Source organism: Tiliqua scincoides, chromosome 3, assembly GCF_035046505.1.
Source record: "Tiliqua scincoides isolate rTilSci1 chromosome 3, rTilSci1.hap2, whole genome shotgun sequence".
Lineage (NCBI taxonomy): Eukaryota > Metazoa > Chordata > Lepidosauria > Squamata > Scincidae > Tiliqua > Tiliqua scincoides.
This window is the reverse complement of record NC_089823.1, coordinates 142,805,269-143,084,898: the sequence shown is the minus strand read 5'-3', so window position 1 is coordinate 143,084,898 and position 279,630 is coordinate 142,805,269. Positions and strand designations below refer to the sequence as shown.

Below are 279,630 nucleotides of genomic sequence, written 5' to 3'. Positions count from 1 at the left end.
GCAGCAGCAGTAAGAATAGCCCCACTGGATCAGACCATAGGCCTATCTAGTCCAGCTTCCTGTAACTCACAGTAGCTCACCAAATGCAGCAACAAATGTTCCCTTACCTTGAGGAGGCCTCTGTGACTGTCTCCCCACCAAAGGATGCAGCACATACCCCATTGGCATGGCTGCACCAGCACTGGAAAATTGGATAGGATTGGGCCCTCGGTTTCCCTATCCATCCATCCATCCATAGAACAGTAGCCACTGGTAGAGAAAACAGCATGTGTGAATCAATTCTATGTTGGATGTAATCAAGTAGTGCACATGCATGTGTGAACCAGCCCAGAGTCACACACGACATTGCAAGAAAGACCTTATGGCACGACACACTTTTGTGAGGGGGTTTTGGAGGTGTCTCCTCATTGAATTTGGAAGGACCTTCACAGATCTATACAAATGCACCATTCATGTTCAGACAGGTATTTGTAGCTTTTCTCCTGACAAGTTTTTTAAGGTAATACCTTCAGGAAAAAAAAAAGTCAAGAAGAAGAAAGCCATCACATCAAGACAAAGGTTAAATTGTAGTATAGTGGCACATTGGGACATCGAGATAACAGCCAAGATGCTCTCCTTCCCCTCCCCCACACACCCTACCCAACCTCTAAGTATACTCATAGTCTGAAGAGTCCTCTTCAGAAGCCCCCTTCAAGTCTCTATGGTAAGAATCTACACTGTTTTCTTCCATGCCCCCTACAGGGCGAAGATTTTTGCCCTTGCGTTGACGCTCTTCCATCTTGATGGTATCATAAAGTCCTTTGGGTCCCTCATCCAGGAGGATGTTTCTCTCTGAGTGGGATGGTTTCATCTGGCAAATGTTTTTGAGGGCGAGGAGGACAGGGGCATAAAGCACATTTGCCAGGCCCATGCCCAAGTTGAGCTGCACAAAACCAAAGGAGTGGACAATCTCCCCGGCCACAATGGGACCGAGAGCATATGCAACAGAGTAGGAGATGTCAGCAATGGCATAGACACTGCCATAGACGGAGACGTGGCGGACGTCGACCAAGAAGGCGAGGGTGGGCAGCAGGGCAGTGTCCACCAGGGCGATGCCAAAGCAGATGCCACAAAGAGGGACAATGAGCTGGCCAAAGTTCCGGCAGGCGGGCACCATGCAGGAGCTGGCCCCTATGATGGCCATGCCCAGTGCCCCATAGAACCACTGGAGGTGGGGGTACTTGTCTGCCAGCTTGACGGTGATGTAGACTCCCAAGACGTGGGGGAAGAAGGCCGGCAGCCAAGTGAGGCCCATCTCCCACTCGTTGGCGCCCATGGTCTTCATCATCCAGTTGGCGATGGTGGGCTCCAGGAAGGCCAAGGGGATGTTGCAGGTGGTGAGGGCGCCGGCCACCACGGCGATGTAGGGGTCGACCATGAGCCGGTGGATGGGAGTGCCCACGGGCATGTTGTCCCGAGTCCGGTCGCTGAAGGGCTTGATGGCCAGGAGCAGGAGGAGGCCGTCCAGGAGGGAGATGCAGGCCAGCACCAGGAAGGGCACCCTCTTGCCGGCGAAGTGGTAGAGGATGCCGCCGAAGGGGGGCGCCACCAGGCTGCCGAAGGAGATGAAGGCCAGGGCGATGCCCAGGGCGCGGTTGCGCTCCGACTCCTCGGTGTACTTGTCGGCGATGAGGGCGATGCCGGAGGTGTCCGCGAAGGCCGAGCCCAGGCCCTGCAGGCTGCGCGCCGCGAAGAGGGTGCCGTAGTTCTCCGCGAAGGCGAAGATGACCGTGGAGAGGAACATCACGGACAGGCCGATGAAGAGCGGGATGGAGTAGCCCACGCGGTCGATGAAGGTGCCGCTCAGGGGGTTCACCAGCAGCTGCAGGATGGCCTTGGAGGCGAACAGCACCCCGATCTTGATGTCCTCGTTATCCGCGGGGTAGCGCGGCCGCAGCAGCTGCAGGGGCTTGCTGGCGTTGCCGCTCCGGTTGCCGGGCTGCTGCTGCTGCTGGGGCGCCCCTGGGTGGCCGCCCATGGTGGCGATGAAGTCCGGGATGATGGGCACGATCACCATGTACAGCATGTTGTCCAGCAGCAGCGCCACGCACACGATCACCAGCAGGAGGCGCCGCTGCCGGTGAGCCTCCTGCAGGGCGCTGCCCAGCGCCTTGGTGCGCTCGCCCACCGCCTCCGACAGCTTCTCCACCGCCCGGCGCGGCCCCGCCGAGTCGCCCGCCGCTTCCCCCGCCATCCTCTCCACCCACTGGCAGCGCCGAGTCTGGCGGGAGGCGCTAGCTGGGCATGGGGCGCGGTGGGGGGGACACTAACAAGCTCTGGGGGGGGGGCAGGAGCAGCCTCCCTCCCTCCCTCCCTCCCTCCCTCCCTTTCTTTCTTTCTTTCTTTCTTTCTTTCTTTCTTTCTTTCTTTCACTCCCCCGCTCCTCTCATCCTCCGGACCTCCTCCTGCCCAGGGATGCTCAGCCCTCTCTCCCCTCCGGGCTTAGGCTACAATCCTCTGGGAGTAGGTCCCATTGAAGACAGTGGGATTTACTTCAGAGTAGACCTGCCTCGGATCGGGCTCTTACCCCTGCCTGCTCCTTCTGCCGTCGACTCTTCCCGGGCAGTCTGGCGATGCTGGTCTTCCTCCTGCCTCAAGAGCAGCCCTCCCGCCTTGCCGTGCCTCCCTTCCCTGGCCAGGGCAGCTGCGATCCCTTCCTCCTCTGCCGATCCTCCTTCCCCCGCACTCAGCCTTCCCCTCCGCCCACACCCATCGCGCCCCCTCCGCCCGCCCGCCTCCTCAGACCCCTGCCCTCCTCTGGCTGCCGGCGCCGCCCCGTCCCTCCTGCTCTGCCCCAAGTCTGGACGGCCAGCTGCTCTTCCCCCTGCCTCCGTCCTGGGGACCAGCCCTGCTGCTGTGGCAGCGGACAGCCTTCCTCCAGCCCCTCCGAGGGCGCGTCGTCCCTGCCCGCCGTCTCCTTCCTGGCAGTCTGGTGCCGGCAGCGAGACGGGGAGACGGCGGCAGGCACCGAGGGCTGCCGCCGCCCATTAATCAGGCCAATCAGGAGGCGGGGGGCCCTGTCCCTCCCTCCGGCTCAGGGGCTCTCCGAGTGAGCCTCGGACCCTCCCCTCCGCTGCCTCGTCCTGGGCTGGCTCCTGGCAAGGGCTGCCATTGGCACGGCTGGGGTGGCGGGCTCCCTCCCCCCCCCCCACGGCTGTGACGCACAGCTCAGCCTCGGTCCCCAAGTGGTACCTGGGCCAGCTGCGTCTCTTCAGGCTCACTGCACACACGCAGGACACTCAGCCCGTCGCCAAGGTGTGAGCCTGCACCTGTGCGTGTGTGTGTGAGAGAGGCCAATCATATGCATGTCTACTCAGAAGTAAGTCCCATCAGAGTCAATGGGGCTTACTCGCAAGTAAGTGTAGATAGGATTGCAGGCTGTGTGTGCGTGCGTGTGAGAGAGAGACAGCCCCATCTATGCATGTCTACTCAGAAGTAAGTCCCATTATGGTCAATGGGGCTTACTCCCAGGTAAGGGAGTGGGTCGGATTGCAGCCTCTGTGTGTGGATCGCGCGCAGGGAGGCAGCCCCTGGCATCGAAGAGGCAGGAAAGGAGTGGATCGCCCCCCACAAACACCCTGATCTGCGGTCTACCTGCATACTTGTGCAGGCGAGGAGAGGGTACAACGAGAACGGGCGAAGGTCTGTCATCGGGACCAACGAAAAGGCACCACCACCTGCTGGGGCGCTTGGGCAAGCGGTTTGGCTGCCCGCTGTTGGAGACAGGAAGGTGTGGGCAGGAGGAAACGTATGGGCTCTCCTCCAGCAGGGCACTTCTTTTGTATGGAAAGTGAAAGGGATGCCACTTTGAAAAGAAGGAACAGGATGCAGTGATTTTGCCCTGCTTTGATTTGTCTCCTGAATAGACTCAGTTCCAGAGTTTCTCAGCGGATTCCTCCCCCCCCCCCCAGGCTAGAGGATGACTCTGAAGAAGAACCCTTCCCACTTTCTGTGGAGTAAAAAAAACCTCTCATCTTTGATCAGTGGAGAGATTTCCAAGGCAGAGGATGTTAAGCCCTGGAATGAGAGCTTGAGGCTGCTATGGGGGATGTACCCACGCAGGCAAGCCGGCTCCTTTGGAACTCACTCCCACCTGAACCTGCACTAGACAGTGCTGTGAGCATTGCAGAGCGCCAAGCAAACCTCAGGTGCCCAAGGGCTTGCCAGTCTTTGCACTCCTAAGGGGGAAGCTCTGGTCCTCTGGAGATTTCAGGGCACAAAGGGGGAATAAACAGTTGGAGGAGGCATTCCTTCTGATCTCTTGAAGCCAATTATATAGACCTATATAGATACCTATATAGATATAGATATCATATAAATATATAGATAGATAGCTATAGATATAAATATATAGACATAGATAGATAGCAATAGTTCAGTTCAGTTCAGTAAGACCTTTATTGGCATAAAATACAGAGAAAGAACAAAACAAAATAAAAATATACAAAGACAACACAGCATAGATACCAGTCTTTTCCTCACATACTGCCCAGAGTTCCAGAGCTCTGCCTGGCAATTACCCCAGATAAAAAGGCGGCGACCCTATCAAGGGTCTTAGAGTCAGGTGTGGAAAGGAGAGACTGAAGCATGATTGAGTCCTCCCAGCCCTGCATCCTAGTTAGCAAAGGGCCTAGATATTTCTTGCGTGAGACGTCATGGAATGGGCAGTAGAAAAGGGTATGTGTTATGGTCTCAATACAATCCCTACCACACTTGCATTTCCTCTCCGAGTAGGGAATACCACTGAACCTGCCCGATAACACGGCTGATGGAAGAGCATTACATCTTGCAAGTGTGAATGCTCTCCGAGCCTGTGGGCACTCCAGGGGATAAAAGAAGGAGGCTGGTTTCCCAAAACTGATTGGAACATGGAGATAGAGTGGAGAGCATGTGGTTCTGGCAGCACTAAACAGCTCTTGTTGTTCAATGTCAAGAATTCTTTCTTTGACAATTCTGTATAGATAGCAATAGATATATATGCACACACATCCTGCCTTTCCAGAAGCCCAAGGTGGCTTACAGACCCAAATGGGTAAATAAAATGCAGCATAAAACTTTTAAAAAGAGAAAAAAACACATGTAAAATCTAGCACAACATCAAAAACCAGCAAAGCAAATGATACAGCAGTTCTAAAAACCCAAATGTGGTGATAAATAAAAAGCAATACACAGCAAATTAAAAGTCAGCCAACATACAGATACCACAGGTATTATTACTATCAAACATCTATCTTTAAAGCTATGACCTCTTACAGATTTAAAAGATGAGCCTCAGTAGCATAGCTGGAGAGGGGTCACAGTACTAAGTTTTGCAGGCTCCTGAACCTCGCCTTGCAGGTGGTTCCTCCCCCCCATCAGAGCCAGAGTATTTTCCTCTCGCTGACCTGAATGGCCCTGAAGGGGAAGGACTGCTTGCAAGGCGTGATTCAGGTGCCTGCGAAACTTGGTGCTGTGACCCCCCTCCAGCTATGCTACCGATGAGCCTTTACTCAAATGTACTGGGTTGAAGAGATTTTCCATAATCATTGACTGTGCATTTTCTGGATGCCTGAAGGTAGCTGCTAAGGAAAGGATACGATGCACAAGTTGTCTAGGCTGGGTGTGACCACTTCAAATCTCATGGTAGACTGAAATGGGAAGGCAGGTACTAGAGAGGTAAGTCTGGTTGGCCCACCAGACTTCAGTCTTCTATAGATTCAGTCTTCTATAGATTGACACCTGTCCATCTGTATAGCAGCAATGTGGACATTGCCAGCTGTGCTTTTCCCTTTGAGGTCCAAATAACATTTTTTTCACTTGAGGTCTCTGACTGGCTGTGGTTTTCATGGTGGTGTGGTTTTATGATGGATGGGCAGGTGCTGCAGTGTATCAGTGACTGACAGTTACAGCTATTAGAGTCAGTGTGGGTGATGGGAAGAGCAGGTCAGTGAGTACCTTGAGCCATCTTTTGGAGCTGCCTCTCAAGGCTGTTAAACTCAAGGGAGATGTGGATGGGGACCATATCTTGTCCAGCTCACCAAAGCTGAGTGACCTGAGTGGTGACTGGCCAACTCTTCCCCAGTACTTGTGTAGTTGAATGTGTGTGTTTTGAGGAGCCAGTAACAAGAAGGGTGTTTATTCTTAGACTTTGAGCTAGGGTGGACCTGACCAAGGATTCATCCTTGCACACTTCCCAGGGACTGAGGCCCATTGAAGATAAAGGGTCTTACTTCTGAGTAAACAAGCATAGGGTTATGCTCCAAGCCAGCTCTGAAGGGTACTGGGTGACTTTGGATGAGTCACTGTCTCTGAACCTAACTTCCCTTACAGGGTTTCTGCAAGGATCAAAGGAGGTGGGAAGTGCCGTGTACATCAGTGTTTCTCAAACTGTGGGTCTGGATCCACTAGGTGGGTCATGAGCCAATTTCAGGTGGGTCCCCATTTGTTTCAATTTTTTAATTTTAATATATTAGACTTGATGCTACCATGTATATGACTGCATTTGGGGAAGTGTTTCAGACCTATACTTTTAACAAGCTATTATATATATATAATATATATAACAGCATAGGGAGCATATATAATTATATATATACCATGCTACCATATATATATGGTATGATCCATATATATATATATATATATGATCCAGTCATGACATCACTTCTGATGAGTCCTGACAGATTCTCATTCTAAAAAGTGGGTCGCAGTGCTAAATGTGTGAGAACCACTGGTGTACGTTATTTTGAATTTATCAGAGGAAGAGTAATCTATAAATGTGATTTTTTTAAAAAGGGCATTGCTGATATGATTTAAAAAATGTGCACTTGTGATAAGTATTTTAAAATATTGCCATATATGCCATGTTATAATCACTATGCTGTTGGAATGAGTAGAAGAATGCTTTTCTTTGCTTACAGTTGCATTAAGCCTCACAGGATAAGGGTTAACAGAGAGAAACATGGGAAATGGCAACCACAAAGGAGTGAACCAAAGATTTGCTGAAGGATTTGTACTGAACCTGCATGGTAGCAGATATGGCCTGAAGACCCATTTTTGAACAATCAGGCCATTTTGAGTGGAGGCCTAGGCAAGGCGCCATTATCAGTCTGACCCAGATAAGAATTTCCAGAAGTGTAAACATCAATGCTATCAGCCCATAGCCCTCTCCCTATGCTGTCCCTAGGCAGAAGTTGAAATCACTAGAACTAGGGTTATGATGGAAAAAAGACCACATAAGTTAGTGGCAAACTTCTTTACATAAGAAGAACCCTGCTGGATCAGGCCAAAGTCCCATCTACTCCAGCTTCCTGTATCTCACAGTGGCCCACCAAGTGCTTCAGGGAGCACACAAGACAAGACACAACCTGAGTCCTGGTGCCCTTCCCTATATCTGGCATTCTGAGGTGGCCTACTTTTAAAATCAGGAGCATGCACATACTTATCATGACTGTAATCCGTGATGGACTTTTCCTCCAGAAATTTGTCCAATCCCCTCTTAAAGGCATCTAGGCGAGATGCCATCACCACTTCCTGTGGCAAGGAGTTTCACAGACCAATTACACACTGGGTAAATAAATATTTTCTCTTATCTGTCCTACATGGGACCCAAATGTCAAATGGAAACATCAGAACACTGTAGATTGCCACTGCCATTCTCTCACTCTCTCTCCATCATCGACCAATTGCCCTGTGCAGGTTATGTGAATATAATGTTAGCTGTAAGAACTGTTACTCTTTGATTCTGCATAGGATTCAGTGCAAGAGCTAGAATTATCCTATTGAAACAAAGCACTTCTGCAGACATTTAAGTTCGGACTCTGTATTCTCCTTCTAAAGATGATGCTGGTTAGATTTGTGGTCTGATCATCCACTCAGGTGACTCTTTAAGCCTTGGGAGGTAGCCAATAAGAAGTTTTTGACTTTATTTGCAGATCAGAAGATAGGAAATGGGATATAACTAAGATCTCAGTTATTGGACTGTGATTAACAAATTGGGATCTCTTGGGAATTGGGATCACTTAATAATATCCCTTTGGTAAAGGGTCAAATTGTCACAAGGAGTCCCCCCATTTTTGACACTGACTCACCTCATGTTGGAACCCACACTTGGGTATGGATAGTCAGTTAAATAGTAAGCCATCCCTTGCAGTTCCTTTAAAAAGTGCAAAAATTGGGTCCCCTATTCACTGTAATGCAATTCATGTGCAATCCAGGATTCTGAAGGCACTGCGCCTGCACCAATTGTGGCAAGCCTGCCTCAGCTGTGACATTACAGCATCCATCCAGGGAGACAAATGTGTGGTGTGGGAGAGCGACAGTACAACCATCAGTGCACTCCAAATCCCTAACCCCACCCTTACAGTGTTTGTTTGAAGTGAGAAATGCTGTACTTTGGGGAGGGGATATGCATCCTCCAGATAATTAGGTATGCTGAGAGCTGGGACCCTGTAAACTTGGTGGCCAGGGGGTGTGGCTGCAGTGTGAGCAAGCTCCTGGATGTGCTGTGAGCATAGAGAGTTCCCACATATGCTGTGCAGTAATGTCTGCAGAGTGCTACGCTTTATTTTTTATGGATCAGCACACAAGTGATAACATGACTATTTGCTTCACGAGAAACAAAATACATAACTTGGAGAACTGACTTGTGTGACTTTGTGATTATCATCAACTCTGAGACATTGTGCCTTCCTTCCCTACAGTTTAGAACATGTAATCCTGGAGATCTGAAGGTGGCACCAGCCTTGGCTTGAGATAAAGCTCCTTATTATACTTATTTTGTTCTGTTCCCCTTCAAATGGGGTGTATTCTCCTTATGTCTAAATGTGTAGATGTTGACTGTTGTCAAGTAACTCAGTATTTGTTTCAAAGCAATGGTTTTCATACTGCATTCTGTGGAATACACACACACACACACACACACACACACACACACACAGCACAGACAAATGGGCAAAGACGGACAAATGGATACAGAAAAGGTTTGCTGAGGGCAGGAATTATGAAAATGACTGATATAAAACATGGGCTTATTAGAATAGTTAAGAAGGGATGGCAGACATTAATCAGATTCTGGAACGTGAGTCCCTTCCAAAGACTTTATAAAGTACCATGCCCCATCTCAGAGACATCCCTCCTTCTTACAGCAAACACATGATCCTCTGTGACAGGCTGGATCTCTGGGCTTTTATAATCTGTCCAGCTGTGATGACTGCTTGTGTGTATGTCTGTGTTTTGTGCTTCCTCTTGAGCCCCTCTTCCTTTTAGAGACCCTTGTAGTTACAGCACATGCTCAGTAAGAAAGTGTACATCATGTGGTCGGGGTGAGTTGATTGGATGAATTGTATGGTGGGATGGTGATGCATCATATATGTACACTTATGTTTAGATACAGTATCTGCGTTTAAGTGCACATATATGACCCTAGGTCTGGGCTGGAGCAGGAGAAGGGGGGGAGCTTACTTCTGCCATTGCTATCAGATAAATTTCTAATGCAGTTGAAAAGGGAGGCGGCTACTTCCAAAAGAGCATACTGTATTTAACTCCCTGGGAAGTTTTTGACTGCAATTCGAGGCTTGATGGTCAATTGGCAAATATTGCCATTCCATCCCTAGAACTGGCAGACTGACAATAAACTAAAAGCCATTTCATTGCAAGGCACTCTGAGTTAAGCAGCAGCAAAGTGTTCGGGTTGACATTTGAGCTGACATGAATATTTTCTCCAGTTCCAAGTTTAACCTTTTCACAATTGGAATGTGAAAGCTCTGATCTGAAGCATGGGTTCAAACTTTAATTTTCCCGTGGACAGGCCTGGATCCTGGAATTCCATGGTCAGAGTGATCAGTTTTGTCCACTCCTAGTTAATGTTCTGTTGACTATGAGATCTGTTCTGTTTCTGCAGTGTAAAATTGTGGCCCTTTCTCTTTTAATTATGGCTATTTTATATATTTTTAATTTGCTCCTGTTATATTTGTGCTGTCTTTTTTTTGGGGGGGGGGTTGTTTTGCGTTTGTTTTTCATTTTAGATACTGTTTTTAAATATGTTTGGGTTATAGATTTCCCCATTCAGGCTTCCCAAAGAGTCACCCAGTTTTCTTTGTCAATGTGCTTATTTCGCCTTCTTCATGAAGCATTTTTGTTGTCTGTACAGGAACATGTGAATTGGAGACCACATATCCTGCTGCTCTGTCCCACTGTTTTAAAAAGTAATTACTTGTGAAATTAATAGTATTCCATGTATCTGAGGGAGAAGACCTTTCTATCAACCCCCCCCCCAAATCATAATACAAAAAAGTATACATCTCATTAGCCAGTCTCTAATGGTTTGTTCTGTATGTGCCCATAAATGAAAGTACTGCAGCCACAGAGGGGCAATTCCGTTCAATAAATGGATTATTTCATGCACTGTAAATAAATTTGAGAATGGACATCAGTTAACCTAGTCGTTCTAAATCTTACCCAGACTAAGCGTAGAGATCACTTCCCAATCCATTTTTTTTATTGTATAGTGTAAAGGAAGATAGTAAAAAGAGTATGGAGGACAATATGTTTTTTAAATTGGTCCCATACTGACATTGTCAGAAGCACACAGAGTTAACAGTGTCATGCCCTTGTTAGACAATATGGGAGAATGGAAAAAGAGTACAGTATATAGTGGCAGTACATGGTTAATAAAGGAGTCCATAGTGGGAAAGACAGGAGTCACTGTCCTGTTACCATCAAAAAGAAATGTCCTTATACATGATTCAAGTGGGTGGGATTTTAAAGTCCCCTTGTGGTGTTAAAAAGCCATGTGTGAAGGTCAAGAGAGGGGAGTGGGTTGTGCCTGACCTGGCTGTTTAACCTATCTCTCACCCATCCCCTTCTCAGATCTTGAAGACCATTTTTAGAAGCACTTCTGCAGGTACTCCCACCATCAGAGGTTAGGCAGCTAGTGACTAGAGAGGACCTTTTCCATAGTGGTGCTCCATCAGCTGCAGAAGATAACTATTTGGAGACTACATTATGGAGACACTAGGTCAAAATCATTTTAATAGCTCAGGCCAAAAAAAAAAAAAAGGTGTTTAAATTAAAAATAAAAAAAACATTTCTATACAATTTTAAAGGAAACAGAATGAACAGCATACTAAAATAGCATAAGCATGTTAGGAAAGATACAGAACTTGTATATTAATATAATGGGAACTTCATTTAAAACTCAATTATATCAAAGTAGCAGTACTGTAATCATATTTGACCAAAATGTCATGTGTGTTTCAGGAAAACATTAAACCAGGGGTGTCCAGTTTTTGGCAGGAGGGCCACATCGTCTCTCTGACACTGTGTTGGGGGCTGGGGAAAAAAGAATTAATTTACATTTAAAATTTGAATAAATTTACTTAAGTTTACAGAAATGAATATATTAAAGATGAACTTCTATGAATGAATGAAGGCCTTACAACAGCAACTGTTACCCTGCACATGCCCAATCTTGTCTGATCTTGGAAGCTAAGCAGGGTTAGGCCTGGTTAGTACTTGGATGGGAGACCGCCTGGGGATACTGGGTGCTGTAGGCTTATACCATAGTCTTTCGAGACTGAAGGTTGCCAACCATTTTTTTTTTATAAAAGGCCTTGCACAAAGCAAGGCTGGCCTTTCCTTTGCTGCCGCTACCGCATCACAGACGTGAAACAACAAGTAGTGGAGGGAGCCCTCATCCCACAGCTCATGTGAGAGGTCAAACAGTTGCCCTCATGCTGAGAGCAGTTGTGTCGGGCCAGTGTGGGCTCCAACAAATCTCCGGAGGGCCAGAGGCTCATTGGAGATTGGGAGCTCCCTGAGGGCCGCATTGAGAGGCCTCGAGGGCCGCAAGTGGCCCCAGGGTAGGGGTTTGGGCACCCCTGCATTAAACCAACATCTTATCGTTCACATATGAGATAAATCAGTGCCGATCATTGATGAATGATGGTTTTATTAATGCTGCTTTCACTGTTTTAGTTCTTTGCTACTTTTTTAAATTGATAATGTATTTTTCTATTTTGTAAAAATGTAAGGATGGTTTTTGGTTTTATGATCAGAAGCTGAATGTTAATGCTCTGAAACAAAGTATAAATCTCTCAATAAAGCCAATAAAAGAAGACTGCTTAGATTTGTCCTTTAAAGTTTGTCTACTCTTAAAAAAAGAGAAAGCAATCTCAGCTAGTGCGCATCCCCACGTCTTTAGCATCGCCACATCTTGTGAATCCCACCAGTTTCCAAGCAGGCTGATCCTTTTACAAAAGAATGATGATAGTCAACATAACCAAGAGCCCTTTCCTAAAGCAACATGGCAGCTTCTCCGGGGATCTCAATGTTGTCCTGGGGCTTCTAAAAGGCTTCTCTGAGGAAGAATCTGAGAGCATAGGAAGAGTTACAGTAGTGAAGGGCACCCTCCTTATTTGAGATGGCGGTCACGTTTTCAATGAGTGGTAATGGGTTTCTGGCTGCTGCAGTTGGGGGGGGGGAACATTGACATTGCCTTATTGCTGAGCCGTAGCCAAGAGTATTGGAATCTTGGCCCTTGCTTTGATGATGCACTCTATTTGATTAGTTTCTCGTTTAATCAAAGATAAAACCATTTCCCGTCACAAAAATGGAATTTGGCTGAGTTTGTGGGGGGAAGAGCACAGGTCGTGCCTGGCTGGTGCTTTTGTCTCAAGGGAATCAATATGACATTTATTATTATTATTAGCAAGGAGAAGCTGGGATTACATTTGCTAAGAGGTGCATAATAAATTTAGCCTCCTTACTAAATCAAATTAGCTGATTGAGTTAACTTCCAGGGATGCGTCATTGTTACGTGGACTTCATTGACTGGGTTCAATGAAGGGTACTTTTACAATGTGACTGATATTGAAGGACCCCAGTGCAGCAATTCGGACCAACCAATCAACTTGGTAAAGCTGACTGAGAAAATAAAATTCTCCTTTTTTTTTTTCTTTCAAAAGAAGGACTATGAGCTGAGGAGAAGAAAAATTATTTTCCTTGTGTGATTTATTGAAGCTCAGAGACAGAATTTGGGTATTTACAATTTTGTGGCCAGTAAATCCACAAAGGTTACCAGTCACCAGATTTTTGGTTTTTAAAACTAGCTCCTTCATCCAGGGCTGACCTTAAGCCGATTTAGCCGATTTGATAAAATTGGGCCCTGTGCTTTAGATCCCCCCCCCCCGGGGCAGCCAGTGGATCACCTGGTACCACAGCAGGGATCTCAGATTTGGGAGGCTGATGAGGTAAGCGGAGTATCTGCACCTGTGGGCCTGCTAACCCCTGTGTCCATTTGACCCAAAATGGGCCTCCCGGAAGCAGTTGGTGTCGACATATCATGTCACTGCCAAGTATTTCTGGGTGCCGCATTTTGTGTGTGGCACCATCAGTACTCAGTTTGCTGCGGCCATAGTTGCTGTGGCTGTATGGTGAGTGGGGGAATTGTGGGAAAGGTGGGGGCCCCCATGTGTATGCTCCACATCGGGCCCTTCCACTCCTAGGGCCACACCCCTATGTTACCCGTCATTGTGGTTAAAAAAGGGGGGGGAAGCTTCTGTCCATTTTGCCTGGAGTTGACTCTAATGTCATGGCACATTAAACATGTCATTACCTAGTTTGAGAAGCTGTGAGAAGAGAGGATCCAGACTGGGACTGTGTTGTGAAAGCACCAGTGGTGTCTTACATGGTCAACAGCTGCTTTGTTAGTGGTGGAGGATTTTCAGTGGAAAAATGATGTGGGATTAAAGAGTTCCTCTACTGTCCCATTGCAGTTCTGCTTCAGATTGCCCTCTCCATACCTATTTAAAGAGGATTCTTCCCAAGCTAGATGCAGTTTGTTTACTGTTGGAGGGTTGTCTGACCTGTTACAAAACAGCGGTCTCTTGGGTAAGGAAACAATTGTGCATATTTTGCTTTTAAAACTCAGCCTTCCCGTCTTGGAGCTTTTCCTCTCCCCTTCGTCTCTTTCTAGAAAGTTCTCCATTTAGGCACCTTGCCCTGTTGTTATAGGTCAGTCCTGGCATGTACGGCTTTGCGGAATGTGTGAAATTGTATGAATGCAGCATGCTTTTCTCCACAGAACTCCATTCTCAGCTCACTTTGTTTCTTCTTCTTACATTACTGATGCTCACTAATCACTGCGGGTTGCCACTGTCACCTTCATAGCAGCAGGGTAGGGAAAGAACCAGTTCGTATCCAGCAATGGTGGAACATGTCAATGACATCACACAGTTCAGCAGATACAAAGACACTGTGGTACCGTTGGTAGTTTGCACCAGCTTGTTGGGAAATAGCAAGGTTATGGGAAACGGGAGGTGAAGGTTCAGGTTCTACAATGTGTAAATTCTGAAGCGACCACCATGAGAAAACATATCAGATGTCTGGGCAGTAGCAATGGCACCAGAGACAAAACAAGTGAAATAGGCAGGACTGGAACCATATCACCTGACTCAGTGAAGTACCTCTCTAACAGCATGCCTATAGGAACAAGAGAAAGATACATCATGGGCCAGTTGTAAACTCCAGGAAGCCTATCCCATGGAACCAGCCATAAAAACAAGGACCAAGGGGCATATTGATGCAGCCATAGTCCTTCAGAGTCCACAGGTTTGACACACATGCAGTCCTGGTTTGGAACTCTGAATGAAGGCACCAGGTAGAAAGGATGGAGCAAAGTCTCATTTATAGGCACATTTAATCAGAGGGAGTGGTGCATGAACCTATAGCTCTCTTAAGTTAGCCTTGCTCTAATGACTTAGGTAGCCTGTCATTTTACCAAACCCCATTAATCTCTTCCAGCCCCACCTTCCCCATGTTCACTTGCCTGATTGCCAGTGCCTGATGGTGACTGACCCAGCATTTTTCAAGATCTAATACCTCCCTCTGCTTTGGACTAACCAGCTATACTGGCAGTACTGGGCGGGGTGTGTGTGAACACAGGAGCCTGCCTTCTTGTGCTGGTGCTCCAGTGGCCAGTGTGTGAATAAGATGTGGACCTTGGTGGAACATGGTAATGGAAAATCCTTTGCACCCCTCTCAGTGAGTGTCCTACCCTGAAAATGGTGGAGTCAACAATTGGCACGCATGCAGCTGGGGTGAGGGTGTTAGAGGTAGAGTAACTTTTTGCTGCTCCATATTACTGCATAGACATAACTCAAAGCATTTAGGAAGCAACAACAACAACAACAACAACAACAACAACAACAACAACAACAACGTATTGATATACCACCTTTCTGGTCATCCGATTACTCCTCTGACTTTATTGAAGGTGGTTTACATAGGCAGGCGTTTCTAAATCCCTCAAGGGGATTTTTATAATCTTAAATGGTTCTCTCTTTCAAGAACCAACAACATTACAGAGTGGATCTTCCTGGTTTGGTCTCACTTCTGGCCTCCAGTTCTCCCACGCAGGCTGACAAGCAGCTCCATCTCTCACATGGAGGGCAGCCAAGACGCTTCTTGCTCACACCAAGAGCAGTTGGAATCACTCAGGTTGGCTTGTCAGCTGCTTCAAGGTCTTCCAGTGTCAGTTAAGAAGTTCATTTTGAAAGCAAGAACAATGAATAGAGTTGCCAACATCATACTTTTACCAGAACTCCTGTACCTGTGAAGTATCTCGCTGATTGCAGAGTACTGGTCCTCATGAGCAAATTGCCACTGTGCTAAGTACTTTTTTTTTTTTTTTGCATAGTAGGGGAAAAAAGTTTTGGTGTAAGGTGGTGCAATGATTCATAAGTTTGAGGTCATTGATTTCTTGAAGACGCTCATTTCCTTAGTAGCCCCTGTACTTAATGTCTTCAATACAGATTTAATCCTTTTAAGGAGTTGGCAATGCTTTCTGGCATTCACCTCTGCCTGAGCTTACTTGTTCCTGCTCACCAAGACCCGAATGACATTTTATTTTACATAAGGAAATAAAAGCTCCATTATTTCAGATACATGTTGTGCTAGGAGCTCTTGAAGGAGTGAGACACAGAAGCAAAGAGACAGAGAGACTGTTGCTTAATGGTAGAAGGTATGCTAGGTGCATATTTATAATACCTCAGTTGGCAATGCTGCATTCCATCACTATCTTTTCTTCCTTGATGTGAATGGTGTGTGTGTGTGTGTGTGTGTGTGTGTGTGTGTGTGTGTGTGTGTGTGTGTGAGAGAGAGAGAGAGAGAGAGAGAGCATGTCCAGGAAGTAACTGCTTTATTGTTTTGACTCCCCCTCTCTGAGATTATATTATTATCCCCATAATAAAGTTATTGTCATGGCACTTTCAGCCTTACTTCCCTCTTCCTTATATGCCAAAATTATTGAGGTTTGCCTTTCACCACTATAGTGACTGCAGCACTCATTCATTGATGACTTCTGTATGTGACCAGCCCTAACAGAATTAACTCTACAGGTAGAGCTTCTCTATCACAGTGCATTTCCACTGAGATACTCCACACCCACCTGCCAGTCATCAGGGTCTGATTCATACACTTGAGGGCTGCAGCTTTCTTATTTCCTTACACTAACTTAAACCTAAAGCTGTTCAGTGGAGCCAGTTTACACATTTGGCTGCAATGTCAAGTATTCAGTAATGTTAAAAATACACTGATCATGTGTATGTGAAAACGGCCCCTCAGTTACTTATGTGGTCGGTTTGCACACATCAGCTCCAGGAACTAATCCCCTCCAACACATATTGTGTGCCTTTAGAAAGGTCTATTACTGGATTGCTTTCCAATATGACATTTAGTACCTACTCAAACAAACTCTTAGAAGTGACATGCTTTTCAATTTTTTTTTAAAAAGGTATCATATCTCTTTGGTCCTCTGTACCATAAACATGGTTAATTTGGGGGGGGGGGGAGTTATCTACAAAAAGCCAACAATGAATTTTGTACCCGAGGAAGTATTTTAATGCAGGTCTCCCTGGCTCAAATCCAGAACCCTAATCAGTGTGCCACACTGGTTTCTCAATAACCGTTTTCACATACTTTTCCTAAGGGCTGGTGTTACCAACATCATTCACATGACTATTGTGAAACTCACCACACATGCCCCTTTTTCTAGGCAGAACATTCCTGAGTATTCACACGTTCATGCTCACCAACTATGAGCCATTCCACAGCTGATGCATGAGGTGGCTTAGAAATGATGCAGTAGTGATTTTTGCAGCAATTCTAAGATTGGTTATTAAGCTCACATCAGTTGATTTATTTAAAAGATTTATATAGTGTTGATGCAAACCCGTTGATGCAAACCCAGTCACAAGCATATTCACTGGATCACGTGAAACCTAATAACTGGTTATTAGGAAGATTTTTTTTTTTTTTTTTATGATTTCCCCCCCAGAAACATTTTTAACTTACACACAATTTTCCACACCGAAGGTAAAACAATTCCCAATTAAGCTTGATTTGTGATAAATTCTGTCTGACTGCTTTGCAGTAAATGATCAATGATAATTCATAGGAATGGGTGGAACCGCAAGGGTCTGCTCTGAAAAGTTTTGGCAGAGAGCAAAGTGAATATGTTGCACTCTGCCAAGTTCTGGAGTGGATCAAAGCCTCTGGAGCAGATTCAGAAATTCACTCCTGATACGCATAGCAGGTCCAAGGGTGGTTGGACCTCTGCACATTTTTCAATGTCTGCAGTGCAGCAGGGTGACTGGGTGAGTAGGGTGAAGTCCCTGCCCCTTTGACCTTGGAACATGCTCTACCCCATCCCTATTAAATACACTTACATTTAGCAACACAAAGAGTGCTTAATTGTCAGTCACAGCACCACTAGCTTGCCAGTTCTGCATGACTTTTTAAAACCTCATGAAAATTCACATGTATGAACTCACACATGTCAGATTATCTCTATGTATGTGCCCAAGAGTTGGACTAGATTTTGAAGTCCTATGTTAACTTGCAGCTCACCTCAGTTTGCCTGTTTGCTTCTCGTTGCCAACCAGATCAAAATCAACCTTGCGGGGATGTTGTCTTTCCTGCATCATGTTGAAGCTACCTTTGCTGACCTGTGCCCTCTGAGACCGAGAAATGGAATCTAAGCCTTCCGTTGCCATGCACATGACTGTACATCTCTATCTATCTACTCCTATTATCTCTCCATCTCCAGTCTAGGTCTCCTTGAAATGCCAACAGCCTTTTCAGTTGACTTGAGCTTATTAACTTGACAATTGTATTTCCTGATATGTAAGTGAAGTGAAGCTTTTCAGCATTGCGGGCATTCCAGTTGTGCTTCGTTGGCAGGAGCAGCACCTCAAATAAGAAATCTAGAAAGTCATGTTCGCACTTCACAATCAGTGAAATGACTGATGGTCTCATGTGCAAACAACGCCTCTGACTGACAGGCATTCAGTGAATGGTCAATGCCTTGGAAGGGGAAACAACAGGTAACTTTGAAAGTTCACAGAACATTGTGATTGTAGCCCTACCAGAGTTCCAGGGGTGCAGCCAGCATTCGGTTTAAAAGAGTCTTGGCATGTGGTGCCAACACAGATTGGCAGCTGATGGTTGCAGTCTGATGAAGCTGCTGACAAAAGAGACTGCACACATTGGCTTCTGGGACATTTTCATCACAGTGCGAAATCCCCAAACCTTAATTTTTGATATGACAACTGGGGCTGCAATTCTATACATACTTTCGTGGAAGCAGGTCCCATTGAATGCAATGGGACTCACTTCTGAGTAGATATGTATAGGAATATGCTCTTACTCTTTGTGTGGAACTTCTAAGGGTTCCCATGCTTCCCGGACATGAACTCAGTAACTCTTACAACAACCCTGTAAGGTAGGTCCAATGGTGTGAGGTTAAAAAACAAACCACGACACTTGCACATACTGATTTATTCCATCACACCCACGCCCCACAGGGAAAAGTCACATGAACTGGGCCTCCACTTTGAGAGTCCTTGCCTCTTAAATATGAATAGGGCAAAACTCGTATCTTGGTATTTTGGCTTAGTTTTTTTTCCTGCCTGCAAAACGGCTTGCGAACGAATCCCAGGCAGTGACTTGCATGTGTGAATGTTCCGCCACACATCTCACCATAGATAGAACATTCATCAGCCTCTGACTGCAGTGCTTTTCAGTGGAGCCAGTTCACATATTTGGCTGCCATCATCCAATAGTGAAAATTAATCAACTGGTGAGAAATCCAGTGAAGAGCATCCAGGTGTGAACCAGAGAACTTCTGCTCTAACAGAGTGAACAGTTTGAAACATCTTGGAACCTTCTTCCTCAAGCACAATGAAGATGTTGAAAAGTAAATTTGATATATATTATCTGTTAAATTTTTTGGCACCTGGTGGCTGCAATGTATAGAACTTTACAGAATGGAGAATAGAAAATAGTTTCTGGTGCAAAAGAGATCTCCACTGAGTTTTCTTGAGAAATAACAAGTGTTCATAAAATTATGATAGCCTGGCTTCAATATGATTTATTGGGTGGGAAAATTATTCTAAGAGCGCATGCCATTTTAGAATCGGATCTGGTGAGCCTGCAGGTTTCCTTGGCAGGATAAGAAAGGTCAAAGAGTGCATGCTGATTCTTTTAGAAGGATCAAAGCAACTTTTCACACTGTAGAGGACAGCTGAGTGCATCGTTAAAAATTAACAATTCGAGATCAATGAATGGAGCTGCTTTGTCTGATGAATTGATCTCACCGATCATTGTGCGTTTTACGGATTGCTCTCCCAGTGGCCTGTTGGAAAAATTCTATATGTGATCTTGACAATCAGGATTTGTCAGTACAGTACAGGTTTAATCAGAGGTGGGTTAAAAGTGTATCACTGAAGTCCAGCATATGTTACCAGATAAAGTATCCCATTGAATGTTGTGGGATTCACTTTTGAGTACACATATTTAAGACCAGGTGGCACGACTGCAGACTATGCACACTTACATAGGAGACAGAATGGGGGGGGGGTTACATCTCAGTAAAAATAAATAGGGTTAGGTTGAACATAGGGGCTACCTCACTGAAGGCAATAACATTGTTTCAGGGGGAGGAATGGAATGATCCCACTATTCCTGGTGTGAGTTTATGGCAGAATTACCTGGCCCCTGAAGAGGCAAGAGAAAGCACTGAATTAAAGAGAATTGCAGCCCCCAGCCTCCTCTGTGAATGGGTACTTTGGGCTTGTGGCATTGGAGCCTTTAATTAGCTAATTCGTTTCTTTCCCAGGGGGCACTATCAATTCTCTTACAGCACACTGTCTGGGAATTGCTGGCATATGGCTTTAGCTTGCCACAGTGAGTGCAGTAAAAGCACCTTTTATACATGTCAGTTTTTACCTCTGGCTTTCTCCTCTGAGCATTGAACTCCTTCTCTTTTTCTTCCCACTTTTGCTCCACACATGTGACACCTTTGAATAGTTCTGTGTTCTGGCCTGGGTCTCTCATGGAGAGACCATCAATTGGATTCTGGGGATGTGATTAACATCTCGAGGGCTGTCATAAATCAAATTCTGCATTCTTAAGCAGGTGGTGTCAGTCTAATGGAAACAACATGCAGGGACAATTAAAAGAATTAACCCAGGGAAGTACCGATCAATGCAATTGTATGATCTATTGCTTAATGTCCTGATTGGTGCACTAAGATGAGACCAGCAGGAAACGATTCCCAATCATTTTTCACAGTTCCAGAAATATCTGATGGCAGGCCCCTCGGGCATTTCAGTGCTAACTGGCTGCAAAGATTTAATCACTTTCTGGAATGAATTTGTGTATATTGCTCTCAGGTGAAAGAGGCTCCAGTTCCAGGGAATGAACCACAGTCTTTAAAAGAGATTTTCAGAACTGGTTGAACAACCATTCCCAACAAGCGCAATAAATAGCTCCACTTGAAACCAGAGGGAACTACGAAGCAGAGAGCCAGTTCAACATTTTATAAATGAGAGAGGATGAAGGCATAGAGCAGGGGTGCCCAAACCCTGGTCCGGGGGCCACTTGCGGCCCTCGAGGCCTCTCAATGCGGCCCTCAGGGAGCCCCCAGTCTCCAATGAGCCTCTGGCCCTCCGGAGATTTGTTGAAGCCCGCACTGGCCCAACGCAACTTCTCTCAGCGTGACGGCGACTGTTTGACTTCTCATGTGAGCTGTGGGATGAGTGCTCCCTCCATTGCTTGCTCTTTCACATCTGTGATGCAGCAGCGGCAGCAAAGGAAAGGCCAGCCTTGCTTTGTGCAAGGCCATTTATAAGCATCGAGCTATTGCAAGACCTTCATTCGTTCATATAAGTTCATCTTTAATATATTCATTTATGTAAACTTATGTAAATTTATTCAAATTTTAAATGTAAATTAATTCTTTTTTTCCCCCGGCCCCCGACACAGTGTCAGAGAGCTGATGTGGCCCTCCTGCCAAAAACTTTGGACACCCCTGGCATAGAGGGAATGCTTATCCCATTTTCAGATGACACAAAGCCGGACGACCAAATCAAGATTCGAAATGATCTTTGAAACAGTCTACTGCATGCAGTGTGGGCTCTCCCTCACTATGGTTTTCGAGTAGCAGCTGGATGGCCACCTGTCAGGAATGCTGTAGCAGTTGCCTGTGCTGAGCAGGGAGGTGGACTAAATGACCACCGTGGTCCCTTCCAACTCTAACGTCCTATTATTCTATGACTGCAGAGTAGAGCTGAAATGAATTAGCTTCCCCAAATTTTGCTGTTTTTGCTGTAAGTGAAAAGTGCTTTCAAGTAACTACAAGGATCCAACGCAGAGAGAGGGGGGGGGCACCTCCACCTTCCCATCCCCACTCCAGCGCCTGCTATGACTTGAATCCCATCCATGGGCTGTTTTGACAAGTAAAGGACAGGGAACACTGATTATAACCCCCCCACACTTCCCTTTCTAAATAGTTGATTGGTGGCAATCGGGCTGGTTTAAAGCTTGTCTAGAAGCACATAGCCCTGGCACAATCATAATCACAATCCCCTACTGCCAGGGAAGTGAAATTAATTCACATGGCCTACATCAGAAAGTATACCCTTACAACAGAATTGTAAATATGAGAATGATGGTCAAAGTCTGTGGACACAAAATGTGTGATGGAACGATTTTCTGCAAACTACAATGTCTAACAAGTGTGCTGATTTGATATATTTTATTTCATGGGTTTTAACCGTTCTGTCATTTTGATGTCGACTTGGCAATCTGACATTTTTATACATATATCACGAACCACTGTGGTTTGATTTTAAAGGCCCAGTTGGTCAGGAGGATAACCTGGTTATGCCTGGTTGCTCTACAAGGAGGGAGGCAGCAGTGTCTGATGTCATCAGTAGTGGAGGTAGAGAGTAGGGAAGGGAAAGACATCTCAGCTTCACACAGGCAGTACAACAATAATCTCTGCTACAAGCAGTCTATCCTAACTGGGATGGGCTGGTGTGTGGAAGCATTTACAACAGTGTTCTGCTGTAGTAAAGTGGCTGCTGGTGGCACATGCAGTGCTCTGTGGGTGGCCATTTTGCACATGCTGCCGCAAAAGTAGTTGGCTAGAGCCTTGCCACTGGAGCCTGCTGTACCCACCAGAGCAGACAAGCCACCGGTTCGGATTGGGGCCTCAGGGGGTGTGGTGTGGGTGAGTAGTGGTTGGGTATCTGTGGAATCTTGCCTGCCGATATCCTGACCACCATTTTGCCTTCGACATGCCCCCTCGGGTCTGCTCTGACTTTCATCAGCAAAATAACTAGCATAGATCTCAGTAGACTGGAGGCCACATGGGTGTGGAGTAGGGTAAATTTTAAAAAATCTTACATCCCTGTCACCGACTGGTCAAGTATCCTCAGGATCCAGTGGAGCCTGTGCTGGAGCTGCCGTGCCTTATGGGCAGCATTAAGTTAGGACTGGGCCCAAGATGTGCTGATAGCCACTAGCAAAGATGGCTTGAAAAAGGATTAGACAAAGGCATGGAGGCCAGGTCTACCAGTGGATATTGGCCATATGAGGTCAGTGAAACTTCTACTGACAGGAGCTGGATCCCTCTGAAAACCAGTGACTGAAGCAATCGGACGTTGAAGGCACCTGGCTAGACACTCTTGGAATCAGCAAGGATTCTGGACTAGCTATATCTTGGTCTGTTCCAGCAGGAAAGACAGATCTAATACCTCCTTGTTGCCTGGGGCAGAGTGCCAAATACTGCCATCTTTACCTGGAAAAAGAGGAGGTAGACAGAGCAGAAGCAGAAGGAGAAAAGAGAAGATCAGGATGCTCTAGCCCAGAGTTTCTCAATGTATATTCCTCTGAGCCCTTGTGCTCTCCATAGTTAGGAGTGGAGGGGAAACCAAAAAGTCTGAGAACTGTTGCTCTAGCCCACCACAAGGAGCTGGAAGAGGAAGATCGGTGGAGGCAAGTGGATGGGTGGAGTGGGACACCCCCCACTAATCTGCTACCACCTGAGGCTTCATGTGTGGGTTACCTCTGCCAGCAAGGCTCTTGAGTTTCAAAGCCCAGCAAATGAAATGTCCACCATTTTAAAAAGTTGTCCACTGAACCCTTTCAGTACTGCTGTTTCCTCCTGACAGGACGCCTTTGGGAAAGCTCTGCTCAACGATCTCTTCACCTATGCTGTCCCCTTAAGTGCTAGAGTTATGTTTAGCACACTTTATGTGGAGAAACAAACAGCCCTGTCTCGCTCAACATCCACTAAGGTTTGCTTACCCCCCAGGGACTTCCTCAGTGTGGTTGTCAGAGGGGTGGAGATCAAACCTGTTCCCACCTGACATGATCAGCCTTCAAGGTTTCCCACAGATTAAGTAAGGATGACTTAGCATAGCTCTCTCAGCCTGTCACATGTGTGACAGAACATTCTTTTCTTTATTAGGGCCTCAGCATACCCCAGCCAGCCCCAAACTAAATCAGGTGGGACCCGGAGTTCACAAACTGATGCTGGGGGGTTAAAAGGTTGTTTGTTGCATCCCTGTGCAAAGCTAGAGAGCATTTTCTCCTTTATGAATGCCTTTTAAGATTGGCAATTGAAACCGTAAATGACAAAAGGTGTCTGGATTACAGTCCATCCTTCACTATTTGTAGCCCTATTTGTAGCCAATCACATATTTTTCCTTGTTCTCAATGCACCCCAAAACACCCATTAAAAAAACAACAAAAAACTAATATTGGAGAATATAGATCAATCAGTGTTTGTAGCACCCTTTCTTGACTGAAAGCTGAAGGACTTAAGAATAGAACATACATTAGTGAGGGGAAGGCAAAGCAGAGAGGATTATTTCTTGGAGAGCCGAAGACATGATCCCAGCTTGACAATGAAATCCAGCATTTCAAGGAGAATTTACTGAGCATAGGACTTCTCTTAGGTGGTGACAAGGACCCATGAAACCCAATTCAGTACCAGATACAAGTTTCTGAACTTGCATAATAAACTTGCGGACATGCAAAAGACTTACAGTCATGCATATGTACACAGCATACAGATGGCCTGCATGCCAACACACTGCTTTGAATCAGGGCATGAAATGCCTCTCTGACATCTGCTCTATTGTCTTGCCACCCCATGGATTTTCTTTCCTCGCCCTTACATGCTGCTGATTCACACTGTTCCTCTGTCTCACTGGCCTTTGTTGCCTGTCCACTTTAACTGTCAAAAGGGAAAAATAACAAATCAAATGGGGCAAGGAAAGAAAGATATTTCTCAATTTCAGGGGAAACTAACCTGTATGATGGTATAGTAATAGGGTTGAAACTACATGAAAAATATTTGAATTCATTACTTGTCAGATTTTGATTGGTTTATCTATTGATTTATAGACCAGTGTTTCTCAGCTGGGGGCCGGGATCCGCTAGGTGGGTTGCAAGCCAATTTCAGGTGGGTCCCCATTCATTTCAATTTTTTATTTTTGATATATTAGACTTGATGCTACCATGGTATGTGACTACATTTGGGGAAATGTTATAGACCTGTACTTTTAACAAGGTACTATGTATATTCTTTTAACAATGACAGTAAATGGGACTTGCTTCTGGGTAAGTGTGGGTAGGATTGCAGTCTTTCGAGACTGAAGGTTGCCAACAACCTTCTGAGTAGACATGTATAGGATAGGGCTCTAAAACTTCATACAGCATGTCAGCTATGCATTATAAATAGCCCAGAATGACATAATGCATCTATCTTGTTTTCAGCTGAAGCTACACTTGTTACATTTTAGAGAGGGGGATCCTTTCTATGCTTACACAATTAATTTGTGAATTGGACAAATGAGTTTGGGCATGCATACATTTGGTGGCAAATCCAGGTTTGCTGTCCATGTAATGTCATGTGGAATGGTGGTTAAATACACAGTAGTTTGTTGCATCTGTTAGCAGGTATTAACCCCACTAGTTCAGCACCAGAAAATGATGGACAGTGCTTTACGAAGAGCCTAACGTGATCCGTGGTCATTTACCGCCACCTGGTATCCAAATGGTATAATTGCAACAGTGAATTTTTGACAGTACAGTATACAGAAACAGCTCTAAAATGCACATTTCTTTTAAAATATAGCTCCAACTACAGTTCTAATCAAAGTTCTAAATTGGTAGTGTGCCTCAGTAGCACATTTGCTTAACTGTCCTGCTGAAATAAAAAATGCTTGATTCCTGCCAAACTTGTAATTTATTTTTCATAGCAAGCAAAAATAGTATCTGCAGTCACTAAAGAAGAGCCCAATTTTGAGGACCTCTCAGGCATCTTGAAAAAAGAAGGCACTTGGATTTCCTCAGTTAATTAAATTAAATGGAACGCCTATCAGAAAGCACTTTCTTAATTGCACAATCCCTTTGGCATTGTTTGACATTTTAAAGCATAGGGATATTTCTCAAGTAACATTTGCTGTCTATGACGTATCTCTCAGAATGATTGCTGTGCATACAGCCATTAAAATGTTGATTCGGAATGGGAGATGTGTGCAATTTATTTATCAATGGTCCTATGAGTTGATATGTTCCTGGATAGATCTGTAGGATGGAGACTTCTAATAAAATATTTTTAATGCATCTCCAGATGCTGGAATCCTGTGGGGCAAAACATGACATTACAACTAGTTTACAATTGCAAATCAGCAGATCTTTTTTGGGATTATTGAATGAGATTCTTCCTATTCAATATAATTCCTCCCCATTAAGGGAAACATTTGCTGGGGTGAACGTTCTATCAAAACACGCTGCATCTTATTTGCTCCTGGTATGTTCTCAGCGAACACAGTGCAAATTTGCAGTGCCAATGAAATGAGCAAGAGCTGTGGAAGATCATTGGGGAATGCTGGTTAGATAAAATCATGCCAGTCTAGTACAGATGCGTATTAATTTGGATGATCTCTCAGCCACAAAGGAGTAGATTTTCTCCATTTAGGGCAAACTGTTTTCTTTTGAGAGCTAGTGTAGCAGAGTGACTTGGAACAGAAATAACCTAGTCACTGTTTTCCATGTATTATCCGGATTAGACCACTGCAACAAACCATTCTGGGGGGTGCTGCCTTTGAAGATACTTGGAAATTTCAGTTCATGCAGAATGTGGCTAAGCTATTGACAAGGACAAACCTTGGGGAACATGTCATGATTACACAACAGGATAAATAAGGAGTTCCCTGTCCCAAAAGGGTCTGCAAGCTAAAAAGAGACAGAGGAAACATCAGAAAACAGCTACTAGAAAGAATGCTATGCTGGGGTAAAGAGAGACCAGTTCTCTCCCCCACCAAATATCGCTCACCATTGTTGAAATAGCCCTGCCAATTGTTATGAGGTACAATTCTGAATATTGATATAACCAGTAAATGCACACACTGTCAGACTGTCACTATCCACTTGTGGACATTGTCCTTGAAGAATACACATATTGACTGAGCATTGTGGGAATCCCAACTCCACCTATCTTACAGTTTGGAATTCCACGGAATTCACATTCACAGCACTGTAGCAGCGGGGTTTCATAACCCAAGTAAAACCACCATTGGTTGTGCATTTAAGAGATATCTCTAATCACTTGGGAAGCATGGTGATGCTTGGCAAGGCTGGGGGATGTGATAATCACCCAGAAATCCACTCTCTGCCCTGCCAAATTGTTTAAGTGGCTCATGTAATTTTCCTTTCTAATTTTGAAGGTTGCAGTCTCTTGGTTGAAATCAAAGCAGAGCCAAATGGCACCATTGGGAACTGACCTCACAAGAGAGCCCCAGTTTCCATATAAAACCAGAACTAAAATTTATTTCTTCTGCATCCTTAAAAACTCATCTGATAGGTCAGACTGCCATGATTATACCCATAATAAGATGAAGAAGACAACGACGACAACAACTATACATATTTATATATTACTTTTTAACAAAAGAGTTCACAACGTGGTTAACCTAGCAAAATAATAATAAAAAAAAAATGATTCCCCATCCCAGAAGGGCTGACAATTTCAAAAGATGCAGAAGGAACACCAGCAAACAGCCCCTGGAAACAATGATATGCTCGGGTGAATAGGGACAATTGTTTTGTCTCTGCTAAAGTAAAAGAGGATCTTAAATTTATCTTATGGTCCTCCCCCCCCATTTGTCCTGCTGTGCTAGGATGTCAGAAAGCACCACATTTTCACAGCAGACCCCAACAATCTTTACTCAAAAACAAGTTCCATTGACGTCAAAAAGACTTTCTTTTTAATGATGCTTCCACAGAGCACTTTTGAGCATTAAAAGAGCTTCGCATGCATTATCATACTGTAATCCTTACAAAAGCCCTGAAGTGAGTGCTATTCCGACATGGCAAATGGAAGAAGGAAGTTGAAAAAAGTGGTGTGCTAAAGTTGAATGGAAGACACAAAATTTGAACTAGGGAAATCCTTCTGATTTGTAACACAGTCTTAACCACTACTCTGCATTAGCTATTTAATAAACAAGCTTAGAATTTCAGCCTTAGAAAGTTCCTAGTGTTCAATAGGACTTGAATCTGGAAGAATTTGGATGCTGGAGTTGCTGATTCTGTTGCGACCCTAGTCAACTTTTGAAATGGGGAAATGACTAAGGGCCCAAACACAACTGCACCTGAGTGTCTGGTGCCAGACTGTAGAACTCTCTGGTTTACTGGGGAGTGAATAGCAATGAAGCACCTGGGTAGAAACCCTGAATGATAGAATTGAATGATTGTCAGTGCAATCCTACCTTGTGCTGGAACAGGCAGGATGACAGGCCTGCGTTGTATCCAGCACAAGTTTCAGGCTGGCTAAGGCTTGCCTGAGGCAAGGGGAAAAATTCCCCTTACCCTGGGGCGAGCTGCAGCAGCCCCAATGGGTCTACTCAGATCTGCATCACATAAGAACATAAGAACAGCCCCACTGGATCAGGCCATAGGCCCATCTAGTCCAGCTTCCTGTATCTCACAGCAGCCCACCAAATGCCTCAGGGAGCACACCAGATAACAAGAGACCTCATCCTGGTGCCCTCCCTTGCATCTGGCATTCTGACATAACCCGTTTCTAAAATCAGGAGGTTGCGCATACACATCATGGCTTGTACCCCATAATGGATTTTTCCTCCAGAAACTTGTCCAATCCCCTTTTAAAGGCGTCCAGGCTAGACGCCATCACCACATCCTGTGGCAAGGAGTTCCACAGACCGACCACACGCTGAGTAAAGAAATATTTTCTTTTGTCTGTCCTAACCTGCCCAACACTCAATTTTAGTGGATGTCCCCTGGTTCTGGTATTATGTGAGAGTGTAAAGAGCATCTCCCTATCCACTCTGTCCATCCTCTGCATAATTTTGTATGTCTCAATCATGTCCCCTCAGGCGTCTCTTTTCTAGGCTGAAGAGGCCCAAACGCCGTAGCCTTTCCTCATAAGGAAGCTGCCCCAGCCCCGTAATCATCTTAGTTGCTCTCTTTTGCACCTTTTCCATTTCCACTATGTCTTTTTTGAGATGCAGCGACCAGAACTGGACACAATACTCCAGGTGTGGCCTTACCATAGATTTGTACAACGGCATTATAATACTAGCCGTTTTGTTCTCAATACCCTTCCTAATGATCCCAAGCATAGAATTGGCCTTCTTCACTGCCGCCGCACATTGAGTCGACACTTTCATCGACCTGTCCACCACCACCCCAAGATCTCTCTCCTGATCTGTCACAGACAGCTCAGAACCCATCAGCCTATATCTAAAGTTTTGATTTTTTGCCCCAATGTGCATGACTTTACACTTACTGACATTGAAGCGCATCTGCCATTTTGCTGCCCATTCTGCCAGTCTGGAGAGATCCTTCTGGAGCTCCTCACAATCACTTCTGGTCTTCACCACTCAAAAAAGTTTGGTGTCGTCTGCAAACTTAGCCACTTCACTGCTCAACCCTGTCTCCAGGTCATTTATGAAGAGGTTGAAAATCACCGGTCCCAGGACAGATCCTTGGGGCACACCGCTTTTCACCTCTCTCCATTGTGAAAATTGCCCATTGACACCCACTCTCTGCTTCCTGGCCTCCAACCAGTTCTCAATCCACGAGAGGACCTGTCCTCTAATTCCCTGACTGTGGAGTTTTTTCAGTAGCCTTTGGTGAGGGACCATGTCAAACGCCTTCTGAAAGTCCAGATATATAATGTCCACGGGTTCTCCCGCATCCACATGCCTGTTGACCTTTTCAAAGAATTCTATAAGGTTTGTGAGGCAAGACTTACCCTTACAGAAGCCATGCTGACTCTCCCTCAGCAAGGCCTGTTCGTCTATGTGTTTTGAGATCCTATCTTTGATGAGGCATTCCACCATCTTACCCGGTATGGATGTTAGGCTGACCGGCCTATAGTTTCCCGGGTCCCCCCTCTTTCCCGTTTTAAAAATAGGCGTGACATTTGCTATCCTCCAATCTTCTGGCACCATGGCCGTTTTGAGGGACAAGTTGCATACCTTAGTCAAGAGGTCTGCAACTTCATTCTTCAATTCCTTAATAACTCTTGGGTGGATGCCATCAGGGCCCGGTGACTTATTGATCTTTAATTTATCAATGAGGTCTGAAACATCTTCCCTTTTAACCTCTATCTGACTTAACTCCTCGGTCAGGTGGGGCCGTTCGGGCAGCGATATCTGCCCGAGGTCTTCTGCTGTGAAGACAGATGCAAAGAACTCATTTAATTTCTCTGCCATCTCTAAGTCTCCTTTTATCTCCCCTTTCCCTCCCTCACCATCCAGAGGGCCAACCGCTTCTCTGGCGGGTTTCCTGCTTCTAACATATTTGAAGAAGCTTTTATTATTCCCCTTAATGTTGCTGGCCGTGCATTCCTCATAGTCTCGCTTGGCCTCCAGTATCACCTTCTTACATTTCTTTTGCCACAGTTTATGTTCCTTTTTATTCTCCTCATTAGGGCAAGACTTCCATTTACGGAAGGAAGCTTCCTTGCCCTTCACAGCCTCTCTAACTTGGCTGGTTAGCCATGCGGGCACCCTCCTGGATTTAGTGGAACCCTTATTTCTTTGCGGTATACACCTCTGCTGGGCCTCTATTACTGTTGTTTTAAGCAGCCTCCATGCACTCTGGAGACTCTTTTTACCCTCCCTTTCAACCTCCTTCTAACCAGCCTCCTCATTTGAGGGAAGTCCGCCCGTCGGAAGTCAAGGGTTTTTGTTAGAGATTTGCCTGGTATTCTTCCCCCAACGTGCACGTCAAAACGGATTGCAGCATGATCACCGTTCCCCAATGGCTCAGTAACGTTTACATCTCTAACCAGGTCCTGCGTACTGCACAATATTAAATCCAGAGTCACCTGTCCTCTGGTGGGCTCCGTGACTAGCTGATCTAAGCCACAGTCATTTAGCACGTCAAGAAATCCGGTTTCCTTATCGTGACCAGAACACAAATTGACCCAGTCAATATGAGGATAATTGAAGTCCCCCATGATTACAACCCTGTCCCTCCTTGTCAGCTCCCTGATCTGTTTCCTCATTTCAAGGTCCCCATCCGATTTCTGGTCTGGAGGACGATAGCACGCCCCCAGTATTACATCGCTGCACAAGCCTGGTAATTTAACCCACAGAGATTCTACGGTGGAGTCGGACCCACCTTCAATCTCTACTTTGCTGGATTCTATCCCTTCCTTAACATAAACGGCCACCCCACCTCCAACACACCCCTGCCTGTCCCTCCTGTAGAGTTTATAGCACGGGATTGCGGTATCCCACTGATTCTCCGCATTCCACCAGGTTTCCGTTATGCCCACTATGTCAATATTTTCCCTTGTCACCAGACATTCCAGTTCTCCCACCTTTGCTCGTAGACTTCGGGCATTCGCATCACCTAAAGAGGTGGCACAGATCTGAGCAGAACAGAGCAGCCTGGAGCTGCTCCGCACTGCCAAGGGACAGGGCTAGGATCCAGCACAAGTGCCAGATCCTGGTCCCACCTCCCACTCCCCGCTCATGGGCCCACCTACTGCCCACCCTCCCCACACCCTCCTGAAATGTCTCCTGTCCACCTCCTCCTTGCCCTCCCCACGTCCCCCCAGACCTTCGCGATGGCTGAGCTTGGCTGGCATGAACTTACCAGTTTCGGTCAGCACAGAGGCTGGATCTAGCCTCTGTGGGCCTGCGCATGTCCCCGTGTCAGGCCAGCCAACTCACATGGAGATGCAAATGTACTTTACAACATGTTTTCAACCCTCCCAGGCTGGCGCAAGGGACTTGCGTGGCCAAGCACATCCTTGGGATTGCACTCACCTACTGCCCATAACTAAAGGTGTTTGAAAATGGTGTTATTTACCTTACTCATGAGTAAGCCCATTGTGTTCAGTAAGACCTAGGCTTGTAATACTGTCTTACTCACTGGAAACAAACACCTCTATTAATGAGAAACCTGACTGAACATAAATTAGAGCCCACTTTAGAGATTACTCCATAGCAATGATAACAGCTAAAGCATGCTTCTCTTCCACCATTGCGTCTGCAGGGAGTTGGCTAGTAGAGCTGATCCAGGCAATGGGTATAACCTTTTACATCTGGGTCCACAGGGCAGGGAAGAGGGTAACTTAGTGGCTTACCATCACCAGTTTCCAACCATGGATAAAATTGCTTATGTCTGTCAGAGCTTGGTCTCCTCATTGATGGTTTTTATTGATGTACTCTCTAGACTTTAAGGTTTAAACTTACCTGTTCTATCTCCTCGTTATTTATTTATTTTTTTTCTGGTATCTTATTCTGGTATCTTTTTCTGGTATCTCTGTGTCTTGTTTTATCCATTACTGTTTTTATTTTTATAGCATTTTCAAAAATAAGTTGTGAGTCACCTCTTTTGCAGTAGAGAAAAGGCATGGGAGAAATATTTGAAACAAATGAAGTGTGCATTAGATGGAAGGTATTCTATCACTACCCACTGCATTCTGAAGTGGTATATTTCATTTGGGAATAAATCATGCCCAGGTCTGTTTATAAATCTAGCAAACAAACAAAGAAAATATTGTAGGTTGGATATTACCCATGGGCCCCCAGCTGGCCATTTTTGCTTTTGAGAGTTAGATGCATATTCAGCCCACATCATATATTCTGCAGTTTTCCAATGGAGTATAATTTTTTTTTGCCATTCAGTTAATTGGGTACATTTTATTCAAAGGGGAGATTCTGGAGGAGTGTCTCTGCAAGTCTGATTAAAAGTGCAAACGCAAGCTGCTTTTCTGTGCATTAAATTAAAATTTATATTCAGGGCAAGTGATTCCCACCCCAAATCAATTTCAGTAAACAGCACCGGGCAGTGATCTTTGTAAAATGAGACAAAATTCAATTGTCGGAAAAATTGAGCAGGCCCCAGCCGGTGAAGGTCACTGGAATTTTCAGTTCAGCTGGACTCTGCTCTTCCGAGCAAGACCATTTTCACTGATGGAAATTCTCAAGAGTCAGAGAAGAAATTATTCTGTTTGGGGGGGGGGGGGAATGCTGTGTTCACATCAACATCTAGATATAGTGTATTTGTAACAAGGTAGGACAGAGTTCTGGTAAAAAAGATGCCATCCTCTGTCAGTTGCATTTCTATCCTGGCCTATCTCCCAAGAGCTCAAGGTGACATGCAGAATTGCCCTGCCGTTACATCCTTCCACAACCCTGTGAAGTAGGTTAGACTGAGAGATAGTGAGTCACCCAGTGAGCTCTATAGCTGACCAGGGATTTGGATGCCATAGCCCCAACCCAAAAGTCTGTTAACTGCACTGGGTCATGTTCCATCTGTCTGATCTCAGTTTTTCATGGGGCTGAAGAAATCTCCATGTTGGATTTCTGAGTATGCTTGATAGAGCTAGAAGGACTCGCATATCCTTCACTTCCACTTACCCCCACTCTGCCCACCACACCCTGTTTGCTCCTTAGCCCCCCCCCCCAATTCTTTTTGGAAGGGATCCCTGAGTTGCTTTGGAGGACAGTTCAGATTGTTATAAGTTAAGCAGTCCTGTTGTGCACACTGAAGGAAAGTCTTCTTAGGTTTTTGGATAGTGAGCATTGATGGTCAGGTGATGGTTCCATAACTTGGAATGCAGGTCATTCCCTCCTGCTAGGGGAGGAGTTGACTGATGACAGTGCACTGCAGGGGAGGGCTTATGTCAACCAAGAGAGGAAAATAGAGGCAAATTGGAAGGATCAGGACAAAGAGGAAGTCTCAGTTTCTGGAGCTGGCTGGAAAGAAGAAGCTTGCAAGGGGCAGTGACCAAAAGAATGTTCAGATGCTTCTGCAGATGTTATGTTAAACTGGATTTTTCTTTTGGCTGTGGGTCTGCTTGTTCAATTTTTACAAAATTGCCATGTTTGCTCATTCTCCAGTACAAGAGGGAAGTGGAGAATGACCAAGCTGGCTAAGGCCCCAACCCTACACAGCTGGAACTAGTGTTCCATCAAGGCTAGAGTTCCTTTATAGTGGCATGAAAGCCAGGCTACTGCCATGTGCTTCTGGGCCACTGTGGCATATGGGCAGCAGCATGGCGTGTGTAGCAGCCACTCCAGAAGCTTCTGTTGGAGCTAGTAAGTAGGCAGAAGAACTGTGTCAAGGGTAGGCAGGGGGAGTTTGGGGGCAGATCGGGGGAAGGCAGGGGCAGGAAGGGGGAGGGAGGGTACAGTTCTCTATGACATCAGTATGTGCCAGATCCTATATTCTCTTTTCCAGATTACCCTGCCCCTTTTCTCTCCCCAGACATATGTCAGCAAAGTAGCTGGCAAATTCCAAGGAGACCGACTGGTGATGTATGTACAGGCTTCTTCTCATGTTCTGTGGGTACTGATGGCAGGACCAGCCCAAGACCTCCTGATGCTTGGGGCAGCATACCAAATACTGCCCCCTTACCCCATGATGTGCCAGCCTCTGTTCCTCCTACTCTCCAATGCTCTAGCTGAGCACTCTCCTCCCCTCTACATTGCCTCTTCTGGTCTGTCCACCTCGTCCTTTTCCTATCCAGGAAGCGGAAGGAGAAGGGCAAGTAACAGAGACAGGAAGACAGATGGGTGCCTCCCACCAATCTGCTGCTTGAGCTTACCCCCTCAGTTGGCACGTGGGACAGCACATGCCCATAACTGTTTACACAGTATGATGAAGAAACCTCTGTGTTACCTAGTGTGTGATTGGGAGGAAGCTTACATCCAGAAAACAGTCATCATGTGCAATGGGTATAACATTCCTCAGGGGTGATATTCCACTCAGGAAAGGATTTAGATCAATGCAGTGTCTTCCTGGCTTGCAGTTTAAAAGCACCATGGAAATCCTGGGTGGCTTCTGCCATTATCATTTCACAAAAGAGATGGACTCTTGATATATTGAGAGGCCTGCTTCCCTGGCTTCCATTGGGTAGGAGTTGTTCCAACTGTACATAGGAAAGAATGGAGGCTGACAGCAGACTTTCACTATAAAAATGACTGAGAGATTATATTTATTTAGGATTAAAAAAAAACAAACACATTTATTCCCCACCTTTCCCCTTTGCAAATATGCCCAAAGTGGCTGCTAACAACAAAAATAATAAAAATAGCATAATTGAAGTAACAAAAATAAACCAATGCAAGCTAAAGGGAAAAGGCAAAATGCGCTTTAGCTGTGTTGGAATAGGGCGCACTCATCAACGGAGCGAGTGGAGTTCCTAATGTCAGAAGGAGTTCTTTGTTGTGGTGCCACCACAGAGAATGCCCTGCCCCTTGTTGCCATCAACCTGGCCTTGGTCAATGGCTGCACATGTAGGAGCGCCTTCTGGCATGCTCTGTTTCTCAAACGGTGGGTCAGGACCCACTAAGTTGTTGGGAGCCAATTTCAGGCTGGTCCCCATTCATTTCAATATTTTATCTTTAAAATGTTAGACTTGATGCTATCATGGCATGTGACTGCATTGGGGAAATGTTATAGATCCATATATTTAACAGGCTACGATGTATGTGCTTTGAACAAAGATAGTAAATGGGACTTACTCCTGGGTAAGTCTGGGTAGGATTGCAGCCTAGGATTGTTAAAAAATTTTTTTGCTTGGTGACATCACTTCTGGTCATCTTGAAGACATCACACCACATCTAGTCACTTCCACTGGGTCCTGACAGATTGTCATTCTACAAAGTAGGTTCCAGTGCAAAAAGTGTGAGAACCACTGTTCTAAGGGGATGGGCCTTCTCATATGAGAGGATGTGATCCTTTAAATACCCTGGTCTCAAACAGTACAGAGCTTTAAGTTTAGCTGGTCTGTGGCCATTCAAGCCAAACCACAACTGACCACATTTGACCTGGTGGGATTTTCCTGTTTCCCTGCCGGACAGCTGGGTGGGTTGTAATTGAAAAGTTATGACAGGCCCCACAGAGGATCAATCTAACTGGGGTAAAAGAGGTCACTCCAAGGTAGTGTAATTCTCGTTGGGGGGGATCAGAGACCTGGTTTATCATGTGATGACATTGTACACAGTGATAAGCTACCACTTGGTCCATTGTCATCTGTATTCACCCACGGGAAGAAGGGGGAAGGTGATGTTCTGGGAATGGATGATGCCAAAGAATTACATGGCTTGCTTTTCTTTTCTGGGAAGGGAAACTAGCCGGCTACAGTGTCATGGCTGCAGGATGAGATTGGCAGGGCTCTGCAGGTCATTCTGCAGGTGAGGAACTCTGTCAGCCTTACTGAGAGTACCCATTAAGTATGTAATAAAATTAAACTGTCTCCTTAAATTAGTCTCCTGGTCCTTTTCTCCTTTCTTAGTGTTAGCGCATTGGATTGCCACAGTGATCCTTGGCAGATGCTGAGGAGGACTCGGCAAACACAAGAAGCTTTGTGACTGAAAAGTGAGAACAAAATATTCTCTTCTCCTTGAACCTTTAAAAAAAAAAATCCCAGCTGATATTTTGCAACCACAGCCATAGTAGCTGGTTGTGTCCTTTAAGAGCTTAAGAAGATTAAATCAACACGTTTCCTGAGGAAATCGGAGCACAGATAGCCACTTAACAGGCTAATCACGTAGGGCCAAATTATGTATTATGTTCATAACCTGACTGTTACAGATTCCTGATGTGCTGAATTCTTCTGTGTTAAACAGTAGCTGTGGAGGATCTGGAGTTGGATCACATTGGAGAAAGGGGCTTCAACCCTTTGCTCCCAATTGAGCTCTTTCTCATAGGTGTTCTTTGGTGTGAAAGGAAAACTCATATTGGCACCAAAAGGAGCTTTTCTTCTATGGTAAAGCAATCACTGGGGGGGGGGGGGAATTTGGATCTGAACTGTTGCAGGGGTAGAGGGTTCAATCCCCTCTCCCCACCACAGTCCCGGTCTGGCTGGGCCCCATGGTTGCTATTTAACAGAACAAAACATGCCAGAGCCAAGCATCTTAGGGCACAATACAGAGGCACCCTTGGGCCGGCGCAAGTCCCCTGCGCTGGCCCAGGAGGGTCACAAACATGCCATAAATCACGTTTGCGCTTCCTCATGAGCAAGCCGCACCAGTGCACAGAGGTATGCTGGCACATGGAGGCTGAATCCAATCTCCATGGCGGCTTGCCTGGCAAGCCTTGCGTCAGCCCAGCTGGGCCGATGAAGGCTCTGGAGTAGGCAGGGAGAAGGTGGGAAGGAGGCGGGAGGAAGGCATTCTGGCATGGGGACGGCAGACGGTGGGGGTGTGGGGAGCAGGAGGCAGGGCTGGGATCCAGCAGTTATGCTGGATCCCAACCCCCATTCCTGGGAAGTTCGAAGCGGTTTCAAGTCACTCTGCTCTCTTGTGCCATCTCAGGAGGTGGTGCGGGTCTGAGGAGACCCATAGGGGCCAGCATGCCTTACCTGGAGGTAAGGGGAAAAGATTTAGACCACAGTCTTCAGGAGCACCCATATCCCATTTGAGTGATGGCAGTGCTTCCTGTACTAGTTACTAGGATCAGACCTAGCCAATCAGGGATCTAGTCAATCTATGCATTGATCTAGCCTATCGGGGATCAATCTATGAGTCGGTTGCTCAGTCCTTTTGCAACAATCTGCTGAAATCATGTAAAGGGGGCCTTTCTGGAAACAGAAAAAACAGCCTCCCATTTCAACCTAACCTGAGTCTAAAGTGGTAAAGCCCTGCAGGATGCTGCCACCCCATTTTGCTGTGTGTGTAGAACAACCCTGAGGCAAGGAGCTTTGGGTTTGCCCCAAGTGTGTGGAAAACATTGGATGAGGGTCCATTAGGGCATGTCAGGGTAATCAAGATGCCCTTGTGCAAGGTACATGGTGAGAAGCAATCTAGCAGATTGTGCTGTAATGTGGTGGAATTATGCAACAGCAGGGCCGTGAACAGCATGCGCTCTTTTGGGGAAGGGCGCAAAGATACAAATGTCACAAATAAATCTGAATCAGCACTTGACTGAAAATACAACGAGAATGAAAATTTATAACTTATAATCAAGGAACATTGTGCTTTCGTGTTTCACGATTGGAAGATTTTTAAAAATTGCCCCACTGAAGTTTCCTGCCAGCCTGATTTTTTTAAAACTCTCCAGTCATTGTGTTCTTTAAAAGCAGAAAAATGTAATTTAACAAGCAGTCTAAGTAACTACCAATTACCACTATAATCGTTCTTCCCCCCAGGGTTTGACTGTTAGGGCTTACTCACATGAACTTGCAAAATATACTTCTATCCAGCCACATTTGTGCAGTCTCCTTTGTGTAGTCTCTCACAGTGCTAATGGGAGGGCTAACGTCCAATTGGCTATTATTTCTGATGAAGTCTCTGTTGAGGGGACACTGCTGGGAGGCGGGTTCTTTCCAGCTCTTTCATAATGGCTTTTGTTTGCTCTGTGTGTGCCTGCATATGCTCTTTTAGCATTTTAAGGAGTTAAACCATTTCTGCCCAACATTGCATATACACAACAGGGATCAAATGTGTACACCCGTGGGTTGGCCAGCAGTGGGTTAAGCATAGCAGAGATGGACAAGGCCAGTGCACAACCTTTGCAACTTTTTAAAAATTGCAAATTATAAAAGGAATTTCCAGAGCTGTTTCTGCCAAGAAAAAAAACCTCACAGAAAGTTATGAAAAAATTATTACAGCTACATAAGTTCCTGCTGACCCCATGGGGTCTCAGAGGGATACAGTTGTCATGAGAGACCTACCCCCAGGAGGACCAGTCCCCGGAGTCAGAGCAAATGATCTCAAGCCAAAGGAAGTCCACCACAGGGCCTCAGAGCTTCAGGTGGGAAGCAGGTTTCTCAACCCTTGATCTTCAGCCACTTGGCTGCGAGTTGGGCTGCTTCCCTAGAAGCTGATGGTGTCTGCTCCTTCAGCAGAGCTTGGATGACCAGTTTCATCACTGGCACCCATGCTGCCTTTTTGAACCCTTTGACCCTGCTGGTCCCTGTTTAGGGCAATCTCCCACTGTCTTCTGGTTGGTTCCCATCTTCTCTGGTGGCTTCAATGCCCTGACACTACCACCTCAGAGACTGTATGTGCTAAGAAACCGGCCATCGAATCACCACATTTTCAAGTTCAAGTTACAGTCAGCTGGCTGAGAAATTCTAGCTGGAGCTTTGCATTCCTTCTTAAAAATAAATTCTCCCCCAACTCAATTCTGCTTCACTTCCATTGACTTGACTTAACCGGCAAGGCTATCTTGTCAGCCTCCATGGTCTGGTAGAGGATAGTGCTACTTCTCTCCTAAGGTCTGCTCCTTTCTAAATTGGTCAAATCTTCTTGATGCATTACAAGTTACTTCAAGTAAACAGGTCAATGTTATTGAACAGGGCTTGGGATTTGTAACACATGTGAATGGGGCTTCCATGTTTCAGCTCACTATGGGAGGGGACAATTGAAGTCTCCCTTTGACTAGGTCACCAACAAGCCCAATACCATTTCTCTTCTCTCCAGTTGTATATCCACATTCCAGAAAGCCCCTTTATATACCGCAGCCCCCCCCTCTTATCACAAAATGATTCTACCCTTCCTGCATTTTGAAATCAGTTTGCACAGCACCGAGCTCAATGGGTCAATTGTCTCACATAGTACAAGCAGCTTCCTATGTCCTCTGCTTGCTCATTTATAAATAAACCAAACATCGCAAACACAATGCACCATTCCAGCATGTGCACTTGTCTAACAGAAATCTGGTATCATTGCCTCTGGAACTTCTCACACTTGGGGGAACAAAACACTAATGTCACACACTCCTCACTTTCCCAAGTGTCAAGAAGTTCAGGAGCGGTGAGCACTGGTCCTTACTCTAGTTGTACAGTATCTCTCTAGGGCTGTAATCCTATGCACAGTTTTGTGGATGCAAATCTCATTAAACGCAATAGGAGTTTATTTCTGATTGGATGCTGTCCACCTGGTGCATTTCACACATGGTTTTTGTTTGAATAAATGGAATCCAGTAAAACGGAGGGCAATCTGTACCGGCAATGAGTGCGAACAGGAGAAGTACAGGGCGGTATCAAAGGAGAAATCCACCCTTATGCTTCCTTTTTCCAGAGTTATTTCTGAGGAAATGTTTTGTGAGTTTTATCTACATACAAGTTATTGATCACTGCTTACTCCTGAACATACAGAAGCATCAATCAGCAGAAAAGGTTTCATAATTAAAGTCGAACAAGTACTTTTGTAGTTACGTGGTTCATGCATTTAGTTATGCTCCCAAGAACATAATCCCTTTGCTGCTCTTATTTTTGAAACAAATGCAGCTCCAGCCCCAGCTCGCACTGCGGGTCAGTCTCACAGAGTTTATAATCTGTCATTGTAGTCTTGCTCAAAAGGGGTTCTGTACGCACACGGAATGATTCTGTGCACTGTTCTACCAAGAGTACAGCACTCCTAATCCATTTCTGAATATCTAAGAGGCTTAAAGTATTGCCAAAGAGAAAGGAAGTGTTGTTCTACACTAACCTTTGACTATGCTGTGCTAATCATATTTATATTGGCACAAATTCTTCCTCTGATATGGATATTGTATAAACAGACAGCGATCATGGACTGAAAGTGCTTTTTCCCCCTTTTCATCCTGTGAAGGAATAGGGGCCAAATGACTCTAACAGTACAAGCCCTGCATGTCTACTCACAAGTAAGTCTCATTGAATTCAATGGAGCTTACTCTCAAGCTTGAGGGAGCTTACTTTCTCTCACTAGAGATGTTCAAGCAGAAGCTCGACAAGCACCTGTTGGAGATGCTCTAAGAGGATTTCCTGCTTAAGGCAAGGGGTTGGACTAGATGACACATTAGATCCCTTCCAACTCTATGATTCTAAGTGTGTATGTGATTGTAGCCTCAGTTAAATGTGTTGTGTGGCCCTGTGTATTTTTTTTGCAGGTTTACCATAGGCATGGCATGGGGTTGGGGTATCGGGACCACAGTGCATGGGAAGGGAGTATTTCATTCTTTCCCATGATCTCACTGACATCTGCGCCCCTGAAGTTGATCACAGTCATATAAATGTCAGTAGGAATCATAAAGGCTGTCAAATTGCCCAGTTCTGATCTTGTTTATCGGGGCAGAGGTCTTGATGATACTGGATGTATTATCCATTACAGTTGTTATAACAGGAATGCCAGCATAATTTTGGCAAAGAGTGTTACTTAACATCAAATTGCAGTGAAGGTGACATGAGCGCAACACAGTAAAAGTGTACTGATGTGCTTCAGGAAATCATCATTGGGAAACAGCATAGGCTACTGGTGCTGGCTTTCCTGGAGGGGGGCCAAAACATTCAGTTTTTCCAGGTGCCTGGTTGCTTTTGCAGTCCTGACTGGCTCTGAAGGCAAGGAGGGAGAGGGGCCACTTTACACCAGCAGCCAGGTACCTGAAGAAACTTAGGGCACAACCTTAACCAACTTTCCAGCACAGGCATAGCTGTGCCAGTGGGGCACATGTTGCATCCTGCAGTTGGGGGGCAGTCAAGGAGTCCTCCTCAAAGTAAGGCAATGTTTGTTCCCTTACCTCTGAGTTGATTGCCCTTACCTTGGTCCTGGAAAGTTGGTTAGGATTGCACACTGTGTCCCGTCCCCCCTGGAATAGTGCCTACAGGCTTATGACTTCTCTTATGCTGTGGCTGTGATGGGTCCACTCTGCACAGAGAAATGATATGAATGGTACATCTATATAGATTCCAGTGTGCACAGGTTCAATGCATGTATCTTTTTGTTACTTTGAACTCCTTCTGCCTCTGAACATACAAAATGGAACTGATTCATCAATGACTTACCAAATGACTTTCCTCTCTCCCAAAGTCCATGAAACAGGCAACAGCACGGATATTAGACAATCAAATACAGAACTACTGAACACGCAAGAGTAATAATAATGTTCAAAGTAATAATGTGTTCAAAAACCAGGCACATGAAACATCCTTTGGATCTCTTTGTATTCAGCAGTTGACTTCAGTGCTGTTTTGAGAATTCATGTTATTTCTAAAACTGACATGATCCCAATAGTTGACATAATCGTTCTCACAACCATTTTGGCCAACACTGGCTGTCAGTGAAGCAAACGTATGGTGCATTGAACTGGTACTAGAGAAGTTACATTTAGTGAAGAGAGTCACCTCGGGTTCAAAATAACAGATATGGGAGAAATGGAATACTCATAACATAACAGGCGGATTGCTAAGAGGAGAAGCCTTCAACCTGCACAATGCGTTAAATAAAATGCTCTCATTCACTTCTTTTGGAAGAGCTAATTCAACATTTCTCAATCAGTTTAAATAAATTGTACTCAGAAATGAGTAAACAATTTCAGAAATAATCTCCAGCTTTGTACATTTCATTCAAGTATAAAACACAGAGAGGTGCATAAATAGTGTCTACCGCTTTAATCTCTTGATAACCCAGAAACACCATATTTACAAGCAAGTGGGAATGTTTTCCACTTGGCCTCATTGGATTCCCTAGACAGCTTCTTAAGGGTTTGATTCATCTCATCAAAACAAAGATGCTTCACAGCTCACAATTCACTCTCAGTTACATAAACAAGGGGACTGCTGTCAACTCACTGAGGTCTGAGGCAGCTTGCTTGACAAACACTGCATGACAGACAGAAAGACAAGCCCAACAGTTATATTCTGCATGATGCCTGTTCAACAATACAATAATTGCAAACAATACTAGACTTTTCCAATGTGGAACCACTGTGAATTATATTACAGTAAACACACACGTTTTCTGCTACTGGTTGCTTTCCTTTAGCTGCATTTAGGGTCCTTTCACACATTACACAGCAGCAAACCTGAGTTTGACATCAAGTTTATACTCAACAGGGAACCAAAGTCAATCTTGGGTCTCCGATTAGCATACCTGTGTGATACATACGCTTTCAAACACCGGTTTGTCACATTGACACTTTAAATGTTTCGGTACATTTAAGAAAAAAAGCACACTTAAAGAAGAGGCCTTTGGCTTAACACTGGAGCACATTACTTTGTTTTATTATCAGTTTCGGGTTTCTCAATCTTCTGTCCTGTGAGGAACTGCCATATTCCCCCTCTGTAGTTCTCATTCCCCAGGGCGTAGACTAAGGCATTCACCGCTGGTGACATTTTGGCAATCACAGCAGGAATCTGTTATGAGGGATAATGGTTAAGGTTAGGACTGGTCATTGCTTACATCCAGCGATGTTTAACAAAAAATTCAGTGGGTTACCTTCCATATTCTGGTCAGTTAGTTTTTAATAGGGACCACATGAGTAAGGGCATATCCCTCTAGCGGCTCACTCCCAATCTAGCAGAAAAACTGTCAGAGGGCTTTCTACTCTCTTACTCTTCAGAAGCAGAGTCTTTTCTTTAGGGACTTCAGTTGCTCATCCACAAACAAGTGGCAACCAGAGGTAAATGCCTGTTTTTTTGGCAACTCACAAGGTCCTAAAGATTATTACTTACATTATTTTTCTTTTACAGTATACATCAGTAATTTGTCTGCAAAGAAGAGTTTGATGCCAAAGATCAGAGTACATCTCCCTCCCTCCCTCCCTCCCTCCCTCCCTCCCTCTCTCTCTCTCTCTCTCTCTCTCTCTCTCTCTGCTACCCCTCTGAAAATTAGGTTACTAACTGGGCAAAGAGGCCCCCATCTTAGTGTGAGCGGGGGGAATCAACTGTTGCTATTCACCCCAATGGCCGTTGCAGGTATCTCCCTTGTATCTCTAGATTGTGTGGTGAGCTCTTTGGCACAGAGAATGCTTTTATCTTTTCTCTTTGCTAAATAAGTTTGTGAACTTGTTGTTGACAAGCAGGATATAAATATTCCTAATACTAAGAAGAACCAAACAGAGTATTGATAAGCTTCCTATAGTCTCTTGAGGCTGGCCAGATGCACTGAAAGAAGTTTGGTTTTTATGGGTTATTTTTTTCATTCCTGGTGTCTGTGTTTGACCTAGGAATCTCTAACTAGGGAGGAGAGTTAATTGACTCTGTCCTGGACTGATTCTGTCTGTTCTTTATTTTCTGGTCTTCTAGATGAGGAATATAACAATAAGGAAATATAAGGGCAAACATACATGTTACTGGACTCTGGTGCTACCCAAACTCAGTTGACGAATCCAGGAATTACTGTTGGTTATTTAGAACTAGCGCTGTAAAGAGTGCTTTATTGAGAGCACAATCATATGCAGAAGCAAATCCTATTGTGTTCAGTAGGGCTTACTCCCAGGAAAATGTGTCTAGGATTGTAGCCAGGCAACCCAATCCTAACTTGCACTGGAACAGTATCCAGTGCAGGGCAACTTGGGGCAAGGGGCTATTTTTCCCTTTACCCTGAACAACATCCAGTCAGCCCTATGTGTCTACTCAGATCTTTGCCAACGATTTTGCTAGAGCAAATTTGAGCAGTCCATGTAAAGCTGATCGGGCTAGATACAGGGGTTAGGATTTGGCCTGTGCTGCCACAGCCAATCTCACCCCTCCCCCAGGCCCGATCTGCCACATGGATCACTCTCCCCCACCTAAAACACCCCTCCCCACCTCCATTCCACCCTCCTGCCACTCTCTCCCACAGGCCTACCCAGGCTGGTACAAACTTATCCCCTCTGAGGCTGGATGTGGTCTCTGAGAGTCAGTGCACTTCCTTGCGCCAGCCCAGTCTGTTCTAAAGGAGGTGCGAACATGCTTTATGGCATGTTCACGACACTCCTTGGCCAGTGCAGGGGGTCTGCGCCAGTTTATCTCAAAGGTAGGGTTGCAATCTGAGCTTCTTAAGCCAAAAATAGATGGTTGCTTGCTCCTAGGGAGCATACAATCTAAAATAGACAATGGTGACGGCAACAGAAGGTGAGAGAGAAAAGAAAGTGTACAAAGGGATTAACATAAGCAAAGGAAGATGTGCTTAAAACGTGGTCACAGACCATCTCATTAGCCTTGCACTGCAGGGGTTTCCTCTCTGTAAAAAAAATCTAGTGCTAAATGTTGTTTGGACTGTACTCAAGATTCTCCCTAGACAGATGTCTTTAGGCTATTTTTACTTACCATTCGGATTTTGGGTGAAATGAACATCACGTTTTCAACAGCAGCATAGAAGCATAACAAGGAGTAGGGACCCCAGCAAATGACTAAAGATTTCACCGGCAAACCAGTATTAAACTAGAAAATAGGAACAAAGCACGTGTATATAATCCATATTAAAAAATTAAGGTAGTTACAATCAATCAATCAATCTTTGTACATTAGCAAGTCATTTTTAGATAGAGAAAATAAATATTTCTTTGCTTCTACAGGCAATGGTGGAATTCTTGATAGAAGTATTGTAGGGATGCTCAGTGGCAAGGATCTTACTAATATTGTATGAATAACAAAACATTGGTTACTACAGTGGGTGGAGTGTTTGTTACAGAAAGTCTGTATCTGCTGTGCTTGGATTCCCTCACGCTTCCAGGCAACCACCTATTCCAGTGTTTCTGAAACTGTGGGTCAGGACCCAATAGGTGGGTCATGAACCAATTTCAGGTGGGTCCCCATTCATTTCAATATTTTATTTTTAATATGTTAGACTTGATAATGCCTTGGTATGTGACTGCATTTGGGGAAATGTTACACATCTGTACTTTGAACAGGCTACTATGTATAAGCTTTTAACAATGATAGTCAAAGTGGCTTACTCCTGGGTATGTGTGGGTAGGATTGCAGCCTAGGATTGTTCAAAATTTTCCTGCATTTCTGGTCATTACATAACTTCAGGTGGGTCCTGACAGATTCTTGTTCTAAGAAGTGGGTCCCGATGATAAAAATGTGAGAACCACTGACCTATTAGGACTTGGCTAGCCTTCTCTTGGAGGTCCAGTCATATGAATCTCCCTAAAAGAGAGCCCTTGACCATCACAAGTCTTCCCCCAAGTTTAACTTTCTGTTGACCTCAAACTGATTTTATAAAAAGCATGATAATGAGGCAAGTCAGGCTACATAAATAATATCACCAAGTTATCTGGGATGGTTTCTCAAGTGTAGAAGGATGCAGGGTTCCAAAGCTTTGCTTAGATCACTGGCAAAATTCTACTTTGGGGAGCAGAGCAAAAGTTTCCATACCCTGTACTGTCCAGTTTTCCTGAACTTGTGATCTATAGATTGATAGGCTGTTAGCATGATGAAGCTGGGAATCACAAAATTGAACAGGGCCAAAGGAATAAGATATGTGATATAATTTCTGGAAAAAAAAATAAAGAGATCTGTTAGCATATTCACAATGTATGCATCTGAGAGCAAAACCACTGGTTAAAATTTAAATGGTATACAGAGGCCCCATGTATCCGCAGATCAGGTTCGCAGGGCCCCCCCTCGTGTGCACCCAGAGGGCTTCCCTAGGCCTCCTAATTCCTTATCAGGCATTGATAACATCACTGCTGGTTTCATGGAGAAATGGTAAGTTGCGTTTTTTAAACTGCCGGGTTTGGAGGACCAGCTGGAGACAGAAACACTGGTATTCCTGGAAGGGGGGGGGGCAAAACACACAGTTCCTTCAGGTGTCTGGTTGCTGGGGTAAAGTGGCCCCTCCCCCTCCAGAGCGGAGCTCTCTTCGGCTCCAGAGAGTGGGGGGGGGGGGTGTTTGCCTCTATCCATGGCATCATGTAACTGTGGGGGGGAGGAATTTTGGAACGGAACCCCTGTGGAGATGGGGGTATGCCTGTATTCAGTTAGATGTAGCAAAATACTTTACAGATTGCTTACCTATATCAAATGCAATAGCTGGACTTTTAAGAGGAGTTCCCCTGGGGGACACAGGAAAGCTGGTGTGTGTGTATGAACTGGGAGAGAGAGGCTGGGAGTCAATGCAGCTTTCCAACCATGAATATGAATGAAAGAATGAGGAGAGGACATACAGTGCAAGCAAAGCAGAAAGTAGAGGATCCAAAGAGATCCTGTGTGCAGTGTACCACAAGATGTAGAAGCAATGGCTTCTTGATAGGGCACAGTGACCCAAAAAGATCCAAAGTTCTGAGGTTGGGCTTTTTATGAAGAGACTGGAGGACTGTTTCTGACAGACCAACAGCAAGTTGTTCTTGGCAATATCATATCCATAATAATCTATGCACTGTAAATACAACTAAACCATCATGTCTGATATTTTGTATCTATGCCTACTCTCTCAACCTCTACTGAGGTGATTCTATGTCTGTGCCTTCTTCCTAGTTCACAAAAGTATGTTCATCTCCAGTTCAAGTAATGACTAAGTGAAGGAGATCAGATTACGCTGGTACAGTATACCTTTTCAATGGAGTCAGTGCACAGATTCAGCTGCGAGCCATCAAACACTGAATAATCAAGTCACACACGTCTGTGTGAACCAGTTTTCTGCTTCATCAAAATGTGTAGTGCAGCCATCTCTATGACACCAGTTAAATGCTGATCTAGCTTTTCCAGTTTCTACATGATGTATCATTTTAAGATACCTGACAAAGGATATCCAGCCATAGCAGCACAGGGTATTCTTTGTCAGGTATCCTTTCACCACAGTCTTGTAGAAGGGCTACACATACAGGTGGGACCTTGGTATCCATTGATTTGGCATCCACTGATTTGACTCACCATTGATACTGGGGTCCATCTTTAAATGCCTTGTAACAAAGGAAAAAAACAACACCAAAATTCAATTTCCTACCTTTGTGTTGTTAAATAATTATAATTTCTTTCCATTAGATTCCATTATTCACCTCATCTAGCAGCTGAATGTGGTATGGCATCAATATCAATTCATTCAGGGGTGACAATGGAGGTGCAAGAAAACTGGAAGTGGGTCTTTAAAGCTATTTTTCCACTGATTTGGTAGCCACTGATTTTTTTTTTTTAATTCACTGGGGGTTCCGAAATGGAACCCCAGTGGATAACTAGGCATGACCTGTATATGGATACATTTCTCTATAAAATTCATTTTGGTTGGTTGTGCCACCCTTTACAAAAAGTCATTGGTATATTGAGAATGCAGCATTTGGTTCTACATCACCTGTCTCCTTTGGAGTAGTCCAACGTACAGCATGTTCTTAGGGGCTCATAGTCATATTCACCCCACCCCAGAAGTGGCATCACAGACCAAAAGGCAGCAAATACCCACACAAACACCACCATGGAGATAACTGAGGCCCACTGCAGCTTACATCCTGCAAACGAAAGAAGAGGTTCATAAGCTTGGATGACAGTTTTAGAAGAATGAAGGCAAAATATGTAAAATGTCTTTTAGGGCCAAACTACATATTATATCAAGCAAGTCATTGGCCCCTGTGTGCTTGGGTTCCGTTCTGCCACCACCTCAGCAGTGGCTGCATGGGTAGGTGGGTGATGTAGATTAGGACTGTGGCATGGGGGAGAGGGGTTATATCCTTCCCTCCCTGGTCCTGATCCAGATTGTTCTCTCCTTTGTGGTTGCTATTTGTCCCAGGTAGGAAGCACCCACTGGCACCAATGATAAAGGACGATTATGCCCTATAGTATCTCCTGATAAGCCTAATTCTTCAGGTTGTTTGCTTCCATGCCTTAGAGCATCTTTGGACTTGGTGATCTGGTGAAGTGGATAGGTAATGGAAGTATCTTATGTTTCATGTTCTCTAACTGGTTGGTGTCAGGGATCAGACTGGTTGGGCATGGGCACATGCCTATCAGAAGGGGCAACTGGCTGTTTCAACCCCTGAACCTTCAGTACCACTGTAAGTAGTAATGCTCAATGCACCATTAGGAAGCATTAGGGGTGTCATGGGAGATCCAATGAAGGGTTTGGTCCCAGGGGTTCCCAGCAACCTGGCACCAGTGCTGTCTCCAGCAAGACCTTCTGATTGAAATACTCAAGAAATACGAATTACAGACATCTGACTTACGGGTGTCTGCATCAGTGCTTTCACACAGCCACAGCATGTCCTTTGCTGGTGCTTCTGCACAGATGCAATAGACCTGGGCTGGCAAGAACCAGCTGCTTGGAACTATGTCTGTTTCAGTGAGGAGAGAAGCTGCAATCCTATTCTCACTTTCCTGGGAGTATGTCCCACTGAACACAATAGACTTACTTCTGAGTAGACTTACTTAGGCTTGTGCCCTAAGTTAAATGGCTGAGCCTGTGTGTTTGAAGCACATGTTTGACCTTCAACATCATGGCTATATTCATCTGAAGGAATAACTTTGCCTTGCATTCTGCAAAACTAAAATGGTAAACTGCAATAATTACTGAACACAATCAACCATTCTCGGGATGACTATTGCATATCTGACAGAAATAATCTTGGGTCACAAGTTTCCCAAAGCTGCTTTGCTTCAAAGAAAGCACTGTTGTTGTTTTTTTCAGACTGGAGAGAGAGAGAGAGAGAGAGAGAGAGAGAGAGAGAGAGAGAGAGAGAGGTGTATGAACTTAAAGAGATATCTGAAAGGCCCATTAAGTATTATCATAGCCACTTGAGAGGCACTTTCCATGAGTAGCAGGATGCTGATTTTTCAGGAAAGGCTCACTGATCAGAACCCACCCGTAGGCTTAGGTCATTTAAACATTATCTGTGAGCTAAAGTAGGCCTAACTCAGGAGATTCAAGAATAGGATCTTCTGCAGGTTTTAAAGGGTTAATATTTAAGGGGGAGACTGTGATGCTGTGGAGAGGTATTGAACTCTTTCCCCTGTGCCATTTCTAAATGAAAATAGCAAACACACCCCTGCAACTGCTATTTACCCTTGATGGTTATTTTGAGATGGTATGGAAGATAGCTCTGGTCTCTTCTTGACAGAACTGAATTAAAGTTACCTCAATGAAGAAATGTGTTGGGAAACTAGCTTCAATGCAGTCTGAGGCAAATCTCTTCCTCTGTGGGCCCAACCCTACCCAACTTTCCTGCAGTGATGTAGCCGCCCCAATGGGGCATGTGCTGTGGACTGCCATGGGGGGGCAGTCATGAAGTCTTCCTCAATGCAAGGAAATGTTTGTTCCCTTATCTGCATTGCTGCTGCAGTGGCACTTGAAAGTTGGATAGGATTGGGCCCTTTGTGTGTTTCCAGACTGGGGCCATGCAGAATGTACCAGGACCCTATCAGTACCTGCATATTTTGCTCTGAGGGTCAAATAGCAGCTGTGGAAGGATGATCTTCATTGGGAAAACAATTTGTGAGAGTGAAAGAAAGCACATTATCATGGTTTCACTTCCAGTTCTGCCTTTCCTCATATTATACACCCAAACATAGCAAAGAGAAAAGTGAAAACAGCAAGGACAAGGGCAATTTCCTGGAGAACTTGGCTACAGCAGCCCAATACAATAACACAGGAAGAAAATTAAAAGATAACTATGCAGTGAACAATACACCCAATTTGCCAAGCCAAAACAAAATCATTCACAGTACATCAGAATGGAACTTGTATAAGCCAAGACGGACGCTTTCTCTATAATGGCTGTCAACAAAACGAAAGTCATCAGAAAAATGAAGGAAGTGTCAGTTGTGTTGAGGTGCTATTTGCACAACAATGTATAAGGGGGAAAAAAAATGTCTTGGTTTCTATCCTGCAGAGTCACTTGATAGATGCAAAGCCTCGACTTCAGTGGGAGAGGAATATATTGTCTCGGCATGGGACTGATATCCAGAACTAGCTTGCCCAGACATATGACAGTGCCACCATTCTGAATGGAAAACTTAATGATGTGCAAGGTCTCCTACGGGAAGGAGTACCTCAACCATTGTACACCACCGTTTCAATCACAGGCTCAATTTAGTTATTATTGATGTATGCAAAGGAAATAGACACCACAATTTTTTTTTCCAGTGTCCTGGAAATATTGTACACTTTCCTCACTGGATCAGCTAAATGTACCGCAGTTCTAGTAATTCAAAAGTGAGCGCAACCCCCAAACATTCTTGGACTTAAAGAAGATCTGGGACACTTGATGGACAAGTCAAAATTTCTGCCAGTTATTTTGTGAAAAAGACAATTTCAGCCAAGCTTGTGATCCTCACTTTGCTTCTTCAAGATAAAGAGGTGACAGTCTTCATTCAGTATTAGAATTTGAGCTTAGCATCCTCCTCCCTCCCCCGTTTTTTTTCATAGGGGGAAAGGAGGCAGTGGCACAGAACATAAATATGAAAATACATTTGTAGGTTTCAATTTACACTGCACATCCTCCAGGACTCTGCTGCATATAAAATGTATTGAGACTGTGCGTAAACAGGCTAATACATTAATTTTCAGTATGAGACAGGTTTGGATGTTTCCAAAACATCTGGGAGAGCACTGGCAAGTTCCACTTCCATACTCTGTATTTCTGCCCATGATTTCCCCAGGGTCAATGTCAGTGGTGTATCCAGGGGAAGAATGTGGACAAATGCCCCAGGCGCCAGGCTTGGGGGTGTGGCGCCATGACCTGGCTCCCCACAGATTTTTTTGGGTTGTCGGGAACCGTGCTGACAGTCAAAAGTGCAGATTTTACATCCATGGATCTGGCTCAATGCGGGGCCTCCTGAGCCAGACTCGGCTCCACCTGAAATCTATGAAGAGGACTGGAGCTGTGCTCCGGTCCCCTCCAGAGGGCTTTTTGAAGCCCAGAGAGCTTTGAGCTCTGCGGGCATCAGAATGGCTCTTAGAGCCAAAAAAACGGTACTTCCGGTTTCCCTTGGGAGGACTTCCCCAGGCCTCAGATTGCTTAAAAGGCATAAAGAGTCTGGAAGTAGTGTTTTTTCAGCTCTAAGAGCCATTCTGAAGCACACAGAGGCATCCTATTTTTGCAGTGTTTCAATATTTCTCATTCGGTTCCTCAAATCGGATCTAATTTATAAATAATAAAATATTAGAACACCAGACTGGGCGAGGGTACTCACGAGAGCAGTAATGATGATATCGGTCCCAGGCAACTGCAGCTGCAGTACTGATACTTGTCAGTGCTGTTAAAAATCCTTGAAATCCATGAATCTGACAACCATCAGAGCCATAGGGCCAATATCTGCAAAGAGATCAAGGAAGCAGTGGAAATTGCAGTAGGTGGGGCAACAGGGGCAGCAACCTCAGACGAAGTCTTGATAGGAGGACAACAGGCATCACAGTCGTTGTAATATATTGACAATTATTCTGATGGCATTAAATTATTTGATGTTTTGGGAGACGTAATGGCAGAACTAGGAAGAGATTCGCAAACCTCCCTGTTTTAAAATAAGGCAATTTCAGGGCAATTTCAACTCACCACCAGTTATGGCACTGGGAGAGTCTATTAAAGAGTTTAAATCATGGGTGTCCAAAGTAAATTAAATTCAGATACTATTAATTTTATGGTCTGTGTGAAGAGCATTCAACATACACATCACTTTCATGTATCAGAAGCACATTTTTTTTATTTCATGAATTCATTCACGGTTAAAATGGAAAAGATACATAAACAATACCCACCGTAAGAAACTGGAGAAAGCTGCGATGAATGCATTCATGCAGATTCCACAATCAGATAATGCAAGGTTAAAAACCAGGAAGTTGCCAGGAGTTCGCAGTTCTTTGATTTTGCAGAAGGAGAGAATGGTCAACCCATTCAGGCAGAATCCAAGCAATGCTGGGAGAAAAAAACAAACACACACATTTTGGAATGTGCTATGCACCTGTCCTTTGTACATGGGCTTAAAAGACACAAATACACTGGAAAAGAACAAAGTCGTCCACAAAACCACTGCCTTTTTAAAATCTCAATACCAATATTTGTAGCTATTCAAAATCAAAGTCAGCTCTCCATCTTAGGGCAATAATGACAGTCCTAACGGAAGGAATGAGGTATCAACTTAAAGCATACATGTTGATTTGGAGAAAAAATAATCACTTTTCCTTCCCCTCCCTGTGGCTCTTATACTAAGCATGTTAGATAATTTTTACAATAGGAAAGTGGGTAAAACTATTTATAACAGACAAACAAGCAGGGGTGTGCCCCTGGGTTTTCCATTCCTAAAGCCCATACAGCCCAAGTCCATCCATTTGAAGTAGAATTTACTCCCAAGGAAGCGGGCATTGCAACTGTGCAGCCTGATCTTGTGCAGATTTACTTAGAAAAAGGCCCCATTCCAAGGAAGTGTGCAAAGCCCTGCAGCTTTAACACTATCTTAGAGAGTGATAGGAACACTCAAGCTGTCTTCTGCTATGCCAGGCTCTTGGCCCATTGAGCTCAGGCTTGTCAAAACTGACCAGCAGTGGCTCTCCAGGTTTTCAGAGAGGAGCTTCTTTCAGCCCAGGGATTTAATCTGGGATGGTCTGCATGCAAAACTGGTGAAGCTGACACTGAGTGATAGTCATACTAGTTCTGTCATGTGACAGAACACAGCACCTCAGCAATAAATTAGGACACACTCCAGCCAAAGTTAAGCACTTTTAACCCCCATTGATTTCCATGGAAGAACTGATGAATGTGCTCAACTTTCTCTGAGGGAAATAAATAAACGTTAATGAGCTTAATTTGGCTGGGCCATGCACTACCTCACTGCAGCCTTCCAATGTGGACATCAGACATCAGGTGCACTTTTTCCTTGGCTAGGGGAACAATCCCCTGAGCAAAAATAACCATAAACTCACTATGATTCAGTGCATCCATCCTCAACGGTGTTTTCTTACTGAACCCAAGTTCATGTCCTCCCCCCAAACCAAAGAGTTTGACAATTAAAATGAGACCAAAACAGAGCAACAGCAATCTATTCTTGCCTTGGCACAAGTCATTGTGAAATTTCACATGCATTAAAACAATAACAGCTGGGGCACACTCCACTGTCACCCACAGGTATAAAAAGTTCTTAATTTTGATAGCGTCCTTTGTTTTTAGATTTTAATTTAAAATTAACTGCAAAATACTGCTAGGGAGTGATGTGTGTTTTTATGAAAAGCGTCCCAAGAAATGCTTAAAAAATTAGAACTGATGCAGAAGTCCTAAGTTCCTACAGAAGGAGTTCACACTGCTAGACAGCAGGATAAACACAAAAGCAGAAAGAAAAAAATAGTTACCAGGTAGGATGCTAGCTAATTTATTACTGGCACAACTGTTTGTGAAACTGGGATATTGGATTATTTTATTAGCATACTGGCAAACATACTGGCAAAATGTACCAAACTTCTTATTAGCCAAATTGCTCTCAGAAGTTGTCCAAGGGATTTGCAAAATTACAAAAAAAAGTAATTGAACAATGACTTGAATTGTTAATTGAAATTAAAACGTCCATGTCACTGACTTATCAAACTGTTTTTGTTTTGTAATGTAAGACAGGCTCAATACCGACTGCACCTGGTTACCTTCTGATGTATGTCCTTGCCCTGTTTGGACATTAGCTTATAACTGAAAAACCCACAAGATTCCAAGTACGAAGCTCTCAGTAATGCAACTTGTACACAATTTAGACTACAATGGGCCAAAATAGAAAGCAATGAGCCTTACTCAAGCAGTTTGGAGTGAGGTGCATGAATCTTGCATCTTTGCTGTAAATCCCCTTTAAAGTCATACAGAATAGACAAGACCTTTATTCCCTGAAGCCTTCAAACTGCAAATTTCATTTGAGCCATCTCAAAAGACTGGTTATATAACCTGCCTTGCACGCAACCTCTGTTCCATTTTATAAAGCATAAGGAACAATGGTGTAGCTATAGTAACAACATTTCCCCTGAAGCCTCTTCCAGTCTATTGCAAATGTTTTATTTTTATTTTACTGGACGCGTTTGGTCTCTCCTTCGCTCTCTTTTCTCTTAAGTCACAGTTTTTCTTGAAGCAAGATGTGATCCGATTTGGCCTGCTGATCTCACCATGCCCCAACCCATCTTACCTTCTGCCATCATCACGATTCCAAAGCCAAACACTTCAAGTTCAGTAAAATCTTCATGGGGAGGGTGCGATGTTGCCATCTTTGTCGTAGGAAGGCCAAACTAACCTAGGCTCTGCCACATCTATCCTCAAACTCTCTGTGACAATCTTTTTCACCCCCCCTCCTTTTGGCTGGATTTCTGACACTTTCAAAAGCCCTAGGCAGCTTCTTTCTTAAAGGGCCAGTTCATGTAGAGGCACTGACCAATTTTTGCAAAACATAAGCTAAGGGTGGACACAGATCTTTTGGAAAATCTTCTTAATGAGTCAAAGGATGTCAGCGACTCATCATAAATTCTGCAAGCTGTATCATTTGTTAAAAGAACAGAGATGCTTTCTTTGGTTTTTATAACTGGAACATTGCGATTATTCATCCATTCTGGATCTACGCTTATATGGTTTGAGAATAACCATTACTCCAGTCACACACTTTTTTCTTATCTAGGCAGAACACAATATACATTTCATATGCTCATCCATGTAATTATTTCTGTTCCGAAATCAATTTTAGTAAATGAGAACTAGTTTAGCACGCTGAAGAAGACTGGAAATACTGGACTGGTATTCCCTGAACCACATTCTTACCCCACTCTGTGCGTATGAAATTGAGAGAAGTTTCAAAAGTGGTTTGTGTTGTCACATGTATATCCAAAGTGCCAGTATCAAAAATCTCACTGGACATGCCCAAGCTTTTTGGCTTGCTCAAATAACTCTTTGAAGCTTGATCAAGGAGCTTGGCATGGATGACAGAAAACCATCTGGGGCATTTGGAGTTTTTCATACTATGGTGCAATCCAAAGGATCTAGGCATTCCAAAGGAGACCTTCACCAGGAAGTAGGTTTCCACATGCACCACCAGTGCACATCTGTATCTGATGACCAAGGCTTGTCGAGGCCTCACTGAACTCACTGGATATAGCTTTTGATCATGTGGGAATAGTTGTGAGCTACACAAGCTAGACCAAGGATATTAGGTTTCAGAGGAGTATTCCCTGGGGCAGAGGTGTCCCTGGGGCAGGTGGATGTCACCTGGCGCAGCTCTTACCTGGAGGGGCTCAGTGTTCCGGAAGTTCCGGAAGACATAATGATGTGATCACATGGCTCCCGACCTTCTGAGCTATTGCATTACTTTTAATGTGAAAAGGCCGCCTCTGCACCGCCTCCATTCAGTGATCTTCAGTCAGCTATGGGCCCAGTCACTCTGTGGTCTTGTCAGTGAGGGGTAAAAACATGATCACTGGGGACAGCATGAAGCAGCTGGGCCTGGAGTGGGCAAGGATCGCTAAATGGAGGCTTGGGCAGTGTGGTGTCAAACACACACCCCCCAGGTGACACCCGGTGCAGTGTACACCTATTGCACCCTCCTAGTGACACCACTGCCCTGGGGGGAGAATGAATTTTCCTTGAAGCAAGTTGCCATTCTGCTTCATGCCAGAGGAAGCCTGTTTATCTCAATTTTTTTGCTTTTCAGCAGCAAATTGCCAGTTCCCAGTGCCACAATCTTATTTTGGCTGAAGGAACTGTAGTGGCATCCTCATCCACAGCTATAGAGCTTGAAAGAGATGAGACAATTCTGTGAGTTGTGACCTGGTGTCTCCAGTTGGCTTCGCCACACTTAGAACAAAGGGTGTTGCCGTGCAAGCCTAGCTATAAGAGCTTTGCAAAGAGGCAAATTGCTTCATTTCCCCACCTGTAAAACCGAGGAATTTTTTTTAAAATCCTGATAACAATTTGGGAGGTACCAGATTAACATGATTCAGGAGCTAACTCCAGCTCAAAAGCACTATTAAACTGAGCAGCTATTTGAAGATAGTTGTTGTAGACGGCTTAGTTAATTTGATATGTAACAACCAAATTGCTCTTTCTCTATTTCCTAACAGTATAAACAAATTTTCCTGAGTCTTTTTGCATAACCACATACGGAATAACTTCCACTAGCTTATCATAAATGTGTGTTTCTTTTCCCCCCTTTGGAAATGCTCAAAGGATAAATGAAAAGTTGGAACGAATTTGAAGAGCTGCCCACAGCCCCTCCATATGCAAAATTCATGGCCCCTAACATCCAAGTTACGGTGGCAGGACATTGTCCCATTGCTGTAAGTTGGTTGCCAATGTCAAGTAGAATGCACCATTGGCAGCCATTTTTGGCAGCATCAGTGGCCTTCCGTGGTGGCCAGTAACCTGCTTGGATGCAGGTAAGCTGTTATGGAGGGTGGTTCATGAGTTGGGAAGGTAGCAGTGCATGTTTGGGAAAACCTGGGGGGGAGGGGATTGGGGGATGGAGAGGATCTTATCCATTCTTTTTAAAACCTTCCCACCCCTTTTCTTTCCTCAGACATATGCCACCAAAATGGCTGGTATATGGCCGAGGAGACCCAGAGGAGACCTGTAGGATTATGAGGAGGTAAATAAAAGTGTTTTTTACTTACCTGCCATTTGCCTTCAGGTCACACACACACCACAGCATGTAGCGCATGCTGTAGTGTGGTGGTGGGGGTAAATTCATCTCTAAGTGCTTTTAGCTCACTGGCTTAATGCTGAGATAAACGATCAGATAAACTATAGCAGAGATGTTATGTGGATTCCAGAGTTTCACAGAGAAGTGCAGTGAAACATTCAATAAATACAACGAAATACAGTACAGTTTTCTCCTGTATAATGGACAGTCTTGGGCCCCTAAGGATAGCAGTTAGTGGCAGAGAGAGGGAGTTTAACATCACTTTCTCCCAGAAACTTTTAGAGCCGGGAGTTATTAATTCCATCATACTCTTTGTGAGGAGAGGTCCCAGCCTAAAGCAACAACTGCACCATTTGGTGCAGCCTGGAAGTACCATATTTTTCGCTCCATAAGACACACTTTCCCCCCCAAAAAAAGTGGGGGGGGGGAAATGTGTGCGTCTTATGGAGCGAATACTGCAAAAAAGAGTGCACGTTGGGGACCTTAATGAAGGGGGGATCTTCATGCCAGTGTATGATCCCTTTCACCCTAATAAAGGGGGGATCTTCATGCCAGTGTATGATCCCATTCACCCTAATAAAGGAAGGGATCTTCATGCCAGTTTATGATCCCATTCACCCTAAGAAGGGGGGATCTTCATGCCAGTTTATGATCCCATTCAAAAAATGTCATTCAAAAAATGTGGCATTAGCAATGCCTTAGATGGAAGTGAAGACGGTATCTTATATGAAGACAGCGAAGAAAGTGATGTCAGTGATTGTGAGCAAATGAGCTTCATAAATTCTGACTCTAGCGATGATGAGTTCTTGGGGTTTCCAGAAAACTAGAGTACTCAAACCTTTAAGTCTCTCCATTTGCTAATGACAGTGATAATGGTTCTTAATGCCACTGTTGACTGCTGTTCACTTTACATGGTTCAAATGTTATTCTGTTATAGTTTACTAAATATTTTATTACACTATTTGGTTCAGAATATTTTTTTCCCTGTTCTCCTCCTCTAAAAATAGGTGCGTCTTATGGAGCGAAAAATACGGTACACTCTTGAAGGGGAGCTCTTTTCCCTGGGCTTGCCACAGGCCTCTAAGGATAGCCGCCAGCAAGTTTAGGGCGCAATCGTATGTGTATCTACTCAGGAGCAAGTTCTATTGGGTCAATGGGTCTTACTCTCAGGAAGCGTGGATAGGATTGCAGCTTCTCTCATCCTGTCCCAACCACATCATTTTGACTGTATAAATTACTGAAAGCTGCCTTGGCAACTGAAAATCCAGGTATAACTCTTGAAAATGAATTAGTAATAAATCATAAAACCCTCATACAATGACATTCATCTTGCTACAGTTGTTCCAACCCTTCATGCCAGAATTGTTTTAGGCTGTCAACTGCAAATAACCCTGGAGTAGCTCTCATAATGTAAGGCTGCTGCAGAAACTGGCTTTAGTTCCTAAGTGGTGTTGATTTCTGTATTATTTCAATTTTTATTGACTCATTCTGCCTGTGGTTGCTCAAAGTGTGAACAAAGTACACAAACATGCACATTGGAAACTGTTGTTTTTTTTTAAAGTCACCCCAAATATCTCCCCAAGAAGCAAAATAGGGACATTGAATAAGGAGGGATAGGTATCAAAACCACTAGAGTCTGCATATGGTCGAAAGGGACAGATGGTATTGACTTCTGACATCTCAAGCAAGTACCAAAAGTATGTGCATGTGGGAGGGTTCTGCTTGGTAAAAAGGGATGGTGGGAACATGTGTTCCTTCAATTTGGAAGGATTTCGGACTCCATTTTTATAAAGCTGCATCCTAACTCTAGCACACATGAATTGGAATTCCTGCACAGAAACCTCCCCACCCACATCCTCCCCATACCAACCCCTGCCCCATAGCCTCTGAACATCCGCTCCTGAATGTCAAAGGACCCTCTGGAGCAGGTTCAGATATGGGTCTGCCAAAGGAGGAGGAGGATCTGTAAAAATTGCCCTCTCTTGTATTAATGAAATTGTGTTCTCTTGGTGCAAAATGGCCTTAGGATGCAGCCTATTCTACAAGTGCAGGAGTAATGTTGGAATCTACCCCAGCTTACCTTCCACTAGCAGGGCAGTGCCGATGCTGAACACTTCTAATTCAGTGAAGCCCTCAGGGACAGGGTAGGCTGAAGTGACCATATCGGCAGTAAAAATACCCCCTATCTTGGGCTCTCCACTACAGTCCACTGACTGTCCTCCTCACTTCTTTTTCAGTGAATTTTCTTCCTTTGGAGTCTTCTAGTAGCCTAAAACTGCTACCTTCTTAAAGGGACAATCCACGTGCAGACATATGAAAGGTCTTATAAAAAAGCTTGGGGGGGGGGCTTTAATTCCAACCCAGCAATTCCTACAAGAATGCCATTAGTGAGTCAGATGGAATCCCCACCCTCACAACTGTAAATCGTATTTGTGAATCATGGCAAAAGGAAAGCATTCACAGGATTGACAAGGCGGCCTTTGTCCAGACGAGATTAAGAACACAGCCCAATTAATTCGGCAACACTGGGAAAGAATTAGAGTGTGCTGGAAAGTAATATGTAATTTGGAGGGTGACCTGAAAAACAAACATTATTGAATGCCTGATTAGGGGAAAGAGGACAATAGGGGTGTCTGGTGTACACATTACTTTGTTATTATGAAAGAAATCAAAGGGGCATTTTCCCTGTGATAATTTTGTTCCTAAATTTTGTCCCCTTTGATCTTGTTTTATAATTTGAAGGCAAGTAAACCAAAATTACAGGCCTGGACTCTGCACTGAGATGAACGAGGTCAAAATGCCCATGAAACTTTGTGTGTGACTAGTCCGGCTAAGAACCTATTCACACTTTAGATTTTGAACTCAGGTATGGTAAATGCTCAGTTGCCACCAAATACGGAAGCCATGTGCCAAGTTCTCTCTTTGGAGTTTACCTTGTGCCAGGATGTTACAATGTTCTACATTTCCAAGGGTGCTCAGCATTAGTGGCCAGTTATATGGAGAAATCAGTGATGCAGAGGTGGGGAAACAGAGATGGTTGTGATGTCAGCAGGGCACAGGAAAGTTCTACTAAACATGACAGAGGAAGGAGAGGGAAACAAATGAATAGCTGCTGGTTTCGGTATCAACTGCAAGTTTACAGTAATATTTAGTTTGGCTTTTAGGAACCAAAAAGACTGAATTTAAAGTGTGAACTGCACACATACACTGTTGTCAATTGTGAAAGACACATACCTATTTATAGGACTGGGTAAAAAAAACTCTAATAGTGACAATCTAGATTAATACAATTATTACATTCATTTCTATGGGAAAAACTCTAACCTGTTCCAAAGCCATTCCAGGTTCACCCCCAAAACACCCTAAATGCCTAGCACCATAAAGAAAAAGTTGCGTAGCATGATAAAGTACAATAATTAACATTTAATAACAACATTAGACAGCATCAATAAAGTGTTAAAGTGCTCCAGATAATGAAAATGCTCCAGAAGTTCTAGCATCAAGTAATGAGGTCTAGCACCTCTAGTGTTAGTTGCAAACTATGGGCAACTCTGTTGTTTTGCCTACTTTTTCACTTTTCCTATGATCTTCTAGTGTTCTCTAGGACCCATATTCACTGTAGGATCACAACACAGAAACAGATACAATGTAAAAGGGAGCATATAATGTGCATGCCTTGAAAGCATAGAAGATACCTCTTCCCTAGCCATGCTCAATCCCCCAAGGGTCCTGAAGAGTGCTTCCCCTAAAGCGTGCAGGAGCACACCCAAGAAAGGGGGCCCTTCTGGACCTTTGTTCTACTGGGGGGCGGGGGGAGAAATCTAAAATTCAATCCAACCCCCTGAAACTCCCACTTTTGCATGTGAGGCAAATTTGTCTCCTTCTCTGTCTCCTGAGCTCAAAGCAAAGGGGTAGATACACCTATAGGTGTATCTGGGAAGTGATGGGAAGTAGACCTTTCTGATAGACCTCCATAGTTGGAGGGAGGTAGACCTTGCTTCCATGAGAGTCTTCATCCTTCCCTCCCCCCCCCCCAACCATTTCCAGACCTTATATTGAAAATCTCGGTATGCATAAAGAGGGATGATCTTAATGTGTACAGAATATATAAATGAAAATCTGTATAGCAAGAGTACTTCTAAAGAGGGTAGAGTATATTATGTAAATCTAAGTACACTTATAATGTAGATGAGGCTGAAAGGCTTGCCTAAGGCCACCCTGCAATTCATGACAGAGGTGAGATTAAAAAAAAAAAGAGTTCCTGATCAGTAGCACAGTCTCTTACCTATTATTCCCCATAGCCTTTCAAGCTTCACCTGTACACAGGGCCAGGCGAAGACCCCCTTAGGCACCTAAGGTGGTATACTCAATGCTGCCTGTCCTTATCTGGTTACGTGTCAGCTTCTGCTCCTCTCCTTCTCTGAACTGGAAGAGGGAGTTGGAGCAGAAGTGTAGAAGTGAGTGTCCTCCATAATTCCTCTTCCACTTTATTTCCCTCTTCATTTTCCAGTCTAGGAAGTGGGAAGAGGAGGAGGAGCAGTGTGAATATTTTCCATCTCTTTTGCCCTTGTTAAATGCCAGGTTCCACTGAAGTGTGCCAAAAGCCAATGGATAAAGTCCCCACACCCGTTTGTTCCCGGATGTGTGCATGCTATCACATGCAAAGCACATTGGTAACATGGATGCTCCCTACTTGCTATAATCAAATATTTTCTAGTCACTTGTCAACTTAAAGTTGATTTTTGGGGGTTGATTTTGGGCAGGCGGGGGGGGGGCGGCGGTCTGAGCTGGATGCGTATATGCTATCCTGGACTTGTTTCAAATGTGTCCAGATTATAGAGGCAATACACATTCATGATAAAAACAGCCTTAAAAAAAGTAGAGTGAATCAGCACTTTGTTTCCTCAGTTGTTCAGAAACCACTCACAGAAATCCTGTAGACAACCTTTTTTCCTTTGGGTGCATTCGTACTAAAAGGCCTGCTGGCTTGATTTCTAGTGCCTAATCAGGCAAAAAAAAGAAAAAATCCTGAGCAATGAAGTGTATTTGACTCAATTCACTTACAAACCATTAAAATAGGATTATAAGCCTGCCCTACAAAATTTCTGTCAGTGTCTCAGCTGTGGATTTTAAAAAGTTCTTTTCATCATCATGTTCATTAGAGAGAGGACAGGCTGTTCTGGCAAGAGGACACAGCTATTGCGTAAACTCCCCTTTTCACTCTGTGTCTTGTATCCTTGGCCCCCATTAACAGGGATGTTGATTGGCAGTACAGTGTGCATAGAAATGCAGTTGCGTCCTTGAGAGTCTTTATGAAATACAAGCCCTTGCACCATACACATCCTGCACATCATCCTGGCCCTTCTTTGAATGTGACTGGATTGCTTGGGTTCCAGACCGCCACATATTCATTTCAAGGTAAGAATAAAGCCAGTGTGCGTAGAGCTATGCGTACTTGGAAAAAGCAGGGTTCCCCATTTGGTAGAGAAAGCTCAACACATGTGTACAGTTGAATACGCCTATGCTATGAATATGCTAATATTGTGTATTAGCCTAGGTTTTATTCAGTAATATCTAACATAGCCCTCATTTCTCCTATATCTGAAGAAAAGGGAGAAGGACTTGGGGGCACTGCTGCTTCCTTTGGTGCTATGTTCATCATACACTCCCCACTTGTCCAGGGAGAGAAAGTTCCTTGTGCTCCCTGGAGTGCAAAGTTCCCTGAAGACCACTGTTGAGGCTTAGAAACTTCTTCCATGCCCCACAACAATGGATGCTGGGTCAAACTCTCTCTCTCTCTCTCTCTCTCTCTCTCTCTCTCGTGTGTGTGTGCTTGCATATTTGAGAGGCTGCCCACTTGCACCTGGGTCAGCCCAAAGCTCCCCAAACAAATACCCCACCAACTTAGGGGGGCAAATGCCTGCTGCTTCACCTGCCCAGGGCCACTCCCCTTCCCCACCCACAATCACTGGTTTCTGCTATGATAGTGGTTGCCTCCTCTTCCTCTCTCAGCCACTGCCCAGCCCTTCTGCTGCTGCTTCCCACCTCCAAGCTATTCCAAATGAGGTGGGCCGAAGCTGTCCTCTCCACGTCAAGTTTGGGGACGAACAATGTTCTAAAAGCATACGATCTATGCCGTCCAAAAATACAGAAGATAATAACCCAGAATAGGTGGTTTAATGATGTTAGCACAGTTACACACACTGGCATCCTTTTGGCAATAATTCCAGTCAAAGTAACAAGAACTTTAACATGCACGACTAATCTAATTTTCTTCTTGGCTGCTTTGAAGACCAGCTTTGAGCCAGAAATAATAGCCAATATGTTAGGGAATTTCAAGGTTTAGTAGATTAAACCAGGGATGACCAATTTGGCAGTCCATGGGTCAGATCAGTCCCTGAAATGATATTATCTACTCCCTGACAGCCCTACTGAATTTTAATCAAGGCATAGTAAAAAGTTAGCCCAGTGTTTCATTTGTACTGAAAAGAAAATATCTTCCTATAACAAAAAGTAGATTCACAATGTAATGCTCAGCTACGGCTTCCTTTTAATTTTGTGTATAACACCATGGCTAGGCCTGAGCATGTGTGCTCCATAATTATTATGGAGCTCTTTCTGCTTGAACATATACATTTTAATACAGAAGTGGATCATCTGTATGGAGGACAGTTTGGATGGCCAAATACACTTCCAGACCTTGGATCATTGGCCAAAAAACAGAATGAAACCCAGGAATCTAGAAGTTGGTCATCCAAAATGGAAGATCAGGATTGAGGATGCTGCTAAGGAGAGAGAGAGAGAGAGAGAGAGAGAGAGAGAGAGAGAGAGAGAGAGAGATATTGGGCCTTAAGAATACAGTACTATCAACACATTTTTTTAAAAATTAAGATTATTTTTCTTCACCATCCTCTCAGACTGCTTCTCAACAGTCTTTTGTAAATCCAATCTCACCACAGCATGAAAACTTTGACTAAGAAACACCCCCATCCCATAAAAAAGCCCTTGTAAAAATAGGTTGCCAATGGAAAACAACAGAATGCCAAGCAAACAAAATCTTCTTCTTCTTCAGCGTTTGTCCCATGGTGGACGGGGTCCACTATTTTGGATCGGAGTAGCCATTTCTCTCAATTGTAGTCTTGGTCTGGGTGTAGGTGGGTGATTTTCATGTCACTGTGCAGCGTGTCAAGCCAGCGCTGCTTCGGCCGGCCCTTTGCCATTGACCTTTGCCATTTGCCATTGGAGGTCATTTGTCATTCACCTCCAACTGAAGGCCCTTCTGCACTAGCGTATCGCTGTCGGCGCACAGTACGTGGCTGCACCATTGAAGCTGGGTTTCTCTCAACTTGTCGGCGATTGGAGCAACGCCGTACCGCTGCTGGATGTCGTAATTGTGGACGTGGTTGAAACGAGTGATGCCACTGATCCAACGCAGCCTCTTTGTCTCCATGACACCAAAGTGATGTTCGACTTTCCTTGTCGCTGGCCAGTATTCAGCTCCAAAGAGTGCAACCGGCCGGATGACCGTTTGGTAGATCTTCAGCTTGAATGCCAAGCAATCAAAATACTTGATTTAATATTAGTATTTTGGTCATGGGGGACAAACTTAAAGTAGATTATAAAAAAGACAAAACAAAACAAAACAAAAAGATGAAACATCTATTACTTTTGAAAAATGCATGTACAGTTTGAGCCTATTTATCCGCAGATTTTCCATTCCCCCTGAACCTACGTTGAGCCAGACTTGGTCCAACCTGAACCTTCCGAAGGTGACCGGAGCCTCAGAATGCCTTATAAGGGCAAAAAATGTCACTTTGGTTTTCCCAACCAGAAGTTGGTTTTTTTGCACTTCAGGGACATTCTGAAGCCTGCAGAGGCTGCCAGCAGATGCACGTGGCCTCTGTGGGCTTCAGAAAACCCTCCAGAGGTGAACGAAGCACAGCTTCGGTCTCCTTCAGAGGGTTTAAAGGTGCCCAAACAGTGGATTTCATTATCCAAGGTTTTCAGTATCCTCAGGGAGGCTGAGAACAGATCCCCTGCAGATACTGAGGCACCACCTATAGGCACCAATTGAACTGCATTCAGTGTGACAGCCAGGGCACTGGAAGTAACCATATGGAGGTTAATATATAGATTGGTATTAGGTAGAATTGTTTGGCAAGAAGGAGAGCTCAGTATTATATAACGAGGGGGGGGATGCTTTTTTCCTCAATCTGAAATCATCAATTTCTTGCATGCATTTTCCACTGAAGCCACTGCCATGCCACATTTTAAAATGGAAGCATGGCAAATTGATAGAGAATGCTTTGTCCAGTTGTGCGCCCTCATGAATTTGATGACTAGGTTGATGCAGAGGGAAGTGAGCGCTGTCTTCTAAGCTGAGGTGACCCAGCAGAGCTTAGAGTAATAGTATTATGATTCAAATCATAAGAGATGGGTTCTGAGTAAAGTGATATGTAGGAGTAGTAAAATAACATCACCTAAAATAACACGGAAAAATAGATGTACATTTTGAACAAATGTCCTTTTGTTTTGCTTACTTTCCCCCCCAATACATTTGCCTTGGGATTGTAGATTTTGACAAAAGCTGAATCATGCTGCACCCTAAAATTCTGTACAAGATTTGTATGCTTGTAATGTTAAAAAAAATGTATGAATTGAAACACTAGGTATATCTGGATGGAGCACCACTGTGGTTCAGTGGTTAGAGTATTGGATTTGGGCCAGGAAGACTGGAGTGGAAATCCCTGCTCAGTCATGAGGCATATGAGGTGACCTTGGACCAGACAATATCTATCAGCCTATCCTACCTCACAGGGTTGTTCTGAGGATAAAAAGGGGAGGAACCACCCATTCTACTCTGAGCATCTTAGAGGAAAGAAGTATATAAAAATGGAAAATAAACTGGAACAGTATCTCTTCATTATCTACTTAAAGCTGACCTGTACATTCAGAAATATCATGTGGCACTATCTCCCCTAAATTGTATCACTTCTCCAGAAAGTACAGGAACATCGATTTGAATGCTCCCTGTGTCAAAGACTCCCTGCACGCAGCAAATTCACATATTAGGGAGAATGTTCAATACCGGACCTCTGTTTCATTTTTCACCTTTCTCTGATTTTCCACTGGTTCCTTCTAATGCTGCCTACTCATTGATTACACTGATATCTTGCCTCAACTCATGGCAGTTTGTATAGGGGTTTCTAGGTAATCATCCAATCATTGAGCAGATCCAGATCTCAGCATGGTTCCTGCACTGTGTGGCTTCCAACCAAGCCTGAGACAGTGCAGGATAGGTGGCTGCTGGTACTCAAGAACTTAGCAGTAGCCATTTCAGATTTCCTCTGCCCTGAAACATCTCCCAGGCACATGTACAACATGTTGTCTTGCTCTCTTACCTTTTCCCCTACACATCAGATGCAAGTTTTTAAAAACCTTGTACAAAATAGAAATAAAATAGTGGCAGTTGATACAACCCATTTTAATTCAGATAACCTTTCAGGTGCACGAGCTCAAAGAAAGAGCTCTGATAGGCTTTAATATTCCATGCCAAAATGCATCAGGGTCGCTGGTAATTCATCAGCACACCTCGAAGTTCTACTTAATGACTTAAGTCCAATAGGTCTGGAGGAGTTCTCTTCATCAGCCTTAAGTGCAAAATCCAATTCCAAATGACATAATGCATTAATGTGCTCTCTGACTTGCATCAGTGGGAAGGATTTTCCACTTTACAAGATGTGCCCTTTCAGAAGCTTTGGCATGATACATTTGCCTAATGAAATCCCTTGAGCATCTGGCTTCAAGCTTCCCATTCGTAAAACCTCTGCGATAAAATGGTTGTAATGAAGAACTGATGATACTTTATTGTATTTCTTACAAATTACCATTTTTAACAAATGTTAGGCTATTGCCTTTGCAAGTCAAATAACAGTCATAGAATGTATACGGTACAAACTTTTCTGGAAATGAGTCTCATTGAACTCACTGGGGCTTACTTCTAAGTAGACATGCCTAGCATTGCACTGATAGCATCACAAATTCTTCCCAGCTTTGGTAGATTACTTCTACCAAAACTGTTCTTTAAAGCCCAGAATTCTAGAGTGGGGGGGGGCATGATTAAGATAAGAGCCCCAACATGCAGGGAAGCGAGGGGAGATTGAGCACCCACAAACTATACACAATGCAAAGGGGCTGGTTCAGTAAGCATCATCTGAACTGGCCCGAAGAATACATTGATGCTAACCACTATGTCAAAGACATTGACAGTCCCATTCCCTTTCCTGAACTACAAAACCAAAATCCAAAACTCAGGAGCATATTTGTTAAGGGAAACATGGAATAAAGGATAGCATTTCACGTAAACAGTCTGAATACTCTCTGAAGCTGGTGAGTCTTGATTTTGACAGATGGATTAGGTAATCCATGGCACTATCACTTAAAGGGCTCATTTAGTTTTTAGTCTATCACTCTCTCCTCTTGTATATCTCTGTCACCACAAACTGCTCTCTGCCAACAACAGATATCCAACCATTAGTAAAATTGTCTCCATGAGTAGAATTGAAATTCAAATCTATCTATCTATCTATCTATCTATCTATCTATCTATCTATCTATCTATCTATCTATCTATCTATCTATCTAATAGCTAGTCCCATTTTTGGGACTGCATGTCCCAAAAATGTATAATCTGAGTTCTTGATGGTGCTGTTAAGTCTTTGATGACAAAAGTAGTAAAGATCAGTTGCTCTCTGCCAGCACAGATAGATTACTGCCCAGACTGATGCTTCAACTTGTATCTCACCACACAGGGCAGCTGTGTTAACAGGGCTATGAGTTACTGGTCCTGTCAGTCCCTAGCAACTACTGACAGTGAATTATCACATACAACCCTTTCCTTCCATATGTGTAAACCGCTAACTTTAGTGAGGTACACACCAAGTTGATCTGGGTAGTTCCACAGTGTGTTACCAGAGCATATGTTCTTGGTTGTGGGGACACAACTGCAAAATACAGGAGCTGCTGTGAGAGACTGAGCCCTTAAATATTTGTGTAAATGTGGCTGCTTGTGTCCTCATGCAAGGTGCCAGGTGCCAGAATTTTTTTGAAATGAAATGTTAGCAGCCCTACATACTGTGGGGAGGGGGAAGAGAGCTTACACAATCCCAAAGATACAATGAGGCACAGCAGTCCTCATCACCATTCTCTAAAGGAGAAGGAGAAGTAGTGGCTAATTAGCCTCAGAACAGGTACTCCTTCCTCTTCCCACTGTTATAACAAGGTGATGGCCAACATGCCATAATAAACACCCTAGTCTTTAAAGTCTGCAGTACTGTTTTGGTTTGGATAATTTACTATAAATTGCTTCCAAAAAAAAATTATAACATGTATACCCACCTATCTCAAATAAATTGTATTGAAGGCAGCACGGTTATGAATGTGGAATGGCAAAGTTGCCAACGTAATGGCAAAGTAATGGCAAGTGCTATTACAAAGCCAAAAGACAGGAAAGCACACACCCACCCACCCACCCACCCACACACACACACACACACACACACACAGAGACCCAGGAGCAAACCCCTGCAGTGGGCCCTCTAGCAGTGTTTCTCAAACTGCAGGCTGGGACCCACTAGGTGGGTTGTGAGCCAATTTCAGGTGGGTCCCCATTCATTTCAATATTTTATTTTATGTGACTGAATTTGGGGAAATGTTACAGATCTGTACTTTTAACAGGCTACTATATATATGCTTTTAACAATGACAGCCACTCCTGGGTAAGTGTGGGTAGGATTCCAGCCTAGGATTTTAAAAATCTTCCTGCTTGAGGATGTCACTTCCGATCATGACATCATTTCTGGTGGGTCCTGATAGATTCCCATTCTTAAAAGTGGGTCCTGATGCTAAAAGTTGAGAACCACTGCTCTACGGCATCTCCTGATGGCAACATGGGTTGTTACCACTGTGCTGGAACTGGGAGTTCAAGTATAAACCTGGCTTGTTGGGCCCTCTGTTGGTCATGGTCATGGGCAACCCCAGGTTGGCCACTCTTGTGCACACATGCACAGTTGCCAGGAAGTTGGTCCTTATAGCACCCAAAGAACTTTTTTCACAAATTTATTCCCCTTTTTTGTACTACTACTACTACTACTACTACTACTACTAAGAATATTTCTGTACCACTTTTCAGCAATAACAACAGCTTGTAAAGTGATTTACTGAGCAAAAGGACTGAAAAAATATGACTTTCTGACCCCCCAAAGACTCACAATTCAAAGAGGGAGACACCAATTCCAGCCCCTGGGAGAGAGATGTTATGCTGGGAGGAATGGAGACAGTTTCTCTCCTCCTGAGAAATATGACAACTACAGCCTCAAAGGGTGCCTCTTTGCTCATGTAGTTTTCCAATTGGAAATGTTCCCTTAATATATGAAATGAAAGAACCGAGTTTCAATAACAACTAAACTTAGCTTATATTTACAGGAAACAAACAAGGTTTTAACATTTCTCTGAACACAGCCACTTACAGGACCATCAGGAGGAATTTTATCAGAGAGTACAGTTACTTTTGGAGGGGAGGGGAGTGAAACAGGGCGGGGGAAGGGCGGTGATGGGGATGGGCTGAACAGGGGTGGGGTAGGGGTAAAATGGGGTGGGGGAGGGTGGAAAGAGCAGGAAAGGTTTCTGGAACTCAGGTCTACTGGGCTTTCCAATGCGGAGCCTAAGTCTACCCACTTGGTGACCTCCTAGTCAGCCCAGGGCCTTCATCTTTAACTCTCCACAAAAGATGCTATCTGTTGAGATCCCAGGAAATTTCTGGGCCCCCTCCTATGGCTCCTGGGTCCCCTTTTTGATCCTTGGTCCAGGTACAATGTACCCTCTACACCTTCCTCTCATGGCCACTCAAATCCAATAAACGTTCATTCATGCTCATTCTTCAATTCTCTGGATGCTGGAAGAACTCTTGAGGCCAGGATTTCTGGTTTGCCATACTGTAATCACAGTGAAGTTTTCATGTAATGAGGTCTTGCTAGACATTTTAGGACTTTTTCACAGATATGTTGCATTTTTCCTGCAGAAACGACAATGATATTTGGAATTGGCCATCTTATGGTAGGCAAGACCTGTGCTGTCCACCAATGTACTCACAGCAAAGGGTAGTCAGCAGCATTCCCACTCTTAGCATTTTTAATGCAATGTTTAGGTTCTCAAGACACTTCACATGGAATTCTTCTAACCCTACCGGGTAGGTAGGCTAGTATGACTACTATCACTTTGTAGGTGACAGGGAAGGAACTCAGTTGAGGGAACAGTTGAAGAAAAATCTCAACAAGGGATTTTTCTGACTTATAGCTTGCATCTTACTATTCATCCATGTGCAAAGTTCTTAAGGGTGCAATCCTAAAGGGGAGATGGGCCAGTGCAAGTCCCTTGCACCAGCCCAGGAGTGTCACAAATGTACCTTAAAGCACTTTTGCGCCTCCTCAGGTGTCAGCTGGGCTGGTGCAAGGACATGTGCCAGCCCACAAAGGCTGCATCCAACCTCTGCAGTGATGGAGAAAGTTAAGTCCACGAAGGCTTTGCTCAGCTAGTGTGGGTGTAGGGGGATGTGGGGAGGGGGGGAGGAAGCATTTCAGGGCAGAAGAAGGACGGGTGGTAGGAGGGCCGGTGGGGGTCAGAGTCCAGCACTTATGCCAGATCCTATCCCTGTTCCTGGACAGCCTAGGGCAGCTCTGGGCTGCTTGGATCTGTGCCACCTCTTTAGGTGGCACAGATCTGAGTAGACTCACTCAGGCTGCAGCCACATTACCCAGGCTAAGGGGAATGAATTCCCCTTGCCCCGTGCTGAGCCGCAGGCAGCCCCAACCTTGCATTGGATACGGGGCAGGCCTGCGGGCCTTCCCATCCCAGTGCAATTTGGGATTGGGCTGCCCATCTTTTGGGCTTTAGACCAAGATGCAGAGCACTTGATTGCTTATTACTGGCATGCATTACGTTAGCTTCACTTAATGAAATGCCAATCAATGAAATCCTTGAAAAAGAATATTCTAGAAATATAATCACTACTCCCTTATATTTTAAAAATGCTCATTGTGCTGTTCAAAAATACATTTTGAGAAATGTTCACCCATAGCATAGCTCTGTTCATGCATTGCCATGAAATATCTGTCATTAAGAAAGGTCACTCTAGAAGGCAGAATTCCAAAACAGCAACTGTTAAAATATTGCTAATCATGAACATATGAAAAAGGATCATGTTTGCTCCATAGGCAAAACCTGGTCTTCTGTAGGAGCTCTGCTTTAAAACTGCTCACAGAGGAAAGGAGAGACTCCTCTGTGTGTGATTCCAGGAAGCAATAAGCACCCACATGAAAATAACCCCTTCCTTAATCCCCTGCCTATCCGTTTTTATCTGATGGCTTCAGCACAGGCTGGAGGATCACTGCACGACAGAAATTGGAGGCAGGTTAACAAGATGTGACGGGCCCCATGGATAAAACAATAGGGAACCAACACGTCCACTTGGTCTAGATTCCTGGTGCCGTTCTCATGTCCAGGTAGCAATGTGGATCACGGTGGGCTTGGTGTGCTGCCTGGCATTTGCGGGGCTGCCTTGGGCAATCTGTTCTTGCCCTTCCCAATGTAGCTGCACTTTCCACAGTATCAGCGAAGGGACAAAAGCAAGGTACGTGGACACCTGTTTGTTTTCCTTACTTGATGGGTTGCAAGCATCATTTTGTGGAAATTATGAAGCAGGTACCAGTGTAGAAATGGGCACAAATCGAGGCGGGTTGCTCTGTGGCTCTTTGCTGCAAATGTTATTTTCCCCCAATCGCTTTGTACTACAGCTTTATGTGCAGCAGGATTAGCTGTGGAGCACACTGTAATCTGATTTCAGAGACGGCATTTCATGATCTTCTATATCAAGGCAGAAGCAATGTAATTAACAGGAAAACAAGGTTGGGAGGGACAAAAATTGGACTTAGAAAAACTTATTTCTAAAGACATGGTGGGCTTGTACTTAAAAATGTATGAACTTAAAAAAATAACAGGAGCGAGCATTGCTATGCATTTCATTTAGTTAACAATCTTCTAGCCAAATGGCTTTCAAAAGCAAGTGATATGCATATTCTATAAGAATTGTTTCCATTACTACAACAGACATCTTTTTTTTTTTATAAGGATGTATTTGTAAGTTATGGGTAAATACTATATGCTTACTCAGAGTATTACATTATATGATCATCAAATAATGTACAGATTCAAGCAGGAAACTAGACACAGGATGATAAGCAGGCGTTAAGCAGGATGATTCAGCGGGAGAGACCCGAGAAGAACTGTGGATGCTCCGCTTGCATACATTCATAAGTTTTGTTTTACACCTAGTCGTACCTTAGACACAAGACGTAAACATAACTTGCAGAATAAAGACATAAATGTAACACTCAGCATTTCTATAGTGCGTTTGGAGAACCTATTGAAAACACTTCATCTGTGTTCTCTTAGCAATCCTGTTAACAGTGCAGTCAGGATTATTACCTCCATATTGGAGTTGAGTTCTTCTGAGGCCGTTTGCCTTGCCTAAGTCTACCTGGGCTGTTCATGTCTGAGGTGACGTTTGAACTGGGCACTTCCTGGCTCCCAGCCTCATTCTTAGCCCCTATACCCACTTGGAACATGTAAAATGGATGTTTGGCTACCCACTCAAAAAAGAGAGATGCCGTAAGGGTATCATCACCGAGTCTGCTTTTCTTGCAGACAAGCCAATGTGTTATATAAACATTCTTTCATCACTGTTCCAACACTAAAGAAAAAGTGTGTTTAGTTACCATGCAATTTTCACAGTTCCTTATGGAATTAGGAAAGACTTTGGGATGACTGGAATGCAGCCATGTTTCACCAAGATTTAGACAAGGATATAGTATGATATATGGAAACAAAAATATATAGTAGCAACTATTTCCTAAAGCCAGATTGGAAGAAGCTACTTGGAGATGCTAAAGGGGAGGTTAAAGGGCTCACATTTGATGGGGATAATTTCATTAAAGTAATGTGTTTCAGTGTAAGAAGTTAGAGCAGTTTCCTCCAACGTGACGTTTTACATAAGGAACATGTGATTACTTTTCCAGAGTGAAAACATGCCCTTATGTTTTTTTCCCCCTTGAGTGAATAATCCCATTCACATTTTCCATATAAGTAAAGATCAGTCAAGGACACTGCAGACATCACTGGGGTGGGAGCTAAACCTGCTTCCCACTGATGACCATAGCCATTAAGGATCTACATTACTCCAGTCTGTATAGCTTTATCCTTAGATTCTTGGTACCTCTAGAATATGACAGATGCTGGAAAGTGGCTTTTATAATGTAAATGTCTTGGAGAGGTCAGATAAAAATATTAAATAAATTAACTAAACCCCTGCTAACGGAGCAAAGAGACACTTTTTAAGTGGTCGTGTCTTATATTTAGGGACAGAAACTATCCCTATTTAGTCAAGCATAGCATCCATCCCAGAAAATGTTTCCCAAGTATTTCTTCTTTGATTGCATGCCCTTTGGAGACAGGGAACCATTTTCTCTTCCTCTTGCCATATAAACTGCTTTGAGGACTTTTTTTCAGTGAAAGACAGCACAGAAATATACTAAATAATAATAATGAAATATACAGAGATCTAAACACTGTTTCGCCTCCTTTTCAGTAAAATAAGTTCTCACATTTTCTCTCAAATTTTCTCTCTCATATTTTTTCTCAAAACATTTTTCTCAATATTTGGTAGAATATATGTAGAAACCACAAGAATATGACTCAGGCCCAAATCCTAACCAACATGCCAGCTCTGACATAGCTGTGCCAATGGGGCATGTGCTGCATCCTGCAGTTGGGGGGCAGTCACAGAGGTCTCCTCAGGGTAAGAGAATGTTTGTTCCCTTACCTCAGAGCTTCATTGTCCTTACCTCAGTGCTGGCAAGTTGGTTAGGATTGCGCCCAAAGCCAGCATCAACTAAAAAAAGATGGCAACAATACGAATCATTTAAAAAGATGGAAACTGAACAGGTTCATGAGCCTTCAAATCTGAAGCAGGGCTGGGCCAGCCAAGAAAGATGTGATATGGCTTGTGTCAGCAGCGGATGGCAGGGGAGTGGCAGATTTGGGGTACCGTTCACCCGGCCGCCACCTCCCTTCAACCTGATGATGTGGCTGATGGAGCTGACTAAAAGGTGATCACCTGCTCCTTCCTCACTTTAGCTAAAGTTTAAAGCAATGCACAAGGAAGAAGGGAGGTGAGTGGGTCATGAAGTGCTCATTCCTTTAAGTTTACACTTGAAGTAAAGTTTAAACCAGTAGTTCTCAAACTTTTAGCACCCGGACCCACTTTTTAGAATGAAAATCTGTCAGGACGCACCAGTGATGTAATGACCAGAAGTGACATCATCAAGCAGGAACATTTTTAACAACCTTAGGCTGCAATCCTATTCACACTTACCCAGGAGTAAGTCCCATTTACTATCATTGTTAAAAGCAGATACATAATAGCCTGTTCAAAGTACAGATGTATAACATTTTCCTAAATGCAGTCACAAACCATGGTAGCATCAAGTCCAATATATTTCAAAATAAAATATTGAAATGAATGGAAACCCACCTGAAATTGGCTCGTGACCCACCTAGTGGGTCCGACTCACAGTTTGAGAAACACTGATTTAAACAAACCCAGTCCCTTTAAACACCCTGTGTGGAAGAAGCACTTCACTACCCCTCATCTTACTCCTTCCTCATACTGTCCCTTTAAATAAAGCAGGAAGTCCCACTTCCAGAAGAGAATTTTGCAGTGGAAGGAGCATGGTGAGGAGGTAAGGGGCTTTTTTTCCTTGGGAGGAATCAATGGAACTTAGTTCCAAGCAAACATGGTTAGGTTTGTGTTCCTCTTGAAAACCATGGAACTTGAAAGTGCTTAGATTTTTTTGAGTTGTGCCGAGGAATTTCTCCTTTGGTTTTCCAAAGGGGTCATCTGTTGTAGCAAAAGGGAGGCCTATGACAGTTTAAAGACTAATCAGTGTATTGGAGCATACATCCCAGTGGTGCAGAACCCACATTGTACAGAGAGTAGTATGCAAATTTGGTGGGTTGCCAGTTTGCAAAACATGACTCTGTATCTCCAATTTTTTTCTCTTTGCTCAGGTGAATGAACAGCAAAGGTTAACCACAGGCCATTTGGGGGCCACCCCATCATCTGCCCCTTACCACTGGGCTCTCCCCCTTTGCCACTGGGATTCACTGCGGCACAAGATTCCCCTCATTTTGCAAGCACTGGCAGTCTTGTGACATCAATGGAACCCCACTTGAGAAATCTTAGATTTTTGGATGCATCCAACCCAGGGAGGCCAGATGTCATAACCACTAAAGAGAACAAGGCACCCCAAAATGTAGGACATCCAAGAAAAATGTAGTATATGACAAAATAAAAGCTAAAAACACTCGTATATTGATATCGTGTGGTTTAACACTATATTATAATTTTAAATTTAATAATATTACATATTTTATTACATGTAATTTATTAATCACAAGAAGACTGTGCGCTGCCTGCAGAGGCCTACTCACAGAGAAAAGGAGGCCATTTAAGTTCTTTTCCTGGACACGAGGCTAAAAAAGAGGACATGTCCTGGGAAAAGAGGATGTCTGGTCACCCTGATCCAACCTGGCAACCCTCATATACATTGGCTACTGTACAAAATGTGTCTACATACCAGATTTAACGTCCAAAGACACAACTCCTTTTCCTAAAAAGGAATTTTCCTTTTCTTTATTTCTTTATGTTTGTAACATTGCTGAGGTGATTGTGAGAAATCTAAAACCAAACACAAATGCTGTTACAATACATTATATTTTTTGCCCTTTAATTTTGACTGTTCACTAACGGACCTTTACAACACAATCCTATGCATATCCACTCAAAAGGAAGTCCCATTGTGTCGAATGGGGCTTACTCCTAGGAAAGTGTGCACAAAATTGTAGCTTCAGTCTTACTAAGATTTTTGTCCCCCAGCAGAAATCAGACATAGCGTACCTCATGTTGAAAGTCTCACGTGTCACCTCTGGTCAAAGGGTCTTAAGCACCACTGTACCAGGACTGCAAAAAGGTCTGAAGAGTCATGGTCAATCCCAGAAGACTGTTCCAGTCTGGATGGTCCAATGATACTTTGTCTTGTATATTCAGTAGCTTATAAAGGCCAGGAACAGTTGAAAAGAGAATGGTCTTTTCCTGCAAGGCAAAAGCTTGCTTGGTGCGCAAGTAGAGTTCATTCACACCCTGTGAATTTGCATCCATTTATCTAATGTTATAAAATGGAGCAAAGTTCTGTAGCAAAAGGGGAGGGGAACCAAAGACTGTGGAAAGGAATAAAATTATAATATAATTAGAAGTTTTCAAAATGTAGAACTGTGATTTCAATGATAAATTTGTCTCCTACAGAACCGTACTGTGCAATGACCCAGAGATGACACTCACACCGGTAAACTTCCCAGGGGACACGTTTAAGCTCCGAATAGAAAAGACCGCCATTCGGAGAGTGCCCGGGGAGTCTTTCCATTCTCTTCGCAACTTGGAATTCCTCTGGATGCCCTATAACTCTTTGGCAAGTCTCAGCCTGACTAACTTCAGAGGCCTCCGACGGTTGCAAGAGCTGAGGCTGGATGGGAATGATCTGACCTTGTTCCCATGGGAAGCCCTTTTGAGCATGCCTCAGTTGAGGCTGCTGGATCTGCACAACAATGAACTGACCTCCATACCAGCGGAAGCCGCTCAGTACATCAAGAACCTCACTTACCTTGATATATCAAGCAATAAACTGGTGACAATTCCTCAGGAACTTATTGCAGTCTGGTCTACCCTCCAGACAGTACCATACTTCCCCAATGACAATTCTAAGATCATCTTAGGTAAGATATTTAAGTATGGAACCGGGAAAAATAAAACTCCATACACACAATATATATCCATAGACCAGTGGTTCCTAAACATTTATCACTGGGCTTCTTTTGACTATTGGTTATTGGCCATGGCTCCCCATTAGGGCTACAATCCTATACATTGTATAGGGCAGTGGGTTTTTCATGAGGATTCCATGACTCCCCCAGGGAGCCATGGCTCACAGTTTGGGAACCACTGCCATAGACACCTTTATTCCTCAAACTTTTGATTGTTGAGACACATTTTTTTCTGAATTAGGAAGGGACATTCTTACACCACTTCAGAGGAACATGTTACATGCTTTCAGAGCATGTAAAAGTACGAACTATCCATCATCAGAGGAGTACACCTGTCATGTTTCTGTGTAATTGCTCTGATCTTGCCTTCTCTAAGAGCAAGTATTGGTGCTGGGCCTCCTTTATCAGTGATTGAATGATTCAACTGCACTCACATTTAATGCAGAGTGGCTGCAGAATTACCCACACCAGTGCAGGCTGATTAGAAGGAGGATATGGGTAGAACAATGAGGATAGTCTATTCCAGTGGTTCTATTCTAGTGGTTCTCACAGGACCCAGTGGTTTAGCACCAGGGCCCACTTTTTAGAATCAGAATCTGTCAGGACCCACTGGAAGTGATGTCATGACCGGAAGTGACAAACAGGAAACTTTTCACAATCCTAGGCTGCAATCCTACCCACACTTACCCAGGAATAAGTCCCATTTACTATCATTGGTAAAAGAGTACACATAGTAGTTTGTTAAAAGTACAGGTCTGTGACGTTTCCCCAAATGCAGTCACATACCATGGTAGCATCAAGTCTAATATATTAAAAATAAAATAATGAAATGAATGGGGACCCACCTGAAATTGGCTCGCGACCCATCTAGTGGGTCCCAACCCACTGTTTGGGAAACACTGGTCTATTCTATTCCCATATGAACTCGTTTGCCTATTGAAACTTTGACAGACGCCTTCTCTACTTCTCTTTCTACCTTAATACCAGCTGAGTTTTTCTTTGCCTCTAAAAAGATTTATAATTGTTGATGATTTCCTATTGTATGGTATTATTTTATGGGAGCCACCTTGGACACCATGTGGAAAGGCAGAATAATAATAATTTCACGCAGAGGTAGTCTGGAGTCTCCTGTTGGTGGGTATTTTCCCCATCACATGCAGCTTTTTTTTTTCTTATCACATACACTTGGAGAGTGTCCATAAATGCTATGTGTGTATCACTACACTTATCTGCCAGAAAAAAATGTGCATTTTATTCTCCCTTCCTTACCAGAGCTCAAATTGCAAGGCCTTACTACCCAAACTTGGATAATACCCCTTCCGCTAATGCAGCCACACATTTGGAATGCATGCTGTATCCTAGGGGGAGGGGAGGAGTCTGGAGACCTCCTTGAGGTGAGGGAATATTTGTTCCTCTAATGCCCCACTGGGTCTCCTTGGATTTTTGCCAGCCATTTTACTGGCTCAGAACCAAGGAAAGTAACAGAGAGGGAATGGGGTTAGGATCCTGGTACACACCAGTGGCACCAGAATCCACCCCTCCATCTCCTGTTCTACTTCCTACACAGAAACTTCCTTCTTCCTCTCCCTCCCTGCTCCATTCCTCCCATCCACCCCCCACTAGTTTGCCTGCCTTTCCGCCAGTAGTCAGTGGTGGCTGTGGGCCTCTGATACCACCGCCATTTGTGGTGGCGGTCCTGGAATGGCCGCTGGTGGTGCACTGCGCACACCACCATATAGTGATGTACAGCAGTCAAATCCCTGTTCCACTGTCGTAAAGCCCATTTAGAATTAGGCTGTTAATGAAATTCACAGGCCACGACTCCTGACCCCCACCAATCTGCCTTTCTTCCACTGGTCTGCAAATACAGTACTGCAAAAACAGTACAGAGATACTGTACAACAAATTCTCCATATAGAATATATTCCATTATGAAAAAGTCATTGAGAGGTTTATGAGCATAAATGCATAAAAAGCACTTACAGCTCAATCCTAACTTAAGCTGGAACAGCCCAGCCGAGTGGCCTGCGCTGTAGCCAGTGCAAGGTAGTTGCCAGCTGGAGGGCAATTCGGGTAAGGGAATATTTTTCTCCTTACCCCATGTTGTGCCCCAGCCATTACTATGGGTTACTTAGATCTGTGCCAGAGGAATCGCTGGCACAAATTCAAGCAGCCTATGTAAGGCTGTTTGGACCAGGGATGGAGGTTAGGATTTGGCCTGCAGTGCCACCCCCTCCCAGGCCCGATCTGCCTCCCTGGCTACCCTCCCCCTTCCCCAAAATGCCCCCTCCCTACCTCCGTTCTGCCCTCCTGCCACTCTTTCCCACCCCCTGTACTGGCCTGTCTGGGCTGGCCCAAACTCACCCTCTTTGCCACTGGAACTGATGCAGGGAGGCTGGTGTGTGTCATTGTGCCAATCTAGCTGACTCCCAAGTAGCCGCAAATGTGCTTTATAGTTCATGACACTCAGGAGCCAGTGCACAGTGCTTAAGTCCCAGTCAGGATAGCGCTCTCAGGAATCTTATGCTCAGACTACAAACTGTACAAAGAGCCGTGCCAGCTCAACTGTCCAGAAAAATAGGAGAATTAAGTCTGTGTTCTTTGGTCTTTGGAGCCTGTTGCAAAAACGAAGCACACCCTGCAGCCACTTTCCATTTTTGTTCTGCCTAGGACTGTGAGAGGTGGGGTCCATAGAGGAAACCCCCCCCCCATGCTAACTGTGCTAACTGAGTGCCCCAGGGAATGGATATCAGCTGAGATATACTGTTGTGCAAGAGATTCTGATTGACAGGACCAAATACATGAGGAGAAGGGGACATTCAGCCAGCTAGCTATAAAGAGACCTTGCCTCAAGACATAACGTAGCATGGATAGATCTGGGCAGACATCTGAGTAAACAAAGCAGTACAGAGCTGGGGACCAGATTGCCCTCTTCAGATAGCCACAGTGACACATGGTAAAGTTGAAGAAGTCCAGGCAAGGAGATCTCCCCTCCCCTTCTAAAAAGAGTGGCTACAAGGGAGTGTATCTCAAAAGTGAAAGTCTTTGGACTTCACTGGTATATTAACCTAGTCAGGTGTGTCAGTGACAAATTGACACATCCCTTTGTTATTCCAATCAAAGCTCTTTTTTGTCCTTGATTTTGTCAGTGTTTTCAAATCTCTCCTCATAAATTACCTCCTTCGTAGAGACGGAAACAAACAGGCCCTGAATAATTCAGCATTCTCTATATCCTCTCTGTCACTGCCTTTCTTGCACTGAGGAACAGCTGCTTCTCACAAACTTCTTAAAACCACACATTTCAAAGATGTTTACTTGCCTTTGTTGTTCTGAGATGCATGCTAAGGCTGTGGTGCAGATCGTTTTAGGGAAGGCATGTACAAACCGACGTGGTGCAGAATGAATAAGCCATGAACTTGGCTGAAATAGGTCTATATGTGCATTCCTGGCATGTAGTCCACATGATTGCCCTTCAAAGCGCCGGCACAGGTCACTTTCAAAGCATGTGGATCTCAGCTTGCTGAAGTGTCCCTCTACAGCCTGCTCCTTCGTGCAAGGATCTATCCATTGTGGCATGAGTTATATACAAAACTTTGGGTTCATCTTTCTGTTGCCAAGGATTTGCCAAGTTTTGCTGTCCCAGCTCTAAATGTCAGGGGTCTTTCAATATCTCTTGTGAAGGATCAGGCCTGAAGGGCTGGGCAAAATCAGAATGAATGAAACAGAGAGAAAGGGTCTAGATGGAGGAGACACCAATGACCTAAAGTACTGCAGGTCTGCCTGGACCTGTAGGAGTTCTGGAGTCAACATATGTAGGACAGGGGTTTGTACCAAGCATGCATGGCCATTGGAAGGGCAAAAAGAAAATGCAGAAAGAGATGCAACTGTGTTGCTCCAGCACAAACAAGAAACACCCTTGGTTGCTCTTTTAGGGTAGTTGGAGGAAGTGCAAGGGACTGTGGGAGCTGCAGGATCTGTGTTAGAGTGAGACTATAAAGCTGTGTGTATGTAAGAACTAACACTATAAGAAGGTGCACCTTGCAAGGTCACATCACACTACATATGGATGCTGTGATATCAGCTGTCTTTTTCTGGGTTATGAGTCTCCTTTGAGTCATCAACAAGCAGCAATGTTCTTTTTCAGGATTATAGGACTCTTAGGGATAATCAGTGGAAAGACCTTTGGCTGGATGAGTTTCCATCCCCACGAGATCAGAAATGTACTTGAGTACTTCCAAGTGACAAGAAAAAGTGACAAAAAAGTGCAGTTCCAACAGTTGGTCAAAAATGCCATATTTTCTGTTCTATACTCTTAAAGATGTTCTGCACCTCCTGAGAAATTTCATATACCTTATGGAAATGTAGTTGGCCACCTTTGAAAAATGTTTCAGATGTTTCTCCATGGAGAAACCTGAAATGCACTTTGAATTTCACTTGGTGTGACACTTCAGTGGCAACTATAAATGTCTCTTTTAACAAATAAAAGTTCTGTATTTGTATCATCATCATTTGATTTTTTTTTTTACCTGAAATGATCTTACCTTCAGTGAAATTGATGAATCCATTTTTGAATTTTTAGGTATATTTTGGTTATGGTTAGTTCATGGGTGTTCTAGCCACTGAGGAAACCTGTGAAGTAGGCTAGACTGAGAGGTAGTTATTCAGAGCCCAATCCTATCCAACTCTCCAGCATCAGTGCAGCCGTAATGCAGCCCCGAAGTAAGGGAACACATGCTCCCATAACTTAAGGAGGCCTCAGTGTCCACCCCTGCACCTCAGGATGCAATGTATGCCCCATTGGTACACAGCTGCACCAGCACTGGAAAATTGGATAGGATTGGACTCTCAGCCACTGCTACTTTATAGTGGAATGGAAGATTAATTGAACTTGAAATTCACACAATCCAAACCACTATGAGAAACACCTCCCCCAGTCCTCCCCCATCCACTTTGAATACTCAGTGACTTTGTTCACCGAGTATTAAAAGTTCACTGAGTTTTGGTAGGTTTGCCACCTTTTTCAGATGGTGTTCATGTGTCTTTGACAGCATCTGGCACTAAAGAAATCTTAAGTAAGTCTTTCCCCATCACTTCATCTCCTTGCTAGGAAAAGCTTTACCTACTTCATTTCTCTGTGTAAGGCATAGGGCCAAAAAACAGATGGCAGCACCATGTGTGTGGATTTAGATAAAACACAAAACGAGACGACGCTAATAATGCTTTTCTTTTTTTGGGTTTGTTCACACAGTGGAAATATATAAATAAAGAATGCTAATTTGGGCTGCAGCCCCTTTTTGTGGCCTTGCTCCTGTGTCTGTTAAATGATAGAAAAAGTTTCGACTGCTTCATTTCAATATGTCAGGCTGGCTGTTACAGGCACAGAGATAGGGAACTGGGAAAAAAAAGAGTTTGCAACCTTACCTTGTAGTTCTGACAGCAACTGTTACCCTGCACATGCCCAATCTCATCTGATCTTGGAAGCTAAGCAGGGTCAGGCCTGGTTAGTACTTGGATGGGAGACCGCCTGGGAATACTGGATGCTGTAGGCTTATACCATAGTCTTTCGAGACTGAAGGTTGCCAACCATCTGATAGCATAGGAGAGACCCAACAGCTGCTAAAGACTTTGTAAAACCCACACATTTACATCTCCGCTTGTTTGCCCTATTGGTGATGTCATAGTTATCTGTCCTGACTGTTCCTCTTCCCAGGTTTGCAGGACAATCCTTGGGCATGTGATTGCAGCCTCTATGAAATGGTTCACTTCCTCAACTTCCAGTCCCCCAACATTGCATTCATTGAGCCGAGACTAAAGTGCTTCACCCCTCGGAGTCTGGCTGGCATCTCCTTCAGCCAAGTTGAACTAAGGAAGTGTCAGAGCCCTGTTGTGCACACGTCTGTGGCCAAAGTGAAAACGATCCTGGGGAGCACAGTGCTGCTGCGCTGTGGGACCACCGGGGTGCCCATTCCTGAGCTCAGCTGGAGGAGGGCTGATGGAAATCCACTCAATGGAACAGGTAAGCGCTCCTCTCTCTTTGCACTCACTCTGGTTGAGGACCAAGAAGAAGAAAGCCACCACTCATGGTTTTGTGAGCCTCCAGAATTCTAGAGAGAAGCCTGCTTCTCAGGCCATGTTTTAAAGATACAGTATAATTTGTATGAGCCAGGCTTCCAGCTGCATCGCCCTGGCATCAAAAGGAAGACAGTGCCCCACTAAGAACCTCTCTCAAAAGATGGAAAAGAGACACAAGAAGACAACAGAAAAGATCAACTTGCCTATAAAGAAAGAGAAAAGCATTTGGAGCTTTTCAGTTTAGAAAAAAGAAGGGAGACGTGATAGAGATTCTTAGACAGTCACAAATGGTGTTGAGAAAAAGGAGAGAGAAAGCCAGTAGGCTAACTGCCAAGTAGGTTTCTTCACACAAGGTATAATCAGCGGATGCACATCAACTTAGGTGGCTTTTAAAATTACTCTTCCCATTCATGGGGAACTATCAATGCTCTTAGCCGTGATTGTTAAGAGAAAATGTCTTATACAGAGTATATTTCTGGAAACCAGATACTGGGGGGCTAGCAGCAGGGGAGGGCTATCCACCTTCACCTTAAATTTCATTGCTGTTACCAACCTGGAGCCATTACCCATGGAAAGGTGGAGTAAAAATAAATAAAAATGCCCCTCTGAGTCTACACATGGAGGCATCCAGCTGGCTATTGTTAAACAACATAACTCTTGGCAAGGTTAGGCCATTCTTATATTTTTAACTAGAGTCATGCCCATTTCATACCTTGCCTAGAGCAGCATGGTCCTACCACTTCTGTAGTTATTCCCATGCTTCTTTGGGTAACAGCTCTAACTTCTGTTCTATGGTGAACTAGCTGGGCCCATACTCTGATCCAGCAAGTCATTTATATTTTTCTATAAAAAATATATCAGAATATTGATTCTGTTTTGATAGTTCACAGAACAGTAACCATTTTCTAAATTAGGGTTCTCCGAACTATGTCCCGGAGGTCACATTCAGCCCTCCTCAAGATTTTATCAGGCCCGCAGCAATTTGTATTTTTTGTCAGAGCATTTGTTAATGTTTTGTTTTTTTAAAATCTTTATTTATTTATTTTAATTGACACACACAAACATATAATAATAATAATAATAATAATAATAATAATAATAATAATAATAATAATAATAATAATAATAACAACAACAACAACAACAACAACAACAACAACAACAACAACAACAACTTTATTTTTACCCCGGCTTTCTCCCCGAAGGGACTCAAGGCGGCTTACAACATATTAAAAACATAATTTAAAAACAAATAAAAACATATTAACACATCATAAAAAACAGCAGTCAGAGTAAAAAAAATAGGTAAAAAGAGCATAGAGCAGCAGCAAGTCATAAAAGAATCAGGCCTGTAAAAAATATTAAAAGATGTTAAAAAGATGTTAAAAGGCTGAGAACTCAGAAGGCCTGTTTAAACAGAAGGGTCTTCAGGCCTTGCCGAAAGGTCTCAAGACCTCATATAACATACATTTAGGAGTGCTAAATACCATATACCTTTACTAATTGTTCATACCATATCTCCTAATCTACTACTCATCTACTTCAAGCTTTTATTAATTTATCCATTTATTTATATAATATATAATAAATTTTCTCTAATGCCTTATACTATATTTTCTAAATATTCACTTTCTATCAAGCATAAACTAACTACTCATTAATATTAAAACAAAATAATCTAGTTACCAAAATATAACATATAAAATAATTCTTCCATTTCTGACTCTTCTACTCATTTATATATTTCTTATATCACATATGATAAATTTTCCTAATTCCCTATATTAATATCAAATAAAAATCATCTAATTTCCAAACTATTATAAAACCAACCATCTCTTAGAATGTATTCTTTACCATTCTCCCATCTAATTTTCCAATACTCCAATCTAATTCTCCGATCTAGTTGCATTTCTTTTTCTTTTACATATTAACCACATATAAAACAATTCATCTACAAGTTAACATTTCCAATTATTTTTTTAATGCATTCTAATTCATATATATCAATTTCGTATGTATTTTTTTAGAGTAGATTTTGACCATTATTATTAACCAAATAAGATTCTCCAATTTTCTTTAACCTTCAGGTTAACCCTCAGGTTTCTTTTTCTTTCTTATTTTCCATTTTTTCTCCTATAACATCTTTAATAGTTTATCTCTATAACAAAATCTAATAGTTCCACACTTTCTTATATAAGATATGTTCATTCTTCCAGTTAACTGGAATATATTTTATCCTTCTTGTTCCAACAAATTTTGTATTTTGTGCACCCATGTTATGCTGTCCATCTTATCTATCTTGATCTCCATCTGCACCTGCTCTCCATCCTGTTGACTTCTTCCCTTGTCCAGTCTTCTGATTTCGTCCCTCACCAGCATCCTTTCTGCTTTCTCACTCCCTTGATCTTGTTTATCTTCTGCTTGTTTCTTTGCATCTTCCAATTGCTCCTTCATACATCCATCTGATGGGAGAGAGTCTCTAAACTGACTTGAACCTGCAAAAACCAACTCAACTGCTGTCTTCCCATCGTGAGCAGTTGTTCCATATTTGTCAGGATCATTTGAATCCAAATATCTGGAACGGGCTCCATCTTGCAATTTCTCTCTAATCCACAAGATGTCCACGGCGTATTATTCTCCTTACTTCCATCACATTTTATCACACCGGCATTCTTTGAATTCTTCTTACAGATAACAGTGCAGTTAATGGAGAAAAACAAAACGAAAGAAGCAGTCTCAAGAAGACAAAACTCTTTCAAGTCTAATAAAAATTATGTCCACAAATAATTCTGGATTTTAGTCCACACACCAAATTATATTTATAGTTATAATCCACGACTGATTTATTCCACTACAAAGATAAAGAGCACTTTCAACATCCTTAAAAAGTTCCTCATTAATGCCTCCAGTGTATTCAGGGCTTTTAGCCAAATCAGTCAATCAGAGCCGGGGACAATATTAACACATACTTACCTTAAATTTCCAACTTAAACTTTACACCATGCTTTTTCTTCCATACGGTATCTTAGCACAGAGCCAGCAGCTTGATTGCAGACACTGCACCTCCCCCAATACTGTCCTTGACTATTAGGTTTCCGAGAAGAGAGCCCCCCCCCTCCCGGTCGGTCTTTCAAACTCTCAGATACCTGCAAGGTGGAAAGATCTTATCTCTCCTGATAGACCTTCAGATCCTTTTTAGACCTGCAGTTTTTTGGGGGGAAACAGACTGTCTCTCAGGAGCCCCTGGAGAAATGTCTGTTCATCCACTGTTGTCTCCTCCTCCCACAGCATTTGTTAATGTTTGACATTTTTACTCATCATAAATCATTTCTCAATTTAAGCACAGCATTATTTCTTTGTAATTGTTACATTTCTCTTTTGTTCAGAATCATACCCTGCTGATTACAAAAAAGATCCAAGTAAAACTTATTTATTCATTTAAAATTCATTCATTTATCAAACTGATTTTTTTGGCCCTCAAAAATGTGTAAACTTTATAATGTGGCCCTTGTAGTGAAAAGTTTAGAAACCCCTGATCTGAATTAAATGATATAAAAAGGAAAAAATCCCAAGCAGTTCATTTTCCAGAATCCTGTCTGTGTCATTTTTCATTCTGTTTATTTCTCTTTTGTTTTCAGTTCACCAAGAAATTTCCAGTGATGGAATGAGCTGGTCAATTTTAGGCTTGCCTGTTGTCTCTTACCTTGATTCTGGAGAATATATATGCAAAGCAAAAAACTTTCTTGGTGCAACCGAAGCTTTCATCTCCCTCATCATCACTGACTCAGAAAGCACAGATGATCCAAGTGCAAACTCAAAAGGAACTTGGAATGGAAAAGTGAGTGGGATGGAAGCAGCGGCTTACAATGACAATTTGGTTGCAAGGTATGTTATCACAACTTCAACTTCTCCTACCATGGGTGCCAGATCGATCCGCGCCAATACAGAAGGGAATCTTCTGCTTCGAGATGAGGCACTAAATATGATTAACAATCCAAAAAATCTCTTAGCAAGCCCACCCACTGGCCAACAAGAGCCTGAACGTATAGTAAGGTCCGTCAGAGTAATAGGCGATACGGATCATAGCGTCTCATTAGCGTGGAAGGCCCCCCAGGCCAAGAATACGACTGTGTTCAGCATCCTTTATGCAATCTTTGGAGAAAGGGACATGCGTAGACTCAGCGTAGAGCCAGGAAAGACCAAGATCACCATAAATGGTCTGATGCCAAAGACCAAATACATTGTCTGTGTGTGCGTAAAAGGACTCATTCCCAGAAAGGAGCAGTGCATCATATTTTCCACAGATGAAGTTGCCAGTGCGGGTGGAACTCAAAAACTTATCAATGTGGTTGTCATCAGCGTGGCCTGTGTCATCGCCGTCCCTCTGACATTAGTGGTCTGCTGTGGGGCCCTGAAAAGGCGCTGCAAAAAATGTGTCACGCGGAAACCCAAGGAAATTCAGGACTCCTATGTCACCTTTGAAAGCCTGTCTCCGGGAGCCAAAGCAAAAGGAATGGAAGGGGAATACTTAAATAGACACACACCCGATGAGTCCAACAGACTGCTCTCTGCAAGGTCCAGTGTGGATTCGGAAGCAATACCGAAAGCAGAAGGACAGCCAAATGAATACTTCTGCTGATATTGGCCTGTTAATCTCACATTCCCAACAAATGACTATTTGTAATTGCGCATTACATGATGTAGGAGATTTCCATGTAACAAGTATTGTCTCCCATTATTCTTGGCAAAGGAATCTGATGAACTATATACAGCTTTCCTGGGACTTTTGGATCTACAATGGGAAAAGTTTTTTTTTAAAAAATTGTAAAATGTAATTACTCTTCATGGGAGTTTGGAGGGTGTGGAGGAAGGTTGATATGGGAGGAACTGTAGGGCATTAAGACCGAGCAGGCACCACCTGGGTTCCAGTGCTCCAGAAGGGGAGTATTTGTGGGCATGGAGAATGGGTCAAACCATATAGCAGAGAGCAGATGAGTATGGAAGAAGCTCTGTGAGGCAGGTGATTGAAGCTCTCTCCTGCGTCTGTGTAGAGTGGTGGATCTTTAGGGAATGTGAGGTGCTGTACATCTAGACTTTCACATCAAAGCCTCATCTCCCTTTCTGTCTCACTGTTTGTCCTTGTTGCTGTATGTTTTCCTGGAAAGGAGCTGAGATCCAGAGGGGGAAATTCTGAAACGGGTGATGGTAGTGTCACCATTATCTGCTAAGCATCCTAGGGCAATTGTTTTTTCAGCAAAATGAAGCCTGTTCAATGAATACATCTATATTACTTTATATAATAATGCTGGGTGTATATTGCTGTCTATTCTCAGTCTTTAACAGCCCGATCCTAATCCCAACTGCTCCATAGGATGCAGCCATGTCAACAGAACATGCACTGTATGCAATGGTGGTGGTGGGGGGAATAACCAGTGACAGGTAAGTAAAACATTTTTACTTAGCTCCTGAACGGCCGCATTATTGCCTATGGATCTCCTTGGAACCACGCAAGCTACTTTGCTGTGTAAATCTGAAGAGAGAAAGAGGGCAGGGTGGGTTGGAAAATCAGGGGTAGGATCCAGCATGCCAAGATCCACCCCTTCCCTGCCCTGAACCGCCTACAAACTGCCCCTTCTGGCACCTTACCTGGGCTGGTGGACTGTCCAGGTGATTCTGGCACTTGCATGAGCCACTGACCATTTATGCAAGCGGGTCTGTCACATGTGACGGCAGCTGCCACATTTGCATTGTTGTTGGGTCATTTACAACAATGGCCCATAGGATTGGGCTGTAAATAAATTGAAGCAATTAATTTAAAATGGGGTGTACTGAATTCCCATTAGGATGACACACCAGGGAATGGCTTATGATAAAATGATAACATGAAATTTAATTACTATCAGGATTCACAGAATCATTCATCACTTGTGATCTGAAAAAAGGAGTGTTTGGGGGGAAATGAGTGGCTTATCATTCTGCACGTCCTCAGAGAGGGAGATAGAAATGCTTCCTTCCATCTACGGCTTCAACCAATCCGAGTTGGTAGTTGCCACAATCATTTCAAAGAAGCTTTTCGATTTCTCCAGCAGTAGTCACCTTTGCCTAGCATGGCAAGACCAGTTGCTGCTGGAGTGAACTGATGAATGGCTTCTTTGAAAAGATAACTATAACTATTGAATGGGGCAAATTGATGTGGGCTTCAGCTACAACTTATTCTGGATCCCTGTGTGGGAGATCACTATATGGTAGTGTTTTTCAATATTTGTCCTCGGCTGTATCACTTCACATGGTCCACCTATTCAAAGTAGTGCCAGAAGTAACTGGCAGTGATATCACTGCCAGTTACTTCTGGGTTGGGAGGCCAGATGTGAGGCTCAGAGTGATCGGGAAGGTTTTTTTGAGCTGAAAAGCATGCTTTGGACCTCTGCCTGCTCCTACTGCTGTTTTCAGCATCACATTCCTGGTCTTGCTGCTGGCTAGCAGGTGTCCAGGTGTCCAGGTGTCCTGTGAGTAACACCAGACACCACCTCAAGTACCGCTGGTGGTATCCATACCACTGGTTGAGAAACACTGCTGTTTGGTAAGCCATTCAGTCTAAGAAGTTTCTCCTGCTGATAGTTGGGGATCTCCTCCATTCCAAAAAACTGAAGAGGACTTTGTAAAAGCCAAGCAAAAAAGTGACCTTTGCTTATCTATGGTGGAAATGAGGTGGGATCAAGTGTGATTCTGTTTTTGAATCCAAAAGAAATTTGACCTGATGATGGATTATGTCCAATATGTCGCAACGTGGTCCCTAAATGCACCAGCTGTTGAGGTTTAGCATCTCCACAGTGGTGGCTGGTATATGCATTGTGGTTCCCTAGAGTGTTTGCTCTGAGGTGGCCCTGTATTAGAGATGTTTCCCCCACTTCAACTCTGTGCCTAGGATATTTTTTTTAATAGTAAAGGTATGGAATGGCTTCTTTCTTCTTTCTGAAACCTTTATTGGCATATCAAACGATTAGCAATTGTACTTTACAATTGACATGACATCACACTCAACAATTTAAACAAGATACTAGAATTATTTAAATTCTGACAGTGTTACTTTAAGGATCTCGGATAAATAACCAGCAACAGCTGCAGTTAAGGAATCACAAACATCACTCATAAACTTGGAGAGGATAATATCAGAGGGGATAAGGTCAGAAGGGATCCAAGAATCAAGGTAATGATTCCGAGTATCAAAGTGTTCTGGGCAAAGAAAGAGTATATGAAACAAAAAGTCAGGAGTCTCATGACAAAAGAGACAGAGCCTTTTCTCCTGTGGAATGTTAAAAAAAACAGCCAGAATGAACTGCCGAGGGGAAAATGTTGAGGTGAGCTAACATAAAGGCTTGTCTATTTAACGGATTGGTTAATGTATAAAAATAATTAGATGCATGATTAAAGGATGGGGCCAAACCAAGGGAAAGAGGGGAACAAACAGAATTGAGACTATTACTTAGATAATTGAATTCAAATGCTAAGAGCTTGTATGGAATGGCTTTTTTAGAGTAAGTCGAACAAAGCTGGGGTGTTGCATCGGGCTCGAGAAAATCCCATGAAGAGAAGCTGCGCAGCATAGTTTGAATTGTAGCCTCTTCAATGTAAATAACACCAGCGTGTGCAAAACACCTGTTGATTTTGTGTGTGTATGTTGTATAGTTGTCTTCTCTGGTCTCCTGGAAAGAAATTGCATATACCGAGCAACCTGTTGCTGTTTAGCCAATATTTTTACTGTCTCTTAAATGTTGCAGAAGGCAACTTTGGTCAAAAGACAAGTGAAGGCGTCTCATTCATTTAGAGCGGAAACAAAACCAAGAGGAATTCAAAATGACTCCTTTTAAAAAATTGATTTTGCAGTGTGGATTTCCATGCTGGGTTTCAGATTATGACTGGGTTATGAGCAAGTCACATGCAAATGATCAACACACCTCTATCAAGCTGAACGGCTGTAAATGTTACAGCTGCTTCAGAGCTTGTGACTTTATTAGGTACAAATTGTTAAACTTGTGCTAAAACTAACGTGGGATGCATATCCATATCTTTTAAAGGTTTTTTTTTTCATTTGTGTACAGGATGGAATCAAACCACAGGGAGCTGGAGTCGGTCATGGTTCCCTGCAGTGTTTCTGCAGCATATGTGTGTGTGTAGGAAAGAATTGTATGCACTTCAAATGTTAGTTCTAGTGGATATTAATATGGACCTTGGTAAAACTCTGACATCTATGGTAACAATTGATTACCCACTTATATTTGTTAGGAGTATTTTGAGTTTATAATATTTGAATTTCAAGAACTATTTTTTTGCTTGAACTTGATCTTGTCAACCAGCTGCAGACCTCTGCAGCCCCGTGCCTGGGGAAAAGCTCCGCAACGGTGCCTCCCCGTGGGCTGTTGCTGCCCATCTCTGGCAGAAATCCGCCCCCCCTACTTACCAGAGGCTCACGGAACCTTGCACGACCTCCTCCCACACCAGGGAAACCTCTATGAGGTTCCTTGGCACTATAAACTGTGCTTCTGGTTTACCTCAGAGAGGCTTCTGCAGGGCCCTAGGAGCTGGCACTCGGGGCATTTGCCCCAGGTCAGCCTATGGCAGGCATGCAACTGTTGCCAACCAAAGTTTTAGGTACTCTCTCTTTTTAAGAAACCCTTTCACGTAGAATAATGGCAATTACCTTAAGTACCGAAATCTGCTAAAGACAGTATTAAAAACCTGAGGACTGAAATGAGAATTTTTATGGAATTAATTTGAGGTTTCTTTTATATTGTAAATATATTTGGAATCATGAAAAACAATTCTGGATGGTATTCCATTCACTGTACAGTGAACAGGTGAAACTGAATATGCTTAGTGTGTGACGCTGTTATGTGCAAACAGTATTAGGGCGCAATCCTAACCTGTGCTGGAGCAGGCAAGCCAGGAAGCTTGCGCTGCATCCAACACAGGTTTGTTGGCTGCAGCGGCTCAGCCACGGGCAAGGGGAAGCTCTTCCCCTTACCCGTGGGTAAGGGCTGTGCGCCCCAATGGGTCTCCTCAGGCCTGCGCCACCTCTGCAGGTAGTGCAAGTCCGGAGAATGGAGCGGCTGGAAGCAGCTCTGTTCACCCCGGGGACGGGGGTTGGGATCCGGCATAATTGCTGGGTCCCAGCCCCGTCTCTGGCTCCCATTGGCCTGCCCTCCCCCGCCCTGAAACACCCCCTCCCGCCCCTCCCCACGCCCCCCATGCCTACCTTTGCCGCTTCTGTCGGCGCACTCATGCCGATATAAGCGGCGGCGTGGAAGCCGCGCTGGAGTCTTCTGCCTCCGTCCGTGTGTCGGCGCATCTGAATGCACCGACGTGGCTCCTGCCTAAGGAGGCGCAAACGTGCTTTACGGCACGTTTGCGACTCCTTCAGGGCACCTACACCAGCATAAGTGCTGGTTAGGATTGCACCCTTAGTGTACTCTGTAGCCTCCAGGGAGATAGAATATAGGGCCATATATATATTGTTTAAACAATATATATTGCTTAAATATATATATATATATTGCTTACAGTTGCTTACTGTATATATATATACTATATATATATTGCTTACAGAGACAATATGTATTGCTTAAAGTTGAGACTATCATGATAATGAGATTGTACAGTGACAAAGTTGGGATACCTGGAACTGAAACAGGTTCTAAGAAGTAATGGATATCTGAAGGCATTGGGAGGAAACCATGCTCAGGAAGAGGGGAGAGATGAAACACATTCCCTTGGGGAACTTCTTCCTCTTTGTCCAAAGAAGCCTCTTCAAGAAGGATGGCCTCCATGCAGGGCCGGCCTTAGGGCAATTCGACCAATTTGGCCAAATTGGGCCTCACGCCTCGAGGAACCCTGCACTGCGGCAGTGAGCAGAGCACCTACAGCCGGCACCTCGCTCTGTAGCTGATGCCACAGCATGGAATCTTCCATGCCAAGGCATCACAAGGAGAGCTGTACCACGTCAAACTGCAGGTGTGCATTCTTTATTATTTTTGAAGGCTTCCTTGTGTAGCAAGAACTCCCTGCACGCAGCAATCTAATGCATCAATGAAAGGACTACACCGAATCATACTCTCTGATGTGTTACTTTACTACATGCAGGGAAGTTTTATTTTTGCTTTGTTTCTTACATGAGGGGACATTCAAAAATATGGCCCCCACTTGCAACATGAAGCGGTCCAGTCTAGCATTTTGTTTGTTACCTCACAGTGTAATCCTGATTGTGTTCTGTGTTGGCACAGATCCTCAGCACAAGCACAGGAGTGTCGCAAACATGCCATACAGCACTTTGCGGCTACTTGAGAGCAGGCTAGGCTGGCATGGAGGCCCACACTGGCTGCTGAAGGCCAGATCCAGACACTGCCTCAGCTGAAGTGGGTGATTCTGCACTGGCCCAGGCAGGCTGGCACGGGGTGGGAGAGGGTGGTGGTAGGGTATTATGGTCACAGGGAGATGTGTTTTGGATGGGGCAGGTTAGACTGGAAGGTGGATCAGGCCCAGGAGGGAGGTGGGACTGACTGCAGAAGCCCGCGCTGAATCCTAATCCCTGTCCTTGGCCTGATCAGCCTTACACAGACTGCTCAGATTTGCGCTAGCAAATTCGCTGGTGGAGATCCGAGTAGCCCCATAGGGGTGGCTGGGGCTTGACATGGGGTAAGGGGAAAATTATCCCCTTAGTCCAAGCTGTCCTCCAGCCACCTCCCGGCTTGTGCTGGATATAGCGCAGGCTAGTTGGACTGCTTGTTCCAGGACAGGCTAGGATTTGGTTGCCCATCTATCACTCATGTGTAGATCAACTCTTAAGTGTAGCAAATTCTCACTGAAATTGGATTAGTTTTAAGTGTCATGGATTTCAGCAGAACTTGAGCAGGACTTACTATCTCTGGCCTAGGGCTGGTGCTTTTCCAAATATCAAGAAGATGTCACCTTTTTAGCTTGGTTGACTACGTGGGGATTATGAGATATCCAGTTATGTCATGAAAAATGCTATTATCTTTACTAGCTGCAGAGAACTGTTGATACTGTAATATTAAATTAAATTTCAGATGTAACTATCGCTATGCTAAAATGTCCTTGAAAATAAACAGTTTTTGATGAATAAAATGGCTAATATTTGGGTTATTTGGGTGTAAGGGCAGAGAAGCTGCAAAACTGCTATTTTAACTTTTTAAAATTCAGATATTTATTCGAATTATTCCTGTCCCGCCTTACCAAGATAGCCAAGACAGAGCACAACATCACTGCGTAACAAAAATCCATATGAAATGCCCATTGATAGTGACGCTTAAATTGGATTATGTTAACTTCCACCTTTTATCTGCCTTTAACCGACGCTAATGTGTTAAGTGCCAAAGGCACAACTCTCAGAGTTCCTCCACTATAGTAGAAGTTACAAGTCTTAGGACGCAATCCTAAAGCACCCTTGTGCCGGCATAAGTCCCTTGCACCGACCTGGGACTGTCACAAAAATGCCATAAAGCACGTTTGCACCAATTTGTGAGCTGGAGAGGCCAGTGCAAGGATGCATGCCAGCCTCCCTGTGCTGATGTGGGCCTTGGGTCCAGTAAGTCTGCACTGGCTGTTCCAGGCCAGTGCAGGGGTCTGGGGGGAGCATGGGGAGGGTGGGAAGGAGGCGGGGAGGAGACATTTTGGGGCTGTCCCATGTGTGGGCCCATAGGGAGTGGGAGGCAGGGCCAGGATCCAGCACTTATGCCAGATCCTAGCCCCATTCTTGGGCAGCCCAGATTTGCGCCACTGATTTAGGTGGTGCAGATCCAAGTAGACCCATTGGAGCTGCAGCACAACATGGGGTAAGGGGAATTATTTCCCCTTGCCTCAGGCCAAGTCACAGTCTGCCCCAAACTTGCACTGGATAGAGTGCAGGACCGCTGGCCTGCCTGTTCCAGTGCACATTAGGATTGCACTGCCTGGCTTCAATCTTATTCCACACTATCCTATATGATGCAGCGGTGCTGCCAGACTGCACATGGCATGCTACGTTGGGGGGTGGGGGTGGGAGAGAGCAACAGATGGCCCAGGAGACGTAAGTTAAAGTATTTTTTACTTACCTCTCCATAGGCTACCTGTCCATCAGTGGGTCTCATTGGGTATACACCAGCTTTTTCCTGGCATAAAAAGGACTTGCAGTCTGGATTGTGAGAACTGCTGCTGTAAGCCCTCAATAAGATTGGGCTATTACAGTGCAGTCCTATGCATGTCTACACAGAAATATGCCCCATTGGGTTGAGTGAAGCTTACTCCTAGGTAAGTGTGTATAGCAGGGGTGCTCAATACGTCGATCGCGATCGACCGGTTGATCGCGAGGCAAAATGAGTCAATCGCAGGCTTTTCTCCCGTCCACACATCCCTGGGAGTGAGCTTGTTGTGAGCTGCTGTGCTCAGGCTGCTGGGACGGCTCCACTCCAATATCTGCTGCTGCTGGAGTTCCGCTGTGGTGTGGCAAGCAGATAGGCACAATAACAACTGGGCAGCTATCTCCCAAGGTCGGAGCGCTCTCTGCTCCCGGTGAGAAAGAAGGACTCAAAGGCAGAAGTTCTCCACCACACTCCTCCTTTACTATATACAAAATATTTACAGTCCAGATAGTACATACAGTACACAATTCTCAATTCCAACGGCCGTAGCCTCTGGCTCAACACTACTCTGCATCTCCCACACCATTTGCTTGCCCCTGCTGGAACTTATACTTCTTGTGACCAATCAGAGTGCAGGAAATACTGCACAGTCATGCTGACTATGCAGGTGCTACCACACACAGACACACTCACATACTGTCACCTGATGCACATCACCTGATGTTGCATCAGCTCCAAGTTCCCAGGGTGCTGTGCTGGCTTGCTCTGGCCAAGGCTTCAGGCCTGTCACTATGCAGCCAGTAAATTACCTGTCACCTTGGGGATCAATCCGTGACAGAGCTCCTGTCCACGCATCCCTGGGAGTGAGCCTCGTTGACTCTACTGGGGCTGACTTGTGAGTAGTCCTGGAGAGGAGCCGCTGGCAGGCTTCTCTCCCGTCCACGCATCCCTGGGAGTGAGCTCCCTGGGAGTGACGCATCCCTGGGAGAGAGTTCCTGTCCACGCATCCCTGGGAGTGAGCCCCGTTGACTCTACTGGGGCTGACTTACCTTTCCCCTGTTTTTGCACTGGTATGTATGGAGATCTGCCGCCCCCCCCCCAACTTCCATCTGTTGGTTCTGTGTGCAAGGGGTTTTGCACTGGTCTTGCTGTGATGTCTGTATAGAGATCTTCCCTCCCCCACACCTTTCCCCTGTTTTTGTACTGGTCTGTATAGAGATCTGCTCCCCCCCCCACTTGTATTGGAATCGAGGAAGATCTGGTGAGGAGGTAGATGTGGTGTCAGCAGTGGCCCCTTTAAGGGTAAGGCCTGGGCATCCAGCAGAGTGTGCTGCACAGCTGCAGCCACTTGAAGGCAATAGGGCCCTCAGGGATATAAGAGCACCTGAGGCAGGAAGGGCTCCACTTATTTATGCGAGTCAGCCTTTTCCTACATGAAGATCATTAAGTCCAAGTACCTTTCCACCATGACTGATGAACATTTGGAAGTGTGCTTGAGGCTGGCTGTCAGCAGCTACTGTCCAGACTATGTATCCTTGGCTGATTCACTTCAGTGCAAGTCATCAAAGTAAATTCAAGTAATTACAAAAAATGTTTAAAGTTAATTATGTTGTGTTGTGCAATATTGGCTCATGCAGTTATGCAAGGTACACCAACATACATTGTACACATAAATGTTATATGTTATGATGGCGCGAACATTGTAAAAAAACTCTGGTAGATCTCCGGGGCTTGCTGGGTTTCAAAGTAGCTCTTGAGCCAAAAAAGTGTGAGCACCCCTGGTGTATAGGATTGCAGTATACATAGGATTGCTCACCTGGGAGCAAGCCCCATTGAACATAATACGACTTACTTCTAAGTAAACATGCATAGGCTTGTGCTGTCAGTGTTTTGTTGACATTTACATCTCTGTAATCATGTGATAAATGCAGAGTTGATGAAGCACAGGTCTACATTTGCCCTCAGAGACATTGTCACAATGCCAAATCTGACTGTCTATTTAGCACTGTGACCTTATCTCATCCACAGTTCGAGCTCTGATTGGCTGGGATCATTTTGTAAGGAAGATGAACCACATGCAGCCTGTTCAAATGGCCTCTGTCTGGATGGGCGTGCTGAGAGAATGCAGCTCCTCATTATGTCTGTACTGCTGCATAGGGGTGGTTCTTTTTACCACCCAAAATCTTTGGCAAGTTGGGGGGGGGAGGCCTGTGCAGCTGTAATTAGGTGAAATTTTGCCCCTCTTTGACCCTTAGTCACAGGAAGGGGCTGCCTGTTTTTGTTGACTGCAACAAAGCTGTGATATCAGGGGGTCTTTTTTGACTGACTTCATGGGGAAAGGCAGTAACACTTTATGTAAAATTATCTGAAAATGAAGAGAGGAAAAATCCGCCTTTAGAACCAAAGCTAAGCCTAGACTCCCTATCAGTTTTTATGTTCAATTTCATAAGCATTAAAAGAAATTCCAATTTATGAAGTTTTTTAGGCACTTGTTGCAAACACATTTTTTTTTTTAATGCTGGTCTTCCTGGCACCAATTTACCTCCACAGTCAAATACATTCCCAAAGATATTAGCCCATAATAATTCTTATTATACCACCTGCCTTCAACTATTTGTAGCACAGATGTCGTGTGAAAGAAAAAAGAACCTTATAGGATTTTTCTTTTTTTTGACCTGGTCTGGAAGTTACAGGCAGGTGGCTATTTATAAACTTGATCTCATATGATTGCATTATGGATGCTTATAAATAAAACCACATTGGATGCCACAGCCAATGGCATTCAGAAGCAGGGTAGATAAATGAAATCAAGGTTTGTGCGGGCAAAGAAGGGAAATAGTACTGAGGCCACATAGGAATCTGGGGAATGCAAGGGCCTCCAACAGCACTGAAACAATGCATTGTTGGTGAGATGAATATTTTTAGCAACCTGTCCAGCTGTGTTGAACATGCTGCTTTTGAAGCAAGCATCAAAATTAGAGAATATTTGGCACAGCCTCTCCTAGAATAGGGTAATTGATTTCAATACAGTGTTGGTAGAATTATTCTCATAAACTATATTGCTATGGTGATCTAAATGCAGTCAGTGGTTGTCCCACACATGGACACCAGAGGGCCGATGTAGCCTAACACTGAGGAACAGAAAACTATTTTATGCGCTTCTTTGTACAGCAGTGCCCTGCTTCTAGGCCTTCTAGGCACAGTGGCGCTTAACTTTTACAGAAACACCATCAAGATTTGCCTAGTGATTTTCCTTACCAGTGTAAAGAAAATGTATTGACCTGTATCTTTTAGCACCATATGAGCAGTAATCAACCACCTTTGCACATATCTTATGGCAGTGTGGTTGCTGGTGCCTCTTTTTTTGCTCTTACAACTATCTAGGCACATGTAAAGTCTTCTGCTCTTGTGGGTAACTTAGACTGCATGGCTAGCAGGTACCACAGTTACTGTCAAAACTAGCTATTAGATGTCACATAATGGCTATGAGATTGAGCTGCCAATCAAGTTTTTCCCTGTTTGAATCTCACCTCTGCCATGAGCCTTTGGCAAACCACTCGCTCTCACCCTCAACTGCATATAGGATTGGAACAATTATATTCACTTACCTTTCAGGTTTGTTGAATAGATAGTATTCAAGCTGGGGGCTTGAATTCAATCCCCTGGGGGCTAGGGATAAGAATAGGCCCTCAGTTTGGCTGTACTTGTCTGTACTTGTACAGTAGATGGGACTCGTTAGCCTGGGAAGGCAGCTCATCTGAGAGAAGGAAAACTCTGATCCCAAACCTCCACTGCCTTGTGGCTACATCCAGTTATGGAAAAGGCTTCAGGAGTCAACCTCAAGGCAAAATCTGGAGCCGGAGTCCCTGAGGCAGTTCATGGCTGAACACAGTCACGTTCTGGCAACTCCTGCGACGCCGCTGGAACCAACCGCATTGGCTTCTGTCTTTCCATTGGACCATTCCAGCAATGTGGAGAGGGGGGATTTGCTGCGTGGGAAACAGTCTCTCCTCCATATCTACTTTACTCAGACTTCGCGCACTGGAGAGGACACTCTGTTCCAGAACCACCATTCAGAGCGCGATACCATAGTCTTCTGAGACTGAAGGATGCCAACAATAGTATTCAAACTAATGCACGTGAACTGCTTGTGCACCCAGAAAGTACTATACAAAAGAGATGGATTACTATGAAGACAAAATCACAGTGTTACTAGAGGAAGGAGTGGAGCCATAGCAATAGCCACTAGCAATTATGAAGTCACTCACCAGTTATGATATCACTTGCAGTCAACTACACATAGGTAAAAACATCACAATGCCCAGCTAATCTCACTTGACCCATCCCCACATGTAGCTAAGCAAACCATCTTTGATGGTTCCGTTAGCCCTATTCTGCTACTCAAATGGTTAAGAGGGCTATGAGTGACATTGGGAAACAAATTCAAATCTTTCTTTTGGAAGAATACAGAAGTTCAAGTTGAGCCTTAGCTTCATCATGGTGCATAAAGCATGATCATCCATAACACAAACATTTTGCATTTGATGTATCTGGCTAAAGAATCAGGTGCCCATGAGATCATTGCCAATGCAGTCCCTTTCGTATTCTCATGTGGCTGCTCAGTGTTTAGGGATGTAGATTTGTGCATAGCGCAGCAGTATGCACACCTAAGCTAGCCACTCCTCCATTCTTCCTTTACTACATGCTCCTCAGCACCCAGTTTTGGCCTTCCATTGGTGTCCGTGCATTTGTGCACTGATGACTTCATAGCTGCAAAGCACATCATGACAATGCCATCACAGTTTCACAAAGTACATCATGACAATTCCATCACAATACAGGTTGAACATCCATACTCTGAAAATAAAAAACCAAATGTTCCAAAAGCCAAAAACTCTTTGAATGCTGACATGATGCCACAAGTAGAAAATTCCACACCTGATCTCATGTGGTGGGTTGCAGTCAAAAATGCAGGTACACAAACACATAGTTTATTCAGCATCCCCAAGGGAAAAAGACCCTCTCAGCCACTTTAGCTATAATATATATTTTCCCATCCCCAAGATATCTCATAATATACACGTAGATATTCTAAAATCCAGAATTTGAAACACTTCTGGTCCCAAGCCTTTCGGATAAGGGATACTCAACCAGAATACAATATGTTGTACCAGGGGACATCAGAGGGATCCCATCCAGGATGTCCAGATTTCATAACTGCAAAAGAGGACAAGGTAACCCAAAATGTAGGACATGACAACAGAAAAGCTAAAAACACTCATATATTGTGGTTAATTTAAACACTATATTATGTATTATTAAATTCAAAACTATATTACATATAATTTATTAATTACAAGAAGGTTATGCGCTGCTTGCACAGACCTGCTCATAGGGAAAAGGAGGACGTTTGTTCTTTTCCAGGATACGAGGCTTAAAAAAGAGGACTTGCCCTGGAAAAAGAGGACATCTGATCACCCTGATCCCATTTTGCTCAGGTTGGAAGATTGGAACATGCTATAAAATAACAACCAATCATTAAGTTTGCAACCCTATACACACTTTTCTTGGAGTAAGCCCCATTGAGCACAATGGGTCTTACTTCTGAGTAGACAGATGTTGGCTTTTGGCATCAGTAGCCTATTTTCAGAGCAACTGAGTACACAAGGTAATGGGCTTTGTTATTATTAGCTAATAGCACTTAGCCCAAATATAAAAGGAAAGCAAGTTGTGCTAGAATATGCACCAGAAAAGCTTCTTTCTGGTACCATTTCAGTGACTGTTCCTTTCCTCAATGATTACTGTTTACAAGCACAGCCTTCAGTGGGACCAATGTTTACAAAGATGTAATTGTCTATGTGAGCAGACAAGACTGAAAAACATGTTTGTGCAGCTAATCTTTCACTGGGTATCTATAAATACTTTTCTATCTGGATCTTCTAAGATGATGAGTTAAACCGGTTGAGGCTAATCTCTGTGTTCAACCTAGCCGTGGAGGGATGTGGTTAATCATTTTTCCATCAACAGGGTGTCTGCTGAAAACTGAAATGATTCAGTGTCTAGCACAGACACTAGATGGCACCAAGAGAATACAGATTTTTCCACTTTGAACTGTGCAAGCCCTTTGTTGACATTTTAATGGAATAATACTCTTGGTAACCTCTTCCATCAAACAAGGCAAAAAGTGACATGCAAGCAATTAGGTTGGGGTTCTCATAGCAGGATTAAAGGCTGATGTATCTAGTTCAACTCTGATATTCAATATTGTCAAAACCTGCATTAGTGTTGGAATGAACACCCACGTTAAGAGCTTAATATATGCATGGGCTAATGGAACATATCGCTGTTTGTCCAGTGATTTCGGTGAAACATTTTCAGATGGATTCAGACTTAATTCCATGCAACTGCCTTGTGAGAGCATTGCAACTGTTGCTGGTTTGCGGCCAGGTCAGGCTTTCACTGAGGTGCTTTTTCAAACAAAAAGGTGGATAGTTTGATGGTTGAGAATGTCAGAATGGAGGTCCTGATTCATAGATATGGTGCATTCACCCAATACACATTGGGTCAAGCTTAAATGATTGAGCCCAGCATCCATACACACTTGGCCGAGTCCAAAATCAGCCCTCCACAGTTGGATGGGGACTGCTGCCATCTTTCAACAGGTCCTTAGCCCACCTCTTAGTACAAGTGTGCACTCCCCCTTTTATCTTGTATGAGAAAAAGAATGTAAGGATTAAACTATAGTATTGTATGGTGTTTCTCAAACTGTGGGTTGGGTCCCACGAGGTGGATCATGAGCCAATTTCAGGTGGGTCCCCACATTCATTTCAATATTTTATTTTTAATATGTTAGACTTGATGTTACCATGGTGTGTGACTGCGTTAGGGGAAATCATATACAGAATAGCCTGTTAAAAGTACAGATCTGTAACGATTTTAACAGTGATAGTAAATGGAACTTACTCCTGGGTAAGTGTGGGCGGAATTACAACCTAGGGTTGTTAAAAATTGTTCTGTTTGATGATGTCACTTCTGGTCATGACATAACTTCCATTGGGTTCTGACAGTTTCTCATTCTAAAAAGTTGGTCCCTGTGCTAAAAGTTTGAGAACCACTAGTACAGTATCACTCATTCCATTCTGATGTCCAAAGAGTTTTCATAGTGGTCATCTGTTGCTGGCAGAGGTACCACATTGGCAGAGGCTAGGAGGCATGCTGTCAGTGTGAAATGGGTGATGGTGGTGAAAAAAGAACGATGAGCTGGGGTGTCTTTAGCCTTCATTCTCTCCCTCAGCTCATGCTTCATTGTGAGTTGAAAGTTCTCTGTCAAAATATCTGCTTGTTTCTTGATCCAGTTCAAGGTTCTTCTTATGACTTTGAATACGTTATGCGGTATGGATCCTGAGCATCTTAAAGGAGAGCCTTATTTTGTATGATGCCCTCCCAGGGTTTTGGTGAATAAGGCTGTGCTTCAGATTCCATGCTTTAGGCAGGAAGTGGCATCGCTAGGGGGTTGCGGGGGATGCAGGCCACACTGGGTGAAGTGCACAGGGGGGAGTGACATGCTAAAATCACGGTGGTTAGGAGTAATACCGTCATGTTATATACTGTTGGATGCGGTATATAACTTTCTATCAAAAATTATGGCCAAAAAACCAGAGAATAAAAAATGCATGGATCCCTATGGAAAGTGAACCAAGCCATATCACGCGTGTACTCATGAGTAGGCGAACTTACCTTAGCCTGTTGGAAAGCAGGCTAAGCCTGTTCCAAGCAGACGAATGTATTGAGCCCTATGGAAAGCGAAACTAAGCCTCACGGTCGCGTTTACTTGCAAGTAAGCAAATGTGCCTTGGCTGGTGGTCAGGCCAGACAAAGGGGAATGTGAAGCCCCCAGAATGGTCCTGATCTGATGGAACTGGAGCTCAACAAATGCTCCACAAGGCAGCCCCCCCCCACTAAAAAGGAACAAAACAGAGGCTTCAGCTGATAAGCTGAACTTTTTTGAGACTTGCAAAGCTAGGTGGGTCCTGACAATGATCTGGTTTAAACAGAAGTTCTTAAATTGAACTGGGCACTGGGTAGGGCTGAAAATCTTACTGGTTTTGGAGGGGGTGTGTTATTGCAGGCAGGCTACAGAGGAAATTCACTTGGTGGAACAGGGCTGGCTTCTGCTTATTTAATTATTTGTTTTACATTATTTATACATTTATTTAAATTTGCCTGATGATGTCACTTCCACCATGACATCACTTCTGGTGGGTCTTGGACAGATTGTCTTTCTAAATAGTGGGTCCCAGTGCTAAAAGTTTGAGAACTGCTGCAATAAGATGCTAGTAAGCTGACACCTGGGGGGGGGGGTGACACCACTAGTGACCAGAATAACTAAAATCACAGTTTGGAGGAATAATACCATCATGTTATATATCAATCAATGCGTAATTTCATGCAGAATGTGTTCTATCTTTGTTCTATCAAAAGGTACAGCCAAAAAACCAGTGCGGGCAGAGTGATGCTACATCACCACGCCCACCACCCGGGGTGTTGCCCTGCCCACTGCATGGGGGGGTGATGTGCTGGTATCCCGCACCGGGTGACGTGAACCCTAGTGACCCCACTGTAGGCAGGCAAAGTGGTCATCTACACATGGTTCTGGAGTTATGGAACATGCCTCTCCAGTTCTTCCTTGTTCTGTTTTTGGACACAGGTACCTTTTTGTTCTACCACATGTTTGGGATTAGACACATATTTTTCATGTTGCTTTAGCCTCCTTTGACATTTTGAATGATTGTTCTGTAGTTATGCTTGTATTTTAAATCTTTTAGAAATTGTTATTTGTGAAGTGAATATCTTTATTGAAAGGCAGTCTTATATAGGAAAGGCAGTGTAAATAATAAATAAGGGGAATTGCACTGTATTGATGCTATGATCTCCTATATCCACATTTATGGTTATTTTTACACATAATACTATTATACAACACACACACACATATTTATATAGTATATTTTCCCCATATGTAAGATGTGAGCTGGGGATGAAAGAATAATGTTATGTCTAAGGCCATATAGGTATTCTGCCACTTCCTGTTGTATATTGTATATTAAAGCTAACTACTGCTTAGGGACAGTCTTGTAGCTACCTAAATAGAACAGCTACCTCTTGCCACATTAATGTTTAGGAAAATGTGTGCACAAGTCTTTAGGGTCTGAAGTGCCTTCCGAAGCCACTGCCCCTGCATCAAGGAAGATTACTTCTAATAGGATTTGCTACTTGGAGGGTGTTGTGATATCTGTTGCAAGTCTGCACAGTGTTTACTTACAGAAGAATATGGACCTCATGTGTCAGGTAGTTCTCCTTTTCCTTCTTTTCTTTCATGGGAGGATGAACCCGGTGATTTCATCTTGCATCACAGGATGCTCCTGTTCTAATGATAACTTTGGAAGGTAAGAAACATGGACATTTTGTTCATACTGTAGAAAAGTGCTTTCAGTGATCTCTCTCTCTCTCTCTCTCTCTCTCTCTCTCTCTCTCTCTCTGGACGGTCTTGTTATAATAATTCATATCACATGGACAAATGGTAACTGTGGGCACCACCATAGGAAAAATCACAGTATAAATGGGATTTAAATTAATCAAAACTTAAAGCTGCAATCCTATGTAAATTTACTCAGCTGCAAGCCCCAATAAATAGTGGGACTTAATTCTAGGAGTGGACTGTATATTTCAATTTATTGCCTTCTGCGGGACTGATAGCCAAATCCTATGTATGTCTACTAAAAAATAAGCTCCATCGAGTTCAATGAGTTCAATTACTCCCAGGAAAGTGTGTGTAGGTCTGCAGCCTAAGTAACAGCTAACCTTTGTTCGACTGTGCCTGTCATCTTTAGTATTTTTTTTAATTTGTATTTCGTTTTGCAGTTATTTTTAGTATTGGGGTATGACCAATTTCCTGAAATAGGAAGAGCTTTGCAATATGATGCCAATAATCCTTTTAATTTGCTTTTGTGTGAGAAGATGAAAATAAACCAAATTCTTTGCTGCAATGCCTGTGAAAAGAAAAGAAATAATCCTGTTTGTAGTTACTCTATCACATAGCCAGCCTAATGAATTTGTACTGACTGGGCTATCCACAAAATTGATATGTTAACTTTGCCAAATTTCTTTGTAGGAGTCTGCTTTGTATGTCTACATCTCTGAGAAGAATCCCAGAAGGCATCCCTCAAGATATTAAAAAGATTAGGATAGAAAATTCTCACCTAACAGAATTACCTCGTGGGTCATTTTTTAATGTCAGTGCCTTGGAATATCTTTGGCTTAATTTTAATAATATCACTGTTATGCATCTAAAAAGCCTCGAGTACCTGAAGGATTTGACGGAGTTGAGACTGCAGGGGAACAAGTTAAGTTCAGTACCATGGACAGCATTTCAAGACACACCAGCTTTAAAAATACTGGATGTAAAACACAACAGGCTTGATGCCCTCCCAGAACATGCTCTCCGTTATCTCCCTAACCTAACCTACTTAGACTTATCTTCCAATCAGCTTACTGTCATCTCCAGGGATGTTTTCTATAACTGGCTGGTGTACCAAAAAACCCAGCAGCTGGAGAAGAAGGTGGAAACTGTTCCTAATGCAGTTTTGGCTTTGCACGATAACCCGTGGATCTGTGACTGTCGCTTGCGAGGGTTTGTCCAGTTTATCAAATCCGTAAGCCCACCCATAATTCTGATGAACTCCTATTTAACTTGTTCAAGTCCTAAACTTAGGGCAGGAAAGTATTTTCATGAAGTGGAGCTGAACGCCTGCATGAAGCCAGCGGTCTCATCCTTTGGGCCCAATATTACTGTAATTGTTGGACAAAATGCTACCTTGACCTGCTTGGTAAAGGCCAACCCTTCCCCAGCCGTCTGGTGGACCTACGTGCTAAAACACCTACGAGGATTTAACGGTAAGCATTACTGCATTGCAAACCATTAAATGGTAAGCAATGGTCTATATTTTACACTATATAGTTTGACATCCAGTATTTTTTTTGTCTATGAACTTCTGTTCAGAAGCTGGTTACTAATTTAACCTAATCTAGGCCATATTGGCTGCAATCCTAATGACACTTTCCTGAGAGTAAGCCCCACTGAACAAAATAGTACTTACTTCTGAGTAGACCTGGTTAGGCTTGTGCCCTTAGTTCAACTGGACTAAGCTGAGTAAAGACCAAACGCTTCATATTTTTTTCTGAACTGGATTACCAATTACTGAATATTACAATTAAGGCTTGAACCACTATCATTGGGGTCTTATGATTAAGGCCAAAAGGTCCTGCTATTATTAAAGCATGACATTGATTCAGGTGGACAGAAGCATCAGGTAATGTATACTTTCACACCAAATCTTGCATGGTAACTGAGCAGGCAGGTGAATTTCAAACATATTATACACAAATAAGCATGCTTGAACCTCCAGGATGGCCTCGCATTTCTTATGGCTTATGCAATATGCTTTCATGCAAAACATAATGCCTCTACAAATCCGAATACAGCCTCTTAGGCTGTAATCCTGTCCACACTTACATGGGAGTAAGCCCTACTGAAATTAATGGGGCTTACTTCTGAGATAGCTTTCACAGAAGTGCAGCGTAAGTTTTGAAATCAGCCACCGGGTGACAACCAGCCAACAGACTAGTCCTAGCAGGGATGTGTGGTGTGAAGGCAGCTGATGAGGCAGGACTGCCCCACCAGAGTTATTTGAAAAGTGCTGCCACTGCTGCTGCTGCCACCCCTGCGGCTGTGAACATGCAAATACTCACAACCCATGCGCTCCAGCTGCTGTTGAGAACTCGTGGGTTATGAGTGTTTACGAGATCATAGCCATTGCGGTGATGGCAGCACTTTTTGAAGAACCCCAGTGGGGTGGTCCTGCCACCTTGGGCATTTGCTTCAGCATGGGAAAATCTGGATATAAATTTTTCAAATAAATAAATAAAAATGTCACTGAGGGGTGTAATGGGATGGAGGAGGCGGCAATGGGGGCAGGGGTGGACTGATTTGGCCCGGGAGGAGTCTGGATTGGTGGCAGTGGTGCACGCCACTTCCAACCCCACCTCCCAGGCCTGATCTGCCAACATGGGTGCACATGGACTTGTGAGCCATATGGCTCACACAGGGCTGAGGAGACCTACTGCAAGGGCTGAGGCTTTTCCTGGGGCAAGGGGACAAATGTCCTCTTAGCTCACAGAGAACTCCAGTCTGCCGAATTCCCACACAGGATGCAGCACAGCACGGCTGCAGAGGAATTTGCATTGGATTGGGCTGTCCAATGAAATCTTTTTCAATTGCTTTCAGTAGGCTATAATTTAATTTTGATGGATCATGTCCATTTCCTTTTAAACATATCTGTTCTTGGCTTTTCATTTGCAATTCCATGCTGTATATTGACAGCAACTGTTGTATGTTGTTCTAGAAAAACTGGGTCTAAAATGTATTCTAGAGTTAGCAAATGTTGTAGTTAAGGTGGAGTTGTAATTTTGCAGTCTTACTACCTTGGCAATATTACTCATAACTTTCTTGAACAAGTTCCAAAGGGGCTTAAATTTTCTTAGGCTGGTCTCAACCACAAAGTAAATTGTTCTGGACAGTTCAGACCAAATTGGTTTGGCTAGTTTCTGAGCTATTGGAGGACAAAATAAAAAAATAAAATAAAATAACTACAGAACACTTTTCCCATCGGTTTCAATTGCAATTTTCTTGCAACTCACCCAAGCAGTTGCAGCTAGAAGCATTAACCTTGATATGATACATAGACCTTATAGAAGAGAAAGCGTGGTCTCAGGTATGTAGTAAAAGAACTCCATAATTTTTAATGTTATATTTGTCAGTTGCCAAACAGTATAAATTATTGTTGCTCTGTTGACTCAAAAACCCTTATTTATGCTAGGGGAGAAATATCTTGTACTATTAAAGTAGAGTTACCAGGCTTTGTCATTACTAACAATCCTTGTCAAAGTGCATTCAGGATTTCCTTGAGAGTTAAACAAATACCATGTTCTTCTTAACAATTCCTCTGAAAAACAGTATTATTCCCAAGATCACTGGACATCTTAGATACAGCACATAGAGCCTCTTCTCTGAAGTTGATAGCCTTCCCCGTCTATTATGGCAAGAATTTTCAGAGACATTAATGGGCAAATCTTAAGGGCACATTATGTCAGTGGAATGCACATTCTGCTGGCAAAATTTGCTTTGCGGGGTGTCTCAAACAGCGTATGTCTTGGCTGCTGCCACAAGTGGCAAGCAGCCCATTCTGTGCGACGATGGACAGAGGATGCCCACCAATGCAGGTACAGACATGCAGGGGAAGGAGGGAAGAGCCTGTAAGAGGGTGGGTAGAATGGAGAGGAGAGAGGCAGGGAGGAGGGCAGATCAGGTCTAGGAAAGGGGCATGAGTGGTGTTGACAGCACCCTCAAAATCCTAATCCTCTTCCTAGGGCCGATCTGCCTTCAGCGGTCAACATAGACTTGTGTCAGTAATTTATGAGAAAGGCTCAATATGCCAAAACTCCATGGGATACAGCAGACACCATGTTGGTGCCATTGCATTGTGGGGAGTTGTGATGGATGTGGCTGACAGTCTGCCCAGAAGTTGAAGCAGTTCTGCTAAAATGAGTGGAATTTCTCAGGAAGTTTTGGACAGCCCTGCAAAAGGGATGAATTGGATAGAGCAGGCATAACTGAAACAATGGGGTCATCAATTCTGTGGCTGCTGGAAGTAAAATGTCACATGCTTTTCCTTTTTCCCTGCAGTGACCACTACTCATAGCAGTGAAGATATGATTAAGTCAGAACTGGTGATTCCTTTGACCCACTTTGTGGATGAGGGCAACTATACTTGCACAGGTGCCAACTTCCTTGGCAATGCTTCAGCTACAGTCATGCTGAAAGTTCAACCCCATAGAACAGTGGCTTCTTCCTTCTCTTCTGCCACCTCAGAGGAGAATTCATACATTGATGTGAGGATTGCCAAACAGACAGTCTATGGGATCACTCTGGAGTGGTATACTGTGACTGAGAATCCTGGAGAAACCTGGTACACCCTCCATTTTGGGAAGTATGACGACTCCAAGAAAGACATGATTTACATTGGCCCTGGCATCAACAGCTACTCCATCAACGATTTACTCCCTGCTACCAAGTATGAAGTGTGTGTTACTTTGAGGAACCAGATGCCGCGAAAGGGGCAGTGTATTGTGTTTGTTACGGGAAGTGACATCAGTGAATTGGAGCAGAGGGAAAAACTCATCCACATCATCATCATTGTGTGCGCCATGGTGCTGGCGGTCCCTGCCGGCATGTACGCGTGCACCACGGAGACCCGGTTTAATTGCATGGCAAAATGTGCCAACCTCTGCCACAAGAACCGGAAAGGGCAAAACCTTAGAGGAGTCAATAAAGAGAGCACATTTGATAGCTTGCCAACTGGCAGTGAAGAAGGGTTGTGCCACCGAGACTCCAGTGATGGCAAGAAAAAGCCGAAGGCTTGTGAGGACAAGGAGAAAGCCAACAAGCAGAAACCTGAACACAGAAATAGTGCTGATCTCTATTAGTCAATCCTCCTGCACAGCCCTGTATTAGAAAGATAAATATAGGAGTTGACAGCCCATGCGTGCAGACAGTGGGTCTTTGTGTTACACCAGTGCCTGTGCCTGACAAGCAGTCAATGTAGAACTTGTTTTTCAAAAGGCTGTGGAGTCACTAGCAGGCGGGTAGCATGAATGATAGGCAAGGCAATGATGCACTGGGAACACTCTTCCAAGGGGAACAGCATGCTTCTTTTCCCCATCTAGCTGGGATTTATGATTTGTAAAGCAGGAGTAGAAAGATGGAATTAATATAACAGCCATTCAGATATGAACTATTCATATACACCTGGAAAAGCTTCATAGATATCTAGCTGTAGTTTTGAGATTTCATCACACTGCTTGCTTCATTTGTGATCACTTGCTTTTTAAAAAAATAAAAATAAAATAAATCTCAGCACAGAACAATAACTTGACAAGGAAGTTTCAGCAATGTGCTCATTTTTGAAATTGCTAACTGCAATAGGGGTGATAAGGCATGAAGAACTTATTTGATTGCATTTAAACAAAGCCAAATGAGTAAATCTGTAATTCACATCCATAATTCTTTTGCACAGAAATAGCTCATAAATGCAGCACACTGTAGGATTGAAAAACAGTCAAAGGGACGGAAACATGTTATGTTTTGAAAATATAATGGCATAAGAAAAGCCCTGCTGGATCAGGCCAAAGATGTACCTAGTTCAGCACCCTGTTTCTCACAGAGGTTCACCAGCTTCCTTTGAGAAGCCCACAAGCAGGAGAAAAAAGCATATTTCTGTCTTGCCACTGGTCTTCTGCAAGTGGTATTCAGAGGCGTACCACCGCAGAACCTTGAAGGAGTGCATAAGCATCATGACTAGTAGCCATTAACAGGCCTGCCCTCCATGAATTTGTCCAATCCCCTTTTAAAACCATCCAAGCTATTAACCATCACCACATCTTGTGGCAACAAATTCCACAAATTTAATTATGTTATGTGAAAAAGTACCTCCTTTTGTTTGTCCTAAATCTCCTGCAAATCAATTTCAATGAATGACCTCTCATTCTAGTATTAACAAAGATGGGAGGAAATCTCTCTCTTCCCCCCCCCCCCACACACATTGTGCATTGTATAAGTCTCAATCATGTCTTCTCAATCACTTTTTTCCCCATCTAAAAAGCACTAGACATTGTAGACTTTCTTTGCATGGAAGGTGTTCAAGCCCTCTCTTTGATTGTGCTCTCTTTGGCACTTTTTCTAGATGACAAAATCCCACTTGAGGTGTGGTGACCAGAAAGGTACACAGTAATCCAAATATGGCTACACCATAGATCAGTGGTTCTCACACATTTAGCACATTTAGAACCCACTTTTTAGAATGAGAATCTGTCAGGACCCACCGGAAGTGATGTCATGACTGAAAGTGACATCATCAAGCAGGAAGATTTTTAACAATCCTAGGCTCAATCCTACCCACACTTACCCAGGAATACATCCTATTGACTATCAATGTTAAAAGAATATACATAGTAGCTTGTTAAAAGTACAGGTCTGTAACATTTCCCCAGATGCAGTCACATACCAGGGTAGCATCAAGTCTAACATATTAAAAATAAAATATTGAAATGAATGGGGACCCACCTGAAATTGTTTCGTGACCCACCTAGTGGCACCTCGCGGCGGAGAGCTTCAGAGCTGCTGATGCAGTCAGCAGCGCGGCACACCTGCCACCAATGGAATCAGCCTGCACTTAACTAGGTGAGATGGTGGAAGGGGTGGTTCATGGGCAGTTCAGGGGGAGGGCTGGGGCGGGGAAGTCTGGAGGGGGTGAAGACTACCTTAGAATGCCAGAATGCTACATTCTAAGACTACCTTAGAATGCCAGAGGCAAGGGAGGGTGCCAGGATGCATGTCTCTTGTTGTCCTGTGTGCTCCCTGAGGCACCTGGTGGGCCACTGTGAAATACAGGAAGCTGGACTAGATGGGTTTTCAGTCTGATTCAGCAGGGCTCTTCTTATGTTCTTAATCCTAGCATGCTCCATATGTCCTGCTTAATTTAAAAGGAAGGGGATGTTAAGGAGGCTGGCTCCATCAGTGGTGGTCTGGAAAGCAGTGGGGAACATCTGTTTGCCGCTGTCCCTCAATCTGCCACTTGATGTGAATGTCATTGTTCATGTCATGGATGGGCCAACCATGCTCAGCATTTTGATGAAGAGCATGGTGGCATGTCCTGAGTTCTAAATTATTATTTGGACCTGGTATTTCCACCATCAATTCTCTGAGGAGGATCCCAATTGCGTGAGCCTGTCTCACACTAGCCAATCTTGCATGTAAATAAAAGGAGGGAAAAGCACCTGATTGGTGCTTTTGTTACGAGAGGGAGGAGCGCAGGTGACCGTTAGTATTTTTCACTGCACCAGTCAGTTGGGCTCCAGATTGCAACGCCCACCCACCCTGCCCTCGTTGCAGTCTGAAATCAGCTGGTGCCTTTGGAAGCCGGGCTGGAATTTTTTTGCTGCCAACCCGATTGACCTTGGTTCAGTGGTGTTAAGTAAAGTCACAACTAGGCTAGTTTGATTTCTTACCCTTTTTGGGAAAGCTTGATTTCTAGTTTGATTTGTTACCCTTTTTGGTCACTTTAGGCAGGTGTCATGCTGGCGTGGGACTTAGGAGTTGGTTGATTGGTATGCACCTTGAGGTAAGCAGGATCAGTGGGTAAACCAATACCACTTGCCAGATGCTTACCAGCTCAGCAAGGCTATCTGGTGAGTCCCACTGGTTTGGATTTGCAAAGGCAACCTCAAGTGCACTCCAGCCTATGGGAGTCTACGCAGTTCAGCTGCCTCGATCCTTTGGGGTTGACCATGAAAAGCTCAACCCATCTCCAGATGGATCATGGCTTGGAGTAAGGGTTGTCTCATCCAGTAAATTGGGAGAATATATACAGTAGTTTCTCACCATTTCCTCTGGTAGATACCTACATATGGGAGGGGGGAAAGGAGTTTTTTCATATAGTCCCTGCAACAGGTGTTCTGAATTAATAATTAATAAAATGGTCCAATTTAAATCTGAGTCTTTGTCTCATGTGTTTTAGTGGAGGGGAATGCACAGGCATGTCTGGTCCCTGTCAGTTTTCTAATTTATTGGATTCTGTATCCTCTATGGCACAGAGTTACACACCACCCCCAATATGCCCCTCCTGGTACTTTTACATTGTATCCTGTAATTAATGTATCCATCCAGTTCCTGCCAATGAGAGAGCTGTTTGTGCCTTCCGTATGGCCTTCCTGCTGGCATTTGGTTGGCACCTGATGGAAATAAGATTCTGGATAAGATGGACATTCAATCTGACCAAGCAAATCCCTTTTATTGTTTTAGACCTTCCTTGCTGGATCAAGGCAATCACTCACTGGCCAAGTTTAAGTGTTTTGGTAGGTCTATGGTCATAAGTTCATATACTCTGCAAAAAGCCAGTTTCATTGTAGTTAGACAATTGAACTGATGCCTTTAGAAAGCTTAAAACACAGGCAATTATATGAAGTGAACCTTTTCATTGCTAAAATGAAGCAAATCTTATTTCTTGCTGGATCCTACTTAAAGCTTAGAAAAGAAATCTTATTACATACATGTAATACATGGACATACATACATACACATACATGGACAACCACACTCCACACAGTATACTCAATGCTCATTTAAAAATGGCATGAGTTCTCATAGATTTTCCTCAAGGTGCACATGGGCCACTATCCAACAGCTATAAAAGATTCTGGATCTGTATACCTTTTCTTCTGCAGGAAGAAAAGAAGTGTGTCTGTGCATGTACACACGTATGTATGGGGTGGAGTGGGATGGATTTTTATCAGGAAAGTGGCCTGTAAAAAAGATTAAGCACTTCTGCTCCTGTCAAATTCAGACCCTGCAAATACATTAAAAGAAAGCAGTATTATATGTTGCAAGTCTCACATATCATATCCAGTTTGGGTCATAGACCACTCTAATGATCCTTCATTTTTGCTTGTAAAAAAAGTTCTTGCTCTGCTGTGCTTTATATATTTATAATTTATCAGCTTTCTTTATCACTCTTCTGTATAGAACTCCCAAGGCGATTCACAATAAAAACAATGTCAACAATGTTCATTCAATGAAGAATGGCTGAAGGAAGGGTGCAAAGGACTGGGGAAGAAGAATGCAAAGGGTAGATTCAAAAAAGACCAGGGGAAAAGGGCAGAGGGGAAAAAACTGAGGGAAGAAGGGGCTAATCAGAGGAGAAGCTCACAATGCTTAAGACAGAAAAGAGCTTCACGCTATATACTAGGATTGTAGGACTGTGAGTCGGCAAACTTCAGGCCAAGGAACAGTGATCCACCAATTCTCTGGCTGCTCATTTCAAGGAGAATTTAGACTCCCTTGACACACAATTATCTGGAACAGAAATATATGCAGTCTTGAATAGAGGTAGCTAGAGAACAAAACAAGATACCAAAATAGGGTAGTAGGTGCATTTCACAGGTTTTATTAACAAAAACATTTGGAATACAGTGATAAGTGTAACTGTATTCAATGAAAAAGTTACATGGTGTAGAATAACAACATGTTTCCCTTGAATATTTTGAAATCTATAATGCCATATATTTTTTAAAAAACATCTTAACTGAGGTAGGGTTGCCACCTCTTAAAATGACAAATTATGGACAAGTCCAGACATTCTCCACCGCAGAAGTGCAGTAGCTGCTCTGGGTCTCCTACACAGGAGGAAAAATTGAGATATATTCATATAAATGATAAATATAATGAGTGATGTAGGAGATTGTGGTTATTGTGACCTCAAAACCATCACCTTTTGTGACATTTTTGATTTATTTAAATAATTAAATTCAACACTGGAAAAGAAGTCACTAATGCCCAAAGATCACTATAACCCCTTGAAATTAGAAATGGCAGTTTTCAGAGGAAATATGCTAAATACAATGATGCTGTTATTGTATTTCTAAAATGTATTAGTAGCTACTGATGCTTCTGCTCCAGAGGCCCTATTTTTCTCCATCAAACCTTTAATTTATAAACTGGATAGAGAATGGACTCAAACTTGTTTGGACACAAACAAAAAATATGACTACTTATTTATGGTCAGAATTCCCAAAATACAAATGGTCAATACACATTATGAACAGGTGGCAAACCTCAAATTATTTTAGCCTTGTCACATTAAAACACTGGCAGTTAAACACTGAGCAAATGCAGATAACAGAAGCTTTAGAGCCCAATCCTATTCCCCCTCCCCGCCAATGTAGTAGTATCAAAATTGCTACAGCTGCATCCTATGAGGGGGCAGTTGTGGAGGTCTGCTCTGGGTAAGGGAACAAGTGTTCCCCTAGCAGGGGGTAAGCCTCCATGGTGCAGGGGGCTTTGACCTGCACTAGCTAAATAGTTGATGCAGGTCTACATGGACATGCATGGTGGGATTGGGTCACAGAAGGAAGTTAGGATTTGGCTGCTGCTGCTGAACCCACTTCCTTCTCAGATCCAATCTGCCCATGCCCATCCCATCTCTGTCTCATTGCGCCCTCCCCTGCCTCATCACCATGTCGTTCCACCCTCCCCCACCCCCACTGTGCACTCTCCCCGCTCCCTCCCACCTCCCCTGCTACCTTATCTCTGTTGGTGATGGTGTCTGGCTGCTCTGGCGTGCATGGGAAGGCTCTGGCTTTCCTGCTAGCACTCCAGCAGCACAAGATTTTGCATGCTGCTAAAGTGCCTTTTATGACTGAGGCTGACTGCATTATGTAATAATACCTGCATTATTACAGATAGACCACAGCTGCGATACAAGGACATCTGCAAGAGGGATCTGAAGGCCTTAGGAGTAGACCTCAACAGGTGGGAAACCCTGGCCTCTGAGCGGCCCACTTGGAGGCAGGCTGTGCAGCATGGCCTTTCCCAGTTTGAAGAGACACTTGGCCAACAGACTGAGGCAAAGAGGCAAAGAAGGAAGGCCCATAGCCAGGGAGACAGACCAGGGACACACTGCACTTGCTCCCAGTGTGGAAGGGATTGTCACTCCCGAATTGGCCTTTTCAGCCACACTAGATGCTGTTCCAGAACCACCATTCAGAGCGCGATACCATAGTCTTTCGAGACTGAAGGTTGCCAACAAGTAGACTGCATTATGGCAGTCAATGCCAGCAGAAGGGGCACACCACCAGTGCCTGGCCCAGGGAAGATTAAACCATTAGGTACCCAAAGTATTATTTGTTTAAATAGGTTTGAAATGAAAGAAAGATATTGCATTATGTACAAATCATTACATCAGTTGGATGAGTAGCTTTATGTAACACACCAAAGAAATTTGCTTTGCTGTGGTTATTTATATGATACATGCCCAGCTTTTTTCTTTGAGGAGCTCAAAGCAGCTCACATATAGCTCCTCAGAGGTCTCCCATCCAGGCAGCTTACAAGGCCAAGCCTGATAAACTTCAGCAGTAGAGCCATTTCATGTGCCTTCAGGTCATTCTCTGTTGCTATGACATCAACAGACTATTTCTGGAATCCTGGGCAGAACTGTACTCTGGAACAGGAATGTTCAAATACATCTGATGGATGCTTTGTTTTGAAACGGGAATGAGAGAATTGGGAGGAAGAAAATTCTCCCAATTGGAAATGACCAAATAAAATATTGGGATAATTTACTAGGTTGGTTGAAACTCTTTTTGCTTCCTTCAGATAAATGTGGATGTTTTTCTCAAACAGTAATCAACAAATTCACTACGTTTTTTTTCTTTAGGCAAAATTTGTTGGCAACTAGTGATAGAGTCACAGTTGAGGGTCTGCATCTTAGTCTTGCAGTGCTGCATGAAGAATTTAGCTTCTATCAGCCTTCTGGCTACAGGGGTATTAGTGCTCAATATATGTGTCTATTATAAGAGGGGGAACAGAAGGCCTAGAAACCATATCTAGATAGGTAAGTTATTTCCTCTACCTGTGTTGCCAATATGAGGGGATTTACCCTTGGGCCAGTCATTCTGGGGAGAAGGAAAGAGCTTTCAACTTGATACTTACACCTTGGTAACTAGGTTGAGTACAGTTTGAAAGTCTCATGTGTTCTACTTGATGCATACAATGAAAGGGCACTATGATCAGATGACAAGAGTTCTAAAGGATTCTGCTTGCTAGGATTGCCAATGACATCAGCACAGAAGTTTGCCTGAACTGTGCTGTACTTCAGAAGACAACAGGGCTGCAGGGGAGACCACTCTCTCAATTCATATATTTTCTTTTCACAGTTCCATTCCACGGAATACACTTCTGACAATTTAGCCCCTTCAGAAATTCATGGCTGTCGAGGAGAGACAGGAGCACACTGGCTAGGCATTTCCCTTGTGCCAGGATTACCCATAGCCATGCTCCAGGCTCTTCACACATTCAGTATTTGTCTGCAGGGACACTGAACCTGGGATGACCTGCTCACATTCTAGTATCTCACATTCTAGATAGTGCGGGGGGGGGGGAATAGCTAGCCCATATGCTCCCATTGAATCGCCTCATGCACTGGAACTCTATGAGAACCCCAGCATATAAATAAGGCAAATGTTTCACGTAAAACTATCCGATGTGTAGTAATTTCACATTTTGGAATCTTTCATTTGATCTCGGCAACCCCTTCAGATGTTTCCTTTCTTCAAATTCCCAGAAATACAGGGAATTGAAACAGATTCAGTGGTTAGGATGCTCATAAAGTTGTAAACAACTGCTTTGCAAGTATATAGGGAGCGGTTTTGTTCTTTAGAGACACAGGGAACTTGCCATTCCACTTGCTTATAAAAATTTCACTTCACTGAACTGCAGCAATGAGGCACATGGCACAGAAATAAATCTCACAGTAACACTGAATGGGTGGGTCAATGTACAATTTTCTCTGACAATAATATGCATGTGTTGTGCCATTTTGCTTTGCTGAGAGCTTAGTTTGAGCTAGAAAACTTCCCGAGTCATTACAGAAACCAGTTTAGACCAACAGACTAAACCATGGAATCTATGGAGTAACAATAAACAGCCTCCCTGAGAATATGCAGAATGTGCTCCTACATCAGTAAGTAGACCCTGAGCTTCCCACAAAAAAAAGCTTGTAGGGCAGATTTCCAAAGGATGTGACTTCAAGGTCAGTTTGAGTGCCAGCACCTCTCATCCTAGAAAGATGAGAACACTCCGCCACTTTTGGTCTCTGTCACCCAAAATGAAACAAAAGCTGTTTCCAGTTTTATGAGATAAGTTCATACTTAGGGAATGGGTCAAAAATTTACTTTTTCTTCAGCTCTTGTCATGCTTGCACTTCAGAATATTCTGGTAATATTTTACAGTTTTTATCAGTATTATTTGCTCTTTCCTCTGATCATTTCCTCTTTCCTGGGACTGCACAAGTCCTGTGGGGTGTCCCTTGAGACAATATATGCTTTTATTTATTTCATCATCAATCTTTCACCAAAGCCACATTTTAATGAGACAGTGGCATTTCCCAAGGAAAAAGTGTGTACATAGGAAATGCCAGCATGTGAAAGGGTGCAAACTGCCCCCACAGGAGATTTGTGATGTTTGGTTCATTGGATTTTTGTAACTCAAGAGTTGCCAAAATGCCTCAGTACAGTAATGTTTATCTTCCCTTTGCAGTTCTTTAATTATCACATTTGTATTCTACCCTTCCTCAGGGTAGTTTACATGTAATTACCCCTTATCTCTATGAAGTAGGTTTGTTCAAGGCCACCCAATAAGTTTCATAGAATTCAAACTCAGGTCTCCTCATTTCAAAGATAACCCAGTACCCACTATACTATAGTGGACCCATAGACTGATGATTAGGCCCCAAAGGTGCTTGAGGGTTCACTGCAGCAGCTCACTTGTCTCTCATTTAAGGGCCAATTCTGAGGGGAACAGATATATCTATAAAGAATTTGCTAGTGAAGAACAGTGTGTGGTACAATGCTAACATCCCTGTTCTGGGGGGAAAAAAAATTATATTCCCTTTAGGATTTCTACCCATTTCTATAGGCAAGCAGTAAGCTCATTGCCTATATTAGCATTCCTCATCGGCATGCTTGCAAATGTGTGCCATCCAAATCAGGAAACAACAACAACAACAACAATTTTTCAAAACTGGCCTGCTTGCTGTAGAACAGTGGTTCTCAAACTTTTCACACTGGGACCCACTTCTTAGAATGAGAATCTGTCAGGACCCACTGAAAGTGATGTCATGACAGGAAGTGACATCATCAAGCAGGAAAATTTTTTAACAATCCTAGGCTGCAATCCTGACCACATTGAAGTGAGTCCAAATCTTTCCTAATGTTGGTGAATGCAAGATTTGCATGCAAGGAAAGGGGGCATCCTCAGATCTTGCTAGCCTTTTCCACATATGCCCAGAGGCCTCTACTGTGAAGTTCAGGTTTGTAAATACTTCAGACTGAGCTTTAAAAAAAAAAAAATCACTTGAAATTCCTAAAAAAATATGAGTCTGAATCAAAATAAATCAACATCTTGGTGCAACCCCAACCCAGAATTTGATGCAACAGGATTTTGCATGAATAATCTGGGTAAAAAAGCTAACATTTGCATTATTTGATATCACAATGGTATACATGACACAATTCCACAGGGAAAGAGGATATATACACTGGCATAATTCAAGGAAATGGATGTGAAATGTTGATATGAGATAATGAACGCTTGTAGCTTGTGGGAGGGCAAGGGAACAGGGAATTGGTACAAAATGGCAAAAAAGCCCCCTGTGCAACTGAAGGCACACAGACACAGACACATGCCACATGCAGCTCTTTCGGGGAAGCACTAAATGTGAGGGTGCCCGAGTGCTGCATTTCTCATTTCAAACCTCTGCTTGAGCTCCGACACCAGGGCACTGTTGGTTGTGCAAGCAGCGCTCTCCTTCTTCAGCGGCTTGTTTGCCATCGGGGAGCTCAGGGATCCTGACACTGTGGGCACTCTCCATTCAGGGGCACTGACTTTGAACACTGGAGCTGGGGGCGGAGCTGGAACCGTGGGTGGTGGTGGAGGAAGCACCTGAAAGTTGTTGTTGCTGTTCTCATTCTGCAGGCTCTTGGTATCCTCTTCAACAGCAAACTTCTCAGCTGCATTGCTGGACCTCTTGAATTTCAGCCATTCCATCCTGATTGTCCTCGACTGGAAGTTCTGTCTTTTTTTAATGATCCGTCGCACAGGCATGACTTTGTTGGATCTTTTATTGCGCCAGAACATGGCAGTGGAGATCAAGATGGTGATCATTACCATCACCCCCATGACACCGGCTAGCACGCCTAAGGCTTTCATGGGGTTATCTTTTGTTTGCATCAAAAAGGCAGCCATAGGCCCTTTGCGAAGAGTCTGTAAAAGAGTACAAAGAGAACATGTGACTTACTTCTGGGGCACAGACAGAGACTGCATGTTCATTTGTCCAAAATATGTAACAACCAGGGTGGACCAACACTCCCTGTCTTCAGTTGGGCACTGGGAAATCAGATTCAGTACCATGAAGGCTAAAGGCAATCCTTACAATATTGTGTTGTAATGGAGCTTTTTGCCCAGTAGATTTTTCAACTATTCTTATACAATACTCTAGTATCTGTTATTTGCAAGTGGAAACAAAATCACTGGGAGCCCCAGAATTTGCAACCAAGTGTGTGTGTCTACTGTAGACTTAAAACTCATTCCCTCCCTCGCAAGGAGGTCTGGGAACTGTAGTTGTGTGAGAAAGAGAATTTTCAACACCCACAAACTGCAATACTTAGAATTCTTGGAGAGAAAGCCATCATCATTAAGCTGGTATCAAACTGAGATAATGTCATAGTGCATATATATATCTTGAAGGTGTCATTGCCCCTTAAATTTGATTTCAGAATCCAAAAAAGTGAAACAATATTTTCAGACCAAATATTAGTAACACAATTTTCTCTGCCTATTACTCCATCTTCAATTTAACATATATTGAGGCTGTTAAATAAGTTTTTAAATGGGAAAAGGTGATTGTGTCCTGTTTTCTAGTACTCTTTTACAGACATTACAAAAAGCAAACAAACAACACTCTGGGGTAATTGAGTTGGACAGGCCATGATTTTTCCTTTTAAAAAATTCTAAACATTAAGGAAGAGGTAACATAGTATCTCTAGATGGCATATTGAGGACAAATGAATGTACAGTTCATTTAGCAGCACATATTATGTCGTGGTGGTCCCCGTATAATTTTCCTGATTTTGCCCTGAGGATAAAGCTTGGATCTTTTCACACTTCTGCAGTATTTGATGGTGGAGATCACCATGGTTATAGAAATGCTGAAAAGGATGCCACTCATGCAAATCCCAAATATTGTCCATGGATGTTTCTTGAGACCTAACACATAGGATTTTACCCTTGCTTTGATCTGGAAATGTCAAAAACAAAAAAATCGATCAAATCCTGCACCACTGTCATTATGGAAATGAAAGACTTTTTATTTTTAAATGCAGCTTTGCTCCTGGGGTTGCTCTTGATACGCCCCAGCGTATTAACGGCTAAAACAATGGAAGAAGTAAGTATTCTATTAATTAGAATTCAGTGGCTCTCACACCTTTAGCATCAGGACCCACTTTTTAGAATGAGAATCTGTCAGGACCCACAGGAGTGATGTTATGACAGGAAGTGGCATCATCAAGCAGGAAACTTTTTACCAATCCTAGGCTGCAATCCTACCCACACTTACCAGGAGTAAGTCCCATTTACTATCATTGTTATAAGAATATACATAGTAGCTTGTTAAAAGTACAGGTCTATAACTTTTTCCCAAATGCAGTCACATACTATGGTAGCATCAAGTCTAATATTTTAAAAATAAAATATTGAAATGAATGGGGACCCACCTGAAATTGGCTCGTGACCCACCTAGTGGGTCCCGACCCACAGTTTGAGAAACACTGAATTAGACATAGCAAGATTATCCAATAAGAATGAATGAGTACTTGAAGTCATTCATAGCAGTAAGATGAACAGGAAGATTAGATATCTGGGGAATGAAAACATCCAAACACAGAATTTGTTATCTGTTTTGATGTGTCCTGATCAATCTTTTTGTGTAGGTAAAAGTATTATTGCCATGCCAAGGCTGGGATGAAGGAATCTGAATATCCTTGTTCAAATATCCTTGTTCATGCCAGATGCAGGGGAGGGCACCAGGATGAGGTCTCTTGTTATCTGGTCCAGTGGGGCTGTTCTTATGTTCTTATGATGTGTTCTACAGCCTAGGGTCCCTGAGACTGAAGGTTCGTGGCTGGAGAAGTGGAGCCTGTAGTAGAACAGGCAGAAAGCACTGCTCTGCTGATCTAGCAAAAGTCCAGGCTCCCAATATTTACACCAGACAGATCAATCCAGAGCTTTCATACTGCCTGCCAGTCCCGGGGGATTGGCACACAGCTGTCTTCTGTGATTACTCACTGGATACGTAACACCAGCCAGCAAGGGGAGCTGAATATTAATCAGGAGTGCTCTGACACACCATTCCTTTCCAACACTGTGCTAAAAACTTTGGGCCCCATTTCTCATTTTATGTCAACTGTCACAATGGTGAGAACAGTAGGAGACAGCTACACAAGGGTAACTGTGTGCAGAACTGGGAGCTTAGGGACTGACTGTGCTCTAATCTATGTCCATGGATTTGAGTGATACAGAATCAAATCTTTGCAGGATTTTCGGAGGGGCCCAAAAACAATATATGCTCTTTGGCTGTCTGAATAATATCATCTTTTAGAAGTGCTCCACATAGAGGAAAAACATATTCATAATTAGATGCAATTACGATGAGGGCCATTTCTCCAACGTTGCTGTGCACTGCAGCACATCATAAGCATTCTTATGCTGAGTTTAATTAATTTAATGTTAATTTAACATTGAAATGAAGCTGTGTGTAAAGTACTTGCCCATGTATGTGATCTCATTTTAAAGACCCTTGCTTTGGTCAACAGCCCAAGCCTAACTAAAAGTTATGATAGCAGAGCAGAAATTCTGCTACTGTCAACAGTCCTATGGTGGTGCCCCCAGTGTGCTGCTGGCAGCCATTTTGGAACCATCATCACAAACAGCAGCAGCGTCAGCAGGAGTGCAAGTAAGCTGGTACAAGGGTGGGTGCTGGGACGGATAGGGTGAGGAAGGGGAGAGGAGGAACCGGTGGGTGGTGAGAATGGTGAGTAGAAGGTAGAACGGGGAGAGCGGGATGAATCTTGGCAGCACCAACATGTGCTAGGGTCCTATCCCCTTTCCCTCTCCTTTCCTTGGTTCTCTGTCAGCCAAATTACTGCAGCAGATCTAAGGAGATATATCCAGTTAGCATAGGCTTACCCCAGGGCAAGGGGACAAAAGTTCCTTTACCATGAGGAGACATCTGCAGCAGCCCCCACCCACCTAAAGATGCAGCACATGCTTCGTTGGCGCAGCTGCGTCAGTGGGGGGTGGGGGGGGGTTAGTTTTGAGCCCCAAGGCACTCATAGCATTAGTACATCAGCAGTATGTCTGCCCAGAACCGAGGTCATTGGTGTGCTGAGATTGCATGGGAACAGCCTGTAGCACACAGTTAAAGCATTTTAAACAAGATGGCAGCTGTGCATAACTCTGCCCTGGGATCGAAGGGTTTCTGGCTTTATAACCATAATATGCACTGATGGCCACTGGCTTAGATGACTTTACAAAAGGATTATTAGACACATTCATGGTGGATAGGTATATTGATAGCGATTAACAGTTATAGTTCCTTAACAAGGATGAGGTCTCTTGTTATCTGGTGTGCTCCCTGGGGCATTTGGTGGGCCGCTGTGAGATACAGGAAGCTGGACTAGATGGGCCTATGGCCCGATCCAGTGGGGCTGTTCTTATGTTCTTAACAGAACCTATTATTTTTCTATTTTCTATCTATTATTACCAGCTACTGATAAACAACAAGCGATGATCATTGTCCTTCTGCCCTGTTTCTGTGCTTTCAAAAGCAGCTGGTTCCATGGTAAACACAATGCTGCACTCAGAACTAGGGTATGGCTAACTCATACAAAATGGAAAGCAGTCTTGCTCTGCCTATGTGGAAACCAGGAGGCAACCTTTCTGTCAGCAGGGAAGGTGCTTAAAGTGCTCACTTGGCTTTTCCTATGTTTGTCAGGAACAGAAGGTCACATGCTCATCTTTTGTGTGGCTAAACTTCCATTCCTCTACTTCCTCTTGAGTCTTAACAGTAGAGGTGGAAGCCTTAGTAAACCTTCAGAGCTCTCAACAGGCAGTCAGGCTGCTTCCCATATATGTGTAATGTGTGCAAACTTGCTTTAAACAGACCTTGTTTTGAACCAGAAAGACAATCCTCACATTCAGGACAGGAAGTTACTCTACATCATTTTCATACCTTCTAACTCTGCGTTTCTATAAAGAACATTGTTAACAAACTCTGCAAAACCATCACATGCTCTGACATGATAGGTAACAGCCTTCAGATTTCAAGGCATAGAAACCTAGGCTTAAAAATTTACTAATAAAAATATCTGCAGTCAATGACAGATAAGTAAATAGCATATGCTCTTCAGAGCATTTTTTTTTTCCAAACTAGAGGTTATTAAAGAAAGCGTTGGTTTGTAATCAGTATCTCTTTTGTAAAAATAGAATCAGTTAAATAAAATAGCCTTGGGGAATGTTTTTTTATCGCTGCATTGTTTCAAGAGCAAAAGATCTTCCTGATGCGTGAAACCACCAAACCTAGCCACAAGGCATTCATCTCAAAGGGAGCAGACTTGTGCTAATTGTAATGGTAAATGTTAATCAAAAATATGCCTGTTTAATTACTCGACGTGATTAACACTGCTGGACACCTCTAGTTACATTGTCAAAGGAGCTCTTCCTTTAAAAGGAAAAACAGCACAAAGTACTGCAGAAAACAGAGGGGTGGATCAGGCACAGTGAAAGAAACATATGCAGTCAACTACATTCTAATTAGAAAAGGATGCCTTAACCACATGCTACTAGTTTTGATCATGCCATCATCACCTGAAATGATTTTCAAGTGGCACTTGTTGATCTTTTATTCTTGACAAATGCAACTCAGACTTAAGATGGATTCATCCATGCACTGTGCTTACTGGGGTAAGTGCAGTTGCAATGAAGAGATAAATGGGGAAAGAAAGATCAACTATAAAAAAACAAGTGAATAGAACCTTGTTCCATTCATGATACAAGCAACTAAATCATTGCTTGCAGACAAAATTACAAGAACAACAGGACAGAAAATTCAGGGTAACACCTGGGATACATATGCTTTGGGAACAATGAAGCTTGAAGAGGGCTGATGGAGGATACGTCAAACTTCTTTGGTACTAATAAGCAATGTTTATTGAATGAAAATTCAAAACATGTTGATGATTTCCTGGTCCACTGACATTAACTGACATGAGATCTCCTTTTGTGGGCTGCGTCAGCACAAAGATAATGGACAGAGGGGAATCTTCACCTATGAAAGAAGAGCCTCTAGACTGACATACATGAGTACTGTCACATGTACATTATTGCACATGACCTCTCTTTCCAAATGCGCATAGTCTTTCCTAACTCCATCTGGGTTCCTTGGCTGACATTCCAGAGGGTTAGCCAGGACATTGTGCGGAAGGGGAAGAGGCATGGCTCCCTCTAATCAAGATCATGCTAAATAAGGGCAATTGATCAGGATGGAAGCTGTATCACTGAGGGGCTTCTGTGCGCCACCTTCCTCTAAGGCAGTGGTTCCCAAACGTTTTCAACCTGCGGCTCCCTTGACATATTGGTCATTGCCTACACTTCCCTATTGCATTACTTTTTTGGGAGGGAAGATGCAGTAAGCCATAAGGACAAAAAAGCCAGTAGGTCAATGGAACTGCAGGTTGAAAAAGCCTCTCAGCTGGCATGCAAAGTCACACTCTGACTGAATATGGGTAGAGAGGGCAGAGTGGCCCCACAAGTAGGAATCAGGGAAGACCTGCCAACCTAGGGAGGCCGGTGAAGGAGGAAGAATGAAGTGGGGGAGGGCAGTATGGGAATGAGTGGAATGGAGAAGTGAGGGGTCTGGGAAGGGGGTGGGCTCAGCAGCAGTGGCATCCACCAAATCCAAACCCCCTTTCTGGATGGTGTCCCCCAAACCAGGTCTATGCAGACTTGTGCCAGCAATTTCATTGGTGCAGGTGTGACCAGACCCATCCGGGCCTTAGAGGCTTACCCCCAGGTAAGTGAATATTTGTTCCTTACCCAAAGGAGACCTCAAGGACCGCCACCTCCATGGTGCAGTATGTGCTTCAGTGGCACAGCTGCACTGGTGGTGGGGGAAGGGGTAGGACTGGGCCATTATTGTGTTAGGCTGTAGTCTCAGAGTGAATAAGAAGCTGTGGTGGTGTTGCTTTGTCTACTGCCTCCACAGAGCCCCTGAAGTGAAATCTAGTTTTTTATCTATCATTATGAAAACATGCCTAGTTTCATACAGAAAAGAAAATGGTATATACTTTAAGTGTAGTTTAATAGCTATGAATATCTAGATATTCATCATACATCTCTATCCAGGTTGTGTCCAGAGGAAATGCCCCAATTGTCCACCCTAGTTGAGCTACTGAAGGAATTCTGGTGGCACGTGTATTAGCGCGCCACCGGCGTTTACCCTGCCCCCTCACGAGACACAGGACGGGCCAGCCTCGCAGCCGATTGGCTGTGGGCTAATTGGTCTGGGGCCACGTGCAGGCTGCTCGGAGGAGCCCGCGCAGTCGGGACCAGGCAGCAGTCAGGGAAGGACCTCTTGCACGCTGCTCCCCGACTCAGGCCACGTTGCTGGGGCCTCGAGCCCAGCAGACTTGGCTGCAGGCGCCCGCCTGCCCTCTCGGCTTACCTGTGGGCAGCGAGCGGTTGCTGGTGGTGTCGCCTGGGTTGGGCTTCTTGGCTGGGTTGCGGTGGGCTGCCTTGAGGGGGCGGCGGTCCAGCTGCGCCCCTCTTTGGCCGCGTGTGTGCGGCTGGTGTGCCCACGCCTCCGGTGGGCTTGGTGTGCCTTGGGGCTGGTGCTTGGCTGCTCTCCTCGAGGCTGCTGCCTGCGCTCAGCGAGAGCGCTCAGCGGGAGCCGCTGAGCGCCGGACCTTCCCCCCCACCTCCCTCGCTCAGCGCCCGACCCCCCCCATCTCCCCAGGCTAGTTTGGGTGGCCAGCGCTTGGGTGCCTGGCGGCTCTGCATGGGTCCGTGTTTGAGCCTGCTGGTCGTTTGGGGTGCATGTGTGAAACGGGTCGCCTGCTTGGTGTGCAGGTGCCCCGTGGGAGCGCTGTTTGGGCGCGTGCCTGGCTGCAGCTGGTGCCTGCCGCCCTTGGGGTTGCTCTGCCTCCTGCCCGGCTGCTTGTTGAGCCTGCAGGCAGAGGCACCAGGAGCTTTTCTCCGCACCTTCCTCCGTTTGGGGCTTTCAGAGGTTGCCAGCCTCCTCCCTAGCACATACCTGGGAAAGGCATTTTACCAGGATTTTGCTTCCTTTGCTCGCCTGTAAGGCCTGGTGGCTGAGTGGTGTTTTACACTCAACATTGAGCAAAGCTAAGCAGAGTCAGCTGTGGTTCAAAATTGGATGGGAGACCGCAAGTTGGATAACTGTTTTGCTGTGTTATTTGTATGCTAGTTTAAAAAAAAAAAAAAAAAAAAGGGGGGGGGGAGAAAACAAGAAGTTGATGGGATAAATGAATAAAGAGGTGAGATTTAAATAAATAAATAAATAAATAAATAATTATTTTAATAAAAATAAATAATAATAGTAATAAAAAAAAACAAATTCCATAATTAAGGCAGTTGTAGTTAAAATATAAATTAATAACAAAACAAACCAAAAAAAAAAAAAAAAAGAATTTTGAAATTAAAATTGAATAAAAATAAGTTCAAGGGCGTGGGAGAATTAGAGTAGCTTAGTGGTAAGTATTATAAGGTTGATTGGTTAGTTATCACTGCTTCCCCCCCACAGTTCAATCGTCACTATGCCTAAGAGAAACAAGAAATCCGGGGGGAAGGCCCCAAAGCGCCCCCCCCCAATCCCGCACCAGCTTCCTCCTCGGATGAGGAGAATGATACAGCTGAGCTGCGGGCCCTGGTTGCACGGGTGGAGGCTCTTGAGAAGGAGAAAGCAATGCGTGACGCTGGGTTGGGAGATGGTGGTAGCACATCAGGTGCTCCCCCCCCCCAGTCGAAAGTCTACCAGAAAAGGGTGTGGTGCAAAGCTCATGGAAATCCTCTCTTCCAGGTTAACTGCTTTGGAGAAACCAGTTGAGCGGCACGCTCCGCCTGGACCTCCTGTTGTTCAGGTGCAGGCATCAGACCCTGAGGAGCAGCAGCATTCGCAAGGAGCATCTTGCCAGGCAGTACCCATGCCTTCAACGGGTGAGAGCGGGCAGATGGATAACTCAGCCTGGGCTGGTGTATGGGATGAGCGTGAAGGTGTAACTTCCCCAGTGTTGGCACCTGCGACTCCGTTGCCGTATTGGCCGACTTGGGGTTATTCTCAGGTGCCGCAAGTCCCCCCCTTTCCATATTCACCAGGAATATGGCAGCAACCTGGGATCTCCTCAGGGGCGACAGCATCCCAAGTGGGGCAGACCGTGGCTGCCGCTCTGCCGTTTACGGGGGTTTCCCCAGTCTCTGGTGTCCCGTATGGCCTCGCCCCTTATGCCAATGTCCCATATGGGGTTTTTTCTCAGGGAGCCACAGAAGGGTCAGGTGAGCGTCCGCGAGTGGCTTACGGGGATGTGGCCCTGCCTTTGGGTGGTCACCTTGCCTTGGCAGTTAAAGAGAAAATTTGGAGGGGCGAGTTTGTCGATGTTTTTACTTTATTGCATAAGGAACCTGAGCCAACCCTGAAGGTGGGTGACCCAGCGCCTGATCCCCAAGTGGCACGAAGGCGGAAAATTGATAAGAATTGGAATAACTGGTTAAATGGATACATTATTTATGCTGCAGTTGTTGTTCAGATGCAGCCAGCACGGGCAACTGCGCTTTTTAAGTACCTGGATATTATCCACAGGGCTTTCCGCGAATATGCGGGCGCGGCCTGGCTTGCATATGATGAACATTTTCGTTTACGTGCTTCGCACGACCCCGCCCTTGACTGGCGGATTCCACAGTGGGAATTGTGGGTCCAAATTGTCCTGCCGGCCCGGTCCAATTTGGGTGACCGATCTGATAGTGGGCATTTGATTGCTCGGAGCACCACCGGGCCAGTGGCAGGGATGTCAGGAGTGCGTTGGGTTCAACCCCCCCGCTCTTGCTACGAGTTTAACTCCACAGGGCGGTGCAGTAAGGCAGGCTGCACTTTTGCACATGTCTGTGGGCAGTGCAACGGTCAGCACTCAGTGTCCGTGTGCCCCAAGTTGGCAGGTTTTAGGAGGGGTCCCAGGCCCCAAGCTGGGCAGGCCAAGAGAGGGGGCGGTCAGCCCCCTCAAGCTGGAAAGGGGGCCCACCCCGATTAGAGTAGAGGCGTTGGCTTCATTTTTGAAGGGGTATCCGAAGTTTCAAGATGCTCAGATATTATTGGAAGGTTTTTCTAAAGGATTTCGGATTCCCGCGCCTCCTCCCTCCAGATCTACCTGGACCAGGAATCTCCCATCTGTCAAGGGAATGGAGGGGATAGTTCAAGCTAAGATAGATAAGGAATTGGGAGCCGGCCGTTTGGCGGGCCCCTTTAAGTCTCCTCCGTTTCACAAGGTTCAGGTGTCCCCTTTAGGTGTAGTCCCCAAGAAGGTCCCTGGGACCTTCCGTCTCATTCACCATCTGTCCTATCCTTACGGGGACTCAGTTAATGATAGGATCCCTGCGCACCTTTGTTCAGTGCGCTATACTTCGTTGGACCAAGCTATCGGGGTGGTACGTGGCTGTGGCCGTGGTGCCCTCATGGCCAAGGCGGATATTGAGTCTGCATTCAGACTCTTGCCTGTCCACCCCGATGATTTTTGTTTGCTTGGTTTTCAGTTTAACGGTTCCCTATACCTGGATAAAGCGCTGCCAATGGGATGCGCAATCTCCTGTGCCCTTTTTGAGAAATTTAGCTCCTTTTTGGAGTGGGTAGTGGTGAGCAGGGCACGACTCGCCTCAGTGGTCCATTATCTTGATGATTTTCTTTTCGTGGGCGCGGGTGGATCTGATCAGTGCCTGCACCTGCTACATACCTTTGTGGCTGTGTGCAAGGAGTTGGGGGTTCCCCTTGCCCATGAAAAGACTGAGGGCCCCTCGACTACCCTTACGTTTTTGGGTATTGAATTGGACACTGTACAGCAGTGCAGTAGACTGCCTGGTGATAAGTTGGTTAGGATGCAGCAGTTAATTCGTGCTGGCCTCCAGGCTCGGAAATTGTCCTTGAGGCATTTGCAGGTTCTGGTGGGGCATTTGAATTTTGCCTGCAGGGTAGTTGCCCCTGGTCGAGCCTTTTTGCGGAGGCTGTGTGATTGCATGGCGGGTATCAAGAAGCCTCACCACCGCCTGCGGATCACACAGGACATGAAGGCAGATTTGGTAACCTGGTTACAGTTTTTGGAATTTTATAATGGTGTATCTTTTTGGCGGCAGGAGTGTTTACTTGAGGCGGAGCTGCAAGTTCACTCCGATGCTGCGGGTGGTTTTGGGTTTGGAGTTTATTTTAGAGGGAGATGGTGTTCCGCCCCTTGGCCGGATGCATGGGTTTCAGAGGGGGTTACAGCGGACATGACTTTTTTGGAGCTGTTCCCCCTTGTGGTGGCAGTTCATTTATGGGCAGAGGAATTTGCCAACTCCACCGTGCGTTTCTGGTGCGACAACCAAGCTGTGGTGTTTGTCGTTAACCAGCAGACGTCCCGGTCCCCACGGGTTATGAGGCTGGTGAGGGTGTTCGTTTTGCACTGCCTTAAAAATAACATCTTGTTTTTGGCTAAGCATGTCCCGGGTCTTGACAACGGCATAGCCGATGCCCTATCTCGTTTTCAGGTGGAGCGTTTCCGTCAGCTGGCACCGGGGGCGCTGCGGGAGCCCGATCCGATGCCCCTTTGGCTTTGGACCCTTGGCTGTGCAGAGCGCAACATGTAATTTGGTCTGCGCTCGCGCCTTCTACCCGTCACAGCTATCAAAGTAAGGCAAGGGAATTTGAGGCCTTTCGGGCAGCCCTGGCTTTACCCCAAGTCTGGCCTATTCCTCCGGAACACCTGATGCGGTTCCTGTTATACCTGCATAGCATTAATGTAGCTTGTAGGTCTTTATCAGTGTACTTGGCGGCATTGGCATTTTGTGCCAAGGCCTCAGGTTTTGCTGATGCTACTGCAGACTTTAGGGTACGCAAGTTGGTCGAGGGTTTGAAAAGGATCTGTCCCCCTATGCCTGACCGGCGTAAGCCCATTACCCCTGGGATTTTAGTCAGGTTGATTAATCGTTTTGAGGTGCTGTGTTCGACTCCTTATGAGTCCTTGTTGTTTAGAACCATCAGCATCATTATGTTTTTTGGTGCCTTCCGCCCCAGTGAGGTTTTATGTGCCTCAGCGGGCGACGAGTCTGGTAGAGCCTTACAGCTGCAGGATGTACTTATTAAGGCTGATGGGGTCATTATCACTCTCCGTCGTTCGAAAACTGACCAGCGGGGGGTGGGTTTTAAAGTGCGACTGGGCCTGGCGCAGAACCTAGCCTTGTGCCCAGTAAGGACACTTCGGTCTTACTTGGCTGCACGTCCTGCGGTTCGGGGTGCCTTGTTCTGCCATGTTGATGCCTCACCTGTTACGTTTTTTCAGTTTAGGGTCCTTTTTCGCAGGGCAGTGGCGGACCTTGGGTTTCGGGCGGAAGATTACGGCCTGCACTCTTTCAGGATTGGGGCTGCATCAGCTGCAGCTGATCTCGGCCTCCCAGCTCGGGACATTCAGAGGATTGGCCGTTGGCGCTCCTGGGCATTTAAATATTATGTCAGAGAGCCTGACGAGCGCTGAGTGGGATGGGCTCCGCTATTTCCCCCTCGCCCTGGTGGTAGGGGCGAGGGGTGATGCAGATACCACATGAAATTTCCGGGCATGGCCCGTGACAGCGGTTGGGCGCTCTTTGTTCTGGCATTGCCAGTTGTTTATAGTGGCACTGCCACATGTTCCTGTGTTGCATGCTATATTTCCGGGTTTGTCCCGTGACAGCGGTTGGGCGCTCTCTTGCACTGGCTTCGCCAGGTGCTATATAGTTAAGTGATGCATGTTTCTGGAATTGTGATTCCTGTTTTTTCCTGTCCACAGGTTCCAGGGCGGGAGCAGTTCGGGTCCTTATCTGCGGCCACTCCATCGTTTTCTGGGCAAGGAAGAGGGCGGCCTCCAGTAGCTTTGGCACGCAGCTGCAGCTCGGTTCATTGGCTACTGTGCATTGGGTTGCACGGCGGGGAATGCTGTGGGATCAGCTTCTTCCCGCTTTTTATGAGTTTGTGCATGCCCATGCCCCGCCTCACATCATTGTTATTCATTTGGGGGAGAACGACCTGGGCCAGAGGACGACTCTGTCCTTGAGGCTTCAGGCCTGCAGCGATATTCTCCACATTAGTCAGTGTTTTCGCGGGATGGTCATCTTATGGTCTGACCTCTTGCCTCGCAGGGTTTGGCGTTATGCCTCTAATGTTAAAAAGATCGAACTGGCTAGGAAGAAAGTAAATTCGTATGTGAGGCGGGCGGTGCTCCGTCATGGAGGCGGTGTCATTTCTCACCCAGGCATCAGCTATGATGTGCCCCAATTGTTCAGAAGCGATGGAGTACACCTTTCGGTGTTTGGCAATGATGTTTTTCTTCGTGATTTGCAACAGGGCCTGCGGAAATTTCTTTCCGTGTGGGGCGGTGGGGCCAAGCGCTAGGCTGACCCCCCGGGTGGCAGGTGTCGTGCGGGTTTTGGGTAGGTAAGGTCATATCGGTGTACACCGCAGGGTGGCAAGGGCCGGGTGGACTCCACGCTTGGTCATGCTGGCATTCCCGGCTGGGTGACGCAGGCTGGATGAACCTCGGCCTGGTGGTAAAGGCGCACCGCGGGTTCGCTCGGGTGGCCTGAGCTAGCCTGCCACCCTGCCCCTTCGGGGTGACAATGAAGGGGGCGGCAGGCTTGTACTGACGCTGCCCAGAGTCTGGTGTGGTCGCCCAAATCAATATAGGGGGAAGTAGACGGGCAGCTCCGTTTCCCCCATGTAGAACCCGCATGACTTATTTGTTAGGCCCTGTTGCAATCTGAAGTATATTTAAATAGTTAATAAAGTGGCCCTTTGTACCATATGCCCTTGCCTGTGTCTTTATTGGGGGGTGCTGGGTAATAAATTTCTCAGCCAACAGCACCTTCTCATTCCTTCAAATATTCCTCAACATGTTCGATAACAGGAGTTTTGCGAAGGTAAGCATTACAAATCTCTCTTTGTTTCACAACCATACATCTCTTCCCCTCACTCCCTTCCAGTTTGCCAGTTATCTCCACAATCTTCTTACCTCTTCAGTGATGTCAATCTTCAAGACAGCTGTGGTACTAAAAGAAGGGGAGCCTCTATCTTTAGCTTGGACTACCACCGACCATATGCAATCTTTGTTATTGGTGATGTTGTGAATGATGTCCAAGGACCTTATGTATGATTTCAGCTTTATTTCCCCGGTGCTCTGGTCTATATCAAACACATTCGCTGGATCTGCTTGCATAATGGAGTAGTCAACTATGTTGTTGGGTTCTTCTGCATCTTGGTCTATTGCCTGTTTTGGGGAGGGAGGGAGGGGGAGAAATTATGAAAGAGAATCTTTTGTTGAACGCAAGACCTTCAAGAGGGTAAATGCAAGAATTAAGTTAAAGACTGCATGGCATTCAATTCAATAGTAAAATAGTGAGTGGTAATAAATCAAAGTCAAAATGACACCTCTAATGTATATACATATGCACCTGTCATGCATTAAGACAGTCCTGCTCCTCCAGCATTCAAATAATTGTGCTAGGCTATAATTATTGCAAATACCTGTGACATTTCATGAGTGGGAAAAGAGCCTGGAGTATAGGGAGGGCTCCAGCTCCTTGTCCCATCCTTTTCCATTCCCTCAATTCAACCCATCCTTCTGCTAGACCTCTTCCCTGGAAATATTTCTTTGGCTTGCTTTCTTTTCTTCGCAGTCCAATATTTCCCAGACTCTGTCTGATCCCCAAACCCTTTGGGTTTGCTTTCTTTCTCTTTCTCCTCTTCCTCAGACTGCAGTGCTTCATTTCCCCCCATAAAAGTTACTAGCAACTATGCACTTGCAAAGAAGAAAGTAAAGTACTAAGAGGCACCAATAGGGTTGGCGCTAAACCTATTTCCTACACCTGGTGACCATTTAAAGAAGGATCAAGTCTTTTCCTATCATAGTGCCATCCTGAGTTCAGTTTCCTGGTCAGTCTAAAGTGTGATGGAATGCTAAGGTCTGGGAAAAAAAAATGTTCAGGTTTATACATCCTAATGGAAAAGTAAGTTCATTATTTAGCAATTTAACCCTTCTTAATAAACTTCATATTGCAAGCAAACAGTTGTGAGTGCTTATTCCAGGCTGCTCCTTCTTATGTTGAAAATGGGATAGCTTAGAGAAAACGTACAAGTAACTATGACATGACTCACCTCTACTTTCACAGGCGATCCAATAATCATGGTTTTTTCTTGGATGTTCTCATTGAACTCTGGGGAGTGGTCATTGACATCAAGCACAGTAATGAAGACTTCAGCCAAGCTATACTTCCCTTCTGTGTCTTCTACCTTGACATAGAAGTTGTATTTGGAGGCGACTTCTGCATCTAATACGGCCCATGGCTGAGTGTAGATAATCCCAGTGGATGGATGTATCAGGAACCTGGAAAACACCATGAAAAAATGGTGTTCATTTCCAGCTCAACTGAAATATAGAAGAAAGAACAGACCCCTTTTGGCTAGGTTTGATGTACCATTTTCAGAGGGATTTATCTCTTACTCCTAAGGTGACTCCAGTTCCAACCCTACTCCAATAGTTGTAATTTATATATGATAAATAGATATATTTAAAAAGTCCATTGCTCTCCCTATACCCCAAACAACATGTAATAAAAGAGACAGCCCAATTCAATTGCGCTCAGATGCAGCCATGCCAAGGATGCTGGTGCTGCATCCCATGGGGGAGTTTTAGGTCCTGGAGGCCACCTGGAGGTAAGACAACGTTTTCCCTTTGCCCTGGGGCAAGCCTTTGCCATCTCAATGGGTCTACCTGGATCTGCATTTGGGGCATACTTTTTCTGGTACCAGTCCAAGTGCACACAGAGAGATGTATCAAGGCTAGGAAAGGAGGATAGGATATTGGCAGCATGCCACAACCAATAATGCCTACCTCAGCACACCCTCTCCCCGCCTCAGTCTCAGGCCTGCTCCTCTCCCTCCCCATTCCTCCCACCCCCTGCCACCTGCACTGACTTACCAGTGCTGGGGTATCTTTGGAGGCCACTGGCACGTGGCTTCTGGACACTTGAGGTGGCAGTCTGGCTGTTCCGAATGGCATGTCACCTTTTGAGACCACCATAAAACATGCTGTGTTGCCACAACATTAGTTCTGGGGGCGCAGCAAGCTTATAGGATTGGGCCCTTAGTACAGAAAAATTCAGTTCCAGCACAACACTGATGTGTTTAGATGAAACGCGGAGTATTATCCAAGGTCTCCAGGGCCTCTTTGTTTGGAGGAGAGAGAGACTGAGAGAGGGAGATTTATTATCTGACATTTCAAGTTTCATATTTTCAAGCCATTCTGGTTATATTCCATGTTAACAGCTTTCGTATTTGTGAACTGCATCATGTGATGGATTTTCCCCCTCAGTGTAATCTCTCTGCATTGAAAACATAAGAGAACTGCATATTTATGCAGTTTGTAAGAACAACGTAGTGAGTCATGCCCTGAATGAAAGAAGACTTTCAAAATACAGGCAGGGGAAGCACAATGTCTCCAGTATTTGGCTGTTTGTTAGTTTTGCTGAACAGTTGATCCGATTCCATTTAAAACAAGAAAGGAAAGAACAACTGATTTCCTTCTGATACTGGATCTGCGCTCTTTAAGACACCTGCATGCCGAGTAATCTCATTGAGTACAGTTCTGTTCCAGAGAAGGCAGATTCTATGTTAAAGTAAGACTGGCACCTTACCCTCACCCCCAAAACATCTGAAAGCAGCAGGCTTGCTGAACTATCTGTCACACATTTCTTATCAATCATTTCAGATGACAGGCTGAATTTATTTTTGAAATACTAACAAGAAATTGGATTAAATTCAAGTGCCGATTGAATGATTTAGGAGGAAAGCTGAACTCAGCCTAATACTAGTGGAAATAATTCTTTCTGTTCCATTTTTTGATACATTCCCATTAGCAATGAAGTATGGATACATATAACTAAATCTGAGCCAAAAGTTATCTATGAGTTAAAAGTTATCTATCTGACTGAAAAAAAAGATAGTTTGGCAAATTTCATTCACTCCTCATTCGCTGCTGTGACCTGTTGTTCATTGTCCTACCAGTAGCATTGATGTACTTCCCAGAATTGCTCTAGTTTTTTTGTTTTCTTTATTTTGACACAAATCATCAAACTGAAGCTTGGAACCAATGCTTGCTGCTGGCATTATAATGTCAGAGAGCTAATCACCATCAGAATGAGCATTCTGGCAGCGTAAGCAGCTTTATGGCTGTCACAAATGCAACAGTGTCAGTGAGTATTGCCTGGTTGCTGCCACAAGTGACAATGGGCCAGGTCCACGTGACAATGAGAAGCAGATGCCAGTCACCACCGGTAAGTTTGTGCAGGGGCCGGGAAGGAGGCAGGGAGGGGGTCAGCAGAATGGGGAGGCAATGGGGGTGGGTAGGAAGGTGGACTGGGCCCACGAAGAGTGTGCGTTCAGTGGCAGTGGTGCCCGCCAAATTCTAACCCCGTTTCTGGGCCTTAACTACCTTCATGGGGCAGCGTGGACTTATGCTAGCTATAGAGCTGGTACAGGTCTGAGTTGACCCATGGTGACTGCTAGGGCTTACCCTGGAGCAAGGGAACAAACCCCAAGGAAGCCTCAATTTGCCAAAAGTCCCCTGCAGGATACAATGGAAGCTGTGTTGGTGTTGCTACATTGCTGCATGGGGAGTTACATAAGATTCGGTTGTTGGCACTAGAGCAGAGGTGCCCAAACCCTGGTCTGAGAGCCATTTACGGCCCTCAGGGACCCCCAATCTAGACCATGGGGAGCCCCCATTCTCTAATCTGATTATCTTGCCGATCTCTTGACTAAAATACGCAGCTTGTCCCTCAAAAACGGCCACGGTGCCAGAGGATTGGAGGATAGCAAATGTCACGCCAATCTGTAAAAAGGGAAAGAGGGTGGAACCGGGAAACTATAGGCTGGTCAGCCTAACATCTATACCAGGTAAGATGGTGGAATGCCTCATCAAAGATAGGCCTTGCTGAGGGAGAATCAGCATGGCTTCTGTAAGGGTAAGTCTTGCCTCTCAAACCTTTTAGAATTCTTTGAAAAGGTCAACAGGCATGTGGATGCGGAAGAACCCGTGGACATTATATATCTGGACTTTCAGAAGGCGTTCAACATGGTCCCTCACCAAAGGCTACTGAAAAAAACTCCACAGTCAGGGAATTATAGGGCGGGTCCTCTCCTGGACTGAGACCTGGTTGAAGACCAGGAAACAGAGAGTGGGTGTCAATGGGCAATTTTCATAATGCAGAGAGGTGAAAAGCGGTGTGCCCCAAGGATCTATCCTGGGACCAGTGCTCTTCCACCTCTTCATAAATGACCTGGAGACAGGGTTGAGCAGTGAGGTGGCTAAGTTTGCAGACGACACCAAACTTTTCTGAGTGGTGAAGGCCAGAAGTGATTGTGTGGAGCTCCAGAAGGATCTCTCCAAACTGGCAGAACGGGCAGCAAAATGGCAAATGCGTTTCAATGTAAGTAAGTGTAAAGTCACACACATTGGGGTAAAAAATCAAAACTTCACATATAAGCTAATCGGTCCTGAGCTGTCTGTGACAGATCAGGAGAGAGATCTTGGGGTGGTGGTGGACAAGTCGATGAAAGTGTCGACCCAATGTGCGGCAGCAGTAAAGAAGGCCAATTCTATGCTTGGGATCATTAGAAAAAGGTATTGAGAACAAAACAGCTAATATTATAATGCCGTTGTACAAATCGATGGTATGGCCACACCTGGAGTATTGCGTCCAGTTCTGGTCGCCGCATCTCAAAAAGGATATAGTGGAAATGGAAAAGGTGCAAAAGAGAGTGACTAAGATGATTACAGGGCTGGGGCACCTTCCTTATGAGGAAAGACTTCAGCGTTTGGGGCTCTTCAGCCTAGAAAAGAGACGCCTGAGGGGGCACATGATTGAGACATACAAAATTATGCAGGGGAAGGATAAAGTGGATAGAGAGATGCTCTTTACACTCTCACATAACACCAGAAACAGGGGACATCCACTAAAATTGAGTGTTGGGAGAGTTAGAACAGACAAAAGAAAATATTTCTTTACTCAGTGTATGGTTGGTCTGTGGAACTCCTTGCCACAGGATGTGGTGATGGCATCTGGCCTGGATGCCTTTAAAAGGGGATTGGACAAGTTTCTGGATGAAAAATCCATTATGGGTTACAAGCCATGATGTGAATGTGCAACCTCCTGATCTTAGAAATGGGCTATATCAGATGTAAGGGAGGGCACCAGGATGCAGGTCTCTTGTTATCCGGTGTGCTCCCTGGGGCATTTGGTGGGGCCGCTGTGAGATACAGGAAGCTGAACTAGATAGGCCTATGGCCTGATCCAGTGGGGCTGTTCTTATGTTCTTATAATGAGTCTCTGCCCCTGTGGAAGACTTGCTGGAGCCCGTGCTGGCCCAATGTGACTACTCTCAGTGCGAGGGCCAACTGTTTGACCTCTCATGCGAGTTGTAGGCCAAGGCTCTCTCCACTGCTTGCTGTTTCATGTCTATAAAGCAGCAGTGTCAACAAAGGAAAGGCCAACCTTGCTTTGTGCAAAGTCTTTTATAGGCCTTGAGCTATTGCAAGACCTTCATTCACTCATATAAGTTTCATCTCCATTTATGTAAATTTATGCAAATTTTAAATGTAAATTATTTCCCCCCCCCCCAACACAGTGTCAGAGAGATGATGTGGCCCTCCTGACAAAAGGTTTGGACATCCCTGCACTAGAGTAACAATGATGATGATAATACACTTTGCAGAATGGTGGGAGGGGCTGTAGCACAATGGTAGAGCATCTTCTTTGCATGTAGAATGTCACAGATTCAGTTCCTGTCATTCTAGGTAGGTCTGAAAAAGACCCTGAAAGGCTACAACTCACTATATGGTAGCTTGCCCAAGGTTTCCTTTCACCAGCAGCTGAAAACATAATTCTGCTTACAAGCATCGCCAACTAATCATTGATGTGATTTTCTATTTTCATGCTTCTTTTAACCGAATCTGATTTAATTATTGTACAATTGTTTTGCATTTGCATATTCAAGTAGGTCTAAGTGTGGTTTTCCATAGAAAGGTGACTCACAAATTGAACAAAAACCATCTTCTAATGCAGTGTCCCATGCAGAATTTTAAAACTTTAGTGTTATCATCTTATTGAGCATGAAATAAACTGAGTAAATATAGGAAGTAAATAAAATCTAATTATTTTGCTTATTCTTTTGAGATCCTATATTGGACATTATAATTATTATGATTATGTACAGCGGCAAGAATACTGTTTGCGCAAAAATGGAAATCTACAGACGTGCCAACTAGAGAAAATTTAATAGACAAAATTTATGAAATAGTAGAAATGGAAGTTTTAACAGAAAGAATGAAAGAGAGAGATTTAGGTAGAGTAAGAAAATATTGGAAGCCTTTTTATGACTGGTTAGATAATTTTAAACAATATTGAGTGTTTCGATATATCTAAATTTTTATACTGATAAATATAATAGCCTTTGTATTGATGATTACTGTTTTTTTTTCAGTCGTTTGATTGCTTTTTTTTTTTGGAATGATGTATGTTGTAATCTAGGGCCAATACCCTCATGTGTAACCTGTGTAGTACCAGCCCCAAGTATAACCCATTTTCCCTACCTGTATCTGTAATAAATAAATAAAAATTTAATTAATTAAAAAAATAAAAATAAAAATAAAAATAAAAATAAAAATAAAAATAAAAATAAAAATAAAAATAAAAATAAAAATAAAAATAATAATAATAATAATAATTATTATTATTATTATTATTATTATTATTATTATTATTATTATTATTATTATTATTATTATTATTATTATTATGGATCAGTTATTTGGGCCTAGCTCTCAGTAAATGCAAATATTCAAAGGCTGCTACTGACGATTTACTAACACCATTAAAATTCTGCCTAAATGCTTCAAGCTTTTCTGGCCCACCGGAAGAGAAAACAGATTCACAGCTGCTGAACATCCAAAGAGAAAATATATTCAAAGGAGACATTAGAATATTTCACATTGTTGCTGTTATTTCTAGCATTCTTTTTTTCCTTTCCTTTTCTGGGATATCAGCAGGGCTGGCCAATTTGTTAGGCCAACCCAGATGGTTGTTTTAGGCAGCAGACCGGCATGGGGTGCCCACATCTGTCCACTTTTCTCCACTACTGCTCTTCTACGACTACTGGATGGGTTAGAGCATCTGATGCTCTAGCCCAGGGTTGTCAAACATAAGGCCCAGGGGCCAGATGCAGCCTGCAGAACTTTTTTATCTGGCCCTCAGACTCTCAGTTGCTGAGCAACGCTCAGAGGCCCTCAGGTCTCACTGCTGAAAGGGTGGCCCACATGATAACTGGGCTCCCCCATATCTTGAAATATGATCAAGATTTGTGTATTTTCTCTTCTGTCATTTGCAGCTAATGAGTTCCTATACAGGAACAGAATGCTTATTTCTGGTTTTGACCTGACAAATGACATCATCACTTCCGACCCTCAGCAGGCATCATGAATGATATTTGGTTTTCTGTATGAAATGAGTTTGACACCCCTGCTCTAGCCCATCATTCTTCTCCTTCATGCTCCCCCCTTTGCTTGGTTCCACCTTTCTATTCCTGGAAGTGGAAAGAACAGAAACTGCCACATCGCCGGGTAAGCAGGGGTAGCATTTGACCCACCACCTCTGGAGCCAGGAAGTCTTGGGCCAGTCCTGCAAGCCAGGCACAGGGAGAGGTACTGATTTGTTCAAGATCATACAGGAAGTCCCAAGACACAAATAGAGAGGAAGTCTTTGACTTTCTGACTTTGATCTGGGTTGGTTCAAAACATTCCTCTGCCCCAGCAGCTGCACCTTATGATCCAAGAAGTGTGCCTCAGCATCCATTGTAATATTTCAGAGTATGCTAGTGAGCACATCTCTTGAACCACATGCAGCTTCATTTGTGGCCCCCAAAAGATGACAATTCCTTCTCCAAATCTAACAAACATATCAAGCTGCTTTATATTGAGCCAGATCACTGGTCTGCGTAGGAGCCCGATTCTGGGCCCGATGCGCCAGCGCACACTGTTGCAAACATGCCATATGGCACATATGCAAGGCTTACTGCCGGGCAAATGCCTGTGCTAGGCCAGCACTAGCCGGTGCTGGGCTAGTGCCGGGCGGGTGCTCAGCCTCCACCGCTTGGTGGTTGCATGGACTGCCGAGCCACGGAGAGGAAATTGGGGGTGAGGTGGATGCAGGGAGGAAGCGTTCTGGGGAGGGGGAGGCAGGGAGAGGGCGGGGAGGAGGTGTGACGGGGAGGAAGGAGGTGGGGAGAGGGCAGGCGGGAGGTGTGCCGGGGGAAGGGAGTGGGGAGGGAGGTGGGTCCGGCGGAGCTCCACTCCACTGCATCCGTGTGGGGCTCGGCGCCCGACACAAACGCTCTTACTTCACGACCTCCCCTTCTCCCAAGATGCTGCCCACGGCTGCCGTTGGTGTGCAAGATGCGGCGGCAGCTGTTTCGGTGCTGCCACAGCCATGTGCAACAGGAGCTCAGGATTTGGCTGCCCATCAGCATTATCTACACTTTACCAGTTCTATCCAAAGATGTCAGGGATTAAACTTGGTACTTTCTGTGGGCAAAGCAGGTGCTGTATACCACTGATCTACCATCCCTCTCTCCAAATAATAGTTTATTTTTATGTATTTATTGAAAATATTTAAATACTGCCTTTCCACAATAGCTCAAGGCAGTTTCCAACTTTGATTTAAAATAATTTCATGCAATAGAAAGAACAAACAAAACCTGTGAACACCTAAAACAGCAACATTGCCTCTACTATTCTATTATGCTTTTGTGCACTTTTGTTAGGCTTGTTCTAGAGAATCTGGAGGATGGGATTCTTTCTTTGGTTTATTTGCATGAACACACTGTTTGAAAGATATAGCCTACTAAAGACACACATTCCCATTAGGAATGAATTTCTATTATGAAGGTCATGCATGCTGAAATTGTCCACTAAGAGAATAAACTGTAACATAAGAACATAAGAACAGCCCCACTGGATCAGGCCATAGGCCCATCTAGTCCAGCTTCCTGTATCTCACAGCGGCCCACCAAATGCCCCAGGGAGCACACAAGACAACAAGAGACCTCATCTTGGTGCCCTCCCTTGCATCTGGCATAAGACTTTTTGATTTTAGAAGAAGAAGCAAAATATATTAGTAATAGAAAGTAAATGGGCGTTTCATCAGGAAATAAACTTTGTAAATACATTTAAAACGCATGAAGTTTAATGAGGAACGTGATTGTTTGATGAAACCTATTTGAGCCTACCTCTGCTGGAATGAGCATCCTGGTGGCGCTACGCATTTTCCAGCAGTTGCAAAGGATGACATACCAGAGTAAAAAGGTTGGCTGCTGCCAGAAGCAGTGAGCAGCTGACTCCACACACTAGCGGCCTCTGGACACCTGCCAGCACCAGTAAGGAGGGAGGCAGGGGGTGAGTGAAAAGGGGTGGCAACAAGAGTGGGAAGAAGGGTGGATCGGGACAGGGATCAGTGGGTACAGTGGCAGCAGCATCCACTGAAACCAAACCCCCTGCTCGATCAACTTTACAGGTCCAAGCAGACTTGCACCAGCGATATTGCTGGGGCAGGTCTGAGTAGTCCCACTAGGCTTGCAGAGGCTTACCCCATGGCAAGGGAACAAATGTTCCCCTGCCCCGAGGACTTCAGAGGCCAAAACACCCCCACAGTGGATACTACTGCATTGTCACATGCGGAGTTACGTTGGATTAAGTTGCCCATTTCCCCCAAAATAACAAAAGACAAATTCTGATTGTCAATATTATATTGCTGATTTCTCTCTCTAACATTAAGTTAATTTGGATGTTTAGGCATCATAGCATATAGTCATACATTTTACTATCCCATTCATTAGGAATAAATTTCACCATGTTTTGGTCTGATATGCCAGAACACTGTCATCATCCTGTTCATTAACTGGCAGCATTTAGAAAAATATTCACACTTGTTAGTTAAAAAAAATACAACAACATACAATAAATGCAGATAATTAAATTATATATATTTTAAACTTACAGATCTGCTCCAGTTCCATAAATGGAGTATTTCATTTCACCCCAAAGGCCTGAATCTGGGTCTGTTGCCTTAAGAAGAGAATGAAAAAGAGTTTTGTTTGATTCAAATGAAAATGAAACCAACTTTCAAAGCATGCAGAACAGATCACACTGAGGCAGAACTACATACTACTTGCATATACTTCTAACAACAAGCAGAAAACCATTTTTCTTAGGAAAAACAACTTTGAAAGAGGATGTGGACTGGAGAAGAGGCTAGAGTGAAGGTGGAAACTGACAGCCCAATCCTGAGCTCCTGTGGTGTGTGGCTGCGGCGGCACCGAAAATGGCTACCACTGCACCCGGCGCACCTTGGGCAGCCACGGGGGGCACCTCAGGAGAAGGGAACTTTCGTCCCCTTCCCTGGGTGCTTTCGTCCCCTTCCCAAAAGATTGGTAGTGAGGGAAGAGTGTTTGTGTGGGGCTGTGAGCTCAGGATCTGGTGCTCAGGATCCGGTGGAGCAGAGCTCCACTGTTCCTGCCTCCCTCCCTCCCCGTTCCTTCCCCCCTGACATGCCTCCCCCACCCACTCCCTGTCACACCTCCTCCCCGCCCTCTCACCGCCCTCTGCTCACCTTCCCCCTCCCCAGAACGCCTCCTCTCTGCCCCCGCTTTCCTCTCCATGGCTTGGCGGTCCAGGTGATCGCTGAGTGGCGGAGGCCAGTCGCCCACTCAGCGCTGGCCTGGCACCGGCCAGTGCCAGGCTAGCATGGGTGTGGCCTGGCGTTAGGCTTCGCAAATGTGCCTCACAGCATGTATGCGAGAGTGCATGCCAGCAGTAAGCCGGTGCGTCAAGCCCAGGATTGGACTCTTAGTCTTTTTGCTGTCCGCTGCTTCTCTATTCCACATTGCCACCCTGAACTGCTCCCCCCTCAACAGAGAACCAAGTCAGTTTTTGAAGATGTCAAGGTAATGGTTCTGGAATTAGATGTTGAAGATCTAGCTTCAAATCCCTGCTCAGCCATGACGCTTCTTGGGTGACCTTGGGTCAGGCACTATCTCTCAGCCTAACTTACCTCCCACGGTTGTTGTGTGGACAAAAGGAGGGAAGGAACTATGTACACCACCCTGAGCTCCTTGGAAGATGGGTGGAATAAAAATGTGAAAAATCAAGCAATCAGTCAACCAATCAACTAATTAAACAATATTTCGGACACCATGTAAGGGGGAGGCTGACATAGGACTCAGTCCTAATGGTCCATAGCACCAGCACTGAGCTACAGTACCAGCATCAAGTAATGTAAACATACTGTAAAGCATGTTTATGGCACCACAGAAGGTGGGAGCGATGGCGCTGGGCCAGCGCTGGAAGGACACTGCACGGCCGCCGGAGGGAGGTAAGACCACTGGGTGGTGGTGTGGCCTTTCAGGGCAGGGGGAGGCATTCTGGACAGGGGAAGGTGGAACAGGAGAAGGGGCCGGGGTGGGAGGGGGGTGAGACTGGCAGAGGCCTTCTCTACTGGATCATATCCTCTGAGTCAGACTGAAAAGCCCGACATGGAGTTCCTCGAGTCTGCGCTGGTGAAATAGACTGTGCAGACTTGGGAAGCCCCATTGTGGGACCTGGGGCTTTCGTCAAAGGAAGGGAACGAAAGTCAAGGAAACCTCTGGCGACTTCCCTGTGCTTGCAGCATACAGTGGTAGCTGTTTTGGTGCTGCTGTTCCTCCAGGTGCTGGGAAGCATAGGACCGGGTTGTTAATAACAGAAAAGAAGGGTGCATCTTTTGCAAAGTGCTTGCAGAAGACTGTGACTTCTGTGAAAGATGTGTAAGACAACAGAATAATGTTGAAGACTTGAGTTCTCGTGTATTCTGTACTGCAGTGAGTCATGGGCTCTTCACACACAACAGGAGAGGAAGCTGAACGCTTTCCACAAGCACTGCCTCCGACACATCTTTGGTATCACCTGGCCTTCAAAGTTCCAAACAACACAGTCCTGGAACAAGCTGGAATCCCCAGTGTGTATACACTGCTGAAACAGAGACGCCTGCATTGGCTCGGTCATGTCATGAGAATGGGCGATGGTTGGATCCTAAAGGATCTCCTCTATGGAGAACTCGTGCAAGGAAAGTGCCCTACAGGTAGACCACAGCTGCAATACAAGGACATCTGCAAGAGGGATCTGAAGGCCTTAGGAATGGACCTCAACAGATGGGAAACCTTGGCCTCTGAGCATCCCGCTTGGAGGCAGGCTGTGCAGCATGGCCTCTCCCAGTTTGAAAAGACACTTGGCCAACAGACTGAGGCAAAGAGGCAAAGAAGAAAGGCCCATCGCCAGGGAGACAGACCAGGGACAGACTGCACTTGCTCCCAGTGTGGAAGGGATTGTCACTCCTGAATTGGCCTTTTCAGCCACACTAGATGCTGTTCCAGTACCAACATTCTGGGCAGCAACTGTTACCCTGCACATGCCCGATCTTGTCTGATCTCGGAAGCTAAGCAGGGTCAGGTCTGGTTAGTACTTGGATGGGAGACCGCCTGGGAATACCGGGTGCTGTAGGCTTATACCATAGTCTTTCGAGACTGAAGGTTGCCAACCGTTTATTCAGAGCACGATACCATAGTCTTCCGAGACTGGAGGTTGCCAACAAGATATCTGCACATGAGTAGCATGTATAAAGAAAAGTAAAACCTTTCCTCAAATTCTCAGAACTAGCAGCATTACAAGGTATAGCCACTGGGTGGCTCCCCTCCCTTGAGTTTCGTTGAGGCCATAAAGTTTGAGACTAGAAAAATAGGAAATGTTCTTCACTTTTTGATATTTTTTGGCTCTGAAAATATCTAGGCATTATGGAGGTTGGGCAGTTAGAAAATATTGGGAATGGCTGAAAATCTACAGTCTTGCTGGCTGCCACATGTTTACATCTACCTCTTATTTCACCCCAGAAATCCTAGTGTACTGAGCAATCTAGGGTAGACTGATTGTGAAAGCAGGCAAAGCAGAATTGTTCTTTTAAAAATGGCAGTCAGAGTCCTCCCACCCCAGGCTGGGACTGTGGAAGAGGAGTTTTAATTCTATCCTCCTTCACAGTCCCCATATGGATTTCCCCTGCCCCATGGCTACCAATTGCCAAAGAAAAAAGCTTCCATCAGTACCAATAGGAGGCACTTTTCCTTTGGCAAATAGCAGCCAAGGGGGGCAAGAAATACCTGAGCCAGACTGGGACTGTGAGGGTGTTAGGGTTCAGGTATCCTACTCTCCTGGTGTGGACTCCTTCTGTGTTGAGAGTAATCTAGCTCCTTTTTTAAAAAGGTTTTTTATTCTTCCTCAGAGTTAATGATGGGCTAAAAAAAAATAATGTCTAGTATGGTCCACTGTTGACTCAGTGTCACAGCCAAACTAACCACCATACTGGAGATGCTAAAATATCAGATCTTACGTATAAATTTGAGATAATTACCTAGCAAGTCTTCTATGTGGAAAATGTATCTATTATTTCTTCTGTGGTGGGAACAGAATTCTAATTTTTCACAACTGAGAACAGAACATGGTTGAAATTATTGAAGGAAATTTAAAATTCTGAGAGCCCACTCCGGCGAAAATAGTAGCACTGCATTCTCCTATCATCTCTGTGTCCACTGGCAGACTATGACTTGTGGATCAGAGATATACGGTAGGATGGGACAAAGGACAGATTAGCAAGTACATTTCCACTGACAAAGTACAGATTAGCAAATACAGAACATATTGCTTGATGTACATTGGTAGAGTTTGCTGAATTCAGATTTAATTCTGAATGTACATTTTCACTTGATGTTGTACATGAACTAATGGGTTTGAGTGGGTTTATTGTCAGCATCTAAATACAGTACCCACTGATTTTTAAAAGCACCAGCTGGGAAGCAAGAGCAATCTGGGCAATAATCACAGATATTGATTATTTCCCTAACTATTTTTTAATAACCCATAATTCTCTCATGAGTTATTAAAAAGATAATTAGGGAAATAAAGGATGACTTTAGAGGATTGAAGAAAACTTACTGTTACAGCCACTACATTGGATCCCCCAGGGGAATTTTCTGGAATCCTAGCAATGTAGTAATCAGATGAAAATTTGGGGATGTTGTCATTGGTATCCAAGAGATGTATCACAATATCAGCTGTGGAACTAAACTTCTCTGGAGTGTTAACTTCTATTGCAAGAAGCTGAGGAGGAAATTGAGAAATTATCATTTTAATAGTATGTCACACAAAATTGTATTTTATGGAGTACAGGTATTTCACACAGAAGCAATATCCGTTTTATAAATAATAAGACAGGTTGCCCAATCCTACCTAACTCCCTGCACAGAAATGCTGCTACACCAACAGGGCACACACTGCATCCTGTTGGGGAGAGTTTGGGGCTGTGAAGTCCTCCTCAAGCTAAGGAAACACTTGTTCCCTTGCTCTGGGGTAAGCCCTCCTTGTCATGCTGAGTCTACTTGGACCTGTGCCAGCTATACACCTGGCGCAAGTCCAAGTGGACCCAGGAAGGTGGATTGAGCCTGGGAAGAGGATAGGATAGCAGCAGCACCACTGTCACCAATACAAACCCCTTCCCAGCCTTAACCCACCCTCCTCCCCACCCCAGTCTCCTCCTTGTTCCTCCCTCTCCCTGCCCTACTAACCACCACCACCACCTCCCTCACTTACCGGCATCAGGCCTTTCTCTCTAATGGTGTGTGGACCCAGCTGTTCACTGGGAGGATTGGGGCAAATTAAGGGGAGGGCCAGGGGCATACTGGAGGCAGTAGGGAGTGGCACCTGGTGTGAGCATGCCCTCTTTGTTTCTTCAGACTTGAGCCAGCAAAAAGCTGACACGGGTCCAAGTAGATCCAATGGCAGTTGAGGGGCTTACTGAAGGGTAAGAAAAAAATACTTTCCCTTTTCCCCCCCCCATCACCACCACCATAGCATGCTGCACAATCTGTTTGGTGTGGCTGCATGCTAAAGCAGGGAAAAGGATAGGGCTCCTACCCACCATCCCACTTCTGTTTGTCCTGTGCCCATGGACCTTTGCCATGTTGCCACCACTGTTTTTCATGTGTTACTTTCGGAATGCAGTACATAAATATGCTGTAAAGATTGGTGGAGGCAATATACAAAGAGCCAAGGAGATGATATGATCAGCAGGAAAGTGGTAGTGCTGGTAGTGAATAACCTGTGTCCCATGGGAGTAAGGGTAGCAAGCACAGATGTGCCCATTCTGTCACCAGCATTTCAAAACACAAACCCTAAAACCGAAGAGCCTTAATCAAAATCCAGAATTAATGTCTTCAACTCTAATAAATTTAGGATGTGAATGGATAATAGTAAACCACTAGTGAAAGATTGTTATTTTTTTTCCATGAAGAAATAAGAAATATAAAGCAAAGGCATGAAATAAAAGTCATTTAAAAAGTTGTCTATTTTTCTCAGCTCCAAACTAAAGTTCAGCTGTCTTAGGTGTGTCAAACAACTAACCATTAAAACTCCATATTTTGAATGTGCAATTTCCTATGAAAGCCTGCCCTTCCCCCCAAAATAAACTACTAGAAATGTCATTATAGGTAACAGGGGTCCATGACAGCCTGAATTCATATAAGATTTTCTTTCTCTCCAACAGATCTGGAATTTGGAAAGGTGCTATATATTAAATTGCATAGAACTTTGCCAAGTATAATCTTCAATCACTGTAAAAAATAATTTCAGCCAAGACAAAGTGTACAATCTCTTCAGTAAAAAGAAGTACACTCTTTACTCTTTTAATTACTGTACTTTCTTTGGTATTTACAGCAGTCACGTTAATCATGCTGAATTCTATTAGTATTCATGAAACCACAATATGTAATTTCTTTACCACGCATACTTGGGCAATGCTTCATAATCTTCCACAAACTCTCTAGTTTTAATAGGAATAATTCTATGTTGCTTTCCATTTATACCTCCTTAATTTAAACTATGTGAAATTGGCAAGCAAAGACCATGAAAGGGCTAAAAAAGAGTAGGACTTAAAATCCATCCCCTTCTACCAGACAGAAATAACTACCCCTCAAACCCCACAGATTAAAGCAAGCGCAAAAAAGAAAAGAAAAGAACTACTGAGGAAGAAGGTTCAGCAAGTGAACCTTCCTTAGACATCAGGTCACTAGCCAATCTGACTTGGAGGAAAAATCCATAATTTTAGGGGTATGAAAAACCCTGCTAAGAAAATTCACACATCCAATCAAAATCTTTGTGGTGTCTTTCAAATGCCTCTGACGCTGTGATAAATTTCTGAATCCACTTTGAATTTCAATTTAGATGATCCAGCAACAGCTTGGGGAATTGCAAATTTCTCTTGAGAAATTTCACAAGTTTTATCTAAACTTATTGGCTTCCTTCTGGATTCCTCAGATGTTTTGCCTGAGGGGAAACCTTCAAAATTGTTTCAGATTTCTCCTTCAGCTGAATTCTGATGTCATCTCTCTAGTTCATCCTCCCTCACTAAATCGTCTCCCTCCTGTGCAGGGCTTGAGTGTTTCTTAAGCCCTGCCAAGTGACTGGTGGGAGTGAGGGCTGCTCAATATGTGTTAAATATATTAACAACATTTGATGTCATGCCAAGCTACATCCTGTGGTGTGTGCACAAAATTTAAAAAATCCTTGTAGAGGAGAAGATAGTCCTTGCAATATACATCTTAATGATGATTCATGCTTGATAATCAGTATTTGGTTACCAAATACTGTAACATTGTATAAGGTTCAGTATGCGACTCTTGAAATCACTGGGAAGCAGTGGCCATGAAGAGATCAGGGCATTGCCTTCCAGTAGTTTAACAGAACATGTGCTCAAGTTTGAACTGATAAGTTAATGTTCAGGAACATCAGGAACAAAGAACAAGTCCTTTCTTCAAGCTTGGAATTAAAAAAAGTGGAGACTCTTGAATAATCTTTGTGGAGGGAGGAGAAGAAGGGAAGAGATAATGAGATGTCTCCTGCTTTTATTTCCCCACCACCACCACCTCCATTTCTGACTTCAAGGAGCAAGCCCCAAGTACAGCCATTGCAGCCCTTATATTCAAGCCAGGAGGAGGAGATTTGGCAGGTCTACTTGGTTCTGGAGTTTTGGCAGGTCTCCCTGAAGCAGAGGAGACTATCTACTTCAGGGAGACCTGCCAAACTTCTAGAACCAGGTAGACCCCTGCTTGAGCTGGACCCTTTCCTAGTTTAAAAGAGACCATCAAACTAGGAAGAGTCCAGCTTAACCAGGGAGGCTGGGGCAGTGCTGGCTGTCCCCAGAGCTGGCTCAATGCCATGTGTCTGGGAACAACTGCAGTTGCCCCACCATTTTGGCTGAGCACTTTCTGGCTTGAGCAAAGGAACTACAACAGTTGCTGTCCAGCCCCAGCAATGGATTTGGAGACCGAAGAAGTATGTGTGAGATCCAAAGTCATTACAGGGCTTGTCTTGGACTCAAGTCAGCTAAAACCAAGAGAAAGTCCCTTTTTACACAAGCTCTATCTTAAGAAGGCAGAAGTCGTTGCAATACCTTGAAAGTTAAATCTTGGAATTTTTCGTAGTCTATGGCAGCAGAGTTTTCTACAATTACTGTGACTTGGGCTTCATTTAGGACAGTCTGAGGGACCACACGGAAAATGCCACCAGGCCCAACAAGGCGGAGGTTGAATTTAGCATTCGCTCCCTGTAAAGAAAGAATTGGTATGAAAATAAATGAGTATTATTTCTAATAGTATGTAACAATGTTGCTGCATTTCTTATTGAAGAGAATGAATATTATGTATAGAACCTGCGTGTGCATGTCTGTGTCTGTGTGTGAGTGAGAATCTTCTGTTCAACAGCTACTGGGTGTGAGAGCGCTGTACTAAGAGGCTTTCTTAAGCAATCTCGTTAGCTCTGATCACAAGACATACTTTTATAAAAATAGATTTGGCAAGTTGCCTATTCATCCAGTCACAATGAAACACCTAGTTTGAACTGGCTAAGTGTGTAAATCATCTGGAAGCTAGACTTTGGTGCTAAGCATTCTAAATGAAGTAGATCCCTAAAAGTAGGTCAGTTTTGGTAAATGAAGCATATGCCTGTATTCCTTGACAGGGCACATTTCCTAGCTGTTCAAATGCCTACAAAAATACAGTAATTGTAATACAAAAGAAGAGTTTGCAAGCAATATACATCACTGCTTCTGAGAAGATGTAGCCATTGCTAAGTCAATAATGTCCTGATGGGCAACTGCTTTTACCACAGAACCAGTGGAGGACCTCCCATTATGTTTGATGGGGCAAATGCCCTGAGCATGAGCCTCTAAGATCCCATGGAAACCTCTCTGAGGCTCCTGACGGGGTCGGAAACGGTGCTTCCGGTTTCCTGGAAGCTGTTTATAGTGTCGGGGAAGCCTCGGGAAGCTTCCCTGACGCAGGTTCAGGTCGTGTGAGGCTCCGTGAGCCTCAGGTGGGTGGGTGGGTGGGGCGGATTTCTGTGCAAGGGGTGGCAATGGCCCATGGGGGGCGTCATCATGGACCTTTGCCCTGGGGCATGGAGCTGGGGAGGTCTGCCACTGCACATAACCTGCACTGGGGGAGAGAATGGTAGGTGATGGCCAAGGTCCCACCTGAAGTGAAACTGGTAGTAGATCCAAGGTATACAAGCAATATCCTCAACACATACACCCTTCTGCTTCTGGGTTGGCAACTGAAGGTCACATTATACCTTTTGGGGGATGTATTTGGATCTGGACCTGGTGGTTGTAGATTCTCACACAAACGGCTCCTTATCGTTCCACATCTTTCTGGAGATATGGCATGCACAGTCACTCCTTCTATTTTCAAACAGGGAGCCCATTATATGGGCACACCTTACACAAAAAGCAAGTCTCTCAAAAAGATAAGACTGACTGGCTCCCACTCTGGAGATGAGGTGGTCCATTGAGGTATACAGCAAAACTGGATTTTAGAGGGGGGGGGAAAGCCACTCTTTTAAAAAGGCAAAAATGAGGGGGAAAAAACACATAATTCTACTAAAGGACTCTGAGGAAGAGCAACAGAAATTGGGGACTAGAAGGAGAGGGATGGTGGTGCTGGTGGAGTAGGGGCAACACTGTCTGGTGAAGGAGAAATTCTGATTAACCTCTAAGTGCACCCAGGAGGGAGGGAGAAAGGCTGAGGAATATTTGCCAAGTGAGCAACTTGTTCCCCCTCAAAATTTGTTGGAGATGGGAAAGGTGGAGAGGAACACAAGCACTGCGCTCCTCAGTGTATATCAGGAGAGGGAAAGGCTAAGTGGAATGCAAGCAATTGGTGGAAAAGCTGCAACAGACATTGAGAGAGAAAGCACAATCACTGACTGAATGAGAGGCCAATTTTGGGCGCTGAGGGAAAATATAAACAAAAGTTGAAGAGCAGATTAAAATGAAAAGAAAGCTGTATTTAGTGACAACTCGCGTGCACGCGCATGTACACAATGTATCCAAAATAGGTAGCAGCAAAATATGCCAACTGTGAAATTTTGTGCCGGTCTCCACTTGTTTCATAATACTAGTACGCACTTAATTTTAATTTTGCTGCCTCCTGTGATTGCAGCGGCAACAATTACAAGCCTGGCTGCCTCAAAAGCAGTTATTTATCCCTTTGCAGCAGGCTGGCAGGGAAGCCACGGACTTTAATGCAGCGCAGAATGGAGCCACGTTAGCACAGTGCTGAGAATGTGCAATGTGTTCAAGGGCTAGATTTTCTTTTCAATAATTGCAGAGCTTTCATGTGTACTAAACCTTCAGACTTCACCTTTTCCTCTCAGGTTAGCACAGGTGGAAGCTATTACCGATGTTTCCATGGCAACCTTTGTCATCGCTTCCACATAAATTAAATTGTGCTGTAAGGTCGTCAGTAAACCTAAAAGAAGCTTGCTCCTCTGGTTACATAAAATGGTGTTTATGGCATATGGTGACTGTATTTCAAAACAACATTCTGGCAGGATAGTAGTGCATTAACAAAGCTCCAACTCAGGAGATTCTTTAACAGAAATGAAGTGGAGAAGATTTGAGCAAGTGTATTCTTCCTATTAATTGGTGGAAAAATTTGCAATAATGAAATGGAAAAGGGGGTACCTTCAAGGGGGTACCTTGATCAGTATCCTTCCAGTCTTAAATTCCGCTCACGAGTCTCATTTCACCAAGTTTCAATGATGCCTATCAAATCGTATTTGCCTTCCCATATTCGGATTTCAAGTTCATTCTTTGCATTAGTATCCAGGTATCAGAGACCACAGGTATCTCTTCCTATTATCTTCCTGGGTTCTCTTTCTTACTAGTCCAAGATCACCTCCTCCCCAAGCCTGTCTCTCGATTACGCCCCTCACTGTCATTTTTTTAAGACTAAAAACTCTCAGAAGCCAAGTCCTTCTGAACCTCATTGCAATTAACTGGAGGCAAGAACGAACCCTTCAGAGCCGTTGCTTAAATTTCCAGGCGCCTGGGGTATGTAAGAGTGAAGCAGAGGTAGATAGGTTATAACAACACACTGACCTGGTCAGAATCATTGACTGTAATTTTGAGGCCCCTCAGAATCTCGCCCTCTGGTGGGTGCTCATACATTGTGAGTTCAAATCGGTTCTGTAGCCCGTTCTCGCCGTAGAATGTCGGTGGGTGATTGTTGAGGTCAACAACTCTTATGATTACTGTGGCAAAGGCATCTGCACTCTCTGGACCAATTTCTGAGGCCTGTGGGGAATGAGAGAAGAAAATGAATGGACTGCTCTTGGGGCTTTTTCTTTGTATGCGTTAGATCAGGGGTGCTCAATACGTCGATCGCGATCTACCAGTCGATTGCGAGGCAAAATGAGTCGATCTCAGGCTTCTCTCCCATCCACGCATTCCTGGGAGTGAGCCCCTGGCAGGCTTGTGAGCCTAGGGAGTGAGCCCAGGGAGTGAACACCTGGCAGGCTCCTCCCTGGGAGAGGAGCTGCTGGCAGGCTTCTCTCCCATCCACGCATGCCTGGGAGTGAGCCCCATTGACTCTACTGGGGCTGACTTACCTTTCCCCTGTTTTTGCACTGGTATGTATGGAGATCTGCCCCCCCCCTCAACTTCCATCTGTTGGTTCTGTGTGCAAGGGGTTTTGCACTGGTCTTGCTGTGATGTCTATATAGAGATCTTCCCTCCCCCACACCTTTCCCCTGTTTTTGCACTGGTATGTATGGAGATCTGCCCCCCCCCCAACTTCCATCTGTTGGTTCTGTGTGCAAGGGGTTTTGCACTGGTCTTGCTGTGATGTCTATATAGAGATCTTCCCTCCCCCACACCTTTCCCCTGTTTTTGCACTGGTCTGTATAGAGATCTGCTCCCCCCACTTGTATTGGAATCGAGGAAGCTCTGGTGAGGAGGTAGATGTGGTGTCAGCAGTGGCCCCTTTAAGAGTAAGGCCTGGGCATCCAGCAGAGTGTGCTGCACAGCTGTATCCACTTGAAGGCAATAGGGCCCTCAGGGATATAAGAGCACCTGAGGCAGGAAGGGCTCCACTTATTTATGTGAGTCAGCCTTTTCCTACATGGAGATCATTAAGTCCAAGTACCTTTCCACCATGACTGATGAACATTTGGAAGTGTGCTTGAGGCTGGCTGTCAGCAGCTACTGTCCGACTATGCATCCTTGGCTGATTCACTTCAGTGCAAGTCATCAAAGTGAACTCAGGTAATTACAAAAAATGTTTATAGTTAATTATGTTGTGTTGTGCAATATTGGCTCATGCGGTTATGCAAGGTACACCAACATACATTGTACACATAAATGCTATGTTATGATGGCGCGAACATTGTAAAAAAACTCTGGTAGATCTCCAGGCTTTGCTGGGTTTCAAAGTAGCTCTCGAGCCAAAAAAGTGTGAGCACCCCTGCGTTAGATTATGGGTCTTGTACAGTATGAGGGTGCAGTGGCATCATTAGGGTTTGTATCACCCAGTGAGGGAGACCAGCATGTCACTCCTATGATGGACTCATGCAGTTGGTGGGGTAACACTCTGGGTGGTGGGCGTGGTGATGTACCATCGACCCTGCTGGTTTATTTGGTTATAGCTAGATAGAGATATTTCAACATGGTTTGTTTCATTTCATTCTGCATGAAAGTACACATCAATTGATATATAACATGGTGGCACTATTCAAAAATTCTAAGATTTAAAAAAATTTGGTGAGTAGTGGTGTCACCTCCCTGTGTGCATCACCCAGTGTGGCCTGCATCCCCCTAGCGACATCACTGTGAGGGCAGCGTTAAGTTACTTGGAAATTACAAATTCTCATTTGAGAGGAAATGTGGTGGAATAGGAGAGGAGAATGCATTCTTAGGTGGATGCTGTCTTTTAAAATGTATTATGGAAAAATGAAGACAAATGAAATACATCACCAATTTATATAATGCACAATGAAAAAAGGGCTCAATCCACTAGATAGGGATCTTGCATAAACGTTACTGAAATGAATGGAAGCCAGACAAGAGCACAGCATTGTAGTATGGCTTCCATTCATTTCAGTGGAGCCTAGGCAGGAAAGTCTTCTGGTTCATTGACCTCCAAAGCAACCAGGGGGGAAAGTGGTCTTCTGGGTCTTCTCAGACCCATGCCAGCTATGTAGCTGCCATGTCTGTGGAGGGAAAAGGAACAGGGTAGCCTTGGAAAATGGTGATACAATTAGGGTTGAAGGTTGAGATGGGGACCCTCCCCCCCTTTTCTGTTCTTTGGTACTGAGCCCAATATACAGTCAGCAACACACTCCTTTGTGTCTGGACTGGCATGTCAGTGAACTTTCCATGCCCTCCTTGGATGAAGGAGGTGAAAATCTGGAAATGCTAAGTGAAGAAGGATTTTTTCCCCTCTACTCCAAATCAATCCCGTAGTATCTTTTCTACCAAAAAGAGGGGGCAGTCCTCCTGTTTTTGGTACACATGCTTGCATAACATTTAGCTTGAGTGTATGAAGTAGGAAAGTTATTTACATGTATCCGTGTGCGAGGTATGACAGTAATTTTAACTACATTTAACTACATCACTGCCTGGAAAATTTACATGGAATAGATATTTGTAAGAAAAGAACATTGCTGTCCTGTTGCTGAGAACCAATCAAGAGCTGGGAAAACCTGGTAAAACAAAGAAAGATGAGGAACCTATCCTATATATATTTTTGCTGGTTGTCTCTTGGAGTAGGGATAAACTTGTTATACTAAGGAAGAGCAAGGATTCGGACAGTACTGGAGTTCTTAAAGACTCCTTGCTTCATATGACATTGTAAGTGCTTCTAAATTCCAAAGATTTACAATTACGTGACATCTCAGACGAAAGGTTCAACACCAACTGAAGCTGGGTTATTGTAATTTCTGGCTGCTTTGCATTGTCTACTGAATTTTGTTTTGGAGCCAACTGTCTTGTTTGACTAGTGGTTCATGACCCACCAGCCAGGAAAGCACTTGCCCCTGCCCCTTTAAGGGGCAGGGGGGAAGGCAGCAATGCAGTCCCTAGGACCATGCTGCTGCTTGGGGGAGGGGTTTTTAAAACTTTCCAAAGGGAGTGCTGGCCTCCTGGGGTGAGGGGAGGCCTGCAGATGCCTCTGCAGGACTCTCCAAGCCTCTAAAACTGTAAAAAAAAAAAAAAAAAAAAAGATGATCAAAAACTATTTCAACTGAAAATGGGAAGTGGTTTTTGATTGCATTTTTTTAAAATTGCTTTGGAAGCTAGAAGCCTGCACCTCTAGGAGGCCAGCACTCCCTTAGGTAAGTTAAAAAAAAAATAAAACCTCCTCCCAGCAGTAGTGCAATCCTGTCATAGCCCTGCAACCACACACATTTAAGGTGCTCCCAACTTCCTTGTAGGAGTTTGGGAAGTACTGTGTTAGACTATTGTGAGTCGTTTCATCAAGAGCAATGCTGCCTTAAGTGCTGTGTATTTTCTTTAAGGCTAAGGGCTTAAATGAAAATGAGTAGATATGCATTCGCCTTAGGGGAACACAGGATAAGATTACATGACTATACAAGATCTATAAATTCTAGAGCAGGGGTGCTCACACTTTTTTGGCTCGAGAGCTACTTTGAAACCCAGCAAGGCCCGGAGATCTACCAGAGTTTTTTTTACAATGTTCGCACCATCATAACATATAACATTTATGTGTACAATGTATGTTGGTGTACCTTGAGCCCCACTGAGTATAACAGGACTTACTCCTGACTAGACATGCCTAGGATTAGGCTGTGAGGCTGCAATCCTAGCCACACTTACCTGGGAGTAAGCCCCATTGAGTACAATGGGCCTTACTCCCGGCGTTTCCTCCCAGAGGCACCTGAAAGGGGGGGGGTCGGCACTCCGCGATCTACTCATTTTGCCTCGCGATCTACCAGTAGATCACGATCCACCTATTGAGCACCCCTGTTCTAGAGTAAGATCTCATGTTAGCAGAAAGAATATAAATTTTGTACAATGTTTTTCTCCTCCATCCTTTTGACAATGTCAAATAAATGTGTTAGGAATCCAGAGGAATCACTTTTTCGCATTCAGACCCATTTGATAACAGTGATCCAACCAATAAGTATTGATTCAGTAATAATCCACTCTAGCAACTATGGATTTAACAATCAAATAACTGTCTAGGCATTACTATTTTCAACAGCAAAGCTGAAACTATTTACAGAAATGGTCTAGGCATTGAGGTTTTATGCTGTGTTTTAGGCCCTTGCATTATGTGCTGCATTTATATGGGCTTTTGTGTGTTCTTATGCTTTTTACAGCTTGTAAATAGCTTTGAGCTTTTTAAACTGAAACATTCTCAATAAAATTTGTAAAATAAATAAATAAATATTGTAAGCAGGAAGTTATACAAAGTAGCCATGACAGACAGCAGGAAAGTACTTGTGACTCCCAGTTTTGCTAACCTACATCCTATTCCTAACTGGACTTTCTGCCAGTAGAACGCATGGTCCCCCGAAGATGGGCCACTCTGGTGGCACATGAGACCACCGGCGCACATGGCTGGCATGTTAGAATTGGACTGCTAGTCATTTTAGCTAGTCATCAAATCACCTCAAAACAGATATGCACAAGCTTGAGGTCTTCCAAATGCAATGCTTGAGACAGATGCTGGGTGTCTCTCTTCATGATCACCATCTTAACAAGACAATTTGGATAAGGTGCAGTCATCAACCATCAGTCAAAGAAAAAATCCAAAAATGCAGACTGCAATCGTTTGGCCACATCTGCAGAATGAACACCAACTGGCTGCCACACAAGTTCCTCTGGTGACAGCAACCTCCCTACTGGAAGGTTCAATGAGCAGCTCCAAAGAAAACGTGGCTCCAACACATTGAGGAAGATCTAAGGACCTAAGGAACCAGCAATTGACCACTGATGAGGCTAGAAATAGGCCAACAGTCCCAAAGAACCGAAAGTGTGTCATGACACAGCAGCACCACGGCAGCATGTAGCAGCACCTTCAGTAGTGTATTGGTTGAGAGGACAACCTGCTCCCAAAATGCCAGCTAAGGACAGAAGAAGAAGAAGAAGAAGAAGAAGAAGAAGCAGCAGCAGCAGCAGCAGCAGCAGCAGCAACTTGGATAACTTGAATACTGAACAAAATTTTATTGATATAAAAAAGGGTCTCTACAACAAATCTGAAATGTTAGGCTCATGAAAAATGGCCTAGAATATCAGTTTTAACTGTAGCCTTCTGTCAAATCTTGCAATAGAGAAGGGAAAAAAATCCAGGATGAAGAACATTCATTGACTCTAGACCCATTTCTACTTCCCCTCTTCATGAACTCAGTGAATATGTGGAAGGGGAGCAGGTCTGTGCCTGCCAATGCTGCTCCCTTATTTTCTTAGGTTTGGGTGAAGGTGTGCAAGGGAGCCAAAGTGGGAACAGCTCCCCTTGAAGCCCTCTACTCAATGTGCAAAGATAAGAGGTGTGGTTGATGCAGGTTAACTTGCTTCTCCCTTCACAAATTCAGTGACTGCATGGGGCAAAGGCATTTATTTAGGAGTCCATATATCACTCTTCAAAATGTTTTTGTGAGGGAGGGTGACAGTAAAAATACACTAAACGTAATCACACTAAAAATATATACTAAAATACACTAAAAATACTTTTTAAAAAATGCAATCTGTAACAACACAATAATGAAAAACAGCACAACATAGCATCAAAATACATAGCTAAAAGTCTTGAAATAAATAAAACTTGATTTTAAAAGCCTTGGGAAATAAAAAAAAAATGTGTTTGGCACTAAGAAGATAACAAATGAACCTTCCTGGGGAGAGAATTCCACTGCTAGAGCAGCAGCACCAAGAAGGCTCTCTCAGCTATGATTCTGGGAGCACGATCAGGAGAACATCCAAACATTATCTTAGTCCTATGGGTACCCAAGTCCCAAGGTTTTGAAGGTAAGTACCAGCACTCTGAATTGTGCTAGAAAATGGACTGCAGGCCAGTGCACTTCTTTAAGCACTGAAGTGTTGTGTTCCCAGCTATGAGAAGGCAATCTAGTAGATGGATTTTGAACTAACTGCAATTTCCAGGCTGTCTTCAAAGGCAGAAGAAATTTTAGTCAATCCTTGAGACTACCTCAGCATGGATAACTGTGCTGGTACACCAGCCTCAGCTGGTGGCACTTGGGTTTCTGATTACAAAACTGGATCCGGAAGTACCCCCGCATTATGCATATGATCTGAATAGCTGAACAGCATCACTTTAAACAAAGCACCTACCCACAGAACCTCCAACTTGTGAAGATTGAGCTTCAATGTACTGACTCACATCCAGCCCATTATTGAGTCCAGGCACTGATTCAGCACTGCGATTCCCTCACTTTACTCAGATGAAAAGTAAATATAATCAGCCTACTGATAATACCTCACCTTAAACCTCCAGGTAAACTTTCCTAGTGGCTTGGCTTCATGTAGATTTTCAAAGCAGGTGGCTAAGATGGAGACTTGCAGAGCCCTATAAGAGCCATGAAGTCAAGCAGTAATCCTCCCTCCCAGTATCATCCAGTATTACCAGTAAGAGCAGAACTGCCAAAACACCACGTTTCCAACACCCAACTCAGCAGACCTGAGACAGTCCTGAAACCAAATTGAAATGGGTCCCAATATTTGACCTCATGCAAGAGAATCTGGAGTTGTAAAGCCCCCATCCTCTCAAGTGCCCAAGAAAGGAACCGGTTGATAATTCTTATAATTCTAATATACTGTACTGTAAAAGGCCTGGCCTTTTGTTCTTGCCTGGTCCACAGAGCAGTATCTTTTGCTTGCGTGTTGAGCTCCAGGCTTCAGCTTCTATAACTTTCAGTTCAAGTCACAGACATCAGGCTCTGGATAATTCCCTCTTGCCCCCTCTCCAGGTATTCATTTCTTTTATTTATTTAATGTATTTATATCCTGCCTCCCTCCCCAAAGGGACCCAAGGTGGCTTAAAACATAAATAAAAGAGTACAAAAACATAAACACAATGTAGACAGGTACATGTATACAAGTTTGTCTGTCTTGCATATCGGAATTTCAGGTTGCCCTGTTGAGAAATCCTGATCTTTTACCGATACAAGCACATGAGAACCTTTTGCTTTGTCAGAGGTGGTTGCTTAGAAATAGCCTCATAGCAGACAAAATCAAGATGCGCCAATTCTCCTGTGTAAATGAGTGCATCACATTCAGACTTGTTGAAATTCTGCACAGTGTAAATTAATTCAGGCAGAGTAAGACTAAAGTTTTGTGGTGAGAGGACAAAATAAATACCTGAATTTTGAGTTCATATACTTCTTTCTTCAGCCGAGCTGGATTTTTAATAACAGAAATAGCTCCAGTTGTGTTATTTATTTCAAATGATCCGTCACTTCCTGTCACAAAACAGACACATACATATGTTATACCTAAGGGCATTTCCATTTTGCTAAAAAAGAAAAGCCACGGTCCAGATGTAGTTGGGGATAACAAATGCTGGCTCTGAATGGGAACGTACAGCCCATGTCCATCAAAAGGTATAACTAGCCAGTTCAATGGGGCCTGGATACACATCCCAGTATGCACAGGAAGCTGCTTATGTTAAATAGATCTCCCTTGCTAGATCAGAATAAATGACTGCAATAAACATCTTAACACATTATTTGCTCCACAGCTAACAAATTGACCAACTTTGGGGCTATCTGCAGCCAGAATGGACCCTCTTAGACAGGACTGGCACCAGGTTGCTGGAGGCCCTGGCGCAACATTTTGTTCTTGGTCTTCCATAGTGCCCCACACCTAGCCCCTGATGACACACTGGACACTTCTACTGACACTAAGGGTTCAAGGCCTGCTTCTAACACTGAGGTGCATTGTGATGAGACTCCACTATATCCTCATCCAGCCTTTGCTCTCATCTCAAAGATAACTGTATGCAACCCTGTGTCAATCCTCCATGTGGCTCTACTGGCACGGGGAAGGATCATGCCCTAATGGTTAAATCCAGGTGCAACTGAGAAATAACCATATGCAACCTGAAATAAAGTCTGTGAGAGAGAGAGAGAGAGAGAGAGAGAGAGAGTGTGTGTCATTGTCCTCCACCCCTCCTTTACAGTCTCCCCAATGCCCAGCACCCATCTTTTGAATGCCAAATGACTTGGATGTGTGACACATAAGTTAAAATTGAAAATGAACACTTTTGTTCTAATTAGCAGATTATAATTTTGTCCTCCAACAGTGAGAACAATTCTCACACAGCTCAGAGAGGTGAGAAGTTTAACATTAACAGATTCGTTTTCCTGCACATGTTTCTGGGGGGGAAAAAATGCTAACACACCTCTTCAGATATCTTGGGCATTAAAAGCTCAACTGCATTTGAGCATCAACTTCTAAAAATCAACAACTCAAGAAGCAAAAGGGTCAGGCTCGCCTAGTACATTTGCCTTGGTCTTAGAGGTAGGTAGTTTCTTGAACCAGCTTGCTTAAGTTGTGTTTCAGGAAACCAAAGAGCCGATTAGACCAGTGGTTCTCAAACTGTGGGTCGTGATCCTATTTTTGATGGGTCACGAAACGGACAGGGCAGATTAGGCTATGTGCATCAGGGTTAAACAAGCTGCTACTGGGGGGAGAGCACTGCTACCATTATAGCCAAAACCCTTGGCATTTATAAACTGGGCAGCAGCCTAGGGTCTCTAAAAAGTTTACAAACCACTATACTAGACCAATACAGTGGGCTGCATTAGGCTCAATGGGCTGCAACTTACAGGCCATTCCTAGAAAAATAATTACAATTCACTTTGTTCACTGAGCACATTCTTCTCCCACCACAGGCAGGAAAGAAGATGCAGAAGGACAGACGGGATGACTTCATCTGTTATACAACTAAGGGCCCAATCCTGTCCAATTTTCCAGTGCTGGTGCTGCTGTGCCTATGGGGTGTGCACTGCTTCCTGTATTTGGGGATGCAGTCAAAGAGGCCTCCTTAAGATATGGGAACATTTGTTCCTCTACCGCAGGGCTGCATTACAGCTGCACTGGTGCTGGGAAGTTGGATAGGATTGGGCCTACCTGAAGGGCTAAAGACAATATACAGCACAAAAACACCTCCCATCAGTAAATGCAATGACCAAAGAGATATGGTTTCTACTTCTTATATCGTACATGATTTTCCTAGTGCAGTTAGGGGCATATGCCAGCAGAATCATATGTCCACACACATATCAGTAGCTGGAGGAGGAATCACATGAGCAAACTGGCATTGTACATAAAATTCCTGGTTCACTCTACCAACCAGATATAATTCCAAGGTAGCTAGACATTTACTGGCCCAGTCTCAATGTGATCTTCTTCTTGATCCCCTGCTGTGAGAATTGAGGGTGCAAAGTCAGAAAATATTTCATCTGAGTGGCCTTGCTGCTAGTGCCAGGCCATTAGTGCACACATTTGTGCTGTCTCAATGCACATCTGTGTATTAGCACATCACATGGGAAATGATGGTTTCTTTTCAAGTGCACACTTGCGTGCTAAGAAAGCCATGCATTGTGAGAACAAACATGAAGCTCCACATAAAATGCAGCCCCCATTTGATGAATGCGTGTGGGTCTCCTGGACATTGTGCTGGCAAACTAGCCCCCCCCCCAGTAGAGAATGAGCATCTCTCCCCATCACTGGATACCATCTCATCCCAGGCCACCTTTTAGACAGTACAGCATCTAGTGACACTACCCTTGGTGGGGAGGCTGAGTGCTCTTTGTTCCCCTTCTTCCTCCTCCTCTTCCTCACTTCTCCCAAACAGAGGAGTCTGGGCAAAAAATGGGTTAAGCCTTGTTTGTAACCAGAAGTCCAGGAAAGTCCATTAAAGTATTATTCTCTCTCTGTTTCCTTCTTTTTAATTTGGCTTCAATACCCATTTTTAAAACTGTCCAATAATGTTCTAGTTTGCTAATATCTGCAATAACTGCTACTTCGTTAGAGGGCATTAGACTTCACATTGAACACATATTGACTCATGTGAAGGGTCATTATCAAGATTCATAGGCCCAAAAAGTAAATCTTGACTACAATGAAAATGAAGTCAACAGCAGTTTCAAGTGTTCATACATCATGAAACCGCCTAATTGCTTGGAGGAAATTGGTAATTCAGAGCATGGTCCATTGTGTGCTTTCTATAACAATGTGCTTTTTGAAAGATTAGCTGCTGCTTAAAATATAAACTAATTTTTTTTAATTAAAAGCCTTCCAATAATTTCACTAGCTGATACACAGGTACTGTCATGTGAAACAGAGATGTTACAAAACGTTTGAGGAAAAATAGGTATGGGGTTACTCGCCTTTAAAACTGAGGCGGTGAGAGGATAATCCAGAAAATGACATCTCTGTAATCTCTGTTCCAATAGAAAACTGCTAAACAGTAGTAAATGATTCTCTTCTATGTATGATTTTTATTGTATTATACATTTTTATTGCTATTGTATGTTAGTAGTTTTAAATAATGTTGTAAGTCACCTTACGAGTACAAGTACATAAAGATACAAGATGTACATGTTTTCCAACAAAAAAACAAATCTCTATTCAGTGAAATATAAATAATCTAACTTCCCAATCCAATCCCCCATCTGCACTGGCATACTTGGAGGGGTCAAGGGGGGGCAAAAACACGGAGGCACCACAATTGAGGGGTACGGCCGCTGCCTTCTTCTCCCTGCCTGGGGGCCTTTAGAAGGCCGGAGGAGACTGTGCATGGCCTCTATGGTCCTCTGAAAGCCTGCCGAGGTCTCCAGAGGGCCTTCCAGTTTTTGAGGAAAAACCAAAAGTTTTCCGCCCTGGCCTAAAAAGGCCTTCTAAGGACCTTAAAATGTCATTTTAAGGCTCTCCAGAGGCCTCAGAATGCCTTCAGGAGGTCACAGGAGGCCATGCACGGTCGCCTCCGGTCAGAAGGCCCCTGGTGGGGAGGGAATAACAGTCAGCTTGTGGGAGGGGCAATTTCTGTGGTCCTGGCACTCAGTGGCACAGGGGCCAGGATTGCCACTGCAATGCCAGAACTTGCATTCCAGCAGCACAGTGTGGTTTGTGATATCACGAAATATGATGCGCTGGTGCATGCTGCCAGGGCATAGTGAGTGGTGCTGGCTCTGCATCAGTAGCTTGTCTGGCTCCCCCAGTACCAGTAAATTGGCACAGGGGGTGGGTAGGGAGGGCTAGTAATAAGGCTGAGTGTGGGAGGAGTGGGCAAGGAACAGGGCCGCTGGGAGGCAAGTTGGGGCGGATAGGGGGTGGTTCTTGGTGGAAAAAATGCTGCCAATATCCTATGATCCCCTCTCAGCCTTGACACTTCCCCTTGGGTCCCCCTTGGATCCACTCACACTTGCACCAGCCAAGGAGCTGGCACAGATCCCAGCAGGCTCATAGGGCAACAGGCGACTTACCTGCAAACAAGGGAACAAGAGTTCCCTTACTTCAAGGAGGCCTCCTGATCGCCCCTCCCCACCAAGGGCACGGATGCACCAGTGCAAGTGGCGGGGGATAATGGTAGGGCATAAAACAGACATCCCTTTGCTGATAAGAGATATCCCACAAAATTCTGCAGAGGTCGGTGTGGAGTCTGGCATTGCTGTTGTCAGACTACGTAAATTTAGTCCTGAAACCATCTGTTAATTCAGTGTCAGATATGGCTTTGTTATTCCTTTAGGATTTCACCAATCCAGTCTACTTACCATTTATAAGACTGTAATGAATGTCGTTAGGTTTTCCGCGGTCTCCATCAATTGCAACAACTGTTATTACCTCAGAACCCTGGGGAGAGAGAGAGAGAGAGAGAGAGAGAAAGAGAGAGAGAAAAAAATTATGTATAGAAAGTAAAGTGAAGTAAAAATGCTTCAATATATTCATCCAAGTCAACCTAACCCAGCACCTCCCGCCCATGTGGCAGGCAACAAGGGGTAAAATGGAACATTAGTGGAAAGAACAAAGAGATAAACACTTGCTAGCCTTGTCAAGCACAGGCTCATTGTGAAGCAATTTATTTAATCGGCTAGTTTCAAGATGCCAAGAATACCTACATTTTGTAATTTATTCCTTTGTGATTTACAAGAGAGTGCCACTTTTTGACAGGGTTACCAAATTTCAGGGATGGGGGAGTCAAGCACAGTTTGATTTGACTCAAGTCACGAATCTCCACCCCTCACGACTCAACTCAAAAACACGTCCTAACTGGCGGACTTTCTGAGTCTCCCAGAGTGGTTCCACGTCTCAAAAAGACTTGAGTCACGAGTCTTTTTGATACACATGTCAGGCGCGGCTTCGCAGACAAAAACACGGAGCTGCTGCTGGGGTGTGTGCGTCTGAGTTTTCTTTAAACACTCCCCTGATGTCCCCATCCCATCTGTAAACAAGGTGGGAGGGGGTGGGACAGATGTATGAGAGCGGGGACAGAAGCAGTAAGAGGGAGGAGAGTCACGTGCGGCAGCCGGGAGGCTTACCAGTATGATCCAATCCTTTGGAGCTCTACTCAGAAGTAGTTCCAGTTGTGCCAGTTGTAATGAGGCTTCCTCTTTCCAAGTAACAATGGAGCCCACAGGAGCCATGAGGTTGGAAAGCGTGATTGCTACGAACCGCCCCTCCCACCCGGCTTCCCTGCCTCCTCCTCCTCCCTGAGCTTCTCCAGCCAATTCTAAAGCAAGAACCCCATTGGTAAAAAGTCAGGTTCCTTCCCTGAGGAGCCTATAGTCTAGATACTGACATGAGGGAAATGGCAGAAGGAGGAAAGGGAGATAAAGGCAGGAATATACAGAGCAAGTATAAGCAGTTGATTCAGTTATATGTAGCGGAAGATCAAACTAGATGTGACCCTATCACTGGCACTTCTGTGAGTTTCTTTTCTTTTTAAGTTAAATAGTGCATTGCAGGAAGAGTGATACAATAGTACCTAACCCTGATGGTAGGCAAGGAGGCCTTAGTACCCTGCCCCACCACAGTTCTAATCCCACTGCAGCACCTTATTTTTACATGCTTTTTTTTGGTAAATTGCACTTTAATGGTTAAAAAAAATCTTCAGATGTTTTCAATGGAAGCTTTTTTTCCAATTAAACAAGGTATTGGGAGGGACACAATCAGGCTTGCAGCAGGCCCAAAGTGCTTCACTTGTTCCCCTTTCCCCAACCTCTGCTGTGGTTCTGGACTGTTTTGTCTAATCTGTCTGGTGCCTGCATGAGTACTAGAAAAGATGTATTTTTTTTTTCCAAAGCAAGCTGCCATCATGTGCATCTTTATGGGGGAGTAAAACATCCAGATAAAACATCCAGCTGCAGGAGTGTTTGGCTTTTACAGCAAAAACATAACCAAAAGTCTTGTAGCACCTTGAAGATTGATCCATTTATTTCAACATCAATGGACTACAATCCACTTCATCAGATGCTTGAAGTGAAATTCTCAGTGGGTGTACACACACACACACACACACACACACACACACACGGGCATAGGAAAACTGAAAAAAAATGTACATGGTAAGCAGGGCCAACCTTAGGAGTTGTGGGGCCCAATGCAAAACATTTTTGCAGACCCCCCTCTCCTGTAACCCCCCCATTCACCAGGATGGATGGCAACAGCAAGGCACTCAGCAGTGGCATCACCGCCAACTGCTTCTAGGGGGGATTTCAAGCCCATCGGACCCAGGGGCAGGAGGGATTGCCATCGAACAACACTCCTCTGCTCACAGCACTCTCCTCACAATGTCTCGGTATGGAAGATAGCTGCAGCTGCGGACAGTGTGGGGCCCCTCCAGGCGCAGGGCCCAAATGGGTCAAATTGCTCGAAGGCTGCCCCTGACAGTGAGTAAACATGCACAGAAATGCACTGTCAAAATTTTAACTTCCAGAAACCTGATTTGGGGAGCTGAGCCTCACAGAACACCAGTTACAAAAAGTTTAACAGGCAAGAGTATGGACAAACTTTCCCAGGAGAGGATCTAGATTTTCCCAGGAGAGAATCTAGAAAATAGGGTCTATACCTAGTAACTAGGGACAGTTGGAATGCATTATCTGATACCATTGTAAACAAGAGATAATGTTAAAGCACTGAACAGGGTCAGCCTGCTAATGAGCCTCAGGATTCAGGGGCGCAGCTGGGCAGAGTGAGCACTACCTCCCTGGCATCCCACACCCTAGCCCTGGCAAAACTGTCAAAATCTAACAGCTCCTCCTCCTCCTCTTGCTACTCCATCCTCCCTCCCTCTTCAGCAACCACTGCTTCCCCAGCTGCCCCCTTCATGGCACTAGGGACCAGAAGGAAGAAGTGGTCCTATAGCCACGGTCCTCCATTTCAGCCAAGCTCCCACCTTCACAAGGCAGAATGGGAGGGAGGAGGAGCTGTTTGTTGCAACCAAAGGGGGGAGGAGCCCGGGGATTGGGTCTTAGTGGAGAGGGGTGCCAGTCTGCCTGCCGCTGTCATTGCCATGGCAATCACAAAGCATATTGTAAAAGAGGAAACACGCACATGGCAGCAAAACAAATGTTAAAAGGTTCAGTCCCCCTGGATTTTAGAGGCAAAGCAAAAGAGGAAGAGTAGATGGGTGGCATCACATCTCTAGACTCAGGGGCTGTTACCCAACCCAAGTGTATACAAGCATTCTCTACCACTTCTAGAACCTAAACATTTGTTCTTCCTCTTACACTGTACTTTGAGGTGGAGTGAGGTTAAGATCAGAGGCTGTGGGAAAGAGATCCTGATGCCATCAGGTTTGTGGCAGCATTAAGGCCTGGGATTAGGAGGGTAGGGGAAAGTCTGCAATCTGTATCTACAGGCTTACCTCAAGAACATGATAGACTGGGCTAGCTTGGAGATGCACCAGAGGTCACACATTATTTCTCTTTTAAAATACTTCATTTAAGAAAAGGTATCATCTAGGAAGCATTTAGGCAGAGCTCACAAGTTAGCACAAACTATTCTATTTCTGCTTAGACCCAAAACAGAGCTCTGGAGGATAAGATTGCTGTCACCATATCTATGACACCATAGATAAAGGTGACACCATAGATAAACCCTGCTAACTGGTTAAGAGGCACCTTTTCATGTGGGTGCTCCTCTTTTATTTAGCAGGGGGAGAGTAACTGGCCCTCCCCCCCCAGCAGTGTCTTTTCTAGTGGCTGTCTGCTAGTGTTGCATCTTTTTAGATTGTGAGCCCTATTGGGACAGGCCATTAGAGCCATTAGTTATTTGATCGTTTCTGTAAATCGTTTTGTGAACTTTTTGTTGAAAAGCAGTATATAAATGTTGTTGTTGTTAACAACAGCAACTGGATTTACAGATGCTTTTCAGCTCCGTTGGAAGCATTCTTCTTTTTCTATTCTTCGAGAACATAGAAGCAAATGCAGGAGTCCCTGCTATCTTTTTTCCCATCCCCTGGGACAGATACGAGAGCTGCTATAAATGCACACAGAGAAATCCAGGATTTTAGCATAGCTGTGATTGGGTATCAATACCCCTCACATTCTCCTCCAGTAACAGCAAAGATGGGAGCTCGTGCTGTTGCTAATTCAGGCCTTATTTCATCTTTTAAAACTTTGTTTTCTTTATCCAGTTTTTCAAATTGCAATTGCAGTGCAGTGCTAGTACAGCCCATCCTGCCCATATTGCAGGCAGGAGAGCCTATGGCTAGAGACTGTAGCTTATAACAATGCTGCAATGCGATAGATTGCTAATATTGAAAATATTAATAGGGCAGAGGCTGGCGTGATTTTTCCAGCCAAAAATTACGCTCACTGCATATCTTTCAAGTTGCAGCAAAAGTCAGTTGACTGAATTGTCTCCTCATACTCTTTCCCTAGGCCAAATTCAGCACTCAGTTGCATGAGTTAGTCTTAAGTTCCAAGAAACAGCATGCAGACATAATGTGTTTTAAAATGTTTAATAAAAATAATAATAAAGCACATTAAAAAAATGAAATAATACTTGAATTGGAAGAAGTATGACACCCTGTCTTTGCTCCTGGAGCAAGGAAGAGGGGAGATGCTGGATTTCCCCATTGTATTATATGGGCTCAGTCCTTTCCTCCCCTCCCTTTCCTAAAAATGTTAAAATTTTGACTAAAAATGTTACTTCTGGTTTTCAGAGAAAACAATTGACAAGGCACACCATTCTAATGATAGGGGGGCTTCTGGTTTTTGGAGAAAGCCAAAAGCCCCCCCCCCATTGGCAGCATGAGGTACCTTGTCAATTGTCAAGGTACATCTGATGGTGTACCTTGACAATTTTAGTGCCTTGTCAGTGTGCCATGAGATGAAAAAGGCTGAAAATTGCTGCTCCATAGAATGGCTTCCCAAGGCATTTGCCCCTCCCCCACCCCAGGTACATTAGTGTGTGTAACCCCTTCCTTTGGGAATATTATTACTTACATTTGTATCATGCTTTTCAGTGTTCAGGCAACCAAAGTTACCAACAGATAAAATGTTTACTTGTCATTTTATCAAGGGTGGCAGTAGCTGTTCATTTTTTTCTTTTTACCTTCTTTCCATCACTCCTTTATCAACAGTGGTGGCTTTGGCTACGTTCCCAGCTTTTTTCTTTTTGTTTTGTAGTGCACCTGCACACAGCAGCAGGTTTATCAGCAGTTGAAGCACAGATTACTTTCTTGTTGGCCAGCTCCTGCTGCTTGCCATATTTTTTTTTCCCCCCTTTACAATGCACCAGGAAAGTACCTTACAGGGACCCTATAGGGTCAATTCTGTATGGTTTCTAGAGGGGAAAAAAAAATGGCAACCAGCAGGAACCAACTGCCAAGAAAGTTACTAGCCTTTCAAGTGCTGGTAAAATTGCTGCTGCCTGCAAAGCCATTAAAAAAAGTAATTGTAATAATTAGATTTATATCCCACCTTTCGATAAATTCTTCAAGGCAACAATCACAACCAAAGAAATGCATTACTGCCCAGCTTATTTATTGCTTCCCCACAATGAGAAGGAGAGGCGCACAAAGGCCTGTGACTTGTACCATGTTGAGAGTTTCCTCCAGAATGTATCTAGTGTGTAGGACTCTTATTTCACATGCACCACCTGTTCTGCAATCATTTGGAAAGACTCAGAAACAATTTGCAAGATACAAAGAGCATTGTTAGAGGAAACCCATGACGGTGATGTAGTAAGAAACAAAGTCAAAAAGGGTTAGTGCTGAATAAGTACCCCCCCCCCCATTCGCAATGTAAAGGAACACAAACAAGGTGTAAAAACAATGCTAAGCCTGGAAAGTGCATTTTAATATGTGGAGGTTCCTACAAGATCGAGCTAGGAAAGATGTGAGTATTTCCATCATTATAATGTGATAATATTTTTGGTTATGGGGCTTAGAGTGAAGGTAATTAATGCTTAACTAACCTTGATTTCCACAGTGGATTCCATAAAATACCCCACATAATAATTACGGGGATTTCCAGCTCATTGGTTAATAGCAACACAAGGTAAATTATTATGTTTCACAACTTTATAGTGCCTTTTATGGCTAAGGATTACAAAGTGCAGGAAAAACACCTCCAGTATTCCCAGAAATCATTCTTCCCTGCCTCCTGACTGAGCAGTGAATTGTGGCACCATGACAGGGAAAGAGCTACGAAACAGAACCGAATGGGGAGGAGGATGCCTCAGTAAAGATGAGCTGAAAAAGCAAGCTGTAAACATGAGCTGAAAAGCTGCCACTGAGCTAAAGCAGGAGCTGGCTTCACCTCTGGATAATTTTACATCCATTTGGAGTCCTGCAAGCTAAACCAGGATTAACCAAATCTCACATGCTGCAGGTTGAACGCAGACCTGAAGAGGTTAGCAGCCCTGCTGCGGGATATACTACATTGTGCAGTGGGATTAGGACATTATGCATGGCTGGCCCTACCATTTGGTAGAGGAAGATGGTTTTGAAAAACATGTGCATAGAATCAGGCTGCAGTCTTAGCTCCTGTATTGTATATGAGCATTATAACATGTGAAAAGTCACAGGCTTCCAACAATATTTCTGTTTGAGTCACTTTGGATTTCTGCTATGTGTTCCTTCCACTCGTACACCCCATATTTCTAATGCCTATTCCTCCCTTTTTGGCATCTTTTGTTTCTTCCTTTCTTTGACATATCTCCTCCTACCACATTTCCGAAATACTCAGCATGAATGCCGCATAATTATACAGGTGCAGCCTATTTATCAACAGATTTTTTTATCTGCGGATTTGTCTCAACAAGTCGAATGGGGTGGGAGGAACTGAAAGTCACACATGCTTTTGCCTCCTTTGCCCTTGGCTGGCATCTCACTCCCTTTCCAGGCAGCCCAAAACACTGCAAAAAGGCTCTGCCTCACCCAGGCAGGGAAATAGCCCTGGAGCCATGGATGAGGTTCCCCTTGTGAAGGAACAGTAAGACTCCTGGAGCCCCTGAGCCAGCTGAGGCTGAAGAGGGGAAGGGGGGGGCAGAAAACCTCTGCAGCCAGAGCATGTGCAGCAAGGTGGAGCGCTCTCTCTCTCTCTCTCTCTCTCTCACACACACACACACACACACACACACGGTCAGGTGTGGTAGCAACAGAGGGGATTGCTTTAAAAAACCCAGGAAGTGTTTGCCCAATTCCCCCCCCCCCCCAGATGGTGCAGGCTGTCCATGCTCCAGCCTACGGAAACAAAACAGCCCAGCACAGCTACAATCCTCTCCACACTTTCCTGGGAGAGAGCCCCATTGACTAGAATGGGACTTACTTCTGAGTAGAAACCCATAGGACTGGACTCTCAAAAGGTCAGCATCCCACCTGTGAAAGAAGCAGGACAGCTGGCAACGGGAGGGCTGAGGATGGCAGAGGGGAGGGGATTGATAACAGCTGCCTTAGTTTCCTTCCATCCAGAAGTCTCAGGCTGCAGCATATTTGCATGACTCTATGGAATTTAGCACAACACATTTTTTGTTAATTGCGCCGCAGCATGGAACGGAACTAATGCGGATAAATAGGCTCCACCGGTAGTCCAATATAATTAAGTTGGCATGATTAATTCTGAGCATTAGGCAAAATCTGCTACGTGTGAAGGGAGAAATTTTCAGCCTTCCATTTAATACAGGGGTCTCCAAACCCCAGCCCGGGGGCCATATGCTGCCCGCGACAAACCTCTATCCAACCCACGACAAGCCTCTGGTCCCCTGCAAGCCTCTGGCCCGCTCAACTGTATGTGACCAGAGTTGCACTCCAGTTGCATCTGGAGGGTTCTTGAGGGCCTGGGAGGCCATAGGCCTCCCCTCAGAATGCCTTCTAAAGGCCTAAAAACATCACTTTATGGTTTTCCTGAAAAGGCAGAAGTGATGTTTTTGATCTGTCTGAAGGCCTTAGTTTTTCTGAGGCTTTCTAATGTATTTATTTAAATTTTATATTTAAAATTTATTTATTTTTCTGGCCCTCGACACCATACCAGTTATTTGATGTGACCCTCTGGCCTAAATATTTAGAGACACCTAAAAGTTTACAGACACCTGATCTAATAGAATGCCCCCACATTCCCAGTTTGGCCCAAGCCCTCTTGGTGTCACTTCTTCCCTGACGTGCAATGTTTTTCCCTTCCACCTTCCCCATCCCTCAGATTGCCCTCTCTTGTGCCCAATCACGTCTTCTCATCTTCAACCCCTTTGCACCCACCTCCAGCTTGCTACCTTCCAAGTTTCTTTGCAGAATATATATTTGACAGAACATACATGGCCCTGATCATACTCACTGCTAGAGTGTCCTCATAGACATATCCATAGTAGGGAGTACCAACAAAGATTGGAGGTGTATCTTGAACATCTTCCACATTGATTGTGACAGTGGTTGTGACCGAGAACACCTTGTTGTTACCACGGAGCTTGCCACCACCATCCTAGGATGCAAAACAATTCCATCATTACAATCTGCTGCTAAATTCTTTCTCTTACAAAACCATGTGCTTTGAATTTCCCAGCATAAATTGCAGTCCTTCACATATTTGACAATTGAGACATATAAAATTAGATGGATAGGGATGGATAGGGTGGATAGAGTGATGCTCTTTTCCCTCTCACACAACACCTGAACTAGGGGATATCCATTAAAATTGAGGGTGTATAGAGGGATGCTCATAAGAGTCATAAGATTGCACATGGAAGATGGTCTGAGGCCCCCAGAAGGCCTTAGAAAAACCCTCCAGCTGTTAATGCAGGTGGAGGGAAACTTGTCCGGTTCCCCGCCTGCATGACGTGGTGAGCAGATATTGGTTGGGGGAGGGGGCAAGCTTGGGCGTAATTTAAAGGCTGGCGCCCATGCTTTCCCAGCCTCTTTGTTCCTTGGCATCGGGGATCGCGGGCAGCCTGGCTTGACCCTGAAATGGAATTGGGATGCTCATCTTCATGGTTCCCCAGATCAGGGTGGGTAGAACAATTCAGCTGGCTGGACCCCATTTCCAGGGGTTGGTGATGAAGAACCTAGGGGAGCCTTGGGCGAGCTCACGTTCTGAGTCAGGGTGGTTCGCCCAAAAGGAGGGCTCAGACAGGAACTGTCTCCTCCTAGTTAGGTGCCCGCACTAAAGGGGGGTGGAGTATAGTCAGGACCCGTTGCATTGCCCCAATCGCTGCGCAGCCTTGTAATGGAATCAATCATGGCCCTGTTTCAGCCAAGTTTTTTGTGTCACACATGTTTGTGGGGGGATACCTGGGCAAATGCACTTCCAGTTTTAGGAAAAACCAGAAGTGCACTTCTAATGCCTTCTGAAGGCCTTCAGAAGCCTTCTGAGGCATGCGGCCTCCCCAGGCCGCAGATCACTGCCCAGGAGCAGATGTTGTCTCCCACCATGGATTCAATTATCAGCAATTTTCGGCATCTGCGAGGGTTCAGGGAACAGAACCCTCACAGATGCCGAGGTCAGACTGTATGGGATTGCAGCCATTGTTTCTTCATTAAATAAGCTGACAAATGTAAATCCATCAAAAGTTCTTTTTAATGCTTTAGTTACATCTATTGGTAAGCAGCAACTAGAGTGGACTAGGAGGTTATCCAGAAGTGGAGTCCAAATTAAGCTTGGATTTTTTGACACAGACCTTAGCATGGTAAAAACACAGTGCTACTTTTGGCAGAGCTATTTCTAAGGAAAATCACTTGAGCAGAGGAGTCTCTATGAGATTCCTTTGTGATAATGTAATCAACGGTTATAATAGCACAAAGTAAGAGATGCTTAGTAGTCAGCATTTGTAAGCAATCTCTAGGGACCATGGGAGCATCAAGCTGCTGCTTGAGCTGCAGGCATGACAAAGAAAATTAGAGGGTTCGCTTAACGATGGACCATACATATGATGATGGTCAAAGCACAATAAACATGCTCATTGGCAATCATGTCTCCCTTAGCCTACAGCAGAGTGTCTGTTTACACAACAGAAAGGGTCTCAATGCAAAGAAGAGGCAGTCTATCTCTAGTAGCCTGTGCAGCAGGCTAGTGTCTGGCAGGGATTGTTTATAACAAAGGCAATAGATTGGACTTAATGTTCACTTAATGAGCTAATCACTTAACAAAGGGGATGAGAGAATATATCCCCGTTGTTAGGTGGCGCACACCTCTATTTGGTGTATGCATTGGGAGGAGATTTTTAAACAGTGAACTGCACTGGTATTTGAACCTGAGAGTTAGTGTACCCTACTCAAAGAGCAGATCCTTCCAGTAAAGCAGTAAAACTTTCCACTGAGAATGATCCAGGAGATCTGTAGGACTATGTCTTGAAATGCTTAAGTTGCAGTCATAATTAGGAAATGCACAGTATTAATGAGTTACAGGTCTACACGGATTAATTTGTTCATTGGATGAAAGGCATCAAATTAAGGAGCATTCACACAATGTCCGAACAATGCCTAAAAGCTGAAAACCATATTCGGAATATGACATGACAGCAATTTCTGGTCTATACCACGTTAGAATGGGGGCTGAGGGCGGTGGTTGGAATGACAACTTAATTGAAACCTCCTGCATATAAAAACTCCCCCAGAAATCTAGGAAGCCAGCCTTTTCCTTAACATGCTAGAAGCTGAGTTCCTTCCTATATGCAGGGGCTTTTTTGGGGGGGGGGGGGTGGGATACCTTCAAAGGCATGCAAATTCTCCATACCTGCAATTTGAAGGGGTTCAGTCCAACAGAAGTTTTGTCACCTGATCTGCTATTCATTTATTGATTTACTGATTTATTCATAAACCAGTCCCAAAGTTCTCAATTCCTAATTCACCTTTCCAGCCACTGCATCATACCTCCATCATTCTGTCAATTAAGAATACAATACTATCTTGTTCTTAAAGAATAAGATTAGGAAAGATGTATACATGCCAATACAATCTGTTGTCAGGAAGGTGTTGTTTGAGTGGAGCATAGATTTGTTTATTTTAGTTGCTGCTCTATACCAAATCTGCATTATATGCTCGATTCTACATCTAATAAATGTCCAACTAACAGTGCCAGCTTCTCAGTATTCCATCAGGCCCTAATAGTGACTGGTCCCCTCCTGGGGGAGGTAATCCACACTGCCTCATTTGTTTTTGTTGAGGTACGCTTATAGCAAGTAGGAGGGAAGTTGAACTGGAATCTGGAACACATATGAGTCAAGATATTACTTTAGGTTCAAAATGGCCTACTATAGAAAACAAGTCAGAGTTTTCCTCTGACTTGTTCTCTATAGTAGATCATTTTGAACCTAAAGTAATATCTTGACTCATATGTCAACTCTCCAATCCCAAACCTCCACTGCCTTGTGGCTATATCCAGTTATGAAAAGTCAACCTCAAGGCAAAATCTGGAGCCTGAGTCCATGAGGCAGTTCGCGGTTGTATACAGTCACACTCTGGCAACTCCTGCGACGCTGTTGGAACCAACCATATTGGCTTCTGCCTTTCTATTGGACCATTTCAGTGACGTAGAGAGGGGGGGATTTGCTGCATGGGAAACAGTCTATCCTCCATATCTACTTTACCCAAGCTTCACACACTGGAGAGGACACTCCAACTTCGCCATACTGTGTCGGCACAACACGGAAAGCAGCAGTTTACCGGTTTGCGTCTTCGCTTGATTGGCATAGAGTGTGACGCCAGGGGCTGCTTCTGACAGAGGGAGAGGTCATTGCATCTCATTGGGCAGCTACCGCCTGCCTTAAGCTGGGCAGTCCACAGCCAGTAAGGTGCTACCTCGCCACGGTCTGTTAACCTCATGGGGTACATGGGGTTTAGGGTGAAAACTGACAAGTGGATCGACAACTCTGCACGATGCAACAGAGAAAAGAGAACTCCTGCCCTAAAGCTGGGCACCTGGAACGTTAGGACAATGACACCTGGTTTTTCTGATGATCTGCAAGAAATAGATGACGCGTGCAAGACAGCTGTCATCGACATGGAACTGAGCAGACTGCAAATGGACATGATCGCCCTTCAAGAGACAAGGCTGCCAGATTCAGGATCTGAATTTCTCATTTTTTTGGCAGGGAAAACCACTAACCGAGACCAGGGAACATCATGTTGGCTTTGCAGTCAGAAACACCCTGCTGGGATTCATCATCCCACCTACTGCTGGAAGTGAAATAATTTTGCCCCTGCAGCTCCACTCATCAGCTGGACTGGTTACTCTTATCAGGGCACATGCGCTGACTCTGTCGTCGCCAGCAGAAGATAAAGACAAATTCTACAATGACCTGGCCACCACTATCAAGAAAGTCCCCGAGAAAGAGCCATTATTCATCCTTGCCGATTTCAGTGCTAGAGTTGGTGCTGATCACAGTTCATGACCCACTTGCTTAGGTCAGTTTGGCACTGGGAAGATGAACAAAAATGGCCAATGCCTGCTAGAGTTTTGCTGTCATCACGGTCTCTATGTCAGCAACATGTTCTTCAACACAAAGCCCCAACATAGAGTCTCTTGGAGACACCCAAGATCAAAGCACTGGTACCAGCTCAACCTGATTCTCACCAGACACTCCAGCCTTCCCAGCATCAAGATCACACACAGTTATCAGGGTGCTGCCTGCGACACTGACTGCTCCCTGTTGTGCAGCAGAGTGAAATTGCGAACAAAGAGACTGTATCACACAAAAAAGGAAGGAAGACCTCACATTGACACCAGCAAGACCCGGGAACAGGGAAAAGTGTAGGAATTCGCACAAGTGTTTGAGGAATCTCTTCCAGGTCCGGCCGACGCAAATGCATCCAATAGATGGGAACATTTCAAGAGTGCTGTTTACACCACCACCTTGTCCATATTCGGCAAGAAGATCAACAAGATGGCAGACTGGTTTGAAGCCCACTCTGAGGAGTTGACACCAGTCACTGAGGAAAAGAGAACTCTTGCAGCATACAAAGCCTGTCCCAGTGAGAGCAACCTGCAGGTCCTCCGAGCTGCTCGCAGCAAAGTCCAGCAGACTGCCAGGAGATGTGCGAACAACTACTGGCTCCAGCTCTGTTCCCAGATACATGGGCAACATCAAGGGGATGTATGATGGTATCAAGCTGGCCCTAGGTCCAACACTGAAGAAAATTGCCCCTCTGAAGTCTGCCACAGGCGAGGTCATCCAGGACTGGGCACAGCAGATGGAACGCTGGGTGCAGCACTACTCTGAGCTGTATTCCAGAGAAAATGTAGTTACTGAAGAAGCACTGAACAACATTGAGTGCCTGCCTCTGTTGGAGTTTGACAGTGAACCAATCCTAGAAGAACTTAACATTGCCCTGCTCTCCCTTGCCTCTGGCAAGGCACCTGGGAAAGACAACATCCCTGCTGAAGTCCTTAAGTGCTGCAAAGGGATCATCGTCACTGAGTTGCAAGAAATCCTCTGCCTCTGCTGGAGAGAAGGTGGAGTACCACAGGATATGAGGAATCCAAACATCATCACACTGTACAAGAACAAAGGCGATAGGTGTGACTGCAATAACTACAGCGGCATCTCTCTCCTTAGCGTTGTAGGAAAGCTGTTTGCCCGAGTTGTACTGAAGAGACTCCAGGTACTTGCAGAGAGCATCTACACAGAATTGCAGTGTGGATTCCAAGCCAACAGGTCCACCACTGATATGGTATTCTCCCTTAGACAGCTGCAGGAGAAATGCAGGGAACAATGACAGCCACTTTTTGTAGCCTTCATAGATCTCACAAAGGCTTTTGACCTGGTCAGCAGAGACAGCCTTTTCAAGATTTTCACCAAGATTGGATGTCCACCCAGGCTCCTCAGCATCGTCAGGTCTTTCCATGAGGACATGAAGGGCACTGTAGTCTTTGATGGCTCCACATCAGACCCCTTTGACATCCGAAGCGGAGTGAAGCAGGGCTGTGTTCTTGCACCAACTTTGTTTGGGATTTTCTTCGCTGTCCTGCTGAAGCAGGCCTTTGGAACTGCAACAGAAGGCACCTATCTCCGGACCAGATCAGAGGGAAAGCTCTTCAACCTCTCCAGACTGAAAGCCAAGTCCAAAGTCCAGCTGAAATGTCTGCGTGACTTCCTCTTTGCTGATGATGCAGCTGTCACTGCCCACAGTGCCCACTGCCCATTCAGCAGCTCATGAATCGTTTTAGCAAGGCCTGCCAAGACTCTGGACTGACAATCAGCCTGAAGAAAACACAGGTCATGGTTCAGGATGTGGACTCACCTCCCTGTATTGCAATCTCTGCGCATGAACTGGAGGTTGTCCGTGACTTTGTGTACCTTGGTTCAACAATCTCCAACACTCTTTCGATACTGAGCTAAACAAACGCATCGGTAAAGCAGCTACCACGTTTTCCAGACTCGCAAAGAGAGTCTAGTCCAACAAGAAGCTGATGGAACATACCAAGATCCAGGTCTACAGAGCTTGTGTCTGTACTGAGTATACTGAGTACACTGTACTGGGTACACTGTACTGAGTACTGTACAGAGTACACTTCTGTACTGCAGTGAGTCCTGCGCACACGACAGGAGAGGAAGTTGAACGCTTTCCACATGTGCTGCCTCCAACGCACCTTGGTATCACCTGGCAGGACAAAGTTCCCAATGACATAGTCCTGGAATGAGCTGGAATCCCCAGCATGTATACACTGCTGAAACAGAGACGCCTACGTTGGCTTGGTCATGTCGTGAGAATGGATGATGGCTGGATCCCAAAGGATCTCGTCTATGGAGAACTTGTGCAGGGAAAGCGCCCTACAGGTAGACCACAGCTGCAATACAAGGACATCTGCAAGAGGGATCTGAAGGCCTTAGGAGTGGACCTCAACAAGTGGGAAACCCTGGCCTCTGAGCAGCCCGCTTGGAGGCAGGCTGTGCAGCATGGCCTCTTCCAGGTTGAAGAGACACTTGGCCAACAGACTGAGGCAAAGAGGCAAAAAAGGAAGGCCCACAGCCAGGGAGACAGACCAGGGACAGACTGCACTTGCTCCCAGTGTGGAAGGGATTGTCACTCCCGAATTGGCCTTTTCAGCCACACTAGACGCTGTTCCAGAACCACCATTCAGAGCGTGATACCAGAGTCTTTCGAGACTGAAGGATGCCAATGATGATGAGAGGACAAGTCTAATTAAATTTAACTGGATGCACTTATAACTGATTAATTTATGCTCACAATGTATAATTTTTCCCAAAAAGTTAATTTAAAACTGTTTTTTCTTTTACGTATTTGTTTCTTGAGACCTTTTCCCTAAAACTCTAGGAGACGTTTATTCTTGTTGCTTAGCAACCATCTAGTTATTTCATTCTACCCGCTACTTATCAAGTGGCTATGTCATATAGCAGCGGTTCTCAAACTTGCCAGGGCTGTGACCCACATCGTCCTCAGAGGGTGGCATTGTGACTCACCTCCCACATCGCACCAGCCCAGGGTGACCTCCAGGGGCCTCAGAAATTTCTCCAGAAGCAAACAGAAGTTATGTTCACAAAACCAGAAGTGACTGAAAGTTGAAAGTATAGGCCTCTGGAGGCTGTCCTGGGCCAGCGTGATGTGGGAGTGACTGATGGAAGTGAGTCACAACCCAGAAGTGCCCTCAACTTGCGTCTGCTTGGCTCCAATTTGTAGACAAACAGAGGCAAGGGCAGGGAGGTGGGCCCAACTAGTGACCCACATCGGCATCGGGCGTGCCCCACAAAGTGTGTTGTGACCCACAGTCTGAGAAGCATAAAGGTTTCCTAATGTAGAAAGAAAGAGGGTCAATTTATCTGAGGCAGCCATTTAAAGTTTAAACAGAAAGAGCTTCTACTTGGTGGTGGAAGCCCATAGGAGGGGAGGGGCTAAAGGGGACTAAGCAATTGGTTTCTGCTTACTTTTCCTCCCATTTATGGTATAGGTTACTGCTGGACTATATCTTATTGGCAGGAGGGGACGTCATTGGCCCCAGCAGTTAGCAGATACCAGCAGCTAGCAAATGAGGGTAAGAATGATAGATATATTCTGAACAAGTAGAGAAGTTGACCTCCCTGCATGAGTACACACCCACCATGACCACCTCCGTCAAACTGTGCACTAATACTTCCTACTGAAAAGAACTACTATGAGAAAGCTAAATTTGTTTGGCTGCCATACTGCCTGTTCCTACAGCACTTCCTGGCAAAAATACGAAAGGAAGCGTAGGCCAAGTCCTTTGCTGTAAGCCCCAGGAGAAATCACAGCAAGTCTTCTGGAGAATTGCTTTGATAGACTAACAGAAGTGCGGGAGATCCAGGAATGAGAAAGGATTAGATGTCAGAAGCTATTCTGGGCCTGTTAGATCTTACCCCATTACGACCATCTGTGTAGAAAGTGTGCCCTTTTTTGTCCTTGCCCAACTGTACCTTTAGTTGGGAAAGTATAATTGGAAGAATATATTATACCTTTGCCACCACAGTAATAAAATAAGTTCTTGACTTTTCGTAGTCGAGAGTGATCCCTGTTTTGATGCGAAGGACGCCACTGTGACGATCTATAGTAAACTTATTTGTATGGATATTCTGGAAGAGAAAAATACAGACAAATAAGGCAAAGTTACTTATGACTTTAAGAAATAGGTTAGAAATGATATTTGGCTCATATTCCACCTGCTGAAAGGAACCAACTAGATATTACTTTGCTTTGGGGAAAAAATCAGACAGCATAGCAATGGAAAGACCTACTGGCTACAAATGAAAAGAATTAATACCCTGCACACCATGAGTTTGCAGGAGACAGATGGCTTTTCAATTAGTCAGCCAAAATGTAAGAAAGACAGAATATGTCTGCACTGGATATTTTTTTTTTTTAGGGGGGGGAGGAGGGAAGAGATTCAACTCGTGTAATTCCCTGCACAACCCAAACAGTGGGAAGCATGGGCTAGAAAGGCAAAAGAGTGATATTGGCATGAAAAACCCCCAAGTACATGGAACTTTTTGAATGCCTGGGCATCTCTATGGGGGAAGGAAGGATGGTTCCATAGAAATATGATGTGATAGCCAGTTTAAACATTCAAGAGGCAAAAAGCAAATAGTACAGCCTTCTTGCAGTACTCAAAACCCAAGCCTATGCATGTCTACTCAGAAGTAAGTTCCATTACTGAAATGTTGTGCTGTTCTTGAAAGATAGGACCTTTCTGTTATTGTAAAAATTCCCTTGGGGGTTTAGAGATAGCCTGCCCAGGTGAACCTCCTTGAATAAAATCAGAGGAGTAATCTGATGACCAGAAAAGCGGTATATAAATACCAGTATTATTATTATTATTATTATTATTATTATTATTATTATTATTATTATTATTATTATAGTCAATGGCACTTACTCCCAGGCAAGTGTGAATAGGATTGCAGCCTTGGTCTCCCAGTAGTTTTGGAGAGCTTCGCCATTGCGAAGATGGGTAAGAAGTCATTTCAGGTTTATTTATACATTTTGCAACCCAAGCCTATCCATGGGAAATGCTAGCGCAGAATGCGATCTGCCAGCACAAGAACTCTGCCAGCAGAAGACAGCTTCCTCCGATGGATGCAACCTAACACTGGTGCAATGGGCCTGAAACCCTGCGCCAATGCAAGTGAAAACCTGATGCAAACCAGCCACCTGTGCAATTCAATCTACACTGGGGGCATTCCAGGGGAATTCCTTGGGTGTGTCATGGGCATGATGTGACAGAGCACCATAGGTACAGGAGCACCAAATCCTATCCTCCACACCATGCCTAGTGACACTGAAATCGTGCAAGAATTTTTTGTTTATTTTTCACATTTTTATACCACCTTCCTCCAAGGAGCTCGTGCTGGCATACATGGTTCCTTCCCTCCTTTTGTTCTCACACAAACACGTTAGGCTGAGAATGAGTGACTGGCCCAAAATCACTAAGAAAGCTTCATGGCTGAGCGGGGATTTGAACCTGGATCCTGCAGGTCTAACACCAGAACCACAACACTACCATGGCTGCCTATGAGACCTAGGACATTTCTACACAAATGGCATTGGCAGCATCTCCATGCCAACACTGAGCTCCTGAGGGTTTACGGTGCTAGTCAGGGCAGTGGGATTAAGTCCTACTTGCGGACCCTTATGGGTTCCATCACTGTCCCCAATCTTGCTGCCTGAAGGGTGGTAGGCCAAGTCATGAGGCTCCATGTCCTTGGCCGAACTTTTGGCCAACTAAGGGGTAAATGGATGGCCATCAAGGTGGCCAGGCCATCCATAAAGGGTGGGCCTTCCAGGCCTCCCATGGGCACCTGAGCTGTTGGCTCCCCAATCTGTATCCTCAGATGCTCAGCTCTGGGAGCAGGTAGGTCAGCCCACCTTGTGGGACCACGATCATACCGGTAAGCTGCCATGGGGGGGGGGGAGCAAGACTTGGCCTTGTCTAGGGCCAGGGTGGACTTTTAGGACACGATAGCACTAAATATGTCTCCCTCCCTACCCCGCATCCCCATTCAAATACCATATGCAGCCACATTGTAGCATGGGGGGGGTGGCAGGCTGCAGCCTGCATTGCCACCTGCCTGGGGATGGGTACCGTGCGTTGCTGCTCTGTGCGGCCAGTGGGCCTCCCTGCAGCAAGTGGTTAATACACAGGATGCCTTGCAGGTGTGGTTAGATGGTAGGGCTCATCTGCCTGCACTGCTGTGTCTGTCTGTACAGATCTATGGGGACCATGCCACATGGGTGGTGCCAGGTTGTGCTGCAGTGGCTGTGCCTTTGGGGAGCAGACTGTCATTTGACCCGTGGATCTGGTGCAGTCTACTCAGATGTCATACTCATTACGTTCAGTGGGACTCCCTGCCAGGGAATGATGTTTGGGATCCCAGCCTGTGCTGGTAGCCTGGCAACATGTGACATTGTGGGTGCCATCTTAAGCATGTTCACTCGGATGAACAACCAATGGAGCTTGCACCCAGGCGGGCTGCCCAGGATTGCAACCTGTACCTGTGGCTCTCGATTCACCTTCTTGAGGGTTAGCTTCACTAAACACAGTGGAGCTTACTTCTGGGTAGGCCTGCATGGGATCATGCTGTGTGTACCAATCACACTGAGCTCTCTGTGCATGAGTGGTTCAGTTACTAGGCTGTCTTGCTACAGCAGAAGTGCCTTCTCTTCACCTGCCCCTTCTTTTGCTCCTTCCTTGTTTTGCATACACTGGTGGCCTGTGTCTTATGTTTTCCCATGGGATATAACAGAGCTGCCAGCACAGGATTTGACTTACGCTGCACCCCCTGTTGCCATTGATGCAACTGTTAGTTAGAATTGGGCTGTTGGACATTTATGCCCTGCTTTCCATCAAAAAAAGAATGCCCAAAGGGGCTTTCAATAATAAATACAACAAACAGTAAAAACTCAATTACAACAACAAATTGAAGTAAAGCAGCAATAAAACATTAGTCCCTCCCTCCCATATATAAGTAAAATAAAAATACAACAGCTTGTAGCAAAATTTGCACTGGAATTAGCTTGCCACGTGTAAGAAATTTTTGACATGGATTCTCATGGGTGGCCCAGCAGTGGTGCAAACATTGTGTGGCCACTGTATGAGACAAAGCCGCTGGTGGAAACAGTCAGAGGCTCTGTGTCCATGTCAGAACTGCTTAGATGCCCCACTGGTTCACTCCACTCTACCACTAAGGTGATGGAAGGGTGGTTCATGGGCTGTCAGGCTGGGGACTGGGCTGAATCAGGGGGGTGGTTTGTGGGGGGGAGAGGCTCACAGCAGCAGTCACACATGCCCAATCCTATCCCCCTTTCCAGACCTGGATTCACCCTCTTCCTGCCCTCAGACCTACACCAATAAAATAGTTGGGGTGAGTATGAGGAGACCCATTTGTGATCAGGCAACTTACCAGGAGGTAAGCAAAAAGACATTTTCACTTACCTCTTGCTGGTCATCTGATCACCCTCCCACCCCACCCATAGAGGCTATATGCTATGGGCTGGTGGGGGATACAACTGGGCTGACAATCTGCATTCATTCTAAGGTGGTACAAGCACATGAAACAACTGTATCATTTGGCATGAATGTCTGAATCAGCTCAGAAAAGGTTTTTCAAAAAGAGTGAAAGTCACTTTAACGAAAGGTGATTGCCTTTCTGTCTCCCTTGGCTGTTCACAATGCTTGGCTTAGGGTCTTTCGTCATTTTCCCCCCTATTAAGTAGATTAGATTTAATCCGACTTAAATATTTGTGCTTTCAGAAGCAGCTACTTAATTAGCTGGCTCTCCTGCATATAAGGAAACACCAAAATGAACCGCTTGACATAGATGTTTTTTCTTCTGGTTGGGTGGAAATCTACATTATTCAGCTGTGAGATTTTATACTGCAAGCTCTATTAGTTCAGGCAACCAACATCTTCCCACAGACATTTTGTCTTCGTAAGAAAAAGAAAAATCCATTTAAAAAAATTTGAGCTGCTGGACATTTGGTATGTGCAAGAATTTTTGGGGGTGGGGGAATAGTGTGCCTTTTGTTTAGTTTTCGTTTAATCCCCCATTCATTCTCTCATTGGTTTGTTCAATGTGAATTAATTTAATGATTCATTTCTCCATTCGTTTCCATGGAGTGGCTTACCTGGTAGTGGGAGCAAGTGGTGGACTTATTTTTTCCTTTTCTTTAAACCGCTTTTTAAATGTAAAGGAGTATTGACACTCCTTCTAGTATTTGCCACTAGCAGCCATCATTTTTTTCTCATAATGCCCCAGACATTGCATCAGTCCAGGGCTCTTTGGGAAACCACACAGAAAATACTAGGAGCTTACTCGCCCATGAGCCAGGGTGATGTGGCTGCTTCAGGTAGTGGATTGGAGGTGGCAGACTGGCATGAGATACCCAAGTTCTTCGCACCTACCCATGGCCCCTGGTCACCTGGCCCAACCTCAAGATGGGTCACCCTAATGCATCCTGGAGAACCTGGAGATCGATTGAGAAGGGTGGGTGAGGTGACTGCGGCACATGAAGCTCCTGAGGTTTGGGCTGCTCTTGGCCAGGAGGCAGCTACCAAGAGGAGTTCTGGTGCACATTTTACACTTTCAGAAATAGTTCACAAACAAAGAAGGAAAGCCTCTTGCTCTGGGAAGGTAAGTTTCCCTCTCCCCCTTCATCATAATGAATGTGACCCACATGAACTGGAAGCCCATAAGCTAGCTCATTCAAGCCCTGGCATTTGTTTCATGAAAACTGAAAGAAGTCTTCAGGCCCTGCCGGAAAGTTAATAGCAAGGAGGAGGTCCTCAATTCAAAGGGGAGAGAATTCCATAATGCAGGTGCCACCATCCCCATCCCCCTCACCTCTTTTAATGACGGCACAACCAACAGGGCCCCCTCCAATGACCTCAGAGAACGGACCAGATTATAAGGAAGAAGGCGGTCTCTCAAATACACGGGTCCCAAGCCGTTTAGGCTTTAAAGGTCAAAACCAGCACCTTGAATTCAGCCCAGAAATGAATGGGCAGCGAGTGCAGCTGTCAGAGCAGAGGCGTGACGGAGTCACTACAACTACACGGGCTGCTGAATTCTACACTAGCTGAAACTTCCGAACTGTCTTCAGGGGCAGCCCCACATAGAGCGCGTTACAATAATCTAATCTTGATGTCACCATGGCATGGACCACCATAGCCAGACCCGCCTGAGACAGGTATGGCTGCAGCTGGCGCACCAGCCGAAACTGGGCAAAGGCACTCCTGGCCACAGCCAACACCCAGATATCCAGGAGCAGCTGCGAGTCCAGGAGAACCCCCAAGCTGCGAACCTGCTCTTTCAGGGGGAGTGCAACCTCATTTAGAGCAGGGCAATAATCCAGCACTCGTATCGTAGATTTCTGAACCAGGAGGACCTCTGTCTTTTCAGAATTTAACCTCAGCTTGATCGCCTACATCCAGATCCCAACTGCCCCCAGGCAACACTCCAGGACAGAGACAGCCACCCTGGAATCTGGTGGAAAGGAGAGAAAGAGCTGAGTGTCATCCGCATACTGATGGCACCCAACTCCAAATCCCCGGATGACCTCTCCCAGTGGTTTCATGTAGATATTAAACAACATGGGGGACAATATAGAACTCTGCGGCACCCCCACCTCAAGGGCCTGGGTGCCAAGCAGGAGTCCCCCAGTACCACCATCTGGGACCTGTCGGCCAAGAAGGATCAGAACCACTGCAAAACAGTGCCCCCGATCCCCATCTTGGCCATCCACCCCAGAAGGACACCATGGTTGATGGTGTCGAAAGCCGCTGAGAGGTCCAAAAGGACTAGCAATCCAGGTAATCTGCTTCATCCAGGATCCTCTGGAGCTGAGACGCCACCACCCGCTCAATCACTTTGCCCAGAAATGGGAGGTTATGAAAGTTAGAGCTGGTGGTAAGCGCGTACCACTGGCAACAGAGCCCTCAGGATCAAGCTCTTCATCACCTATCAATATATACCTGCAGAAAGTAGGTAATGCTGCCCCCAGAACCTGTGTCTCTGTCCACTGCTTCAATTTTGAAGATGCTACTTCCCGAGGGAGTGTCCTGCAAACCAAAACAAGAGAATCAGAGGTCTTTAAAAGGAGCATCTGAGAGAGAAAAACTACTAAGAGTATGCCCAGATGACAGCTGCTTGTACTCCTTCCTGGGAGGCATCCCAGGAAAAGCCAGAATAAAGACTGATATAACATGTGATTGACATGGCATTTTATAGAGCGGTGGAGGCAATTTGGAAGCACTCTCAGTGCCATCAGTACAATGATACTTTTTCACCCTTGGGCTAAGATTTGAGGGAGGGGGAATATTTCTGCAAGTTAGCAGCAGAAACTGGTAAAGACCATTTGATTGATTGGTGAGCACCAATGACATCACCAAAACACTACTCTCCTTCCTCAAATTCCTGGATCAGATTTGTCACTTTTTATAAATATTTTCATTAAAAAAAAAAATTAAACATGATGATATAAATGGATAAATTTACATATAAAGGAGGACGGAGGCTCACACTGCAGGCAAAGAATACCTCTAGGGGTGGGTTCAAATGCTCAATGGCCCCTCAAGCAGCTCTTCCATGTTCACTCAGTGCCATGCTGCTATTCTCATATAGTCATGCGGGCACAGAATGTCACAATCACACCTACATCCCAGTCCTATGATCAGGCTGTGCTGCTAGAACTAGCATACTGGTAGTGCAGGCCAACCTATGGTGTCGCAAAATGGGATGCCATATAGATTGGGACAGGGCTGCTTCCAGAAATGGCAAGTGTTGCTGGCTGCATGGCAGCGGCCTGCCTGAAGTCCCTGGTGTCTGTAGGTCAGGAGTGGGGGGTGGGCTGTGGGGTGGGGAAAAGGAGTGGGAGGACTGGGGGCATAACTGGGCTGAGAGGGGAGGAGGAACTAGGGACAGGAAGGAGGTGGAAGGGGTGGAACCAGCAGCAGTGGTGCATGCTGGATCTTGGTTGGCAACCTTCAGTCTCGAAAGACTATGGTATAAGCCTACAGCACCCGGTATTCCTAGGTGGTCTCCCATCCAAATACTAACCAGGCCTGACCCTGCTTAGCTTCCGAGATCAGGCATGTGCAGGGTAACAGTTGCTTATCCCTCCTATTTTAAACCTCCCTACCTCTTATCTCTTCTTGCACATAAGTCACCAAAATATGGGACGTACGTCCAAGGCGACCCATAGATGGCCCCAGGGCTTACACAGTGGTAAGTAAAAATAATTTTTAGTTACCTCCCATATACTCTCAGTTTGCCCCCTGCCATTGGATGCAGTACATGCCTTTCTAGTGCGGTTGCATCAGTGCTGATCACAGGGGAAAGGATTGGGACCCTAACTGAATAATTAATATACTTTTAAAAAAATGTAATATAACAATCATGCATTTAGGTGTGATTTGGATGTTATGTCCCTGACTTCACCATGCAAGGGCAAGGATGTCACAGCAGGAGAGTGGAGAGGAGCTGTAAATTTTCCTTGCTCTTGGCACAATGAACCAGCCACTGTCTGAACTGGCCCTGTGACTTGTCTTTAAACATTACGTCCATCATTATGGTTACCAGATACAAAGTGGGGGGACAGAGTGCCTATAACCTTTAACCATTGTATTGCAGAGGGCATTATGGCCGGTATAACTTTTTAAATCCTTCCACGTTGAGCTGCACCTGCCAAAATGCCCACTTCTATTCAATGGTTCAAGGTATAGGCACTCTGTCCCACTTTGTATCTGGCAACCCTATCCATCGTCATTTTGGGATACCTTTTCCCCCGGCTGCTTTGAAGCTAAAGATGAGTTAAACCCGTCTTTGAATTCTGCGAAATAATGCCTTCCAACTCTGGAGCCAAGGGGGAGGGAAATTTGTGTAGAAATGCTGAAGTGGCTGTGACCCTCTTTTGCCAAACCCCAAAGGGTTCGACTGCAGGAAGCTCCCTAATCTCAGGGACAAGGAGGCTATGCTGTCCTGGAGACAGCTCAGAAAGACAAGGCTGGGGGAAGTTCCCAGCATGAGTAAATATGAGCTGAGCTAGCTCTGTGTAGCATCTTTGCCACCAAGGCAGATGAACTTTCTCAGCGCTTCGGACTAGTTTTGGGGGCTGCACAGCTTCCTTGGTCCCGGGTCCAGGGATGGAGGCCCATTTTCGTCTGATTCCAGTGGGTAGGCTGCTTTGGGAATCTGCTCTGGCTCATCTTTGCGCATGACAACACTACTCAAAGTTCATCACAGAAGCAACCAGCTAGGCTGGCCACACAACCTGTGCTGGTCTGATGGCCGTGCTGAGCAACTAGGTGAAGCACTCCCCATTCATACTGAATCAAAAGACACAAATGCTTCACCAACCTCCTGCACTTGAACTATATAAGGTGTGTTGATAAATTCTGGACTCTCATCATTGGCATCTGTTACGAGGATCCTGACCTTCTCAGCCACCTGAAGATGAACATGATTAAATGTTAGACAGGCAATCTGAACTGAAGCCTAGGGGTAACTCTGTGCAACTCCGCTTACTAGCTTAACAGCAATAAATTAATTTTTAGATGCATAAAAATAAAAACTGCTACAGAGAACCAAGCTACTAGCAGCCCAATCCTATTCACACTTTCCTGGAAGTAAGTCCCATTGACTCTAATGGAACTTACTTCTGAGTAGACATGCAGAGGATTGGTCTGCCTGGGAGTAATCCCAATCACTTTTCAGAAAGTGCCTTTGTCTCCTTAAAGGCACAATTCAAAAAAGTGAAATCTGATCATAAATACATCAGGAAACACCTATACTCTCATTTGAGAAGATTTGTTTCAAAAGGACAAAATGGCATGTGTTAGATCCCAAATTCTAGTTATTTCCAAACAATATTTTGAAGGTGTCCCTCCATAAGGTGATGACTTGAGGCTCTGTGTAGCTGAAACCAGAGGGCTATGCTTCTTGGATAGTTTTCGTTCAGAGGAGATCATTAAAAGATCTTTGCTGGATCAAGACCAGTGGTCCAGCTAGTACCGCATATTGCTTCCAACAGTAGTTGACAAGATGACATATGCACACGTAAACTATGATGACAACAGCCCTCCTTATTTGTTTGTCCCCAGAATTTGGTATGCAGAGGACATGCCTTTGAACATAATTTTTCCATTTAGCTATCACAGCGCTTCATCTCTGAGAGACCCATCTCCATGGTTCTTCAATTTGAGAAGGCCTTTACAGAATCCTATTTACGCCCACACAGAAGTACAAAGAACCTGAGAGCAATTCATCATATTGCACAATCTATCCATTGCAAATAAGTACGCAAGACGTTGGATTGGCAACTAAAGGATTGCAACTTGAACGTTTTCATTATGCAATAAAATGCAGCCTGGAGGCATAGTGAAAAGCAAGTTGTTTTTCTGTTGAAAGACTTACTGTACTTAAGCCATCTGAAATGCTGACGACAACTTCAATCTCATCTTCTCTCTAAAAATTAATACAAGGATTATTTGTAGCAAGAGTAGCGGAAGCATCTCATAGTGTTTATAGTGTTTATACAAGTAAAACATTTCTGAAACTTTTGCTTGCTTTGTATTTAATATACTTTAAGCATCAGAGAGCAATGTCTGTCAGAGGCTTTCCCAGGAAGGAAATGAAATAGCCTATTCACAACACCTTTTTCTGAAGCAAGTTTTGAATACTGAAGATATGTTGTAAGCTACATGAAGATCAATGCATTTTGGGGGGGGGGGATACTTATTTTTTGTGGGTATGATTATAGTTATAATTACACTATTAATATGGTTAAGTAAAAAATAATATTCCAACTATTTAATATACATTTTCAGCAGCTTACAATAAACCAGAACAGGGGTCTCCAAACTATGACCCAGGGGTCACAAGCAGACCTCCACACGATTGTATCTGGCCCACAGCAACCTGGTTTTTTTTGGCAGAGCATTTGCTAACGATTGACATTTTTAGTCATTATTTATCATATCTCCGTTTAAACATGGCCCTTGTTTCTTTGTAATTGTCAGATTTCTCTTTCGTGCTGAATCATAACATACTGATTACAAAAAAGATCCCAAGTAAAACCTATTCATTCACTTAAATTTCATTCATTCTTTTATAAAACTGATTTTTTGGGCCTAAGAAAATGTGTAAAAATATATGATGTGGCCCTGGGACTGAAAAGTTTGGAGACCCTGTTATACAATAAACTTACATTATTATTGTTATTATTCATTTGTATAGTGCTATCAAATTACACTGTTTTTTTTACACAGAATTGTGTATATAGAGTAGTATTTTCATGGAGCAAGTACCTCAAAGGGTTTACAATCTAGAGACTGTATTGACACAAAGAATGCTACAGAAGGAGGGAAGAAGAATTACTAATCTAGTTATTTTTTTGTAATTTAGTAATTCTAGTTACTAAAAATGATCTAGTTAATTAGAGCTATTTAGAGCTAGAATAGATTTTACAAGAAGAATAGATTTTACTTATTCTACTTATTTTTACTTACAAAATAAGATTTTACTTATTCTACTTATGTAGAATAGAATAGATTTTACTTATGTAGGTTGTCACAAACTCACTTCATCCATTTAAACTGATAGGGAATAAAACCCAGTGGCATCACTAGAGAGATGCAGGGAGCATGGACTGCACTGGATGACACCATGGGGGTGACAATAATTTCCTGGCTGGGCCAACCAGGAGGCCAGGTCTACTGGGTGGATAGACCTTGGCTTTGCATTGGGAAGCCTGGTAGATCTGGGCTCTGGAGACTTTTTCGGCTGTCACCACCCTCCCCATCCTATTTTATCCATTCCCCACCCTCATTCTGCCCACACCTGTCTTTGCCCACCCCCCACCGCACTGGGTGACACTAAACCTAGATATACCACTGGTAAAGCACCACTATGACTGATGGTTAGGCCCTAGTTCTTCCTACATAAAATTAGACCATTGACAGCCGTCACATAGAAGCCATTTTCAATTTATCTCTGGGTTAAAAATGTGCTCTGTTTCTTTGCACTGTACCTCTCGGTCAAGCTCCTCAGTCAGGGTAACATTTCCATACTTGTCATCAATCGCGAAGTAACTTCTTGATCCCGCTTCAAAGGTCATGCCATAGGTGACAGGATCTCCTTCTGGGTCTGTTCCATTTAGTGTGTATACGTGTGTGCCTGCAAAGAGAAACATAGATGCCTTGCTGCCCTCTGTGATCAACAGTACAATGCACTCTCAATGCTATTGATCATTGGTCCATGGTTAAAAGTCAGTCAAGAACCGGTGGAGGGAATTTTGTCTTGTATAACAGGCCTTTTGTTCAACTGATCGCCAAGTGTCACTATCCATACCCAAACCAGAGCTTTCCAGAAACATGCAAGACAGCTGCTGGAACCAGTTTGCCTGATGCTGGTTTACTAACCAGCTGAGGATATGGTACCAGGAAGTGCTGATAAAGAAACATGAACAAGTTGTGCTCTCTCTCACTCTCTCCTTTTTAATCCTTCCTTGGAAACATCAGGCACATTTTATGTTTTTAACATACATTGACTGTATGTTAAAACAAAGCAGAAAATGCAAAGCAGGATCTCTTACATCTCCTCTGCAGAAAGTCCATCCAGACTTCTATCCTATCGATGAGATTGAATCAGGCCCAGATGTATCAGAAACAATACACAACAAGGGGAGTTCTAGGGCATACTTACACCATAGACAAACATTATTCTAATACGGCCAAACTACAAATTATAATATAAGCATATTTGGCCTTGCCATGCTTTAATTTTCCTGCAGACTAGGACTGCAGGTGCGGGTGGATGGGTTAGGACAGCGTTTTCCAAACTGTGGGTTGGGACTCACCAGCGGGTCGCAAACCAATTTTTGGTGGGTTGCGAAAAATTTTTGAAACATTAAAAAAGAACTTTGCAAGCACCTTTGCCCAGTCTGCAGAAGAAAATTGTTAGCTGGAATGCTAACTTGTGGTAAATTAAAATGTCACATGTTCCCATTTTTTTCTAGTAATTGGCATGCCATAGATCACTCGTGAACAGTTTCAGCCTTCTGTATGGCCTGGAAGTCCCTCACTGTACATCTTCAGCTTTCTGGGTACCCTGGAGTGACTGTAAGGGTTTGGGGAACAGTCCTTGAACTCCATTTCTAGGCAGAGTCTAACAAATGCCTACACGCACACGCTACATGCAAGGTCTCTAGCAGCCTCAGGAACACAGGACCCAGATTATTAATACAAATTTATTAACTAGTATTATTAATACATGAAATATTATGTCTTTCTAGATTTCTTTATTTTTCTTTTTTGGGGGGGGTCTAGTGCAGGGCTTTTCAAACTGGGGCGTCACAACACCCCAGCCAGAGAACCCTGGCCTCTTTCCCCTTAAGGGGCAGGAGCAGGGGGGAGGCAGTGATGTGATCACTCTGGTTTTGCGGAGGTAGAGCGCAATCGCTGCGCTTTCACTTTTTAAGCTTTGGGGAGCCTTGCAGATGCTCGCACAGGGCTCCCCACACTCCAGGGAGTCTGCTGCAGGGACTGGTGAGTATATGCCAGTCCCCGCAGCCCCCTTAGCAATACAGTCCTGGGGATCGTGTTTCTGCCTGCCTCCCTCCCATGCAAGGACTTACTGTGGTTCTCAAACTCCCTGTGAGTTTGAGAACCGCATCTCTAGTGGGCCACAATAGTTGTTTTTTAAAATGCGGGTCCTGGTGGGACATGCCATGTGGGTCTTTGTGGGACATGCCATGACAGTGAAACTGACATGTTTTGACATGTAGACATACCAATAGATTTCCCTAAGTTCCAGTGCCATTTTGGGGGGGAAAGGAGAAACAATTACACGGTGCCCACGTGCACAAGGAGGAAGAGGGCTGGGTCTCGTCCCCTTTTAAAAGGTCCGCTGTAGCTGCCAGACCCAACCCCCTTCACCTCCCCCTTGGGGAGGGACTCTCGTGTCCCGGCCAGGCCAAACAAACTCCGATCACCTCTTTAATTGGGCGATCGGGATTCTCCCATTCTCCAGTGTACCAGCTCAGCACTCTGTTCCTCTCCACATTTCCTTGTCCTCTCTTTCTCCCTCTTCTTTTTCCAATCCAAGGAATGGAATGAGAGGGGGAAGCAGTGGTGTCACTAGGAGGTGTGAAACACACTAGGTGGGGGTGGACATCATGACCGGCCAGAATTATGAAAATCTTGGTATTTTCAAATAATACCATCATGTTATATATCAGTCAATGAGCAATTTAATGCAAAATGCAATGAAACAAAACACGTTGAAATGTATGTATTCTAACGAAAGTTATAGCCAAATAATCGGAAATGGAAAACACTGCCTTATGTAACCAAAAGTGGACTTCCTTCACACAAAACTGACCAACGCAATTGATTTTTCTGAGAGCCAGTGAGGTGTTATGACACAGCAGGGAATCAATGAGGTGTTAGGATTAGTCAGCTCTCATTTCCATGTATCAGAGCTAATACTGGAACTCTTATTCAGTTGTTTGAGTGTCATCAAGTCTGCAAATCTGCAAGAGATGATGACTGATTCTTCCAGTGGCAAGGTGCGCTTTATGGCCATCGCCAACGGCCTTCTATTAGCTTTCAGAGCTGTGCACTTCTGGAATGCTAGTGGTGATGCTGAAGCAGCCCCATGGGCAGTGGTGGGGGATACAGAGTGCTTGCCAATGAAGGTAGGTCGACGTGGAAGGCCAAACCGGGGGGTGGGGTGAAATGGGCTGGGGAGAGGGAGGAACGGTGGGAAGTCTGGGAAGGGGTGGGAACTGGCACAGGTGACTTGCCCTGGATGCGATCCCATCCAATATCCGCAATGCCCCCTTTTCTCAGACTTGAGCCAGCTGGCACAGGTATGAGCAATGAGGCATTGCCAGTCGAGGGGCTTATGGAGAGGTAAGGGAAAATATTTTCCCTTACTTCCCCCAGCCTCCCAATCTGCCCCACCCACTGCAGGATGCATTGCAAGCCTCCTTGGCACGGATGCATCAGTGTGTGTGCGGAGGGGGAGAGAATTGGCTTGGGTTGATAGTGTTGTAAACTCTAGAACAGTGGTTCCCAAACTGTGGGTCAGGACCCCCGGTGGGTTGCAACCTGATTTATGGTGGGTCACCAGAGTGAGATGGAAAGATTTATTTATTGCCTCAAGCCCTGCAGCTATTGAAAAATGAGATACTGTAGCTGCTAACTGCCCTGCAGGGAACTGAGCTCCTGCAGTTTGCAAGCATGTGTAAATAGGTGAGAGAATGTTTGAGGCTCTTTTTTTCTAGTCATTATCACTTATGAATAAATAAATAAAAAGTTATTTCTTTCTAGATCTCCTTTTTTATAAAGTCTGGTAGACCTAGGTGGGTGCCGATAGAGTGTTGTTTTTAACAGTGGTGCTAAATGGTTTGGAACCACTGCTCTAGATGGATTGCTAGATCCCCTGAATCAAACTCTGGTACCTTGCGAGGTCTCATAGGAAGCTTAGAGCCCAATCCTGGGCTCAGCGCACTGGCTCACAGCTGGCACGCACTGTCGCAAACAGTAAGCACGTAAGGTATGTATGCGGGTCGTAACGCTGGGCGAGAGCGAACTGCCAAACAGTGGAGAGGTAAGTGGGGCATGGGGGAGGCTGGGAGGAGGCGTTCCAGGGAGAGGGGGGCAAGCAGGCGGCTGGTGAAGGGCAGGGAGGAGACACGTCGGGGAAGCGGGGAGAGGATGGGGATACGTGCCAGGGGAAGGGAGGCAGGACCGGTGGGGCTTTGTTCCACCAGATCTAAAGCCTCCGTGTAGGGCTCGCTGCCTTACACGAAGGTTCTTGATTCACCGCCCACCTTTGGAATGGCGGTGAATTGAGTGGCTCCATTGTGGGGCTACCTCGCTTACCTGGGGGAAGGGAACAAAAACCTTCCCTGGTGCTGGTGGCGGTTGCCTTGGATGTGCAGGATGCGGCAGCAGCCCATTTTCGGCACTGCTGCAGCCGCGCGCCCCCAGGCGGCTCTGGATTGGGCTGTTAGTCTGTGTTAGTGGAAAAGCTTAGCTCTCTCTGTACTTCCAAAGACAAGGCTGTCCTTGTGAAAGCAGGCTCAATGCTCTGGCATTATCAGGGTCCATTGAAGCTATGCATCCAGCTGTCAAAATCAGCCAGGTGCCAATGACAGTGAGTTTTGCTTTACCTCTAAATGTGTCCCTCTAAATGTTACCTCCAGAATGTGTCTGATAGTTGCCCCAGGTCAGAGTGAACTCCTTATCCAGTATTCAGTAGGAGCTAGAAATAATTTGGGTGCCTCTTTGAATTAATTTGCAATCAAGCACAGATTATCATCATTTTGGTCCACTTTTGGATTAGAGGTAGGGGTAGGTCATATAAAAATTTCCCCTTAGTTAATGAAATGTTAATTGTAGGCAGTGGCATAGCTAAGGGGGGCCGAGGAGGTCAGTTTCACTGGGTGCCATGCTGGTGGTGGCTGTCAGGGGGTGTCTTTTGGAAGCCTTCTGAGGCCCACAGAGGTCATGTGCGGTCTCTCCGAGCCTTGAAATGCTTCAGAAAGCCTGTCAGAGGCCTTAATAAGGCACTTCCTGTTTAATCTCCCCATGCCTCAGACCACCTCTCGGATGCCTCCGAGTGGTTTGGGCATCTAGGGGGTTTCTGGCCCCTGGGGGATGGTGTTAAAAATTTTAATTGAGACATTCTGGAGGAGAGCCCAGCTAGGAAGAGAAGTTCATGCTTTAGTTGATGGGGTTGGCCTCCATCTGAAAGAAACTGTGCACAGCTGGGGTGTAGTTTTGGGCCCAGTTTGTTCCTGGAAGCCAGATGTAATCCACAGTCCCTAGTTCTGGTCAGCAAAGAAACACTTTTTATGATTTCCCCAACTAGCTGCAGTGTCTTCTTTTGGTTTCTTATTGTATTTTTTTTTCTTACTTAAATAGCATCTATGTGGAACCCAATTAGAAGGAAAAGGCAACAGTCTTGTTCTTCACAGCAGAGAGCCCACAAAGGGGAGCGACCGTTTATGTGCCGTGATTGTGGAAAGACCTTAAGTCACTGTAGTAAACTTAAGATCCACCAGAGAACCCACACAGGGAAGAAACCCTATAAGCGTCAGAAGTGTGGAAAGACCTTTGGGCAGAGTGGCCATCTCATAATCCATAATAAAACCCCAAAAATTGTATCTCTGTCATTGTCCAAGTTGCTTTTCAGCACCAATCACTATGATACTGTGAACCCTCAATTTAACAGCGCTCAGACTTGAGACATTAACACTTTCTGTTTCATTAATCATTAGTTATGCAGTTGGATCTCGGTATCCGTGGGGGATCTGTTCCAACAGCCGCTGCAGATCCCAAAACCCATGAATCCGCAGGTCCATTCCAATAAGACCTCCAGACAGAATCAGCGATGTTCTCTGGTTGCATCTGGAGGTGTTCTAAGACCCAGAGTTTGGAAGCCACTCAAAGTCTGCACTGCAGCAGAGAACCTGGCAGACCAGGATTGGCAAGTAAAGAAAAAAATTGCCTCTCTGGTGTCTGCCCAGTCCCTTATGGACTCCTTTTGCTGGCATAGATCTGAAGAGCGGCAGGGAGTGTGTCTGGGCCAGGCCATGGGGATAGGATTTGGCAACCACTGCTCCCAACAAGATCCCCCTATTCCACCCTCAATTTGCCCCCATTGCCAGCTGACACCAACAGCCAGGCTGAAGATTGCTGGCGGTGGTTCAAGACTCAGAGGGCCTTACACCATGGCATTTCTCCACAGAACGATAGAAGGGTTACCATGAAGGTACCTGCGGGATATGCTGGAAGACTTTGTGGTTTGTTAGTGTATCCCACAGATAGGATTGGGCTGATGGTTATTGAAAAATATATATATCCTACCTTTCCCCTCATTCTATTCAGGGCAGCTACCAACACAAATAAAAACCAATATCAAAATACGATGACCAAAACAGCTGCATAAAATGCTTTGAGAATAATCCAGCTGTAGCGTCCAAGGAGATCAATACACCGATGGAATGTTTCCGCATTGGTACAGCAGCCTGAAGAGGTGTACAAGCAGGGAAAGCAGCACCAGATTTGGAAAGCCTGCCAGACTTGACCACACGTCTCATCAGGCAGAAAAAAGAATTCCATGCCTTCAAACATAGAAGATAAAGATTGAATAAGATTTGTGGAGCTTGTAATCCCTTTCTTGACCTACGCACAGCACGAGCATGACCCACAGGCTTGCCACCTTCTTGCCATGCTGCTTAGCCTAGCATTTCTCCAGAGCTTCCAAGCAAGCAATGAGAGCTTTAATAGCATGCAGGTCATCCGAGGAGGATAAAACAACCACAACACGTTGGAAGAGGAAGCGTAGAGGCCTTCCGAGAAGGCTCGGAACCTGGGAGTGTCTACTGAGCAGGGCAGGCCGCAGCATAACTGCACAACCTGCTTTATGCTTGACATGACAAACCATTATTTAAGGTATCCCTCTAAGGAGCAGTAAAAATCTACTCTCTTGTGATTTCCTTCTCATGAAGGTAACTTGAGGTCTAAACTTGAACCAAAGCAGATAGGGTTTTCTCAGTTGGACACAGCAACCAAGGTGCCTGCACAGGTGTTGCTGAGGGCAGCCTGGGCTTGCCACACCTTCCACTGGTGTTACTTGGGGGTGCGGGAGGGCACAGAATGTACCAGGTGACTCACTCAGGGTGCGTATGTGACACCACTATGAGAATTTTTTCAAATAATACCATCATGTTATATATCATTTAATGGATAATTTAATGCAGAAGGCAATGAAACAAACCACACTGTAATATATGTATTCTAGCAAACATTATGGCCAAATAACCAGAAAAGGAAAACATTCTGCCTTATGTAGCCAAAAGTGAATTACCTTAACCCAAAACTGACCAATGAGACTGTTTGTTCCAAGAGCCAATGAGTTATGCTGAGGCAGCAGGGAACCAATAAGGTGTTAGTATGAATCAGCTCTCATTTCCATGTATCAGAGCTAATACTAGAATTTGGGTAGCCCAATCCTGAGCTGTCTGTTGCGCCGAAACTGCCGTGGCGCCAAAACGGCTGCTGTGGCATCTTGAGCTCTACAGGGCAGCCACTGGCAGCTCCTTGGGGGAAGGGGACTTTTATCCCCTTCCCCTGGGTAATGCAAGTAGCCCTGCAATGGCGCTACTTGATTCTGCGGCAGCCCTTGGCCCAACACAGAGGCTCTGGATGAGGTGGAGCGGAGCTCTGCCAGTCCTGCCTCCCTCCCGCTCCACTCCTTCCCTTGGCACGCCTCCTCCCCCCTGCCTCCCCCCACCCCCAGCACACCAACTCCCCACCTCTCCCCATGCCATCACTCACCCCTCCACTGTCCAGCGGTCCGCGCAACCACCAAATGGTGGAGCTTTGGTGATCCACCAGCACTGGCTGCTGCTGAGCTACCTCTGGTGCTGGACTGGCATTGAGAGCTGCGAACGTGCTTTACAGCATGTTTGCAACAACGCCGGCAGAGCACCAGTGGTACGAGCTCAGGATTGGGCTCTTATTCAGTTGTGTGAGTGTCATCAAGTTGGCCAGGGGTTTTTTTGTTTGTTTGTTTGTTTATTACTGATTTATTGGGTGACCTGTATTTTTATATTTAAAAAAACAAAAATAAATAAATAAAGTTAATGGTGGTTATACCAACTCTAGTGACACTACCACATTTAGGTTGTACATGTGATATTGTGTATGGTCTGGTGTGGAAGGAGGTCCATCATGGGAGACGCAACTAGCAATGCAAATCCTAGTGATGCCTCTGGAGGCAAGTAGGCAGAGAGATGGCTCCCCTCCACCAATCTGCTACCTGAAGCAACACTTCAGCTGACCTCATGGATGGGCCAGCCCTGATATGAAATATTGGGGTTGATGCACTTTTGAAAGACAGCAACATGCAATAGAGAAAGCCACTGATCCTTCCAGTTTTTTTGTCTGCTGAGCTGCAGTCTTCAATATGATGCTTCAATGGTTGTATGAATGTGGAATGTTAATAAGAGCATTAAAACTGGAGGACTTTATGGCTTCTCTTCCAGATCAGTTTTGGTGTCTGGCTGATAATTTTTACACCCTTCTCAGCAGTAACTCTCCATATCATTAACACCCTGGGAACACTTCCCAGCACAGAGTTAACACCAATTAAAAATCTATCCTTGGTGTTTCTGCCTCCTCTTGCAGAAAAATAAAGTGAGTTAAACTAAAGTCTTATCTCGATGGGCACAAGCAAATGCAAACAAAAGCAAACACTGCAGTCTTTGTCAGGAAACAGAAGGACCTTTTCCTACATCTTCTGGTTAGGTTCAAAGCTGCATTGAAAGTTAATCCTGGCATAAATCCACCTGCACGTCCAGTATATCAGAACTTCAACAGAAGTAGTAAACTTTGGGGTAAATGCATTTCAAAAAGGTAAAAACAGTAGGGATACAAATCAGCAATCATAGTAGGATATGACACTGAAAGCCTGGGAGATCCATCATGAGTAGGGTTGCCAGGTCAGATGCATTTTTGAACTAGAGCATAGGAATGTCACAAGGTGGAACCTGACAATGTCATTGTGCTACCAAATCTTGAAAGTGGGGTTGGATGGGGTGAATCTGGTATTGAGGTGGAGCTCCTTGGTAAAGAGACAGAGCCTAGCTGTGGTCCATAAATGGCCTGAGAATAACCTTTGCTACCTGACAACCTGGTCTGAGAAAAAAGAAAAAGCTGGAGAAACTGGCCGTAGGTAAAAAATCCCTGATTTTCTCCTATCTTTTTGCCTATTTTTAGACACTTGCAACCCCCCCCCCAACAACTTCTGTGATAACTCAACATCCTAAAAGCAGCTGAGATGTCCTCTTGAGGTAGCTCTTGCCATTTTTTGAATTCAATACCATCCTGGAAGGATCATGTGGCATCCCAGGCAAGCCCTATATTGATTGGGTGACTTCTTTGACTGGATTTTCCTCAAAGGATTCTGGCCAACCTTTCTGCTGAGATTGGCATGTGTCCACCATTGGGGCAGCCAAGCCCACCCAGTTGGGTAAAGGAATGGGATGGGGTGCCCAGCTGATCCTAACTCATCCAATTGCCTTCCTAAGGAAGGCTTTTCCTGTCTGGGCTTCCCCAGTCTTGGTTGATGACAAAGAAAGCTATTTTTTCCCCCAGTTTGACCTGTGGGAACAGTGAGAGAGAGTGAAGGAGAAATGGTCATTGCTAACTGCTAGGTGTTGCACCCATTCCCCCCAACTCCTATTGTATCATAGTCATTGTTTTTAATAAACTGACAACCATATTCAATCCTATTAGAAGGACGCTAGAGACAGATTGACCAGGCCACATTATCTCCAGATTGCAAATGAAGGCCTGAGAGCAAGAGGCAGAGAGAGTGATTTGTTCAAAGGTCAACTAATCATGTAACCAGGGATACATATCACCTGAGGGGAGGGGATTGGATCAGAAAAATGGCACATGCAGGAGACAGCCCCCCTCTTCCATCACCCTGGTTCTGATCTGAATTGACCCTTCAACTCGCATCTGCTATGAACATTAAAAGCCACAACAACATGAGACAATCAGTTTATTGATCTTCTAGATCAGGGGTCTCCAAACCTTTTGGCCAGAGGGCTGCATCAAATATCTGGCATGGTGTTGAGGGCCAGAAAAAAAATTTAAAATAAATAAATTAGAGATGGAAATTAGATGAGTAAATAAAGAATGAATGGTTTTTTCATTCAACCTCTCTGGCCTTCAGAGCATCCTCCAGACACAACCAGAGCACAGCTCTGCTCATGTTCGGTGGAATGGGCCAGAGGCTTTAAGGGGACAAAAGCCTGGCCAAAGGCAAAATAGAGGCTTGCTGCAGGCTGCATATGGCTCCCAGGCCAGGGTTTGGAGAGCCCTGTTCTAGATCACATTGAGTTTGACCTACAGTCACCAAGTATGTTCATTGTAGATCAGTAGCAAGATCTGAACACTTCCTCACATATAGCTCAACCTGTTAGCCTCTACACACTACAACAGCCCTTACATCATACAGCTATTAATGTCCAATAGAGAAAATGCAGACATCCCTACTTATTAACCGTCTGGTAGTCTGCATTAAAGTCTTGATATCTCCCCCCAATTGCTTCAGTTGGCCTCATGGATGGGCCAGCCCTGATTAGAACCAACTTTCATGTATGTGAGATTCTAGTGCAGTCTCTCCAGGAATGTGTGAGTATCACCTCATCACCTCATGTAAAACAAGTGGGGTTTATACACTGTCTTATGCTAGAGAAGATCAAGCAGTGAATTCCCAAAGAGTGTGCTAGAGCACACCAAGTTGTGAGATGGGTTGAAACTTTCCTCCCATGTTTTAAGAAATGCTTTCTTTCATTACAAGGGTTTCATATAAAAGTAGAGGACAACAAGGAGATATTAGGGGTTGAAGGAAGAGGCAGCCACTGCACAGGAAGGGCTTCAAAGGGCAGGAGGTCTGGTCTAGAGGGTTGAGCCTCCATTTGCCTGAAGATAACATCTGAAGGTCGCCAGTTTGAGGCCACCGGCACCGTGAACGGCGAGACCTTGAAGCAGCTGACAAGCTGAGCCGAGTTATTCCACCTGCTCTTTGGAAGGAGCTGCTTGTCAGCTTGTGTGGGAGGAAGCCAGAAAGTGATACAGACCGCAAAAGTTCCATCTGAAATGTTGTGTGATTCTTGAAAGATAGAACCTTTCTTTAATTGTAAAAATCCCTACAGGGATTTAAACAGCCTGCCTATGTAAACCGCCTTGAATTAAAGTCTGAGGAGAAATCTGACGACCAAGAAAGGCGGTATATAAATACCTGTATTATTATTATTATTATTATTATTATTATTATTATTATTATTATTATTATTATACAAATCCTCCAGATCTTGACTCAGGGCAGCGTTTGCCGCTGCTCACGGTTGCTCATAAAGACAAGAGAGGAGAGGTGGCACTTTTCAGCAGCCCTGGTGCAAGATAAGGAGGGCAGGTGAAACAGAAGTGAGATGGAAGAAAGGTGCAAAGAGAAAATGTGAGAAGTTGATTAGCTGGTGCAGGCACAAATAGAGAAAAATCACAAACTGGATATTGCACTTTCCATTCTGTCCCCAACTCCTTGCATGGCAGGGAGAAGCTGTGCAAGATTTCTTCAACCCTCCATCAGTTCCTTCTCTCTCACCCCTGGTTAGCACATGATCTGGGGCAACAATCTCCCCCAAAGCCAGCCCCGTTCAGGAACTCTGTGGAACAGATTTTCCATTCTTAAAAAAAAACCCGTTAGGTTTCTCTTCCCACTCTTCCTAATGCAGGTAGGTTTAGAGTTAAAAATATTATTTGATTTGAGTTTGGGCTTAATTTTTGGTTTTAGTACATTGAGGCTATGGAAATATGGCTACAGGGATGTCCTAATAGCTGCTGCCCTTCAAAATTTACCACTACGCCACTGCCGTCCAATGGAGAAGGAAGCTTGAAGGATATATGTAGTTTAAACTGACCATATCTGGGTACCATGTCCATGAGGGGAGTTGTTTTAGCACACAAGAGGATTATGGAAAGTAAGCAGTCATGTGTGGTAAGAGGGCTTAGATAATACACAGTTACTGAGATTGGCCTACAACCAACCCAATTGGTTGGGATGGGTGGGGATGGAGGAACTGCCCACAGAACACTGGGTCCCTGCAGGGCAATTTGATTGGTGGAGGGAAGGGAATTCATATGAGTTGTTCTTCTGCTCCAGCCTCCCAGGCAATCAGCTTCATCCCAATGCAGAAAGCCCCAGGACCACAGCTGGTAGTAGGAGCCTCTGGCCACTTGCCTGCCAACATTGCCGCCATTGACACCACCAACCCAAGAGAGTAGGTGGGCAGGAAGGTGAGCGGGGAAGTCATAGGGAGAAGTCTCACGGGGTGGGGAGAAGCCGTGGGGGAAAGTTATGGGGAGTTCTGCCTTCAAAGGCAAAATGCCCAAGGGTCTAGCAAAACCTGGGTTGACTGTTGTGATGCAGTGTCCCCACCCTGTGCAACATGGATGCTATATCAGGGCAAGAACATTGCAGTGTTGCCAATAACTGCTCAAGGATACTGCTACTACCAAGGTAAGCACCCCAAATCCTAGAGGGGCCTACTGAGGGCCCCCTCAATGCTGGAGTTAACCCTGGATGTGCATTTTACATAATAATATTATGTGCAGGGATGGCCCAAGGTGATCCACCACCCGCTGCTGCCCCAACCTGCTGCCAGCTGCCTTCCACACAAGCATGCAAAACTGCCCTTGAAGATGGTTTGAAAGCTGCAATTAGTACAGAATGCAGCAGTGGTTACTGCTACTACTGGGTGGTTACTGGAGCCAGGTGGTTTGACTCAGTTGGACTGCTGCTCCAGTGACTGCACTGGCTGCCTATTCGTTTCCAGGCCCAGTTCAAGGTGCTGGAATCGGCCTCTAAAGCCCTTCATGGTTTGGGTCCCGGTTATCTGAGCCAAAGGCGACCGCTTTCTCCAATACATTCTGGCCTGCCCTCTTAGGTCATCTAAGGGTGCTCTCCTTCAAGTGCTGCCTCTGTCCCAAGTTAGAAGCACACGACCGAGATAGGAAACAGCAACGGAAAGGAGGAGGGATAGGATTCATTCATATGCTTGTAGTGTCAAACCTCACCTCTTTCCACTTTCCTCTCTGCCCCCCTCCCTGCCCAGAAACTCCCTCCCCCTTCCCACCTCATTCTGCCCACCACCGCCTGACCTTACACCAGGAGATGGTGGCTTGGCTACCAGCCCACATCCACAGCCACCAGCAGTTTTGCTGGTGGCCTCGCTACTCTGGCCTGCAGCACTGGATCATGCAATGTCATGCAACTTCTGACAGAATCCAGGCACTTCTACTTGAATCCTGCCAGCTCTGCTGGCATAATGCACATTCCACGGGTGGAGGATGTACTTGGATGGGGCTGTCAACTCTCTTGGTCCCTGTGCCCATCAGCCCTCATATGTATGGATAGCTACATAGCTAGCTAGATGAACCATTTCAACAATGGACTTCCAGAATCAGGCTTCTGCATGCACTGTCAATGTAGATGCAAACATACATCGGAATGTTTTACCAACCCTAGCATCACAGTTCTCATCCATCCAGGCGCTACTGAACTGGCTGAGTATGCCACTAGTTTGCACAACTGAAGCTGGGCTGTGATACACACATGCACCATTTAATTAATGTAGTTGATAAATTACTGCATCAAAGTTATGCCCGAGAAGATATTACAAGAAGTGGCTTCCTTTTCATTTTTAACAATTGCAAACACATCTCAGCATGTTTTCAAACTGATGGATAACATTGTCATACTGACCCACAGCTGTATCTTCAGAAAGACTGAGGAGCGCCATGTTCCCATTGGTGCTGCTTGCTCCATTGTCAAAGAAGTAGGGAGCGTAATTTGCCTGAACTGCAAGTCAGAAAGAAAACAGGACCCGGAAGAAAATCATTCTGTAAATACCCACCAGACAAATTGCCTATGAACTGTCTACCTTGCCTCTGTGTACATAACAAAGATCCAATCCCATAGGAATGATCTGAGTTCATAACGTATCCAATTACGCTAATGGATCTCATCTACCTTTTAGAAAGTGTGTGTGGGCAACTTAAAGGGATCCAATATGCATAGCTATGAATTAGGTAATAGATTATATATCTGCACAGAGAGAGAAAGAGAAAGAGCGAAATGGGGGGGGGGGGAATTAGACCCCTGCTGCTCTCTCTGAAGTATCCTGCTTGTAGAATTAACCTTCACAAACACTCACTAACACACTAAGCCACCTGTTTTGGTGAACATCTTCAACCTGCTGGCAGTGGCTAAGTTATCTAGCCAATGTTCTAAACATCTTCAGTTTCACAGACGCCTAGCAAGAAGCCGTAATGAAATAATTACTTACTTGCTGCAAGAGAACAGCAAAGTTAAGAGAAAATAAAAATAAACACACCGTTAGTTACCATTCTAATCACAGATCAAGAAGCCAAAAAGCCCATTTGAAGCTGCAAATATATGAGCAGCAGGCAGAGGGAAAAGGAGGAGGGGGAAATAAAGCAAGGAATATTTACTCAGTTATCAGGCAACAGTTGCAAGGCCACATTATCAAGGATTACTACAAAGCTTAGACCTTTCTTTAGTAACCAAGAGGTTGCTGTACTCACCCAGGCAAACATGCACCAAGTTAAGGAATAAAGATGGGGGGAGGTGCCATACTTGCTTCATCCCACCAAAGAGAGGGTTCGTTTCTCTGTAGCGTGGGGGGCAAATTGGCCCCACTGTCCCGGCAATGAGTGTCCTTCAGACCTGTGTAGCAGGGAGCTGCGCATGAAGCAGGAACAGATGTTAAGATGTTAAGTGGATGACACGTCTTAATTTCTGAGGAATTTAAAGGCGCTCCTTCCTTCCACCTAATTAGACCAATTACTTTGCAGGGAGCTGTGGGACTCATTTCTGAGGCAGAGTTTGGAGGAACCAGCATCATTCTCTGCTGTGGTTGTTATTTGTGTTGCACTGACGTCGTCTAATGGAATATTTTGTCCAGATTCAGAAAAGATAAGGTAAAAGTGGGACTTGAAACACCACTTTTGCATTTTTTTTTTTAATTTATCCCCCTCCTTTTTTTGAGAAATGAAAATGGGAGGGAATGACTATTTTGAGTTTTGTCTTCTAGGAAACAATTCTGAAACAAATTCTCAAAAGGAGAGGTAATAACTAAATGGAAATGTACTGACTAAGCAGCAACATTATTACCAAAGGTTTAAAAATCAGAGTATGAAACATAGACGTAAATGGAATGAAAAGAAGCCAGTCAACTTTTCACCCAGAGGGCTGTTTTTCTTATATTTTCTAGAGTGACTTTTTTATTATGATTTTAGTGTTCTGTTTAAAAATCACAATTTTATCACTAACAAAGATAATTTTCAAACCCCTTCCTCAGGTAAACAGGCTTTTATTTCTCTGTTCATTTTTTGTTTCATAGACCTGATGCTTCAGTCTATATATATATATATATATATATATATATATATATATATATATATATATATATTCAAGTCTTTTTGAAGTGCTAGTTAAAAATATCAAAATCCACTAAATTGGGGATAAAACTATACTGACTGCATGTTAGAATTTGTACCTGCAATTTGAAAAAAAGATGCTCCATAAGTTACTGAATATACCCTATCCTGCCTATGCAGATGAACTGAATTCAGGGGGATTGCAGCCCCGATTGGACAGTCGCCCTCCAAATTTGGTTTGATATAGAGTTCATTTTTCCTAAGAAAACCCAACATTATTTGCATGTGTTTGCATTGTTACATGAATTTAATGAAATTCATGATAAAGCACTATTCTTACCTATATATTTAGACTGTTTATAGATAGGAATGACAGAATCTGTTTTTGTTTTGCTCTTCCCCAGGGTTGGAGCAGAGCAAGAACTAGACGTTTTTGCTCTATAGAACGTCTAGTCCAGGACACAGAGTCTAGTAGCCCTATCACTAGAACTACTATCAGAGTTGGCACTAGGGTTAGGAAATATTACTGAACAGAGAAAGCATTCTCTCACACCTCTCATCCTTTTCAGTGACATTTCAGTCAGGTGCTACTGTCTCTCCCAAGTCTGAGATGAATTTCAGTCACTCAAGTTGCCTATTAAAGATTGCCTGGTGTTCCATAAATCAGCTCCATTTTGCTCTATTTGCCACACCTATCACTCTGTTTTGTGGAGGGATATCAATGCCTGTGAGTTATGGTGATTCAGTGAATCCTCCATGTTCAGAACCAGTGTACTTCTACATACCAAATGATGGAATGAAATAATGACGAAAGAGATGACCATGATCTTCATGACCTTCTTTGCAAGCTCTGGTTGTTATTGGAAACAAAATCCTTGTCTGAATGGACATCAAGGACATCCTTACATTCTTCTGTTTGTTTCTAATAGAAGAACACTGTTCTGATTCGCTACTGATACGTATCTTCATTTGGGCTTTATGAAAAGATACAAAAATCAAGTCCAGTCACTGTTTTCATTATGATCGTATAATAATGGAATGGAAAAAGATAAAAACACAAGCATCCAAGACTTCTTTGTGGTCATTAAACTGCAAGCCTCTCCCATCTAGGCATCATAACCCCAATCCAGCATTCCCCATCTTTGTACATCCAATATAAAATATAAAAATTAAGGAATATTACACATGCAGAAACCAATGCAATGGATGGGTTTTTATTTTGCAGAATATGGGGTTTTTCTAATGGAATTCCATGCCCACTGCAAATGTCCCCTACATGTCTTCTACACAGTCATACTTCTACATGTGTCTACTCAGAAGCGAGCCCCAATGAGTTCAGAGGGACTTATTTCCAGGTACCTGTGTATAGGATTGAGAGTCTGGTCCAACAAGAGTCCAACAAGAAGCTGACGGAACATACCAAGATCCAGGTCTACAGAGCTTGCGTCCTGAGTACACTTCTGTACTGCAGCGAGTCATGGACTCTTCGCTCACAACAGGAGAGGAAACTGAACGCTTTCCACATGCGCTGCCTCCAATGCATTCTCGGCATCACCTGGCAGGACAAAGTTCCAAACAACACAGTCCTGGAACGTGCTGGAATCCCTAGCATTTATGCACTGCTGAAACAGAGACGCCTGCGTTGGCTCAGTCATGTTGTGAGAATGGATGATGGCTGGATCCCAAAGGATCTCCTCTATGGAGAACTCGTGCAAGGAAAGCGCCCTACAGGTAGACCACAGCTGCGATACAAGAACATCTGCAAGAGGGATCTGAAGGCCTTAGGAGTGGACCTCAACAGGTGGGAAACCCTGGCCTCTGAGCGGCCCGCTTGGAGGCAGGCTGTGCAGCATGGCCTTTCCCAGTTTGAAGAGACACTTTGCCAACAGTCTGAGGCAAAGAGGCAAAGAAGGAAGGCCCATAGCCAGGGAGACAGACCAGGGACAGACTGCACTTGCTCCCAGTGTGGAAGGGATTGTCACTCCCGGATTGGCCTTTTCAGCCACACTAGACGCTGTTCCAGAACCACCTTTCAGAGCGCGATACCATAGTCTTTCGAGACTTAAGGTTGCCAACATGTATAGGATTGCAGCCTTAGGGCCCAATCCAGAGCAGTGCACACCGGTTGGAGGCCAGCAGTCCACTGCCCGGCAGCAGAGAGGTAATTCCGTGCAGGGTAGAGGTGGGGAGGAGGTGTTCCAGGGTGGGTGGAGGGCGGGGGAAGACATGGCAGGAGGGGGGAGCAGGGTGGGAAGGAGTCAGCCGAATCCAGAGCCCCATGTCTGTCCTCACAGCCCGACATGAGGCATCCTTACTATGCACCGGCCAAACAGCCAACGCAGAGTAGAGTAGCCCCACTGCGGGGACGAATGTCCCCTTCTCCTGAGGAGCTGCCTCCAGCTGCCCGGTGTGCTCAGGATGCCGTGGCAGCCATTTTGGCACTGTGGCAGCCCTGCATGCTGGGCAGCTCTGGATTGAGATGTTATACTTTTACTGTCAGCAGCTACGGCTCATTTTCATGGTCTTTGCATTTCTCCTGTTTGGTTAGATGGGATTTTAAAAAGGGAATGTAAAGATGAGTGCTATCTAGTGATAAAATCAGTTGATTATTCTCAGTTATGTGACTATAAGAAAAGCAAAGAAGAAAGCCATATAAGATAACAACCTGAGCCATCTTATTCCAATTAACTCCCAATATAACTATGATCAGTAAAATGTCTTCAATAAAGTATACTTTCTCGTGAGCCTGCTAGCCGTAATTGCAGAATAAATATTTGCCACAAAATTCAGGTTGGCTCAGACTGAACCTGACAAACAGAAAGTACCCATAGTCAATATTGCAGATTGCTAAGGAAACCAAATCCATTATGCCCAGGCTTTGTGACATTCTTTATCTGATCATAACCTGGAAATGCAGCATACTTTTCCTCCTAAGGGATGTAAAATGATCTAACATTATGCACGGATTTCAAACTAGGGTCAAAATCACTTGTAAACATCCATGATTTTCACCCATGTATATGGTTCTGCACTTTTCAGAACAAAGAATTTTTCAGGGCAGAACTAAATGTAGCTACTGCCCTCAAAGGTAATCTATTGCCTCTGTAATAGTAAGATCTACCTACACACATTTCCCTGTCACCAGTGGAGCAGAGAAATGCCATAAACAAACCAGTTTGGGCCCAATCTTATCCAGCTTTCTAGTGCTGATGCAGCTGTGCCAATGGGGCATGCTCTGCATCCTGCGGTGGGGGGGCAGTCTTGGAGGCCTCTTCAAGGTAAGGGAATGTTTCTCTTACCTTGGGGTTGCAATCCTGCTGTATCGGAACTGGAAAGTTGGATAGGATTGGGCCCTAACAGTGCAGGCCTAAGCATGTCTACTCAGAAGCAAGGACTACTGAGTTCAGTGAGACTCAGGTAAATGTGTACAGATGGCAGTTTTAATATTACACAGAGAGAAAGAAGACTTTGGCTGCAATCCTATCTACACTGATCTGGGAGTAAGCCCCATTGATTGTCTTACTTCTGAGCAAACATTCATATGGTAGGACTCTTAGAGACAGAAGTTCCATTTTAGGCAGGATGGTTTTGGTCTGCTTTCACTCTTGGGTAGCCATTTCAAACTCATCTATGATTTAGTAGTATAAAAATGAGCTTTGGGGGGCCATGAACCCACATGACCCCGCCTCCCCTTTCATTCGTTAGAGAAGGAAATGTAGCTCTTCTGCTTTATCTCTAGAGCAGGGGTGTCCAAAGTTTTTGGCAGGAGGGCCACATCATCTCTCTGACACTGTGTTGGGGGCCAGGGAAAAATAAGAATTAATTTACATTAAGATTTGAATAAATTTGCATAAGTTTACATAAATGAATATATTAAAGATGAACTTATATGAATGAATGAAGGTCTTGCAATAGCTCAAGGCCTATAAAAGGCCTTGCACAAAGCAAGACCGGCCTTTCCTTTGCTGCCGCTACCGCATCACAGGCATGAAACAACAAGCAGTGGAGGGAGCCCTCATCCCCCAGCTCACGCGAGAGGTCAAACCGTTGCCCTCTCGCTGAGAGCAGTTGCATTGGGCCAGTGCGGGCTCCAACAAATCTCCGGAGGGCCAGAGGCTCACTGAAGACTGGGGGCTCCCTGAGAGCCGCATTGAGAAGCCTTGAGGGCCGCATGTGGCCCCAGGGCCGGGGTTTGGGTACCCCTGCTCTAGAGCAAACCACAATTTCATATTACATAGAGGGAACCATGGGTTCGTTCAAACTATATTGGCTTGGTTCAGTCAATACTCCATTGACCCAGTCTAATTGTATGTGTTAGGAGGGTAAGCATTTGTGACTCCCCCAACATGCACTGTCCTGTAATTGCTTACATGGAGTAAGGGGGGGGGGTGACTCATCTGAATTACCCCTAAATGTGCAAAACAAATGCTGCTTTCAAGAGGTATCTGTTTTTAAATTATGTTTTCAATTTGTTTTAACCTTGTTGTAAGCTGCCTTGAGTCCTTCTGGGGAGAAAGGCGGGGTAGAAATAAAGTTGCTGTTGTTGTTGTTGTTGTTGTTGTTGTTGTTGATAATAATAATAATAATAATAATAATAATAATAATAATAATAATAATTCTTTAGCAGGTCTAGAGGAATTTAATAATAATAATAGTAATTTCATTTTAATAATATTTCATGGTATTAGTTATTATTATGTGACAAACAATCCTTTAATACTTATCTACTGTATATTTTTTTCTACTTACATAGACCTGGTCTAAATGATACACTCAAGTCACGGTTAGTTGATAATTCAGGTAGAAATTTTGATAATTTAAAAGCATTATCACATGAAGTTTTCATGGCATTCCACGTCGTGCAGTTTTGTTTTTTTATGAAGAATGGGATTTGTACCATTTTAGATTGACACAATTTTTCCTCCACAGCAGTGTATGTACAGTATATACCAGTGACAATATTTGTAAAGCCTGTTTATGGCTTTAAGGACTCCATGATTCTCCCTTAAAGTACTGGCGCCCTCTGCCTGCCTGTTTGGGGAATGCAATGTCAACATTTGGAAGTAGGGCTCAGTATTGTACTTTCCCCATAGTAAACCGTTATACATCATGGGGTATCTACCTATGTGATGGAAGGAAAAGCCAGTTCATGGAGAGTCACTATATAAAGAAACAACCACACATCACAACTCCTGATACTAGAAGTATCCATGGTAAGTGGATACTTACCATTAAGTATCATTAAGATGATTATTTATATCCATTTTCCATAGTTTCATCCTGCTTTTTCACAAGGTCACCCAAGTAAGATTACACGGAAAAACCACAAAAAAAGAATACATCAATTGAAAAGTCGTAATTGTATCCTGCAGAAACAGTGAACATCACCTACACAGCCTCGCTGACAAAAGGTGGGTAAAGATCAGGGTGAGCAGACATTCCGTGACAGAGCCCGCCCACACCACCTCTGAAGGCAGGGGGCACCTACTGGCATGGTCTTGGTTCTTGAAGTACGTGGCCAATGTATTGCACCTAGTATGCTCTCACTCTTTTCCCCTCTCCCTCAATCACAATCCCGGTCCATGCCTCACCTGGGGCCAAGACCACAGAACGGCACCCTTCATGAGATTCCCACCCCCCACTTACCAGAGCCTCCTGAATCTCACACGAATCCCCTGGCCCTCCAAAAGCCTTCTGAGGTCTCCAGAGGGCCTTTGAACACTACTTCCATTTTTTGTCAGAAAACCAGAAGTATTGATGGCCCTCCAGGAGCTTCAGAAGGCTTTTGGAGGATCAGGGGACGCTTGCGCAAAGCTGCCATGGCCCTCAGAAGGGAGCTGGAGGGGAAGTAGCTATGTGGCAGCAGCAGGGGGGTGTCCCCATGGGCAGCAAAAGCATGGTGCCCTGGGGCATTTGCCCCCTGGGGAGGCACAGCTCACCGTTTGGGAACCACTGGATGAAGCACTCCCTTGGCACCAGCCTATTTTTGCTCCTGTTTGCAGTCTCCAGCAGCTGCTTTTCATTTTAAAAAATGGGGGGGGGGGAGTAATAATAACTTGTGATTCAATGTTAAATGAAAGAAAAGGCTGGGAGCAGAAAGGTAGATGTCATAGACACGTGGTGATCTCTAGGTGGTTTCCTGTGGGGCTTTTTGTTTGCTTTTCATCTTTCATTTTGCCTTTAGATGCTCATCTGTCATCCTGTAAAAGGTAAGCAAATGCCTACAATGCCCAATGTCCAGCAATCCTCTTGGCTCCTGGGCTATGACACCTGGGGCTCAGAAGCGTGTGACTTGGTCTCCATGCTCTGGCGAAGACCAAATTGCTGTGCCTCTGGGCTCTGCTGATGGATGATGGATGTCCACCTATGGCTGAGTAAATGGAGCAAAAAAGGGGTCAGTGCCAGCCTCATTTACTCACTCTGTCAGCCATTAAAAAAAAAAGCATTATACAAGCAGCTGTCCAATGAGAGGGCAAGGGAAATGGATTAATGCATTGGAGACCATTGCCAAAAATAAATTGGTAAGTAATGCATCCAGTAGGCTCTTTTAGAAGCAGTTGAGCTAAGGCTGCAATCCAAAACACACTTTCCTGGGAGTAAGCCTCCTACAATGGGCCTTGCTTCTCAGTAGACATGCGTAGGATTGTGCTGTAAGTCTCACAAGTATCTCAAAAGCCAGTATGAGAGCTGTTGCGGCCCTCGGCACTAGGGGAACACTGGTGCTAGCATTGACTGAGTGTTTAGGATGCCGCAGCAGACATTTTTGGCGCTGCTGCAGCCCCGTGCACCAGGCAGCTCAGGATTGGGCTGTCCACGTGCCAGACACTGCTGGCACTAGATTGTAAATGGGCCTTCCCATTTCACCTCAGCCCATTCCCTAAAGGCACTACCAGCCACCAGTACTAAGGGTCTGCCCAGCAGGTGGGCCCTTGGTCTTGCCCAGACTTTTCAAAACCCACACCCTTCCTGGTTCAATTTGGATTTGGAAGATCAGGATTCAAATCCCTGTTCAACCATGAAGTGTAAGCGGATGACCTTGAGCCAGTAACAGTCTTTCTGTTTAACTCACCTTACAGGGTGGTTGTGAGGATAAAATGAAAGGACATAATGAACGCTGCCCTGCATGACTTGAAGAAAGGTAGGATAAAAAATGAAATTAATATGGAAGTCAAGAGGATGCTAACAATCCAATGGCAACAGGTATGACATGAGCTGCAGAGCATAGCCTTGTACAGGCTGGTGCTGAATACAACTCTGGAGGGTGCAATGGAATCCCAGTACTCAATGTTGGAATTGCAAGAACGTCCACCACTGCACTGAAAATGTGGAGGCAGGTGCTGTTAAATGCTTAAATATTTAGTGCGTGTTTGGATGTGAGTTTTGCACTCAGAAACATTTCCTTTTCCCACATGGTTCCAGCCCTTGCCCTTTTGACTCTATGTACTTAGTGCTCATAAAAATGTATTTATTGCAATTTTATGAGTTTGAGCTGCTTTCCACGACAAACTTATCAAGTTCTGCAGGGTTGGGAAATGTCTCTTTAAAGCAAATTGCGCAACCACTGCTGTGCCATTCATTGTGCTACTGGCAAGCCCATTTGTTTATGCAGTTGTTCTGGGAGTGATACAGGGCCGATGCTTTCTTTGATCCATTTCTGCGGCATGTTCTATTGTGGTTTGATTGCTTTTAATTTTTTCTATAGGAATGAATGGCAGCCATTCATTTTTATCAGAGAAAATTAAAAGTACACTTGGGGACACTCTTGATGGGGAGTGACTAAGGGCGCAATCCTGACTTGTGCTGGAGCAGGAAGCCCAGCGGGACTGCCCTGCATGCAGCACCTGTTTGGGGCCAGAATCAGCGCAGCCCAAGGCAAGGAGAAAACTTTCCCCTTACCCCGTGTTGCGCTGCACTGACTCCAATCGGTCTACTCAAATTTGAGCCACCTCAGGAGGGGGCACAAATCCAAGTAGAGCAAAGCAGCAATAGGCTGCTCTAAACAGGGTCAGGATCTGGCTTAGCCGCTGGATCCTGGCCCCACCTCCTATTCCCCACCCACTGCCCACCATCCTCCCACCCCAAAATGCCTCTCACCGCCCTCCCCACACACCCCCTAACCCCCTGCTTTGGCTGAGCTCAGCTGATGCAAACTTACCCCACCGGGCCTACATCCAGCATGGAGAGGCCAGCACAACTTCTAGTACTGGCCTCCCTGACTCAAGTCAGCGCAAATGTGCCTTATGGCAAGTGACTTGTGCTGGCCTAACCTGGGGATTAGGATTGCACTGCATACCTATTCCCTACCCATGAGGACTATTTATTTTTTTTATTAGTGACAATAGCAGCTTACCACTAGGGCAAATACTAACATCAACCCCCCCCATCTGGATGGACATTCTTACTGCAGTTAAATCCCCCCCCCCCATCAGAGTATGTATCCTTCTCAACACCTAGAATTCTTCTCAACAACACCTAGAACCTCTCAACTGTAGCTATCTTCATTCTGGTGAGATGTGCCCTGTACGTCTGGGTTCAGTTAGAAACCTAACTGCTCTATTTTTAATAACTGTAGTTTCTGAACTGCCTTCAAGGGCAGACTCCTATATCATGCACTGAAGTAATCAGAGGGAGAGCAAGAGAGAGAGAAAGCAACACCATCAAAAACAAGTCAAACACCTTCTCTGGATCCAGATGCAATACCTAACAACAGCATCTCCGTCTTATTGGGATTAAGCTTTTCCCAGCGCCTTGCTGCAGTGTCCCCAGTTGTGCTGCCCTTGCCTATGTTGTAAAAGTCCAGGTGGTTTCCACTGAGAGAGATCAACTCCTCCCATTTCTTTCACAAAGGTCATCATGATACAGGCAAGGTTGGAATCCTCCTGCAGGATCAAATCCTGCAATGACTCAAGAATAGCACTGCTTGGCTCAATGGAACGCTAATATGGTAGTACAGATATCTATGACTAGAGGAGGGACTGGAAAGGAAGGGGGCTATTATCTTTCTGCCCCCCCTTCACCTTAACTACTTTTTCCTACTGCCACTGATCTGCCCCGAAGAATCTTAGCTGAGAGACAGGCATTGCCTTATCTCGGTTGTGCCCTAATTTGTAGCCTGTCCTGCAGAACTTGAAAGGGGGCTATTGCAAAGTGAGCCAGCTTTTGACTCTTTTAAGTTTCATTTCTTGGTTATGACAGCATGTGATATAGTGGAATCCAGGAAGCTGGTTTGTATGCATATAAAAGATGCTGAGCCAATCTGTTGCAAGCATAGATGTAAAAATGACTAATGCCACAACCCTGAACAGCAAAGTAAAGCACTTTGTGACAGTATAGCAGTTGCGCTGCAGCAGCTCACTCACCCTGGTACAGGGAGCAGTGCATGCCATGGAAGTTAAGTTCCATCCCAAGCAACAAGGAGGCAGAATGGGGCAAGGGAAGGCAGGGAGGGGGTTAACAGGGCTGGGCGAATCAGGCCTGGGAGGGGGTGGAATTGGCTGTAGCTGTGTGCACAGAATCCTATCTCCCTTTGAGCCTGATCTGCCAATATGGGGCAATGTGGACTTGTGCCAGCTACAGAGCTTGTGCAGGTCAAAGTCACCCCATTGTGGATGCTGAGGCTTACCCTGGGGCAAATGGCCCCTTACCCCACAGACACCTCCAGCACCCAAAATTCCATGCAGGATGCAGCGTGGCCCATGCCACTGCACCGCTGCATGGGAATTTGTGCTGAACTGGGCTCCGAGTCTCCATGTGATCTGCTTGTTTGCCCTGGCACAGGCTGACCTGATTTCTGCATTTACACTTTGATGGAGTGGACAGATGGTGCTATGCTTATTAGAGGATTATTACACAGCAAATCCATGTTCTTATCCACTCTTTGCCAGAAGGTGAGTCAAATGGAAAGCGTGAACTAAATTTCCCACACCTGAAAACATTGCTGGGAAATGTTATCTCAAATACATGAAGGCACAAACCTCACACTGTGACTCAGTCACTCGGGCATTTGCTTCCTTCCCAGGAGGTAAGAGGCAGTCGCCTAGTTGAATGTCAGATTATGTAGTCCATTTATGGACCAGATTAGGAGGTTAAATACTGCTCAAGAACTTGCCCATATGGCAACAGTCCCCTCCCCCATCCTAAGAAAACATCCACCTCTTTTCAGATCTCCGAGGTTCAACTTTGAAAATATAGATGTATGCAGCCAAATTAAAAGGAAGGGGAATCTATTGCTGTGTACATGGCTCCCCCCACTTCCCTCAGCAGTAGGAAGTTAGTTTTCCTAAAGATTATTTTCTTGCTAGGGGAGAGCACTCAATACATTTTCTGATTTTTATAAGCACCCACTTTCTACCAGAGAAACCCCTGCTATTTTAATGAAATACTCCAATGAATCAATCAATTTTTCAGGTGATACCCGTTTCTTTACAAACATCTTCATTGAGCATGGAGGGCTAGACAGAGAGTGTTTGCCTTTAAAATGACCTCAGCATCCTAAAAAGCAAAAGGTAACTTCTTGGAGCCTCCCACCCCCATCCTGTAAAGACTCCTCCCTTGCAGCCAGCTATAAAGGTCCAACTGGCACACGAACTCCAAGTATATGGAATGTGCCCTTATTCCATAGCAATCAATCATGTATCACCAGTGAAGAACCTATGCAGCAGAAGGGCAAGTGCCTCCAGGGAGCTCTAGAAATATCAATGGACTATGAGGTTATAAACATAAGAACATAAGAACATAAGAACAGCCCCACTGGATCAGGCCATAGGCCCATCTAGTCCAGCTTCCTGTATCTCACAGCGGCCCACCAAATGCCCCAGGGAGCACACCAGATAACAAGAGACCTCATCCTGGTGCTCTCCCCTACATCTGGCATTCTGACTTAACCCATTCCTAAAATCAGGAGGTTGCGCATACACATCATGGCTTGTACCCCATAATGGATTTTTCCTCCAGAAACTCGTCCAATCCCCTTTTAAAGGCGTCTAGGCTAGACGCCAGCACCACATCCTGTGGCAAGGAGTTCCACAGACCGACCACGCGCTGAGTAAAGAAAAATTTTCTTTTGTCTGTCCTAACCCGCCCAACACTCAATTTTAGTGGATGTCCCCTGGTTCTGGTATTATGTGAGAGTGTAAAGAGCATCTCCCTATCCACTCTGTCCATCCCCTGCATAATTTTGTATGTCTCAATCATGTCCCCCCTCAAGCGTCTCTTTTCTAGGCTGAAGAGGCCCAAACGCCGTAGCCTTTCCTCATAAGGAAGGTGCCCCAGCCCCGTAATCATCTTAGTCGCTCTCTTTTGCACCTTTTCCATTTCCACTATGTCTTTTTTGAGATGTGGCGACCAGAACTGGACACAATACTCCAGGTGTGGCCTTACCATCGATTTGTACAACGGCATTATAATACTAACCGTTTTGTTCTCAATACCCTTCCTAATGATCCCAAGCATAGAATTGGCCTTCTTCACTGCTGCCGCACATTGGGTCGACACTTTCATCGACCTGTCCACCACCACCCCAAGATCTCTCTCCTGATCTGTCACAGACAGCTCAGAACCCATCAGCCTATATCTAAAGTTTTGATTTTTTGCCCCAATGTGCATGACTTTACACTTACTGACATTGAAGCGCATCTGCCATTTTGCTGCCCATTCTGCCAGTCTGGAGAGATCCTTCTGGAGCTCCTCACAATCACTTTTGGTCTTTACCACTCGGAAAAGTTTGGTGTCATCTGCAAACTTAGCCACTTCACTGCTCAACCCTGTCTCCAGGTCATTTATGAAGAGGTTGAAAAGCACCGGTCCCAGGACAGATCCTTGGGGCACACCGCTTTTCACCTCTCTCCATTGTGAAAATTGTGAAAAACAACAGAAGTGAAGTGAGGGCTATCCTTTGACACAATATAACAGTGTTCCCACTACAATATTTATTGGGACGTTCAGTCATTTACATACTCTGTATGTAAAGGAACAGAAAATAAAGTCAACAACATTCACTGGTCTCTTTAAAGCACTGGTTCCCAACCTGTGGTCCGTGGATCACAGGAGGTCCACAAGACCCTGAGAAGTGATCCATGAGGCCTCAGTAAAAAAAAAATTGCCTTTGAAAACTTCTAGTGTCTTGCTGAGCAAGCTGAGCAAGCTCCCATGGACCATCAAAGAGGGTGGAGACGGCCCACAGCCAAAACCACTTAAGTGTCAGCTCTGGCTGTGAGCAGTCCATTCTCTATCCTCTCTCTGTGGGGGAGCGCTTTGGAGACAGATCACCAGAGAAGGCAGAGGCCAGACCACCAACAGCTGCATGTGGTCCAAAACCATTTCAATTATTGCCTCAGTGGTCTGCGGGCTCCCAAAAGCTGGGAACCACGACTTTAAAGGTTTATGTCACATAGAGCTAGAAACATGCTATCTTCATTTGTCTGAGGTACAGGTGACCATCTAAGTCTGTATCTGCTCTGGCCACAATTGCCTCCAATTCTAATTTTAATCCTCCACATTTTCTCTTCCTTTCTGCCCCCCTCTTCCTTTTCCAATCTAGGGAGTAGCAGTAGAGGCAATGAGGCAAACAGAGATAGGTATCCTCCACTAAACTGCTGCCTCAGAATGGTAGTTTCAGTTGGCCTCATGATTGGACCAGCCCTAGAAATGGACAATCTTAGTCCCCTTCATTTATTGTTCTCCTTCCTTAATCACATTGTGCCCAAAAGCCAATTTCACACCTCAACAAAATAGCGGTAAGTCCTGCCTCAAACACCTTCCTCCTTTAGTGCAGGCCTCTAACCTAGGTGAGGTCAAACAATTGGGTCTTCCTTTATCAGGCATTCACTCAGTGATTCCATACTGTCTGCAATCAGTTGACAGTGAGCATATCAACTCAGAGGGGTTGAAGAAGCTGAACTGCACTGCCTTCCCCAGGCTGGAAAGCATTTGAGGTTGGCTTTGCAAGCCAAATCTGAGGCATTATCATCCATCGGCCTCTGGCTGGCACTCAACAGCATCTAGGGTTTGGTAGTGGTCCTCCCTTTGGTCCTGCTTACCTCAGGGTACACACAAAAATCCCTACTTCTACCTGCTGGTGCACACCATGCCTGCCGGATGTGGCCACCTAGTTAAAGGGAAACCCAATCCAAAAATGTCTGGGGTTGGTGAAAAAACCATGAACCAAGGCCAGTTAGGTAGATGCCAAAAAATTCCAACCTGGCTCCAAAAGTCAATGAGCTAATCTCAGAATGCCTCATTAGTCGGTGGGTGGAGGCAAAGACACAAGGCACGCTGAAGAAAGACAAAGGCAGGCTCAGTGGCGTTGCTAGGGGGTGGGGGCTGCACCGGGTGACGCGCAAGGAGGGGATGATGCACTAAAATAATGGTTTTAGGAGCAACCCCATCATGCCGTATACCATTGGATGTGGAATTTCCAGTGGAATGCAATGCAAAATACCAGAGTAAAATAGCTCCATTCCTTCAAAAGTTATGGCCAAAAAAACTGGAAACCCCAAAATGCATGGAGCCCTATGGAAAGTGAAACTGAGCCGTATCACACGTCTACTCGCAAGTAGGCTAACTTGCCTTAGTCTCTCGGAAAGGGCAGGCTGAGAGGAATCCAACAACACCAGAATGGTCCTGATCCAATGAATGCAGCTCCCAAAAACACCCAAGAAAGAAGTCCCTCCCTCCCAGCTGCAAATGTGTTGAGCCCTATGGAAAGCAAAACTAAGCCACACGGCTGCTTTTACTCATGAGTAGGCAGACTTGCCTTAGTCCATCAGAAAGGGCAGGCTGAGAGGAATCCAACAACATCAGAATGGTCCTGATCCAATGAATGCAGCCCCCAAAAACACCTGAGAAGGAGGTCCCTCCCTCCCAGCTGCGACTGTATTGAGCCCTATGGAAAGCAAAACTAAGCCACATGGTTGCATTTACTCATGAGTCAAGGCTTGTGATCAGGCCAGGCAAAGGGGAATGTGAGGACACCAGAATGGTCCCAATCTGATGGAACTGGGGCTCTCCAGAACGCAGCCTCCCCCCCATGAAAAAGGACCAAAAAAAGAGGCTTGAACTGGTAAGGAGAATGTTTTCTATTTTGCACTTGTAAAGCCAGTGGGTCCTTATCTTGATATGCTTGAAATAGAAGCATTATATTGTGGTGGCAGTTTTTGCCCCCAATTGGAAGAACATGTTGGGCACAAGTAGACAGGATATAGGATATCCAAAACTCTCAAAGTGATGATCTGGCATTCTTCACAGGGTCTTTTGCTTCACCAGTTAAGAAGCCCTCCAAAAAGGAATATGAAATAGTGATGGTGTCAGTTGTCTTTCTAAGCATGGCTCTGTGCCCTTAAAGACATCCAAGATGAGCAAGTGCTTCTGCATGAGCTGGCTGCCTTCCTTCAGTACAGGAAGGCTGAAGTACTGTGGGACTTACACTATCAACTGTTGCCTCCCCATCTGCTATGTTGTGCAGCGCAGCGGGTAGCAGAACCTCATCTGTGGGGATGTTCATCAACCATACATGATGAATGGCTGTGAAAAGTGAATGCCAACAAATAAGGTATTGAAACAGATTTTGGAACTCTTTTTGGAAAGCTATGTGCCAGTATAAATCAGGAATATACACTGAAGGACTAGGTGTCGTGAATGAAGACAGTCTTTTAAAAAGAAAGAGAAGGACTTCAATACACATTTCTTATGAAATATATTTGTCCAAATTTTCAAAAGTTTAATTTCAGATTTGAGAAAGTGGTCCAACCACGTAATGAGATGGAATTTTCTCAGTCTTACAAGGCCTACAGCCATGTCTCCGGGAGCGTCCAGCAATCTCTGTAACAGAGAACAGGAAAAACAGTGAACCAATAACAAGAGAATTTAGGACAAATACACTTTAACAAATGTATGGGTTTCAAAAAATGCTCCTGGAGACTGAGCATTTGTACCTGGTCAAGCCAAAAATCATCTCCTATTCTGTGTTTATTTGAAAATTGGTCTTCAAAGCCTGCTTTTCTTTCTTTTCTTTTCTTTTAAATAAATTGGCATTCAAAACTTATCAAAATTTGCTGATGTTTTAAAACTATTTTTAAGTTACGATTTGCATTTGTATTAGTTGGAGAGGAATGTGAGTACAGTTCTGTTAAGAACTACACTGGCTCTCCTTTACCCACTTCTGCATATACAAAATGCAACATTTCTCTCCCACTCACAAACCAGTGTCTCTCTCCAGCTCCAAAACCAGTGCTATTGACCTACATGAAAACATCAGAATGGACAAGCTGCACCTGTACAAAAACATGCTGTGGTTGTCCTTAGGTTGAGACATCTGTAAATTGGATGCCCTTACATTCACCTGAATTTGAAATCTATGCCTCCAGCCCTGAAGATAAACACTTCCTTGACTCTCATATCTCTGACCCTGTTAATCAATGACAGGTGTGCGCAGCTTAACAACCTTCCGCCGAAGGAGGGACAAATATAACGACAGTGGTCAAAGCACAACAAAGAGACTCTTAATGAGGTAGTCAGTATCCCATAGGCTGCAGCAGAGTGTGTGTTAACACAACAGAGAGGCGCTTAATGCAAAGAAGAGACTATCTCTAGTAGCTTGTGCAGCCAGCTAGTGTCTGGCAGGGAGTGTCTGTTTACACAACAAAGGACCTAGATTGGCCTGAACCTTCACTTTACAATCTGATCACATAACAATGGTGATTGGAGAATGTTGTTAAGTGGTGTAGACCTGTAATTAGGTTAATGAATGGTCAATTTTGCCCAGAGCAAAGCTTGGGGGTTACATCTTTGATATCCATGGAATTTTGAGGGTACAAGTTTCACTAACACTTCAATCCTAAACATGTCTTTTCAGAAGTAAGCCCCAGACTTAATCAGAACTTATGGACCAATCTTATGGGCCAGTTATGCATAAGTGATCTGCTGCTGTAAGTGACTTGATGACAGCACAAACATCACAGCACCACTGCCAACACTGCTACTAAGCCAACAGTGGAAACTGCTGGAGGCTGAGTGTGCACTCCAGAACTGCTTGGATGCTCTGGTGGTGGTGGTGGTGGTGGTGAAGGGAGTGCTTTGAGGTAGGGAGTGGGCTGAACTAGGGAGTGGTTCAAGAGTGGGAGGATCTTGGTAGCAGTCATGCATGCCAGATCCTATCCCTTTCCTCTACTAAGACTTCTGCCAACAAAATAGCTTGCATGGGTACAAGGAGGCCCATTGGTGATCAGGTGGCTTACTGGAATGTAAATAAAAGATTTTTACCTAGCTCTTGCTGGCAGTCTGATCAACTCCTGTCCCTTACTATAGCATGCAGCACATGCTCTGTTGGGGCAGTTGCATGCTATGGCCCAGCAGGTGAGAGGCTTGGGCTGTTACTTACTTGAGAGTATGTACAGGATTGCAACCTAGAATTAGTAACATTTGTTGGGGTATGTGTATCTGTGTTCAACACATTTGTACCTGGGATCACCAAAAATATTAACAGTCAAGCTATATTAGTACTTTCCGTTTCTCACCAGCTGTGAATTTTCTGCTTGGAATCTATACGAACGCTGCCTATTGTAAAGAGAATTGATCAGACCCAAGACTAGATTTGCAATCAAAGGCTGCAAAGGTGAGAAGAACCAGCTCGATGCAGTTGTGCTGTGTTGGATTTGCAAGTAAAGGCACAGGTTCAAATTCTGGCTCTAGATTTATCAGCTGCTTAAGCTACCTCATGTGGTTGCTGTGATCCTCCCATTGCCCAACATTTTAAATTGTAAGCTTACACGCATTCTCCCCAATCTGGTTAGGAGGCATGTGTGCACAGAAACAGGCTATTAAATATACTGTATATCCCTATCTAGTCTGGGAATCCTTGCATGCCAATGGGTGCTGCGCATAAAATTCCCCAGCACAATTCAGCAGCCAAGGTTTGGAATTATATTGATCAGGTGCTCAGGAACAGGCATAAGGGCTGGATTCGCATGAGCACACATGCACACCCCTTCCTAAGTCATCAGCTGATTGAGGGCCCAATCCTATCCAACTTTCTAGCACCAGTGCAGTAAGGGAACAAATGTTCCCAAACCTTGAGGAGGCCTCTGTGACTGCCTCCCCACCACAGGATGCAGCGCATGCCCCATTGGCACAGTTGCACCGCCACTGGACTACTGGATAGGATTGGACCCTAACACTCTTTCAGGGCTACAAGCCTATAATCAGGCAAGCATGCGCTGTTGAATCAAGTCTCTCAATTTGGGATCAAGTTCTATAAAACTAGGAGATCATATTCCTAAGTAAGTATTGCATTAATTATCCACAAAACACTCCTTCCAAAAAGTACCCTTCGCTTCAGTTCAGACTTCTATCAGTAGGAATTTGATGTGATATTTTTGCGTGCAGGAGTGTTTGGCTGCCACACAGCTGCACTGATAATCATTCATTTATCATCAGAATAATAAGAAACTGTACTTTTGTGCATCGAAGGGAGGCTTGACTTCTTCGTGTTGTGACAGCAATATTTTCTAGCCTTTTTACCTATGAACAATAAACAAAATACCAATAAATGCAAAAAAAAAATTTATAACAGCAACTATGTAAAAGATGCAGACATAAAGGAGATTATCCCCCCCCCAACCAAAAAGACAGAAGGAGTATTTATTTATTTATTTATTGGATTTGTATTCTGCCTTTCTCCCGAAGGGCACCCAAGGCGGCTAACAATCAAATTAAAAAATACAGGTAAACATTAAAAATACAAGACACTTAAAAACAATTAAGATAAAATACATGGCAGCAGACTGAAAGCACGCAGTAAAAGACATAAGTTATAAATTTATAAAAACAGCCCTTATACTGCCTCAAAAACTTTTCTGAATAAGAAAGTCTTCAGGCCCCGCCAGAATGTTAATAATGAGGGAGCTGCTCTCAATTCGAAGGGGAGGGAATTCCATAGTACAGGTGCCACCACTGAAAAGGCCCTGTTTCTGGCCGCCATTCCCTTCACCACACTCAATGACGGCACAACCAACAGGGCCCCTTCTGATGACCTTAGAGAATGGACCAGATTATACGGAAGAAGGTGGTCTCTCAAATACGCTGGTCCCAAGTCATTTAGGGCTTTAAAGGTCATAACCAGCACCTTGAATTCAGCCCGGAAACGAATGGGCAGCCAGTGCAGCCACTGGAGTAGCAGCGTGATGGAGTCAAACCGCCGACCCCCAGCAACTACCCGAGCCGCTGCATTCTGCACTAGTTGTAGCTTCCGGACCATCTTCAGGGGCAGCCCCACGTAGAGCGCGTTACAATAATCTAATCTTGATGTCACTATGGCATGGACCAGCGTGGCCAGATCCACCAGAGACAGGTGGACAATAAACCACTATGGACAATGAAAATTTAAAATGTACATACAAGGATAATCAAAAGACAACAAAGTGGTAAATATAATGGAATTCAAATAGGGAAAAAACAGAGATGGACGTTGATGAACTACAGTTTAAATTCTAGGCAAGGGCTCATATTTTGAATACTGCTGAAAGAAAAGCAAGGCCCCAGAGGTTCATTTTATATATAGGGGTTCTCTGTGTATTTACTTCTTTCTTTTCATCAGCTTGTCAGCACCGAAAAGAGAAAGTTAATTTTTTAAAAAGCAGGGTGCACAGCTTTTCCAAGCATAGCAATAGCTTGCACTTTCATCCAGTTAGGGACAAGAGCATTAATGAAAGTAAAAAAATGGATGAATGTCAAAGGATAGCCTGATTTAAGCTTGCAAATTTATTTTGGCTGGCAAAAAACATAAGTAACTATACAACACATGCAGATTCATGCAAAAACAAAATAAACAGAAATAAAAGAAAAATAAGCATAAGAATGTTGACGAATGTCGTGGAAGTTTGAATGAAATTGGACGAGAAGGAAGCACTTAGGCAAAATTTGAAATTTGGGTATAAATGAAAGAGCAAAGCGATGAAAGTCAAGTGGATGAAAGTCAAGGTATGTCTGTAAACCAAATTGCAAATAAATGCGTTTGCAGGATTAAACTAGTTGTGATGTGGGATTTTGGTGATGTGGGATTTTGGTGGGATCTTTCACTGATGCCCTAACCTCTGATCACCCCTATTGAATCTGGTGGTAGCTGCCGAAGAGGAAGTATGAGCACAATTTAGCACCTGTAAATTTTCTCTTTTGCAGTAACTTTGAAGGAGAATCATTGGATTGGGCCTGGGGAAATATTTACAGTCCAAATACCATCACAACTATGCCCCTGGTGGCTAATTTCCCCCCCCCCAACCACCAAAAAAAAGACATAAAGAATTCTGATCATGGAACTCCCTGAACATGTCCAGTGTGGCCCACAGTTATTAATCTTTGGCAGTATGAGGAAGAATGCCTTTTAGCAGGAGCAGGAACAGAGTTTCCCCTTGCCCTATGCGTCAGACCAGGAGCACCTCTCCCTCTCCACCCGCCCTTATTAAGAGGTATTAAAAAAGTAACTACAAGAACTGCTCTTAAAATATATACTACTTTTTGCCAATTAATCTCATCTCAGATCTTGGAAGCTTGTTGTGAATCTTGCCTCATGCCCCCAAATTGAAACCTGATCTGGTATCTCTGGACATAGAGGCCACTTTGGTATCTCACTCCTGTGATCCTCCTAAACAGATCTCGCTGGTCACGGTTGAAAGCAGAATACAGGACTGGATAGAACGTGGCCTGATCGAGCAAAGCCATTCTTATGGAAATGAAGCCCTGCTGCAACTGCCTTGTTGAACAGATAGTTTACCTCTACTTTCCACTGAAAAGGTCGCAAGGCAGAGGATCAAGATGAACAGCAAGCTGAAAAGATTCAACCACTTCATGATTCCACCTGGTTGCAGACTTTCTCAAAGAAGGCTGAGCAGCAGGTGTTGTTCATTCTGCAATGCAATTCCCATTTATTACAGTGTAACAAGGGCGATGACTCAGAATGGGAGGAGACAGCCTTTGTACTGGTTGGCAGGATAAGCCAAGAGCCAACAACAGCTTCTACATCAAGACTTGGGCATCTTGCCAAGAATGTTCTCATAAAGCTAGATACAACATCAAATTCCAGTAACATGGTGGCACTTGAGCCTTTTTGTTCATTTGTGATGAAACCAAGTCTCATGGGTGGGTGGTGTGTGTGTGTGTGTGTGTGTGTGTGTGAGAGAGAGAGAGAGAGAGAGAGAGAGAGAGAGAGAGAGAGAAAAGGAGCTCTAGGTAGCAAAGCTAGAGAGGCTGTGGAATTTTGTATATAGAAATGGAAGGGGGTTCAAAAACATCCACCCCAACTAAGAGGCAACCTTCTGAACCCCCAAATGTTCAGTCAACTGCCCACAAGACCTCCACACCACTTCTTCACACCTGAAAAGCACAAGCTCCTGAGCTCTGGACTTACCTGTTGGGTGGCAGGAGCAATAGCAGTGACAGAAGGTTCAAAACTGATGGGAAGGGCTGGCAGGGAGGGAGGGGCCATTTTCCGAACCTTAGCTGGACTCAGAAAATGATCTGAGTCAAAATTTGCAGGGAGGGCAAGAAATTGGATAATTTCCAAGTTAATCCAAGAGGAATCCAAAGACAGACCTCATTAGTAGAAACAGGTCACTTGGATGCTCAGGCTAGGAAACAAACTTGACATGGAAGGTTCTGTAGGTTTCTGTAATTAACCTGATTAAGGGCCCAAACCTGTCCAATTTTCCAGTGCTGATGCAGCTGCAAGGTAAGGAAACACACGTTCCCTGATCTTGTAGAGGCCTCTATGACTGCCCCAGCACCACAGAATGCAGCATACGCCCTGTTGGCATGGCTGCATCAGCACTGAAAAGTTAGATAGGATTGGAGCCTTAGTCCATTCTGCTGGTGCATGGGGGCTTGTCTTCCTGCAGTTTCCTCCCTTTGGCCACAGCTGAATGACACTGTGAAGGTTGAAGACACCAGTGGTCACCAGCATAAGATCTGCTGTAGTCTCAAATCCTAGCCAACTGTGAATGCTTGAAGAAGAGCTTCAGATCCACTGACATTTTAAAGTGCATGGAAGATTAAAATCTGTAGGTAATCTAAGTCAAGGTTTTTTGCCCCAGTTCAGAAATCCTCTCTCGGGGGCTCCATACACGATGCTTTCAACAAGTATCTTCGCTGCCCCTACCCTGAAACAGATAATTTGCATGGGCCTTTTGGACAGCAATAATCCCTGCTTGTGGTCAAAAGGTGTGCCTGGATATAGCAAACACACTGTGCTAAACAAGCAATCTGTGCTGTTATGTTGTAATCTCTTGAGTTACCATTGCTAGTTCTTCAGCATGCAAAAGCCTGAGACTCATGGTGCGGGTTCTGATGTCATAAGGTAGAATCTGATGATGTCACAGGACTTCCCACTCTTCTTGAAAGGCAAACATTTGGCACCTAGTTAGAGTCCAGTGAGAAAGAGGTAATGTCCTCCTGTAAGCACATTGTTCAATTAAAGAATGCAGATATTGTGGTCTCAAAAGCAGAAAGCAAGAACTAGAAGTGTGTAATTCAAACCAGTCATAGCGAATCTATTGGGAGAATTCAAAATCCACATAAAGCCAATCACTCAGGGAAGTGAGCCAATACTCATTCTAATACCCACATACTCCACTCCATTCTCTCTTTCACCTATGCTCTCCATGCCATTCCCCCCAAACGTATCATCCCACCCCCTCTCTCCATACGCTCCACTCTCTCAGACCAGGTATCTATCCCATCCCATCCCCATTCTGACATGCTCCCCCTACTCTCTCTCTCTCTCCCCCCTTTACTCACTCCAGGGCACTGTACTCCATTCTCCCTCCCACTCACACATACCCTGACACCTCCTCAGAGAAATGTCTCTCTAAAGTTCAAATCTCAGGACCAAAGCTGGAGACCAGCTCTACTTTATGATACGTGTTCATGTCTGATCTGGATGGACAGTCTAAGTCCAGAAACGTTTTTCCATACACAGATTGCCTCTGCTGGATCAGAGATTATCAAGTCAAAGAAAGAAAAAAAAAACACAACTTCAATGTAGCTCTGATGTTGAGGTTTCAAAACACCTCATACCTTTCAAATGGATTCTTTGCAGAAAAAATGTGGATTTTTTTTTGCAAAGCTAAAGGCGTGTCAAAGAGAGGGTTAAGGTACAGTTATCATGCATAACAAATTGTTTTATACCTGTAGGTTGGAATTTATTGCACCAGCAACACATTTTCTTACTTGACCTACACAGGGGCCTAGCAGATAAGGCTTCTATGTTCCACAGCTTCTGCTAGTGGCCACAAAGCCAATTCAATGCAATCAGGGTCATGTTTGCCTATTAAGGATTATAAGGCACCATGCACATTGGTGGTAATGTAGATGTAAACAATCACCCATTTATATAGTCTCATAAGCAAAAGCACTATTTTTCCTATGCCTAGCAGCAAGCAGACTGCTAAGATAATGGGAGTGTTGGAGACCCTTACTAGTGAAACAGAACAAAGGCTCCAGACAAAAAAGTAGATTTGTTTGTTTCAAATATTTGCAGTCTGCACTCAGCTTCAAAAGTCATCAAGGTGGCTTACAAAACAGAGCAAATTGCCAATATCAAAACATAAAAGCACTAGTAAAAAAGCAATAAACACAGCAAATGGAAATAAAATCACACATAATCTTAAAATACTATTCAGAACACCAGAAAACAGATTATAGTAAATTACACCAAACACATGTTGACTTTAAGCAAATGGGCCTAATAGGTAGAGCTGGGGGAGGGGGCTGAGGAGCCTGGGCCTCCTCAGCCCCCTCCCCTCCCCTCCTTTCGACCTGGTCAGCAGAGACGGCCTCTTCAAGATTCTCCCCAAGATTGGATGTCCACCCAGGCTCCTCAGCATCATCAGATCTTTCCACAAGGACATGAAGGGCACTGTTGTCTTCGATGGCTCCACATCAGACCCTTTTGACATCCGAAGCGGAGTGAAGCAGGGCTGTGTTCTTGCACCAACCTTGTTTGGGATTTTCTTCGCTGTCCTGCTGAAGCAGGCCTTTGGAACTGCAACAGAAGGCATCTATCTCCGGACGAGATCAGACGGAAAGCTCTTCAACCTCTCCAGACTGAGAGCAAAATCCAAAGTCCAGCTGAAATGTCTGCGTGACTTCCTCTTTGCCGACGATGCAGCTGTCACTACCCACTCTGCCAAAGATCTCCAGCAGCTCATGGATTGTTTTAGCAAGGCCTGCCAAGATTTTGGACTGACAATCAGCCTGAAGAAAACACAGGTCATGGTTCAGGATGTGGACTCACCTCCCTGCATTACAATCTCTGAGCATGAACTAGAGGTTGTCCATGACTTTGTGTACCTTGGCTCAACGATCTCCGACACTCTTTCTCTCGATACCGAGCTAAACAAGCGCATCGGTAAAGCAGCTACCACGTTTTCCAGACTCACAAAGAGAGTCTGGTCCAACAAGAAGCTGACGGAACATACCAAGATCCAGGTCTACAGAGCTTGCGTCCTGAGTACACTTCTGTACTGCAGCGAGTCATGGACTCTCCGCTCACAACAGGAGAGGAAACTGAACGCTTTCCACATGCGCTGCCTCCGACGCATCCTCGGCATCACCTGGCAGGACAAAGTTCCAAACAACACAGTCCTGGAACGTGCTGGAATCCCTAGCATGTATTCACTGCTGAAACAGAGACGCCTGCGTTGGCTTGGTCATGTCGTGAGAATGGATGATGGCCGGATCCCAAAGGATCTCCTCTATGGAGAACTCGTGCAAGGAAAGCGCCCTACAGGTAGACCACAGCTGCGATACAAGGACATCTGCAAGAGGGATCTGAAGGCCTTAGGGATGGACCTCAACAAGTGGGAAACCCTGGCCTCTGAGTGGCCTGCTTGGAGGCAGGCTGTGCAGCATGGCCTTTCCCAGTTTGAAGAGACACTTTGCCAACAGTCTGAGGCTAAGAGGCAAAGAAGGAAGGCCCATAGCCAGGGAGACAGACCAGGGACAGACTGCACTTGCTCCCGGTGTGGAAGGGATTGTCACTCCCAAATTGGCCTTTTCAGCCACACTAGATGCTGTGCCAGAACCACCTTTCAGAGCGCGATACCATAGTCTTTCGAGACTGAAGGTTGCCAATACAAAGGGGGAGGGGGCGACACACAGCTGAAGGGATAGCTTTGGAATATGAATTCTTACCCAAACGACCTGGCCCTAATTTGAGTCCAGCTGCCTCTGTTCAATTCGGATCCAACTCAAAATGGGATTCATCCCACTTTTGCCATTAGCTAGTCCTTCCCTCTCCGTCCCCCTGCTCCGAAACCAAAGAACCATTATCCTTGCAAGGAGAAACGGTGACTGTAGGTAGGAGTCAGTAGAGACATAGGAGACACCTATCCTTTGGTGGAAGTGACACTTGTAAGCTTGCTCAATTTCATGATGGGGATTTTAGGATTTGTAGTTTCCCTGATTCTGGAACTGAATCAGGAGGCAGAGAATATTGCAATCCCATGCTTCCCAGCAGCAAAAGGCAACTTTATAGGGAGGTTCAACTGCTGCCTACACAATTTGCTTTCCAGGGTTAGGTACAACTGTTTTTTTCCTTTTTCTGCCAGACAGGGTTCCATATATTTGCTTATTATCCTCACAGTAAGCGGGCCAGTACACGATGGGGTGTAAACACCAGCTTTCCTTCCAACCTCAGAGCTTACCAAGATCATTTTGCAAGGATCTCGCTCCCTTCAGAGTTCCCAGCATTTTTTCCCCAGCTCTTGAGAGCCAAACTGTAAACTACGTAGTTTGCTTGGTTTGTAGAAATAGCCGACTTGGCCAAAACAGTAGCAATGACAGAGACTGGTAACCGACTATGCAACATGACTGCAGAAATAGTACTGGATCCAAATGCCCCCTTTGTAAGGAAATGGCTGACTGGGTGAAAAAATGCAGCAGTAAACAAAACAGATGCAATACAATAATATTTAGGAGTGAAGTGTTTTATTCCTGGCAGTTTTCCTCCCCTCCAAGTAAAAGGACATACTAGACAAAAGTGAGAATGCCTGTGGCTTCAGCCAGAGGAAAAAACATACTGGTATTTCAAGTAGTACACTTTGATCCAAGTATCATTTGTGTGTTCCCCAAATCCCAAGACTAAACTGCTGAGTTAGAACTTTTATGGTTTCATAAAGTGGTACAGGTGTGGCAGATTGGAAGGAAAATAAACAGATGAAGAGTCTTCAGTAATTTTTATTCTCTCTGAAAACTTACAATATGCCTGCTTTTCTCAGCATATAAACATATTAAATTTGCCCAAGCGCAATTTTCATAGTGGGCTCTGACTTAACATCTTTTAGAAATTAGCCACTCAAGACAGACTACCCCTTGCTTCTTAGGGTAAAACAGAATGGAACTGCCAGTTGGATGGTTGCATTTTGCAAGAGATTGAAGTACCAAGAAAACCACATTTGAAAACGATAGTTGTATTGTAGTTCGACTTTCAAGGATGGAAAACACAGGACTGATATTCCCAAATGGATTCCTTTTCCATCTCAGTGAGAAGACAGTCATGAGCCTCTCTTCATCATTCCCAGTTTGCCTAGACTCCAGTATTGTTCTGGGCATCTCTCCAAAGGAGGACTTGCACTTAAAATTGGTCGTCGCAGGGCAACAGTAGGAGACACAATTCCCCAGATGATATGCAAGGAGAATTCTGACAACTATCCTATCACAGTGTTGATTTATTAGCCATTTGCACCATCAACCATGGTGAGTACATTTAGTTGCTTCCACTACATTCTGTATTTCAACACAAATTAGCTGCTTACTGTAACAGAGCTCTGAACACATATCCCTCTGGCTTCTTCTTCAATGTGAGATGATAGCAAGGCATGGGTTAAGATGCACACCTGCTACAAATCAATATATATATATATTTTTCTCATTGCCAGTATCCCAAAGTTAGGGCAGAAAAATCAAATGGCAACAGTGTTTGGTTCCCAGTTTTTGGTTTGAATTACAAATAGGAAACTATGATACGAATCATATTACACAGGGAACACCAAAAGATTCATGTTGAAGTACCTAGAACGCCTGACTTCTACATGAAAGCTGCTTGTACACAACAGGAATTTTATTAGCTATTATTCACTATGCAGACAAGCAAAAGTGTTTGATGATGCACCAATATAGCCCTTGCAAAGAAACCACCATCTATTTCCTTCTGCTGTTGCCGCCGGAAAGCATGGTGGCCACTCTGATAAAGATGTTGAGAGTATCCATATAAATGCCCATACACCTGAAACAAGAGATGCATTTGTCAGTTCAACATACTTTAGCGACATGAACAAGCCAGTTTTTGCTGTGATTCTGCATTTAGTTTGTCTTTGTCGTCTACAAAAGGATAATGCTAATAAGTTGCTATGACATTCTACTGTTAACAAATGCCAGTGTATTGTATGGCTACAATTAAGTTGCATAAAAGTCACCAGCCCATGTCTCTTGTATAGCCAACAACCACAAGCATAAAACATTTTTTTGCTTTGTGTAAAGCTTTTTTTGGCATGGACATTTTTCTTACTCATCACAAGCAACTAGACAAGTAACTTTTACAACATATGCAGTGTGCTTTACTGGAGATGAGTTTAAGAAATTAGATTCAGGAGTAATGCTTGATATTAGAAATTTTTCCCTTTCATACAGCCTCCTGCTCTATCTTCTCAACTTTATAAGCAGAAAACACACAATGAAATAAATTACTGGCAAAATGGAGGAAAAAAGTTTCAATAAAAAAATCTAGTCTTCTTTATGGTTGCAAGAGGACCTAGGACCCAATAATCTTTGCTATGCCTTGCTAACTTGAGGGGGAGATGTTGATCAGTTTGGCCATAAGGTTTGTGCAAGGCTATGATTCTTCTAAGACAACTATGTTGCAGGGTTAACTTTGCTGAGAGAAGGTCTGAAAGTCCATTTCCTGGGTAAGGATGCACTTGGGACAAGATGGACAATGTCACTCCACTGCCATCAGCAGACCAGTGGTTTCACTGCACCAACCTTCTATGGATTATAGTCCATTATAGGTGGACACAGTGTGTATGGTTCAAGAGTCTAAATAGAAAGAAATTTAAAAGCCACCTCAAGAGTGGATGTATGTTTAAAGCAGATAAAAACTAATCCTTCTCACCTACAGCTGTAGCCAGATCACATCAGAGGAGGAAGTGATTGGGGCAACACCAGTAAAGCTGAGGCCTCAATAAAGCTGAGGAAAGAACAGCAGTCTTGCTATGCGCGACTGAGGAGTAATGGAGGGATATGTGGTATGCTAGAAATAGTGTATTGTGTCTGCACGTATGGGAAGAACCACCCACAAAGGAAGCTCTCGGGCACCCAAAACTTGTGGCAGGTGCTGGGCTTCCCTCATCCTCACTCTCCTGGTCATACAGCAGCGCTTAGAACACCAGTGGCAGAGAAGTTCATTCAAAACTCTGACGTGGCCTTTTGGAAACATAACTCTCAACTTTTTTAAAAAGCTATGGCAGCTTTGCCAAGGACAATACCACAGCAGAGATAATAAATTAATTTCCTTAGGAGACTGGGATTCTATTAAACCTATTTTAAGCATTTGCTAAGGTACTGCTAAGTCTGATTCAGTTACCATGAGGAAACACTTACGAGTTGATGGGATCATACTTCTGAACACCATACAATGGATAAGTCTCTGCCCGTTTGATAACCTTTTGAGTATCATACAGCAGGAACAGGCTAAAAAGTACCAATCCACCATAAACAGCAACAGAATAGAGGCCAGCGCCAAATGCAGATGTAGGGGGAAAGAACATGGATCCTGGAACAGACACACAAAAACCATCAAGAACAAGGTATGCATTTTCTGAATGTATATGATTGGCCTTTGGTATCTGAGGTTGCCAGTGTGGGCCCCTTGTGGAAGTGCCTCTCCAATGCATGTGGGAGATCTTCCAAGATTCAGGGAAGCCACACGTGACATCCTTGTGTCTCAAAACACCTCCTGGACATGACCAGAAGGCACTTGAGGCCTTCCACTGGATGGTCCTTGAGGCCTCCAGACGCAGGTTTGGCACCCGCATTGAGTGAAATCTGTAGATGCCAAACCTGCGGATAAGGAAGACCTACTGTACTTATGCTACATGTGCACAGCATTTTCATATGCTACATACCCAATATCATGGAGAGCAAAATCTAAACATTTCTGATATGGTGAGAAAACACAGAAAGGCAACTTCTGGGCTCCAGTGGAACTGCATGTTTATTTTTTAATATCAAGTTAGAGTAATTGTCTAAATCAGAGGTGTCCAAAGTTTTTGGCAGGAGGGCCACATCATCTCTCTGACACTGTGTCAGGGGGACGGGAAAAGAATTAATGTACATTTAAAATTTGAGTAAATTTACATAAATGAATATATTAGAGATGGATCTTATATGAATGAATGAAGGTCTTGCTCAAGGTCTATAAAAGGCCTTGCACAAAGCAAGGCCAGCCTTTCCTTTGCTGCTGCATCACAGACGTGAAACAGAAGCAGAGGAAGAAACCCTCGTCCCACAGTTCACACAAGAGTCGAACAGTTGGCCGCCACACTGAGAGCAGTTGTGTCAGGCCAGCAAGTCTCTAGAGGGCCAGTGGCTCATTGGAGACTGGGGGCTCCCTTCGGGTCAGATTGGGAGCCCTCAAAGGGTGCAAGTGGCCCCAGGACCAGGGTTTGGGCATCCCTGGTCTAAATCTATAAAAAGTAAACAATCAAGTAGGTTTGATTTTAGAACTCAAGCCAAAATTTTAAACATAACTTACCAAGAGAAGAGGCAAATACGAGGCCAAAGCCTACTCCTAGAGGTGCTCCCATGTTCAGAAACTTCTCACTTGGAGCACACATGGCCACAGTTGAGAGGCCACCAACAATTCCTGCCGTATACCAAGCTGCTCGGATGAGCAGGGGGCCACCCAGAAGGGTCAGAGGAGCCACCACAGCACCCATAACACCTAAGTGGAGATAGAGAGACTTTTAACTAGTTCAGCCACATAAACTTCAAAGAAAAGGCACGTTTTAAATAAACTTAGGTTAGCTACATTGTTTTTTCAAGGGAATTTCATATCATTTAGGGGTCATTTTAAACAATATTCGTCAAATGCCTTCCATCATGACAGATGGCACGTGTGTATATGGGCAGGTAGTGCAGCAGACCGAAGGGCTGCAAAGCATCATATACTGAGCACACAGCAAAACACACACACACACTGCTCCCCAAAGTGGAGGCCAGGCAAGTCACTGATGAGTGGGAGGAAAAGCATTTTAGTCTCCACAACACTGCGATCCATTAGGAGTGGAAGGCAACCATTCATTTATGTAGGAGAAAGTAATGGCTGCACCTAAGCCCATCTCTAGCCCCTAGTGAACCAAGTACCTGGGGTGAGAGGAAGCAGCACCTATCCCATGTGCCCAATTAGAGCCTGTATATTTTGCCTCATATAATGGGAGTAACAAACAACTGACCTATTTTCAGAGCCTCAGCTCTTTAGCTGTATAAGGATATCTTCAATCTAACTCTTGGTGCCATTTCTTGATATGAGAGTGTGAAGGAATGTTAAGCTTTCAAGAGCGTGAATGTTGGAAACAATGTTTTGTTTTGAATGAGGGCAATCCTAATTCCTTTCAGAAAAAAAGAATGAGTGGTTGGTGTTGACCCAATTAATCACTTAACATGAGGTAATGAAGACCTGAATGAAATGTACACTTTATATTTCTCACTAAGAGGTTGGAGTCCTTTACTCTGATGTAACAGGTACTCTGGGATAGAGGATATTTCATTCTTTAACCTTGCGTCTTGGCAAATGGCACTTTGAAATAGCTAGCTAATCCTTCAGAGACTTTATTTTTGGCAGGAAAATGACCCAAGGTTAAAACATCTTCCATCTATGTGTTGTGGCCCCAAATGGCAGTTACATGAGTGTAAAAGACACACCCAGTGTCGTTCAGGTTCAAATTTGCCACCACAAAGAGCTGTCTGTGATTGAGTTTTGAGAGCCATTTCGCTAAGCCAGTGTTACAATTAATAAATACGGAAGTGCTCCTGGATAAGCTTGTTTCTGAATGAGGGTCTCCCAAGTTAAGAGTTCTACAGCCTCTGTCATGCACCAGCTGCAACTGATATCTATGCTAGAATAATAGGAATTCTGCAGGGTTGAATGGTATCAAATGAAGGGGAATCCACCTGCTAATATTAAGGACTTGGAAGCTAGATTTCATACACGAGCAACCATTCTTGCCATCCAAAAACCCTTTGGGCTTCTCAGGAGACATCAAATCATCCAAAACAGTTGTCAGACTTTGATTACACATCACATCAGACTCTTGTGATTATACATCAGGAAGACCGCCTTTTCCCACATGTATCTGCCTGTCTCATGAGCTCTTTTGGGAGGCCTTTTGAGCATTCTTGTTTGGGAGTAACCTGCAAGAGGATACTCTTGGTAAAAGTACTCTTTGTAACCTGAAAGAGAGCACTCTTGGCCCTGTGAGGCACAGCAGGTCATTGCATAGACAGCATTTCATCATAGACTGGAGACCTGCCTTTTTCGGCAGGCTTTGGATACACTTTGATAAGGCATTTGGCTGGGTTTTACTGTTGCTGGTGCTGCTGTTTTTATGTTGCATTGTTTTAATTTCTATTTGTAATCTGTCCTGAATCCTTGGAGAAAGGGTGGAGTATAAATTTTTATAGCCCAGTGTTATGCCCATATTGCAGGGGTTCTAAGACACAGTAACTTATACAGGGCCCCACAGTAAGTTCACAAGCTGGTGAAATGCAAATAGTGGATTTTCCAGATAATATGTAAACTCTTAGCTGCAATACAACACCAACTCTCATATTATATTCCAGTTATAAATTTGTTAGATGCCTCTGGAGCGGATATTAGCTAGGATCAGACTGACCTGAATGCAAAGCACTTCTAAGTACTTATAGGGGGTGTGGCCAGTTGGAATGGACCTCTGCCTCTTAAACAGTGGTGATCTGAAGAGGCCCTGAGCTTTAGGTGTAGATGACTTTCTGGAAGGCACAGATATATGTTACCAAGAAATCCAAGACCTCTCCATGTGGAACACTCTGGTGATCCGATGTCATTACAAAAAGAAAAAAGGTTGCCCAGGTAGATTAAAAGCCACATACCTGCATGCAGCATCCAAGCAAGATGTTTAGGACCTGCGCTGTGCTCGTAATCTATTGCTCTAACCAACATACCAGCCCCAATCATTGCTGCAAAGGTTGCACCTATTGCCTGCAAAAGAGAAAATTACTAATAACAAATCATTTCTATAGCCCTTTTATCTTGCTAGGTGCTTTCCAGGAGTCCAAGGTTCCGTTGCGATACTATGATATTCATTCAAGATCTTTCCCACCTCAATTCCTTCCCTAATGAATTTCTCTATCCCCAGCACAGTTCCTTCCAAGGGGTCCGACCTGGTGTGTGAACCCCACTGGCAGCTGGGGGGCATAGTGACTTGCTGTAATGCCACTTCCAGACGTTTGGCAATGTCATCACATCATCTCTGAACTTCCAGGTTGCTGAGCTCTGTATTGTGTGGAGCTCAGCTCCATTGTGCCCCTCAGGGAGAATACTCATCAGTCCACCTTTCAATTGCCCAACTCTTTCTACCTCCCACCCTGGCATATTGGTGACAGGAAGGAACACAAGGCAAAGCTGTCCACTCCATTATTGGGATGCAGAAGCTCTTTCAGTTTTAAAGTCAGTAGCCAGTTAGGATTTTGGTAGACACAGATCCTGGCAGGTCAGAGCTGGAGCCAGTCTTTGAAGTATAGTCTGGTGGAAAGTGATGAGTCAGTAGAGTGTAGCAGAATTTAGTAAATACTGGCTTCTCAAGCTCCAGTACTCTTAAGACCATACATCATGGTCTTACTAGTGGATCCGCCTTGTGTCTTTTTTCACATTGTGAACCCTTCAGGACAGGATCCACACTGCCAGGACCAACAATTCTTTCACATGATTACAAAACCAACATCTAGCATGTACATATACTTCAGTGGCTAAACTAAGCATTCAGGCATTTTTGTTTGCACTGAAGCACACCACATCTAGTGACTATGCATAAGACAGTTAATTAAATATTAGCAATGGCTCCCCCTAGTGGGTGTTACAGATTTTCAGAGATTATTTCTCATATGCAGGCAGACAGAGGGCATTTACAAATGTTGAACAATTTCTCACCCTGGTCTCTGCCGAGTTATATTCAGAACTGTGGTTGGAGTGTAGCTAGACTTACATTACATGAATATTGAAGACACTAAAAAACATTCATAACCCTTTTGTATTAGGGCAAGTTCACATATTCCCCTTTAAGATCTATTGTCCCTCTGTAGCAAACATTCATCATCACAGTAGGAAAGTTAGGCTGTTGAAGTGATTGTTCGAGCCCTCCATCATAGTACAACATAACTTTAATGCATGATTTCAGTTCCTTCCATTTACAGCTGCATGAACAGACGGGGTATGGTGAGCTGGCCACAGTATGAACTACTCTTTTGCATCATCACAATTTCCCACCACACTCACAAGCAAACAGGTAATTAACCGACAGAAACTACAGAATCAAATGACAAATATTTGCTTCTCAAATCTGGCAAAATCATCTGTTCATATAAGGAATGGGTTTCCCTTGCTTTTTGAAACAGAAGTAGCTTGTTGGAGAAAGACCATGCAGTCCCTTGCTTCCCTCCGTGTGGACCCAGGACACTGGCAAGTTTGAGAATCAACCCATTTTAAACAGTCGTCGAACTTGTTGAACTAGCAATAGGAAAATTGCGTTAAACGGTGATCCTGATTCGTGTTAGCAGTGAAGCACCACACTCAGGAATCAACCATATCCACAGAAAATGCATAAAGGTGACCTGAGATGCATTCATTCAGGTACTCCCTTGACTTAAGGGTTCCATTCTGAACAACCTTATGCAAGCTGATTTTTTAATGAAAGTCAGAAACCCTGTTCCAGTTCACACAGAGGCGGAGAAAAGACAGGAATGAGAGAAGAGAAATACTGCTGCTACCACTATATCAAGTCCCAACTGAAGTACAGTTAGCATTGGCACTGCAGCAGATGTGGGGGAGAAGTGGTATTCACCACCACCAGTCCACTGAGAATGGAGCCAGCCTCCTACCTACCCCTCCCACTGTGTGAGTTTGTTAAACAAAGGAGGAAACATGAAGTGTGGTGGGAGCAATTGAGTGTGTTCCATGTTTCTGCCTTCATTTAAAGTGCCCGTGTGGAGGTAGGAGCGAGATTTGTAAGAACCACCAGATTCCAATCCGAGTCTTATTCTGGGCTGACGTAACACTGTCAAAGGAGCAGCTGCGCTTCGTTCTTCTCATGGCAAGCAAAGGCAGAAGAGGCTAAAGAGCATGCTAACATTAGAATATCCCAGGATTCCCTGAGGAAAGCCATTCACGCAAATAGGTTTAGAACCATAATGTGTTTTAAGAACATTGCCTGTATATCAGCCTTTTCATCAACTGCAGCTTAAGCAGCCACTGCAGGTCAGAAGAATCCTTAACACAACCAACAAAAGGCTAAAGGTTTCTCAAGAGGCGCATTCCGATTAACTGCAGTAAAAACTCAAAAAAGTCCTTACCAGCCAAGATCCCCTCATCATTAGACCCATGAGGGCAGGAGATCTACTGACTGCTACAGCAGATAAAGCCGTCAGACCAATACTTCCAGCAAAATACATGTAGGTGGAATGAATTCTGTCTTTCACATACTGTGGCCAAATACTGAAAACAAAATACAAAACACAAGTTAGAAGTTCCTAGGTCATGACTGTTGATTTGTTAATTTTAAAAACAATTTAATTTTTTTTTGTAGGTTTCATTCCCTCCCCCCCCCCCCCCCAGGAGAAGTGAGAAAATGGTGTTAGGTGCTTTCATTCCAATGGTGCATTTTTATAAAATTATAATAGCTTTACAAGTGTATCTCTATTGGGGCTGCTGCAGCTTTACATGGGTTAGGGGAAGTGATTGCTTTTGCCCTAGGCTGAGCCACAAATGGCCCCAACCTTGCCTTGGATGCAGGGCAGGCCTGTCTGCTCCAGGGCAGGTTAGGATTGGGTTGTGTAACATTTAACAAAAGTAACCTCTCAATATTAGAAGGCCCTTGATTAATTCTCAATCATTCTCAATTACGAAAGCAGTTTCCCTACTATGCTGTAGTATTACTCCTCCTCAAACGATCCCAACCAAGCAGGGACTGCATTCTGGATGAGATAATGTCACAATACTACATCAACAAAAATGGTTAATTGCCAATGTCATTAAGATAAAATTAAGTCGTTCCCTCCCACTTAGAGCGAGGGCACTGCTTCCAATTCTGGTTACATGGGTGATCCTAATCAACCAGGCATCACTGGACTCACTTATAAATAAAAGATGTTTACAATAGTACTTGAAAAATTGTTTTAACCTTGAATTTTTTTCAAGGGGGGAGTGGCTTGCCCCAGAAACACTATTTTTTGCAAAAACTGAAACATTAGGGACTCTAGCACTTTTTAGGGCATTGTCACTGATCGCCTACAGCATGATGCCCCCAAAGGAAAGTGAATTCATATTAACATCTTCTTGTGGGCAATAAAAGCATCTGGGGTATGACATTTCAGCAGAAATGAACTGGATTTCCCATTGTGGTAGCTTTGTACCCTGGCTAACTTTTATTCCTCACTCCGAGTTGATGGAAAATAATTATCTAAAGTTAATGATGGAGATTAAGAAAGACATAAAAAGATGGAATAGATTAAATTTATCATTGTTGGGTAGAATAGCAACAGTTAAGTCAAATGTGCTGCCAAGAATATTATTCTTATTTCAGACAATCCCAATTTTATTAAAAAAAGGTTTCCTTTCAAGATTTGAATAAAATGATGGCTAATTTCATTTGGCAAGGGAAAAAAAGCTAGAATAAAGATGAAATTATTACAAGATGTTAAAGAACGAGCTGGTTTCGGAATGCCAAATTGGGAAATTTATTACTATGCAGCGGCATTAAATTGGATAAAGGATTGGGCAGAAGCTAAAAAATCTAGAGAGTTAAAATTAGAACTACACGATTTGCAGGTTGGTCCACATGCCTTTTTGATTTATGATAAAGCCAAATATCATAGTTACTTTAAACAACATCTGATAAGAAGAGCATTGTTGTTTGTCTGGGAACAAATCAGATATAAAGTTTACGAGAAGATTCCAAGATGGGTGAAACCGTTAGAAATTGATACTAGGCCAATGTGGTTGCGAGGTTCACAGAATAGGAGATATGATGAACTATTAGATGAGAAAGCAGTTATGTACTCAAAAGAGGTATTGTGGGAGAAAGGGATTGAACTGGATTGGTTGACGGAGTTACAGATTAAAACAAGATGGTTGAAAGATAAAAAAGAAGGAATCTACCCAGAGGAGACGGAATTTGATAAAATATTTTTATCAAATGAGCAAAATTATATCAGAAGGATGTATCAATATCTGTTGAGTATGGAAATGGTAGACGAATCGGTAAAAGAGGTAATGATTATATGGGCAAAAAATATTGGACATAATATAACAATGAATAATTGGGACCAGCTTTGGAAGAGAAATATGAAGATAATTAAGGCAGTAACAATGAAAGAAAACATATACAAAATGTTTTATAGATGGTACCTGTCTCCAGATAGATTAGCAAAAATGTATCCTGGCACATGCGATAAGTGTTGGAAATGCAAAGAGGTGAAAGGTTTTTTTTTATCATATGTGGTGGCTTTGCTCTAAGGCCAAAAAATTTTGGCAAAAAATATATAGAACTATTCAAATTATTTTTAATTGTGAAATACATTTCCAACCAGAACTGTTTCTCTTGAGTATTTTTCCTGAAAGTTATAACAATGATCTTAGACATATTTTGTTGTATGCAATTATTGCAGCGAGATTGGTGTATGCTAGATTGTGGAAGAACCCTGATACTCCCACTGTAGAGATGTGGATTGAGAAATTATATGAGATGGTTGAAATAGATGTGTTGATGGAAAGATTGGGAGATGGCGAAATAGAGAGAATACAGAAATTGTGGAAACCATTGTATGAGTGGTTAGATAAACAATAAGTTATTCAAGGATGATAGGTAGGGAAACATAAGAGTATCGGCTACAGTTCTGCGATTTCCTGGTGTTTTTTCCCTTGTGTATTACCCTGTACATATATGTTTGTGATTTTTCCTGTACCCATGTCTTAAAGTAAGTAAATAAAAAATAAAAATAAAAAAAAAACTTTTATTCCTCACTCCAGCCACATTATTTTCATTTGCTAGAGAAGTACTCTAAATGGTTTCTGATTGCCCTTTTTTCAAACACAGAGCAATGTGAATAGATGATGTAGTGATTCATTTAAAAGAAAGGGAAATTGCCCTGATTTTTTCGACCTTACTGAATTCTAAACATACTTACCTGGGAGTAAGGCTAACTGAAATCCATACAATTTATTTCCCAAATATGCATGAATAATCTATATGCGCGCATATGGAGTACAAACATAAACCACAAGACATGCGTAGCTGTTTTTATAGAACATGTGGTAGTGTACCATATGCAATGCATACAGACGTCTGCTGTCATATACAATTAAATTTTCTTGGGTTAATTTGTAAATACCCCAGAATATATCTGGGTTAGACAACTACCCCTCCAAACAATTTTTTTTCTGTTTCCAAATACGGATTGGGGGGGGGGGTGCTTTGGATACTAGATTCTTACACAATCTTCCTCCCCCCTCCACTTCAGCTCTAGAGACCCTATTTTGCTTCTAGGTCTCCAAAAGCAACACTCAAAAACCTAAACACCTCATTGCAATTTCAGAAGCATGTGTTTTAAGCATGGGCAGGAGGTCTGGTCTAGAGGGTAGAGCCTCCATTTGCCTGAAGATAACATCCAAAGGTTGCCAGTTTGAGGCCACCGGCACCGTGCGACCTTGAAGCAGCTGACAAGCTGAGCCAAGTTATTCCATCTGCTCTGAGCATGGGAGGATGGAGGTCAGAATGTGAAACCAGATCAAGAAAGTAACATCTGAATGTTGTGGTTCTTGTAAGATAGAACATTCTTTCAAATTGTAAAAATCCCTATGGGGATTTAATAAGCCTGCCTATGTAACCCGCCTTGAATAAAGTCTTGAATAAAGACCAAGAAAGGCTGTAAATAAATACCTGTATTATTATTATTATTTAAGAGAAAACAAAACTGATCTTTCATGTACCAGTGAAGTGATATCAGTAAAAAAAAACAACAAACCAGTTTCATGATTCAGCTCTGATTTTAAAAGCTTCAACATGTTTTAGGTATTTTGCTTACACAGCTTTTTCAATGGCTCCGATCTCATTCGACATCCCCAATCCATAATAACAAAGGGCTCCAAGACCAACAGCAGCACCTCCAGCAACAATCCATCTTCCCATCTGATCAACTGGTAAAAAAAAAAAGAGAGAGAGTTACATTTACCCCCAATTTGGAATCATACCAATGCACTTTTTCTGATGTTTGTAGGAAGTTTTCTATGGTCTGTCAAAAACATACGTGAACCATTTTGCAGTTTGTAAGTTGGGATCAGGTAAGACCAAAGTAGCTGAGGACAGCTACAGAGGACCCAAAGAATATTTTTATAGGATGCATCCAGCCTTCTCTTGCAGGCCCATAAAGATAGCAAAAGCTGAATGTTTTTCAAACCCCTGATGAACCACCTTTTATGGGCTGGTGGGCTGGATTCAGCTACATGCATCACACCTTGAAATTTAAACAGTAACTTCCAATCACTTGTGCGCCCACGAGTCTAGCTTCTGGGCACCATAAGAGCAAGGCCTTCTTTACGTACAGTCAATTCTTAAACATTCTGAAACACTGAATGCCGCTTCCAAAGAGAGGCAACATTTACAACACTAGTTTACTAGTAGGTGTAAAAATGAAGTCTCCTAAACAAGACCTTTCTTGAACACCACAGTAATTTCCAGTATAGAAACTATTAGCATATTCAGGATACATTTTACAGCCACAGAATTGAGGAAACTGCCACAAACCCTTGTATCCTTCTGCAATACAGAGACTTCAGCATTGATAGTTCTGATCTACCAGAGCATTTCCAATTAAAGCTTCCAAAAATTAGATCATATATCACCTTAGAGCACCAATAAGAAAATAAAAATCATACAGTAAATGGGATCTCCAAACTTTTGAGGAGGGTCAGTTGGTTTAAATAAAAGTTTCTCATGTAACTACTTCCTGAAGAATTATTAAGTACTAATCATAATGAACAAAGAATTAGCGCATTCTGGCTTTTACAATATTTTCTAAACATGGTGGATTGAGAACATATTTACAGCACAAGCCTCTGCAGGTCTACTCAGAAGTAAGCATTGGGAGAAATCAAGCTTTGGAAGCTGATACTCTGCATATTTTCTGGGAATAGTTAGTTAGTTAGCTAGTTAACCTTTATTGGCATTATAAATATTACAGCAAACAACTGACAACGAAGTGGAACAATACAACCGTTATCCACTAGACTAGTTCAGGAAAACTAAATAGAGAAAAAAGAAATAGGATCTAAAGAAAAGGAGCCAGAAGGGACAACCTTATCCTTTCAGTATAACAGGTGTTAGATGGAAAAAGGTGACTACAAAAATTTTAAAGAAGATTTTATAGAACTAAAGTCCGGCGTTTTTTGTAATGTATAGGCCAGGAAACTAGCCACTGAATACGTCAAGGGAGCAATAGAGTCTTCCAACAACTGGGGAAGGGGTGATACCTGAGGGGGAAAATTAGAAATCCAGGATTCTAGATAAATCCTACGATGAAAATCATGAGAGGGACAAAAAAGCAAAATGTGTAAAAGAGTATCCGGGGTCTCCCCACAGAATAAACATAATCGTTTCTCGCGAGGAACTCGCATGAAACGACCATAATGAACAGCTGAGGGAAATATGTTGAGTCTAGCGAGCATGAAGGCTCTCTTCAGTCTAGGATTAGTGAGGTGAAAAAAATAGTTTGAAGTGGCAACAACATGTTGCGGAAAAAGACCTAGGGAACGGGGGGAACAGGTCAAATTAAGAGAATTTTTTAAAGTATTGAATTCAGCTAGAAAAAGGTGGTCTTTGATAATTTTATAAGCTTGAGATAAGTTTAAATCAGCAAATAATTCTACTGATAGGTTGATAGAGTGGAGTTTAGTTTCCACTATTTTAAACCAAATAAAGATATACGTATCACTCATTAATTCTGTAATTAAAGAGTCAGGGGAAGGAGATAAATGAATCCTTAACCAAAACTTAAAGGTAAAAAGCCAGGCATAAGTGGAGGGAAGGTGTAAACCAAGTTCTAACAGAATAGTGGACAACCGTATAAGATTAGGAATACCTAATATCTTTCTAAAAAAGGAAGAAGCAATATGATCCAAATCCTTAGAAACTGCCTATATCCATATCGGGATACCATATAATAAATGAGAAATAATTTTTGCTTTAAAAATTTGAATCGCTGCTGGGATGTATTGATTTCCTGCATTAAAATAAAAATTTGTTATAGCCAAAAGGTGGGTAGTTGTTGAAGAAATAACTGACTTTTTATGTTGAATCCATGATAAATTATAGTGAAAATGTAAACCTAGATATTTAAAAGTTTTAACTTGAATGTAAGATTGGGAGTTGATTGACCATATAGAAGGAGTCCAGGAGCGGGAAAAAACCATAATTTTAGTTTTGTTGACATTAATTGCAAGGTCATTTAAATGACAATAAACTTGAAATTTGGAAATGAGCTCACGAAGACCGGATTTTGTGAGTGAGAGAAGTACTGTATCATCGGCATAAAGAAGAATCGGAATTGGCTTTTTATTTATTACAGGAAAGGAATGAGAGGTGGTGGTTAAGCTGGCAGGAAGATCGGCTATGAATAAATTAAAAAGAAGAGGGGCAAGGATGCAACCTTGCCTCACTCCTTTATTGATAGGAAAACTAGAAGAAAGAATATTGGTAAAAGGAAGACGGATTTGACATTTATTATGGGAATGAAGTTGCTGTAACAAAAACAGAAGCCTCTGGTCAATGCCCCAGTTGGATAACTTTTTCCATAAAAGGGCTCTATTTATCGAATCAAAAGCACCTTGTAGGTCGATAAAGGCTACATATAGATTTGATTTATGATGTATGGAATATTTCTGGGCTAAAAAAGAAAGTGCAAAGGCATGATCCAGAGTAGAAACACCCTGGCGAAAACCTGATTGTTCAACTCCTGGAAGGTTTTTCAAACGGGCCCAGGATGACAGCTTTTGAAGAAGGAATTTGGCATAAAGCTTCTCTATACAAGATATAAGACTTATAGGACGATAATTTGACGGAGAAGCGGGGTCACCTTTCTTAAAAATTGGAAGAAGAAATGAACAACGCCAGATATCTGGGAATAGACCTGTAGAATTAATCGTGGTAAAAAGAGAAGCCAAGGGAGCAGCCCACCAACCAGGATTAGTAAGAAGAATTTCATTGATGATAAAATCTGGGCCGGGGGCTTTGGCTGATTTTAAGGAAGTTATGAGTTTATAAATTTCCAGTGGGGTATTTTCTGGGAATATCCACTGACAGAAAGAGAACTTAATTAAAATTCAGCACAACACAGGATATTCTTTTCCTTATACTTCTATAGTTATATCTTAAGAATTTGGTACTAGCAGAAGGAATGAAGTTACTGACCTGTCTTTTGACAGCTGCAAAATTATGCTTAGCAATTAAATGAGTCTATTTAAGAGTGGTTTGATAAAATATGGTAAATGGAATTCATAACAACACTGACTTAACACTGCACTATCAGTGAAAAAAGGATAACAGATAAATCTGTGGGAAGACTGAAATCTTTTTACTGGAACAGCAGCTCCAAGGATAACAGGGAGTCATTTTCACTATTAACACAATTTTTAAAATACACATTTTCTGAAGGTTCCGATTGCTTTTTCATCTTGTTGCTTCCAGCTTAGTCATACGAATGTTTATGACAAGTTATTACACGAACACAGAGTAGTTTGATTTTAAATTAAGGCAATTTAAATCATGAAGAAAGATGTCCAATTTCAGTCACTGATTTAATTTGTTTTTAATCCACTTTGACACTTTCTAAAATAAAAGTGCAATACTAATCAGTTGATTGGTAGGCAGAGGCAAATCTTTATGATTAGGAGCACTGATTTGGAGATAAATCAGATAGTTCAAGTGGCATAAAACTGGAGCAGAGGTCACCCAGACGGATTAGGGGATGACTTGCCAAGTAGACCCTGGCCATATGGTAGCAAGCTATAATAGAAATACATTAAAAATTTGTGCTATATAATGGCTGAGAAGGTATTCTCCTCAATGTTCTTTACAAAAAAAAGGCAGCATGCTGGAGCTGAATTTTTCAGTTATTTTTTTGTATTGTTCAGATTTCATTTTAAACCAAAATTATTAACTTTATGACTTTACATCTTTTATTTTAGCATCTTACATTATAAAGTATCTTGAAGGCATGAAAGGAATATAATTAATGACAAAATGCTACAATCAGGGCCCTGCATTAAATTTGAGTTATTTCAAGCAATTTGTGTTAGTTGTACCAAATTTAGGCTGCAATCCTAACCACACTTTCCTGAGAGTAAGTCCCAAAGAACTAAATAGGAGTTACTTCTGAGCAGACCTGGTTAGGATTGTGCCCTTAGATTCTGTTTCAAAACCAGTTTATTTTTAGACACACACTTATACAGGTTGAGCCTCATTATTCCCATGGGTTCCTTTCTAAGCACTCAGCACTATATATCACTCAGCAAATATAATATTTTATATATATATATATATATATATATATATATATATATATATATATATATATATATATAAAAAAAATAAAAATATTATATATAATGAATATTCACTCAGCAAATATAATATCACTCAACACTATATTTGCAGTATAGCAAATCAATTTAAAAAACAAAGTTTCTTTGCTCCAGTGATTTAAAAACAGCCTTGATGAGCTTTGTGATTTAAGATAAGGGTCATTAAGAAGACAATCCATCAATCAGTCATCCTCCAAGTGCTCCATTCAGTCCCTCCCTTCACCAATTCAAAGTGCTCAGGGGGAAGGGAGGGGTCCGCTGGAGAGAGAAGGACTGATGGATTGTCAGTCAGCTGCCCGTGCGCTCGCTCGCGCTCTCTCTCTCTCTCTCGCTCATTAAGTAGGCTATTGTTAAAGGACTGTTCAGTTTTTTAAACTGATTTTAAAGGGATGCATTTTCCCCCTTCTCCAGGGATCAGCACATTCCTTCTCATTTGCAGGGGCCATTTGTGTTGACTCAAATCGGCGTATAAAAAATCCGTGTATACAGGCTGGACCTGTAGTTGAAATCTATGAATGAAAAGGCCTGTCAATTTTTATCCACCCTGGTTGTGAGCTATGCTCCATTTCCAATTTAAGAAATTTTTTGTCCTGCCCTTCTACCTCCAAAGGGGCCACCAACACAGACTCAACAACAATTAATATACTGCTGTATCCCATGGGATCAGAGTCAGTGACAGTATTTTTTCTACATGTTAGTGGACCTGACCCCAAATTTAAACACACCCACCACTGGTATGAACGATTCAAAGATTAAAATAAAAATTTAAGAAAGAAAGAAAAGAGCTTAGTGCTAGGCACATTGGGAGTCTCTCCGGCTCTGTCCAGGAGGAAACTCTTCGAATCCTCCTCTTCCCCAGCAATAGCACCAATTGCCAAAGGTAACAAATAGAAAGCGAACTGCAGAGTGGAAGCCAGAGCTCAACCTGGAGCTTTTTATATCCAGTGGTAGTGTCTTTTACATCCAGTCTGCAGAAGCCTGAAAGAAAAAATTCAACACATACTTTTAAAGGCTTTCTCCATTGCTGGCTCAAAAACTGCTTCCTTAATTTCTTGACCAGTTCTTCCCCGCCGTACACCCATTCTGGCTTTGGAGGCATATCCCTGCAGCAATTGAAATCAAGAAGAGTATATAGTTTAAAATGGGCCATCAGATAAAGTTTGATCATACGCACCCATATATACAGGGAGGCGATCGAGATTCAAAAGCACAAGAATATGAATAGAATAGAAAATATTAGTAATAGGTATTAGTAATGTTTGGCTCCCTGTCCTCTTGAATGCCAGAATTCAAGGTTTCAACAAAACAAGAAAGAGCTTTACTCGGGAGGAAGTGTCAGATCACCTTAAATTACATAGGAATACACAAACAATTAGTGAATTGACAGGTGTGAGTGGAAGCACTTAGGCACTAATGGAAGATACAAGATCAGTAATCAGCTTGTTACCAACATATACGTAAGTCAGGCTTTCTCCTGACTGATAGGGTCAGTCTGAGTGTTCTCAAAACCTTTGAGAATGCCCACCAAAGATGTGGGCGAAATGTTAGGTGCTCAAGTTTTGACTAGACTGCGGTCATTAAACCCAAATAATTTTAATTGTAATGATGAGAATACAGATTGTTGACTTTTAAAAAATTAAGTAACTTGTCTGCAAAGAACCAAACTGGGGTTTGATAAGACAGCTTGTTTGCTGCATCTTAGCAAGTGGACTGACAAAAATACACTTAATTACAAGCCCATAGGCTCAAACTAGCATATTTGTTTTTTAAAGATTACAAGCCAGAACTATGGTCCCCTAAAATTTATAAAAGCAGATGTGAGCTTGCTTATCCCATTGCAATTCATGTTGTCAGTGAATGGTTTGCACAAATATACTTTGCTGGGGGGGGGGGGGGAGGGAGATGGTCTCAAAGGAAGGATTGATTCACCTACCTGATAAGGCTGCAGACGCCACTGATTTGCCTTCAGAGTGGAATTCCTCAAAACAGAGGAGCCTGGAGTGAGCGAAGAGCGTAGAGTCTGATATGGGACAGCCCGAAGGCATACCATCCTTGCTGCCAACATGGCTGCAACAGTCAAGTTAATGGCAAGTTTTGCCTGTAACATGAAAGCAAGATGGTTATACCATAGCAAGGATACTGAAATTTTATTGTACTTCTATTCCATCTTTCTTTCTCATGAAGAAAAGGGTGTATATGTGGGGTTCCCAGGCATTCACTTAACCTAGAGCTGTCAGCCCTGTAACCTTTTTAACTGGCAATGCAAAGGATTTGAATAAATAAGCCTGGGACCTTCTACATGGAAAATACTGCTGTAACATTGAGCTAGCTGCTTCAGACATTAGAACAAATGACAAAAACCAAAGAGCTCTTTCCTCCAACTGCTATTTGCAATCACACTGCACCTTTCCGCAGCAGCGGCTCACTCCCAAAGTTTCAACATTAATTTGTGTTTCTCATATTCACATACATGCACACCCTGATTCAGAGACTGAAAATCTATGCTCTGAAGAATGCCACAAACTAAATTTTAGCTATAGTATATTGCACTGGTTCCCAACTGTGGGTCAGGACCCAATATTTGGTGGGTTGCAAAACTGACAAGCAAAATGTATTGAGCCCTACGGAAATAAAAATGGAGCAGTGTGCGCCTGTTTATTCAAGAGTAGGCAAGTCTGCCTTGGTCCATTTCATAGGGCATGCTGAGGGGACCCCCAACATCACCAGAATGGTCCCAATTCAATGAACAGAGGCCCCAAAAAACTCTAGAAAAGGAAAGCCCCCCCTCTCCAAGCTGAAAAGGAAAATGTACTGAGCCCTACGGAAAGTGAAACTGAACCGAACTTGTGTGTTTACTCATGAGTAGGTAACCGTACCTCCACTCTTATCAAAGGCCAGTTGAAGGAGAATGTCAGGCCGGCAGAATAGTCCCAATTTGATAAACATGGAGCTCAACAAATGCTCCAGAAGGCAGCCCCCCCCCCCATAAAAAGGATAAAAACAGAGGCTCGAGCAGCTGGAAAAGTATTTTTAGTCTCGTAAAGCTAAGTGGGTCCCGATAAGAGTGTCATTTTAAAAACTGGGCCCCAGTGCTAAAGCGTTTGGGAAACAATGGTGTACTCACTATAATGAAGAGTAAGATATTTGCACTGAATGGAAGATGGTGGGAGGGGGAGGAAAGGGCTTCATTATTTCTAGATTAATCTAGCACAGGAAAATCTTCATTCTCTTCTCTTTCTCTTGTGCTTTTTGAAACTACATAGGGGGGAGGGAACAGACGGACAGGCTAAGGTACAGACGTCACATCATGCTCTCAGCTGGGACCTTGACACAGGAATATTTCATGCTGTTATGCTAAATCATTGGGAACAAAGCCCTTGTTAACAAAAGTATGCAAACAAGTTCTTTGAAACTAAAACATTGATCATGTACTCTATGGCTGATCTCCATCTGTGATGTGGTATGCCAAGAACAGAAGAGGGGGCAATAAAGTGTAAGCCCCATGCCGGAGCCTCAGACACAGTTCTGATCCTCTTCAAAAGCACTATGCGGATGCGCCTTTGGTGTCGTTCTTGATGAAACAGGCAGTAACTTGGTAAGCAGTTTAAGTGCTGTAATTTCATTACAGCAGAATAAAAGCAGTAATGTCTGGAGAAATGTGTCAGTAATGGCTCTGCCCACTTTAACCTGCCTTTGTTACATGACACTTACTGAACATTTGATATATAGTTACAAAAACACAAAATATACCACATCTGGGGAAACAGCTAAAAGTCACAAGCAGAGATTCAGAAGGCAAATTCAGTATTAAACAGAAAGTCAGCCACAAATTTGTATACCTGACAGCAGGTTTTTTTCCCTGCCAAAGAAAATGCTATAAGAACAGCTAAAACCTGCGGTGAGGATGTGGGGAAAGGAAAAATAAATGGGAAATGACACCATGAATTCCATTACATGGGATTTTAACAGCACTACTTAGGTAAAAGAAATCCCACAGAGAAAGGGATCTAGGAAATAACTGCCATAGAACTGCTGAAGAAAAAGGATAATTCATTCTATTTAATGCTGCTCTGAGTGACAGGGAACAGCAGTAGCAATTTATACACTATTTGCTACAGAAAACAATTCCTTTGCTCCTATGCTGCTAGCAGCTATTAAATATTTTCCATGGGTTTGTACACAACACTGGGATAGAGGGGAAAAGATAATTCTAAATTCTTCTAAAATATAATTTACAAGAACATGGCCAAGAAATCTATAACAGAAATTGCTTTTTTAATGATCTTACTTTGAGCTTGTTCAAAGCCTTAAAAGCTTAAAAACAGTTTCCTCTTGGAAGCAGTTACCAGTGAAGCGACACAAAAAGAACCATGATTCCTGGCGTGAGGCCCACCATGAAGTATCACTTCTTAAACAACCAACAAGTAAATGCTGAGTCAAAGTCACATGATGTCACAGTGGAAAAGGGGGGTGTACGCCATGCAGGCAGGAATCAGGTTTTTTTTTAAACCCTGGAAAGAATCAATTATATGAAGTTTAATATAGATTGATGCAGTTTTTCAGCACCCAGACCACTGCAATGTTGCAGTGCTGATCTCAGAGGCTGACAGGCACAGCCTTTTAAAATTTCACTTCTGTTTTCTATCCAGAGGTGAACCTCTCCGTTTCTTTGACCACCACATATATATGATAAATGCTTGTTCCTGTTGAAAGGGCTGTGTCACACAGATGAGGAATACCATCTCCGCACAGATTTCTGACCAAACTTGTTAGTTTAACAGCAGGTCATCCCAAACAAAGCAAGATTCATGGGGTCCTAAAACTCAGGGCTGCATTTTGGTAGGTGCCACTTCACCCATTCAACTTCCCACCCACCCCTTTTAAAAGTTGTACACCTGATATGAGAGCCATTTTTGAATTATGCAAAAGACTTAACATCTATGGCTCCCACACCCCTCCCCAGATCTGGGGCCAACCAGCTGATACAGGCTGCAATCCTATTCATACTTACCAGGGAGTAAGCCCAAATGACTATAATGGGACTTACTTCTGAGTAGGCAAGCATAGGACTGAGCTGCAAGGCTGCAATTCTATGGACAATGTCCTGGGAGTAAGTCCCATTGACTATAATGGGCTTTACTTCTGAGTAGATAGGCATAGGATGGGCTCCAAGGCTGCAGTCCTAGCCACACTTTCCTTGGAGTAAGTCCCATTGACTATAATGGGCTTTACTTCTGAGTAGACAGGCATAGGATAGGCTCCAAGGCTGCAGTCCCACCCACTTACGTGGGAGTAAGCCCCACTGACTGCAATGCGACTTACTCCTGAGCAGACACCCAGGACTGGGCTCACAGTACCTGATCTGGACACAGGGGCGAGCAGCGAAGGGCAGCAGAGCCGCTGCATCCTCCAGCTACATCTCCCGACCCTCAGAACCCCTTCCACAGAGGGGCGGGGGCAGCAGAGCTGCTGCGCGGGACGCCCCCTCCTCCTCTCCCCCCGACTCACCTCTCCCCTTCTCGCTCGACCTCGCGTTTGTTGCGTAGCAGAACGACCTCATGCGGACCGCTCTGGGCAGGAGGCGGTCACGTGCTTCCGCCTTCTCGTTGGCTGCGCTCCGTTCACGTGACGCGCCCAAGTGTGGGCAAGCGGGCTGTGTCGCCGCCATCTTGTGTGAGGGCAGCAGAGCGCCCGCTGGCCGCCGCCATTTTGGGCGGCTTCCACTTGGAGTGTGCGGATAGGGGGCGCTGTGTCACATGGAGCCCAAGCCAATGCATGCCTACTCAGAAGTAAGCCCTGTTGTGTCCAATGACTCTTACTCCCAGGAAATCATAGATAGGGTTGCAGCCTTAGCCTGCCACCCTATCTACTCAGAAGTAAGCCCCATTGTGTCCAATGACACTTACTCCCAGGAAAGAATGTACAGGATTGGAGCCTGGCAGCCCCATTGACTCCAATGGGCCTTACTTCAGAGTTGACAGGCATAGGATGGGCTCTAAGGCTGAAGTCCCATCCGCTTATCTGGGAGTAAGCCCTATTGACTACAATGGGCCTTACTTCTGAGTAGACAGGCATAGGATTGGGCTGTTAATTTCTAAAATAAGCTCTTACTGAATGTGCTACCCAACTGAATGTGCTAGCCACCGGGTCGATGGGACTCATCAGCCTGGGAAGGCAGCTCATCTGAGAGAAGGAAAACTCTGACCCCAAATCTCCACTGCCTTGTGGCTACATCCAGTTATGGAAAAGGCTTCAGGAGTCAACCTGGAGGCAAAATCCGGAGCCGGAGTCCCTGAGGCAGTTCATGGCTGAACACAGTCACGTTCTGGCAACTCCTGTGACGCCGCTGGAACCAACCGTATTGGCCTCTGCCTTTCCATTGGACCGTTTCAGCAATGTGGAGAGGGGGGATTTGCTGCATGGGAAACAGTCTCTCCTCCATATCTACTTTACCCAGGCTTCGCGCACTGGAGAGGACACTCTGTTGCAGAACCACCATTCAGAGCGCGACACCATAGTCTTCCGAGACTGAAGGATGCCAACAACTAACCCAACTGTGTGCAGATTTACTGGGAGGGAAGTCCTGCTGTGTTCAGTGGGACTTACTCCCAGGTAAGCGTGTGCAGAATTGCACCCTAAGAGTTGTGTGTGTGTGTAAATGGACCTCCCTTTTAACATTGAACCTAATCTTACAACAGATCTCCCTGGAGTTTTTGTTGAATAGCTATAAGCAGAGGTGTTTGGAAACTGTTATGTATTTTACTCAGACATAAGCCCATTGTGTCTTAGGACTTAGGGCTCAATCCTATCCAACTTTCCAGCACTGATGTAGCCGTGCCAGTGGGGAAGCAGTCAGGAAGGCCTCCTCAAGGTAAAGGAACATCTGTTCCCTTATCTGGGGGCTGAATGGTGGCCACATCCGTGCTGGAAAGTTGGTGAGAATTCGGCCCTCAGACCAGCGTTTCTCAATCTTTGTCCCCCCACTGTACCACTTCACATTATCCTCTTACTGGAAGCACCACAGGATGCAACTGGTGATAATGTCATCACCAGTTACTTCCAAATTGGGAGGCCAGATGCTACACAACAAACACTAGTAAGAGGCTAAGAGCAGTCAGGAGGGCTTTTTCAAGTGTGTGAAAGGTGCGCCATGGAGGTCTACTCCTCAAACTGGGCCTCCTACTGCTTCTTGTTGCATTGGGTGGTGTGACAAAAAAAGGGAGAATTTAATGGAGCAAAACTGCTTAGAGGCGGGATGATGAGGCGCAATTCAAAACGTCATCTCCACAGGGCCTTAAACAGGTTACGATACACAGAAGGCTGCACTTCCTTCTGCTGTGTACGAACAATGAAACAGCTGCAGGTTCAGAGCTGTCTGCTACACAGGGCCGGCCCATCCATGAGGCCAACTGAAGCAGAGGCCTCAGGCAGAATCATCAGGCAGTTCTTGCTAGGAAGGAACCCAGGAAGTTGCTTTTTAGGTAACATCTGAACAAGGAAAGTGTCTGCTTGTAGGCCCAAATGCAGGCCCCAGCTGTAACCAACTTCCAATTAGTGCATACCAGGCTTGGGAGAACTGTGGAGGAGGCCGCTTCACAGGGCCCTCTGATATCCTACCAAGAGGGCTTCAAGGCCAACTTGATTAACAACAGGGTTCAGCTGTGAACCTCTCAGGTTGGGAGGGGGGATTCTACCATGAGTAAGAAGGCTTGTGGCAGTTCCACCCCTAGAATGTTTGGCTGGAACCGAGTTCTGATTGGTGGGTGGGTCAGGAGACCTATAAAGGTAAGGGAGAAGAATTTTTTTTGTTCTAATTTTGTCTCTGGCTGAGGTGGCCTGAGACCCTTGATCACTCTGGCAAGAGCAACCCAGCTTGTCTGCAGCAAGATGGGTCAGAGTGGACTTTGGAAAGCTAAGACTTTGGTGAGTTAGAGTTAGGAGTTAGTTGTTATTGTTTTATTAGGCTGGGTGTTGTGTTGTATTGGTGTGCTCTTCTCTACATTCCTAAACTTTTGACTGATGCAGTGCTGTCTGTATAACTATGCTTTAAACATTTATTCAATAAATCCTACTTATTACAACTGACTGGATTATTGGGATTGGAGAAACCACAGGGACTGGTTGTGGGAGGCAATCTAGTGTGTCTGGGGGTAGCCTGGAGGGCTGGGATATAACTCAGGGGAGGGTTCCCCAAATTTGACTTGGCTACTAGGATTGGAAGCTCTGCAGTTTAAGAGCTATTTGGCAACTGGTCTTGGATAGACCTGTGGGTACCAAGTGACCATAAGGGTTTATGGCTACTTGATCACCCTGAAAGCAATAAAGAGATTACACAGCTGTTAAGGAGTGTGGTCTGGGTTTCTTCACAGGTGGCTGATCTCTCTGCCAGGTGGGGGGGGGGGGTCAGAGGGGGTCCCACAAGTACCACTGGACACCACCTCAAGTACCACTGGTGGTATGAGTCCCATTGGTTGAGAAACACTGCCTTAGATTGTAATCCATGTTACTAGAAACAAACACCTCTAGCTATAAGCAAAATGCACCAGCAACATTTATGTCATTTTTGAGGGGGGACGGGACAGCAAAGAGCATACTAGAATTCTGTTTACATGCATATACTGTACTTTCAGGTGTATGTACCCCCTAGAGTAGTGCATCCCAAACTGTGGCTTGGGACCCATTCTTGATTGGTTGCCTAAGGAAGATGGAACAATAACTGCCTCAAGCCCCAAGGCTATTCAAAAATCAGATACTGTAGTTTTTTAATTATCCTGCCAAGAGCTCAGCTCCTGCAGTTTGCAAGATTACTGCTAATTGCCCTGCAAGGAATGGGGCTCCTGTGGTTTACAGGCATGTGCAAATATGGGGAGATAAATATATGAGGATCTTTTTTCTAGTTATTATTACTTAGAAATAAATAAATGCAATATAATTTTTTTCCCAGTTTTCCTTTTTTAAAAGTCTGGTAAACCTTGTTGTGTCTTAATAGAGCGTTGTTTAAAAAAGTGGGCCCCAGTGCTAAAAAGTTTGGAAACCACTGACCTAAAGTAGGATGTATCCCTGTCTCCCATTCAGATATTGTTCTAGGGATTCTGTGGAGCAGAGGTGCCCAAACCCCAGCCCTGGGGCCACTTGTGGCTCTCAAGGCCTCTCAATGTGGCCCTCAGGGAGCTTCTAGTCACCAATCCCTCCAGAGATTTGTTGGAGCCCACACTGGCCTGATGCAACTGCTCTCAGCGTGAGGGTGACTGTTTGACCTCTCGTGTGAGCTGGGGGATGAGGGCTCCCTCCACTGCTTGTTGTTTCATGCCTGTGATGCGGTAGCGGCAGCAAAGGAAAGGCCAGCCTTGCTTTGTGCAAGGCCTTTTATAGGCCTTGAGCTATTGCAAGACCTTCATTCATTCATGTAAGTTCATCTTTAATATATTCATTTATGAAAACTTATGAAAATTTATTCAAATTTTTGCCCTCCTGCAAAAAAACTTGGGACACCCCTGCTGTGGAGGAACAGAAGTGTTAAGAAACCTAGTGTACAATAGTGCCCTTGGGGGGCATTCATAATGTCTTCAAAAGCAAAACAGGCAAAATAGGGGCAGAGCCATATCTAAGCAAAGCTATTTCTGCATCCCTCCTGCACCTGTGTTATAGAGTCATCATAAAGCTAAGGAAGCCCTGTTTATCTCCAGGACTGCTGATTCTTAGAGACTCCAGATCAATCCTCAGGGCTGGCAACTTTTAGGGCCCAGTCCCTATCCAACTTTCCTGAGCTGATGCAGCTGCAATGCAGCTCTGAGATAAAGAAACAAACATTCCCTTACATTCCCTTACTTTGAGGAGGCCTCTGTGACTGCCCTGTCCACTGCAGCATTCAGCGCATGCTCTTTTGGCATGGCTGCATCAGTGCTGGGAAGTTGGATAGAATTGGGCCCTATTATTCTGGCAATATCTCTTGTAGGAGTAGCCACACATTGCCACTAAGATGTGAGCAATAGGGACAGTGCTTTATCTGGGATAGGTACCAAAAATAGGGACTATACATGGTAAATAGGGATTGCTTGAGCATGACATCCTTGCATATCAGGATAAGTGTCCCTGGGTATATATGGATTGCCATTCTGAGGAAGGGAGCAAAAATTTCCCCTTCTCCAGAGCATGTGCAAAGTGCATTACCTATGTGAAGGAAGCAAAATTTTTAAAAAATGACTAGGTGTCTCTGAGTGTGTGCAGGGTGTATGCCTTGGATGATGGCCGCAGCTTTTAAAAGAAATTCTAAAGACAGAATACCTCGCATCATGTACTAGAGAAGATTACAAATCCACTCTTTTGTTCAAAATGGACACCTTATTCAACATACAACCGAACATGGTACTGTATACCTATATTTTCCCCAAATTTTACATCCTTCTCTTTTGATTGTTGATCAGGAGTCTGAAGGTGTGGCTGGTTGGGTAGCCAGTATGATAGAAAGACTCTCTCTATACGGTAAAAGGCATTCTTCTAATCATTACTTTCCCTGTTCCAGATTGGTAATTAAAAAGAGGTTCTGGGGCTCAGCCTTGATAAGCCCTGGCCCAAAATAAGCCGTTAAGGTTCTCACACTCCCGCCCCCTTGACCAAGTTAGAAAAGCTAGTACATCTGGAAAATTCACAGTTCCCCTTGAATGATTAAGAACTCTGCTCTTTTGCAAATCATGTGCATTTTGACATGATTACTTGAGACTCATTTGGCACTCATTTTACTAGCATTTTGAGATTTTAGCACTCCAAACCAATAAACCTGCACTTATTGTTTCTTACTAATGTGCTAATAGCCCTGGGTTAATTTTGAAAAACAGGGGAGAAAAAAAAAGCCTACAGTGTTGGATTTGGAAACAGTGCCTTCTGTTATAAAAGATCTGCTCCTAAATCTCAAGTTTAGATACAGATATGAAGGAAAGGGTGCTCTGCACATGCTTAGGACTGTCATTCCTGGAGTACATGAGTTTGAGCGTTTTGTTCTGTACAGATATGTATGTTTTCATATTTGTACGTAATATCAACCATCTGCATTTCTTAGAACTTGAAAGCACTTTTCCTGATGAACCAAACAGTGGATTAGTGAACTGTGACATCTCTCTTATGCAAATTATATCCCTGTGCTTTTCTTTATGGTGTGCTTGATCAGGAAGCACAAAGTCAATTTAAAAGAGAATATGCAGTATAATATGGAACAGGCAGAGATCCAGTTCTTCATAGCAATGCGATGTCAGCTTTTGTTTTTTAAAAAATAAAAGACTAAATCTGGTGCCTGGGAGTGCAGCCTGCATGTCTAGGCTTTGACTGGTTGAGGAATGGACTCCAGCAGTGTGGGGCAGCACGAGTCCAATGCAAAAGCAATCTAATCTCCCAAGAGGTACTGCTTTGTAAAACAACAACACACAGCTAAATGGAAGGGAATAGCCTTGCCCTATTCTTTTCTGTCACCTGGCCTGAAAGCAAAAAACTTGAACAGGTGGTTCTCTTTCTGGTTGGTTGGCAGTCCTTGCTCATTACTCTTCTAGGTCAGTGGTTCTAAAACATTTAGCACCAGGACCCACTTTTTAGAATGAGAATCTGTCAGGATCCACTGGAAGTGATGTCATGACCAGAAGTGACATCATCAAGCAGGGAAAATTTTTTAACAATCCTAGGCTGCAATCGTAGCCACACTTACCCAGAAGTAAGTACTATTTACTATGGTTGTTAAAAGCTTTTACAGAGTAGCCTGTTAAACGTACAGATCTGTAACATTTCTCCAAATGCAGTCATATAATATGGTAGCATTGAGTCTGATATGTTAAAAATAAGATATTGAAATGAATGGAGACCCACCTGGAATTGATTCGTGACCCGTTCATGACTGACCCACTGTTCTAGGTGATAATGATTAAGGATATTGCTTCCCTTGCCGTGCATCATGTTGTTTGTGACCATGGGGGGGGGAGCAGGAGTCCCTTTCTCATGTTTCTCATGAAGCCCCTTTTTTCTGGTCTATCAGTGAATGGAATGAGGATATGGGTTTAGAAAAACTAGAGGCTGAAGCGCACCGGCTTGTTTGTCATGAGGTTCTGGGCAGGGTGGGAGCTGTATGTGCCAGAGCTTGATAACACTATCAGATATTCCAGGCAGCTGTCTTTCCTGCCTGTTTTGTGGGTTTTGTTTGTTTGTTTTTAGTAATGGTTTGGTCCCTTCCCCAGTCTATGAATTTGGGAGTCTGATCTTGGAACCAGCAGTTATTTTCCCTCTTGCTCTTTAGCATGTGATGCTAGCTGAGTGAAGCTTTTGGCCTCTGAACTGTAAAATATTATTCCTTTGTTTCCAGAAGATGGTTACAAATAAGGAAGCTTGAGTTTTATCAAGTATGTATGCATGAACCACCACCCCCCTTTTTCATACTGGGTTTTTCCAGAATATTATAAACACAGTAGTATAGTATTATTGTTCACATGTACAAATCTCACAAGTAACAAGATTGATGAAGTCTGGAATGAATGCGGGGGAGGGCACCTGACAGGGACCATCTGGCCAGGTGCAACAACATTCTGTTCATAAAGGAAAGGAAAGACACACATTAATTAGTATTTCAGATCATATGCCGAAATCTTTTCCTCTTTGGAAGAAAAGAAGCTCCACACGTGTTCCTAGGTACTCCCCAATGTCAACCTTTTTCGTAATCAAGGTTGTAAACAAAAATGTAGTGACCTTTTTCAGGAAAGACTGTTTTTTTGTTTTTCAAACAGGCCAGGGGTAGCACAAAGCTCATTTTTGCAAGTAGCCCAAAAGGAAGGAAACCAACATTTGTGGTTCCTCCATGTCCTTATTCCGCCTAGTGTTAAAACAGGATCAAAAGGTCCCTCAATACTCTGTAATTTGCTCATGAAATTTCCAAGCTGCATAATCATAACACTATCTAGTTTAAAAGGGTTTGGGTCTAAGCCAGAAATGGAGATTGCCAGCCACACAGCAATTTTCAGGCAAATACCATGTGAAATCTCTTCTTTTTTTTTCTCACTTGGCAGTGCTCTCAGCCTTGCCAGTCACCCTAAACAAGACAATAAAATATCTTTAAATGTAGCTGAATGCTGCAGCTGACTGGCAGCCACGAGAGCTGCAAACAAACCCGTAATTGCATTAACAAATCGGGTAATTATGAAGTTTGAAGTTTAAGCTCATAACTCTGCCTCGCCAGTTGGTTCCCTCTGCAGAAAACGACAACTTTATCAATTGTTCACATGGCTGTATTCATCAGCAGAAAATAAATGAGTCTGTGCTTAGCACAATTTCTCCTCCAAGCAAGCTGGCTTGCTGAAGTTTTTCAAATTAGATCTGAAGCGGTGGGGGGAGACAGGAGGACAAAACGGCAGCCTTGTGTAGCTCCGACGACTCCTTAGCATTCCAGACACCTTCCCTGGCATATTGCACAAGACTTGGGGATTTATCTATTGCTGCTATGTATATTATCAGGGCCCATTTAATAAGAAATTCTGTTCCTATTTTAGGCTAGATAATAAATAATGTGGTGTGAGGATTTGAGAAGACAGTAGCAGTATCATTTGCCATCACTATATCTCAGAAATAGGAACGGAAAGAGTTTTCTATTAAGGAGACCAAACCCTTTAGGATTTTCTCTTTTCTCCCCCCTCTCCCAAAAGAACAACATTTTCAAGCATAGCCACTTGCATATCTCAGCCAGGGCAGTTCAACAGATAGTGTTGTACTTGGGAGACTAGGGTTTTATTACCAACTAGGCCTCAGGCAATAAATCATTTTGTCCTTTTGGGAAAAATCCCCATCAGCTTCGGTTCCAACAGAAAGGAGCATGGTGTACCTTGCGATATTGTTGGTGAGGGGAAATGAAATGAAGAATCATGATCTCTCCTAAGCCTTTCTGTAGGCTGGGCTATGGGGTGATACACGCAGAGCAGTTTCTAACACTTTGCAATTTCCCTTAGATATTGTCTAAAACATACTGATCCAGTCTAGCTCATGATATCTCTAGCTGATGATACCTTCATGTGTTGACTGCAACCAAGGTACAGTCTTGTAAAGTGAACCTGGTAGGGGTGGGGACAGAAATGGTCCGTGGGTACACCATCTGACCATATTGGTGAAATTAAGGAGGTGTGAACCTAATCAAAGCCCAGGTGAGAGAACCACTTCCCCTGCCCCCCCAAGCAAGCCAGGGTTCTCTAAAGAAGTGGAGTACAAGTTAATAGATAATATCCTACAAGTCTGTCTTCACCTGAGCCACATTGCTGGCATGAGGGAGCCACCAGTAGATTGAAAAGAGGGAAAGGTAATAGACTGCATTTGGAAAACCTGCAGCCTTGCACCTGCCCCCCCCACTGCACATTGCCCCTGCTGTGCCCCTCCCAATGTTTGTCTAGTGCTGCCACTCACTTCATTCAAGTGGCTTGACTTTCTCAATAACCCTTTTGCCTCCTGGGTGGTAAACTGATGTTTTATTGGTGCAGAGAAGCCAACAGACATCCGTCTTAGTAAAACACCACAGAGGAGTCGTGATCCAATCACAGATACACAATCATGTCCATGTTTGCTTTTTTGGCAGGTTTTAGCAATGCACACATGCCCATCAGGTGCACAGAAACAAGATGCAAATGAACAGCAGAAACAGAAAGCCGTGGTGAACTGTACATGCTCCAATTCCCAAATTCATGTTAGAAATTCTCTTAGTTAAGCAAGAAGTCCAAAAAAGGGATGTGCTGGGTAGGTAAGCAGGAACAGAATGAGAGAAATCCTCTCATTCTTACATTAAAAAAATATATGCAGCTATTCATTTGTCTTAAATAGCAAGCAATACCTACTCCCTAAATGACTGGGTACTCTGAGCTGCAGGAAAAATGACCTGGGAGGACTAATTTTTAAACTGCTATTTGTACTTTCTAATTACTGTCAGCATCCTGGGCACTGTTTCCCCACAACTTTTTCCAGAAACGGAAAATACTCTTTGATATCCATTATGCTTTGATTTAAAGTGATTGGTTTCCACCTGGATGAAGGGAAATTTTCTTCTTGGGAGGTTTATTATTACATTAATACATGCAAATGCATGCATCGTTCTTTTCAGTTCATTCTCCTGGGAACAATTATACAAAGAAAACATTTAATACACACACACAGAAAAACAGTAACACCCCTCAAGGGACAGCTGTGGCATGGAATATTTTAAAATGTTTTAATGCACCTAGCATTTGAGTTTGGCACATATAATTAACACTTCATGAATCAATTTCAACTATTAGTAGTGAGATTTTTTTTCATTTGTGCCCCAAAGCACATAAATGTGGTGAGCATCATTAACATACACAGGTATCTCTCATTTATACTCAAAGCTATTTCACACATTCTGCATAGGCAATCCCAGGTTTGCCATGGAATGTGCACTCAACAGGGAGCTGCAGCCAATCATAGCTCCCAAATGAGTAGACCCAGATTTGCAATTACATGTTTGTCATGCTCATGCTAAAAAACAAAATGTCGCTGTTGTGAAGTAAAAAATACAAGATGTAGAAATGGTGGGACAGATCGTAATATCAGCTAATAATATTCAGGACAGAATATCAGTATAGGCATAAATATAAACACCACATATATGCCATAAGAAATTAAAACATACTCCTCATACTGTAAGCATTCAAAATAACTACACAATACATAAACCTAAATAGTGTCTGTAAAAGTCTAGTGCGTCCTGTAGTAAGCAGGAAGAGATGTGTGCATGCTAACCACTAAATGCTACTCTCCTGGGTCAGCCCACCTTCTCTGGGGAAATCCTCTTCCTGACTTATGCCCCTCAGCCCATCATGTGCTATTACTGTTTGCATCTTACAGAGAGAACCTTTCAGATTTAGGGCCTTTCTGTTAACCTTGGAGAGGGCATGTCCCAAGGTGGCCTTGTTCTACCCGGGCTTTGTAGTCTTGGGTGGTGGCAGTGAAAATTACCAAAAGACCAGTAAACCCCAATTAAATCAATAAGAACAAAGAAGTGGCGCCATTGTGAACCAGAAGAAACTGCTCCCATTTTGCTCTCCATCCCTTTCCTTCACAGTATGTACTTTAACCATTCTCTTTCCAGAATTCAAAAAGAACATCCTTCCTCAAGTGTAGAAATATATCCTATTACACCCTTGTGGGGGGGGGGGCAATAACTTTAAAGGGGAAATCCTATTGGTAATTACTGCTCTTTATCTCTTGCAGTGCAGAGTTTACTTTAACAGCCTATGACAGGGGTGTCAAACTCATTTCATACAGAGGGCCCAATAGCATTCATGATGCCTGCTGAGGGCCAGATGTGATGTCATTAAGAAGGAAGTGATATCATTAAGCAGGTTATGACCAGAAATTAACACTTTTTCTCAGCTGCCAATGACCGAACTCGGCTGCAAATGACAGAATAGAAGATATGCAAATCTTGATCATATTTTCAAGATATGGGAGAGTCCAGTTACTGTGTGGGTTGTTCTCTCAGCAGTGACACCTTGGCACATCTCAGCAGCTGAGAGCAGCTGATGGTGGTGCTGGGAGACCCCAAGGGCTGGATAATGAGATTCCGTGGGCCACATCCGGCCCCTGGACCTCATGTTTGACCCCCCTGGCTTATGCTTTCTAAAAGTCTCAGGTTCATTAGCTTTTTAAACTACAGCCAAGCTGTTCCATCACAATATCTTTGTGTTTATAGGAACTTAGTATAATGGGATTCTTCTTCTGCCTTTACATATAATGAAGTCTAATGAGGAAGCAATCAATTTTTCCACAAAGAAAAGGGCTGCCCTCTTTCTGTCATACACACTAATCTACTGTGTCAAATGGTGTCACTGGGATCCAGCAAAGCAGCTCCCTAAGTTTTGCTTTCCTAGCATCTCTATTATTTCATTTAGTGCTAACAATGCATTATCCCTGGTATACAGAAAGTAGAAGTAATGCGGTGCCTGTCCAAAGGATTTATAGATGGACAGAAGAAGAACAGACAAAGAGAACTGACAGGGTATAGCACAGAAGGTTTAGGAAGGTGGCACAAAAGTAGGTAGGCAATACTAGGAAGGTCCAGAAAAGTCCCCCCCCCACCACAAATACTCAAGAAGTAGATGTTGGAAAAGGCCTTTGAGCTAATTCAGATGCACATAGTGACTACTTTTCTTCACAGCCCAATCCTGTTTCTCTCCCCCTGCCAGCATATCTAATGTTATATCGACAGAGACTGCTTTATGGCAGTCACAAAGCAGCCTCTACTGGCATACGCTGTTGGCCTTCTGGCAGGGAGGCTAGAGTGACCTCCTACAGATTGATCAACCACGAAGACCCATTGGAGCAGGTAAGCCTGGGCAAGAGGTTAGAGGGAGGTGGGAAATGAACAGGGAGGGGTGGGCAAAAGGAGCAGTGATGGGGGTAAGGAGGGTCGGTCAGGCCTGGTAGGGTGAGATCAATGGTGGTGCATGCCAAATCCTGACCCCCTTCCTAGGACTGATCTGCCTTCCCAGGCCAATGTGGACTTGCGCCAGTGATTGAGCTGGCACAGGTCTGAGTTGACCCATAGCAGCTGCTGGAGCTTACCCTGGGGAAAGGGAACAAATGTTCCCTTACCATGTGGAGACCTCCAGAAGCCAAAAATTCTTTGCAGGATACAGCACTAGTCACGCTGTCACCGCAGCTCACTGCACAGGGATTTAGGTAGGATTGAAGTGCCAGTGTACTGGAAGGAGGCTCTTGTTCACACATGAAATTGTTGGATCAGATTGATTGTGCCAGTTCAATGAAAACCACACAACAGAGAGACTCTGCAAACAGTTGTACTGAAGTACATAAATACTTTCGTCAACACACTTTTTCCTGCACAGAATTGCTGGTGCATATAAGGCGAGAAAAAGAATCTGATTTGTTTCAGAAATCAATAATTCAAGCTATTTTCTGATTTTTTTTCTTCTGATTTTTTTGAGACAATCTGATGTAAGCTGGAGCCCAGCTCTACTATGTAAGTATACATTCCTGATCCCCTCCAGAGTGGTATTATGGGTCTTGCTTTTTAAGCTTCCCTCAAAACTCCTTGGACAGATTATCCTGTGGAATGAGGAATGTCTCATTCTGCCTTGAAATTTCACTTTAGGTGAAACTGGCTGGCAACTCTGTGACTTACATCACTTTCAGTCCAATCTTAAAAGGCTGAAAGCAGAAACGCAGCCGGAAAAACACTTTCCAGCAACTTTGCTGAGTAGTGCTCTGCCACTTGGAGGCTGGAGCCTTTCTGTGCATGTCACTGGACCTGCAAAGGCCTGCCAAGGCATGTAAGATGGTTGGGAAAGTGGGAGGGGTGGGGGATGTGTGGAACAGCAGTGGGGGGGGGGGAACTTGGTGAGAAGGGGGCATATTGTGGCAGGGAGGCTGTGGGAGGGGGGAATTTGATGCTATGGCATAGGCTGGATCCCATCCCCTCACCCCCTTTCTCTCCCTGGACCTGTGCTAGCAAAAACGCTCGGGCAGGTCGGAGGAGACCCATTATTGAGCAGGAGGCTTACATGGAGGTAAGGGGATTTAAATCTCTGTGGGCCCAATCCTATCCAACTTTCCAGCACCATAGCTACAATGCAAGCCTGAGGGAAGGGAACAAATGTTTCCATATCTTGAGGAGGCCTCTGTGACCGCCTCCTCACCACAGGATGCAGTGCGTACCTCATTGGCACAGCTGCACCAGCACTGGAAAATTGGATAGGATTTGGCCCTGTGAAGCCTACCGATCCACACTCCTGCTGGACACAGGGTGCCATTTTTGGTACAGCTGCACCACTGGGGGGGGAGGTGAGAGAGAGAAAAAGGATAGGATTGGGGTGTATGGCTGTAACTATCTACACATTTGTCTGATGGTAACCTCCACTGAACACAGTGAGACTTACTTCTGAGTAAACATGTATTAGCTTGCACTGTACATTTGCTATGATTTGATAAGGAGCTAGGTGAGGAGAAAAAGATATGGAGGGATAAGAAATGACAACAAAGTTGTTTTCTGTCACAGGTAGCAAGATCAGGCTTGCTTTTTTTCATGCCCAGACCTATCTGTCGCTACAAACTGTGAGCTACAAAATGATGCTGTTTGGCAAAAACAAAATAATCTTTCTCACAAATCACTTCTCCCCATGATCAGAATAAATATAACCAAAGTTTTATGGTCCAAATAGAAGAAATAGAAACAGAAGGAATAGGAGCAATCCTGTGAAAGTAAGTGAGCACCCATAGGAGGCTTCTGCATAGACTTCACAAAATGGTCTAAATATAATAAGGAAATGGAGTCTGTTGTGAAATTGCCCTATCCTATGGGGTGGTTATGACAGCAGAACTTGCATCCTGTCATCATAAAAGCACTGCTGTAAATGGCGCACCACTGCTGTGCGCATGGGAGCTGCTGGCGCAAATTATTCGGCAGCTCTGTGTGTCTGCCTCCAATGGACCCAGTCTGCATCAGGTGATTAGTTGTAGAGGGCAAGTAGCATAGAAAGCTGAGAGCCAATGTATAGGCAGCTGCTTAGAATGGGGTCCTTCAGGACCTGGGAGAACTCTAAGGGAAAGCAGTATGCCATTCAAACAAGTTTAAGCTTAAATCTCTTATCCCCAAGCAGGGCCTTAGGAATGCCAGAGCCCCAGCCCCAAGTGAAGTGAAAAGGACATTAAATGTGGGGAGGTTCTGAGTTTCTGGCTCAGATCTGCGTTCTGTGGTGCTACTGAATGGTAGTTTTTTCCTTTACTAATGAGGACTTGTTTGGAGACTAGGTTCATTGGTGGGTGGAATGATTCAGACTTCTCACCTGAACTGTCTGAGCTATGATTCCTGCGTTCAGAGTCTGGTAACATCTTCCTCCTCTGGTACATCTACATGTAGTGCCCACCCAGATTCTACTTTAGACAGTTTTAGGAACTGTGCAGTGGTGTTGCTAGGTGGGTGCGGGGGGTGCGGGCTGTTCCGGGTGACATGCCGGGGGGGTGACGCGACCTGGGGGGAAGACACACTAAAATCACGCCTTTCGGCACTACGGTGTCATGCCATACACTGTTGGATGCAGAATTCCCAATGGAATGCAATGCAAAAATCAGAATTGAAATAGCTCCTTTCCTTCAAAAGTTTTGGCCAAAAAACCAGAAAGAAAAAATGAATGGATCCCTATGGAAAGTGAAAGTGAGCTGTATCGCTTGTTTACTCATGAGTAGGCATACTTGCCATAGTCCTTCGGAAAGGGCAGGCTGAGAGGAATCCAACGACACCAGAATAGTCCTGATCCAATGAATGCAGCCCCAAAAAAACACCTGAGAAGGAGGTCCCATCCCTCCCAGCTGCGAGTCTATTGAGCCTGAAATGAAGCCACCTGGCTTTGTTTACTTGCAAGTAGGCGAACTTGCCTTAGTCTGTTGGAAAGAGCAGGCAGAGAGGACTCCAAGGATGACAGAATGGTCCTGATCCAATGAATGCAGCCCTCAAAAACACCTGAGAAAGAGGTCCCCCCTCTCAGCTGCGAGTCTATTGAGCCCTATGGAAAGCAAACTTAGCCACATGGTTGTGTTTACTCGTGAGTAGGCAGATGGGCCTTGGCTGGTGGTCAGCTGAATGAATGCTGAATGAATGCTGTGGTGAATGCTGAATGCAGGCAAAGGGGAATTGAGGACTCCAGAATGGTCCCGATCTGATGGAGCTGGAATGCAACAAATGTTCCAGAAGGCAGCCTCCCTCCCCCCCCCCCCCACTAAAAAGAACAAAAAAAAGAGACTTGAACTGGTAAGGAGCATGTTTTCTATTTTGCACTTGTAAAGCCAGGTGGGTCTTTATCTTGATATGCCTGAAATAGAAGAACTTTAAACTGGGCACTGGGGAGGGCTGGAAATCTCACTGATTCTTTTGGGGGGGGGGGTGTTATTGCAGGCAGATTACAGAGTAAGCTCCATTGACCACTATGGGACTTAATTCTGAGTAGACATACATAGGCTTGAGCTCACGGCTGCAATTCTACCCACACTTTCCTGAGAGTAAGCCCCACTGACTACTATGGAACTTACTTCAGAGTAGACATGCAAAGGAATAGGCTCACAGGCTGCAATCCTACCCACACTTTCCTGAGAGTAAGCCCCATTGACCACAATAGGACTTATTTCAGAATAGATTCACTTGGGGGAACAGGACTGGCTCCCCCTTATTTAATGATTTCTTTTGTTTTAATTTAATTATTTATAATTATTGATTTTAATTTGCTTGATGATGTCACTTCTGGCCATGACATCACTTCCAATGGGTCCTGGACAGATTGCCATTCTAAAAAATGGGTCCCAGTGCTAAAAGTTTGAGAACTGCTCCAATAAGGTGTTACTAAGTTGGTGTGTGTGTACAAGTTTTCAAAATCACTATAATCAGAATTTGGAGGAATAATACCATCATGTTATATATCAATCAATGTGTAATTTCATGCAGAATGCAATGAAACAAACCACATTGAAATATCTGTGTTCTAACAAAAGGTAAAAAAAACCAGTGTGGGTGGGGCAATGGTACATCACCATGCCCACCACCTGGGGCATTGCCCCACCCACTGCATGGGGTGAGGTGTAGGCCTCCCACACCGGGTGACGCAAATCCTAGTGATGCCACTGGGACTGTGTCACTAGAGTAGATGATTGTGGCTTGAGATCAGTACCAGAGTGAATCAGTACCCAAGTAGTGTGGGGAATAGAGTCATGACTTTCAGCTCAGTTTGCTTTGCAAGAGAATTTCCAGTGTAGATTTTGCCTTATCTCTGCTTATCAGTGTGTACATATCTTTGAATTGTGACTGAGTGATGATGCACACATGCATGTGCATTTGATGAGCCCACAAGAGAAGAATTCTTTGTGGACATAATATTTCTGGCTTCCTCTCCCACAACTCATGGGAACCACAGCAGACGAACAACAAACACGTATACCTGGAAACTGGCATGCTTGTCTGTGTTTGGTTGATGTTAGTGATAATGGGTCAACAGCTGACTTGATATAGCTGTGTCACACCTCTGACCACTGGAATTCATCTCTGCATGATGGCTGTTTCCTATGGCTATAACTTGTAGCCTTAGCTATCATGTCATTGTGGGACCTGCTGTGGAGTGTTTTCACAGCACTGGCTGCCAGCTGGTAACAATGACATTGAACCTCTCCATGCCAGACACCATAACAATTGTAGTGGCCAGTATTATATGTTACAAGTGTGGTGGGGGGGGGGCAGGGGGATCACTGAAGGATTCTGCAGAGGGTGAATGCTGAATATCCCCCTCCCCACTTTCTCACGCATATCACTAGAACTTAGGGTCCCTCCAACCCAACCCTAAGAACCCTGTGTTCAGATGAGGTGAAAGAAAATATTTCTTCACAAAAACATTAACTTTTGAAATGTGTTAGTACAAGAAGTTGTAGCAACCACCAGCATAGATGGCTCTAAAATTTCATGAAGCAAGGGTCTAGCAATGAATATTGGACACAATAGCTAAATTGAATTTCAATGTCAGTGTGAGCATATGAACCTCCCTTATCTGAGTCAGATCACTGATCCATTCAACTACCTCAGCATTGTCTATACCAGGGGTCTATACCATTGTCTATACCAGGGGTCACCAAACTTTTCAGTCCAAGGGCCACATCATATTTTACACATTTACATGGACCAAAAAATAAGTTTTAAAAATGAATATATGAAATTTAAATGACTGAATAAATTTTACTTGGACCTTTTTTGTAATCAGCATGGTATGATTCAGAACAAAAGAGAAATGTGACAATTACAAAGAAACAGTGCCGTGCTTTAACCGAGAAATGATGTATAATGAGTAAAAATGTCAAACATTAACAAATGCTCTGACAAAAAAACCAAGTTGTTGTGGGCCAGATAAAATCTTGTGGGAGGCTGGATGTGACTCCCAGGCCATAGTTTGGAGACCCCTGGTCTAAACTGACTGGCAGCAGTTCTTGAGGATTTCGTGACAGGTGTCTTTCCGGGACTGGTGACTTTCTACATGCAAAAAAAATTAATATGTTCTGTCCCCAATCTATGGCATTTTTTCAATATATTTTGGAGCCCTGGTGCTTCTGGCAAGGCTGTGCAGCTCACACAAGTGTGTTCTGAGTCACTGATGGGTCCAGGGCTCCCAGGGATGATGTCATCTCTGGGCTTCTCAGAGCCAGCCACAATCAGGAGCAGCTGGTTGGGGAAGCTAATTGGAAGGGGGTAGAGCAGGGAAAGGGTGGCAGCATTAAAGGAGAGGGAAAGCAGGCTGAGGGGAGGACAGCAGAGACAGGAAAGGAGAGCTTGAGATAAAAGAAAGTGGCAGAAGCATGGTGAGACATGTTGGCATCCTTCAGTCTCGGAAGACTATGGTATCGCGCTCTGAATGGTGGTCCTGGAACAGAGTGTCCTCTCCAGCGCACAAAGCCTGGGTAATGTAGATATGGAGGATAGACTGTTTCCCAAGCAGCAAATCCCCCCTCTCCACATCGCTGAAATGGTCCAATGGAAAGGCAGAAGCCAATACGGTTGGGTCCAGCAGTCCAGGAGTTGCCAGAACGTGACTGTGTTCAGCCATGAACTGCCTCAGGGACTCCAGCTCTGAATTTTGCCTCCAGGTTGACACCTGAAGCATTTTCCATAACTGGATGTAGCCACAAGGCAGTGGAGGTTTGGGATCAGAGGTTTCCTTCTCTCAGATGAGCTGCCTTCCCAGGCTAAGGAGTCCCATCTACCCGGTGGCTGTTTAGTTGCCTCTTAGGACAAGTACAGCCAAACTGAGGGCCTATTCTTATCCCCAGCCCCCAGGGGAAAATATACTACTATACTATACAATATAATATACAATATACTACTGTAAATATTTAGGGTGCAGTTACACACATTTTCCAACAGGTGGCACGCCTTCCTCTTGGTAGATCCATGCTGTACCTAACCCATTAGAGCACAGCAAGCTGATGGAGGTACCATCCTACAGTCAAAACGGGGAGGTATGAGTCTGTCCGTGGGCTGTCATTAATTGTCCCATCGTACCTTTTATTAAGAGCAGAGACATCAGCCTCACCATGGTGGCCCAGATCCAATGACAGCAGTGGCGTCTCATCCTTCATCAATCCCTTGCAGCTCCATTAGTATGGTGTTCTTTCCCTCCTGCCCCAAATTGTTTTGTAACATTGCTTTGCATTTTAAACACTTGTCATATCCTACTTGTGAGATAACCGCTGTTCAGCAAGGGGAGAAGGAAGCCTGGCATGTGAATTCTATAAGGTGCCTTTTGGATAGGCAGCCTTCCAGAAATAAGCTGTTATTGCTATTACTTGGCAGCTCTCCAGTACTTTTCCAGAATTGTCATCTTACTCCTGTCTGTTTTGTTTTTTTTAAAACCCAGACAATAAAAGGGACTGAAATTTCTTCTCTAGCCCAGTGGTTTCCAAGCTTCTTACCCTTAGGGAATTGTTCTCACTTTGATTTGTCTACCAAGGAACCTCACTGCATTGGCCACAGATTCCTTAGGCACTGCAGAGCTATCTAAGGTACACTCTCTTTTGTCCTATTAACACATTGGGTCAAATTTGATGATCTTGTAGGTCCCACCCAGTTCTACAATTTTATGATTAGGAGAAGGTGCTAAAAAGGTAAAGACAGATACTTCCAGGCAGTGTCTCACTGCAGACTTTCATAAATTCTGTCTCCACACTTCTCAACAAAACACAGGACAAGTGAGATTGGGTTGAACCTCACCACAATTATTGATCAAATATAAAGACTTGCAGCTGTCCTAACAAGCCTAGAACTCCTTCAGTGCAGGTTCCCTTCCTTGGGGGACGACGACGATGACAAAAAGCTACTGCCTATACCCCATGTGGGCATCCAATACTGCTCCAAGCCAACAATCACAAATGACAATTGCAGCTTCTCAATGCTGACCCACCAACCCCTTTAAAGGGGGCTTGAGGAAGGTCTGGATTGCACCACCCTCCCCAAACCACCAAGCCGTTGAAGTTGACTTTAAAGGGGTTCCCAACTAACATCCCTGAGCAGAGCAGCTTCAATGAACAAATAGTTCTATTCCCCCTTTGCCCACTTCACTTTCTCAGGATGCACACTGATCCCTAATCCTAATGCCCAACTCCTGCTTACCTATAGTTTAGCAAGTTATAACCACCTTGCTATACTACAACCAACCCACTTGGTTAGTCTGAAGCAAGAAAACAAGCAAGAAAAGAAAAGAAAAAAACACTCCCCAGACAGGGACAAGTAGATATTGGAGCCAGAAATTTCTACTTGGCCCCAACAGCTAATCCCAGACGGACCTCCTGGGTGAGTGGGAGGGCTGATTCTCTGACTGAATGAGAGGGAAATTGCTGGAGCAGCAGTTAAGCTCAAGCTCCGACTCCATTGCCTTTACAGCTCTCATGAGTTGTCTCATCTCAGCTTGCTTGAGCTCTGAGGGGGTGTGGTAAAGTACCAACCACTGCAATTTATGGTCAGCCCCATTCTGTGGATCACACCAAAGAGTCCTGATGGTATACATAGGAGATCACTCTTCATGTGTGTGTTCCTGAAGAGAAAGTGGCAGAAAGGATTGGTGACGGGTTCCTCAACAATCTCTGAGCTCTGGTAAATGCCCAAACCCACCCACTTCTGGTCTGATGTCAACAGTGCTCGCAGTCTATGCCACTATCCAGCAGCATACTGGAGCCTCCTGGCTCCCAGGGCTGGCAACATGGTGACATGGAAACATCACCCCCTATGTCACTGCATTGCCCCACACCTGTGCGGGACACGCCCCTGCCTCTGGAATGGCTCAATTTCAGAGATGCTTGGAGCCAAGGGAGGGCAGGTGGGCCCAATCACTTCCAGTGATGAGTGCTGTGCCACACCTCCCCCCCCCCAAGCCTGGGAAATACCTGGATCACTGTGGAGGGGGAGCGCATCATCCTGGTTGCCCCCCTGTGCAAGCCACCGTTCCTTGAAACCACCCAGTGGCCTGGTACCTAGGATCTACCTGCCCTAGCTGCTACTTCATCCATTACTGCCACCATGGAATCTAGATCAATCTTGCAATAGATCAATCTCAAACATACAAACGCATCAGTCTAGGAGACAGCAAGGCTAAGCTGGTTGGAAATTTAGAAAGAAAATTAGGCAGAGGGCACCTACAGGATGATTTAGACTAGTGAGTAAGGGGCTGTGAGATGCTCTAAATTTTGGCCAGCAGCATGACAATGAAACTACCACTTAAGGAAATACTGCTATTAGAAAGAAAAAAATCCATGCCCTAGTCTTCTCTCTCTCAAGAACGAAGGCAGGAATGGCTTGCCTGGGGCAATCAGGTGTTAGCAGCTGTTCATTATATAAACAGCTAAGGTGCCATGGAAGGAAATGCTTTGCCTTAAGCAACGTGATCCGGGGGTCTTCATCGCTCTTCTGCAGATTGGCAAGAGTTTGCAAGAGGCAAATGAGGCAGTTGCTCATTAAAAGCGTTTGGGGAGGTACCATTTGGGATACTTCCGGGACACTTCAGTCAGTGTTTGTTTTCTTTAAACAGATCAACAGTATTTGAACATTTCCAGCTTTTTGGAGAAAAAATACTTTTAGGAGATACAACTCAATGGCAGCGGCTGCTGTTGCGGGGAACGAAACATTCAGAAATCTTTGAATTTAGCAATAATGACAGTCACCTGAGACTGAATGATTGAGTGTCAAACAGGGCTCAGATCTTTTCAGTGACTTCTTTCATTCTCAACAAGCATTGAAATTGGGAGTGTAAGTGATAGCCCTGTAAGACAATGCCCATTTCTGCATTGCACAAACTAACTCACAGTCCATTCCTAATGGGCAGCCCAGAGCTGCCTGGCACGCAGGGCTGCCACAGTGTCAGAATGGCTACCGTGGCATCCTAAGCACAACTGGACAGATGCTGGCAGCTCCTTGGGGGAAGGGAACTTTCATCACCTTCCCCCAGGTAAGGAAAGTAGCCCCGCAATGGGGCTACTCAATTCTGCAGTGGCTCTTTAGCCAGCGCAGAATCAAGGAGGACTGTGTTGGGCTGTGCGACCTGACATGGGGCTCCGGATCCTCAACTCTGATGGTCCCACCCACTCCCGCCTGTCCCTCCCAAGTCCTATCCATTGTAGCTATCCATAGGGCATTGGAGAGCCTGAAATAGCCATGCCCAGATGCCCTACTGTCTGTGCCACACTACCACTGCACTTGTTTGTCCAAGGAGGAAGCTGCTGGTCAGTACTAGCGTATTTGCATCCTGTATGATTGTGTCCCAGTCAAATGCATCTTGGACATTGGCATCCCTGGACATTCATGTCTGTTTGTGTGTGTGTGTGTCCTGGTTAACTGGGCAACAAACAAACTATAACTGGGCAACAAACCACATGTTATACATTCTAAGCCTCTTATCCCAGCCCTAACCCTACTTTTGCATTTAATATATATTCAGTACAAATAGTACATTTAACATATATACAGGTTGCTCCATTCCCAGAACCCCCATGAATGCCTAAAACCACAGATAATCAAATCTGTGGTCTGACCCCATCTGAAAACCAGAAGTTCCTGTTTAAATGCTCCAGCTTGCTTTCTGAGTCACAGGAAGGCCACACACAGCTTCCCTGCAACTCAGAAGACCTTCCGGACGTGACCTCTGGTTGCATCCAGGAGGAACTCTGAGGGTCTTCTTGCCAGGGGTTCAGAACCCACAGTCAGTCAAACCCACAGATACCGAATCAGCAGATAATGAGGACCCACTCACCAGCAGATAATGAGGACATATATTGGGACACAAATATAAGGGATGCAAAAAACCTGAGTTGAAATGTCCAGGGATGCCAATAACTATGATGCAGTTGACTGGGACACAGTTGTCCAAGACACCATGGTCCTGTAATTTATTTGTTTGCATCCCACTTTGCTGGATGAGAAGTGGTGAGAAGTTCCAGGAGCTGCTGCACAATCCATTTTGGGCTTCCTGTAGATGAGAGAGAGCTGGATACTTAACAGTGGCTTTGTAATATTCACTTTATTTTGAAATATACACATTTGAGCATTGGACAGAGTCAGGTAGCACATTCCTACCAGCTTCTTCTTCTTCTTTAATCCTTAGCTGGTGCTTGGGGAGCCGGTTGTCCTCTCAACCAGTATGCTGCTGTAGGTGCTGCTGGGATCTGTGTTTGGATTTCTATGTAGCTTCTTTTCTGGTTTCCCTGCTTTCACAGCTCTGGTCACTGCAGCAGGGTGACCACACAACTGCTTTTGCAGCCAGGCTTGGGACTGTCCTTGGCAGAGTATCAGCAACACAAGTCACACATGTCTTCTAAGCATGTCTGCAGCTACTAGCTGCCAGTTCCTTCTCTTGGCATCCACTGCAGTCTCATGCAGACCAAATCCTCTCTCAGCCCCTGTCTTCCTTCAAAAACTCCAAGTTATGCTATCTTTTTCTAACAGCCCAATCCTATGGGCTGAATACACTGACAGAACACATATTCCACCACTGCTGACTGCTCAGAAGCAGTCATAAAGCGCTTTTCAGCAGCACACTGAGTTTTTAATATATTATTACAGGGTTGGTCAAACCCCTGTTCAGAGGCCAGATCCAGGGTTTGACAGAACCCTTCCATGTAGTGAGCAGACCTTTTGTTTCCGCTCCCATATAGCTCATTCTCCTGGAAGTTCTGGGCTCTGGGATGCTCCAGACAGTCACATTTGCCCTGATGCCCTGTCACATGGTCTTCTGGGATGCTGGGCAACAGATGTGACTGCCCAGAGCCCAGATCAGGAGAGAAGTTGTGTGGAGGTGAAACCAAAGCTGTGGTCCGGACGCTGACCACATTTTTGGAGGACCACGATTGTGACTTTGGGTGCTTTGTATTATTAGATCAAAATCATGTTTTAAAAACTGCATTACATCACATTTTAAACATTTTATTTGAATTTTGCTGCAATCCTATACACATTTACCTAGGAGTAAGTCCCATTGAATTCAGTAGGACTTAGTACTGAGTGGACATATAGAAATGTGCTGTTAGGATCGTATTTTGACCAATTAAGTTATACATTCAACAATTTTAACATCCATCAGCCCGCTAAAGGCATTGCAGGGTCTAACAGTTGGTGCTCTCTGTTTAACCCTCATAAGGTATTCCTGTTAGATTGTACCAGGTTTTGTGCTGGAAAATGGAGGGCAGGGTGAAGGTGGACAGGAAATAAGATGGTCAATTTAACCAAATCCCCAATATGACATGGCTGGCAGGAAGCTGAGAGTAAATAATTGAAGAAACCTGCCTGGTGTTAAGTATCAGTTGCATGAGAAGATTCAAATGGGTTTTAAACTTGCATGAAGTTTCTTGTAAACAAAGATCCCACAGGATTTGGATGGAAGAAAAATATCCATTCAAGGAGAGGCAGGTGTGAAAGAAAAATTGCTAAGGTGATACCACTCAAGACAGGTCACTTTCCCCTCTACTGAGGTGCAGTAGAGCTGCATTCTATTCACTGGAGAGCACAAAATGAATAGCACATTTTCTTAAGAGTTCAACCTTTGAGTTTCATTTCTGTTCTCCCCCTTCAGTGTTATACAGAACTCATGGTAATCCTCAAAACCATCTCCAGGTATGTTTAACAAGCTCTGCAGTAGATAAAGAGGCTTTGTTTTTGACTCAAGTTCTGGAGATTTTGACTGAGATGTTTCCCAAAGCAGTCTAGCTCTTTCTCTACTAACTTCAAGGAGCACATACACCGCAGCATGCTATGACCACTGTCCTTGCAATTAGATGCAATGGTGATGATTCCTCGGTAGATGCAACCATCTAAAGAGCATTCTGATGGATAGTTGAGC

At 44.3% G+C, this 279,630-nt stretch overlaps 7 protein-coding genes, 1 long non-coding RNA gene and 3 pseudogenes across 9 annotated transcripts; 6 read left to right on the top strand and 5 right to left on the bottom strand.

Moving 5' to 3' along the window:
• Positions 1-646: 646 nt before the first annotated feature.
• Positions 647-2,233, bottom strand: SLC18A3 (solute carrier family 18 member A3). The gene has a single exon (XM_066621387.1). The coding sequence runs from the start codon at positions 2,231-2,233 to the stop codon at positions 647-649; it is 1,587 nt and encodes a 528-aa protein (XP_066477484.1).
• A 9,220-nt stretch (positions 2,234-11,453) lies between these two features.
• Positions 11,454-11,573, top strand: LOC136646702 (5S ribosomal RNA; annotated as a pseudogene).
• Positions 11,574-42,820: 31,247 nt separating this feature from the next.
• Positions 42,821-59,268, bottom strand: RGR (retinal G protein coupled receptor). Its single transcript, XM_066622221.1, has 7 exons — positions 59,187-59,268; positions 52,218-52,374; positions 51,656-51,777; positions 47,826-47,979; positions 45,914-46,031; positions 44,861-44,974; positions 42,821-42,964 (listed from the first exon to the last, which is right to left on the bottom strand). The coding sequence occupies exons 1-7, from the start codon at positions 59,266-59,268 to the stop codon at positions 42,821-42,823; spliced, it is 891 nt and encodes a 296-aa protein (XP_066478318.1).
• Positions 59,269-71,670: 12,402 nt separating this feature from the next.
• LRIT1 (leucine rich repeat, Ig-like and transmembrane domains 1) lies at positions 71,671-87,809 on the top strand. The gene is made up of 4 exons (XM_066622298.1): positions 71,671-71,792; positions 76,581-77,047; positions 82,806-83,111; positions 86,809-87,809. Exons 1-4 carry the CDS (start codon positions 71,671-71,673, stop codon positions 87,807-87,809), a joined length of 1,896 nt encoding a protein of 631 aa, XP_066478395.1.
• On the top strand, positions 82,526-82,643 carry LOC136646973 (5S ribosomal RNA; annotated as a pseudogene).
• Positions 87,810-104,712: 16,903 nt separating the features above from the next.
• Positions 104,713-109,902, top strand: LRIT2 (leucine rich repeat, Ig-like and transmembrane domains 2). The gene is made up of 3 exons (XM_066622440.1): positions 104,713-104,747; positions 105,473-106,254; positions 109,103-109,902. Exons 2-3 carry the CDS (start codon positions 105,486-105,488, stop codon positions 109,900-109,902), a joined length of 1,569 nt encoding a protein of 522 aa, XP_066478537.1. The 5' UTR covers positions 104,713-104,747; positions 105,473-105,485.
• A 9,835-nt stretch (positions 109,903-119,737) lies between these two features.
• On the bottom strand, positions 119,738-207,022 carry CDHR1 (cadherin related family member 1). Its single transcript, XM_066622178.1, has 18 exons — positions 206,962-207,022; positions 206,120-206,215; positions 192,798-192,943; positions 191,183-191,233; positions 190,127-190,216; positions 187,744-187,830; positions 181,733-181,849; positions 173,647-173,790; positions 165,643-165,721; positions 161,225-161,325; positions 153,989-154,183; positions 151,001-151,153; positions 147,490-147,654; positions 143,471-143,538; positions 134,520-134,748; positions 133,378-133,632; positions 121,311-121,322; positions 119,738-120,289 (listed from the first exon to the last, which is right to left on the bottom strand). The coding sequence occupies exons 1-18, from the start codon at positions 207,020-207,022 to the stop codon at positions 119,738-119,740; spliced, it is 2,601 nt and encodes an 866-aa protein (XP_066478275.1).
• Positions 128,158-133,153, top strand: LOC136643826 (uncharacterized). Its single transcript, XM_066619186.1, has 2 exons — positions 128,158-128,314; positions 132,160-133,153. The coding sequence occupies exons 1-2, from the start codon at positions 128,158-128,160 to the stop codon at positions 132,759-132,761; spliced, it is 759 nt and encodes a 252-aa protein (XP_066475283.1). The 3' UTR covers positions 132,762-133,153.
• LOC136646250 (5S ribosomal RNA) lies at positions 145,894-146,010 on the top strand (annotated as a pseudogene).
• Positions 207,023-222,581: 15,559 nt separating the features above from the next.
• LOC136643861 (uncharacterized) lies at positions 222,582-227,672 on the bottom strand. Its single transcript, XR_010794067.1, has 3 exons — positions 227,579-227,672; positions 225,265-225,330; positions 222,582-222,633 (listed from the first exon to the last, which is right to left on the bottom strand). It is a non-coding gene; the product is annotated as an uncharacterized lncRNA (long non-coding RNA).
• Positions 227,673-232,771: 5,099 nt separating this feature from the next.
• GHITM (growth hormone inducible transmembrane protein) lies at positions 232,772-255,332 on the bottom strand. Of its 2 annotated transcripts, none has more exons than XM_066621651.1 (9): positions 255,251-255,332; positions 251,676-251,840; positions 250,746-250,845; positions 245,191-245,302; positions 241,462-241,603; positions 238,987-239,095; positions 236,612-236,800; positions 235,459-235,630; positions 232,772-234,085 (listed from the first exon to the last, which is right to left on the bottom strand). In XM_066621651.1, the coding sequence occupies exons 2-9, from the start codon at positions 251,805-251,807 to the stop codon at positions 234,001-234,003; spliced, it is 1,041 nt and encodes a 346-aa protein (XP_066477748.1). In that variant the 5' UTR covers positions 251,808-251,840; positions 255,251-255,332; the 3' UTR covers positions 232,772-234,000. The 2 variants fall into 2 exon arrangements, with proteins under 2 accessions (XP_066477748.1, XP_066477749.1); XM_066621652.1 differs by lacking the exon at positions 255,251-255,332 and adding an exon at positions 255,100-255,235.
• Positions 255,333-279,630: the final 24,298 nt, after the last annotated feature.

Coding starts and splice junctions, on each gene's coding strand:
- SLC18A3 (XM_066621387.1), bottom strand. CDS start 2,233: ATGGCGGGGGAAGCGGCGGGCGACTCGGCGGGGCCGCGCCGGGCGGTG.
- RGR (XM_066622221.1), bottom strand. CDS start 59,268: ATGGTCACTTCAGCCTACCCTGTCCCTGAGGGCTTCACTGAATTAGAA. Junction 51,778..52,217: donor GCTTTCTCCAGTTTCTTACG/GTGGGTATTGTT, acceptor ATCTCTTTGCAG/ATATTGGCCCTATGGCTCTG. Junction 46,032..47,825: donor GACTACTCCAAAGGAGACAG/GTGATGTAGAAC, acceptor TTTTTTTTCCAG/AAATTATATCACATATCTTA.
- LRIT1 (XM_066622298.1), top strand. CDS start 71,671: ATGTGGATCACGGTGGGCTTGGTGTGCTGCCTGGCATTTGCGGGGCTG. Junction 71,793..76,580: donor AGCGAAGGGACAAAAGCAAG/GTACGTGGACAC, acceptor TGTCTCCTACAG/AACCGTACTGTGCAATGACC. Junction 77,048..82,805: donor CAATTCTAAGATCATCTTAG/GTAAGATATTTA, acceptor TCCTCTTCCCAG/GTTTGCAGGACAATCCTTGG.
- LRIT2 (XM_066622440.1), top strand. CDS start 105,486: ATGTCTACATCTCTGAGAAGAATCCCAGAAGGCATCCCTCAAGATATT. Junction 106,255..109,102: donor ACACCTACGAGGATTTAACG/GTAAGCATTACT, acceptor TTTTCCCTGCAG/TGACCACTACTCATAGCAGT.
- LOC136643826 (XM_066619186.1), top strand. CDS start 128,158: ATGGAAATCCTCTCTTCCAGGTTAACTGCTTTGGAGAAACCAGTTGAG. Junction 128,315..132,159: donor AGTACCCATGCCTTCAACGG/GTGAGAGCGGGC, acceptor TCCTGTCCACAG/GTTCCAGGGCGGGAGCAGTT.
- CDHR1 (XM_066622178.1), bottom strand. CDS start 207,022: ATGAAGCAAGTATGGCACCTCCCCCCATCTTTATTCCTTAACTTGGTG. Junction 190,217..191,182: donor TTTCAGATGGCTTAAGTACA/GTAAGTCTTTCA, acceptor GTTCATCTTCAG/GTGGCTGAGAAGGTCAGGAT. Junction 187,831..190,126: donor ATATAGTTCAAGTGCAGGAG/GTTGGTGAAGCA, acceptor TTTGGTTTGCAG/GACACTCCCTCGGGAAGTAG.
- GHITM (XM_066621651.1), bottom strand. CDS start 251,807: ATGTTGGCAGCAAGGATGGTATGCCTTCGGGCTGTCCCATATCAGACT. Junction 241,604..245,190: donor GGAGCCATTGAAAAAGCTGT/GTAAGCAAAATA, acceptor TTTTGTTTTCAG/TATTTGGCCACAGTATGTGA. Junction 235,631..236,611: donor CGTATTTGCCTCTTCTCTTG/GTAAGTTATGTT, acceptor TGTCTGTTCCAG/GATCCATGTTCTTTCCCCCT.